Raw genomic sequence first — 288,358 nt, forward strand, 5'->3', positions numbered from 1 at the left:
CTATCAATTAGAACTTTACTCATAATGTATATAGAAAATCAATAATAATAATTTATCAAATTTAAAATAAGACAAAATTTATATTGGTAGAAATCTAACAGTTTTCTTAATGAACCCTTTTCGTTTCATTAAATTCAGATACAAAATGTCGTTAGCCACATGGGTGAAGTCTGGAAAACCAAGGAAAACATACGTTTTTTGCATTGACTTTCCAGGTTTGACACCCCCAAGCTAAATCCCAAAGCAGTCTTGAGGGAAAAATAGAGGGAAAAAAATTATGTCAAAAAAAGCAGATATCTGTTAGTAATGGATATCCACTTTTTAAATGTCAAAAAATGGATATTCGTCTCCTTGAGTTTTTTTTTTTCTTTCTAATTTTATATTTTCAAAATATCCATTTTGAAAATCCTAGAACACGTTTTAGTAACATGGGCACAACTTTTATGTTCCTTATCAAAAAAAATAAAAATGTATAGGCGTTGGAAAGGTGATTTAGAGCTCTACACAATGGAATAGGTAGTGTTTCTATATTATACATAAAAAATAATTATAATTAATTTGAATTCATCCTTAATTTTTAAAAAATCAAATGCTCACAGTTTTTGCATATGAATTCCCTCTTTCATGATTTTTTTTTAACAATCATCAAAAAATACTTGAAATGTATTGAATGAGTAATTAATAATTTTTTTTTTAGCTATTTTACTATGGAGTAATAAATATTGTTAGATCATCATATCTCCATTTTTTCCTCTCTCTACCTCTCCCTCTAAAGATCTAAACATATCTCTCTGATAACTTAATGATGAACGAATAGTACCAAACTGGTACTGGGGGGGGGGTGAATCAGTACAGGCAAAAACTCAACCTTAAACTGGTTTGTCATCTAACACTTATGCACTGACAGACAAACAGCAACATCGGTCCTTCAACAGAGTTCAACTGGCAAAACCCAGTGTAACTAATACAAGCAAAGACCGGTTGACACTTATCTTCTCATATAATCTAACTCTTCATTCCCATTTCACTCTAATGCATGAACATGCAATCTACCATCAAAGATGTACATATTACAACAAGATCAACATGCATCACCACTTAACATCACATGAAGAAAACATCACACATGACACACATATTTTTCACGTGGAAACCCAATTGGGAAAAACCACGGTGGGGATGAATACCCACAAGCTTGTTTTTGAACTCTTTGGAAGTCCACTCTGTTAGGAGCCTTGTCCAGTTAAAGACAGATACAATAGGTTCTATCAGGAACCGATCCTGTTAGGGATCACTCGGTTAAGGGACGGCTACAATACCCAGTTAAGGGTTAAACCCTGTTAAGGGTACCTTGATAGAGGATTTCAAGAACTCAATAGCTAAAGGATATCAATGTCTAAGTAGCTTCGAGTTACCCTGTTAAAGGATTTTCAACAAGCCGGTTAAGGCTACCCTATTAGGGGCTTTCACAACTGTTGAAGTAGTTAAATATCAACAGGTATATCAATGACCTGATAATAGCACTCAATGCCAATGTAGATCCGCTTAAGCTCCTCTTCACCTTCTGCACTTACACTTTGTAGATATGACTTCTCTCCTCTAGTCTGGCAAGAATCACGTATCTCTTCTCTTAGATACACACACACAACTTTTGCCAACAACCTCTGAAAGAATCACAACATCGACCTTATAGGACAACAAACAGGTTGGTAGCATAAACCCTAAACCCTAGACCTGTTAGGTTAAGGAATTCAAATGGTTCAATCCTGACCGTTGATCATATTGTATTGAATGCAACAGTCTTGATCCAATCTCAAGACATTATCCATCATTCATTTTCCACTGATTTCATGGCGGCTAATAACCCATCACACGTTATCACTATTTACAGACTTCGCACATTCATGAGGTAGATAGGAACACTCTTTTTTATGCAAGATCCTTCACATGCACAAGGCTTATGTGGCAACACTATATGTTCTTCGTTATCATGCTAACTTCATCACATAAAGATCACTGATTGAGTCACATAGGCTTGAGATACTCCAACCGGAAATCCTGAAGTGGAAACTACCTACCAACCAGTAGTCATACAATGCTTCCATGTGTCGGTTCTCATGACTACATGCCAGTTCACCTTGACATGTCGGTTCACCTTGAACAAATATACTGCTTTACTTTGGCATATATATACCGGTTCTCACATATGTTGGTTCTCTCGTCATATCACATATTGACATCAATGACAACATACAATATCATTATGTCCTCATACCGGTTCACATAATGCCAACAATCTCCCCCTTTGGCATTGATGGCAATATACAAAGATATATTTCTGCAAACTCATCTTCTCCCCAATTTCTGTAGATATATTATCCACTACACTTCTTCTCCCCCTTTGACAACAATGCCAAAGTGGAGGCACAAACATCCATGTTCCATTATGTTGCTCCCCTTGAGGAGTAGCATCCTTCAACACATCAATCAAAAAAAAATTTGACTATGCAATACCTGACTGATGTGGAACAAATACTTTTACTTTACCTCCTGAAGGGGCAGTACCCCCAATTCACCTCTTAAATACACAAATATAGTCTTTGGGAGAGGTTTGGTGAATATGTCTACTAACTAATCCTTACTGGAAACATGTTCCAGTGCAATCTCTTTATTCTGAACCTTTTCCCTCAAGAAATGATACTTAAGCTCAAAATGCTTGGTTCTAGAATGTAAAACTGGATTCTTTGAAATATTGATAGCACTTGTGTTATCACAGAATATACTTACCGGTTCAGATACAGGGATTTTGAAGCCATCTAATACATGCTTCATCCAAATTGTCTGAGTGCAGTTCATGAAAGCTGCAACATACTCCGCTTCTGCTGTAGACTGAGAGATATAGCTCTGCTTCTTACTCATCCATGAGACCAGTCTACCACCGAGAAAGAATGCACCACCGGTTGTTCTTTTCTGATCATCCACATTACCTTCCCAATCAGCATCTATGAATACTTTCAGGTTGAAATCATTGTTGTATGGGTACCATAATCCATAGTCAACTGTTCCCTTTAAATACCTAAGAATCTGCTTGACTGCAACCAAGTGGGATTCTCTTGGACTTTTCTAAAACCTTGCAATAATTCCAACTGCATGTGCAATATCTGGTCTGCCATGCACTACATAATGCAACTTACCAATCATTGATCGGTATTCCTTCTCATCAACCAATGTGGAATCATCCTCTTTTGATAATTTGCAACCAGTCACGATCGGTGTACCAACCAGTTTGCTATCTTTCATGCCAAAGGTCTTCAACACCTCTTTGACATATTTGGACAGAGTGATAAAGATTCCATCTTTCATCTATTGGATCTGCAGTCCAATGAAGAACTCAATCTCCCTGGTGAGTGACATCTCAAACTCTTCCTTCATCTCATATGCAAACTCATGACTCATCTTGTCATCTCCACCAAAGATAATGTCATCAACAAAAACTTCACAGATCAGGATCTGATCTCCTTGAGATTTCAAGTAGATATTGCTATCTTCACTTGTTCTCTCAAATCCAATCTTCACAAGATGGGAATGTAGACGTTCATACCATGCTCTAGGTGCCTGCTTTAGACCATATAAGGCTTTATGTAGCCTGCACACCATATCACTGTCTTCAAATAGGGAAAACCCATTTGGTTGCTCTATATACACCTCCTCTCCAAGTACACCATTTAGGAATGTATATTTTACATCCATTTGATATACCTTGAATCCTTTAAAAGCTGCATATGCAAGAAGCATACGAACTCCTTCCAATCTGGCTACAGGAGCAAAGGTTTCTCCATACTCTTCTCCTTCTTCTTGAGCATATCCTTTGCACACCAATCTGGCTTTGTTCCTGAACACTGTGCCATCCTCATTCAGCTTGTTTCTAAACACCCATTTGGTGCCAATGACATTTTTATGTTTCGGTCTAAGTAACAAGGACCATGTACCATTTTTCTCTATCTGGTCAAGTTCCTCTTCCATTGCCTTGATCCAGTCTTCATCTTTATGAGCCTCTTTGAATGGCTTAGGCTCAAATTCAGAGATCAAACATGAGTTTTCTCTGATCTTTCTTCTTGTAAGGATTCCTGCATCCTTAACTCCTATTATATGCTTAGGATCATGATTCAGCTTGACATACCAAGGAATAGTCTTAACTGGTTCTTCTTGCTTTTCCTCTTCATCCTCATCTTCATCAGTATCAACATTCACCGATTTAGGAACACTGTTACTGGTACTTGGTTGATTGACAACTGATTCCCAAAAGGTTGCAACCAGTTCATTTACAACTTGCTCACTATCTGTTTCCTCTAGTTTCTCAGAGGTTTCATCAACTCTCACATTGATACTTTCCATAATTCTCTAAGTCCTATTGTTGAAACACTTGAGAGCTTTACTCTTGGTGGAATATCCTAGGAAAATTCGCTCATCACATTTAGCTTCAAACTTGCCTTGATGTCCACTCCTCTTGATGTAACATTTTCTACCAAATACCCTAAAGTAGCTAACCACAAGTGTCTTACCAGTCCAATACTCATAAGGAGTTTTATCCTTACCTTTCTTGATGAGTACCCGGTTCATTGTGTAGACTGCAGTGCTTACCATTTCTCTCCAAAAGGTGTGAGCTACTTTTCCTTGAATGAACATGGTTCTAGCTGCTTCAACCACAGTCTGGTTATTCCTCTCTGCTAGGCCATTCTGCTATGGAGTCTGGGGGGCAGACAGTTGCCTCTTGATGCCAAATTCTTCACAATACTTGTTGAATTCACCGGAAGTGAATTCCCCTCCTTGATCAGTTCTAAGACACTTGATCCTTTTACCGCTTTCCTTCTCCACTAATGCTCTGAAAGCTTTGAACTTCACAAAGGCTTTAAACTTGTCTTTCAAGAATGTGACCCACATCATTCTTGAGCAGTCATCAGTGAGAATCATGAAGTACCTATCACCCTGCACACTTCTAGTTTTCATAGGACCACACAAATCAGTATGCACAAGATCAAGCAAGTTGTCTGTAGAGAAAGATTTACCTTTAAAGGTTGAGGAAGACATTTTCCCCAATTGACACTCTTTGCACAAGGTATTATCCAGTTTTCTTAGCACCGACAACCCTCTAACTGCCTTGATCTTACTAGCCTTCACAATGTTATCAAACTTTACATGGCAGAGTCTCCTATGCCATATCCAGTTATCATCAAACTTAGCCATAAGACATGTACTTATATTTGCATTCAAATGAAATAGGTTACCTTTGGTCTGCATGTCGGTGGCCACCAATTCACCATCTTTTCCTTTGATTCTGCAGATTCCATTCTTGAATTCCAGAGTGAGGCCACTGTCATTCAGCTGGGAAACACATAGAAGGTTGTGTCTGATACTATCAACCCAATACACATTGTTAGTACTACTCTTTCCATTCAGAGAGATGGACCCTTTTCCTTTAACCATACATGGTGCCTCATTGCCAAAATGAACCACACCACCATCATACTCTTCCAAGGATAGAAACTTGCTCCGGTCACTAGCCATATGGTGTGAGCAACCACTGTCAATAATCCACTCATTAGAATTGTCAAAGCGGCAGACAAGAGCCTTCTTGTTTGACACATCTTCCTTTACAACAACAAACACAATGTCTTCATTCTCTTCGTCTTCTGATTCCTCATCTGTGACACCTTCATTAACTGCAACAAAATAGTTTGTCCAGTTTCCTCCTTTGAATTTCCTGAATCTTTCCGGTTTATCCTTGTTGTCACTATTAGGATAGTTCATAGCAATATGTCCTATCAAGTTACATGAAAAATATTTCAAAGGGAGCTTACCCCTGTATTTACCGGTTCCTTTTGGAAATTTCCTGGCAAGAAGAGCTTCAAATTCCATCAGAAACTCGTCATCATCCATTACTCTGCTCTATCTTGGTTCACCACTAGTGCTTGCTTCTTTTCCTTTCCCAGATGGTACAGCAGAAGCTCTAAAAGCTGATTCAGTCTTTTGAACACTGCCATCAAAGCTATTTAGCTCATAGGCTATCAACTTTGCTATGATGGAGTCCAAGGATACCTTAGTCTTGTCTATTGATCTCGGCTCCTGAATAGCAGCAACCCTTATTGCATAGACCGGTAATAGTGATCTCAGGACTTTGCTTACCACAATGGAATCTTCCATTTTACCACCTGCACTCTTGATATCTCCAACAACAGTTTTGATTCTAATACCATACTATTGAATGGTTTCACCTTCAACCATTCGCATGTCTTCAAACTTTCCTCTAAGGCTTTCTTCCTTAGCTTGTTTTACATGCTCATCACCTCCATAGATATTTTCAAGAGCATCCCATACCTCTTTGGGATTTACCTTATCTTGGACATCAATAAACTCAATATCAAATAAACTACTGATTAGGGCTTCCATGACTTGCCCATTCTCCTGTATCTCTCTTTTTTGATCTTCGGTGAGAGTACCGATAGTGGCAACATAGGTGTTGGTGTAAATAATTATTCATCTTGGATATTATTACATTTACTTAAGTTTACTTAGGAAATTCATTTCATAGTAGTTTGGGTATGAGACACTTGGGTGTTTGTGCCAACATTGGGATAGTGTGTGTAGGAGAATTTCCACCTTTTATGGTGTTGATCTTGTTGTTACACTCCACATTCAGTGGGTGATCCACCTCATGTGGACTATTATATTATTTCTCCTACCTACCCACACCTATTTCCTACCTACCCTTGTTTCTTATTGAGCCATATGTCATGTTTGTATGCTCACATATCCATATAGCCTTGCCTATATAAGCAGGCTCATATTCATTATATGTAACGATTGATGATCCAGTTGATCAGTATTTCCTCTTGATAGAATACAGTTTATTCCTATCATATTTTTTGTCTCTCTTATTTGTACTTTCCATTGCCTCTTGATCTTGGCAAAATCTCACATGGTATAAGAGCTGGTCCATGTCTCACTTGGTATCAGAGCCATTAGAGTGTCATTGGTTTGCTAATTGAGAGAAATTTGATGTTATTTGGGGTTTGCATTTTGAAGTTTTCTATTACAGGTTATTATTCAAGCTTGATGGGTCAAATCTAAGGTTACCATTGGATTGAGAAGGTCCAAGAAAGTTAGTTTTGCCTTTTGTTTCATCAAAATCGGACTTCGGAGGCCAAATCTAGAGGCATTTGAAGTTTGACGATGCGGCGGAAATTTTTCAGAAATTATAATTTTGCAGGCAATTTTCAAATAGCGATATCTCACTCATCCGGACTCGTTTTTTCAAGCATTTTTTTTTGTTTTGGGGTAGAATTCCATGATCTATACAGTGGTGTATAATTTTTCTAATTTTTGGATCTAGGTTTTTTGGAAATCATGAAATCCCAATTTTTACAACTTTGGAGGCTTCGTTTGAGCTCATATGGACTCTTTTTTAGGTGCCAATTTTTTTGAAAGTGCATATTTTTTCATCTACTTTCATAATCTGCCATTTGTTTGCAGTGATTTTAAGTAGAAATTGTACTTTCAATATTTGACCATTTTTGGCATATTTGGTACTTGCATTTTGCTTGGATCTTAGTTTAGATCACTAGCAGAATTTGTTGAATTCTCTTGGATCTCATTTTGAGAAGTTGTAAATTGAAATCAGAAGTCCACTTTGTCTTGTTTTGCAAGTGTCCCATTGTATATGCACTAAGTATAAATTGGCAAAATCACCATTTTGGGGGGGATTTCTTGATTGAGTATTTTGGGGGGGTGTCTTGTGTGATTGTGCCTCTCTCTATCTTGTGTTTTTTTTATTTTGGTGTTATGGGTTCTCCTAAATTTTCACTTTTAACTCCTCATAATTATGCATCATGGAAAATTAAGGCATGGAGTAAACTAATGGAAAAATGACTCATTCATTATGTAAATGAAACTATTACAGCACCACCTGATCCTAAGGTTGATCCTAATGCTCAAATTGAATGGCTTACTAAGAATGCTATGGCACTTGGAACTCTTAGAAAGTATGTATCAGATGACCTCATTTTTCACATTGATAAGTGCACAACAATTAAAGAGGCTTGGGATATTTTTAAGAAATTGTATGGTCAAGTTGATGAGATTAAGGGCTACAAGCTTGATAGTGAACTCACAACTTTGGATCCCAAGAATTTTGATACAATCCAAGATTATGTCACAAAAGCAATTAAATTAAGAGCAAAGCTAAAGGATTGTGGAATTGACAAAAAGGATGCTCAATTGGTTTATAACTTGTTGGACAAGCTTCCTTCAGAGTATGCAGCCTTTGTATCTAGCTTTCACACCCATAGGTTAGCTCAAGGTTCCTCATACACTTCTCCCTCATTTGATTCATTCATGGAGATGTTGATACTTGAGCAATCTAAGTTGACCACGATGGGGATTCTCAAATCTTCAAAGTCACAAGCTTTGGTGGCTAATAAGGGGAATCAAAGTAATCAAGGAAAAGGCAAGAATTACAAGTAACCTAAGTCAAAACCACAACAAGATGGAGCAAAATCTTCCTCTCCACGACAAGGTGATTCACCATTCTCACCTAAGAGGAAATCATATAAGGACAATCTTTTATGTGGATATTGCAAGAAGTCAGGATATGATGAACATCATTGTTATAAGAAGGATATTGACGAGTTGAAGAATCTTCTTGAGAAGAATAGAATCAACCTACCTTCTAGAATGTCTACATCAGCTTCTTCTTCCAAGGATAAAGGAAAAGATCACTCTTTTGGGACAGATAAAGGAAAGGGACAAGCTCTTTGTGCTACTACAAGTCATGATTCAGGGAGATGGCTTCTAGATTCAGGGGCTTCTCATCATATGGCATCTTTGCAGTCTATGTTTTCTACATTTGAGCCTTGCCACATGCCACAGATTTTGATGGGCAATCATACATACATGGATGTGATTGGGAAAGGAACTATTGCCATTAGGGATAACTCCTTCAATGATGTGTTGTGTGTACCCCACTTGACAAATAATCTTCTTTCCATCTATCAAATCACAAATGGGGCAACTAAGAAAACTGTGGAGTTCACACCTGATTCAGTTATCATTAGAGACTTGGAGAGTGGAGCTATCATTGCGACTGGGGTGGTTGATCATTCATTTCGGTTGTACTCTTTTTCAGATTTTGGTCCTACTGATAAGGTTGGTTCTTCCTATGTTGATGATTTAGATTTTGAGGAGAACTTTGGGCATTGGAACTTGGGGATTCTCACATGTGACCCCGTTCTTGAGCCTTGCATTTCATCTCCTTCTATTGATATCACACCACCTATTGCACCTGATGATACATCTAGTGCAATAGTTTTGCCTTCTTATGATTCATTGCAGCAGGATATTTCATGTCTTCTAGCTTCAGTTGATTGGGATGCCTACTTGACAAACATTGCAGGTTAGTTTGTGGACTCCTACATTGCAGATTTGGGAGACACCATTCATGACATTCATCTTCTCTTTGATGAAGATGATCCTTCTTTGATTGTTGCGAGGGATAACTCTGACCCTCTTGTGCATTCTCTACATGATCAATCTTTAGAGGTTGATATGATTGTGGATACTTTTGTACAACACTTGTAGGAGGTCTCTTTATCTTTTGAGGAGACATATGAGTCTTTGGATATTGTTCTACATTCTTCTCCACTAGATCTTGGAGTGCCTTTTTCAATAGTGTGGCATAGTTTACCACCTTTGGAGGGGGTACCTTCAGCATCGACATGGGGACACTTGAGCAGTTTTTAGAGATTCCCTTCATCATGAGTATTTTTGCTTCATCTTCCCTTCATGGTTGGGGAGACTTCATGGATACACCTTTGGTTTTGTTTCTTCCTAAGGAGAGTAATGTTGTTCGACGTTCATGGAGCAGTTTCTTCATTCATCTTCGAGCTTCTATCATTGGTGCAAATTCCACATTGAGGGGGGGCTTCCTAGTCTCTCTTCTTCTTCTCTCATATGGGGGGAACTTTTTCCTCATGGGGTTTTGTCCTTCACATACTTCTATGAGAGTTCTTTGTATTTAGTTTTCATCTCTCTTTTGGGGGAGGGTTTTTTCCCATTGGGTTTTTCTCTCTTTCCCCACTTTGTGAGAGATTTCATTGCATTGTTTTCATGCATTTGCATTTGTACATGGGTACCTAACATGGCCTCATAGCCGGGACCCATCTCGCATTGCTTAGTTGCATTGTAGACTTAAGTGCATTCCCCTAAGTTGCACTTAAGGGGGGGTGTTGGTGTAAATAATTATTCATCTTGAATATTATTACACTTACTTAAGTTTACTTAGGAAATGCATTTCATAGTAGTTTGGGTATGAGACACTTGGGTGTTTGTGCCAACATTGGGATAATGTGTGTAGGAGAATTTCCAGCTTTTATGGTGTTGATCTTGTTGTTACACTCCACATTTAGTGGGTGATCCACCTCATGTGGACTATTATATTATTTCTCCTACCTACCCACACCTATTTCCTACCTACCCTTGTTTCTTATTGAGCCACATGTCATGTTTGTATGCTCCCATATCCATATAGCCTTGCCTATATAAGCAGGCTCATATTCATTGTATGTAATGATTGATGATCCAGTTGATCAATATTTTCTCTTGATAGAATACAATTTATTCCTATCATATTTTTTGTCTCTCTTATTTGTGCTTTCCATTGCCTCTTGATCTTGGCAAAATCTCACATGGTATAAGAGCGGGTCCATGTCTCACAATAGGGATTCTCAACATAGCTCCAGCGTTGAGCACTCATGCTTCTAATGTATATCTTCATTCTATCTTTCCATTTACTGAAATTTTCTTTGTTAAACTTTGGACCTTCCCTCTTCATCATTACAACAGGATCTTTCCCTCAAGCGATTAAGCTTACAACACAGAGGACCTAGAGGATGCTCTGATACCAATTGATAACTTAATGATGAACGAATAGTACCAAACCGGTACTGAGAGGGGGGGTGAATCAATACAGGCAAAAACTCAACCTTAAACCGGTTTGTCATCTAACACTTATGCACTGACAGACAAACAGCAGCACCGATCCTTCAACAAAGTTCAACTAGCAAAACCCAGTGTAACTAATACAAGCAAAGACCAGTTGACACTTATCTTCTCATATAATCTAACTCTTCATTCCCATTTCACTCTAATGCATGAATAGGCAATCTACCATCAAAGATGTACATATTATAGCAAGATCAACATGCATCACCACTTAATTAGAAAACAATCATAACATCACATGAAGAAAACATCAAACATGACACACATATTTTCCACGTGGAAACCCAACTGGGAAAAACCACGGTGGGGATGAATACCCACAAGCTTGTTTTTGAACTCTTTGGAAGTCCGCCCTGTTAGGAGCCTTGTCCGGTTAAAGACAGATACAATAGGTTCTGTTGATCCTATTAGGGATCACTTGGTTAAGGGATGGCTACAATACCCGGTTAAGGGTTAAACCCTGTTAAGGGTACCTTGTTAGAGGATTTCAAGAACTCAATAGCTAAAGGATATCAATGTCTCAGTAGCTTCGAGTTACCCTGTTAGAGGATTTTCAACAAGCCAGTTAAGGCTACCCTATTAGGGGAATTCACAACTGTTGAAGTAGTTAAAGATCAACAAGTATATCAATGACCTGATAATAGCACTTAATGCCAATGCAGATCCGCTTAAGCTCCTCTTCACCTTCTACACTTACACTCTGCAGATATGACTTCTCTCCTCTAGTCTGGCAAGAATCACGTATCTCTTCTCTTAGATACACACACACAACTTTTGCCAACAACCTCTGAAAGAATCAAAACATCGACCTTATAGGACAACAGACAGGTTGGTAGCATAAACCCTAAACCCTAGACCTGTTAGGTTAAGGAATTCAAACGGTTCAATCCTGACCATTGATCATACTGTATTGAATGCAACAGTCTTGATCCAATCTCAAGACATTCTCCATCATTCGTTTTCCACCGATTTCATGGCGGCTGATAACCCAACACACCTTATCACCATTTACAAACATTGCACATTCCTGAGGTAGATATGAACACTCTTCTTTATGCAAGATCCTTCATGTGCACAAGGCTTACATGGAAACACTATTTGTTCTTCGTTATCATGCTAACTTCATCACATAAAGATCACCGATTGAGTCACACAGGCTTGAGATACTCTAATCGGAAATCTTGAAGTGGAAACTACCTACCAACTGGTAGTCATACAATGCTTCCATGTGTCAGTTCCCATGACTACATTGCGGTTCACCTTGACATGTCGGTTCACCTTGAACAAATATACCGCTTTACTTTGGCATATATATACCTGTTCTCACATATGTCGGTTCTCTCTTCATATCACATATTGATATCAATGACAACATACAATATCATTATTTCCTCATACCGGTTCACATAATGCCAACACTCTCCACCTCTACCTTTCTCCCTCCTTTTCCTTTTTCCCCTCTTTATACATCTTTCTCTAGACCTATCACTCTAACTCTCATTTATTCCCTCCTTCCTTCTCTCTCTCAAGATCCACACTTATATTTCTACCTCTTCATCACTCCCTCCTCTATCTCACAATCTCTGAGTCCCTAAGATCTAGACTTGTCTCTCTACCTCTCCCTTTGTCCCTCCTTCCCTCCCTACTCTCAATCTCAACCCTCTCTCTTCCTAATCCATTTGAATATCTACTTCTCTTCTCTCACACTCCCTCTACCTACCTTTCCCCCCTCCCTATCTCTCTACATCTCCCACCCACCCTTCATTCCTCTCTATTTGTTTGGATCTTTAGAACTCTTTGTATTTTAGCAAAACAAATCAATATTATGGAACCTATCCTTTGTTCATGTTAGGATTTCTTAGATCTATATTTCAAGATATTTGCATCTCAAATTTTTATTTGAAACTTTTTACATGACCAATTCATCATTGATTTAATATTGTTACATCTTTTTCTATTATCTTATTTTTGAAGTATCTTTTACTTACACTACCCATATTTGGCAACCACATTAGGGTTTTATTTTAACATTTGATACATTATTGATATTTCTACTTTTTCAATTTGAAAGCACACATCTTTTTTATTTAGTTTACCTCTCTCTCTCTCTCTCTCTCTCTCTCTCTCTCTCTCTCTCTCTCTCTCTCTCTCTCTCTCTCTCTCTCTCTCTCTCTCTCTCTCTCTCTCTCTCTCTCTCTCTCTCTCTCTCTCTCTCTCTCTCTCTCTCTCTCTCTCTCTCTCGCGCGCGCCGCGCGCGCGCGCTCTGTGTGTGTGTGTGTGTGTGTGTCCAACTCTCCCTCTCCCTCTCCCTTTATCTTCCCCCTCTGTCTTTTTCACTTCACATCTAACTCTAGATATCTATCCCTCTTTCTAACCCTATCTCTCCCTCTCTCTCCATATTACTCTTTCTTTCTATATATCTCCACTTATATATCTATTTGTCTCCCTCCCTCTCCCTTTATTTATCAACATCTATATCCCTCTCTATCTCTATATCAAAATCTCTTTCACTCATACATACATAGTCGAGGATATTTCTCCCTCCATATCTTTATCTCTCTATGTTTAGATATCTCTCCCTCTATCTCCTTCTCTCCCCATCATTCCCTCTTTATATATTTCTCTACTTCTCATCTATCTATTTCACTCCCCCTCTCTCTCCCTCTATTTATATATCTCCTACCCTTTGTATCTCTATCTTTATATATCCCTTTTTTTCACACACAGACACACACAGTCCCTATTTCTCCCTCCCTCCGTAGCAACAAAAGTTAGAGGGTAAAGATAGCCGACCCATCTCAACAATAACTTAGATCCAAATATATCTAACAAATAAACATCTAAATTAGAAGGATAATCAAGATCCATTACCAATATGGGAGAGATATAAAAATAAAAATAGAGATAGAGTGGGTGGAAATAGGGAGGGAGAGGAAGATATAAATATGTAGAGAGGGAGAGAATGAAAGAGTAAGATATATATATATATAAAAGGAGATTGATATAGGGGTAAAGAGATATGGAGAGACAAGGAGATAGAGATAAAGAAAGGGAGAGATAGAAGGTAAAATATAGAGGGATAGAAATACTTGGAAATGAGATAGAGACAAAAATATAGATATAGGTATTAAGGTCTAGGAAGAGAGAGGGAGAAAAATAGAAAGAGAAGGATGGATGGAAAGAGGGAGACATATCTAGAGACAAAAAAAGTACAGAGGAAGATAGAGATATAAATAAGGATACAAGGATAGGGATAAATATATATAGATATAGAGAGAGGTAAAGGTATCTAGATAAATATATAGAGAGATAGGGAGGTAGGGATAGAGAGTGGGACATGGAGGGAGATACAAAGAGGAAGAGACAAAGAGATATAAAGGAAGAGGAATATGGATAGATAGAGAGATGTAGATGGTGTGATAGAGTGATAAAATGAGAAAAGGAGATAGAGAGGGAGAGAGAAAGAGTGAAAGATAGAGATATAAAGGGGGATATAGAGAAATATGGAGGGAGAGAGCTAGTGATATATAGACATAGAGGTAGATAAAGATAGATGCATAGAGAGGGTGAAAGAGGAAGAGGGGGCGAGATAGATTAATCATGTATAGATACAAAGATATAGAAAGATAAATAGATAGGGAGATAGATAGAGATAGAGAGATGTAAGTAGAGATAGACATGGATATAAAGAGATAGAGAGAGTAGGATAGATGGAGGGAGAGATGGAATGAAAAAGAGAGAGAGTTTGAGATAATGATATATGAATAGACATGAAGATATATCTATAGGGAGATAGAGATATACTAGACAAGAGTGTGAGATAAAGGAGGTTATAGAGACAAGCAATACATAGGTATAGGTAGAGGGAGGTATAGGGAAGGAGATAAATAGAGAGGAGTGATATTAGTAGAGAGATATAGAAATAAGAAGTGATAGGGATAGAGTGGGAGGGGGAGAGATAAGGATAGAAAGAGGGAGATGTATATAGAGATAAATATAACTTGGGAAATACCTAGATGGGATGAGAAAAGGAGTGAGGTTGAGAGAGGTAGAGGGAAGGAGATAAATAGGGAGAAGTGATATTAGCATAGAGATATAAAAATAGGGAGTGATATGGATAGAGTGGGAGGGGGAGATATAAGGATAGAAAGAGGGAGATGTATATAGAGATAAATATAACTTGGGAAATACGTAGATGGGATGAGAAAAGGAGTGAGATAGGTAAAGAAGGAAGAAGAAATGAGAGATATAGATAAAAATTTGTAAGTTAACTTAGAGAGATGTGTATTTAAAGAGAGATAAAGGAATGGGGGAGAGAGTGAGAAATAAAAAATAAATAGAGGGGGAGAGAGGTATAGTGAGACATTTTTTCCTAGGTGGGCATTGGTGTGTATAGGATCAAAGACAACAAGGAAACCTTCTATGATGATAATTTATTTAAAAAAATTAGTCTCATTAGTACATAACATCTAAATGTTTCATTATTTACTACCTTTTAATTGTTTCAATTCTTTTAGGAGCAAATTTATTTTTTTTTAAAAAGAAGACTTTGTATGCAAAAGTTGTGAGTATTTAAGGTTTTAAAAAATGAAGGATTAACTTCAAATTATTATAATTATTTTGGGTGTATAATCTAATAAAATTTCATCATCCATTTTGTAGGTCTCTAAATCACCTTTCCAATGCTTGTACAAAATCAAAATTTTGATAAGAAATGCAAAAGGTATGCCCATTTTACTAAAGTATGCTTTTTAGGCTAAACAAAATGGATATCCATTTTTTTTCCATAACAGATGTCCATTTTTGGAAGTATGAGATCACAATAATGGAGTTAGGAAATGGATATCTATTGTACTAATAGATATCCTTTTTGGTTTGGTATTTACAAACCAAATTCAAACTTTGCCCGACCAATACAAAAAGTCAAAGCATAATTTGGCATGTTTGGCAAAGTAGAGAACACGTCTTTTTGCCCATTGCCACTTTTTGGACACATGATCTTGTAGTGACACACTTATTTAGTTCCTTGATTGGTGATGGCACGATTCAATTTTATGAGGTTGTTCCTATCTCCAGGATGCTTATTTAGTTCGTTGACTATGGTACTTGATTGTGAATTTTTTTTGTAAATCAAATTTATGGTTGATTTTGTGTTTCTTTCTTGAGGTCTATAGGATCATCTTCTTAGATATCTCAATTTATAGGTTATTCATGTTATTATTCATTTGCATGTTTCATTGGCAAGGATCTATGATTTATGCAATGTTTCGATGTGCATAACTCATTGACTACAGTGGGATGACTCGGATGTGGACCGTCTATATCCACAAGATTGATCTAGTGTTGATGCAAAATTTGTTAGTTGACCTTGTTTGTGGTCATTTGTGCATTGGTATGTTGAATTGAGATGAGAGGATGGATGATGAGTTGAGTGCTTACGTAGTTAGCTATTGAGATTTATAGGATTTTTTTATTATGATTTCATAAATAACATCGTAACACTTTTTAATAAGAGCTTTTAACAATGATGTTTTTGTGGTGGTTATATCTTCTTGACTTAGAGATCTCAGCTTCTACTTCTTCTCTAGACTTGCTAGGATTGTAACTGAGTGTGTGTGGACCATGGGAAATCTTTATTTAGGAGATGGGTGCCACAATGCTATGGAGAGATCGATATCATGGTTCAATGGGAGCTTTTGCAGTGATATGAATCCATCATTTCACGATGGATAATCTTCTTTAGTGATTTTTGGTTTCATGGAGGAACTCTTGGATCTTGTTTATTATTTGTAGTGAAAGTGCATTGACATCTTTGGTTCCATTTGTAGGACACGGTTATCTTCATGTGATTTGGAGATGTTGGTATCTTGGTTAGTCATAGATGACTCTCTTTAGTTGATGTGTCGGGTTTATGTCTTGTTGATTTTTCTAGATATGTAGCTAAAAATTTGGCAATGGTCTTATTGGTTCCTTTGGTATGAATACATTAGTCTTGTACTCGAGAGCTTGATGATAGTTTTGCATTACATTTGGAGCTTATCATGATTTGAGTAGTTTTAGGTGTTTGTGGATACATGGAGACTTAGGTGAGGTAATATTTCTCTTGGTATTAGAGACATTTGTTTATATGGTTACTCTTTAAAGGTTTTAGCAAGGAGTCTAAGGAGCCTTTTGCTAGATATGAACATGAGTTCATGATGAAATTTCAAAGGAGATTGTTCTTGGAGCGATTCATTGTGAATTTTATATCCTAGAGGACCATTCACATTTCACACACTTGATCTACTCAATGGATAATCATCTAAGAGCTATTACACATCCTTGTTTTTAGATGCATTAGTTTTTTATGCTTTGTCTTCTCATGGATATGGTTATTGAGCTTGCTTGTAAGTTATAGAGGGTTCATTTTAGGAGTATTTGGCATGTTCATCTCCTTAAAATATGAGTTTGTTTATGATTTCATCAATTGACGAGGGGTTTAGAATATGCTATTGGGTTGATTTTATGGTTTTGGGAATGAATTTGAGTTTGATCTTCCTTGGTTAGAGAGGTTTACATCCATGTTGATTACATGAGATAAACATTTTTTATTTGATCTTGGAGATTGAACAATTGGGTGTTGAGGCTTTTCATTTGAGGTTGGTGAAGGAGATCATAATTGACATAACTTAACACTTAGAGGCATGTATAGAAGGACATGCTACATGTTTTGATTTGTGGGTTATCTATCTATTGTTTTTCTTTCTCTTAGATGTTTGTATTCACATGGCATTGAACTTGAGGTTTAGGTGGAGCTACGGTAATCACTATGTTTGTGGTCATGTGTTGTTCATTGGTGTTTGGTGTCATGACGGAGGTTCCTCGATCTCTTTCTTTTGTTGAGCATGTGGAGAACTTAAGAGAGTTATGGATACTAGTCACGAGAGATGTATTACAATGAACTTGTTTGCATCCTTTCCATAACTTTGTGGATGTTCTTTGGTACTACATGATATTGGTGAAACTTTCTATGAGATGATATTGATAGAATTGGTATGCCATGATCATTTTCAAATTTAATATTACCCATGCAATCTTCCTATATGTGTACATTCTTCATTGACAAGTTTGAAGCATGAAACTTGTGATTGTATTTTATGGGTTGTATATGTTGTTGACATGAATTAAATTGACATTTGAATTAAATTGACGTTTGTATACATTTGAGGTATGGATGATCAAATAGATTAACATTTGTTGTGGTTACTGATGCACGCTAAAAAGGACATGAGAACATAAGTTCAAACGTTAGTGTAGTTAGTGACAATAAAAAATGAATGACAAATGAAACTATAATCCTAAACATGCATACCAAGAGAGATGTGAAACAAGTAATGAAAAGCACACAAAAGCGAAGGAAAGAAACAAACCCCCCCAAGATGCCCTCCAACATGCTCATAGTTGTTCTTCCCTTATTCCTCTCCTCTCCAAGTTCCGCATGAGTGTAGCCCTCAAATTTTTGCACTATTATGGCTGTCTTATGGAGATTCAAGATTATGAAAATGATGCACTACTAACTATGAAAATGTAAACAAAGCTAATATGAGAAAATAACTTAATTATTCTATGTTAATTTTAGCCAAAATAACAAAGAAAAATGCTTCTAAATGCTCTCTCAAAATTACTATAAGTTTGATGCATACAAGATTTCTGGATCCTTTTGAAGAAGGAACGGGCTCTATTTATAGGAAAAAAGGAGAAATTGATGGTTGAGATTGAGTAATCTCAACAAGGGCCAAGATTGATGGGTTTATGATCCATGTGAGGGCTTTCAACCCAACCCCATGATGACAAATATCAAAATGAGATGGCTTGAGAGGAGAGGGAAGAAGTATTAAATGCTTGAGATGACATGAAGGTTACCTTGGGAGGTAAGGTTAGGCTTGAGTTAGATGAATAAAGCCTTTATCCAATGAATAATGCCTTCATCCAGTGGACAAACTCTTGTGCAAGAGTTAGTGGGGATAACCATGGTGAAAGTAATGAATGCTTGAAGAGACCCATGAGTTAAATGAGGGTTGAGTTAGAGGGAAAGTCTCTAACCATGTGGGTGAGTTGAGTTTAACCATTAATGGTTATGTAAGTGCCATAAATGGTTATGTAAGAACCATTAATGGTTTGGAAGACTTTGGGGGTTAACTTGTTGAAGACATAAAGCTTTTAATGCTTTTCAAAGACTTTGAGGTTTTGAGAAGTGACTTCAAGCTACTTAGGAATGTGACAATAATTAGGGGATAGGATTAAGCTAATTTAGAATGGATTAGAAGAATCTAGAATGGGTTTAGGATGCAAGTGGGTTTGGTGGGTGAGAGAAAATAAGATTTTAATCAAAATTACTTTATTTCAACCAAATAGGTGCAACTTGCATTTGTAGGAGAATGCAAGTGGGGGGGTAGTTTAGGGATAAAATAAATATTTTATTTATTTATTTAAATGAGGAAAGGGGGTTAAATTAAATAAATTTGCTTTACTCATTTAATTGATTTAGAGTGTGGCTTAATGAATTAATTTAAGTAAATTGAATAATTTATTTAGTTAATAGGAGAAGAGGTTGACGATGAAATTAATCAAATATTAATTTAATTAATTGATTATTAATGGTTAAATAATTAAATAAATAGTAAATATTCATTTAATTAAGTAGACAGATTTATGTGTCTACATTTGCCCCTCTTTGAGACGGTGCGGTTTATCGCATTGTTTCAAAGAAAGAAAGATAGGTGTGAAGAAATATGCCCCATAAATGTTAATTTAGTGGGTGGTATGCCCCCTCGAGAAATGGGCCGATTTTTTTTGAAAAATCGGGCGATCTCTCAAAAAAGAGAAAGAAGTCGGGGGGAGGTAGATAGAAGAAATTAGAAATAATGGTGAAAGAATGGGAGAAAGCGGAGTTAAGACAGAGAAATTAGAGGCTTCCGAAGTTCATAGGGACCATGTCGGTGAGCGGGGTGAATTAGGGTTAGGGATGGGGGGATATATATGGAAAGGAAGGGGTAAAAACTAGCTCATTTGCACCTCTCCCCCTGGCAGTTTGGAGCTCTGATAGTGACCTTTGGTGAAGGAGTGAGCAGCAATCATCATGGTTGGGCCTATAGCATATCATCAGCTAGAGCGGATCTGTCGATACCAGTGGCTAGAGGATTATAGACCAACGGTACGCAAATCTTGAATTTTGCTTTTTATGCATTTTTATCATGTTTTTTAAAGCGTCAAGGTCCAAGTAAAACAATAGCGCTAAACCTTTGTTTTAGCGCTTTTGTCAGTTTAGCACTATTAGGGTCTAGTTATGGCACTTTTGTAATTTTAGCGTTGTCAGGTAGAGGTTGTAGCACTTTTGTCATTTAATAGCGCTATGGTATAGTTGTATTAGCGTGTTTGTTGTTTTTAGCACTTTTATGAACAAGTTGTAGCAGTATTGTTAGTAGAGTAGCGTGATTATAGTAAAAATGCTCCAGTGTTAGAGAAAATATCTCCTGATGCCTATGTTGATTGATTGATTAGTTGTTTTGATAAATCATAGTAGCCCCGTTGAGATTAGGTCATTGTGATAAATGCTTGTTCTAGTCTAGGTTTGCCATAATCGATTACTTGTTGAGACCCGAAGATACTTGATCAAAGTATCTATTGATAGTCTATGTTGAAACTTAAGAAAGTTTGTAGCAAAACAACCGATATTTGTGTTGATATGTCGAAGAGGATCTTCTCATCTTACAGATGTGGGAGAGGCATCCCGCCACACAGCAGCTGCATGAGCAATTGATGGAGGCGGAGATAAATTGTATCTGTGCGAATGGTTTGTATGATATGATGCACCTACCTGTGATTCAGACGAATCACAGTCTACTGACAGCATTGGTGGAGTAATGGCACAACAAGACATGCTCCTTTCATTTGGCAATAGGAGAGATGATGGTGACGTTGAAAGATGTATGGAGGATTTTGCATATCCCAAGAAGAGGTGAGCTTGTTATATATGATCGCCACCTAGGGATGACAACCATAGAGAGGATCTTTGTAGAGGATGTATATAACAAGGATGGCTCTGTGGCATGGGAGGATATAGCAGCATTGTATGATCCTCTAACAACAGTATTATTAGGGATCGTCGGGGGTTTGTTTTGCCCCGATCAACATTCACATGGATTAGCTGTTGGTTGGGGCCAAGTGATAGAGAAGATGGTGACTAAGGGGACCCATTTGTGTTAGCGCACCTTTACAGGGATTTACATGAGGTAGTATACTGAGAGACCAGATCACTAGGGGTAGGGATCACTTTGTTGCATATCTGGGCTTGGGAGCACCTGCCAGTCAAATGGCTGGTATGATTGAGGTTTAGGGCGATATATCAGCCCTATGTTTGTATGTATGGAGGTTTGATGAGCCAACCCCATTTAGGGAAGTTGGAGTTTTGGCGTTGAGTATTGGATGACCTAGATACAATCATATGGAGGTCGTACCTTGATTGCGAGCTCTGGAGGATGATGGAGAGGCCCTACCATATGTATTTGTGACACGTTTTTTGATTGGTTGTACATCCTACTATGTGGAGAGACAGTTGCCAAACAGAGTGATGAGACCGTTTGGATGGAGGCATGGTTTGCCGAGGGGTTTGGAGGAGTATGCACAGGTAGTGCGGGAGAGATTTCATTGGGGGCCAGTGTTACCTTATGATCAGGCCCTAGAAAATTTTTGGACATTACAGGCAAGACCATGGCAGATGAGGCCAGAGATGATGGATGCAAGGGTGACAGAGGAGTACACATAGTATCATACTGCACATCCGATTCCATGGATTTCAGATCCCGCAGAGCCCATTCCATTGTTTGAGGATGACAGGAAAATGATGTAGGAGGAGAGGAGTCAGGGGTGTAGGAGGGGGAGGAGGAGGAGGAGGAGGAGGAGGAGGAGGAGGAGGAGGAGGAGGAGGAGATGGAGATGGTGGAGGAGGAGCAGAGGGAGGTGGTGGAGGAGGTTTTGGTGGAGCATGAGGAGGGGGAGGGGGTGGGGGTGGGGGTGGATTTGGAGGTGGAGGTAGTGGAGGAGAACGATTACAGAGGAGAGGCAGAGGTGGGCAAACTTTACGACTATCACAAGGTCCACTGATACAGGGAGCAGCTAGAGCAGGAGGTAGGGATGTCGGTGGGGGAGAGGAGAATATGGAGATAGGAGGGGGAGCCACAGGTGGAGGAAAGGATCCTATGGAAATGGGAGAGGGAGTTGTAGGTGGAGGAGAGGGAGACCTGTGGGAGTATATGATATTACACTTGCAGACTCAACTGACAGTAGTTGAGGCATGGTTAGAGGATAGGGATGCAGAGATTGCACCCAGGGATGTCCAACTGTTTGCATGGGAGGCTGAGTTGATTGTAGTGATGCGAGAGAGAGATGATCTGGTGGACAAATTGAGGGAGTTGCAGGATAGAGGATGAGTTATAGCGAGAGCACAGGGTCCGACTGGGGAGGTGCTGAGGGAGATGCAACAAGCTCAAGTGGAGATAGATTACTGGCGGGGATTATATGAGCAGGTGGTACCAAGTAGTCAACGAGCACTGAGCTATTCCCAGATGCGGCGAGCGAGAGTAGAGCAGTCTCAGAGGGTTTAGAGCAGTGGTGGTGTTATGGGTCCTCCTTGGTGAGATAGTGAGGGTGGTGGGGGAGCAGCATCTGGCTAGAGTGGTATTTGAGAGATTTTTATGCATTTGCATTTGTTTCATTGCTATTAGACTGTTACTTGGATGGCTCTTGGTAGCCGATATATGTTGACATTATTGTACTCTGATACATGTATTCTTTTTTATATGATATATAATGTGATATATGAGGAGATCTCATTTTTTTGTGATGATATGATATGTATATATGTGATGACATGTATGTTTTTGTGCAAGATGATGATTTATGAGGTATGCTTAGATACATGCTATGGATGATTTGCTTTCTAGATGTACATGTTGATGATATGATTTCTATATGCATACTATGGATGATTTGCTAACATGTGGATACAAGTAGAGGATGGATGATGCTTTTGCAATGCTATTAATGTGATGCAATGATGATGATGGATGCTAAATGATAATGAATAATGATATTGTGATAGATAATACTTGCTTACGTTGATGATATGATATGATGATATGAGTTAATGATGCATGTTTTTAAGATGCATGTTCTTAAGATGAATCTAAGTGAATCAAATGTTTATACAAATGTTATATATGCTACTAGATGAATGCACTTAAAATGGATGAACAAAACATTTATACAAATGTTATGTAAGTTTCTTAGATGAATGCATTTAAAATGGATGAACAAAACTTAATAAAATAAATGTATGCAACTAAATAATGGAATGATGTGAAATGTATCTAAATGAATAAAATGATATGAAATGCAACTAAATGATAATAAATTCATGAATGTACTTTAATGATTAAATGAATACAACTAATGGATAATGAATGCACTTTAATGTTTTAGCTGAATGTTCTTGATGATAGATAAACAAATACACTTAAATGCAACTTTTTAAATGATGATAAATGAATGGACTAAACAACCAAATGATGGAATGAATTTTCAATGATTATATGAATGCAACTTAATGATTGAGATGCAACTAGATGATAGTAAATGTACCTTAATGACTAAGTGAGTGTATGTCAATGACTAACATGTAAATGAAATGAGTTGAAATACATCTAAATGAAGCAAACGCCCTTAATGAAACTAAATGAAATGATAAATGCAAGTAAATGAGAACAAATGCACTTGATGTTTTTAATGCACTAAATTGATGAGTAAACAAATGCAATTAAATGAAATGATAAAATGCAAGTAAATAATAATGATTTGACTACATTTAATGCAACTAAATGATAATGCCATGCCTTTATGATATATGAATGCAAGTTGGTGAGAATTTGTAGATGTGGAATGAAAATGTGAGATGATGTATCAGAGAAATGTATCAGAGAACTCTGTCGTGATTGTACCCAAGACAAACTTATATTAGGTGCTTTCTCATAGAAACTTGGATTACTTGCATGCAAACAACATATATGAATAATGAATGAGCAAATGGATGGGTGATATGCAACAGAATGCAATTTATACAGATGAGATGAGATGACGATTCATAGATTATTCATAGTGCTTTATTTTCATCATTGAGCATGGTAGTATTGTTCTTGGCCGAGGTAGCAGGAACCAAGTTTGAGCATTTCACTTGTAAGCAAGCATTGCAGATAAGGAAAGTTACCTTCCATTATGTTTTATGTACAAATGGTCAAGGTATATGCTATAGTCAGTAAGCCATAATGATTCGTGGCTGTATTTTTTCATATGATCACATAGCTTAGTGAACTTCCCACGTAGACACCATTAGTACATGCCCCAGAACTTCATTGGAACAATTCGTAGACAACAAACAAAGAAAAAGATATTAGGAACCATCTGGGCTACTTTAATCAATTATGGATATCCTGGAGTAGTGTAGGAACCTAATATAAATAAATAACAAATCGACTGAGTGCTTGTCAACCAAACAATTTTTTCTTGTCAAAGAAAATGTTACCATGTCTTTGTTTTGTGAGGAAGGATGCATCCTTGCGAAGATGGTTGTGTGCAGATGTTTTAACTTGGTTGGTTGATTTGATAAGTGGTCATTGTTTGGGTAGCAAAACATATTTGTTTGGTGTCTGTTTGCAATGTGTATGTATGCATTGCAATGTTTTTGATTGATTTTGGATGTTTTATCATGTTTTTATGGATTTTGTGAGTGTTTTTGAATGTTTTTGGTATTTTTTGAGTTTTTACAAATGTTTTTGGTATATTTCCAAAAAAATTTGAATGAGGAACTCAATGAATCACAAGTAATGTAGAATCCACTTCCCTCAGTAGGTTAAGAGCAATGCCCCCAGTTAGATGTCGCTATGAAAGTGGGATGCATGACACATGAAGTAGTAACCCTGATTGCAGATCAATAACAAGTCATGGTTTGAATGATGGATGAATGGATGCAATGGATGTGATCGCAACAAGTCTAAAATATAATGGAGTCATAGCCTTTACGAATGGTGTCTATTTGCCAGGTTTTCACCATCGTACTTACCCAAGGCACCACCGTAGTGGTTTTCACCGTTTGGATGAATGATTTTTTTCTTTACTATTTTCTTGATTTTTAAAAAAAAATTCTTCAGGACATTTTTCTGAATGTTTTTGGTATTTTCTAATATATTTGGAGGAGCCTGATGCTCTATACAGCTTATGTATGAAACCGTTTGAGGTGCATATTGTTGATCGGATCTACTAGTGATTCTCCTTCTGAAGTTGCCAACTGATATGCCCCAGACCCGAAGACAACAGTGATGACATACAGACCCAACCAATTGGATTCAAACTTGCTCTGATGTTCTCTATTTGGTTGGTTGCAAGGATTTTCCCTAAGAACAAGATCACCTACCTCAAATGTGCAAGGTTTGACCCGATGATTGTAGCTTCTGCTCATGCGATGTTGATAGGCTTTTAGGTGGTTGTATGCAGCTTGTCATTTTTCATCAAGCAGTTCCAAGTCCCGAAGACAAGACACTTGGTATGCTTCATCATCTATCAGAATGTTCAAGGAGACCCGTAGAGATGGTATTTCAACCTCGATAGGCAGGATGGCTTCTGCTCCATAAACTAGTGAGTAGGGGGTTGCACCTGTAGGGGTTCAAATGCTAGTTCGATACGCCCATAGTGTTGGATTCAATCGAATGTGCCAATCACGACCAACATCATTAACTGTCTTTTTGAGGATCCTCAATATGTTCTTATTGGAGGCTTCAGCTTGACCATTTCCTTGTGGGTAATATGGGGTGGAAAAATGGTGTTGAATATGAAACTTCTTATAGCGCTCACGAACATCCTGATTTTTGAAAGGAAGCTTGTTATCTGTGATGATGGACATGGGTACACCATACCGACAGATGATATAATTAAGGATGAATGAGGCGACTTGCTTGTCGGTGACTTGGGTAAGTGGAATGGCTTCGATCCACTTTGTGAAGTATTTTGTGGCAGTAATGATAAATTTATGGTCGTTGGATGAAGATGGATGGATTTTACCCACAAGGTCAAGTTCCCATTGACAAAAGGGTCATGGTGTTGTGATTGGTTGTAATTCATGTGCTGGTGCATGTATCAGATCTCTGTGAACTTAGCACTTCTTTCACTTTTTGACAAAGTAGTAGGAGTATTTTTCCATGGAGGGCCAATAGTATCCAATGCGCATGATTTTCTTTTCTAGAAAAGGACTGCTTGAGTGAGCCCCACAAATTCCTTCATGTACCTCTTCCAAGGCTTTCGTTATCTCATCTTGTTCCAAACATCGAAGGAGAGTACCATCAATAATTCACCTATATAGGGTGTCAGCAATGATGTTATATCGAGTGGTTTGACAGATAAAGGTTTTTCGTTGTTTATTTGATTGGTTAGGGGGAAGTGTGTGGTCATGTAGGTAAGTGAAAAACTCACCGTACCATGGGGATTCAAAACTAACAAGGAGACATATCATTTTAGTTTCGGGGATATCATACGCGGGGATCCAAAGTTGTTCTACCAAGAACTCATAGCGTGTCGAGTTTTGTGGAAAATCTAGGAGAGATGCAATTGTAGCCATTGCGTCGACAACTCGATTCTGATCTCTTGGTACTTGCTCAAATGTGATAGTTGTAAATGAGTCTTTGAAACTATCCACCATCCTTTTATATGGCATGAGATTATCATCCTTAGTTTGGTATTCATCGGTGACTTGTTGGATGACTAGCTGGGAATCTCCATAGACCTGTAGCTCTTTTACATACCATTGTATAGCCAATACGAGTCTTGTAATCAAGGCCTCATATTCTACTTTATTATTTGTGCATGGGAAAGTGAGCATGTATGACTTCGGGATGTTGTCACCTTGAGGTGTGATAAAAATAATACCTGCCCCTAAGCCATGTCTAGTGTATGAGCCATCAAAATATAGCTTCCAAGGTTGTGTAGTTGTGATCATGAAGATCTCTTCATCAAGAAAATTAGAAACAAGAGGATGGTCACTTGTGAGTGGTGCATCAGCCAACTGATCTGCAATAACCTGCCCCTTGATAGCCTTGTGGTCTACATACTCTATATCAAATTCACTCAAGATCATAACCCATTTGGCCAAGTGGCCTATCACTCCTGCCTTGCTGAGTAGATACTTGAGTGGATCTATTTTGGCAATGAGTTGTACCTTGTGCGTTAATATGTAGTGCCTCAATTTGGTGACTGCCAAGATAACTGCTAGGCAAGCTCGCTCAATAGGTGTGTAATTGAGTTCATAGCCTACAAGTGTTTGAGAGATGTAGTAGACCGCACATTCTTTTCATTTCGCATTACGTTGTGCCAACAATACTCCTAATGTCGTATTTGTAGCTAAAATGTATAGAAATAGAGGTCTGCTTAAATATGGTGGGATCAACAATGGTGAATGCATTAGGTAATCTTTAAGAATTTGGAATGCTTGCTGGCATTTTGTATCCCATTGAAAGCCGATATTCTTGTGTAACAGATGAGTGAAGGGATGACATTTATCAACCAATTGTGCAATGAATCTCTGAATTTATTGTAGCCGCCCTTGTAATGTCCTTAATTGATTGATATTCTTTGGACTTGGCATGTCCATGATTGCCTTGACTTTTGCAGGATCCACCTCAATGCCTTTGCTTGAGACAATGTATCCTAAGAGCTTCCCGGAGGTTACTCCAAAGACACATTTCTTTGGATTGAGACAGACATGATATTGCTCTAATCTGTCAAAGATTTTACCCAGTATTGCAAGATGACCTTCTCTTGTTAATGATTTAGCGAGTAAATCATCCACATAATCTTCCATTACGGTGTGCATCATATCATGAAAGATAGTAGTCATAGCTCTTTGATACATTGCCCTTACATTCTTCAGACCAAAAGGCATCACATTCCAACAGTATGTTCCACATGGGCATGTGAAAGCAGTTTTGTGTTGATCCTCTGGAGCAATTTTAATCTAGTTGTACCCTGAAAAGCCATCCATAAGAGAAAGCATTGCATGACCTGCTGTTAAATCAACAATCATGTCGATATTTGGTAAGGAGAAGTCATCTTTAGGGCATGCCTTGTTCAAATCTATAAAGTTTGTATAGATACAGATGCCCCCATTAGGTTTACCAACAGGTACAATATTGGAGATCCACTCTGCATAATCAATTAGTCTGATGAAACCAACATCCAAGAGATTTTTAAGTTCAACTTTGACAAGAACAACAATCTAGGGGTGCATCTTTCTAAGCTTTTGTTTGACAGGTTTAGCTCCTTTTGCTACAATTAGGTGATGCATGACCAAATCAAGATCTAAGCCAGGCATGTCTGCATAAGACCATGCGAAGTTGATTTGACCCATCTGGAGGAATTGCACAAATTTTTGTTGTTCCTTGGAGTTAATAGAGATGCCAAATGTATTTGGTGAGGAGTCTAGGGGTCCCCACATTGAATTCTTTTGTTTCCTCTATTAGGATGGTCGATCTCTCCTAATTCGTACTAAAGGGGAGGATGTCAAACCTTTTATCCGTAGGCGCCTCAGAGAGGTTTTCACTTTTGGATACACTCTTTGTTTTTACTTTTTTGGGATCAAACAGTGTCACGGTGTGGTTTTCACTAGAAGATCCATGCTTTATTGTAATATTTTTGTAGCTGAAATGTTTGGCATCTTCCCCAAAGTATGTTGCGCTGTTAAGTTCAATGGAAAACCCAACTTATGATCCCCACTCGGTATGTTATCCTATAATTCTAAAAAGTTTATGAGTGCCTCATCATTTTTGAAATAGTCAAGGCATGGGGGATTTGGTTGGTTCCATTCAATGAGTTTGCGATGGATGATAGGCATTACCTCGTTGATTAAGTTGATTTCATAGGAGGCGTCAGTGAGGGTTAATATAGAGGAGTGAAGTTCATCGATGGTACTCTCCTTTTCAGATTCTAGTGTAGGATTTGACATAGGGTATGTGGAAGTTGCTTCTTGCTTAGGAACCCAAAAAGTTTTAATCCATGCCTCTCCATAAACTAGGATATCCTTACGAGGTGGTGGAGGGGATGTGTCTTCCTCATCTAAAGTATTTAGATTCACTGAATCCCATTCCCACTCATGTGATTCTGTCTCTGAATCACTCTCTAACATCCGATTATTGTACTAGGCTGGGATGTGTTTTGAATTGAATAGTGCATTAATTATTGGCTTATGCACTTTCGGTGGTGGGGTTGCTGGTGCCGCTGATGGGGTTATCAGTCCTGTTGATGCTGCTGATGGGGTTATTGGTCCTGTTGATGTTGTTGATAGGGTTATTAGTGTTGTTGATACTGGTTGTGGTACTGATGTTGCTGATGGGTTTGTTGGTGTTGCAGATATAGTCAAGGATTGCATCCTTGAAGTAACTGGCTGATACACGGGTTTGCTGGGTTTTCCTTTGAATCAAAACTTAGGAAGAGATTCTTTTTGAAAACCTACTCTGGTTTTATCTTTTGGTTTCAACTCAGGTTGTAAGGGTTCGTGTCGTCCTTATTTGCAATGTGCCAAAGCATTATGGCCATCATATCCCATTCTTTGGATTATGGTGAAGCCTTTGCCATATTTGTCAGTGGGGAGCTTAGCCTTCGAGCTTTCTTTGTTGATAGGGTATGTGTAGATCCATTATGCCAGGTCTTCATCCATGGTTTCCCCTTCTTGACTTCTACCAGGGGTGAATTGTGCCAAAGTGCAAGTTCTTTTGGGCAGTGGTGAATGAAGTAAACCTTGGGGTTTGCCATGAGTTCTAGGGATGTGAGTAATTGCCCAACACAAAAGAGTTGGCTAAGATATATTCCCTGAGACCTTCCTCAACCATTCTCATTTTCAATTTCTCATGCTTTGGTATAGGGGTTGTTGAGATGGAAAGAGAGGCTGGATAAACATGTGATGAGTAAGGGATAGCTTCTTTGTTGTTAGGTACAGTGATCTCTGGCTGATGGTTAATGTTATTACAATATGCAAATGGATTAGCATCGCAGAGGATTGTAATTTCTACATCGTCATGTGGGAATTTGATACATTGGTGATAGGTAGATGGGACTGCTTGCATGGCATGTATCCAAGGTCTTCCTAACAAGAGATTATATAGCAAAGGAAGGTCTAGAACTTGGAAAACTATATGCTTCACCACTGGCCCAACCCTGATAGGTAATACAACAGCTCCTTTGGAAGAACGTTCTGCATCATCATATGCCTTGATGGTTATCTTTTTGCTGGCATCCACTAATTCTACTACATAATCCAATGTTGTGACCAATTGCAAGGTGCATATATTCAAGCCGACTCCATTGTCAATCAAGACTCGCTTGATTCTATGTTGGTTTACAAATCCTTCAATATGGAGGGAGGCATTATGCAGTTGTTGGAGGAAGCGTTGTCACTTTCAGAAAAAGTGAGGCATGGTGATGACTTTAGATTACCAACCATGGCTTGAAATTGATCTGTGTTGAGGTTGGCGAAGACCGACGCTTCTTGGAGAGCTTGATCCAAGATTGTTTTATGTGAGGGGGATAAGCGCAAAAGCTTTAATATGGAGATGAGGGCGGGCATTTTATCCAATTGCTCTACAAGATTATATTGTTTAGGGAGGGGTGTCGTTCCTTGTGGTGCTACTTGAATAGTAATCTTGCTGCGACATGTAACAACCTTGCATGTAGGATTTGGATCTTTGATGGTAAGAGTTACCACTTGTTCATTATCATCATAAGGTTCACAGTATAATTGTATGCAGCTTGTGTATAATTTGTTGTAGTATCTATGTTTCTCCCTAAGGTGGAAGGACCACTTTGACCATGTGATGGAAGTGGATTCTTGAACATTAAATGATCATCATTGGATGTTTTAGGGTCATGTCCTTCTATTTCAATTTCTCTTCTATCAATAAGATCTTGAACAAGATCTTTCAGTCGATGGCAATTTCTTGTTTTATGCCCTCTTCCTTGGTGAAATTCGCAATGTTCATGATCTCGCCACCATGGAGGCTTGACCCGAGGCTCATAATTAGATGTTTTTGGTAAGGTCATAAGATTGGAGGATACCAATTGACGTAAAATTGTCTCGATAGGTTCCCCTAAGGGTGTGTATGTGCATTTTGGCTTGTAGTTTTGTTGCTTTTGTTTTGGTTCCTCTTGTTGCGCATTGCGACCTTGATTTTGTGGATTAGTGATGGTGTTGTTTTTAGGAGGGGGATTTTGCCTTGCAAACTTGACCACAGGTTGTGTAATTTTTACTGTTCGTGCATCCATTATCCCGTCATTGACAACGTTCTTGTTCGTGTTCCAAAAATTTGGTTTATCACTATTATAACATGGCCGAGGCCCATCTTTGGGTTCATTGTAGATTTTGATAAGTCCCTTTTTGATGAAGGCTCTTTCACATTTTAGTCCTTGAGTGATCATCTCTTCAAAGGATTTTGTGCCCTTGATGTCTAAATGAAATTCTATTTCATCATTTAAGTTGGAAATGAAAATTTCCACTAGTTCTTGCTCAGGGAGATGAAGGGATCATCTGCTAGATAGTTGCTGTGAGGCCCCACCCCGACTCAGTCTGATATTTCAGTGGTTTTTATGATGAGACTATTATGGATTCTTATTTTTTATATGCTTTATGGATTAAAAACTTATATGATTCCATGATTTGGATAACATTGCTCTATGTTGATGCTTTATTTATATGCTTTATGATATAGAACACTACATGATTTTTGAGTAGGATGAATTTGCGATGATAAATGTCGTTATTGAATTTGCAGGACTTTACTATGATAATAGAATTATGATGTATGTTTAAGTGTGGATCAAAATTATGAGGATTAGGATGAATTGCTTATGTGAAATTGCTTGGATAAAAGATGTATTAAATTGTTCAGACGTAAATTGTATGCAAGTGATGACATGTATTATTATTCCTGTGATTTATATTATATGTGGTTATTTGAAAGTTACTAATGTGTAAATTGAGATGCACAGAAAGTTATCCATGTGACCATGGAAATATTACGGAGAACCAAACCTAGACCTATGTATGTTCGTAAAGCCAGAGTTTGTCTATTTGGAGAGACAACACCCCGTTTGTGTTGTATTTTATTCGTAACAGTAAATGGTGCATGTGTGTTAAGTGTTATTTAATTGATTTATGTAAAATCCACAAGAGACGATTTCATGTATAAATTTGTAAAAGTATTTTCTTTGTGTCACTTGACACGTGTGGATTTATGTTTGAATTTTTAAATTTGTCTCTTAGTGGGAAAATGTTAACTATAGCTTTTTCAATTAATGTAATGAGATTCCATAAATGCCTTGGGTAAAGAATCTTTGGGATGGTCAACATAGGTTTGACCCGAAAATAAACTTCAGAGGGGTTAAAAAAGGGTTAAATGGACACCTAGGGGTAGTTTAATAGGGTTTCCTAAAGCCCATAAGGTATACCTAAGGGTTAGGGGTAATTTAAGGCAAGTTTCTACTCCCAAGTGACCTTTTAGACACCCTAAAAATTGACTTTTCTAAGTTGTGCAAAAATTGAAATTAGAAGATTTGAACCTAGTTGTAAACCTTCATTTTCGAATGAGAGTTCCCTTTTCCATTCTACCTTACCTTCCTCTTTAGTTTTTAGAAACTTGTGAGAACTCTCACAATGGGCTTCTTAAGCAAGAATTAGAAAATTTGTGGGTAATCACCCACTCTCCATTTTTTGAGATAAAAGAATTTTGAAAAAAGATTAAGCTAGATTGTTGAATAGAAAAATTGGCTAAGGGTAGAAAGAGAAGAACTGTGGAATTGGGCTGCTCATCCTCAACAAAACTAACCTACCTTTGGGCATATTAAGGTTGGTTGTATTCTTCTTATAATGGCTTTCTTATTGCATGTGTTTGAAAGTAATGTTGGTGTAAAAAGATTTGTTTCTGTGCATGTTCTTTTGGAAATTTTATTTTGTAATTTTGTGTTATATATTGTATGTGTTTTTGGGAGTCATCAAGACCTCTTACTCTTGGGAGAGAGGAGGATCTTGTGGGTGGTAGAAGTGACAACCCTCGAGTGAGAGACTCTCGTTATGAGAGCGATCACAAGGGATTTTGTGTGACCCTTGCTGCATGGTGTGTTTGTGCAATGGGGGTCATAAGGAGGGAAATAAGGCATGAATGCCTTGAGGAGCATAAGGAATAAGGGATTGCTATACTTGATGTATTTGGTTTGCCATGAGGTGGCTACATATTTTTCCATACTTGCAGTTCTCCTCAGGGTATTTGGTCCACTACCACCCTTAAAAAGGTCATCACCAAGGTGTGGTGCAATGCAGCTGGGTTGGGAGTGTGTTTGAATTTGTGTGCATTTTGTCCTTTGTGTTTGCATGTTTGTTTCGCATCTAGGGCTTGGTTCTCCGAGCTCGGGGGTGGCTACCAGTTAGCCTAGGCTACGAGGTGAGCACTCCATGGTCACAACCCTTGATTTAATTGCAGGTTGTAGGAGAAGATATCAGGGCATGTAGATATGGCTGGAATTATTTGTTGCAAAAAATACGATGTAAATGTAATTTATGTTCTTGTAAGTCCTCACTTGAATGAAGGGAGAGACCTAACTTGTAAAGTGACTATAAAGTCTTGTGACTAAGTTTAAAGTTTTGTAATAATTATTCGTGCATTACTGTAGAAAAGAAAGAGGTATTTTTGGTTTAGTTTTCTACATTTCTGGATAAATTACAATGTTGTGTTTTAGGACATTTGATAAGAAAAATATTTATCTATTCTTTTTATGCATTTATACTCCAATATTAGGAAAGGAAATGAAAGTTGAGTGCATGCATGCAAAGGTTGAAAATAAAAGCATTTAGGACTATACAGGGAAATGTAAAAGTATTTTAATTAAAACTGTGATTATAGTTTATTTGTGATTTATTTTAAATGCAGAAAATAAAATCTAACATTTACATAACCATCTCTATAGTGTTATTTAATTTATTCTTTATTCAATATGTAGTTCTTGTTAGATTTATTAAAAAAAACTGTCATTTAATTAGTTGTTGTAGATTTTGCAAAGTCTGCCAAATTATTTATTGCAGAAAATGAAAATGAAAATCTATTATAGTTTTTATTTAACTAAAATCTAGATTTATTAGTTGCTGGTAAAATTATTAAATCCAGTCATTCACATAGCTGAAGATTGAAATAAAACACTTACTTACCCTTACTGTAAAAGAATCAGAAATTTATTAATCCATTTATTTTATCTTTATATATAGGACTTTTATGAAAGAAAATAAATCAACTAGAAAACAAAATCATATTTCAGTATTATGTTCGAAAACATATCTAGAATTCAAAATACTAGGATGTATTCATTGCAAAATTATTGTCATATATATATATATATATATATATATATATATATATATATATATATATAATTTATAGACATGCAGATTTCATGTACCTCTTTAAATATATATTTATATAAAATGCACTGATTTAAGGAATCACGAAAATGAATGTATATATACCTGCATGCATATATATATATATATATATATATATATATAATTTTTATTTAAAAAAAATATAATAAATGAAAAAAAAATATAATAAATGAAATAAAAAAATAAAAAAATAAAAAAAAACAAATTAAAATTTGTATTTAAAAAAAAATAATAATTTAAATTTTTTTGGGGGGCTCGGCCCCTGCGGTCTTCCCCGCAGGGAGGCCCCTCTGCTCAGTGGGCGCGGGCTCCCTAGTGGCGGCCGCAGCCGCCATTGTGGGCCGCAACCCACAGTGGAAGGCCTCGACCTCCACTGTGGGCGGCGACCCACAGCAACGACGTCGTCGTCCCTGTGGGGAGCAAGCCCCATCGCTCGCCCTCTGTCATAAACGCCAACCCCCAACAAGCGCTTCACCCCCCTGCCATGGCCGCTGCCGAACCTCCTTAATTCGGCCCTGCAATAAAAAGTTGTTAATCAAAAAAAAAATATAAGTATAAAACCCTAGCTCGGGTAGGGCTAGGGTAATGACAATAGAAATAATTAAAAAATTATAATTTTAGGGAGATTTTATAATGCAATTTCCTAACTAGGGTTGCATGACTTTATTACCCTAAAGTTTGGGAAATTGTTAAGGAAACTAAATTTATATATTTAGAAATATATTTGTTTATAAATATAATTATTTAAATACACATATATGAAAATATAACTAGAAGGTTAAGGGAATTAAAGATTAAAGCAAATCTTTAGATTTAAATATTTTTATTATTAAATGGAGATGAACCTATATATATATATATATATATATATAGGTATTTACCTTGTAGGTCATATTATCTCTATGGATTTTAATCACCAATGAAGTATTATTCACGTTAGATTAAATAGATTGAAATGGGCACAAATTTAAATACTAATGAAGTTAATATTTAATTTTTAAGTTCCAGTAGATTGGGTTGTTTTGAATTAAAATTCAGTGAAGTGATATTTAATTTTAACTAAATAGAATTAGATGTTGTAAATTAAACAATTAGGAATTTAAGTTCTAAATGTAATTTATTGAGCTAGAGGGTTTAAATTTTTTAATCTCCCCTAGACGTAGGTGCACGTGATTTATCTTGAATAGGAAAATATTCAATTTGCGATTATAACCGACCCTTTAGTCGTTTTAGTTAATCTACTACTTAATTATTGCTAAGTAAAATATTTTATATTTGTAAATTTAATATTTTATAGTTCTGTTTTTTAAAAATAAAAAATTGTCCCGTTCTTGCCCTAAATTTTGGGCATGACAGTTGCCTCCACCGTTGCAGGAAAGTTGAGAACAACTCCCCTAGTTTTTGTTTGGTGTTGCATAAATCTACCATGGTGACATCACGTTCTATGTTGTGTGCATAATGAGTGATGAATTTTTGGACTAGTTCCTCAAATGTTCTAATGCCACCTGGTAATTGTGAAAACCATTGTGTGGTTGTGCCTCCCAAACTTTGAGGAAAGAGGTGAAATAGATATGTGTCCTCATAGGCCACCTCTAAACAAGTTGAGTGAAATTATCGCACATGATCCCTAGGGTCTCCTTTGCCTCTATACTTTTCAAAATTTGGTGTTTTGAACCCTTGCAGAAAAGGTGGCATAAGCATGTTTCTATTCAGTTGTTGAGCGAGATTTTCTACTTGTTGCCTCAACATGTCTATTTTTGAAGGAGAAGGAGGTGGAATATTCCCTTGATGAGTAAGGTCATAGTGGAAGTAATCTCTACCTCTTCCACCATCATGACGGCTATGTTGCTCAGATGTTTGTCATATCTGTGTTGTATCAAAGTTGGAGGGTAGTTTGGCACCCTCTTGAGCAAGTCTTAAGAAATGAGCATCTGCATTGTTTCTAAGGATTTCATCAAAGAGCCTATTGAATTTGGGATTATGTTGTGCTCTTTCTATATCTTCTAGAGTTGGAGTGCTGGGTTCTTCATCATTAGTGCCTCCTCCAACGACCTCATGAAAATCGTTGAGGTTTTCTTCCTCCTCTTCTATTTTTGGTTGTCGGTTTCTCATTGATCTTGTTTGAGCCATGTTCTTGAAAGTTTGATGTTTGTGAAAGTGATTATGAGGTGGTGATGAAATATTTGATGGAAGATAAGTTTTGTGGAATTTTTGTTGGAAGATGGATCTCTAACACAGAAGGTTGGATGTCAATAAAGTTCTTTGTGAATTGCTCTTGCGTTTTTCAACAATTTTGATGTGATGAGGTATAGCAAGGTTTGAAATGTGTTACAAACCAAGCTACCTAGTAATGAGAGGATGCACTCATAAACTAGTTTTAACGTGTGTAGAAATGCCTCTTAGGATGATTGATCCTAGATGTAGAGACACTCTAAAAGTGATTTGTTGGTTTGATTTAAGCAATATCTAAAACTACTAAGGACAAGACCTCTTTGTGTTTTGAGAGTTGAATGGATTTGTGATGTATGAAGGTGAAAGTGGATAGAATATGTACCTCAATAAAAACTTTATGTTATAAAGGGGGTTTCTACTTATTCCTCTCTCTCAGGGGTCAGTGGTTCCCCTCGAGCTTCGTTGTATGTGATACAGATTTTAGGAAAGAAAGCAGGATTGATCTTGCGCCCTTTGTTTTTGTGATAATCAAAAGCTCTATTGCTCAAAGGCTCTTTGTCAAATTCATTGGATTTGCCTTGTAGGTACAAGTGCATATGACGTAAGAATACCCTATGTGAGAGAGATAGGTTTCTATTGATATAGAAAAACTTCCTTCTTTTGATAAGATCTTTTGAACCAGGTTGTCTCTTTTTTAATGTGGTCCTTTGATGAAGATTCCGTTTTCTCAAGATATGAGTGATGGTCATACAAAATGATACTTTGTTTCACTTGTTGAGGTTGTTTTTGTTTATCAATGTTTGATGTAGATTCGTTGGATGGATACTCGGTTTAAAATTGTTTTGAATTTCTTTGACAAGAAAACACAACAAGCACACAAGCACAATAACCTTGCCCCTTTTCAACAAAAGGCAAAAATAGGTGTGGGTCTAAATCAACCGAATCATGAAATTTTTGACCCTTTTTACAAATGTATTTTATGTTTCCCAAAGCTTGAATTCAACTTAAATTGTTACTGGTTTGAAACAAGACGAAGACAACTCAAACACTTTTTATCCCTATGGTCATGGCCAGTTGCCATATTTTCAGCTCACATCTTGATATTTCTTCGACTTTGGTACTACACACCTTATGAATCCCGCCGTGGTAGGTAAGGATGTGATATACTAAGTCTTGTGCGGGCATAACAGAGAGATGATCCCTATGATGGGGGAGTCACCACTTTCATCAATCTACAGGTAGCCTTTCAAAAATCCCTGTTTCTACTCAAGGAAATATGTATGGTGAGTATCTTGGGAGAAAAACCATCTATGCTCTTGCACTAAACTTTTCACAAATATCCTCAATCAATAGAACGGGTGGATTTCTAGAATAAAAGGTGTCTAGTAATGTTCGATGTTTTTGGATGTAAGTTCATTCTGTAGTGACTCACTTAAGAGCCTTGTAACTTATAGTGGGACCCATATGTCCTTTCGGCAAGTTACATTGTAAGAACAACTACACCCAAGGCTACAACTTTCACTCTCACCTGATTTCTATAGCGGCTCGAAGGATTTACCGCGCAAGGTCGTTCCCAAGAGTGATGTGTCTCTTGTCAGACCTCTCTTAAAAATAAAAAATTTAGAGTGTTACTAACACTTTTCTCTTGCACCTAGGACCACGAGAGCTAAGGGAGAGGATAGTGTGTGTTAGAAATGAGACCACTCTACAGATTTGCACAAGCGTGCCAAACACAAAAAATATTTGTTCTTTTTAATTGTTTTTATCGCAATGTGATCTATATGTTATTTGGAAATGTTGCTCCAACAACCATGGTGTTCTTTTTAATCCACAAAGCAATTTGTTTTCTAACTAGGAAAGTGAAAATCCTAGTCAACAAAATGAAAACACGTTTGCTCAAAGTAAAAGCGATTTGTAAATAGAAATGGACAAGTTGTTTTGTTCTTTTTAACTTGCAAATAAAATGTTGATTGTGAATTTTATCCTTGCAAGAAATGAAAGTTGTTTGGTTTGTTTTAAGCCCAAAATGAAAAGTTTGTCTCTAACTTGCAAGAAAACAAAGTTTGTTTGTTTGAGTTGTGGTTCTTTTTAGTTTGCAAATGAAATTCCTTTTAAGCCCAAATTGAAGATATTGTTGATTTTTAACCCAAAATGAAAGATGAGATTCTTTTTAAAACAAAAGAAAGTGAAATTTTTTTAGTTTAACTTTAAACAAAGCTAGAAAGAAAAGAAATAAATTCCTAATTCTAACTCCTTGAATCCTGCAAACAAAATGTTAGTAACCTACACAAAAAAAGAGAAAAATTAGTGAAATGAAGATCTTTAGTGGGCTTCTACAAGCCTAAATTTTTAATTTTTCGGTTACACAATTTTTTTCGAATACTCTATTACAAAAGCGCTACTCTGTGTAAACACAAAAGCGTTACTTTGGACAAAAGTGTCAAAGTATTAGCAGAAACGCTAAATGAATATCAACATCGCTAAAATATGGAGAGACGCACTAATTTAAACTGTTCAACAGAATGAAAATACTGACAGACTAAGAGTGCAAAGGCGCTAAAATATTACAATAGCGCCACAACTACAACAAAAGCGCTAAATCTTGTGTCAAAAGCGCTAGAACTCGAACAAAGGTGCTAAATCTTCTGCTGTCAATGGTGCTAAAATGCGTGTCCATAGTGCTAAAGCGCAACTTATGTGTGGAAATTTATGGAAAATCACAACAAAAAAGTTAGTTTCAGATCAGAAGGTTGCGTGTTCGATTCACATCGGGTTCACCAAATGATGCACACTAAAAAGGACACAAGAACATAAGTTCAAACATTAGTGTAGTTAGTGACAATAAAAAATGAATGACAAATGAAACTATAATCCTAAACATGCATACCAAGAGAGATATGAAACAGATAATGAAAAGCACACAAAAATGAAGGAAAGAAACAAAACCCCCCAAGATGCCCTCCAACATGCTCATAGTTGCTCCTCCCTTGTTCCTCTCCTCTCCAAGTTCCACATGAGTGTAGCCCTCAACTTTTTGCACTATTATGGATGTCTTATGGAGATTCAAGATTATGAAAATGATGCACTACTAATTATGCAAATGTAAACAAAGCTAATATGAGAAAATACCTTAATTATTCTATGTTAATTTTAACCAAAATAACAAAGAAAAATGCTTCTAAATGCTCTCTCAAAATTACTATAAGTTTGATGCATACAAGATTTTTGGATCTTTTTGAAGAAAGAATGGGCTCTATCTATAGGAAAAATGAAGAAATGGATGGTTGAGATTGAGTAATCTCAACAAGGGCCAGGATTGATGGGTTTATGATCCATGTGAGGGCTTTCAACCCAATCCCAGGATGACAAATGTCAAAATGAGATGGCTTGAGAGGAGAGGGAAGAAGCATTAAATGCTTGAGGTGACATGAAGGTTACCTTGGGAGGTAAGGTTAGGCTTGAGTTAGATGAATAAAGCCTTTATCCAATGAATAATACATTTATCCAATGAACAAATTCTTATTCAAGAGTTAGTGGGGATAACCATGGTGAAAGCAATGAATGCTTGAAGAGACCCATGAGTTAAATGAGGGTTGAGTTAGAGGGAAAGTCTCTAACCATGTGGGTGAGTTGAGTTTAACCATTAATGGTTACACAAGAGCCATAAATGGTTATGTAAGAACCATTAATGGTTTGGAAGACTTTGGGGGTTAACTTGTTGAAGACATAAAACTTTTAATGCTTTTCAAAGACTTTGAGGCTTTGAGAAGTGACTTCAAGTTGCTTAGGAATGTGACAATAATTAAGGGATAAGATTAGGCTAATTAAGAATGGATTAGAAGAATCTAGAATAGGTTTAGAATGCAAGTGGGTTTGGTGGGTGAGAGAAAATAGGATTTTAATTAAAATTACTTTATTTCAACCAACTAGGTGCAACTTGCATTTGTAGGAGAATGCAAGTGGGGGGTAGCTTAGGGATTAAATAAATATTTTATTTATTTATTTAAATGAGGAAAGGGGGTTAAATTTGTTAGAGTATTCGGGTATTTACTTGATTAATTAAACATTTGTTTAATTATTTAAGTTCCCTTTATCTCTTTTACACTTAAGCTAACTTTAGGTGCATAATAATTAATTCTTTTATTAATTATTATGTGCAAACCTAGGTTTTTCTTTTTTAGGGTTTCTTGACCTATTAAAGGTTGAGTTCTTTCATTGGAAGAAGGATTATCACATTACACATTTTTGTGAATATTGAGCTCTCATCTTTTTGAGCATATTTTCTGTGTTTTTGTTTTATCTGTTATTTGCTTCCTTGCTTCTCCTTGTAACAGGTTTTTCAGTTTGCAGAAGTCATTTGGGCTCGTGTGGTGGTGTATTTTCCCAACTCTCAATATGGTATCAGAGCTTCAGATCTACGGCTATCTGTTCTTGTTTTGAAATTTTTTGCATTGGAAGCAGATCTAGGGTTTTAAGAAGTTTTTTTATGTACTTAGGGATAGGCCTTTTTTTCTGAGCACTTTGGGCCTAAAGGGACCTCACCATTGTTCTCAGAAGGCCCAAAAACCCCTATAGTCGTATAAAAATTGACCATTTTTCGCTCCTGAGCCTCTGGGAGTATTTTTTCTCCAATATCAGACCATACGACTTTGGCACGTAGTTCGAGAAAAAAATTCAATTTTTTTTGCCTTTTTATGGCATGTAGGCCGAATTTTTTTATTTTTTGGAAAAAAGTTGAAAAAAATTAAAAATCAGAAAAATATTGCAAAAAAAGCAAATCGAAAAAGTTTTTTTAACAAAGGTTTTTGGGGGGGTTCCCCACGGTTGCAGGGTACCGTGGGGCCCCCTGCCATGCTGCAGGCCCCCACTGTTGATGTTAGGGCAGGCCCCACCGGCTGCCAGCCTCCGGCCACTGTCAGCAACTTTCAGCCCCCGATGGCTCCGCCTTCTTGGCCCCCGTTGCCGCAACACCCGCCGGCCTCGGCTCCCTGCCGGTCGCTGGCCCCCCACCTGCAGCTTCCCGCTGGTCGTTGGCCTCGCCGCCCCTTTGTGTTGCCGTAAACACCGCCCGACCACCGGTCAGCTGTCGGCCGCGCTGGCTCCGCCTGCCGGAAACTGTTGCCGCACCACCTGACCACCACCACTGCGCCGCCCATGGGCCACCTCCGCCTGCCCCAGCCACCAGACTTCCCCTCCCTCTTGTTTTGAAGGGGGGTTTGGTTTTTTGGCCATATCTTGGGCATACAGAGTCATTTTTTCAAAAATGAATAGGCGTCAGAAAGTTGGTTTCGAGACGGACCTCGTGATGTTGGAATTTTATTTCCAATTTCTCTGTTTAACTATTTTTTTCAGTCAAAGTAGGGTCTCATTTTTGCACTCTGGGAGCTGTAGAATGAGCATCCGAACTCCATTTTTCGAAAAAATCTACATTTTTCGAAAAAATCTATATTTTTGGAAAGCGTGTGCTATGGAATTTCTAGCCATATGAGTTTTATTTCTAGATTCTGCTTTAGGAATATTTTCTTCAGGTTTTTGTTTTTTTAGCACTCTGTGGGTATCTTGGTTGTTTCAGGTCCTGGGATCTCTTCTCTGAGTAGGATGTCTCTATTTTGGTTCTCCTTTTCCAGTCTTATTATCATTGTAGCTTCTTTTATGCAAACACACTGAGATAAAGTGCGATCATGCATTGTTTACTTGAGATCTTGCACATCTTGTTCCTTATTGTACATGCACTACTTATAAAGTGCCATGAGGGGGTTGATGTTTGCCTTTTGTTTGCCATCTACCGTTGTCCAATGAGTGTTCCTTCCACGACATTCACCTCATGATGTGTGTCAAGTGAGTGTTCTTCCATGATACTATGTACTTTCTCAACACCTTCGATGTTCCTGGCTCTTCGTCATACAATTCTTGTTGGTTGTTCTTTTCAGTGTACATATCTCTCTCCCTCTTCTACATTATGGGGAGGTTTGTCCTGTTGGTTCTAATGCTTCCATGGTTCAATTGATCAACTCTTCAGGCTTTGGTTTCTCATGTCATCTATATCTTCGAGTTTAGTTGTTTTTCTTGTTTGCCATCTGATTTGAGTAGTGTCATTTGAGGGCACTCATGCAGATTACAGTCTTCTCTGCCTGGTCATGTTCTATTTCAGTGGAGGTTCTTCAGATCAGCAGTTATTCTTCGACAGTGTTTGTAGGTTCTTCATGCTTCAATGGTGTTCTTTTCCATCTCTTTTTGGAGTAGAGTTTTTTCCCACGTGGTTTTCTCTATTTCTCCGTTTCATAGAGATTTGGTTGTATTGGGTACCTGATCAGGGCTTGTTGTCAGGACCCATCTTTCCTGCTTTCAGTAGTTGTTCTAAGTTTTAGCTTCTCCCTAAGTCTAGCTTAAGGGGGGTGTTAGAGTATTTGAGTATTTACTTGTTTAATTATTTAAGTTCCCTTTTATCTCTTTTACACTTAAGCTAATTTTAGGTGCATAATAATTAATTCTTTTATTAATTATTATGTGCAAACCTAGGTTTTTCCTTTTCAGGTTTTCTTGACCTATTAAAGTTTGAGTTATTTCATTGGAAGAAGGATTATCACATTACACATTTTTGTGAATATTGAGCTCTCATCTTTTTGAGCATATTTTCTGTGTATTTGTTTTATCTGTTATTTGCTTCCTTGCTTCTCCTTGTAATAGATTTTTCAGCTTACAGAGTTCATTTGGGCTCCCATGGTGTTGTATTTTCTCAACTCCAATAAAATTAAATAAATGTGCTTTATTCATTTAATTGATTTAGAGTGTGGCTTAATGAATTAATTTAAATAAATTGAATAATTTATTTAGTTAATAGGAGAAGAGGTTGATGATGAAATTAATTAAATATTAATTTAATTAACTGATTATTGGTGGTTAAATAATCAAATAAATAGTAAATATTCATTTAATTAAGTGGATAGATTTATGTGTCTACAGTTACTATTTCCAATCACATGCGTTTTTCTTCATTTGACAACAACTAGGAGCCTTTGTTATCACTTGGATTTGAAGTTTGTATTCTTTAGATTGGTGCATATTCACCTTGACTTATTCCTTTCCTTCCATAGATGAAATGTTGAAGGATGCGAGGATTTCTTTCTTGATATGATGGACATCTTGGATGTTATTGCAAGTATGTTGATGGAGCATGAGAGTATGTTGGAGATTAATGTGGTTTTATGTATGGTAATGATGATGCATTTTATGCAATGTATACAACAAGTTGGGGACTATTAGGAATAAGTGTTGTACACCTTGCATAACATGAATTAATTTAATTATGCAAAATAAATATATATTTGTGGTGCATAATTAGGAGATGTCTTTATCCATATCAAATATTTATTTGGGGCCACTTGTAAAGTTGCATATAACATTGGATTAAGTATTTTATGTGTGGGCTGCACATAGGAAAAATATTTAATGTTGGAAAACTTGGTACCAAAGAGTAAATGTGTGGTCAATGCTTTTGTGAACTCATGGTTTTGAGGCACATGGTTTTACCTTCACATTTGATTATTTATGCGTGAGCTTGAGTCTATTAAAGAAAACATATGTTTAGTGATTGAGGTTGGCTAGTTAGGGTTTTGGCTTGATTGTCATTGTATTGAGTCTTCTTCTAAAGAGTGCATATGTGAAGCATTGCATGGGATGCGTGGATACATGCTTGGACACATGAAGGATGTATTAGATGAGTTTGATGCTTTATGAGTATTCATAGAGATTTTGTAAGTGTATTGTAATGTTTTCATTGCTGAAAATACATTGAGTGTGGATTCTTTTAGAGTTCAGGGTTTTTTCTCTTGAGAGTTTTCTAAGGTATATTTTGTGTTATTTTGTGGTATATTTATGATCTTTACATATGATTATTTTATAAACTTATATGCATGTTTTTCTCTTACAAGATTGTGCACAAAATAGTTAGATCAACTTGTATGATTTTCTTAATGAATATGTTGTAACATACAATGATTTATGAATCATAAATTATACCTATGACAAAAAAATAAAATAAAACACTTAGACAAACTTAAAAAAGAAAACAAATAAAATTAAAAAACTTGACAAAATTCAATTCTATATTTAAACAAAAGCTAATATCATTATATTTTATTTTAAAATTCCAAACATCTTTAAATGCAAAACCAGGCGCAGGGAGATAAAAACTTAAGAATGAGCTTTCTGAGTGGCCAAGCACCGTAATGTAATCCTCTTTTAAACACTAAAACCATTTTCCTTTCTCCCTTCCAAGGCGTAGGTAAAACAATTTCCTGATACCAGTATTCGCTCTGCCATTCTCCTCGCCTTTTAAGTTTGGCTTGTATGAACTGATCCCACTTCCAGTTTACAATGTATTCATTAAATATATGCCAAGCTAGAACCGGAAAAATCATTCTAACAAATATTTCTCGCCAAAACAATATGAAATATTGCTGCTATAAGGTCAAGCAAGGAATTTCTTGTAGCGCAGACATGGTCGCTTCTGTATCGCTTCAAAAATATTATGAAGCTTTTGCGAAAAGAATGAAAATGGCTGGCATTAAACCTCATCACAGAATCGGTAGTTTCACTTTCTTTCAAACTTTAAACCCTAAGTATTTGAGCTAATTGCAGAGTGTGTCATTTCAAATGAAAAATTTAACCAGTTATTTACTTAACCAATTTAAATTTTTTTAGTCATTGCGTTTCCTACATTGTGAATTTATTGGGTAATTGAATACTGTGTCTGTAGCTGGAAAATTTGAAGGAGAAGGCTAGCAATTCATTGCCCTATTTTCTTGGGGTGGGGATTAGGTGTTTATGATTATTTCCGACATTACTAAATTTTAGATTCCAAACATTGGTGGGGACTTGAGGAGGTATATTGTACACAACGGAATCCTTTAGTAGTTGTTGTTATGTTGTTTATAAAATGTGCGAACTGAAACTAGGATTTTATTGGTAGAACAATCCTTATTCCTGACTATAAAGGGGCTAGTTGCTGGAGCACTCCAACATGAAATATGAGGTTCTATATTTGAGTCTTAGCTGGTTTCTTGATAGAAGATAATCAAGACTTTGACAGCGGATACAATGTTTTCAAGCAACATATCGCAGGATGTGGAATGCACGCGGTATTTCATTGTCATTGATTCAAAAAGTTCAGGAATGGTGTGATTTTGTGGAATTTTCCTTAAATTTATAATGTAGCCATTATCTGCATTGTCAAACTAATGGATGGTAGTCTTGGGAGTCAGGACAGAAACCAGGGAAGACATCTGAATCCAAAACAGAGAGAAGGAAGCTGACGGCCATTAATTCTCATAATTATGATTTATGACATCACATCTACACTTGTTTTGGCATTTGTCAACTTTGATGCCATTTACAACATTTTCAGACTAATGAAGAATGGTCTCAAGACAGACGCCAGAGAAACCATATTATTCAAAATGCTAAGCTTTATTAATTCACAGTTATCATTAATGCTATCGCATTTATTTGTGATCTTGCATTTGTTAACCTTGATGTTATCAGCAATTAAAAAATAATCAAATTCCAGTAAAGATCCAAGCACGTCATTCTCTATCCTGGCTGGGTTAAGTCCTTTTTTTAAAATATTTAAGATTAATCGCTGATGGTCTAACCTAGGTGACACCAATCTATATGTGAGCTCATAAAGCATGCATTTGCAGGTCAACTTTTAATCCCAATTGACAACTATTTGCACTGCCAATCTGATATTCAGTGCACTTCCCAAGATTGAGGACAGTAAATGAGACAGAAAACATTTTGTTGATACCAGCCCTAATTGTCACTGGATTCTGATCTATTCCGATTTTCCTCTACCATTGACTGTGTTAATCTCATCTTTAAAGTGAATTCGGCTGCTGTATTGGCTTTCTGTTTCAGCATTGACATTCTGCTTGCACTGACTTGTTTTATAGCTGCGTTTACCAAGGATGAGTTGGTTGTTGATGACTCTCCAAAATTGATTTAACTTACAAATGATAATTGTGTTCGATTTCACAAACTATGCTAACCATGTTGATTTTCATATGATTGGATTTCATTGTTAAATGTTGATTGTTCTGTGTACAGAGTTGATTAGTACGCAAGATTATTATTTGTGTTTTATGATTTTGACTGGCAGATCCTGAGTGATAGTGGCATATTTAGATTAAGAGCCAACAGTTTCATAAGGGATAGTAGCAATTTCTACGAGCCAATGTCCAGTAAGGCAAGGTGGCATGATAATTAGGATCTAAAGTCAATATGGTTAAGAGCGTCTGCCAACATTCCCACCAGGGAATGTTTCAGGCTTATAGCCAACGGTCCTCTTGACGTGTCGTGGCCAAGTTTAGTTAATATTCCTGTAAGGGCTGGTAGTAGAATCAGAACCAATAATAAATCCAATGAAAATGGAGCAATGGGCTTATGTTTGAATTTGAAGCAACGAAATGTCACTTTTGATTTGGATCTGATATATTTTTGAATAAGACTAAATGATTGAGACAAATCTGATTGGAATCCCAAATTACTGGTGTGGTGTGGGGATGAATATCAAGTGGCACCTGTTTGTTGGACTTGTGGTCATTGACTTGTCTGATACATGTACTCAGTGGGACAGTTTGTAACAGATCTGAGAGGGGGATCTCAAGACAAATGTGAACAAGTTTTGACATTTTAACAGACCGGGAAGAGGCATTGTTGCAGAATTATTTTTGATTGTTAAAAAGTCCCTTATATTAGGAGTTGGCTTGACCTTCACTATGTTATATTCTAAGAATCAAATTAAGAGTGTACTTCTACTGATGAGTAGAGATGTATGAAATATCAAGATTTTTATGAGGATGGAAATATGAAAAATGTATGTGTCAATTTTTTTTATGAGGATGGAAATATGAAAAATGTATGTGTCAAATTAAGAGAATGGCTTGTTGATCTAAGACTATTATAGTACCAATAAATTAGTCAAGGTTATTGAGAGGTCATATGGCATAAGAAACAAAAGATAGCTACAAGTGCGGATCTATGAAATATCAAGAGCCTTATCAAAGGTGGAAATATTGAAAAATGTATCAGTCAAGGTAAGAAGGTGAGTTGTGGATCTAAGACTATTACGGTATCAATGAATGGGTCAAGGTTATTGAGAGCTTGTATGGCATAAGAAACAAAAGATAGTTACCGGTTTTTTCAATCAAATATTGACACACGCCTGATAATTGTAATTTAGAGGTTCAGAGCAAAGTAAATAATGGCATTAGAACTTGGTGAATTTTGCATAAAATAACATCACCATTAATTTGAGTTATGGTTCAATTAAAAATTAGTATGGTGAATAGTTAAATCTGATCACAAAATTTATGCTGCTCATGATTGGAGGTTCTAGGAAGATGGGCGTACAAAGTTATCTGCATGAATATCACAAATGATATATACTGTCAAATTAATACAACATAGATGAGGAGATTTTTGTTAATGAAGTTCTGGTCTGTGAAATCTTGTAATAATCAAATGATTCTTACTGAAGCCAGAGAGCTTTACATTGCATAAGCCAAGAAGCAGACAACTATTCAAATTACTGGCTAACATGTTGAGGCTTTCAAATCAAGTAGAGTAAATATTAGAAACTAATCTAAATGGAAATTAGTTTCTGGCAGCCATAAAACAGAGTCTTTGGAGTGTTTAACCCATGTTTTTTCCTTGATTTTTACATGTTGCTGGTGCGGCAAGTTTTGGGTGAGTCTCGGTGAGTACTTGCCAAAAACTCAGTGGGTAAACCTTGTGAGTACTCGTGGAGCAGAAAAACATTGTGATAACTTATCAGCTTGTAGTTGGTTGAGCCTCGTGTGGAATGTTTTTATTGATGTTTTGGTTGCAGCTTATGTAATCTTATATTCAGGCAAATATATGTAGACTATAAGTCATCAGTCATCTGAGAAAATGATGAAATCAGTAAAATAATATATTGATTTCATCTTTGCTGGAATAGATAGAGTGAAGTGAGAACTCCTTCTCTTTGGTTCTCAACAAATGTATCAGAATTGAATAGAAAACTGATCCTGTCATGTGGTATAATTGAGAAGCTGTACGCTTCAAGAAAGTGTAACCTCAGATTTAGTGACATGCTAAAGAAACCAAATGTTGTTTTTCTCTGGCATACCTGGTATATGTCTTCATGTGGAATTTTATTAATATTCTACTTGCCATTGTCAACAAAACTTGTACTTTTTTGCATGTCCTTCTTTTGCAGCAGGTATCCTTTACAATGGGAGAGCCATTATGCTGTTTTAACAAATAACTTTTTTCTTTGTTGATAATTGTGGCCAACTTTTAGAACAAGAAAAATCTAGTTCGATGCATATAATCACAAATAATATGAAAGAGCTGGAGTTCCAATTAATAGCAATATTATAATTGTTATGTATAGAAATTGCATATTATATTTTGTGCAGTTGATCTTACATTGATTTTAAGTATGGAAATGTGATTTTTTCTGAGTACCAGGTGTGAATTCATAAATGTTTTGATTTTTTTTGGAATTGTAGATTTTTCCTTTGATGCCATTTGTTTCTATACAATGGTGTTCTTCAAGTTATACGTACATACAAATAAGTGCTAATCCAATTTTGTGACACAGCGATTGGAGTATCAGGTGGTGCAGACAGCATGGCATTGTGTATACTTGCTTCTCAATGGAAGTGTACTGAACTCGGTGAAAATGCGATGACTGGTGCTTATGTGATTGGACTTGAGGGCTTTATAGTTGACCACGGCCTTCGTTCTGAGAGTAGTAAAGAAGCTACTTGTGTTCAAAACTGGGTTTCAAAGATCGGTAAAATTTCAAGCTTAATGTGTAAAAATTGACGGCATTCGTGAATAAGAGCACTCTTGATACATTTCAATCATCTACATTGATATTGCACCAAATAACCATGGCCTTAATTTTTCTTGGCAGCTGTATTTGTTTAATCACATTTGTTCCCAAATGAAATATTTCTTCTATCCTTAGGTATTAGTGTTGGGACGAGATTCATCAATATCCAAAAGTATAGTAGCATTTCTTTTAAAAATAGTTGGAATTTTATGTGGGAGAAGTTATTTAGTAAAATCCATGTTTATACTTTTGCTTTTTTTGATTAGAAGGTTGTGTGCTAATCAAATACAAAATGAAAAAAGAAGCAAACCCTGCTTTAATATGGTGATTTTTCACTACCATTATCCTGCATATGAATTGAAGATAATTATAGATCTGGATACGAATAGGGAGAGTTGATGAGAAATTATATTTACGGAAATTGCCAACTCTTTGCCTAGTAAATCAAGGAGGACATTATGGGTCGCCTTTAATGCAGTGAAAGGCATGCTTTTCTTAACATTTGTAACACTGGTCATGCTTTAATGCATCTCACAATTATTACACCTTAACCTTGCCACTTATTTGCTAGAGCTGTGGGCCACCTTATTGTTGTAGGGGGATTTGAAATTAGGCCACACTCTTTTGAGTGTCCAGCATTTTTATGACACACAACCCTTTGGACACCTCTATGAGAATTGCTTGAATCAATTTCTACATTTAATTTCTTGACAATATAATTGAGTTTTTTGGGTCTGAAATTTTGCACCCAATAAATGTTGTTATCTCCTACAACTTAAGTTTTATTTGAAAATGCAATATTAATAGGCCTAGTATAATATCCTTGAGTTACAAACAATTATTGAGTTTTTGCAACATATTTTACACAGCAAAATATTTTGAGAAGAATTGCCTTCACTCTTTTGTTGATTTTGCACTCATGGTACCTTTTGAGTGACAAGAGATATCAATGTAGCATTTTGTTGCTACAACTTACATTGTCATCTACATTTCAAATGGTAGGAATTAAATCTTAAGATGTTAGAGAGTTCGAAACATGCCAAGTGAAATGTAGGAAAGGAAAATATTTGGAAAGATTAGTTGGAAAGGAGCCTAGTCAACTTAGCATCCCAGTTAGCCCACATTTGGCAGGCAGAATCGAGCATTGTTTTTCTACATCTGCTAAAATTTAGCAGCTTATGACTGCCACTTACTTCTAGTTAGTTTATTTGAGTCTTCAATGCTTTTTAGGACATAAATGTTGCACATGTTGAAGTTTTATCAGATTTGAATATAGGATATTTTAAATTTAAGAATGCAATCTCCAAGTCTTATTACAGTATTATCAATCACTAAGAATATTGATTTATTATAATTTGAACTGCTGTTCCAATGATCAATTTATAATAATATCGATCTCTCTACAAATGCTGTTTTAAACAAAGAAACAATCGATATATTACTTATCGATTTTACCAGCATATGGGCTGCTGTGATGAAGGTGGCAGTCGGGCTTGTGTCAGCACTTAATATTTCTGTATGTTCACAAGTACGGATTGATCACCTCTACATATAGAGGGAGACATGCCTACGTAGAGGCATGCCTCTACGTGGAACATGTCCATGTAGAGACATGTCTCTACGTAGATATGTCTTATCGGCTGTGATAGTCACGCCGATACATAACAAAGGTTAATCGATTGTTATCAATTCCAATTTGCATTTGATACTGAGACACTTTAATAATATGATTCACTTAGAATATATAATCTGATCGATACTCAATATTGATATACATATGATTAATTTACAATCATATTTCATAGATTAATAATTAAAGCAAGAATCTTATTAAACACATAAAGCACATAATTTGATTAATACTTGTGAGGGATAGATATCAAATGCTTAAGGCCGATAGGCCAATTAAGCATTTGATTTCATCAGTTAGAATAATCTGACTGAAGCTACAAAACATTAACACTCCCTCTTAGCTAGGGAGGATTAATTCTATCCCAGAATACAATGGATTCATTTATAAATGATATCACCTTACTGTGATATTTAAGAGATATGGCTTGCCCATAAATATCAAGTCACATGATATTTGCCATGGCTCTCATATATATATATATATATCCAGAAACTATGATATGTGCATTGGCATCACGTCACATGATACCTACCATAGGAATATTAAATCATGGCATATCCATGAATATTACGTCACATAATATCCACCACGATTATCTCAACTATTATGGTTATCCATTGATATCAAGTCTCATGATATCCACCATAATGTCTACTGAGATGCTAACTATCATGATGTGTCCATAGATTTTAAGTCCAATGATATCCAACATGATAGTGATGTCAAATATTGCAAAGTCGTCACTTTACAATATCAACTAGATACAAGTGTTCATTGTTGAAAAGTCGTCACCTTTCAAAAATGTTCACAGGGCCCATGCAGTCATGGAGTCTCACACATGACAAAAGAGTTTACACATTAAACATCTTTAGTGATATTAGTACAGCAGATTTAAATAATTTAGATTTAATCTCAAATTAACTTACATTTTCAACCATACCAAGTTTATCCCGAAAATGCTCAACTTTTGACTTGGATAGAGATTTGGTAAGAATGTCTGCAGTCTGTTCGCCTGTACTGACATACTTCAGCTGAATCACATTCCTTTCAACCATAGCTCTAACATAGTGATGAGGAATCTCAATATGCTTTGATTGGTCATGGAACACTGGATTTACTGAAAGTTTTATGCAACTCTGGTTGTCACAATGGATGATAGTAGAATCCAAAGGTTGACCAAACAATGCCACAAGGAGTTTCCTTAACCATACTGCTTCCCTTGCTCCCATGGAAGCTGCAATGTACTTGGCTTCCGTAGAACTCTGTGCCATTGAGGATTGTTTCCTACTAATCCAGGAAATCATAGCTGATCCTAAGCTAAAGCAACACCCTGATGTGCTCTTTCTATCTATCACACTTCCAACCCAATCTGAATCAATGTATCCATGAAGATCTAGGTCAACATTAGTGTATTTAAGACCATACCCAATAGTACCATGCAGGTATCTCAGAATATGCTTAGCTGCAACCATATGTATCTGTTTTGGTTCACACATGAATTGACTAAGTGCATTAACTGGATAACAAATGTCTGGCTTGGTGTTAACCAAATACATCAGGGACCCAATTATCTGCCTGTATAAGGTGGGATCTGCAAATTCTGATTCCCGTGCTGCTTCCTTTAACTTGTGCAAGTTTGTTTCCATAGGGGTAGACATAGGCTTACACTCCATCATTCCAAATCTTTTCAGAATATCAATAGTGTACTTTCCTTGATTTATGATGATGCTATCTGCCTGTTGCCAAACTTCTAAACTGAGGAAATAATGTAAAGGACCCAAGTCCTTCATGTCAAACTCTGATGCAAGATCTTGTTTACATTTGGTAATTAGGCGATCTTCTCCTTTAATTAGTAAATCATCAACATATAAAATGAGAATCAACATTTCACCAGTAATTACCTTGAAGTACAAATTCGGATCTACATCATTCTTGGAGAAGTTTAAGCCCAAAAGATATTTATCTATCCTTTCATACCAGGCTCGAGGAGCCTATTTGAGCCCATATAAGGCTTTCTTCAACTTGCATACATGAGAACCATTTCCATGCATGACAAACCCTTCGGGTTGCTCTAAGTATACTTCCTCTTCTATTACCCCATTCAGGAAGGCGGTCTTCACATCCATCTGGTGAATCTTCCATCCTTTAGATGTAGCAAAGGCAATGACAACTCTAATAGAAGTATATTTGCCAACTGGGTCAAAAGTCTCTTCATAGTCAATCTCTTCCTTCTGAGAGAAACCTCTGGCTACAAATTGTGCTTTGTATTTCTCAATGCTGCCATCTGCCGCATGTTTGATTTTGAAAAGCCATTTTGAAGACAATACTGATTTATCTTTAGGTCGGGGCACAATGTCCCAAATATCATTCTTAATGATGGACTAATACTCTTCTATCATAGCATCCTTCCACACTTGATTTTTAATGGCCTCCTTGACATTGGAAGGTTCTGATTTGATGATCTCACTCATCAAGGCAAGATAGTTGGAGAACCTGTGAGGTCTTTTGCTTTCCTTGAAGGTCCCTTGAGGTGCTGCATAGTCTTTAGCCTCTTGAATCATTTTCCTTGCCCAAAGTGGCCTCTTTCAATTCACATTAGTGTCTCTAGGTTCATTTGCAGGATCCATGAATTCATTTTGTCCTTTATTTTCTATTAATTCATGAGTCTCCCTCTGAATCTTAGGAGCAAGATCCTCTTCCATATTTAGAGGAGATTCTTGATCATCTAACTCTTGAGTACTTTTAGATTTTCTGAAAGCAATGTCTTCCTCAAATATGACATCTCTACTTAATTCAATTAATCTTTGTCCAGGTATGTAGATTCTGTAGGCTTTAGATGTTTCACTATATCCTACAAATATGCCCTTTTTGCCTGAGGGTTCTAATTTGGATCTTTTCTCTTTAGGTATATGAATATAGACTGGACATCCAAAGATTCTTAGGTGGCTTATGTCAGTTTAACTCTAGTGAAAGTTTCTTCAGGGGTTTTGTCATCTAGGAGGGAGTGAGGACATCTATTTTGTATATATACAACAATACTAGAGGCTTTAGCCCAAAAAGAGGTTTCTGATCATACATCATAGCTCTAGCAGCTTCAACAATAGTTCTATTCTTCCTCTCTGCCACCTTATTTTGTTGAGGATTATAAGGAACTGTATACTGCCTCTTAATCCCAACATTTATACAAAAGTTTTTAAAGTTATCTGAAGTATATTCCCCCCCATTATCTGTTCTTAGTATTTTAATTCTCTTACTCGATATATTTTCTACTAGAGCCTTGAATTCCTTAATTCTCATAAGGATTTCTTCTGACTCTTTACATTTTAAAAAATATATCCATGTCTTCCTAGAGAAATCATCTACAAAGATAACATAATACAAAAATCCTCCTAAAGAGGTTATAGACATGGGTCCACATAAATCAGAATGAATTATTTCTAGTACTTTTGTAGATTTGCTCCCACTGGAGTGAAAAGTCCCTTTCGTGTTTTTCCGTAAGGCACATCCTTTGCATGTTCCTTCATGATTTTGCTTGAGCTTAGGTAGACCTATTACCATTTTTTCAATTGAAGGGAGAGCTTGAAAATGGAGATGTCCTAACCTTTTGTGCCAAATTTCACATGTACTTGTTGACTCATGGATTAGGGCTTGAGAGGAAGAAATGCAAAGTTTGTAGAGGCACACATGTCTTAGTCCAATAGTGTAAGCCTTCTTGATGGTTGAGTTCTTTGGCCATGCCAAGGCCTTTCCTTCCATAAAGGTGATTCTATATCCTTCGTCTTCAAGAGCTGAAATGGAGACTAAATTCCTCTTTATCCCAGGAGCATATAACACACCTGTGAGTTGAAGAGAAATGTCTGAATTCAGGTTTATAGTATAGGTCCCAATTCCTTTTATGGGATAGTTTGAATCATCCCCAATAGTTACCTCCTCATCAGAGTTTTCTATTAGACTATCAAGATGTTCTTTGAATCCTGTAATGTTACGTGATGCTCCACTATCAATCACCCAAGTATTAGGACTGGTTGATAGTTGACTTGATAGTGCTGAGTAGAACACAAATTTCTTCGAATCATTCTCTAACCCTATCTTACCAACTTCTGCAACAGTGGCTTGAGGTCTTGGCCTGTCTGGACACTTTATGGCGTAATGCCCATACTAGTCACATCTGAAACATTGCACCTTGGTCATATCCCTTTTTTTCTTGGATGAGTATTTTCCTCTTATATCTTTGTCCTTCCTCCTTTTGAAGTTCCTTTTCTTTCCCTTTTTGTGAGAATGAGAGTTTAGCACATGAATGTCTTCATTTGTAGAGTTTTGACCATCCCCCCTTGTGATTAGTCTGGATTCCTCTTGAATGCAGTCTGTCTTAATCGATCAAATTTCGGGAGTTTTGAGCAAGCACTAATTCCTTGTATGAATCCTTCTCATGAAGATGGTAATCCATTCAATGCCAACATAGTTAGCTCCTTACTTTCAATGAAGTGACCAATGGTGGAGAGTTGGTCCCTTAAATCTGTGATCCTCATGAAGTATGATGTAATGGTTTCTCCTTTGTTCATCTTCACATGATGAAGTTTTTGTTTTAGTGATAGAGCTGTTGACGTGTTTTTTATGACTGCGTCTAACACAGAATAAAGTCACCAACGGTCACCTTATCCTCTCTTGATCAAGATTAGTCCGTATGCTAGGATTACTTAAAGTTCAAATGGCTAATTTCCAAGGTTCCTTTAGTGCGTGGACGTGACTCAGTTGTTTGATGGGTTTGCTGATAACCCAAGGGGCCTTACGTATGTTGAAGAAACTTATGCAAGCTCAAGGATTTTTTATACGGATGATTTGCAATAAAAGCTTTATTTTTGGATCTTTTGGATTTTGAATTATGCGGAAAGTAAATAGGAATAGGGTAGAGGAAAACTAGACTAAAAGTAATCTAATCCTATGAACAAGGAGACAGGATAACTTGTGCAAAATCCAACCACGCTTAGCTTTGCCAGCAACGCACAACTACACGAAGGCGGTGCAATCTTCAGAGGGTGTGTTAAAGATTTTCAAATCATCAAGAGAAACCATCAAATCGAACAATCTCTTTTGATAATCGAAGTTAAACATACACTTATAACGGAGGCTCAGGCTAACTTTGCACAGTATGCAACAATCAGCTGCACACCAAAAGTATGAGCACGAATTCTGCAACAAGTGATCCTATCAAATCCAGTTCATTTAATAGCATGAAAGCAAATCTAATCTATGAAGAGAATGAGACCATGCGAGCTCCAAAATGACACAAGAACACACCAACGATTGAACAATGTATTAAGTGTTTGCTTCAAAAACTCTTAGCAACAATCTTTGACGATAGTCTCTCCTTGGCATCCTCATTTTGGCGCCCCAGTCTAGACTTGGGCGCATTTTCACCATGTCCATGGATTCATGGATTTTCCACCTTTCCTTGGGATCTTCATTTTGGTGCCCCAGCCCAGACTTGGGCGCATTTTCACCATGTCCATGGATTCATGGATTTTCCACCTCTCCTTGGGATCTTCATTTTGGCGCCCCAGTCCAAGCTTGGGTGCATTTTCACCATGTCCATGGATTCATGGATTTTCCACCATTTAATCTCCCAGACTTAGAATATTTTGACCTCCTGTGATTTTGAAGTGTTTTTTTGAGCTTTCCATTTTAGGCATAGATTTCCACCACTTGACCCATTTCTGGCTTTCTTTTTCTGCTGTCTGACTTTCCGGAATTAGAAATGTCTACGAATGCCTGATCCTTGTCGCCTTGTTTGATTGATCCTGCCAGTACTGACTTTCCAAAAATAGAAACTTTCCAGGTGTCAGTGTTAGATCCTTAGACAGGGTGTAGGAATGACTTACTATAAATAGAAACTTACTAAAAATAGAAATTACTAAAAATAGTAAGTTTGATTTTTGGCAAAATGGCGACATTTCGAGACTCGGTAAAATCCCTAAAAAATAGGGACTTTCTAAAAATAGAAAGTTGCTCCGTTTGGGCTCAAATTTTACTGGGAGGTCCCTTGAAGGGCCCTGGTTCCAGTCGTATGCTCAGTTTTCCCAAAACCCTAACAGGAACCCCTAAAATCTAGGACAAAAGGCAAAACCCTAGAAAAAGGACAAACAGGCCCTAGACTTCATAGAATTCGCTTGACAGAGAAGCAGATTAGCTCTAACTGACCCCCGAACATCTGCAACATGGAGAGATTGAAGAGATTGCTACCAACACACACAAAAAGCCAAGACTGAATGACCAAAAGGGCCTAAAAGCTAGGGGGGTCCCTATCTGGGATGGGGTGATGTGTGATTAGGTCACAACAAGAGCCCTGCTTGTATTGTTTATTTCTTACATGCTTTCTAATGTTGAGAACATTTTGAATGCTGTATCCAACTTGCATATTATAGGTACTATGTGATCCTTAACTGCATCCACTAATAGCTTCATGGCCTTATTGTTTGTAAAATTCCCTTATTTACCTATTGGATTTATGTCCAGTATATCAGTAATATCTTTTTTTTTAACATGGCCAGTGAGTGATTGGCAGATTAATGGATATGTACAAACAGTGATATTTTTTTATAAACACAATCTTAATTTTCATTCCATTGGCTAGTATATAAACAAACATTCATCATTCTGGAAGAATATGTAATAATGCACTTGGTGGCCATCGCATAACTGTAGATGTCTTCAGGATTTCACCGTAAGCATGATAGGCATACTTCGTGGTTTTATACTTCTGCCCCTGATCGCTTGACCTCCTGTGTGTTGAACGCCTATATTACTTCTGCTACTCCACGATATTGTTTTAATAGTGACTGCAGTATATCATTACCATTCGTCACGTGTTGCAGTGCGTCGCTGTTGTTCCTTCATGATTGCGGGTTTCAGAATGATGATCCTCCTGGTAGCTAACTCCGTTTCACTTCCGGCAGGGTTACCTCTGTTACACCACCAACTACGACACTTCTGTCACTTTATTGAGCCTTCGTGAATGCAAAACGGAATCAGACGTCGAGTCTCTTCCTCATGCAAATGAATAAGATGTTCGTATTGAACCACACCACCCAATGTCGGGTTCTACGGATGCGATAGGAAGAATAAGTTATGCACTCTCCGCTGAATCTCAAGTAGTCTCTGCAATGGATGAGAGTGGCGTGCCTTCTCTATGAACCACCCCATGATCCTTGCTTCCAATAGGCCAGTTAAATCTGGCGAAAGGAATTGATATCTCACAAATTATCCAATCTTCACTTCATACATTTCTTGTATATAAAATCCATCCTTCTCCTTATGTACCAGACCTTATTTAAAGAATAAAGGTGGTAGGATTCCCATAGGAAACCAGCTTCCCGCAATATCAAATAATAGTTAAACAAAACAATTAATATTTAGCTTTTAATTAAGCTTTATTGGAAAAACACTTAACTATTATTATAATATATTAGTCAATATGAGAAATAATATAAAATAAGAAAAGTTAAATTTATTTCATGATTAATAATTAGTATTAATTTGAGGGGACATCACATTTTTGTTCTTTATCCATTGTCTCTTCTCATCTTCTTCATTTGGTATAGTTATCTCCTTTTTAGCAAAAGCTTCTAACTCTTGCTCTCTTAATGTGATCATAATTCTGAATTTCCATGAGACAAAGTTAGAGGCACCTTCAAGACGATCCTCGAACCTAACACCGTTGGCCATTTGGAGAAGAAATATGTTTTTCTAAAGGAAAAGATTCAAATGATAAATTCGACAGCCTTTAGACTCAAATCTGATCGGATCTTCCTTAGACTGGATCTGATACCATGTTGAAGTTTTATCAGATTTGAAGATAAGGATATTTTAAATTTAAGAATGTAATCTCCAAGTCTTATTACAGTATTATCAATCACTAAGAATATTGATTTATTATAATTTGAACTGCTGTTCCAATGATCGATTTATAATAATATCGATCTCTCTACAAATGCTGTTTTAAGCAAAGAAACAATCGATATATTACTTATCGATTTTACCAGCATACGGGCTACTGTGATGAAGGTGGCAGTCTGGTTTGTGTCAACACTTAATATTTCTGTATGTTCACAAGTACCGATTGACCACCTCTACATATAGAGGGTGACATGCCTACGTAGAGGCATGCCTCTACTTGGAACATGTCCACGTAGAGACATGTCTCTACATAGATATGTCTTATCGGCTGTGATAGTCACGCCGATACATAACAAAGGTTAATCGATTCCAATTTGCATATGATACCGAGACACTTTAATAATATGATTCGCTTAGAATATATAATCTGATCGATACTCAATATCGATATACATATTGATTAATTTACAATCATATTTCATAGATTAATAATTAAAGCAAGAATCTTATTAAACACATAAAGCACATAATTTGATCAATACTTGTGAAGGATAGATATCAAATGCTTAAGGCCGATAGGCCAATTAAGCATTTGATTTCATTAGTTAGAATAATCTGACCGAAGCTACAAAACATTAAGAGCACATGGACTTTGTTTAAGCTCTTTTTGGAAGCATTTGGAGGATGATCACAATCTGCATATGCCTGTATATACAATACATATACATACAGCTATACATATGCATATTTACACACTCAAACATATCCAACGTGTGTGTGTGTGTATGTGCATATGTATACTATGTATATGCACATATGTATGTGTATATATCTATGTATTTATATACATATACATATGTATATCTATATGTATATGTATTTGGAGCTGTAAATATGAAACACATGAAAAGCATGCACAACAAGAACAATATTCTTGCCTTGATCATTGTGCTTTCCTTGGCTTGCCTTGAGTTCTTTTATTTCCTCATAAGGTCTCTCATCTTCTTCTTATAGCAGATATCCTCAATGTGGGTAAATTTTCCACAAAAAGGTAAATTCCTTGCACTTCTTTCTTTCGTCCTTGTGACAACCCTTGTGATCAGCATATTGCGTACTCTTGTTCTCCTAATTACAATCTCCTTGGTTTCCCAAATGCAAATCTCTAATGCAATTCTCCAAAAAGCTTGCTTCCCTTTTTCTTTGTTAAAATGAGCCTTTTGTTTGGAACCAAGCACCTATCATAATGAGTTTCCTTGGTTCTGCAACAATAGAGAACAACTTATTAGATTAATGACAACTTTGAATTTCTTTTATATAGTGTGGTTGTGTTTTTGCAAGTATATAATGATTCTATTATTTTCCAAAGATTTTTTGAAATATGGTCTTATTGAATTTAGTATTCCTTAGCAAAGGGCTTATTTCGTTGCAATTCTTGTAAATGTTTAGTCGTCATGTTGTAGTGGTTGTTGTACCCTCTTGATCAGGTGCTGTCCTTATAACCTTGTTGTTTTAAACCATGTTGTGTTATGATCCATATGGTTAACCAAGGGTTAGTAAGATTGTGTTTTCGTCACCTGTGTTTTGTAGTGGTTATATGGCTATCAGTATCGCCATAGGGTTCTTGTAGAGAGACCGTGTTTGTATAGTGTCCTATGGGAGAGTGGCTTTCGAGTGGGGGCCGCGCTCGAAGTGGTTGGCTGGATAACCCCTCGAAAGTGAGTTAATAAGTGATAACCTAATAATTGATTAGGGGGTGGGTAGTTCTTAACATTAAATAAGATATTGTACCCCGCGCATGGTTGAGTGCTCGTATAGACTCAAGATGTAGTGGGAAGGCCTGGAATGGCAAACCAACCACCTTGTCTTCACAAAGGGTTGGTAGGGTCTGCATGAGTCTTGGATGGAACCACGGGTTCGGGAAAGGTTACTAGGATAACCCAGGTTGGGGGCTGGGACCTATGGAGACCTACCTAGGGTAACCATCATAAGCTATGCGATGACACTCTCTCTTTAGGGTCACTAGTGTATTGTGATGTTGAGTTCACTTGGAGTATTGTGGAGTCACACTTGTATTGTCGACCATGTTTTGCTTGTGCTTGCTTGAGGGTCTTCTGCTATCTCCTAGCACGGTGGGGTGATTTCGTTTTGGGATCACATGGTCGGGTGGTAGTGCCACTTCCCATCAAATGTTTATGTTCGTGCCTTCATGCGAGGATTGGCTTTGCAGATATTTCCGTGGTTCGTGATTCTTGTATCATCTCATGTTGGAGATTTTTGCATTTGAGACCTACGTGGTCATTTGTATCAGTGGATTATGTTACCTTGGCATTTGGTAAAGATGTAATTTTTTATGTATTATTGGAAGCCATGTAATAGGTGATTAATGTAATCTTTGTTTATATGGATATTTATTATATCAGTTACCTTTATTCATTGTGCAAATGCTTTCTTGAAAAGTTCTTGAAAAGAAATATATATTGTAATACTTTCAATCTTTCAATGATGAATCTATTGTATGAATATGGTTTATTGTGCTCAATAAGTAATTGATGGATAATTGGATTAACCTTAATAATGTTATTCAACCTTTCGAATAATTCTTCGCTGGTAACCCTTTAGGAATTCTTGTGCTAGACTTCCGCTTGTGTAATAAACGTGCAATGTAGTAATTAAAGCACTTAATGTGGTTTATACTTTAAAAAAATAAAATTGTTTCACCCTTAGTTGGTTAGTTGTGTGGTTTTTCCTTTAGGGTTCCTGGCGGGGCATTACATATGTCTTCTATTTTGTCTGCATTCTTGTGGGGAAATCTGAGGCGATGATAATATTCTACGGTCTACCAGTTGATATTGGTTTTTGTTATTTGTAGGCATTCGTTGTGACATTTCAAAATGCGAATGGCCCAATGGCCCTCCAAAGCAAGGACATTTGGAGGAAGCTGCTCGTAATGCTAGGTAAAGCTTACTATTTCTTAGAGAAGACAGTTTTTAAGATTCTAGAAATCAGTTTTAGCAGATTGGAAAGACCTTTATTACACTACAAGAAGAGTTGAAAGTATGCTAAATAACTACTCACCAACTTGCAGTCTTTTCATGGCTTTTTATTGCCATTATTAGAATTATAACTGAAACTTACTACTTTGTCCTAATAATGCTAACCTTTGGGGAGTCAAAACAATATCTTTTCCTTGATCATAATTTCTGCAATCCTACATAAAGAAGTGATTATATACTACTAGGATTATGTAGTTCACCGATTAATACTAAAGTATATCGATATAAACTTAAGCTACATTGAAATTCAAAGACTTGCAATAACTTGAAGGCAGAGCACTATCTAAGGTCACAGTAGATTGGATACTTAACTTTGTAATTGTCTAATTCTGCTTCTAGTTCAGTTTATTCGGTGCAATCAATAAATTTAAATCTCTCGTAGACATGACTTTATGCTGATATTGCATTTGCAAACCTGAAACTTGAAAGAAAAAACATTAGGACTGTTTCTTTGCATATGGAAGAGTTATAATAATAGTATGGTCTGATACTTATGCCTAGATAAATGGAGCAGGTAATTAAATGGCGAGATTTAATTGGGAATGAATTGTCCAACATAATTTAACCAATACGGAAATCTATAATGAATCCTGGCATGGGTCATCCTTAATCTTGGGAAGAAGGAAAGAATCCTGATAACTTGTCAAAAGGCTTGCATATTTGAGACAACTGGTGAGGCAAAACATTGCACTGCATGGTCATTGATGATTCATTATGAAATTAGATGCTATATAAGGAGGTTTTACTACTGAAAATCATGTAGATTGCATAAGCTTTTTGAGGCAATTCATAAGTGAGCTTGTGCCATTGGGAGTTGCATGGTTTCTCACCAAATTTATCACATTATATTGTCTAATGTCTCTTAAGTTGATGTTTGTGAGACTTGAGTCACCATATTCCAACTGGCTGAAGGGGAAAGGGTCATGAAGATTGTTTTTAATGACCTGTTTCTAAGAGCATAGATGCAATCTTTAAGGTAATTTTAAACTTATGATGACGAACTTACAAAGTAATGTCTCCATTACTTTATAAGTTTCTAAAACTTAAAGATTTTAAATTCTTAGATTTATTATTTACTTATTTTTTGATATCATTGTAATTTGTATGGCTTTTAACTTAAAAAAATTAAAACTTTTATTAGGGTTCTACACTTAGTGGATGGCAAAAATATCTAATGGGTTATCTATATGAGGCCATGGACAAGGCCAAGGAGGCCATCCGACATTATTGTGGAAAAATAAAAGAAAATATGAATCCTTTTGGTGCATAATTGATTAGAGGTGGAGCAAACAACTCCACCTACTTATATGTGCAACAACCATAGCTTGAACCTCAAGTTTGATTCTTTTATTCCTTTAAAGTTGATGAGGAAGTTATTGATGGCCTCAACACATGTAGAGAGAACGATGCATATTAAAACCCTAAAAAACACAAATCTTGATGAATTACAAATAGTTTTTTTTTTTAATTTATCTTTATGCTTTTAAAGGAGAAGACCCAATAATTAGGTAAAAATATGAGCCCTTCAATCATAGTAACTTAGATACTAAACTTCTTTAAAAGGCAAAATTCTAGTTTATTGTCAATGGGCCCTTGTCCTACTAGTGAAGTTGAATGCTCCAAATGGGCCCACCAGGGATCAAGTCTTGTTGAGTGCAAAGGCTCCGACATCATAAGGGATGAGGCTGGGATCGTGCCCTAGGCGAATTTGGCAGAATGGATACCCCTCACTCCTTGGCTCTTAGCCGAAGAGGTTTCAGCCTATAGGCTCATGCCTCCCATATCGGGTGGCAAAAACTACTCTGTGAAGGCCCTCACTGGGCTGGTGGCTCGTGGGCTTTGTGCCCTTTCTGGGCTACTATGCTCGTAGGTTTGGACCTCCATTAAAAAAAAAAAATAAAAAAAAATCTAGTTTATTTAATAACTTATAAATGTTCTTTCATATTTATGGTGGGAATATTATTGTGAAAAAATATAAAGTTTCTAGAGCCTAGTCATCTTTATTGCGTGCTAGCCTTGTAACATTTCTATGCACAAGTATACTCGAAGCATTATCGAGGCCTCACAAAGAATCACAAGTTTGACTTAAAAGTGTATCAATGTGTAATGTCCCCACTTAGGAAGGTTCTTCCTTTTGCCCTAAAATCACAAGTTTAAGGCAACTCACTAATAGAATTTGGTGTAAACCTTGCAATAGTGTCAGTCAACATAGGAGATGTAATTCATAAGGCCAATTTATTTAATTAGGGTTAGGGTTTAATAACAAATAATTGCATCTATTAACAATTGCATCAATGATCATTAGTGATAACATTAAATTATATTGAACTTAAATAAATAGGCAACATACTTAAATATAGTAATATTGGAGGGTTGAATGAGGAAACACGATTGGGGGCCAAGGGTGTGACCTTGCACCCCTTGGCCCCAAGTGGCAAACACTTTGGAGTAAGTTTGGACATCTAGCATGGGGTGGTCTACTTAATGGGGGAGCTTGTTTTTGCCTTCCCTATTTGTGCTACTTCAACCCACATGCAAGTATGTCCACAATCAATCAATGCATAGGATGGAGAGGAAGTTGCAATAGGGCACCCAAACCATCTCCTCTAAGCCCAAGAGCATGACTTTGCACCCCTTGGCCTCAAGTAGTAGGCACATTGGACATCCAGCATGGGGTGGTCTACTTTGAAGGAGGTTCCATCTCTGCTCTCGCTTCTTGTGCTCCCTTACTAACCTTGTCATGATTGATTGCAGCAATAAAATAGATATTACATATTATTGCCTATATCTAATATATTAGGAATTATGCATTTAATAATTATAATGCTGCATACACCAAGCATACATATTAAACATATATCCTTGCATGCCACAATGTTCACTAGATCAGGTATGGCTGTATTCTTAATGACAGATTTTCTTAATTTACCAATCTGTTCGTATCTTCCTTGTCATTCGATCCACTTACTTCTTTGCTGATCCAAACACTTATTTCTGTCATGTTAGATGCCCCTTCTCCAATGAGAGTCTCTCCTCTTATATCCCTTAAGAGACATGTAGGGTTGTGACTCTTACTAAGGGTCTCTTGTTCTTGAAAGGAGATGTCTCTTCCAACTGACCGCTGCCTTTAACAATACATAGTCAGCGTTAAAGAAATTATTATTTGAATGTTGCCTAATCCCTTAGCGGTTAGCCTAGTCGGTCACTGCATGATAGTCATTTTTTCTTCCCAGCCAGGTTGACCATTTAGAATAATCTGCCAATAATTATTTATTTTCCTGGGCTTAGTCAACACTCTTCCAATAACCATTATTATTATTATTATTTCTATTTTTAATATTAGTCGGCCTTAGTTGCTAATGCCTAGGTTTGGCTGTTATTTAAGGCTTCATTGTATATTTATTTAATCGCTACATTAGTTAACTTGCTGCCTTTTATTTTTAGATGATTGCCGCCCTCTCATCTTTCCTATGAAGATAATCACTGGCTTAATGTATTAATTTCTACAAAAAATCGTGAAGTCTTATTAATAAAATGATTTTCTGAATATCTATATTTGAACTCATCCTAAGGATGGCGTGGAAAATGTTAATAAGGCAAGGGCACGACACAATGACCTTTTTTTTGCAAGAGAATCTTTGTGTCTACATTAAAATGATGGAAGGGAAAGAGCCTCATGATGCAATGACTTGAATGCCCTTGATCCATATTTTGATTGGACTATCGGATATGGGGAGCCCTTATTTACCGAGGAGTAGATTGCTAATTTTGAGAGGTAAGTTATTTACCGAGGAGTAGATTGCTAATTTTGAGAGGTATGCAGTGGACAAGGCAGCGGTACATTTATGCAACTTCAACTAAATGCGTCAAGATGGGTAGTACAAGATGATGACATGCATGAGGATGAAATTTTTATTGTCCATTTGAAGGCTGCAGCTAATGACCATGAGGAATTTCGGGGGTAGAGAAGTGTGTAAAATATTTTATGGATTTGTAATATGATGTTAATTTATCATCACATGACACCATGATGTGCATTATATTCCTTTTTGGTCTTAAACTAAGTTGTCAGTTCGAGTTTGGGTTTAGTTTCGGGTTTGTTAGTACAAAAACAATGTAAAAATCATATATATATATATTTGAAATCAAATTATATCACAAAATAAAATAGTCAAATGTATCATTTATTAAAATAAAATAATATTATTATTAAATTTAAATTAATATAAATATTTCACACATTAAATTAAAAATGAATAAAAATAAAACAATATTGTTAAATTTGATAATATTATAAGAAAGATGTATCAAAATTTTAATTTAAATTTGTTAATTTCTAATAATTTGTTCGACTATTATTAGAGGACTTCATTTTTGTCGCAAGGGTATTAATTTTCATTGCAGGGCACGGATGAATGATCAGGGCACAAATGAATGGAGTCAAGGCTTTTTGAATTTCATTTCCTGCTCTTTGATTTTCGTTAGAAGTGCACCTTTGTTGCTGCAGTGAACCTAGAGCCACACCGGACCCGCATCCGGGCTCTAGATATCGAATCTAGTAATGTAGGTCTAAAACAAATAGAAAACATACCTACTATGCATTTTGTAGATTTATATTTTATGCTTTTTTAACAGTATTTTGGGTGCAATTGAAGTTTATTTATGAGTCTATATATATTTTTAATATATGAAGTTTGTGTTGAGTTTTAGGTTCAACTAAAAAGTTTTGTCCTTGCCATGTTTTTATTATGTCTAAATCCTAAAAGTATTCTTTAAAGTGTTTTTGACCTTATAGAGAATGGCAAGCAAAATTCTCATAGTTGTATGTGCTAACCAATTTACATTCTTTTTCTCATTTTAGGTATAAGATCCTGAAGGACAAATGCATGCAATATCGGATAGGTGTGCTACTTGTTGCTCACCATGCTGATGACCAGGTTGGGTGTTCTACCTATTGCCCAATGGGCATGCTATGCCAATGAACAGGTTCACTTTAACTTGTTACTTTACTGTAATGTTTGTTACTATTTGTGGTACAACTTTCTCTCAGGGATGGCATGTTGAATACATTTGTTGATTATAAGATAAGGAATATATTGATATCCTTGTTACTTTCATGTAATGTTTGTTACTATTTGTGGTACAACTTTCTTTCTTTTGTCCACTTAGATGAAAAGAACAATATATTATTTGTAAAATGGCATTCGGTTGTCCATATGCTTCTTTATTAGTTAAGGTCTTTGGTTCATTTTTGAAGACACCATTTTTGTTGTAGATTTTTCAATTGCAAAATGAAAGTTTCTCTAGGATCGAGTGAACACTTCCTTTTCCTATAAGTATTGGTAATTTACTTTGTATTCAACTATATTTGTTTAGATTATTTGCAAATAAGAATATGAGCTGATTGTGAAAGAGACCAAATTAGGTATGTCCCAATATGCATGTTTGCTCACTAGCCACCTTAACTAGTGCCTTACAAGCAGCTGGCTTGCTAAGGTCATCCTATCATATCACTAGGCAGTTGTCCTATGGTTTAACTTTATAGTTGATGAATACTCCTTTTGTGTCTATGACCCTTTTTCTATTCAATGTTGTTTGTAGGTTGACTTGAAATTAGTCGAATAGTCACAATGACTTACAATTCATAGGGAGTGCTAGATGATATTACACTAGTTGGAGGATTGTAGCATGTCTCCAACGATTTTGGTATAATTTTGAGAATGATGGATATATTGTGGCAAACTTTTAAACCAAGGAACATGAGAGCTAACCATTTGAACAACACAGTCATATTAGAAATCTTGTCTTATAAAGGTGAACACTTATGCCTTTTCCTTGTGAGACAAAGAGTCTACTCTTTCTGGAAACAAGCAATTTGGAGCTTTAGTCTATTTGTTAATTTTCTTTCCTTTCTTATTGTGGAGGGGGCTTGTGTAAAGGGAACATCCAATATGATTGTTTTCCACTTTGGGCAATGGTACTTCCCAAAGCAAATGACCGATTGGGGGAACACTTGGGAAAAATATCCATTTCAGAATGGGCATTGAAAATTTGCCTATAGGACGCTTTCCATTGTAGTCCCTTAGATTCCTAAACCATTGATGGTTCAAATTCTATTATTAGATAGATCTTGGAGTTGATCTAATAGCCTTGGTTTGATTTGAGGTATTGTTCATACCCCACTTCAAACTATTTGGATGTTTAATGATTATTTCTTTTTTATCCTCTTTGTAATAGTTCAATACTTGGTTTCCTTTGTAGGCAATCAAATTTTTTTGGAAAAGCTTATTTCGGGTTGCAAATTCTAAGCTTAGATCTAAACAATTAAAAGGAGCACACCCCCATAGAAGGCAATGGTGTTGTGTTTGTTGGTTCTTCATAAATGTTTTTTTATTTGATTCGTTGAGGATTTAAAAGATAATAAAAGCTATTAAAACTAGTAAAATACTAATAAAGTAATTAAATGTTATATTATTTAATGGTCATCTTGTATATTAGAAACTTTCCATTTCTGTTGTTTACGATTGTTTCTTTTTAGAAACATCATCTTGTAATCTTTAATAAATAAAGCCTTTCATCTCTATTGTATGTATCAATTTCATGGTATCAGAGCTAAAGGGAATTTTTTTATAAATAAAAATTTGTGGTGATCCTAAAACTTGGTTTCAGAAGTTTTTTTTCGATTTTTATTTCAAATAAAAATTGAGGGTCTGTTTCAAGTGAATCGAGGGTTTTTTGGACAGAAAATTGCAGGTTCCAGAATCACGTTTTTTCATGAAAAATCACATCGAGTTTGTGAAAAATTGCTGGCATTTCTTCTGTGTTTTTGCATGAAGACAGGTCTACAATTCGATGTCTTTTTTCTGGCCATGAGTTCTTTAGATCAACAATTTTTTAAACAAAATCGTGCCCTTTTTTTTCGTGCCTCTTTGGTTTGTTCTGCGCCATGAGCCAGGGTTCGTGACGGGGTTTCATCTATTCGTCTTTTCCAACAATAAGTCGTGTGATTTTCTTCTATGTCGGAACTTTTTTCTTCTGCATCTACGAGTTTCTCGTTTCTGCATGATTTTTTACTTGTTTTTCTTAATTGATTTTAAAAAAAATTGTGGCTATTCTGCTCGATACAGCAAATCAAGTGTTTTTTGTCATATTTTTGAGTGTCTCCTAGACTTGTCTACGTGTGATGTCTGCCATTATAATACCATGCAAGTAGGGGGTTTTGAACCTGTAAAAATGTGCGACCTCTAGTTTTTGATGGATTTTTTTGGCAATTTTCGAAAAAAATTGTGGGTTTTTGGTAGCATTTATACTCCGAGCGAGGGTTTCTACATTTTTTTATGCTATTCTGTGCACTTTGACTAACAACTAGGGTTTCCATTAGACTTTGAAGTCTGTATGAAGGGTTTTTATATTTTTCCACAAAAAATTGTTCAAGGGTTTCATCTTTTTTGATTGTATTTTTAATAAAATCTGATTTTTTTGCCTCGAGATCTGTGCCTCAAAATTTGTGCCAAGGTTTCGACTGATTTTTTTGACCAAAAAAATCAACCTTGTTTCTTAAATTCATTGTTGCTACAGTTTTTACCTTGTTTTTCGTGCATTGGAAAGCAGGAGGGATCGTGTTGTTGACTAATGTTATAATGGAGAATAATTAGTGGTTCAACAACAAGAATTACAACATGTGGAAACAACACATGCTCACAATCTTGGAATACCAGAGTCTAGACCAAATTGTTTTGGGTAAGATTGCACGTCCCTCGGCAGCGAGAAAAGACCAGAACAAGCTGGATGAGCATAATCGGGAAGCGGTTATGCCCATTAAGTTGTCGGTCACTAATGAAATGCTTCCACAAGTGCCATTTGACAAGACTGCTTTGGAGATTTGGACGCATCTGAAGGATCTCCATGAAATATCAGACAAGAGCCAAGCATTTTTTTTAAAGAATATGGTTTTTCAATCATGATGGACGATAAGAATGTCTCTGTAGGAGCATCTTACGAAGATCAAGGATATATGCGATCAACTGGAGGCTATTGGTTGCAAGTTGGAAGAAGAGGATATGGTGGTTGTAATGCTGAAAAGCTTACCACGATCCTATGAACACTTAATTGAAACACTCAACATGACATCCACGAATGTTGACCTGAAGTTCCATGACTTGTGCAACAAGCTTCTACGACAGGATATATGGAAACAATAGTTTGGGAGTAGCAGTGAATCATCCAATGCAAAACAAGCGTTTACTGCCAAAGCCAAGGATAAAGGCAAAGGCAAGTCCTTTCAGCCATAAGGACAAAGCAAACCTTCGAAAAAATCCAAGAAAGTTATCACATGTCATTATTGTGGTAAGATTGGCCACATGAAAAAACAATGTAGAAAACGGTTGGCTGTTGAGAATTCTAACCAAGGAGGGTCTTAATAGAAGGCCCATGTTGTAGAGCACACTGAGCATAAGGAGTCTGCCTTTTACGCATTTATGGCCAAAAGACCAGCAAACCAGGTTAAATCATTTGCCTGGTACATTGATTTTGGAGCTTCTCGACATCTCATGCACAAAAGAGATTGTTTCATGGAGTACATGGCTTGCTTTGATTTAGTGATCTTTGGAGGAGGTGAAGAGTATGCAGCTGTTGGCAAGGGCAATGTACATATTACATTTGGTGGGAGAAATCTCATATTTCTCAACGTATTCTATGTTTTGGGCATGAGCTGAATTTTTCTTTTTGTTAGTAAGATGATGCAACATTGTCTGAAGTTGGATGTCGTCTTTAGTGCACACAAGTGCCACATTGTTGATAAGAAGTCCAAGAAAACAATTGTTGTTGGCCTCGAAGATCATGTATTGTACAGGCTAATTGTATTGGAGAGTCTCAGGAGATTGCAATGGCTGTGAAGAGTTCGTCCATAAGTACTCTTTGGCATCAGTAGTATGGGCATCTCAACCTATCATATCTCTCTCAGTTGGCTTGGGAGAATCTGGTAGAAGGCTTGCCTGAGATTCTATAGAAGACGCATGGTGTATGCAGAGCTTGCCAAGTAGGGAAGCAACATCAAACTCCATTCTCTGATAGGCAAGCTTGGAGAGCATCCAAGGTATTGCAACTGGTTCATGTAGATGTTTGTGGACTAATGAATATGGCATCGATCATTGATGCCATGTATTTTCTTCTGTTTGTCGATGATTTTAGTAGAAAAATGTTGGTGTTATTTCTCAAAGCAAAATCAAATCTGTTTAATGAATTTCAGCAGTTTATGCTTTAGTTGAAAAAGAGTCAGGATATTAAATCATAACTCTTAGGTCAGATAATGGGGGTGAATTTTGTTACATTGAATTCACGAACTTTTGTGCGAAACACAGTATCAAACTTCAACTTACCACACCTATACCCCTTAGTAGAATGGTGTTGTTGAGCGGCCACCTCAAGGTTTTTGGTTCGACAACATATGTTTGGAATCCAGATGCCAAGCGAACAAAACTGGATTCCAAATTTCAAAAGTTGATGCTTATAGGCTACAATGACAATCATGAGGCCTATCGGCTGATTGATGTGGACACTAATCGTCTCAGATTTAGTGTAGATGTGGTTTTTGATGAAGAAAGTGGGCCTTTTTCGCTCTCTTCTCCCATCCAGCATCCTGAAGATTAGTCTTTGGAACAAAAGATATAGGTTTTAGGCTTCGACTAGCTCCATTTGAAGGGAGGGATTCTTATGATTCTGAACTTGAAGTTGTGGGATCTCCTAGGCATGATATTGTTCCACCAAAGTTCCCTTAGGAAAACTTGGATCAACATCCAGATGATTTTATTCCAAGTAGCCCAAATCATGTTGATTCACTTGATTTGGAAGGAGATGGTTCTTCTCTTTGACCTAAGTGGTGGGAAAAGCTTATCGGTGATGTTCGTGATGATGAGCTTATCGAGGGTAGATCTTCTAGAGGCAAGATCAAGAAGAAGAATACAGTCAATTTTGCTCTTATGGCCAACATTCTGAGTGTTTATGAACCCCAGACTTATTCAGAGGCAAAAGGTAAACCTAAATGGGAAAGCCTATGGAGCTAAACATCATAGTCCTCTCAAGAATAACACTTGGGTTATATCAGATCTTCCACTAGGGAAGAAACCCATTGGCTGCTATAAAGTCAAGTACAAAGCTTATGGAACACTTGATAAATACAAAGCTCAGTTGGTGGCTGAAGGCTTCTCACAGAGAGAATGTGCTGACTATGAGGAAACCTTTGCTCCTACAACAAAGATGAGCACCATCTGACTGTTCCTAGCCATTGCAACACAGTCTGGCTGGAAAGTTCATCAAATGGATGTAAAGATTGCCTTCCTTAGTGGTGATTTGGAGGAAGAGGTCTACATGACGCAGCCTCAAGGTTTCAAGGTTGCAGGTAAGGAGCACTAGGTATGTAGATTGGTCAAGGTTCTTTATGGCCTAAAACAAATCCCCAGGGCATGGTACATTAAGATTGATCAATACTTGGCTGCATAGGGCTTTCAGAGAATTCCTTCGGATCCCAACCTATATGTCAAGAGTGCTAGTAATGACATCATTTTTCTTGTCATTTATGTCGATAATATCATCATTACTGGTAGTAGAGAACATTTGTTTGAGCAAATTAAACAAATTTTTTGTCAAGCATTTGATATGACAAATTTGGGACTTCTACATCTTTGTCTCGGTGTAGAGGTTTGACAAACAGGTGGCAGCATTTTCATTGCTCAATCAAAGTATGCCAGTAGTTTACTAGATAAGTTCAAGATTAAAGATTGCAAACCTTCATCTACACCTATGGAGAAAGGGCTGAAACAATTAGCCAAATCAAATTCATCTGTGGTGAATGAGTCTACATTCAGGCAACTAGTTGGCAGACAGAGTCTAGACCTGATGTTAGTTATGCTGTAAGCTACATATCTCGTTTCATGACAGCCCCTAAAGAAGAACATTGGGTTGTAGTGAAGCATGTGCTAAGATATGTGAAAGGGACACCTGACTTTGGCATTCTATACAACAGAAGCAAAGATTCTTGACTGATTGGTTTTACAAACTTAGATTGGGCAGGTTTTGCTGATGACAGGAAGTCTACTCCTAAAATGTCTTGAATCTTGGTATGGGTGCAGTCAATAACTCTTTTCTCGATAGAAGCAGAGTTTCAGGGAATTGTTAAAGCAACATGTGAGGCAGTATGGATATGGAGGATGCTTTCTGACATGAAAATGTCTCAAGCAGGTCCTTCACCCTTGTTTTGTGACAATCAAGGGGTGCTAAAACTTGCCAAGAATCCAGTCTTTCACGATCGAACCAAACACATATAACTTCATTGTCATTTCATTCGACAACTTGTTGAAGATGGAACTGTGGTTCTGTAGTATGTTCCAATTGTGGACCAAACTGCAGACATTCTCATTAAGTCTCTAAGCCTAGACAAGTTTGTAAAATTTAGGAGGCAACTTGGTGTAGTTGATAGAATGACCATTAAGGGAGGGTAATAAAGTAATAAAATGTTATATTATTTAATGGTCATTTTGTATATTATAAACTTTTTGTTTCTACTGTTTATGATTGTTTCTTTTTAGAAACATCGTCTTGTAATCTTTAATAAATAGAGCCTTTTGTCTCTATTATATGTATCAATTTCAAATACAATATGCAAATAACTTAGACACCAAAAACGACCACTAATGACCAATTTCAAATCATATGAAATCTTCTTTATTGATAGGATCATGGTCTAATAGCTCAATAACCAATCCCACAAAAGGACAAAAAAGCCTTAGCACCAAAATCCACCACTCTGGAGCGGTCATTCCAATGAGTGTGCCTAAATTGAAAAAACAATGACCAAATCTTATCCATGAGAAAGAGATGGCCCTTAAATACCATCAGTAGGTGCAATATTTATGCATCACTAATCATTTTCTCCAATTCTTCCTTTGGCTTCAACCCTTGTAACGACCTAAACTCCAGGTTCTAAATTAGAGTGGTTCATAGCCCAAATCAAGCCATCTTTAGAGAAAACAGGAAGAGTAAACAAATTGAAAATTTTGAGACACACATTGAGAATACTTGCAGACTTGCAGTCCATCTATATGCATAACAAAATATTGACAGAAGGAAACCAGTTCCTCTTTCTGAACATAAATTGGTTGAATCTCCCCATGCAGAGCTGAATTTCCCTAGCCAAACCTCTTACAAGAACCTTTTTGCTCCAGCATTTCCTTCTTCCAAAGTCCAAACTCTCAGATAGAATAACTATTTGCAGAAAGTAGAACTTTGTTCAAGATCCACTCTTTGATTATTGAATTAGGAGCACAGACATTTAGTGTATCCTTGAAATTAATCAAAATTGAGGCCTTGGCTTCGAGAGTACTTTTTTTCCAAATCCTAGTCTGCCCTAGAGTCAGTTATCAACATTCAAAATCACAAAGGTATCTGAAGCCATTGGTCTGAGACAACTATTCTCCATAAGGAAAGTTGTGACAGGAAGAATCACGCCATGAGATTTCACAGAGAACCAAAGCTTGGATGCACATTGCAAAATCTGCATAGAATGTTTTCTGCAAATCAAAACAAGGGAAAAATTCTATTTCCACCCAATCATATGCTCCAACATGAATTGGCACGTCAAATGCAAACTGTTCTCAGCTGAAATATAATGAAGAAATGAGAACAAATCAATCTTAAAGAATAATTATTATGCCTGCATATCGGGGATATACCTTTGAGTCCAAGTGTTACATCTTTCTTTCAACTATGGTTTTATTTTGATGATGTACTTGCATGTATGGTCAATCATTGATATTTTATTTCTACCATGTGGATGAGTAATTATAAAAATAAATTAGTAGTTAGACATGAATGATCATTTTGGCAATGTTTATATTTATCTTTATATATAATGATTAATGATAAGATAAGATTACTTAAATCATTTTCATGTAACCAAGTGGATGCAAGATAAGCAATGCCCTCAAGAGGGAGGGAGAGTATCATCAAGGAGAGGATTGTAGACTTTGGAAGAGACCAAACTTGCCATCAAGCCTTGAGTCTTAAGATAAGTGATTAAGAAGTTGGTCGTCACCTTGGCTTTTTAGGTGGTCATTGTGTCTTGTCAGTCGGTAGGTGGTCAGCCTTATCTATTAACTGTCCTTTTGAGCTAGGTGTGTGTTGTTTTTCTTGAGCTTAATAATTTTAGTAAAATATAAATTGAGTTGTTTTTGATCATCAAATGGATAACCATATTAACTATATATTTAAGCTTGTATATAAATGTATATCCAGACATGAATGTATATAGCATACATAGATACATATACATATATGCGTATATGTATACATACATCCAATTATTATGAAAAGATGTGTGTATATATACATGTATATACATATTGATGTAAGTGTGAGATATAACTCATATATATATATTCATTATGTTTAATGCTTAATGGGAATATGATATCGGCTAATAATCCAAAGCTTGTTTATTAATGATAATAAGAGGTAGGCGGAGACATTATTCACACCACCACTTGAGGTTGGCATGCATTAACTACCGACAAGATGGATTATGTTTTCTTTGTCCTTGTGATCTTGAAGTGAATTGATTATTGGAGAGAAATACTCTCGCTCCTCATTATTCACATAGTGAACCTTGCGTCGATTAAGCACAAGCAAATGATTGGCAATCTCTATGATGGGGGAATACTAGTCTTTCTGCTATTCAATCATAATCTCTTCTGCTATTATCATCGGCTTTCCCTGCATTGCATTCATAATATATCATAGCTAATGCTCATCGACCTTCCCTGCTATACATTTATATCATCTCAATGCCATCGATCATTGACATTCTCTGCTTAATACCATAGACATCTGTTTTCTTTTGAGGAGTATATTGAAAATATCGCAGCATAGTCTAGAAGAACGTGGTTTTGTCTTGAGGTGATCCAAAGGGTAGAAGGGATTGTCCTTTAAGAGGAGGCAATACTTATATAGCATCGCTGAACTTCAAGCATGCTAAATTTCTTTCAGTCTAAGATGAATACGAAAGTATCGATTCTGTTCTAGCATTTTGATAATAATGATTTGAATATTTGAATGTGTTTAATCACGAATAGTGCATTGCTTTAAGATTATTCGATCTTTTTAAAAGAAGGTTTGACAGCAGAATGAAGATCAATCTGTATACCCTGTTAATGGTATGGCAGAGCAGTGAATTTGTGGTCTCTATATTAATTAAAACTCAATCAAAGATAATATATATATAACCGCTATGCGGATCATCTTTGCTGCGTTAATATCGTTACGTATTGTTCAGTTGATTGCTTGAGTGTATCTTTAGTAAAACATTGAACCAAGTTTCTGATCATCCTTTGAGCCAGGTCTTAAGATTAATGAGGGGATTTCATCATTAAGTAGGTAAAGGCCTTAAGGTATAAGGATGAACATGCCTAATCTGATTAATAATGAACTGTGCTTTAGTTTAAAAGTAACTCAGTGGGAACCGATTCTTTGTTTCAATTGAGATGTATTTAGCAGAACCTTTGTTGACTGTGGGTCAGTATGAGTTGGATTTACAATAGAGGCTGTACTATATGTGTCATTTTCCCTTAAAGGTCATATAGATTGTTAATGACAGCTGTCAGGAAACTAAAGGTTTTAATGTTGTAATACTGTGGGTCAGTTGGACCTATTGTTGAGAAACCTATATGTGGAAATGAACTCTGTTGATGTGTTTTTCATGCACATGCGAACACAAAATAAAATACCCAAAAATATGTTATCCTCTCTTGAACAAAGTTACTCAAATGCTGATGATTATGTCGGGTCACGACGTGCGGATAAGCTCAATGGTTTGATGTGATTATGTTAGAATCACAAGGGGACTTACATTGAATTGTTGAATGCTTGAATCACTAGAACTCGATCATCTGATGATGCAATCTTGTGATGCTTTTTGTCCTAAACTAGCTTGGGTTTGAAAAAAAAGGACAAAAGGAAAGGGTTGAGAGAATCTATTCTAAGACCTGGAATGTAAGAAGGTAGGTGAATGATTAGATGGAATCCTACTGGGCATGGTCTCACCGTCAAATTGAATGATTTGACACAAGCTCAGTGCAATCTTCTAAAGTGCAATGCGGAGATGTTCAAATCATTTCCATTCAAGTCAATGCATAAACAATGGATATATAACAATTCGAAGTTAAGCTCATATCATTCTAGTTGACCATGCAAGGCACACTTACAATCAGCAAGAGGCTAGTGGTATGGACTAAACGAATTCCACACAAATGCATTCAACAAATTCCTCCATTCAATCTAATCAACATGAAAGTAAATTGAGAGGTAAAGACCATGCAAATTGTTGAAGTAACAAATCAAATTCACCATGACTTAAATGAAATCAATTGTTCTTTACAACAAGGTTTTGGGCAATAATCTTTGCCTTCTCCTAATCTAACTTCTACTCTAATTGCCATCTGCTATTGAACTATTCTCTTCTACTCTATTCTTCTAAAACTATCTATTAACTATTAACCTTTACAAATGAAGAGCTTGAGCCTTTTATAATGCTCTTAATACAATTCAATGGCTTAGATCAATTTGAGATCAACGACTAAGATTTTACAATCAAAACCCTAATTAGGGTTTGTTACAACAAACTCAATTCTGGCCAATGAAATAATTACAACACTTTGACACATGTCATCTTTGGAATATTCGACCAATGGATAACGAGGGTAGGTGCCTCGAAGTTTGTGCCATCATGGACAAGTCAAGTACATTGCATCTAGACATGTTGATGTGGAACTTCATGAATTAGTGGAGTAGTGACTAGGATGCCATCTCGACTTTGCACTTGTAGCCTTGATTCGTCATCATGAAGGAATGTCGAGAGATATTTCTTGATACTCAACATTTCAAGTTCGCTCAAAGTAGTGGTGCTGGGAAGCATTGATGTAGCTGAGTCCTTCCTCCATCCTTGCTTCCCTTGGGGTGATTGTATGATTTCTCCCTCGTACTCCTTTGATCTCTTCATGTCTCCATGGTGAGGTGAGAGTTGAGATTCCTCTTGGGCATTTTGTGCTTGTAAATGAAGTTTTCTCCTTTGAATGGTGGTGTGAATATTACAATCTTCCTGCTTTTTCTCTGCAATCACCATCCTTGATGTTTTTGTATTTGCTGATGAAGTTTTCCTCTTGAGGACGTTTTTTTGACCTTGGCATTGAAATTTCCTCCTCAACACACTTGTTTTGATCCTCCTCCAACGTGATCCCCTTGATTTCTTTCTTCATCTCCTGCAGAACAAACAAATAAGCATCAAACACACATGAAGTTCACTCCAAAGATCGTGCACATGAAGTTCGCTCCAATTTTGATGCACTTGAAATTCGCTCCAACCTTGATGCACCTGAAGTTCGCTCCAACATCCATGCACCTGAAGTTCACTCCAACATCCATGCACTTGAAGTTCGCTCCAATTTGCATGCACTTGAAGTTCGCTCCAATTTGCATGCACTTGAAATGAATTTCAAATCAGAACTAAACTTGCTCTCAATAATTTTACTTTGCTTCATCGACTCAAACCTTGGGTTTTTTTAAACATTCATTCATAAAAACATGTCAAACTCACCTCATGGAAGGCCTAAATGGAAACTTCGCTTTAATCAAAGAGCACATGAAGTGAAATTCGCTCCAAAGGAGCACTTGAAGTTCATTAAAAATCAACACTGTAACTCCTCTTTGCTTACTTACACTCACTTTCCCAACTTCAATACGTCATGGCATGCTCAACATGAGGTCTTAGGAGGAATTTCGCTTTGAGTCTTGAGCACATGAAGTTCGCTCCAAATGGTGTGCACATGAAGTGAAGTGAAACTTGACACTTAATGATTTCTCGCTCACTCTCCTTTATTCCATCATTTGTGTTTGTTGATACTAGGCTCATGGTGTGTTCTAGAAACAACTTCACTCTCAACTAAGGGCACTTAAAGTAGCTTGAAAATGCACTTTTGGGTTGAGTCTTATTACTTTATGCCTTAGTTTATGCCTCTATATACTATAAGAGCTCAAAACTCACCTTGCTTATGATTTCACCTTCGACTTGAGGCAAAAAGAGTGAAATTCGCTTTGAGAGAGGGGCACTTGAAATTTTGGCATACTTAGTTAAATTTCGCATCTAGAAGTCACCTCTCATTGTAACATATATAAGTCACCCATATGATCAAGGAAACACCCATGTTGTTGATTAGACCTGATTAAGGGTTTCTTTATCAATACCTCTTCAATGCAAAGGCTAATAGCTAAGGACTCTAACACTACCCTGGAAAGCAAAAAAAAGTGGGGGTCCTCATTTGCAATGGGGTGATGTGTAAATACCTCACAACAAACTCCATTGCAAACAAGTCAAGTAAAGGTGGTGAAGTTTGATAGCACTTGTGTGCATGTTAGATGAAACCTTGGCCAAGGTGGTGCTGCTTAAAGCATGCGACTATCAGTTCACAAGAACGAGATACGCCTACTAGTCAGATGGTCATACTAGTTAGGGGGTACATATAGTGTATGACTGACTAGATTCATGTAGGTTCTAAACACTAGGCTTAGATGGCAAGATGGCAACTAGGTCTAGTCCTTAGTCTGCTACCCTCATGAAGGGTAAGGCCTCTTCTAGTTGGAAGGTGTGTGGTGGATTGCTAGGTCTATGGTTGGGTGGAAAAACCCTTGATGATGCTCTCCGTCTTCTAGACTATGCCAAGCTTGTTACAAAGTTTTCAGAAGGAAGCTCAATGATTCTAATCTCTGAACTTTTAAGCTCAATTATTTATTGAATTTTCTTTCTTATTAATAGCAAATGAAGTATGTTCTTTTTAACTGCCCAATTATAGTTTTAACTACTTTTTCAGTTGAATTGGTTAGTTTCATATTTTGATGAAAAGTAGTTAGATAGTTAGTTAATTTCCTTTTCAGCTAAAGTTGTAAGTTTATTGCAAACTCATAGTTGAGTTAATAAGGCAGTTCACTGTTGTCTTAATCATAGACTAGTGGTTGTTACACCAGGCTTAAAACACATTTATAGATGGGAGGAGAAATACCCTAAAAGAATGGGGAGGTTCTCCCATTCTTTATAGTTAGTTATCCTTTCAGAAGAGGGAAGCTGATTGATGCCCACATTAGCCAAAAGGTTTGCCGACTTATTGTGTTCCCTAAAATGAATGAAGATGACTTGTTCAAATGTTTACAAAGGCATGCCACCTATTGACATGTCTAAAATCGCTGAACTTGCGACTTCATCCGGCCAACGCAGAATAGAATGTGCTCGCTGAGTATCCTATCCTCTCTTGAGATAAGGAAATCCCTAATGCTGGTTTATGTGTTTGATCAAAGGGGATAACCTCAAGGTTTTGATTGTCAGGTCTTGACTACGGGATTACTCAGTGATTGATGTGTTTTGCTAGAAACACAAGGGGACTCACCGTGAGATATGCAATTGCTGGATGAGTTCCCTATAATTCTAACTATCTCGTTATTGATTGGTTTCAGTTGGATTTATACTAATTTAGCAGGACTGCGGATTCATCTTGGGAAAAAAAAGGGGAAAAAGAGGGATAGGGAAAAGAGATACAGGAAATCTAATTATTTAACTAAGATAGCATATTCAAGAAAAGCAAAAAGACACCTCCAAATAACCAGATTAAACACTATCAGCTATTTAAGCACAATATTTGTATGAATCTAGTGCGATCTTCAAGGGAAAATTAAGTTTTCATGCTATTAAACGTAGATTTAGAAATTTTATATTCATTCACTAATTGTTTAATAACCGAACTAAGCATGTGAGAGGGTTCAGATTAACCATGCAAAAGGAATGACAATCAGTCAGTCCCTAATGGTATGAACAGCGAGGATTCTATTAGATGTTTATCTAGAAAATGCTATAGAGAAATGAAAGAAACATAACAAAATAATTCAAATGGTGAAGAAGGAGACCATGCACTCACAATGAAATAGAAACAGTCTTAACTTTGCATTAAATCTTGTGTAAATTTCGCCAGAGCTTTAGCAACAATCCATGAACTTCTTACAAAATGAGGGAAAACCAGTCCCCTTTAAATAGGCTTCCAAAAACAGATGAATGGCCAAGATCTAAACTAAACAAGTGGCCTAGTTTCATCCTTACAAAAGGTACCCATACCCATAAATGGAGGGCAAATATTAGCAACTACCCCAAAGGGAGCAATAACTACCCAAAAAGGTAATTAAATAAAAGCTATCCATAATAATTCAAAAAGTGCCCATGCACAAAGTTTAAAAGTTTACAGTTGACTTGGAAGTCAAATATGAATTTTGGCCAAAAAGTGACTTTTTCAAATTTGAAAGAAAAAAGCACTTCAGGAAAGCACTTTTTCTTTTCCAGTTGTAGATTCTCTTTCTAAAAATTCATCTTCGCTATGCAAATACTCTTTCCAAAGGTCCCGACCTGCTGCACGTTCTTCGCAAACATACTCCTGGAACCTGATGCACAATTGGAACAACAAACTGAACGGGGGCATAGGGGGATGACAAATTTTATACTGCATGCCCTCTAGATAATGGTCTACGTGCTTCAAACCATCTTGCCAGCTGGACCGATTATGCTTTCGATCATTTGCCTAGGCCTGCCATAGGCATTAGGGGAGAAAACTCGGTCCCTGAAATCTTGAATATCAATATGCCCTAGGTCAGTATCACCTACATTTTCCCAGACACTCTGAACTTTTGATTCCCTCAGTCCTCCTCTCTGTTAATTTTGTGGATTAGAATTAAAATTTATCTTGTTCTATGTATTATCTATCATTGAATTGTTGTATAAATCTGATTGTCTTCTTTTATGTTGCAGGAGAGGAGGAGCATTTTTATTTCAATGTCCATTCTCACACATTTCATTTGGTATATGTAGTGGGCTGGGTACGGTCAAGCGATGCCTTGACCGGCCATGTCTTTGGACATGGCCGATCAAGACATTACTTGATTGTGCCCCCTCACGATAATAAATGCTTGAATGAGAGACTTCATTTATCTCTCATTCAATCATTTATCCTACCGAGGCTATCATGCATTAACACTCCCTCTTAGCTAGGTAAGATAAATGTAAAAGGTATTGGGAGCAATATTCATAAATCGTATGATGCTTATCTTGGGACCATAGTTTCAAGATGTGAATTGCCTCTGTCGGCGATTCTATTCACAAACTCTTGAGTGGATTGCCTCAGTCGGCGATTCTATCCATGAGCTCTCATGTGGATTGCCTCAGTCGGCGATTCTATCCATGAGCTCTTACGTGGATTGCCTCAGTCGGCGATTCTATCCATGAGCTCTTGTGTGGATTGCCTCAGTCGGCGATTGTATCCACAAGCTCTTACGTGGATTGCCTCAGTCAACGATTCTATCCATAGGCTCTTACGTGGATTGCCTCAGTCGGCGATTCTATCCATGAGCTCTTGTGTGGATTGCCTCAGTTGGCGATTCTATCCACAAGCTCTTACGTGGATTGCCTCAGTCGATGATTCTATCCACAAGCTCTTACGTGGATTGCCTCAGTCGGCGATTCTATCCATAATCTTGAGTTATTGTAAGATCGTCACCTTCCAATAACCTCAAAAATACAAGTGGAAATCATTTGGAACTCGTCACTTCCTTATGATTTACACAGGACCCATAAAATAATTATTAGTATTAATAATAATAATCAATATTTACAATTTTTACCTCAGAAGTGCTCAATCTTGATTAGTAAGCTCCCTCTCAATCACAAGGTATCTTGAGTTTCTTCTAGAGAACATATTTTTCTGAACATACGTTTGAATTTCTGATTTCAGCAAGGGATGCTTGTAGTTTAAGTTTGAGAGGACAAGTTCTTGCAATGTGGCCATATTCGAGACTTTCAAGGAGATATCAATCTGATCTTAATCGGATCTTCCTTCAGGCAGTTAGGCTTTATAGAAGGAAACCTGGCTCTGATACCATGTTAATTTTGTGGATCAGAATTAACATTTATCTTGTTCTATGTATTATCTATCATTGAATTGTTGTATAAATCTGATTGTCTTCTTTTATGTTGCAGGAGAGGAGGAGCATTTTTATTTCAATGTCTATTCTCACACATTTCATTTGGTATATGTAGTGGGCTGGGTGCGGTCAAGCGATGCCTTGACCGGCCATGTCTTTTGGACATGGCCGATCAAGGCATCACTTGATCGTGCCCCCTCATGATAATAAATGTTTGAATGAGAGACTTCATTTATTTCTCATTCAATCATTTATCTTACCAAGGCTATAATGCATTAACACTCTCTGATATTGATACTTCATCTTTTCGATTCTGCGAGGGATATCTGACTTGGATGCTCGTGATGTCTCGGCTGCAGCAAGTGTCTTTGATGATTCTACCACCGATTTAGGCATTTATCCTGCACAGCCGGACGTGGATTACGAGATAATATAAAGGAAACGAAGCAGGTTAGATAAAGGGATACGCCAGCATACAAAGATTAATTTGAAAACCAAATTTTAAAGAATAGCATGATACTTTTAGCTAAAAGGCTTGATTGATTTTAGACATGAATATTTATGAAGCTTTTCGATTATGAATTTATTCATTCGGCTGAGGTTCAAGGACTTAGACGATTTCGACTGCTAAATTTACACTTAGGCATTTTAGGATCAATTTTCAGAATGGACGAAGTTTAAAAAAAATCCTGTCTGAAAATGCGTTTTCTGGCCGACTCCTAGGAACAGCCTCGGATTTCAATTGCGTTGCCTGACATCCTATAAATGGGAAAAGATGCGGTTTTAAGACTTAATCGTTTTAATCAACTTTTGCATACACATCTATACGATTTTGCATATATTTCAAACGATTTCAAGAGAGACGAAGCAAACTTACCTGGCGAAATGAATGGCGTGAATCCGCATTACCTGTCTTGCCAGAATGATTTCCTTTGGATTCGAAAAATGATGCCTGTTATGCCCTACGCTTTGAAAAGATAAACTCACAACCTGCAAATTTGGAATGGGAGAGTTCTGCAATTTCGAATTTCAACGGTTAACTCCCTATTTCAAATTTCGCGCCTAAGATTTGGAAAGAAGATGCAGTTTTAAACACTTAGACTTAGCAATTTATTACCTAGGTTGGAATGGCGATTTTACCTCTTGCATGACTTTTCAACAAATTACTTAATCACCTTCTTCTGCGATTTTACCTAGGGCAATTTGGCTTGGGCGTGATTAGGTTAAACGCGATTTTAAAAAGGGGTTGCAATGTTAAGAAATCGCTATTTTGAGTTTTGAAGGGCTTTCAGACTTCACACCACAACATTCATGCGGTTTTGGGCGAATTTTGGACAATGGGGAAGGGTTTTCATATTTTAAAACTCGCTATCTCCTTTTAATTGCCGAACTTCGGCGATTTGGTGCCTTTTGCAAACTATTAGCTCCGCGTGATCTCTGGAGAGTCTTCCAAATTTAACTTAGCAATTTTCTGTACGGCGCGGTTAGGGATTATGACATGGTGTACAAACTTTGAAATCGCGCATCCTTGCGAACTTCGGCAAATAGGGAGGGTTTGAAAACTTTTTAAACTTTTGGCACTTACCCTTTAGATTGCGATTTTCGGCGTTTGGAGAGCTTTTGAAAACTTCGGCGATTTGGTTGCCTTTCCAACTTCGGCGATTGGAGGTCTTTTGCAAGTTTCTAAATTTTCGCACTTTTCCCTTAGAATTAAAACTTCGAGATTTGGATGGAGTTTGCAAATTCTATAAACTTTTCACTTTTTCCTCATTGTGCGATTTTCGGGATTTAGAGGCATTTTGCCAACTTCGGCGTCTTGAGGCACTTTTCAAACTTTTATCTTTCACTCACTTATCCTCCGAAGTGCGAATTTCGGCAAATGGGAGGTTTTTTGCAAACTTCGGACTTTTTAGGAGTTTTTCAAACTTCAGCACTTTAGAGTGCTTTGCAAACTTTCATTCTATTTCATTTATCGCTTGGAATGCGATTTTTGGCATTTTCATGCACTTTTCAAATTTTAACTTTTACGCACTTTACCTCCAAAGTGCGAACTTCAGCGATTTGAAGCATTTTGCCAACTTTTGAAAATTTCGCTTTTACATTTCTCCCTCCTTATGCGATTTTCGGGCTTTAGGAGGAGTTTGAAAACTTTTATTTTTGCATTTTGTCCTTATCACATGAATTTCGGGATTTCAAGTGCTTTTGAAAACTTTGGCGAAAATGATCATGCTGAAAACTTCTTAAAACCCCCGACAATTTCGCCCCATATAGCGATGACAATTTCGCCCCATATAGCGATGACAATTTCGCCCCATATAGTGATTTTCAGGGTTTGGGGATGATTTGAAAACTTTAACTCCCTCTCGCAATTACCCTCTGTCTGGCGAAAATCAGGATTTTCATCCATTTTGCAAACTTTCAGAAACTCATCCAATTTCCTCCTTAGTGCGAACTTCAGGATTTGGAGGAGTTTTGAAACTTTAAACCTTTTGCATCCTTTTATCTCTCCTATATCCTTGATGAAAATCGACACTTTGGGTCTTTATGCGACCTTCAGACATTTTATCTTTTCTTGGGGGATTTTGCCAGTTTCTATCATTCTACGCCTATCTCAGGCGTTTTACAAGTTTAAACGATCCCTTGGGATTTCATGCCCGAAGGCTCAACTGATCTCACGGATTCACAGGCTTCCACACATGACATCATCATCTCATGGACTGATTACGGGCATGCTCAGAAGGACGCGAGACACCCCGCGCAAAACTCAACGGGGCGAAGGCGAAAAGACCAAAAAATGGAAAGGGGACCCTGTCGGCGACAGGGAGCGTGTGCAACGTACAACACCACCAAAATAACATTATTAAGTTTCCAGTTGTTAGTGACTCCTTTAATCAAATCTCCAATAATCACCTAGGAATATCTCTCAATAATCATTTTCCTGTATCTCAATGAGGGTGTGGTCTTGATACCTTCGAGAAAAGCCTCATCCTCAGTTTCGTTATTGGATCTAGAACCTGGAAAGAAAGACTCATCTCTCATGAGCTGCCTCGAAAGGGAGCTGATGCTCGAACTCCAGCTAGTCCCAATTTCTCTCTTGCTATGCCACTAAAATCAAGTTTAATAAAACCTAGTGGAGGTTCTTTCCGCAAAGATTTAAATCCTGACAATCTTGTATTGATTGCCTCATTAACAAGGAAGGTTCTTCTTGAATAATAATTATTGGAATTTCACTTGGAATTTCATTTTTTGTAGACTCAATGCTTTCTTAACATTCTCCCAATAATCTGACTTATCATCTTCCTCATTCCATAGATTATAATGATATGTTTCTTTTGCAAAGAAATTTTTTGACCCATCCCATTTTTCCTGTTTTGACTTACATCAACTTGTCTATGTTAAGTATTGTTTGATCCTTGCTCTGGACTTACCTGTCTTATAGCTTGCTTCTACAGTAGGTAATCTCATGTGGCTACTTTTGTACTTTTTGTTACTTTTTGTTTAATGTAATGTGTTGTTTTGAGTAAATGATGGGTGGAGTGAGGAAGTTTGTAAATTTTTCTGGCTAATTAGTGTCAGTACTTGAGGGAAGTACTTGCCAATAAACTGCTGTATTTGAGGCAAGTAGTTTCTGTTGTGCTTGAAGTCTATTTCAGATTTGCTCTTGTTTATGCTTGACACTGTCATTGAAGTATTTCATGCTTTTCTTGTTGAATGACTAATCATGTTTATTAGAACAGAATTAGAGAAGTTAGAGTAAGATAAAAGGCACTCAATGTGAACTGGAATTTTCTTCTCACAATTGAAATCTTGAAACTGGTGCAGGCTGAGTTGTTTGTGCTGAGACTTTCGCGTCATAGTGGTGTGGCTGGTCTTGCTGGCATGGCTTTTGTATCTCAGTTGTTTGCAGATACTTCCTCTGCCTACAGTTGTACATGTGATGATTATAGTGTTCTTCTTGTCAGGCCATTGTTATATTTCATCAAGGATGATCTCTACAAAGTAATGTTTACAACTCTATGATCTCAAATGTGATGTTTTCTGTTTTTCCATAGCAGTATTGAATTTTTTTTTTCTAATACACATGAATAACTGGACTTAGCTGAATATTGTGTGTGTTTTTTTTCATGTATTAATAATTAAAGTTTAGTTTCATTCCTAATCTTGTTGCTTGAAATGCAAACATCTAAAGTCTAGCAACCTTGATTGTTATTTTCTTATTTTAATTGATGTTGCTTCTATTGATTACATTGATTTTTTGTGCCATGACTAAATTGAAAAAGCCTATTCGTGATGAATAGAAACATATTGCATCATTACTCTGTGTGATAAGCCAGAATTATTTCCTGTGTAATTGCTAGTGTGTTTGAAGTTTGAACATTTTCATGCCAATGTATGTATAGGATGGTAATGCTCTGACTGTTTGAGTGTTGTGTAGGTATCGAGAGCTTATAATTCCAAGATTTGACCTTCCTTTCAAGTCCTTTTACTTAATAGTACCTATTTTGATTGTTCTGCACTAGGAATCACAATAACGATATCCACCCAGCTTTATTAGTCTTGCTACATGTTTCTAATTTTTGGAATTTAAAAATGCAAGCACAGGATGCACATATTTTATTGATTACATTGATATTTTTCTCTTTGACTTCAAGTCGAGTAAGATCATGGTGAATGCAAATGTACTATATTACTAGTACTCTGTGTGAAGTAATGATATACTCTGTAATCCTTTGATGATAATGAATTTTAAAAGATGGCGATGCTTGGAATAGCTTGACTCTTGTTATTTAATACTTGTAATAATTCTAAGCTCAATGGAACTTATGGAATTTCATTTTCAAATTAACTTGCCCTTGATATTTTCAATGCAGATATGTAAAGATTCTGGTCAACAATGGGTTGAGGATCCTTCAAATCGTGACTTGGCATTCGCTCGTAATAGAATTCGTAGCTTACTGAATAACTTCCAGTCATGTTAGTGCTCCTGTGCTTGTATTATTATGATCTTATTTGGTAGATCATGTCTCATATTTCAGACAATGGTGGATAGTGGGTTTGATGTTTCTTTTCTTCACTTATGCTTTTTATGAAAGATTTAAAAATATCGCTGTTCATGGTAGTTTTACTCAAAGCTACACTGGTATGCTTGAATTGTATTCTATGATGCCTAAATATGACTATTTAGTGGTTTAGGGAGTACATTGGATTAACTTCAATTAATCTTTTTCCTTAAGGATGTATGTTGCTTGATGACCTAATTTGGTAATTTTGAGATTTTGGTCCTTGGATTGTAACATGTTAACTATAATCACAATTCCTGAATCATATATGACTTGTTATTGGAATTTATTTCTACATTGATGGCTTGTTTTCTGTGTTCCATGGGCTTTCAAGGACAAGGACATGGGGATGAGTTTCGGGGATGACAGTCCTAGGGCCATTTATTGGGGACAGCAGGGAGACGGCAATATATAAATATTTAAACATATATCAATATCAATATGTAAATAATTCATGACGACAGTAGTATAACAGCAAAATAAACATCAATAAAGTAGTATAACAACAGCTTCAAACATCAAAATACCATGGGCTATCAATATCCAAGTCTCAAACATCAAAATACAATAATCTATGAGAGTAAGCCTCATTCGATCTGTCAATATCCAAAGACTCAGCACCTATTGTGTCATTATTGTTAATGCATTAGTAGCTTCTTCAAGATAAGATTTTCCTATCTCATTAATCTCCTCTGTTTTGATTTATTTGTCTATGCTATTAGATTATCTAAACTGAATATGTTTATCAGACTGTAACCTTGATTTTGATTATGATATTGATAATGGATATGGATTAGATCGACGACCTGCTTAACTATGTTAAGCGTCGATCTAAATGCTATCGGGCTGATAACCCGATAGCATATTAATGTCGATTCATTTATGAATCGGCATTAATATACTATCGGGGTATTAACCTGATAGCATATAATGCTATTAGTTATTGTTATTGTTTAATTTAACACCGATTCATTATCGGGTGTGATTATAACATAATCTGCTTTGACACCGATTCATTATCGGGTGTGCTTATATCATAATATGCCTTGACACCGATTCATCATCGGGTGTGTTTATATCGAACTATTAACATATGCAAATGATACCGAACTGTTATCATAAACACCGAAGTGAATCGGTGGACAGTCACGACCAAGTGACATCTTGGTCGGACATGTCTAAAAGACATGTCCGATCAAGGTGCCACTTGATCGTGGCTGCCTTGATATATATGCATCATTCAAAAGAAAAGGAATGACATTGAAATCGATACATGTTCATTCCTCAGACCTGCAGAAAAGAAATAAGATAATATTATTGTCATAGAAATAATACCAAAACGCAAATACACTATCTACCATATAACTTGTCCATTAAATTGGAAATTGCAATAACATCAACAATTATCACTGTCTGCCTGAATTGGATCATCCTATAGTAGCTGGACCACTCTTGGTTGCACCTTCTCATCAATCTACCTAACATCTTCAGGATCAGTAGCCCAACATGTTGTTGGAGTCTATCGATACTCAATGGTGTGTTGCTCCTGAAGTCTCAAGGCACTTTGAAGTGCAACTAGTTTTTTAGCTCGTTTTCAGGTAAGCCTACTTCTCTTAATGGAGTGGATGAAGCCATAGGTGGACCTACTCCTCTTTACAGTACGGTAAGTAGCAATCTGTGAGAGTAAACGAATGGAAAATTGTTTCAACTCCGGTGTGTCCTTCCCATGAAATTTACATCATCCAGTGGGGTTTGTTTGTGCAATAGTAGCTTATCCATTCTAGCCTCTGATTTGTTGAATGTAGGACCTTGAAGATCGGAAAATTGAAGCCACTACTCTTGAAGAATGGTTGCCTCCTTGGTGTTATACATTCAACGAAGGGCTGCCATACGACCCTCCATCACCTCATCCTCATCATCCTTAGAAGGAAGCATTTGGCCAGGTCTAGGTGCATACCACTTCAGGTCCAAGTCTAGATGGACCCTTATTTTTCCCTTAGCTAAAATGATGAAAGTCCTGATGTAAAACAATGAAATTTGATAAGACTGGGCATTTTTAGTGTGAAAATCATCACAGTCCTGATGGAAAACATTTTTCCCCATGAAATTAAGGCCTAAAAATGAGTTGTCCCGATGGAGGACGTTCTTCCATTGAGTTTTGAAGGCATAAATGGACTTTGTTTCGATGGAGCATGATTTTCCACTGCATATTTTGAAGAAAAAGGTTGATTTTAATGATAAAATGGTCTCAGTCCTGATGAGGTGCGTTTTTCCCCTCATGGATTGACTTTTTGTGGAAAATCTCGATGCATCAAGATTCTCCACCACAACTGTCCCAATGGACCACTTTTTTCCACCAGAGGTAAAAATGACCAAGGCAAGTGCTCCAATTTGTCCAATGAGGTTCGAAATTCCCTAGGGATGGAAAATGAAGGTTGCAAAGTTAAGTGAGGACAAAATTACCTTGTCCCGATGAAGTGATTTTTTCCCCTGGATGAATTTGTGAAGTTTTAATGTGTTTTGTGTGTCTAGATGGAGTTTGAATTTCCCCTGAAGCTACTATGATGGATTTTGACAAGTTTTATGTGTCTAGATGACGATTGCTTTTCCCTAGAGCTCAATTTATGGACAAAGTTGATGAAATGAATGGAATTTTTGTGTCCAGATGGGGATCGATTTTCCCCAAAATGAGATTTTGGACAAAAGCAAGTGAAATGATGAACTTTTATGTGTCCAGATGACCCACATTTTTCCCCAAGGGAATTATGTGATGAGTTATGATAAAATTTAATACAAATTTTCGTCGCAATAAGGTTCGATTTTCTCCAGGTGGCCAACGTTTTATGCAAGTGAACGATTTTAATGACAAGTGTGCTCAAATTTAATTATTTTTGCCTTTTTAGAATTATTTACTGATCAACAACAATCATTTAATGACAAATATGTGATCCCAAGGCAAATCAATTTTCCACCAGGCTATTATAAAATAAGTTTTTTATCCCACATTGCTTGTGTGGTGAAATATCAAGTTAAAAACATGATTAAGTATGCCCAGTCAGCATTATAATATTATTACATTGCCTTGATATGACAGTTGGATGTGTGATATAAGGCAGATTGAAGATCATAGCTGGGTGATTTTTGTCTAAGTGTCATTTTGACACCATTATTGAAAGAGAATTTCTAGACTTGTTGCAGATTGGGGGGAGCCATTGGTGACTTTGGCGTTTTTTATGCTTGGCGCCACCATAGCTGGGAGCCACGATTTTGTGTGTGGCTGATTGCCTCACATTTTGGGGGCAATTTGTGGATATTTTACTTGGCGCCATTGTTGGTTTTGACTGCGATTTTGTCCAAGTGTTTGCTGGGTGCTATTGTTTGATAGTTTGGACACCATTGTTGGGTGCCATTGCTGGTCCAGGACTGAGATATTCATTTCCAGATCTGAAGTATCACCTCCGAGCCATTGTAAGTGAAGGGTGCTTTTGTTTGGACAGCATTTTTGAAGAGTTCAATGGTATTTTATGAAGACACCATTGTTGGTGCAGATCTGAAATATCATTTACCAACATTGTCTTCAGACTGAAACAACATTTCCAGCCCCATAGTAGTGCCCAGGCATGGCCATTTTTGAGATTTGGAAGACAAAATAACTTAAGTGCAAGTGTGTGCCATGGCTGTGACCACTTCCAGCCACTGATTTCAGTCATTTTCAGTGTGTCTTCAGACTTCTTGGAGCCATTTTCAGACCTTGGAAGGGTGCATTCAGACTTATATAAAAAAATCGGACTTATATACACCATTTTCTGAGTGTGTTCAGGCCTGGGGTATACCTTTTGAGCCTCCAATTTATCATTTTCTGAGTATACCAGGGTGTATTCAGACTTATTTTTCATTACCAGACCTTAAACAAGTCTGAAAAGAAAGGTTTTAGGAGGGTTTTAGACCCCATTTTGATCAAAATTTATATTGTTTTCAGAATTTATGGTGGAAATTGTTAAAATTTCTGATTTTAGACCTTTGAAATTGACAAAATCATAAAAAATCAGAACTTAGGTAATTCTGAAAACAAACTTCTAGGATTATTTTTCCATGATATTGACTTTGAGCTTCATACAAGTACCATGTCTAAGGTGGGAATTGTGGCAAGTAAGGAACAATTGAGAATCGTACAAGAGTGCTTCTATCTGGAGTCACTGTTGGTGTCCCGATGGAAGAAGATCGCGGATACGAACATGGAATTCCTGGACATGAAGCAGATGGGACAATGAATGTTTGGAGTGAAGAACCATCTTCCTTCCACCCTTTCGACCAATATCATGAAGAGCGAAATTTACCAAGCAGCTGGCTTTCCACCATTTGTACAATGTAGTGAACTTATTGTCGAGTGAGCGAAGCACTACGATCCAAGAACCAGAGTGATCAAGTCACCCAAGGGGACAATGCTTGCATACTTAGTCGAGGATGCAATTGCGGGTGTTTGGAATCCCTAGGATTGCGGACATGCAAGAGAGAACTAAGGATGAATACCAAGCTAAGTTTTTAAAGAAGGCAGATGCATGTATGACAGTTGTCAACAACAAGTGGGTCATTGAGCCAAGGCATCACTACTCTAAGCTACCCAAGAGGCTTCTATCATCGGACTTCAAGGATGAATACAATTATTTAATATTCCTACTCAATAGAGTAATGGGAACACCTCAAGGGGCATTATTTGAGAACTAGATGTTTTATTTTATTGAAGATATGTCAAGAGGAGTATTGATCAATTGGGCCAAAATAATAAGTGATAACCTCGACTTCCATTTGAGAAGTTTGGAGAAAACAAAGGCATTCAGCATGACCTCCTACCTTGTGTACTTGCTTGCCAGACCCCTTGTATACAAGGGGTTGTTGATATGCAAGGGTGAAGTTGGGAATGGGCTAGGATAATATAGAGTTTACGAATGTTATCCACAACTCCATCTACACAAGATTGGACACTATAGAAGGGTGAACGATGCTTTCACCAAGTACATCACAAGGTTGCTGCAAGGCAGGATCCCCAAACGGTTGTCCAAAGAGGCAACTGGGCTTATTGAGAAATATGGATCATGGTATATATACAGTTTCCCACCTTTACATACCTACGGATTCAAGGATTTAGATCCAACCCATACAAACTTCCTAGGGATCCGATAGATACGATGATCATACTTGAGGTAGTGAGACAACTTTTGGAATTTGATTTTATCCAAAAGGAGAAGCATAGAACAAGGATAACTCTCCCAGTTACACTTGGGAAGACTTTGGAGGTATGCCACACCGTAGCCGCAGTGAGTTTAGTTATTGAGGAACTTGAGTTTTATCGCCTTGGAACTTATAAGAGCAGGGATCAGTTTGATCCATTCAAAAATGTTGTGAAGATCGAGGGAGAAAAGTTTATACATAAGATTGACATTGAAGACTATTGGGCTAATCTCATGGACGAGCTCGCAGTTAGGAAGAGAATGTGGTCCCGAATGTCAGTGGACTTCATGAGGAAGTGTCATCTATTCTCCATTCCTGATCAGGTTTATGATGATAGTGATCATCCGTAGTAGGATAATGTGGTGAACAAACCTATCCTATTGCCCAATTGGACGCAGCATGAGGTGGTGGATTTGAATGTGCTTATGAGAGAAGTAAATGATTACTCCAGGGAATGGGTGGATAAATACATCAATAAGTTGAGAAAAAGGAATGTCACCTTTATCTATGAGAAGATGAAAGATGAGGAGCCTTCCCTCGGTGATGATGAAAGAACAATCAGTAACGTAAGGATACATGATGATGAGGAGAGTCAAGCTCCCAAGAGAAGGAAGGGTATGCCTGGAGAATCACAAGCAAAAGGCAAGGAGATTGATAGCCATCAAGAAACACAGGTTTGACACCCCTTTATCCATTGTGAGTTCCTCATCAGTGAAAGAGAATGATATGTTAGAGAAAGACAGAGAGTTAGAACAGGGTTTTGATACGGAAATCCTACCAAAGAATAATTAGGAGTTGCACGCTACAACACAATTGACACTGCTGAATGAAGATGAAGACCAACCAGGATCTCCCACTGTCCAGTTGGAGGCTAGCTTGGGCAACAATGTGGTCGATTTGACCAAGGACAAAGAGATAGATGATGATGTCATCTCAACCTTGAGAGGACTTGATCATGACATGAGCCTTGAAGATGGGATGGAAATGTCCACCACTCCCAATTGGTTGCTGTAGAGCATGGAAAAGAAGAAGATGATAAAGGCATAGCCCATAGAGAATTTTGATGATTTCCTAGCCAGGCCAGACAAAGAAAAGGAGCAGAAAAGGGCTAAGATATTTTCTGAAAGTGCTAGAGATGATACAGGTGTGCATATTGCAAAAGTGGCTGTCCTGATGGGTTATAAGACCAAAGATGTTGTCACTCCCATGGATTATCATATCACTACGATTGACCTTGGACCAACTACAAAGAAACAAAAGTTCTAGGAACTTGATGATACAGTCAAGGCAATCGGGGCATGATTGGATAGGACTATTGAGAAGGAGATGCTTGAAAATGAAAACAGGAGACTCAAGGAGTACATTGAAGAGATGAATTCCCAAAGGCGTGAGGATCCTACTTTTGTCTCACGTATTGCTATTGATCATGGATTTCCCTTTGATTATGAGATAACGAGGAATACACATTTGGAGGCTGGAAAGTGGATTGAGGATGTTGCAAAACAAGCAGATGATTTCCTAGCCCAATTTGTCCAAGCATTTGACAAATCATCAATGCTCATATTCAAGATACATTATTTGGAAGGAGTTTGGGATGATTTCCAACCGGTGGAGGAAAAGACAATTCCTCGTCTCAGGGTGTTGAAGTGAATCCTGATGCCCACATTGATCCAAAAGGGTGTTGTACATGCAGGTGATGTATATGATTTTCATGGATGGTATTGTTCCTTGGCTATGAGAAAGTCCACCATTGATCATGCAAGGCAAGATTGTGGAGAGATGGAAGGATCGATCTAAGAGATTCAATCTAAGATCCTTACATCTATTGATAAGTTGTTGGGGATGGATGTCCATGCACACTTAGAGGAATTGAAAGAAAAGATGAAGTTTATTTACTTCAATCAGTTAGAATCTTTGAAGAGGAGTTAGATAGATGTGTTGGTTTCTCTTGTGGTTCACATCAATAGTTTGCAGAAGCTTATGCTCGATTGGGAGAATACACTATATTCTTTCTCAGATGTGTTGGATGTGATAGATGCACAACAAGAAGCTTTACACAACATTACCATGGAGGAGCTCAACTCAGTCTTGGCCAAATTCTTGGAATATGCTGCTAGAGAGAGGGATGCAGGTCGGAATCTTCTCAAAGATTCCTTGCTTGATGACTAGGTGTCATCCCATCGGGTCACCTTTTGGTGATTCTTTTTTTGATGTAAACCCTAATTAGGGCAAATTTAGGACAATGTTGGCATGATCTTGGCCCTTGATTCTAGATGAATCTTGGCCCTTAATTCCATTTGAGATCTATATAAACCCCATTGCCTCTCATTTTAAGAGAGATTTTTGAGAATTCTCGTCTATATGCTACATATTTGAATATAAATCATTGAAGTGTGGTGGTTTTGTTTAGATTTTGTATGCATTTGTGGTTCTCATTGCTTCCAAAATTTAGAATAGAATATAGATTAGAATTTGATTCAAGTGTTTCATAGATTGGATGAAAGAAGTGTTGAATGCATTTGAATGAGATTCGTATAATCTATACCACTAGCTTTTTGTTGATAAGTTCGCCTTGTGTGGTCAATTGGAAATGAAATTGAACTTAACTTCAATTATTGCATGTCCATTGGTATGCATTGCCTTGATGGCATTGATGTTGATGGTGATAATTTGAACATCTATAACTTTACCTTAGATGATTGCACTAAGCATGTGTTGAATTGTTCTTTGATGGTGAAACCTTGCCTAGTTGAATCTCGTTAAGTCATTCATTACGCCTTGCATTTTAGGTTTTAGAATAGAGCTCCTAAACCCTCATTCCTTTTGCATTTTATTTGAAAATCCTTTGTTAGATTAGATCAAGAGCTATATTGCAAAATCCTAAGTCATTGGCAAAACCTATTCTAATCCATGATAATATTGATAAATCTGAACAATTGTGTAAGTCCCCAAGTGAAAACAACAATTCACATTGACCATTGAGTTACCCACATGTCAAGAAATGATCGTAGAAACCTTGGAATCGTCTTAGTTGTTGAGATATTTAGCATCTGAGGTGATTTTGTTCAAGAGAGGGTAAAGTACTTCGGTATTTTATTCTATGTTTGATTGTGCCTAAAAAACACATCAACAGACTGTTTTTTGCGAATCCTTGAAATCCGAAATCCCTTCCTTTGTCGGATTTCGGATTTTGGGGAACTAGTCTAACCCTTACTCTTTTGGTAAGCGTTAGACTATTTCCTTGAACCTTGAAATTTGAAATCCCTTCGTTGGGTTTTAAGAACCTTGAGATCCGAAATCCCCCCCTTTGTCGGATTACGGATTTGGAGGAATTGGTCTAGCCCTTACTCTTTTGGCAAGCATTAGATTGTTTCCCCGAACCCCGAAATCTGAAATCCCTTTGTCAGATTTTAGATTTCGAGGAATTGGTCTAACCTTTACTCGTTTGGTAAGTGTTAGATTGTTTCTTCGAACCCTGAAATCTGAAATCCCTTGCTTTGTTAGATTTTGGATTTAGAGGAATTGGTCTAACCCTTGTTTTGGTAAGAGTTAGATTGTTTCCCCAAATCTTGAAACCCGAAGTCCCTCTCTCCCCTCTCTCTTGTCCCTTTGGTCTTTCAAACTACGAGGTTCCCGACTCCTCATCCTTAGCAATATTTTTCCTAAGGGCCCGATGTCCAATGATCAACAACACTTCCATATGGCATGATCGACACTCAAGTATCTTAATGCTTCATCAACTCCTACAACTCGTCTACTTTCATTCATGGAGCTACAGGGGTGCATTTAATGTATTTTGTAGGTTGCCATCAAGTGGAGTCCTAGGCCATGCCTATTAATGGTTGTTTGATGGTCTTCATGTCAAGTTTGCATGCTCCAATCTTGGGATTATCAAGGAATTTACCTTCTAGAAGTACTTTTGTTCTTGGGATTTCTTGTCAAGGTACGGTCAGGTTTCTTGCACGCACCACCATCATGTCAAACCTGACCGCTTCTCTATCTTCTTAGATTGACATTCTCCTCTACACACCAAGTCAGGGTTTCCCCTCTTTGACTGTTGGTTCCTTCTTAGCGACCTATTTCCTATAAATAGGCTGTTAGGCTTCATTGTAAGGGGTTTTGTCCTAGCTAGTTGGAGCTATCTTCTACTATAATCTTGGCCATTGGCCCGAGAATGAATCGAAATCATCATTCTTGCCTCTCTTCAACCTATGCATGCTATGTATGTTTCCTTACCTTCATGATAAATGTGTGTTTTGTGGCTTTCTCTCACATATATGCTTTCTTAGCTTGTTTCTGAGTGTGGCTTGTGGGAAACCTTCTTCCCTTTTGACATTCAACAAACCTAACCTCCATACATGTGTTTGGTGTCATTCATGCAATTGAAATTTGTGCATCTCCAAGGTATTTTGATTGATTATTTGCGTCATTCTAGGGTGGGGAGAGAGACATCTCTTAGCTTGGTGCATCACCTCTTTACTTTTGGCATTGCCTCACGTCTTTTCTCCTACAAGCTATTAGAGTAGGTTTAGAAGTAGGGTTTGAAGTGTTGGGTTGGTTCAACACCTGTACCTAGATTAGGAAGGAAGTTGGCCTTCTCCAGAGATTCAACCCCTTGCGCAAGGTCCCATACTTTTTTATGAGGTTGCTGAGTTGATAGCTCAACAAGGGTGCAAAATTTCGTGACAACTCCTTCACAAGATCAAAAATTGCAATAAAACTCTATGCTTTTGTATTGGCATGTTAGTTGCCTTTGACACGTTCCATTCATTTGGAGGCATTTTCTTTAAAAAATTACTTCTCATTTATGAGGTGCATGTTAGCTACTAGGTGCATGCCATTACTTTGTCAAATGTTTAGTCTTCCTTCACTTTGGTGCATTTGTGATCTCGTTTAAGTGCTCATGAACTCTTGTGCATCATCCTTTTTCGCTTTGGCGTGCCTTCATTCCATTTGATGTGTCTCTTTACTTGCTCTTGCACACTTGTCAAACTCTCGTGCACACTTTTGACTTTGATTTACTAGTTTCCTTTCTTAATGCTTATTTGTTTAAACTTGTGCTAGCCATTACATAGAATTTTCAAAATTTCTTGCTTTTTATTGGCATATCGTTTGCTGCAGATGTGCACAATTACAAAAAACAAGAATTTTTTATTTCAAAAGTTTCTTTGCATTAGTCCATGCCTTTTGTCTTGGCATGTACTAATACACTAATGGTTACATATTTTATCTTTGTTCTTTGGAATGGCATGCCTTGTCTCCTTTATGCACACTTCCACTTTTTGACTCCAAATCATAGGAAATTCTTACTTTGTTATATAGGTGCAAGTCTAACCTTTGATGATTGTTTCATGATCTTGTGAGAGAAAACAATCAATAGGACAATACAGACTAGATAAGATTTCAAAACATGTCAAGGGTAGATAAATGAAAATTTGACCCAATATGATGTTTTTGTATAGGTACAACAAGCTTGTTAGCTAAGAAGGTTGACAGATTGCAAACCATGATGTTGGTCCTAATCTCTAAGTTAGCAGTTTTGAAAGAGAACATGGATTAAAGGGAATTGGAAAGAAAAGAGATGGAGCAAGGTGAGTTCTCTAAGAGAAAATTCTTAAGGTAGAGTAAGAAATTGTCGTACAAGGCTATGATGGAGAGATCAATGTTGAGAAGCTTGATCAATGGGTGTACTAGATGGAGGAATGTTTTAGTCTTCATTAGTTACCTTCTTACAAACAGTTTTTCAACGCTAAAGCTCTTTGGGCATGCTCCTAGATGGTTATAGATTTATGCATGCTTGTCGGAAATTAGGAAAGTGTTATTGGTTTGAAGTAGGAAGATTTAAAGAGGCTGCTATGTAAATATTCCTATCCCATATGCCACAAAGAAGAGTAGGTTATGCAATGTCATTACTTGAGATAGGGGAGGGACAAAGCATGCAAGCATACACAAGTGAGTTTAAAATGAATTTGTCCAAATGGGAAAGAATGTTGCGGATGAAGAAGTTCTCATGATGGAGGGTTGTTTGGACACCTAAAGAGGAATGTCCTCATGGCCAAGCTGCAAGATATAGATGAGGTGTGTGCTCATGCCTGTTGCCTTGAGCTAGATAGAAGTGAAACTCTTTGAACAAGAACAAGCAAAGTGACAAATGAAAAAACAAGATGAATGTCGCCTCTTGAGTTGATTCAAAGAGCAGAGGTAAAGGAAGGTCTCATTGCACAAAATATGATAGAGATGGGCACTTAGAAGAGAGATGTTGGAGACTAAACTTGGAATTGGCAACTTCAAATGAGAAGGTTAAGCAAACTAAGGTTATATGTGAGCTGTTGGAGATTGAGTGTCCTTTAGATGTGGATAAATGTTTATCATGTGCTCTGCTCAATAAATGTGTATAAAAGGTTGGTAGCAATTTGTATGGAGTTGAATAGCTCACATAACTTTCCAAAATTAAGGTGCAATTAGAAGATAAGAAAATTAATGCTATTTTTAACTCATATTCTCAATTGAATTTGATTTGTAATGGGCAGGTTAATGAGTTGGGAATAGAAGTTGTAACTTATTGGGACGTGAGTTGTTGGAGATTGAGTGTACTTTAGATGTGGAGAAATGTTTAGCATGTGCTATCCTCAATAAATGTGTATGGAAGTTTAGTAGCAATTTGCAAGGAGTTGAATAGCTCACATAACTTTCCAAAATTAAGGTGCAATTAGAAGATAAGAAAATTACCGCTATTTTTGACTCATTCTCAATTGGATTTGATTTCTTATGGGCAAGTTAATGAGTTGGCACTAGAGGTTGTAACTTATTTGAATTCCCATAATTGGGGATGGTTGCAATTGTTGGGAATTAAGGTGCCTCAACCTTTGCAAGTTCCTAGTTTTATTTATTTATTATTTGGCACTTTTCTGCAAATTAATTGCACATTTTCATATTTATTATTTAAATTAGCCCCAACTAGAAATGGGGTATGGTATTTTGTTGTGGCATCATTTGCCATGTGACAGTGCTTTGTAAAGTGTTGTAAGAGGATGTATTTTGGTTATTGTCGGTCTACTATCTTTGGGAGATCCTAGGATAGCTTATGATACATTTTTATGACATATAAGAAGTCAGAAACAGGGGAAGTTACTTTGGAATCCTAACCAGATTATGACAAGCTTCATTATTTGTTAGAGAGTACCTATTTTGAGACTAAAATCATTGGAAACTTGGGTTCGTGGATAAAATTGGTCAGTTATGACAGCTGTAAGTGTGGAAGATAATTTACTATTTGTAGTTTGTATGATAAATTCTCCTAGAAGGCGTTGGAAATCAGGCTCAAGTTGTGTGCCATAATTCTTGGGGGTATTTGCTCATGGTATTGGAAATCACAAATGGTTTTTAGGTTGTAAAAATTCTATAAATTGCTGCTTGAGAAAGTAGTTTAGTTTGAGTATTGGGAATTTGTAGGTACAAAGGTGCTATTGGAATGTACTGAAATTCTTCCTAGTTGCTGACTAAACACTCATATAAATACTTGTATTGCAAAAGTGTTGTAGTCTCTTTCAAATTTGATAATTCATTTTGTAGGTTTTGGAATGTTAAGCTATTCTCCTAAAAGGGTTTTCCCCATGTAAATTATTGTGTTATGGTATCATTGTTTATTTGTTTATGAACATGTTTCTCTATTAAGTTTAGATCAATTTTAAGATATTTGTACATCATTTTTCTCAAGATTAGTGCAAGAATTTATTTCTTTAGACCTTGCTTCTTTACAACAATTGTGAGTAGATATGAAGGTGTGGAAACAATCAGGTTGCAGTTTGGTCTTCATTGGTGGTTTGTAGAGGAGGTATTATTTGATGTTGTTCCATTAGATGGGATTGATCTTATTTTTTGTAGTCCCTAATTGCACATGAAGGATGCTACTTGCTATAGAAGAAACAATTAGTATAAGATGCCTTTGAATATGAAATAGTTTGTTTTGAATTTGTGAGGGAGATGTTGGTGTGAATAAGGTATTTTACCTAACTAGTTTATTAGTAGCTTCTATTCACATGCTTAAGTTAACTTAGGTCCTATGGAATCTTTCTAGAAGGTTCTCTTATCTTATCTTTTGGCATTTAATTTTTGTTTCCTAAGTCATTTAGTAATGGTCAAGTTAGTTGTCTCATAAAATAGGATTAAGGCACATGTCACAATCTTGTCTAATCCTACCTATAAACCTTGCCTTTATAAGCAAGGCATCTTGTGTATTATTAAATATTCAATCAATTCATTCAAGCATCCATAATCAAGAAAGCTATTCCTTCATCAAACAAGAATCGCCCAAAATCGCTGAGTTTGGGTGATTTCTGAGTCGAGTCATGCTCGCCGAGTCCAGTGGGCTCGGACTCGGACTCGGATGAGTCTAGGTCAAAAAATCACCCAAAATTGCACTTGCCCAAAATCGTCGAGTTTGGTGAGTCCCGACTACCAAACTCGGCCGACAACATGTAACTTAAAGTTAAAAAACACTTTTAATATGTTTTGAATTGATTTTTTTAGGTTTATATTATGCTTTGAGCCTAAAAGTGAACTTCATTTCATTCATCTGGCAAAATAGGAGGAGAAAGGTGAGTTGTGAGGAGAAACAATAGAAAAATAACACCTGACGCCTTTATAAAATAATAAGTCTTTTGGTCTCGCGGGGCGCTGCCCCTCAACCCCGCAAGGGGTGTTGCCCCTTGATCCCAACTTGGGGGCGCTGCCCCCAAACCCCCATCGTAAAATTAGGGGGAAATTTGCGCTGATAAAAGTAGGGAAATTTTAACCTCCGAGTCTGATTAGGCTCCAATTCTATATAACAACATATATTTTCATTTGGTGCATCAAGAGTTGGAAAGAGTTTGCATCTCATTTGATCATAATGATGACATGGATTTTTTATTCCAGGAGTTTTGTAATATTGTATACATTTGACAATATTTATATATCTATGTTTCTTATTTTCTTCAGCTGCAATTTGTGTTTATGCTTATGTGATTGATGTATACTTGTGATGTAATCAAACTAGCTTCTATTTGATGATGTTGTTGTGTCTTTAAGGTGTATTTAATAAAGGGTGCATGAAACAAGTTTTAAATCTTTAAAAATCTCTAAATTTCTTGAGTTTTTCACTTCGCCGAGTCCAACCAAGTTTGAGCTGAGTTTTAACTCCCGAGTCCGAGTCTCGGTCCCGAGTCGAGTTAGCCTCACCGAGTCCGAGTCTCGTTTCTTTGCAGTTCATCCTCTCTTGCAAAAGATTATTTTTGTTTTGTAGGTGATTTGGAGTGTAGGGAGTTCACAATCAACTCCTACATGGCTGCAAACCCCTTCTCAAATATAGGAGATGGAACCTCCGGAGGAGTCGATCTGCTTTCCTCAGATTTTGTTGGGTGCACTTTGGAATAAGGACCTCACCATTGAGCCTAGAAGGCCCAAAAACTCTCTTTTTCATATATAATATTTCATATTTTGGCATTTGAAATTTTTTTGGCATTTTTTTATTTTTGCATTACTATCTTAAATTTGATATCCAAATGGTCATTAGCTGGGATTGTGTTAAATTTGACAACCTCCTACTTGTCACAACAGTGTTGTTAACACTCAGCCTAGCTCGCCAGAGGACTGTCGTAAATTTGATGACCAAACAACTATCATTAGGGCCCTTCGTTGCCTCTTAAGCCCTCATTGGGCAGTTTTTTTCTAGAAGCCATAACTTGACTCGGGTATTAGATTTTGGCAAAAGAGATATTGTTGGAAATCTGATTTCAAGAACTTTCTAGTGGTATCAGTCTCGCTCAGAACTTTTTGCCACAATCTCCGATTTTTGCAATTCTTGCATTGTTGAAAAGATACACGTGAGATCTTTCATGCCATCCATACACTTTTTCTAGAGTCAGCCCTAGTTACATTTTATTCAGTTTTTTGTCATATTTGCATTCTAAGTGATTACTTGGACATGTTGGCACTTGGGAAGGTGTTGTTTTGATCAAATCAATTCCTTTCAACCCCGTTTCATGTATTGATCTTTGATTTATCATTTAAAAAATATATCATTGTAATAATTATGGGTTATGTGACTCATCCTTTTGTAAACAATTTGACTAAGGATAATTGAATCTTGGCAAAAAGGCATCCTATCACATTTTAGGTGGCTCAATCTTTTGCCTCATCTTTATCGGCTCATCCTTGAGCCAGAGATAATGGAAAAAAATTAATTTGGAGTTATAAAAATGATCATATCATAGGATTGATTGGTGCAAGCATAAGCACAAGCATCGTCTGAGAGACCTACTATCCTATCTCAGGAATAAAGTGTCGATGTATAGTTTGGACCAAGATTTGGGAGATCTATGGAGATCCAAATAATCCACCATTTCCACATGATCTTGCACCAGATTGCTTCATCCACTTGATGATATTGATAATCTACCTTTTGATGATGTTACATTAGAGGATCTTGAATTTGATGTAGTACTTGAGTGTCTGGATGATCAAGAGATCTCTCTAACAGCTCCCACTTCTCTAATTGAGATGGCCTTTCCATCTTTTGTTGCTGATTCATTGAGAGATTTCAATGATTCTCTGAAGTAGGTAAATCATTGTCTTTCAGATATATGTTTGTGGGATAGTTACTTGATAGGTGTTTCATACTTTTTTTTGAAGTCTCACATTTCAAATTTGGAGGATGAATTTGAGGGTTTATCTCACCTATTTGATGAGAGTCATGGAATATTTGTTGTCTTATCATCTTTTTCTTTGGATCTAGTTCAACATAAGTTACCACTTGATCCTAGTTTTGCCACCTTCTATTTTGATTAGGTATGTACCTAATTGGATTGTGGCGTCATCTATTGTGGAAATGGCAATGCATGAGAAGATATTTGAGACATCATCATAGATATGGATCTTTCCTCCTACCAATTCCTATTTGGAATGGGAAGGATTCCTTCTTTTGTTCTTGGTCAATCTTCTTCCCAAAGGGAGAAATGTTGTTTGTAGGCATTGGATCATGTTTTGTCTTCAAGTATTCACTATTTCTGTAGGATATTACACATTGTGAGGGGCTACATTCTCTCTTTCCTTCCTATGGAGGGATAATTGATTGTACATTTATAATGGTTGTTGTTTTTGAGGGGTATCATTGAGTCTTCCATTCATCACTCTTCTATCACTTGTTCTTGTTTCTTTTCTTTCTCTCTTTTGGAGAGGAGTTTTTTCCCAATGGATTTTCTTGTTTTCTTCATTTGTGAAAGATTGCATTATAAATGGGTACTATTATCACAAAAGCTTGCACCCTTGCTGAGCTATCAACTCAGCAACCTTGTGAAACATGGAAACAACCCCGAAGTATGGGACCTTGCGCAAGGGGGTTGAATCTCTGGAGAAGGCCGACTTCCTTCTCAATCTAGGTGTAGGTGTTGAACCAACTCAACACGTCAAAACTTACTCCTAAGCCTATCTTAACAACTTGCAGAGGAAAAGAAAAGAGAGAAATGCTTAAAATAAAAAGAGGTGATGCACCAAGAAGAGATTGTTTCTTTCCCTCCCCGAAATGACACAAAGAATCAACTGAAATACCCAGGAGATGCACAAACTTTAGTTGTATGAGTGACCCCAATGCATGTATGGAGGTTAGAATTCGCTGAATGTCAAGAGGGGAGAAGGTTTCCCACAAGTCACACTCAGAAATAAATTAACACAATATATATGAGAGAAGAGCCACAAAACATACACCTATGATGAAGGTAAGGAAACATACACAACATACATAAGTTGAAGGAAGGCAAGAATGGTGATTTCAATTCATTATAAGGCCAATGGTCAAACTTGTAGCTGCACAAATGCAAGATAAATACAAGAGAAGTCAAAGAGCATAGGATAGCTCAAGCCGGTAGGGAGAGAACCCTTTACAATGAGGCTTAACAACCTTTATATAGAAAACAGGTCGTAGAGGAGAGAAGGAAGAGAAGCCTTGACCCTTGTGTGTGTAGGGAAATGTCAGTCAGGGAATGCAGGGAAGTGCATGCACCTGACATTGTGTACATGCACCTGACATTGTGTACATGCAAGCAACTTGGCCATACCCTGAAAACACAATCCTAAGAAGAAAGGGACTTCAAGAAGGTGGATTGACTGACATTCCAAAGTTAGAGCATGCAAGCATGACATACGTAACCACAAATAAGCATGGCCTTGTACCTCTCTTGATGGAAATCCCGCAAACATCATTAAATGCACCCCTGTAGCTCCACAAAAGAAGGTGCACAAGTCACAAGAGTCGTCGAAGCATTTAAATCTTTGAGTGTTGATCACGCCATTTGGAAGTGTTACCTTAGGGTTCCCGAGTTTCGAGAAAGAGGGAAGGAGGCAAAGCGAAAAGAACTTCTGAGCTTCAGGGTTCCGGAGTTCAGAAGAACTGGAGAGTAGGCAAGAAAGGAACTTCAGAACCTTGGGGTTCTGGAGTTCCGAGGAACTCGAAAAAAAGGCAAGGAGGGAACTTCAGAACCACGGGGTTCCAGAGTTCCGGGAAAGAGGAAGGGAAGCAAAGGAAAGGAGCTTCGGAACCTCAGGGTTTTGAAGTTCTGGGGAACAGAAGAAGAGACAAGGAAAGGAAAAGGTTAAGGAAAGGAACTTCGGAACCTCGGGGTTCTGTGGAAAGAAAGGAAAAGGCCAAGGAGGGAACTTCAGAACCACGGGGTTCTGGAGTTTCGGGAAAGGGAAAGAGAGGCAGCAAGGAAGGAACTTCAGAACCTCGGGGTTCTGGAGTTCCGGGAAGAAAGAAATGGCTAAGGAAGGAACTTCGGAACCTCGGGGTTCCGAAGTTCCGAAGAAGGCAAGGGAAAGGAACTTCGTAACCTCGGGGTTCCGGAGTTCCGGGGAACTGAAGAGGAGGAAGGAAAGGGAGGAACTTCAGAACCTTGTAGTTCCGGAGTTCCGGGAAAGGGAAGAAGAGAAGGCAAAGGGAAGGAACTTCGGAACCTCGGGGTTCCGGAGTTCCGGAGAACAGAAGAGGAGACAAGGAAAGGAAGGAACCTCGGAACCTCGGGGTTCCGGGGAACTTCGGAAAGAAGACGAAGGAAAGGAACTTCCTCTAGACAAGACAACACTTCACACTTCATAAATCCACTACTTTTATCCTTGATCAACTGGGGCAGCGCTGGTCCATGGATCGTATCTCTGATTGGTTCTCAGTGATGGGCCAAGGGTGTCATAAAATGACAACAGGTACCTAACATGGCCTAATAGCCGAGACCCATAATAATTATCATATTTTGCATCATTTGCATAATAATCTACTACTCCATAAGTTGCACTTAAGGGGGGTTGTTGTTGTGAATAAGGTATTTTACGTAACTACTTTACTAGTAGGTCCTATTCACATGCTTAAATTTACTTAGGTCCTAGGGAATCTTTCTAGAAGGTTGTTAGTTGTCATAAGATCTGATCTTATCTTTGGCATTTGATTCTTGTTTCCTAGGTCATTTTAATAATTGTCGAGTTAGTTGTCTCATAACATGGATTACGACACATGTCACAATCTTTCTTAATCCTACCTATCAACTTTGTTTTTATAAGCAAGGCATCCTATGTACATTTTATATTTCAATCAGTTCATTCAAGCATCCATAATCAAGCAAGGCATTTCTACCATTCTCTTTTGTGGAAGGTCAATTTTGTTTTGCAAGTGATCCTAGGGTGTAGGGAGTTTACAATCAACTCCTACTTGGGAAGGTCAAAGATTGTCATTGATAGCACTTAGAATAGTGCAAGAAAAATCAATGCCAATGGAAGGTTCTCTCCTCAATGTTAGAGGAACAAAAAATGCATGAAGAGGCTATTGTTCGAGCTTCATGTGAGCTTCATGTGTGTAGGGAGTTGTGTAAGCAACAATGTGTAGGGCTGTCCCATGAAATCAAGTGCATTTTATAAGTTGCATAGAGCATGAGGTCAATATGAAACCATTAAGTGCAGTTAGCATTGTACCTTTTAGTTATGTTGATATGTCGAGTGGATTATTGAGGGCTATGTGCTGTGGTTGGTTTAGTTTTGTTTGAAGGACGCGTTGGCTTGGTTTGTTATTGCCTAGTCATGTTGCAAGTTAAGTAATCCTAATGTAGGCATGGGGATGAGAGTTACTCATTCTAAATTTTAGTAGGCTTTTGGGGACCAAAATCCTCCCTAGTGGGGAGGTGTGATATGAGAAATTGGTCAAAACATATTGGACCTATGGGGCCATGGTGCTTCATGTTTGTTGGAGTGTTTACAAGGAGACCATAGTGATCTCATCAAATACTTAGGTGAGCGCATCAATACCATGGGAAACATACGTTTGCCCCTTGGTGGAGTTGGTGATTTTGCCAAATCTCAAACAAAATGTGGAATATGAAGAGTTGTCATCTTTCGGTTTTCCAATTTGTCATTTCATCTTCCATTTTTCATGTATGGAAGGATGGAGGAATGTTATATATTTCTTTCCTATGCAGTGTGTTGGGTTGGTGCTCATTTATATGTTGGTTTTAGTCCATGCTAAGACTATTGCATGTGTCTTTGTGTGTCTATTCATGGTGAGGATGTTGTTGGTGTTATTGGAGCTTTGAGATTGTGATTGTTATTTATTGAAGTCATTTTAACAATGTAAACATTTGTATTCAACCTTTGCATAGTAGTATAAGGAGTGTTTTGTTTCTAGAACTGGAGTTTTTTACCCAACGCTAGGTTTTCTTGAGGGCAACTTGACATATTCATGTTTTTCATTTTTCTTTTCTATAATTTTAAATTGATGAGGTGGTTTATGTTGTTTCCTTGATATGCATGTTTCTTTGTTGATTTGACAACCATTAGAGATAGTTTGTAGTGTAAATTAAGGGTTTGTTGAAGTTAATATGTTGGATATTTGTTTCTAATGGCACACTGAGGAATATCCTCCCTATTTACAAATCAATTTCATCCAGAGTTCCGTGACTTGCCATGACTTGCCAAAACTCGGCGAGTCACGGGCCAAGTGACCCTCGACGAGTCTTGGGTGGCTTGGACCCAAACTCGGCGAGTCATGGCGAGTCATGGATTAGACGCCTTTGTAGGAAGGACCTAGGCTCCTCTGAGCCATAGACTTGTAGTTGTTTTACTTTTGATATATGTGTGGAACTGGAACATTTGAATTTTGATGTCATGGATTTCATATTCCATGAGTTTTATAATATTTTTACATTTGACACTATTTATATATCTATGGTTATTGGTTGCTATTTCCTTCGGCTACAATTTGCGTTTATACTAATGTGATCGATGTATACTTGTGTATGTGATCAAATTAACTTCTATTTGATGATGTTATTGTGTATTTAAGGTTTGTTTAATAAAGGGTGCATGAAACAAGTTTTAATTCCTTAAAAATCGCTCAATTTCTTGGGTTTTTCACTTTGCCGAGTCCTGTCGAGTCCTGGCCGATCCAAGTCCCGAGTTGAGTCACCCTTGCCGAGTCCGAGTCTCGTTTCTATGATTTCATCACATGTTGGAGAGGTCAATTGAGGGCAAGAAGCATTGCAGTTGGCACATAGGGAGTGAGGTGCATGGAAAGCATTAGAGATAAATATAGGGGAGGAAGGTGAAGAGTTTGGTGAGTGCTAAAGAAGTTTGGGTACAAATCAAATATTTGATTTCATTTGATTCCCTGCTATGAGAACAATGTCTTATGCAGACACAAACTCTCCTAATCTTGCAGAGATTTATGAGACCTTTGACATGTTTGGGAGGGACAGAGCAGCAGTTAATGTGAAAGACCCCCCTGCCCCTCCCTAACATTCTGTAGTGGTCATCTTCTTCTCATTTTCAGTGTAGTTTGAAGAAGATGAACCCTCCTATATATGTGGCAGCATCTGCAATGAATCCCAAGTGGTGTATTGGTTTCATTTGAAGCCCCTTCTACGAGAATGATTTGTTATGCAGACACAAACTCTTCTAATTTTGGAGAGATTTATGAGACCGTTGACATGTTTGGGAAGGACAGAGCAGCAGTTCATGTGAAATACCCCCCTGCCCTCCCCTTAACATTCTATAGTGGCCATCTTTTTCTCATTGTTCAGTGTAGTTTGGAGAAGATGAACTCTCCTATACATGTGGCAGCATCTGCAATAGTTCCCGAATGTTATATTTCTTAGGCTTAGGAGAGCTCCTTTTAATGATGAAGAGTTGTTGGAGGGATTCATGAAGGCCTTAGAAAACCGTACTCTAGTGAGGAGGTGTGAAGTTGAGGGTGTGCCATTTTTTCTGATCTTGGTGGCTTCTAATGATTAACTAGACAGGATGGGTATGGTCACCTAGATGGACCCTGTTGATTGGTGGAGCCTACATTGCAGTTCTACGCTGTCCTGGTGCATGGTAGTCATCTGCCCTATGACTGGTAGTTATTTTCTCCATTGCTGGGAGGAACTGGTCCACTTATAACTTTATCCACTCCATCAAGAGGAACAAGCTTACTTCTTGTAGAATGGAGAAGCTAGTAGGTATACATTGCGGCTTGCATCTCCTGAATTGCAAAATGGTTGAGTATAGAGACTCCTCTAGCATGATGGGATGTTGAAATTGACAAGCCTTTGCAGGTTGACAAGGGTGATGGACAAGTGGGATTGATTGGTATTCCATTGGATACACTATATTGTGCTTATTTCTGGTCAAGCATCAGTCAAATGATCAAATGAAGTTTGCAGATTACATCGAGCAGGTTTTCTAATGTGATGTTAATATACTGCTGTGCTGAAGTCAGCAAACCTTTTTGATAGAAAAATCCCCTTTTTTGAACTTAGACCTTTGACTGGAATGGGCTTGTTGAAGATCCTGTCCTTATATTTCTATATGTTAAGTGAAGGGCTGGTGTGGCACTAGTCAGCTCAATCAGCTCTACTATAATAATAAATATTGTGTAAAGCTAGGCCAGTCAGGAGACAAAAAGTTGGCTTGTTTATAACTTCACAGGTTATCATATCTAACAAATGACTATCATGATGGTGCCATAAAAAATAGCAATGTTCCAATAATATAAAAGCCATGAATGATGCTGTTACGCAAGGGCAATCAGGATAGAAGGTAGATTTGTTTATGACTTTATACTATGTAGTAAAAAAAAAATAAAAAATTGCAACTAACAAAATTACTGTGCCATGTAGATGCCATAAAAGAGAATGATGTGGTGATAAGGTCAGCTTTTATTAGGCAGTCAAACCATCATTTTATGTTTGGTTCACATATTTTTTGCATCTTTGGTCATAGGCAAAATTTTAGTAGTTTGAACACATTTATTTATTTTTTTCTACAGGGGAGGTACACCCGGGACTGTAAAAATGGTGGTCCATTTGTGAAGCTTGATGATTTCTGTGTTTCGTGTCAAGAGTTTCACTGTGCTTATACCTGAATTCTTTACCATATGCCATCTGACCTATTTTCTTTTAAACTTGAGCAGGTGTAATGCTTGTCTGACTCTGGTTGTTCACCCTGCCAGGCAAATTCAGAAGTGAAGTACAAACACTTATTGCTGGATGCCGAAGAGTACGAGAAGTTTTAAATAGGACTTGTGATAATTTGGTGAAGGAAGTATTGTCTCTTGATGCTGTAAGTTCTAAATAATTCAATTAATTGTGGCCTTTGTCTTTGACTATTTCTCTTATACATGATGCTCACATCCTTTTCTCTATGAAGTAAACAAACTTAATATTTTGTGAAGGGTGATATCAAACTTAACCAACCTGAGAGGTGGGTCTCCTCGGAAGGTTTGTGATGCCTATAAGCTTTTTTCCAATTTGGGATTTTTTATAGGAATGCCAGCTGAACATTTGCTTTCTTTGTGAGTTTGCATTTGATATTCCTTTGCACTGTAACTATTTTTGTAACAAGTACTTTATACATTTTTGTGTTTAATTTAGAAATATTGTCAGGTAGCAAGAATATCATGTTTATAGGTCAAGGACATGTGGAAAATTCCTGCCATCACTTATTTGCATGGGAGAAATAAATTATATTAATGTCCGTGAAAAACAAAAGGTAGGTCAATGTAATATCCCCAAATGAATATTTTATGATATTTACACAATCTTAATCCACTTTAAAGAGTTGGCTTCACTAGAAAAATCAAATATTATTGATTGCTATTAAAATCATGTATGCAGTAGTTATCGATAATAAATCATCTAGTTTGAAGCGGCAGATTAAGGAACAGCACTAAATGATATAAACCCACAGCCAGAAATAAGAGTTGATTTGAAAATTAAAATGTATGCAGTTGATCCAGCAATAGCATGCTGAACAAATAAACCAGAATATATAATCAGCGTGAACTCAGCTTATTGAAATTGCAGATTTTATTCATATAACCATTTGCCCTCTACTTAGTACTCCTGTGCCAGTTCCACAATGATTTGTCAAACCCTTCTGCTGATTGATGTTGTTGCAAATTGATATGATTGGCCCAGTTAGACAGCAGATTGATTTACCCAAATGGTTGCTGCCTCAATGAGCTACAGACTATATTAATTGCTGCAATCTTGAAGAATATGAATTCCTGTAAACCAATTATGAATTTTAAATTTGAAAGGATATTTCTTTAATTACAAACTGAAAATTAATCAAATCCGCACAATGGTGGTTTTTTGTGTGAAATCAATCCAAGAAATTGTGGGTTTTCATCCTTCGATTCCAGACCTAAAGGGTTTTCGTCCCTAGGGAAATCGAGCCAGATTCCAATGCTTGAACAAGGAGTAGAAATCAGAAAACAGAATGGTTGATCAATATACGACCTCCTTGCTTGGTCTCTCTTAAATTGATTTTCCCTCCAAAAGACATAACTCTTCAAATTTCTTTAATGATCTTTGATTGATATTGAGAGGAATTATTTAAAATAAACCTTAATTATAAGAGACCTTATTTATATTTTAACTTTACTTGAGGCACTCTTTATTATAATTTTAAACCCAGTTCCCTAGTGCAGAATTCCCAAAACCCATGGAAAATGTATGATGGGTCTTTTGGTTCAACTTGGCTTAATTTAAAAAAAAAAAAGGGACAGTACAGTCAATTGGACTCAAAAATGTAATTAATGAGTGAGCAACAATAACACAAGGGAGCTTGGAGGTCCAACATGTAAATACAAGAAGGGGCTACAAAATAAAAGGAAAAACTAAAGAATCTACTAACTATTTTGGACAAACCCAAAAAGGTAAATCCTAAATATGCTAGAAACTGCTAACACGTATCTTAAAACATGATAAATACTATGAGAGCAAGATCCTTGCCAAAGAAGATACGGTTCATAGAGACTATCTCTGACAAGAAGGCTAACCCTAATATGTATTAGAGATCCCAAAGGACTGTTATGGAGCCAATAAAGCATCTAATAATTTATATAGGAGAGTGTCTTAGACTAAGTGGACCTTCTTTTGCCATAATGAACTATAAAATGATCCCATTTGACTTCATCACAGCAAGGAAGAAGAGGTTTTAGAATAGAAGCAAATACTTGATTGCTGAATAATGTTCAATATGCTAAGGGACATTTCAAACTAGGCCTTAGAAAAATAGAAAAATGACTATTTTTGGCTTTTAGATGACATTGTTGGTTTCCAATTGGTATTAGTTTTGGCTAATTAAGGGTGTGGTCCCATGAGGGGGCTTAAACTTCTATTTTCATGGAGCAGGAGGTCCCATGAAACAAAAAAAATTATGCTACAGGTTTATTTAGAATCTTTTCCTAAAAAATAGCAGCCCCTACTTTTTAGGACTGCATATTTCAGCGGGCGAAATTGCGGTGGGGCTAGAAATTGCCCCACCAGCTTAGGGTTGATATCTGCCACTTGTCACTTTTTTAAGTTTAGATTGCTGTTAAAAAATAATTTTGGAGGGAAAATAAGTTTTTTAACTTGTATTTCTCATAGTAGAAAGAATAGAAGACAAAGTTATGTATCCATGAGACCATCAGCTTCCGTAAATTTAGGAGCTTAAATTTTTAAGCAGAACTGTGCTACAAATTTCATGGGACCATCCGCTTAAAAAAATTCCTAAAAAACCTCTGCAACACCTGCTCTATTTTTTAGGAAGCCCCCCTCCATGGGACCCCAGCCTAAGTGATCTTTTATCAAGAAGTAGTTTCTTAATCAACAATAATCACCCCTAGATGACAAGTGTTGGTTTTGTCACGTGACAAAAATGGTTGGCAACATTCCAATTTCTTCAATTGTTCAACTTTTGTCAATTCTTGATCTTTTGTTTTGCATAGAAACAAGGAAGAAGAGGTTTCAAAACAAAGGTGGATTCTTGAATGTTGGAGAATGTACAAGATGGCATTTGACATCTTAGACTAGTCTTTGGCAAAAGAGAAAACTAAGAAAATGAGTGTTTCTAGCTTTTCGATGAAATTATTGGTTTGCAATAGGCAGTAGTTTAATCCAAATAAGCAACATTTTTGTCAAGGAGTGATTGTCTTGATTGACAATTGTGGTTCCATAATAAAAGTGACATTTTTATAATCACCATTTGATGACAAGCAATGGTCTTGTTATGCCACAAAACTGGCTCGTGGCATTCAGTTGCGCCAATTGGTCAACTTTTGTTGACTCTTGATCTTCTATTTTGCATGATAAAGCCTTAGCAATCTAATATATGCCCAAATCATGTAATTAGAGGGCATGCAATTCAGAATTTCAAGAAAATTCAAACTATTCATTGTTCCTAGATAGACTTTAGTTAGGCGAAAAAAGAAAACAGCAAGGTGTTAGGGAGGGTTGTTTGACACAATAGTGACTGAATTGAGCTAGATTTAGGCTAGTAGAAGGGCCAAAAGACTTAGATATTTGTTTCCATTGGAGTTGTGGATTTAAGTGAGTTGTACCTCACATTTTTGTTGGATTTTTCTCCCGCATGTGGGTTTCTCCATATTAAATCCTTGTCTTCAATTTGTTCTGTTGCTTGCTCTCATTTTCCTTACTTGAGTTTATTGTTGCTTAAGAATTCCAATTTTTTGTCCATATGAATCTCCATTTTGGTGACTACTGTATGGATCTAAGTCACAAGGTCTATATTTGAGTTTGAGTTTTCCACGGAAAAAATTGAATCAAATTCATCAATGATAATTCTAAAAAACAAAGTCTTGATTGAGTTCAATGATTATAAATTGAATTTTTATTATGATATTAAAATACATACTATGAAATTTTGTTTGTTGGCTCAAGAAATATTGTTGAGCATCAACATTCAAGCTAAGGGTGTTAAAATTGTTGATTATTTTCATCCCTGTTCACAAGATGCTTAAATCTTCAAGATTTGTTAGGAAAAGTTGGTCTAGAAACTTATCAACACCTAAAGCCTTATGCTTTCTATTGGATCAAAGAAGGTGCAGATTTTTTGCTGGTAGACAATGCAGATTGAGGCTTGATGCTAACTCCAATTTTTTTGATGTAGTAGCTGTAGATTTTGTTTCTTTGGATGTGTGTGGAGTTGTATTTGGTAGCCCTACATGTTTGACGAAAAAGTTGTCGATTTTGGAGGGAAAATGAGTACTAACTCATCAAGGGCAGACAAATTTTAATGTTGTTTGCTTACAACGGCAAGAAAGAGTAGCCTCAAGGGGTCCTAGATCTCCATGGGATAAGGATGGTGAGTAGAATCATTAGGATCATTCCCTTGGAGGAGAAAACAAATGTTGAAGTTCATTTGCATAGTTGGAGATATGTTTTATAATGTCCCCTTCTGGGATGATCCTCAATCTTGCCCTAAAATCACAAGTTCAATTAAAAATAAGAGATGTAATATAGTTAGAATTAGAACTTTATCGATTAAAATGTCTTTAGTAAGATAAATCCTGGTTTAGGTTCTGCAATCATGTTAGTTAACATTTAAATTAGTAATTTGTAATATTATTACTTTCATGAGGGTTAGGGATCATTAATATATACAAGAAATGCAATATATAAGCAATTGCATTAAATAGTACTTATAATCAATTTGAATAAGTATTTTAAGTTGACTGTTGAATAATATCACGCATTGGGATTTAATTCCAAGAATCAACCATAGTAAGGATTAGTAAAGAACCACGATTGAGTGTCGGAAACCATTCACCACATCTAAGCCCAAAGGAGCGGAACATCCCACTAAGACAACTCAACCCCTTGGCCCACAAGTGGAAGGACCCCTGGTCCATCCAATCTTGGGTGGGCTACTTAGAAGGGGAACCCATTTTGGCTTTCTCAAACATGTCTCCTTAACCCATACATGATTGCTTCTTCACTTTCCACAATCAAACATTGGGGGGAATAGGAGAGTGCAATACAAAAGGGCACCCAAAACCATTTGCCACAACTAAGCCCAAGAGCATGGAGCATCCAACTAAGACAACTCGACCGTTTGGTCCACAAGTGACAGGACCTCTTAGCCCATCCAACTTGGGGTGGGCTACTTAGAGGGGAAACCCATATCTGCTCATCCCAAATGCATTTCCTTCTTAACCCACATGTGATTGTTTGTGGGAGAATAAGTAATTTAATGAATAGGTTAGGAATCTATTTTGAATAGCATTTCCGATTATGCCCTATATAATAAATAAATGAGAGATTATATATTAAATATACTATCTTTACAATGCATACCAAAATACCTGTAGAGAACAAGTTATTTGCAGATTTATTTGATGAATGCTGACTTCTGATTTTATTCGCTAAGTGCATCTTAGATAAGGATTTCTGATCTTGTTCGATCTTGCTTGATGAATGCAGATTCATGTAATTGACTTCTGCTTTCCTTTGATGCCTACTCATAACCTCACTAATTCAAGACTGCTTGTATAAAATCAGTTTCTGCTCTCATTTGGCTTGATATCTGATTTCAGATTAATGCTTCTTTCCATTACAGATCAGTATTTCTTTCCTTTATCATTCTATTCCTTATTTCAGATCAGACGCTATTCCATTTCCATTCCATTGATCCTTCCTGGATTCAATTCAAATCTCCTTCAAATCTGCATATTCTACCTTTCAAATCTTCTCAATAATATATGTCTGCCTGCTGTAATGATATATTTATGTCTGCTGTAATGATATATTTATATCTGTTGTAATGATATATTTATGTCCATCTGTAATGATATATTTATGTCTTCTGGAATGAGCCTGCTCTAATTCATATAATGTTTTTTTTTTCACTTTTTTCCTCCCCTCTTTCCATCATCCTTTTATCTTCTACTTATACTATTTCGATAGCCTAAGAGATGCGACCTTATGTAATGTTGCGACTATTTAAGAGAGGTTGGCCATAATATTTAAACTTAATTTATTTTCATCTTATGCACCTTGGTCGGCCTTAATAAAAGGTAATAGCCTTGGAACTTAGTTGGCCCCTAACAATGAAGTGATAATATAATTTATTTTTTCTAGTTGGCCTTTCATGTAATTCTTATCCTTTTACTCTTTGGTCAGCCCTAGCTTAATTTTTATAAAGGCTACAATCTGAATTTTTGAAGACTGCAATTTTATCCTTACAAAGGCTGCAATCTCACATATTGGCAGGGATATGACAGTTTTTTCCAGGTGTTGGTTGGAGACGTGCAAAGTGAGATGGCAACCTGTTGTCCCTTGAGAGGAGCATCCCTTTTACTTTGAGTCTCAATAACTTTTGGGGACCAAAAACCTCCATATTGGGGAGGTGTGATTTACAAAAGTATTTGGTTTGACTTTATGAAGAAGATGTTTCAAAATAGAGGCAAATACGTGGATGTTGGAGAATGTTTATGATTGAATGGGACATCTTATAGTAGGATTTTGTAGAAGAGAAAACTGAGAAAATGAGTGTTTTTGGCTTCTAGGGGAAACCTTTGGTTTCTAGTAGGTGACGATTTCATAACCATTTGGGTGGGTTTGTCCAGATAAGTGGTAGTTTCATTAGAAAGAAATGACAGTTTTTGTAAAGTAGCGGTTTCACAATCAACAACAATAGTTTTTCCATAAAAGGCAATAATTTTTTAATTGTTTCCTAATGACAAACAATGGTTTTGTTATGTGACAAAAAACAACTCAAGGTGTTCCAATTTTTGCAACTGTTCAACTTATATTGACTCTTGGTCTTCTGTCTTGCATTGTTAAGTATTAGTAATTTATTGTAGACCCAAATTGGCTAACTAGAGGACATGCAATTGGGTTAAACTGCTCCTAGGCAAAAAATATTACAATGAGGTATTGGGGAGTGTTGCTTCAGATCCTATCGATGAAGTTGAGTTAGAATCAGGTTAGTAGAAGGTCCAAGAGGTGTAATTTAATTTCCATTGGAGTTGTGGATTTAAATGTGATTAGCTCACAATTTTTCTGTAGTTTTTCCACATAGGGGTTTCTGTAGGTGAAATCATTGGTGCAATTTGTGGTGTTGCTTAGTCTCATTTTCCTTACATTTTTTGAGTTTATTGCTATTTAGGATTTTCAGTTTATCTATATAAATTTGTATTTTTACCAATCAGATCATATGGGAGAGGGTTTATAGTATCTCTCTAATCTCTACCTAAGTTGCCAGTTCTGGTTTGGGCTTGAGTTCCCGTTCGAGCTTCGGGTTCGCGGGTTTGGCAAATTTTTTTTGGGGGGTTTTGTGTTCGTTAGTACAAAAATATACAAAAATAAAAAATATATACATACCTGCATGCAACAGTAGTTAAGTTCAAAATACATCACTATGCTAATAGTTAAATAACATAGCAAAATACACCACCATGTTAAGTTTAGAGAACCAGTTTCTGTCATTCAACTAAGTATTTTATCATAAGATCTTTGTTTCTGGAATTCTAAATTACATAATTGTCATGATATGTGTTGGTTGAAAATTTTGTACACCTGAGAAGGCATTCAAAATTGTGGTTTCGGTCACAATGTGTGAGTTAGAAACTCTCCTAATTCTAAGGGAAGGCTGCCCCTGTCCTACTATTACAAATTAACTGTAACATATAAACACTAATTTAACTTGTTTGGGACAACATCCTTTTCTCTTTTTTCAGAAAAAGATGATATTCTTTTCTCTTTTCATAAAAGAAATTGTAATTAGAGTAACAAATACAAACATTTATGAGATTTCAACAACTACAAAGATAATTATATGAAAGGAAGCAAAGTTTCCATGAAAGCGCAAAGTCTTCCGTCACTTCTCCAGGATGGGAATGTAGAAGCAAAGATCAAAGTCTTCACTTGTTTACTGTCCTATCTACCTTCTAGAATGATTAGTATGATAACAACGTACAACTTACAACAACTCAAAGTATGCTGATATGATGCACATCTAGACTACTATAAATAAGAACAACTACAAGCACACAGTCTTATAATTTCTCTCTATTATGATTACTTAGCTATGATTATTTAATCCTCAATATTTGCATCACAAAGTCTACAAAAAATTAGATTAAAGTTCTTTTCAACAACTTCACTAGAATCTCAAGTACATGCATTAAGTATATCACTATGACATAAGAACACAATGGATATATGAACAAGGCCTCAACACAAAGTTTGAAACTTGAATGCCTTCTTTGTATTGCTTGAGAAACCAATTTACAAGCATAAAACATAAAGTCTTTATCGCTGTAAATTTCTGCAGAGTTTTCTTGCTTGCCGAAAAGATAAAAATTACAAAGAGCACCCTCCGATATATGTAGGAGAGGGGTTGAGAGCAAAAAGTGGGATAAGTCCAACTAAGAAAGACTTTTTCCACAACCACTATAACTAACTATGACTTATTCCAAATTACAGTCCTATTGCCTTTCAACTTGTAATTTGTTTACATGTAATTACAAGTTACAAGAATGCAAGTAATGTGACTACTTGCAATTACAATTTTTAGCATTACATGTAATTTGTCAAAGGGAAATTACAAATGCAAAATTGAAACTAATCTAAGTGTCTGAGACATGACTATTTACATCATCCTCTGTCTAAGAGGTCTTGATGTTGCTGGCAATTGAAGTATTCAAGATCGGTGAAGGTATTTGTCTAGGAACAACAACTTGCATCATTTGACCGTGAATGGTAATGACAGTGACCTCATGAAGGTTAACCATTAAACTTGAAGATAATTAACATTCTTGATTGGTCTCTGTGACAATGAAAGTCACTACTTTTTACCACATAGCTCTGCTATAATGCATTCCTCTACTGCACTACTCCTTCATTTGTCAAGTTCTCTCTTACAATGGCAGACTTCCACATTTAATAAAGGAAAGAAACTATTCCCAATAGTGAGACTATAATTGTCATCCCTGATTCTAGATAAGACTTGACGTAGCCACTGTTCTCTGCTTCATGGTTCATGATATTTTAAACCTCTCTGTGCATATGACAGGGTACTCTTTTCATTTGACATCATTTCTGCCATCAACATATGACAACACTAGCTTTTGCTTGCTGTCCTCACATGCATTAGAATCCCTTGCAATCGGGTTTTGGAAGGTAATCTGCAAGTGGATCGCAACAAGCTTGGAAACGCAGAAATGGGTGGAACACAAGTTGAGAAGGACAAAAATGCTTATGCTTGCAATCTGGTCTTAGAGGCTCGATTACAAGTGAAAGGTAGGTATACGCTTATGTAAAAATAGTTGCAATTAAGTTTCAAAACCCCGATTTCAAGTGCAACCAAACTCGCTTAGAAGTGCAGAGGAGAACAATGCTTGCGATTGGGTCTTGGAACCCTGATTGCAAGCAACCATTACTTACAAGGGAAGGGTAGTACTTGCACAGTTGCAGTCGAGCTTCAAGAACCCGATTGCAAGTAAAGTATTGTAGACATTGCCAAGGTGAAACATGAAGGGCTTGCAATCGGGTTCTAGAGACCTGATTGCAAGTAAAATATAACTTGCAAGGGAAGATAACCCCTACTTACTTGCAGTCGAGTTTCTAGAACCCGATTGCAAGCAACCAAAGTGTGTCTCTTTTCTTTTATAAAACAAACTTGTAATCGGGTCCTAAAAACCCGATTGCAAGTAAAATATACTTTATAAGAACAAACTAACTTGTAATTAGGTTTCAAAACCTCGATTACATGTGATGTCCCCTTCTTGTTGACATCAGTTCTTCAGTGAGGATTAGCCTATCATCCTAACCCTCATAGGCTAATGAGGATGGTTAGAGGGTCTCCTGAGGATTTGTATCATCTCCAATGTTCAGAGTGCTTCAGTTTGGTCTTCGTTTGGCATCATTCGAATTTCGGACATCGTTTGCTCTACTTACTATTTTTAGTAAGTCTTGGGATGTTACAGATGGACTCCTGCTATTTTTAGTAAAGGGGGTATGGTCATATGCAGTTTCCTCATGTCAGCTCCCTCTTTAGACGGCATGCAAAAATGTTGAATAATTAAGGAGATATTAATGTTTATTTGGTTATGAGCTTATATTATAAAGTTATAATATAATTTTATATCATAACTTAAGTGACTTAAGTTGAGGGTCTAGGCATCATACAAAATATTAATTAATTATGTGCACATAACTCAAGGTCATTATTGCATTTAATGATGCCAATTTAATATTAGAACATTTAATGTTATTAAAGTGCTTTATGGGAGAAAATTGAACTTCTTGAGGATTATATATGTTCAACAACAAGAAGTTTGATTTATTGTTGTTTGACATTTATTTTCATGACTTCGTGGAGAGCAGAGACCAAGGGTTTCAGTCTTCATCCGCCATTGGAGAACGGGAAAATCTTCAGTGTGCAACCATCTGAATTGGTGAAATATCCAGTGAATTTGGCTTTCAGAGGGAGCTTCATACAGGGGTTCCATTTGTGCAAAAATTGGTGAGGAATTTGTTGTTTTTGGTGCTGATCACAAGTGGTATTTGCAGACCAAAGGGTCGATGTGATAGGGGTCCATTTCCATGCTTGGCTATTAATTACCTAAGCAACCGTACAAGCTACAGCCACCACTTCTGCTGTGAAAGGGCGTAGATCCCTAGGTGCCACGATTTTGGAGATAGAGGCTTCAATAAATTTCAATAAAAATCTGCAAGGGTTGTGATGGTAAGAGAAGGGGAAACGCAGCATGAAGGGAGCAAAAGACATTCTTTCCAAGGTGCAGACCAATAATTTGCTGCTGTTCGTACATTACCAGCTGCTGTAATTCACCATCAAGCCCACACATTCAAACCTTTGTTCACCAGGTATGATGTAGTATGAGATATTAGACATCAATTGAATTAAATAATTTAAAGGCAATTGAGTTGCAGCCCTTTATGATCTTATATCTATGCTCTTAATGTTAGTGGTTTGCATGCCAACTGTTTGTAACAATGTGTACTAGCTGTAGATGCATATTTCACTTTTGAAAGTCATGTATATGCAAAGGAAGGATTAAATAGAAGCTATTCTTGCTTAGTGCTTCTAGCTTAGACATTATAGAGATCATTTGCAAACAATTTTGGTGCTGTGTAGTCACTTAAACAGAATTATATCAGACTGAAACTCCGATCAGCGCACATAGACGTTGCACGACAACTATTTGACAATATTCCTTAGTGTCTAAAGCTGGTAACTTAAGTTGTAACCAGCAAGGGTTTCTACATTACAAGTAAAGTTGATTTACTTGTAAATTGAACAAAAAGTTCCTACTTGCAGAGACAACAAAATGTTCCTACTTGCAAAGAGGAACTCAAAACCCGAAATTGCACGAAAAGCTAGGAAAATGAAAGCAAAAACCAACCAAAACTTGGACAACGATGACAAACACACCCACTGATGATCTGACATTAACAAATATTAGTTTTAAATCTCATAAAACATGCCTTAGAGAAGAAAACTACGAATTTTGAGTAAAAATTTGTAGGGGTTGTCTATTTTTGGAAATTCAAAAAATTGAGACAACAATATGCCTAGATCCAGGATCCTAGAAGATAAGTTCAAGCAAAATGTGAAGCAATGTATACCTGAGATTAATTTCTAAAAGTGTGTACGCTTAATTCTTTGTGGTAATTTCTTTTTGATGGACATTGTTTTGTTTGAGACCATGGTTTTCAAGTTTGTAATCCAAAGGTGTTGAATGGTGTTCAATTGTGCTTCTGTATTTCTGCTGAGCTAAATTTTTACTCGATAATCCTCCATGATCTCAATGCATTATTTTATCGTCATTAAGTTTCTAAGGTTGTTTTGCTAACTTTATTTCTTTGCTGAAGTGTTTTTACTATCATTGGTGAGGTGGTACCTTCCAATCTGGGCTGCAAGATATCAGCACACATTTTTTAATAACAACTTTCAACAAATACATAATTCATTGCTTTTTCTTTATATCTGTCTTGTAGGTAAGGTGTCTAATAACATTGGATCCCTTAAGATCATCTTTGCTTCTTTGAATTTTCGCATGATTTTTTGACTAGAAAGGAAATGCACCGATTTGGTTTCATTTTGAGTGCTGGATCAAGTTCAAAGCAGATAAGAATATTTATACTTAAAGATTCTTTGGTTGCTTAGTGTGGACCTAATTTTATGAAGATACAAGATTTTAAATGCTTTTTTACTGGTACAAATCCAGGATTCTATTATGGCTGGTTTGAACTAGTCTTATATATTTGTATTTGGTAAAAAAACACACTTTAAAAAAAAACATCACAGACCTTTTTGACAAAAAAAACACTTTAAAGAAGTAATAAAATTTGACTTAAGTGCCAAGTTCCTCCTGGGTTCCTTGAATTTTTCCAAAATTCTGCCTGGGTTCTTCTTGGGTTCGCAGGGCTGAACCCATAGGTTGTGGGCAGGACCCTGTCCAAACTCAGAGGGAACCAAATTAGGACCAAGACCAGGGGGAACTGGACCAGGACTTGGGGGGTCCACCTGCAGAATCCGTAACTTAGATCTCTAATAATGTCCATGGACAGTGATCATCAAGTAGCAATTAGCTCGTGGTATGTGTCTAAATGGATATTGTAAATTGTAAATGAGTAGTAGCACAACCTCTATAATGCAGAATAGAGGATTTGCTTTGTCTAATGTGAGAGGATGGTAGTGAAGGTCTATAATATATACTTGCAAGGAGGGATGTAGTTTTACTAGTCTATTAGTATTCCTATGGGTAATAGTGGCACTCAAAATATGCATAACACCTCAATAAATGAGTAGGGTGGAAGAAGGTAATTAATTTAGTAGTGCTAGTCAATGAATAACACCCATAAGTGCTGCTTCTTGGAGATAATGTCTTGAAAAGCTATAAGGAACTTTGATTGAGATTGTAGAAGATAGTGACTGACCCTTCTACATCTATGTATGGATAGTAAGATCTCTTTCAGCTCTTGTAGTGGAATGGGAAACTAAATATAACGTGCACCTACATCTCCACATCTGAGGGTGAGTAAATGTGACATATAGTTAATCCCTAAGATATATGGTGGCCATTCCTAATCTACTATGGATCAGTGATTTTTGTAGTGGCTAATATTCGCCAATTGGCTATTTTTTGAAATTTGGGAGTCAAAATTTGGCTAATAGTTCAAGTTTTAAGGTGACCTAAATCGCCACATTTTTACAAAAATTTATTTTAGTCTTATTTAAATAGCCAACGAATTTATTTTATTAAATTTTTGAACTCAAAGATTTGCCACTATATTTGATACATGATTGGATCGAATTCACCAAAATATTATAATTTATTGTAGAAATATAAATTAATTTGCTAATAATTATCATAATTATTAGCTACTTTAGGGTTATATTGGTAATCTTTAGTTGCCATCATAGATTTAAAATATAATCTAATGACCATCATTGTATTCCATGAGGCAAATTGTATCTACAAGTTGTAATGCTTATGGGTGTTGAAATTTCTTTTCAATTGTTGACCTCAATGAAAATCAATGGTCTAAAAGTAATTTTGGGCCTCATAAGTATTACAATTTTTTGGTGCATTTTATCTCACAAAATAAAAAGAGGTCTATTAGATTGTTTAAAATTAATGGTAGTAACTAAATAAAGTAGAGTCTACCCCTTAAACTCATTAATGATTTCCACCTTCAAGCCTCTACTTTTCTATAAGAATTTATTTAATATAATGAAAGTATTTGCAATAGTAATTAATGCATACTCTTATTATCTTCCAAGATTCGCCAAGATTTAACACCAAAAAGATTTAATGTAAAAAATCGCCAATAAAATATATATTTTTCTTTAAAAAAATGAAAAATTCGCCTATAATTTTTTTTTTTTCAAAAAATTTAAAATATTCGCCAAGATTTTATATCTTTTTCGGAGGGGGGGTTTCTTAAAGTTATCACTGCTATGGATTAGTGAAAAGTTTTAACTAAATTAGATTAATCAAAAGCCATGTGTCCAATGACAATAGAATTGGGGGCAAAGGATGGTACCATCAACAATTTGTAGGGGCTACTTAGAATCTCAAGCTATCTTAAGACTAGGAGGCAACAAGGAATAGATCTAACTTGAATGTTTTGTCAATCTATCTACTCCTTGATCTAGGCCAGATATTTAAAAGCTATTTGAAGGTATGGAGTTGGCCTCTTGAAATGCTAATAGAATAGAGAAGCAAACTATGCTTGAGCACTAGCATCAACTTCATCTAGGGGGGCTAAAGGAAGCGATCCAGTTTGAAGAACAAAAGGGCTAAAATTGAGTATCTCTCTTGGATTGAGGCTAGCCAATTGAACAATACACTATGTTTTACGGATGAAAAATGAGTTTGAATACACTCTCAAGATGAAGAGTTTGATGAATTGGACAATGTGTGTAGGGATTGTTGATTACAATGGATCATATCCTAGTAATTTGCATCATCACATTATGTGCTCATCAATAGTCCCTAGATTGGATATCATATCTTAGGTCTATATGTAATGTCCCCTAGAATTTGCCCTAGAATCACAAGTTAAATAACAAGAGATGAAATATGGTTAGAGATATATCTTTACCCAGTAAAATGTCCTTAACAAGATAAAACTTGATTTAAATCTTGCAATCACAACCAATGATATATACATATATAATTTTCAATCATTAGGGTTAGATGAGAATATGTAATTATCTCAATTCAATAAGATAGACCATATCTATATTACCACCTAGCATTCAATCACAATTGGGTTTGGAAGAGTAAGCATGATAGGTCCGCCCAAAGCCATCCTTGCACTAAGCCCAAGAGCGAACACTCGCTCTCTTGGCCCTAGTGGCAGGTGCATTAGACATCCACTTGGGGTGGTCTACCTGGTGGGGTGCTTGTATCTAAGTCCATAGTCAATCATTGTAGAAATGGGAAAGGAAATCGCATTAGAGCCCCCCGTAATCCACCTATCTAAGCCCAAGAGCGGACACTCACCCTCTTGGCCCTAGTGGCAGGCACATTGGACATCCATCATGGGGTGGCCTACTTAGATGGCGATCTTGTATCTGCTCCCTTTCCTACACCTCCTTCCCTTCCCTATATGATTTCTTGTGAGGTTACAACATATTTATGTTCTGGCATATGTATTTCACATCTATAAATATAAGAGACTACATAATAAATGCTATCTTTATAGTGCATAGGTTAAACATACACTTAGACATACCACAAAGATAATTAACAATACTAATTTTTGTACTGTATAATAAGTCTGGGCCTAATCTTAGAGACTTCCTGGAGTCTCGAAGGCTTCTAGGGTGTCTCAGAGACTTCAACATGATAAAAAGTGTTTTTTTTTTTAATTTATATTTTATACATTTTTGGGTTATTGACAAACCGTAATCTTATGTGGGCCCCATGCATGCCATCCAAAGCTTGCAAACCCCCCTCAAATCCTCCCATTTTCTCACATTTGGTTTTCTAATTTTTTAACTAGCTAGCTGAAGAGGAGAGAATAGAGTGTTTGATATCATCATCATGCTAATTTTGTACTTAGTCTTATTTTGACATCGTGTTACTCATTGTAATCATCCTTATGATATTTTTGATATATTAGAAATCTCCAATTCGACAATTTCATTTGTCAAATTGCAATTTTTAATTTTATTTAGTATTAAAGTTACAAGTATTTAAAATTAAAAATTAAAATGGAAATCATACATCTTAGTATTTAGTATTTGCAATTTTGCTATTTTACTAATTTCAATTTGCTAAAGTTCCATTTGAAATGTAATTCTTATACATCTTTTGAATTTTCGTAACTAGTTATTCAATTACTATATGTATATCAGCACTGCCCCTCGGCCACCCCCCATCGTCCCCGAACTTAGGCCCTTTGTCACCCCATCCCTGAAACTCGTCCACCCGTCTTGAAACACAATGGAACATTGGTTAATCTAGAATATGAGAATAATGAAAGTGACCCCAAAAGATATGAATTTGTTTAGAAAAGAACATTGCATTTAAGGTCATAGGTGTGTGTCATGCTTTTAATCCTTATCTTAATAAGTTAGTTCTTGCTTTAAGGATAAAATATACCTATGATGTTATGCAAACTTTGGGACCACCTAATTGGAGCTAATTATATCACAAGAAGGATCGAAAGGTTACAAATCTTGAAGGGTTGGTTAGGGATCCTTGTGTTAAAAAAGATTTCGTTAAAACTATCATTGCTTTAGGACAAGTAATATCAGGAAGGGCGGACTATAATGCCCCCCGCCTATTAACAACTCCTTACTCATCTTCAAGCAGGAAACAGATAAAAATTAAATCAAAAGATACTATTGATCAGAAAATCGTCTGATTTGTGAGACTTCATGATTTTCAGCATGGACTAATATGTTCATTCAGTAACTATCTTTATGAGGAGGCAGCGATGGTTCCTAAAACCTCCTTGATGCAAAGTAAGACTGCGATCCAAAGGCAAGATAATTTGGCAACAAAATTACTAAGGCATGATTAAGAATTATGTTACGTGTCACTAATAACCATTTGAGAAGGTGCGATCACAACGAGCAGCATTAGTGAAGAAGACAAAGGATATGGTCAAGAGCTGTCACCTTTTGAAAGATGATGTTTGTGAGAAAGGTCATAACCATCCACCAATGGAGGGATATATAAATAGCATATCAAACACTAAGGGAGGCATCAAAAAAGAGGATCAGGGATTAGGCGAATTAATCTGAGAAAGAAGATTAGGAACAAGAACAAATCGGATATAAGATAGTCAGATTAAGTGATAAAGCTCTTGACCATTGGTCAAGTGATCTAGTATGAAATATTAATGATATAATTATATGTATGACTACCCACATATGAATGATACATATACAAAACCTAATGATATTATGCCATTATATAATTATATATGGAATATAGACAATAATGTGTATTCTCGTATGTTTGTTTAAATACTGCAAATAACCATGATAGGGATAAGTAAGGGAATACAAGGAGCGGAAACAGTTATGAGATCCTCTTCCAAGCACACCACCTCATGGTGGATGACCAATGGTTCAATGAGGCCAAGGGGGTACAAGTAGTGCCCCACCCTTGGGCTTAGAAGGGAAGGATGTTTCAGACACTCTATTGTAGTTTCACCACAAATGTCTATTAAGGTTGACCGTTAGATTAAGGAACCCCAATCATAGGGGGGAGAATAAGGGTGGCAATAAGAGGGGAACGGTTATAGGATTCCTCACTAGGTACACCCCTCATATGGATGGCAAAGGGCCACATGAGGCCAAGAGGGATGGCATATCTACTCTTGGGCCTAGGGTAGAGGATCGTTTAGTCACCCTGACATGCCTCCTTATCCTAATTCTCCTATGATTGAATTCCATTAATGAATTAGATATATGGCTAAAATAATGTTCGTAAACCTAGTAGGGCCGCTACCAGGATCTCTCATGTTCAATAATTTAATTAGTAAATGATATCTCTAACTATATTTCATTACTTGGACTTGTGATCTTAGGGTATGAACTAGGGCATTTATAAAAGGGGACAATACACTATAATATATGTGGGTTTAATGATAGTGTGAAAAAATCTAATCTTTGTATGGGTATCATGTAAATGCATTTGAAATCTTTGACACCATACAAGTGAAAGGATGACATATCCCTTATGAAACATTAATTGAGAAATCGTCTTTAGATTAAGAGATGCACATATAAATTGAACCCTCATGCATAAATAATAGTGATATCCACACAATTGCATTTGTAGGAAAGTCCAAACTTTGAGAGAGGACCTTTATTGATATTCAAGATCATAGACTAAGTTTTATTATATTAATAACCAATTGTGCTTTATATGCAACTTACATCCTAGTCCTAGCATTAGTCCCAATTAGGGATGGACATCTTCCTTGGTCCAAAGTGGTGGCTTGCCACTCAAAACCACTTCTCAATTTAAGCCTCATTTTCCTCCCTTGTCCCCAAGAATTCAACACTAATGGGTCAACAATTTTGCTAAATGATGCTCTTTGTCTCTCGGTTTCTTAAATATTCACCTTCCTCCCCTTTCCCTATTCTCATGTTGAATTGTCATTAAGCTCCCAAATGCTCAATTTATAGTTCTCCTTTTTCTTATACTATCATTTAGATAAGAAAAACACATACTAGGAGTAGTAACTTTGCTCGTGGAGCCCTTATTCAATGGGCCTTATTTCTCCCTCTCAATATAATTGAAATTAGTATCAATGTGTCCTAGATTTTCCCTCAATATCTATGGAACCAATCATTCCTCATCCATGTATAGTGGGTCATATTCCTTGCCTCAAATATATCTTTTAAATAATGGAAAAACCATCCTTATAACTTTAATGACTCTCTCCTTGCACAATTGCATTCTTGATTTAATGGAAAGCAATGAATTGTTGACCACTGGTAACCGATATCCACAACATTTTGTTGCAATCATGGAGGTTGTTCTCTATGTAGACCCTACCAAACGTAAGTACATATAATTGATGCAAAAGAGATGATATAGTAAGCCCTCACTATTTTGACCAAATAGAAAAACAAGCATGCGGTGTTGACCAACCTAATCAACCTACAACAAAATGTATTTATAGGTTAGGAATACAATTGGTCACTAGATCCAGCAATGGCTCTAGGTATCTTATGCCACACTCTAACTAGTGATGTCTCTCATGAATCTTATTATTCTTTTTAACCCAATGTTGCCTAAGGATGCTTCTTTAGGGGCTAGGTGACATCTCTAATGCACTAAGGACTCGGGGACTTGGAGGGGATGGCCCATTTTTTTGGATTGGAGATATTGCTTTATTTGGTGCATAAAAATAAAATGAAGTAACTTTTTAAGTAAGTAACATGAAGTTATCTCCTTAGGAGTTTTGTGACAAATACCTATCCAAGGATGTCTAGGGGATAGGGGGTTGGGGATAGGAATTCCCCTCTTGTCCCCATTCTTTACATTTTTTTGGTTGGACATCTCTACAACCTAGGGGACATTTCCCTTGTCAAATATACATTTGGGTATGGCCTACCAGCCTTAATGTCATGCTTTTGAAAGCAAAAAAATGACTTAAAAAATAATTCTAGACCCTTTATAGGGGCTCACAAGATCATCCAACCTAAACATTTGCCATTTAACACCAAAAGCCTTAGCCCATATTCATTTAGAAAGAGAAAGGATGTGATGCATGACATACAATACATATAGGATGGGACCTATTTCGAGGCATTTAGAACTAAGGTAGTCAAGGATGCCACATCTCACTAAGAATTTATCTAGTCTATGGGAAGGAAATATCAAACCCAACTGCAGTTTGACCTGTCGTGAAGTTGCAAGTAAGATTACCTTGTTAGTTTCACTGGTCACAATATCCTTACCTCCAATTATAGGTTTGTGCACAACAAGGTTGTTTGTCTCAATATAGGGGTAAGTCAGTGAATGAGCAAATGACATTGTTTTAGTCTGAGAAGAATTTTACAATGTTAAACTACATATCTTTATTAGTTGAAATTCTATTCATAATTTGTAGTGATATTTGCGAGACATATTTTTGGTGAGAATTAACACTCTCTTCATAGTTATGGACTGGCAAGATATCATTAGTCTTAAATTCTTAATCCTTGCAATCAAGTCATGTTAGACCAAAAATTAGTCAATAAGCAAAATGAGCCTTATTCCAATTCTAAATAACATACATGCCTTAAAGAATCTAGTAATAGCATGCAAATGACATTATAGTAATGGGTTATTTTACTTATTTATAAACATTTCCAAGCCCTAAATGTCAAAATCAACATATGGTTATCTTATAGAGGTCATATGTTCTTTTTCACATATAATTCAGTCATATAGATACCTTAAAACCCTTTATTAATCAACTGACGAATTTGAATGAAGTACAATTGTGATTTGTGCTTTAGTAAAGAAATAATTCAGATGCACGTAAGCACTAACTCTATTGTGCATATAACTCATGAACTTTAATTTTTAAACACATTTCAATGCACCTCAAGTGAATGGAATGCAATTAGGATAGTAGACTATGTATATTACTGATTATTTGAAAGTTTTACTGTTTGTTGTGTGTGAGAAAATGTTTTCCAACATCACAAATTGATTTTTAAACCTTTAATATGCCATAGACATTTAGGAAGCAAATGAGATTCAATCTTCGCTCTTATTTCAAGGCAGCTGTGTGTAAATCAAGGAAAGGAAGATAACTATGTTTTAAACATGGTCCACTTCTTAGGTGAAGGTAAACCTGAATGATATCAATGCAATCTTATTTCATAGCTATATTTATAGTTATAGAAGAAGAATAAACTAAGTGAATCCAAATATTTAATATATGGACTATGTAAAACTATAATACATACATTTCTTTACACAAACCTGAGCACAGAGTTGCAGAGCATTACAGAGCACTGAGATTTGCAAATTCAAAGCTTAAGAAATAATCTAGCCTACCTTATAACCTCAAATGAATCTAGTATGATCTAAGTGCATCTCAACATAAAAGGTAAGGTTCTATGGGATGGGGGAATTGCTTTAAAATTGCTCAGACGATTGAATCCTGAATTTTCTCTATACTACTTGCAAATGAAGATGAGTGCATCTACAAGACTAATAATCACTCCCATCAGGGAAGGGAGAGAAGATGAAGGCTATAAACTTGTGTAACCAGTCATGATTTAAATTGTGGATGCTTGTGAGAAAAGTGTTGAATTTTCCTCAGTTCTTTGCCTTGTTGGCTATTGTCCCTATACTACTAAGATTCACTTTTAGATTGGGAAAAAGACAATTGAAGCGCAAGAAAATTTAGAAGATTAAAGAACTGCAGAAAAGTCAAAAACATCAAAAAGATTTAGGGAGTTGAATTGATTGCCAAAAACTGAATTATTGCAGGTTGTAGGTATTTTCAGAGATCAATCATCAAGAGGTGGTCTTGGTTTGAACCGAATCACTATGATTTTTTGGTGGTTGAGGACAAGCCATAGGAAAATTGTTGCTGTTTAGGACAAACCACTTGGAACTTCCTAGAGATCTGAATGACTACCATGAACAGACCAAATTGCTAGAAAAGTCTTGGGACAAAGACCAAACCACAACAAATTATTTGGAAAAAGACCATACTTCTGCAAAACTCTTGGAACAAAGATCAACCTGCTAGAAATATTCTTGAATAAGACTAAACTGATAGAACTTTCTAGGAAATTGGAAATCAAGAATTTTTGGGTCTCATAAAGATTTTTGGGGTCTCTGAGGTGCTAGAATGGCTTCAATTGTGCACTGGAGCCAGTGATGAGTGTTGTAAACTAGGGAGTAATGCAAAAAATTCTGTGTAGGGCAAGTTTTTCAGGGAAGGCCTGACAAGAGTTGGACTGGAGTGTATATGCCCTAACATGAACTAAAGTAATCAAAATCAACAAATGCAATGACTCACTCATGTGAGCTTGAAATGACAAAAAAAAAGAAGCAATGTGAATAGAGTGGAAAATACACAATTAGGCAGGTTTATGGGAGAGCTTGATGCGTTTTTAGTAGAAAGCAGTGGGTTGAAAGAAATAATGACAAAAACTGACATGTCAAAAAGAGGTAGAAAGTTATAAACGATTCCAAATTAAACCAATGAATGTTTAAGGGTTAAGAGGAAACGGAGAAGGACCTGGAGGTCAATTTGTAAGGATAAAGGGGGTTCGACATCAAATGGAAGAAAATTGAAAACTGAAAAGCAAGTGCAAAAACCAATAAAATATTAATAATTTGAACTTGTGTGACAACCACTTTAGATTATTTTAAATAATGATTTTTTGAAACATGTTTGATCTATTTAATCGATTTGACCCTTGAGCTTTGTAAATTGCAGGAATATGGTTACGCTGTAGTGGATGTTCATAAACTCTCTGCAAGAAATGTCGGTGATTTACGGCTTTCACGGTTTTTGGTCTTGGTATTGCAGGTAACTTGAAGTGATAAGATGCCTATGGTTGAATTTAATTCACATTTTCATTATCTAAAAACCAACTGATGGTCATGGATATTTGCTTTGCATGTTTTCATGTTGTAGTTCATTTCTCAAAAGCAAAAGCCTGTCAGAGGAAGAGCTATTGAATTGCTTATCAACTACATTCGCAATTATCCATGCAAGGTCTGTCAAACCATTATTATGTCAAGACATGCTTGACTGTTTTCTTTCTCCTTCCCATTATGATTAGAAAGGTTATTAATGTTTGCAATTTCACTTGGTTGCCATATTTCACAATATATAGAACACCTATTTTTTTTCGAACTTGCATTACTGCTTTCAACTCCACTATAAGTGTATTATCAATAGTTATTGCAATGCAATTATCATATATACAGAAGTTCTAAAATTTTTGATGTACCTGAAACAAGTAATTTGGTGTTCTCATTTTGAAGAGTAATGTTAGTCTGGCTAAAACTTGTAAACAATAATGATCCTTCTTTGGTGAAATATATGAAAAACATTTATAATTTCTTGTGCAGGTTACTTCATGAACCACCCTTCGGACACAGCATTAGTAATTGTTTTGTTTTTCTTTATACCTATCCTCAAGTTTCTTGGAGAGAGATTTTCTAAGGGACAAGGATAGCAGTCTAATGTCAAATAAGGAATTCATTGAACAAAAGCTCAAATAAAATGAATATACAAACTGCAGCGGGATGAATCTTGTGTTGTACCCTTATGAAAAATTTCATCATGAAGCCAAGCCTTGGTCTTTTTGTTAAAAGCATTAATCATTTTCAGAGCTTGGTTTTATTCATCTATGTGGTTCGTTCTTTTCTCAAGTACGTCTTTGCAGAATCAGTGATCAATGAATTCTAAAGCACCTCATGTTGAAGAAAGGAAGGAAACCATATGAAGGAGAAGGCAAACATTGAGGTTAAGGGTTGCAATTGTATTATTGGGTGTGCACTTGTGAATGGGAACACTCTTCTATTTTGAAAAGTCATGAAACACATATTCAGGGGTGCGATTGTGAATGGAAACTACGATAAATAGCTTGTGCCTGGAAAAGAAGAACAAATTTTATTTCCAAAATCCACATTTCCATTGTGAGGTGCACACCTCTAGGAGGAAAAATCAAGTTCCAAAATCACATTCATGAAATGCATAGATAAATGTGTACCTATGTAAGAAAATGGACATTCAAATCAGAGGAAAAATCACATTTTCAGTGATGCATCTCTATAAACGAGAAAAATGCTTTTTCTTTGCAAAGTTTGTGTTGTTAGGTGTGCTCTGATAAAAGAAAATTGCAATTATAAAGTTCCCTATCAAAATTGCATTGTCAGGTGCGCACTTGACAAAGTAGAATGTAGCTAACATTTTTGCCTAGAGAGGTGCATGCTTTGTAAATGGAAAAAAAGTGATAAGTACAAGCTCAAAATTCTCACTGTTAGGTGTTGATGTGGCTAAAGTCCTATCGCTACAACTCTCTCCGATCAATGCAAAATAGAATGTTGTGTATCCTATCCTCTCTTGAAATAAGGAAATCCCTAATGCTGTTTGGTTTGATCATATGGGTGTGACCTCAATGTTTTGGTTGTCAGTTCTTGATTGGAGGATAGCTCAATAGTTTGATGTGTTTTGCTGGAAACACAAAGGGGACTGATGTTTGTGAATGGATTTGGCTCGAAAGGTCTCAGACGTGATTTCTCCTAGGCTCTACAAATTGATTCATCTGATTCTGCAGTATGTTTGATGCTGCCATGGATACTTTACTTTTAGATTTTAAAAAAAAAGGAAAAAAGAGGTAAAAAGGGGAAGGAGGATGCTAATTACTTCTACCTAAAATAACACATTCAAGCTGATAGATAGAAACCTTGCAATAATCAAATTTTATTTCGCTAGTAATTCACACAACTAGATAAAATTGATGCAATCTCCAAAGGGGAAACAGATTTTCATGTTATTAAACATAAACGTTGAATTTAAGACATTCACACATTCCATGTTAAATAACCGAACTAAGCATACTAGTGGGTTCAGACTAACCATGCAGAGGAACAGGCAATGAGCCAATCCTTAATGGTATGAACTAAGATTTCTATTAGATATCAACTTGCACATATTATTTTGTAAAACAAAATGCATAACATAAATTCAAAGAGTGAAGAATAGACTATGCACTCACATGAAACGATAACAACTTTAATTCATTAAGTCTGAATGTATTTCTGCAGAGTTTCTGCAACAATCCAAGATTTCTTACTAAAAAATAAGGGAGAAACCATCCCTTATATAGACTTTCAAAAATGGATGAATGGCCAAGATCTAATCTTACAAGTGGCCCAGATTCATCCTATAAAACATGGCTGCCCATACCCATTAATGGATAACAAAATATTATCACCAACCATCAACTAACTAATAACTACCAACTACCAATCGTAAAGCTGCTCCAAAAAGTGCACTTGCAGGGAGCTCAAAAATTTACAATGGCTTTGGTAGTTGGAAAAAAACTTTATGCTGGAAAAGTGCATTTAGAATTTAAAAGAAACAGATATTTTCAAGAAAGCACTTTTTCTTTCCCCAAGGTAGACTGTTTCTCCAAAAATTCAACTTCCCCTTGCAAGTAATCCTTCCAGATGTCTCGATCTGCTGCACGTTCTACCCAAACATAATCCTGAAATCTCATGCACAGTTGGAACAGTTCCTTGCTGGGAGGCATAGGAGGATGGCGTATTTTGTACTGCATACCCTCTTGGTGGCGATCCACATGTTTCAGCTCACTGCTCCAGACCAATCAACGAGCTTCAAAACCCAATATGTTTGCATGCAACTCACTGGCAAATTCGAGGTCTTTTGTCGAGTACGTGGTTTTATCAATTCTCAGTCTATCCTCCCACCGTGGTCGTACCTCACTATCTTTCAAGCTACTCTTCCAAGCAGGGACCATCAATCTGAGTATCTTTTCACCAAGATCCTTCATGTTTGACAAAACTTCATTGCACTCATCTTGCTCTTTATTTATGGTGTCCTTCATATCATTTTTCATGCTGGCAGTCCAATACCACTGCTTGAAAGTGTTGATGTCGTAGGGATCTAGGATAGTATGCAATGTGGGAATCTGAGTGTGGGTCCATAAAAGAGCCCTCGTGAGGGGGCAAAACTATACCAACCATCTCATGGACCTTGAAACATTCCTTCTTTACTTCAAACATCTTGACGTGAATGGTCTCTCGGTCGTGAGCCATTTTCCGCACATCCATAATGATTTTCTCTCCTTTTCTTTGAACGTCTTGGATCCAATTTCTGACGGCCTTGGCGGTGTCACACACTCCCTCAAACTCAGTCGTGGTCCTTTGTGCCAATGCCAAAGGAGGAACATGGGACTCAGCGGTATGTTGCAGCGGTCTTAACAGGTGGTCTATGTATCCTTCAGCCTGCTCAACACGAGCTTGGTACATATCTCTCTCTCAGCAGTCATTTCATCTAGTTGTCTGAGCATATTTTGTACAGAATCTTTAAATTCTTTCCTCTCCTTCTCTTTGGTTGCTCGCCCTATTGGAATGGACGTGATGCTATAGTCAGCCAATGCAACTTGATCTGCTGGTTTGTCTGCAGGTGGGGCAGCAATATAAATTGTACGATTCCCTTGCTCATCTTTGGTAATCCTGGAGTAAGTCTTTGGCTTTTTCTTTCCTTTAGCTTTTATTTCTCCAATCGGAGAGAAGATATTCTCCAGGTCAATTGGTGGCTTGACAGCCGCTTTCTGCTATGCCCAGGCTATCAACCAGTCATGAGGAATGGTTTGCCTAGATGTGACTACTAAATCCCCACTCTGTTCTTTGGATGCCCCAACTGATCCATTGCCTATCTGTAACTGATCGAACACAGAAGGAGGAATGGGTGCAGTATTTAATCCTTTACTCACCGTTGAGTTCTCTCCCACCTCACTGAGTAACTGATGGGTGTCCTCTAATATGGTTGTTCTTCAGTTCTGCTGGGTTCTTGGGTTCTATCCTCTTCCCTTTCTCCCTCAACCATGGTGTCATCCTTGTTGCCACCTTCCCTGCTGCAACTCATGCCTTCTCTCCTGTGTGAGCTCTTGTTTACCAATCCCTTGATCAGGTGCAATCTCTCCTTCCTCGACCTGATTCTCAGGTCCATCCAAACTAGTGATCCTTGCCTCCGGTTCTTGCTCAATTTGTATTTGAGGATTATTTGCCTCTGATGCAACGGGATCATCCTGTGAAGGTGGAGTTGGAAGGTGATAAGTTCAATCACATCATCCTCTAAACTGGGGTCCTTGGATGAGGAAGTAACCTCTGGCCTCTTGATTGTGTTCTTTTCTCTCCTTGTCCTTTTTGACATCCGAGTCCCCCTATTGGCTTTTGCCTTCTTTCTCTTTTTTTTTAGGTTTCTCAACCTCTTCTTTTGGTGCGCTTGAGGTTCCTTCGTCTTCTGAAGACTGGGAATCGAGACGACCCATCAAATTGTATGTGAATTGGGTTCCTTCATGGGTTAGCCTCTGTATTTGTTGGGATAGCCAGTTATCTGTGTACCTTCTTGGACCCTCCATGACAACTTCAAAATCTATGATAGGGTCCTGAGTCCAATAAATGGTTGGCGGGAGGTCCTTGATTGCTTCAATTTCCCGGACTTGCAAGCAATTTCCATTGTCTGTTACCTGATCCGGAACTTGGCGGTACTCATAAAGGCGCATTTGTCGAACACTCAACCTTGAATATTCCCGTCGACGGACCTCAAAGTCATTTGAACAATTGCTTTAGTAGTCTTCTATTGATGCCTTGGCCCTGTAATGCTTGTCGTAGGCCTTCTTTCCCAATCCATCATGATCAAAGCATTTCCTAGGGAAATGTTCCCGTAAGCAATAGGAGGCCAGTTTGTTGAATGACTCCTCGGCCTGCACTGAATTCTTGAAGTGCACATCAAGGTTACCTAAGATCATGGGGAAGGTGAATCCTGACTGCTTTTTGTCCCTAAGTATGCTGCCTGCTGGGCGTGCCTGCCTTGCTACCTCCATGAGGACTAATCTATCTGAAGGGTAATGTGGAAGACGATACGGTGTTCCCTCAAAGCCGACTATTCTAACGTAGGTGAATTTGGGGAACTGGATGAACCATGCACCGTATTTCCGGATCAGGGTGGTAGCCTGCTTTGACAACCTTATGTGCAACCCTCCTTGCATCAATCTGACTACGCGCATTGTAGGAGCGTCATTGACCCGCTCATATTGACCAATTGCATATGCAATGTTATTCTTTTCTCTTTGGGCTACACCATAGTAATGCAACTGAGGATAGTAGTCGTATACCTTCACCTAATTGGGCCCATTCCGAATCTCACCTCTCTTGATTAATCCTGGCAGCGGCTGATGTCGAGCAAACATATAGACTAGGTAGGAGGTCATAGTGAAGTACTTCTCTTCGAGGTCAACCAGTTATGTATGAATATTATCGTTGAATATTTGAGCCCAGTCAATCTTAGATTTCCCACCAAAGACTTGCTCGGTGAAGTAGAACATCCTTTTCTCAAAGAGATTGGATTGCGGAAGTCCCATGACTCAGCTCAGCAAGGTAACCATATCACCATATTCGTTGTGGAAGTTGCTTTTGTGGGTCTTTTTGCTGATCCTAGTGCTTGGGGGTCTTCATTCTTTGAACCGCTCTTCATTTATCAGTGTTTTGCATGGAGTAGGACTCTTGTCATAAGCAATTTGGGCTTCATCAATGGTTACGACAGTAGGATTATTAGGAAACGGGATATCAAATGCTTCCCCAATTGCTTCATGTGTGAAGTCGGCAATTACCATCCCTTTCAACACTACCAATCTGGTTTCCAGCTGATAATGCTTGGTGGCTTCAACTACTAGTTCATGATTCTGCACGGCCGGTGGGAAACCAACAGCTTGTGTAATGCCCCGCCAGGAACCCCGAAGGAAAACCCATAACAAGGGTGAAACAACTTTTTTTTTTTTTAAAGTATAAACATCATAAGTCCACATATGCATCATTAACTCAATGATCACAAGAAGCCATAAGCAATACGGATTCATCATAGAAGATAGAAAGGATACAACATAATTTCCACCTCAATATGCATTTACTAACTTCATCAAGGAACTTGATAAAAACATCCAAACATAGGACTACATTGCTCCTTCAATACATAGCTTCCCAATAAACATATAAGGATAGATCTCATCCAATTACAAGGTTACATGAGATCAATATTACAATGATACAATGACCACATAGGTCTACAAATACCAGAATATGATAGAAAGGATACAACATAATTTCCACCTCAATATGCATTTACTAACTTCATCAAGGAACTTGATAAAAACATCCAAACATAGGACTACATTGCTCCTTCAATACATAGCTTCCCAATAAACATATAAGGATAGATCTCATCCAATTACAAGGTTACATGAGATCAATATTACAATGATACAATGACCACATAGGTCTACAAATACCAGAATCTCCAAAACATGAGATGAAGCATAAGTCACGAACCATAGGAACACCTACAAAGCCAATCCTCGCATGAAGGCACAAACCCGAACATTCGATGGGAAGTGGCACTACCACCCGACCATGTAATTCCCAAATGGAATCACCCCACCGTGCTAGGAGATAGCTGAGGATCCACAAACAAGCATAAACATGACATGGTTGACAAAACAGTACGACTCCATGACAGCACAATGAGACTCCACAAGAATCCAGGTGACTCAACTTCACAAACGCAAGTGAATTGACATCACAAAACACAAGTGAACCAAATGAGAGAGTGTCATCGCATAGCTTAAGATGGTTACCCTGGTACAGTCTCCTTAGGTCCCGGCTCACTGTCCTGGTAACCTCTTCTGACCGTTCGGCTCCAACTAAGTCTTATGCGGACCCTTCCGGCCTTTCGTGAAGACAAGGTGGTTGGTTTGCCATTCCAGGCCTTCTCGAAACATTATGAGCCCTGTGCTAGCACTCACCTATGCACGAGGTATCATTATCTTTATTAATGTTATGATGCTACCCACCTAATCATTTGATTAGATTACCAGTTATTATTTGACTTTCACTAGGTCGTGATGCCAACCACTTTGGGTGCAACCCCCAAGCGAAAGCCACTCTCTCAAAGGACACTACACAAGCATGGTCACTCCCCGAGGACCCTATGGCGAAGCAGACAGCCATAACACCACTATCAGAAACAAGTGGTCAAACAAGGACATGCTGACTCTTCACTAACCATAAGGCAAAGACACTACATGGTTAAGACAACGGAGCCAACATATATCACTTGGTCAAAGGTACCAATTACACCACCACAGGATGACTGAACCATAGACCAAAATATCACAATACACACTTGCAAGGACAGCTAAAAACATCAAATCCGCACTCAGGCAATCTTTGAGAATATCAGCATCATAAGCACTTGCAACATCATTGATTGAAATTAAATATAACACTCTTACAACAGTCACATCATTCAACTTCCAAATCAATATTCTATTAGGAATGAAAATCCACATTTAAACATTCAACCGGTTATAACATGAATTCCAAACAAGCATGTAAATCATTTTCAGAATATATACAAATCTACCAATTTGAATCTCTAATTCATGCCTTGATTTCCATTGATAAAATTATTAACCACATAATAAAAATCACAAGAAAATCACATTACAACCCACAAAACCACTTTAAACATTCCATTTATAAAATTTAAGTTCTCAACACAAACCGGCTGTGGAGACTGGTAAAGGCTCCAAACAAAGCAAGGCCAAAAAAACTCGTGGGTGTGCTGCTGTCGGGCAACAGACACCGGTTACCGGTTGTGCTGTTGCTGCTGGCAACAACCCAACCGGCAAGGGCTGTCGCTACCAACTGGTAACACTGCTCCCAACCGGAAGCGGTGCTGCCGACCGGTAGTGCCGCCACTGCCGGTAGCAGCCACTACCAACCGGTAACACTGCTCCCAACCGGAAGCGGTGCTGCCGACCGGTAGTGCCGCCACCGTTGGTAGCAGCCGCTACCAATTGGTAACATTGCTCCCAACCGGAAGCGGTGCTACCGACCGGTAGTGCCGCCACTGTCGGTAGCAACCGCTACCAACTGGTCGCAGTCCTACCGATCGGTAGCGTTGCTACTACGTAGCGATGCTGCTGACCGGTAGTTCTACCACCTGCGGTAGCAGACAATGACACTACCGATGCACGTGATTGGGTAAGCCCATCACGGGAGCGGTAAGGTCCACAATCAGAGACAAAAACACTGCCTCCAAGCATTCAGAAACCATAAAACCTCCAAATTGTTTGACACAGGAAACGATTCATCTCCAGAATTATTTCATGGGCACACACATACAGTGCCAAATCCAAAATTCTCAAGGAATATTTACCAACAAGGTAAATGGTGAAATAAACTTACTGGAAACATTAGCTAAACAAATCTTGGCAAAAAGATACTAGGATGCACTTAGCAAAACCAATCTAAATCATTCTTTTCCCAAAGAAGAGGTAAACCCAAGAAATTGATTTCCAAGAACAACACACACAGCCGATAGGGAAATGAACCATTTCCTGTCTAAAAGCTACCACATGATATAGATTTCACAAAACCAACAGTAATAAACTCTAATTCTTCCATTCCAATCATTCCACAAACATCTACAGGAAGATTGAACAAATTTCCATGCACAGGAAGCAAACTGAAAATTTACAAAACAAATTCAAAACAAGAAGGAAACCTCCAACCTTGAAGCAATCAACAAGCAAAAGGAATGAAGCAAATCCAGTCTTGCAACCAGAATGAATTTCTAGCTCCTCCGGGAAGTTTTCCAGAATTTTTCTCTCCCAAAAATTCTCTTCTTCTCCTGCCGTGAATCCTCTAGAATGGATGCCCAAAATTTCTTTTAACCCCAACTTTTAGGTTAAAGTTTTTCATCCAATCAAATTTAAATATTATAAAACTAAAAGGCAATCAGATTGATTTCTTTTCCAAAATAAAATAATAATCCTTTCCAACAATTAAAATGAAAAGTAAAAGTCAAAAGAAAAGCAAAAGGAAAAGCTTTTATAAATTTCTTTTTCCAAATTACTTTCTTCTAACATAAGCATTTACCTTTTAAATGGCTAGGTAATTTATTTGTTTCACAAAATATCAATGCAACTTTACACAATACATTAAGCCATTTTAACCATTTAAATCTAGCAATCATTAATTTAAATAAACAATAATCACAAAGCATATTAATTAAATGATTACACCAACATAAGATAGCATCATCCATTTAATTAAATAACCATTTAAATAATGGAAACATGCAAAACCAAGACAGATCAAATGACGACTCTCAAATGACCAAACCAAGGCACCATGACACGCATAATAGCCAGACGGGGAAACACAACCGACTGACAACACTCACACGAGCGTAACTGCGGTCAAGCTAGGGTACAACACTATCTCCTCCACTCCCATCGGATATATAAGGCATGCTCAGACCTGCGAAACTAGGTGGAGTCAATACCCCATACCTTCCCGGTACTAGTACCTGCAATGTCCTGCACCAAAGAATCACACGTGCATATAGACCAATATATATATAGACACGGTAAACACACCGATGAAGGAGAATTGTGACGTTCCCTATCTCACCAGAGTGAGTGAAGGAAAATCATCCCCTCGCATCCCAATACACTTACAAACACGCAACATATAAATGACGCATTGCAATAGAAGGGAAAAGTGTCAATCCATGATAATGACCCATAAAATAACATTAATCATAAGCACTGAAATACTTCATAAAATCATACAACATAATCCAGATAAAGCATGAAATAACATTGCATAATATCCGAATCAAAATACAATAATGTTCCACAGAACAGTCATCGAAGCAACTCAAAACACAAAAGAGGCTGATCAAGGAGGGGTACTACAGCTTGAGCAATACCACTCTCCAACATCCGTTTGGGCTTGCCATAGGCGTTAGGAGAGTATATCCTATTCCTGAAATCTTGAATATCTATATGTCCCAGGTTCGTATCTCCTATATTGTCCCACACACTTTGGACCTTTGACTCCTTGACTCCTCCTTGGTACTGATACTTCATTTTTTCAAACTTGCGGGGAATGTCAGCTTTGGAAGTCCGTGATGCTCTGGTTGCGACAAGTGCCTTTGAAGACTCTGTCGCTGATTTAGGCATCTATCCTGCACAACCGGACACAAATTACGAGACAGACTTGAGAAAAAATGTGGGTTAGCAGTGCCAGAAGATGGCGTTAGCACTAAAATCGTTAAGTAGCCAGATAATTTTTGAAATTTGAAAGCGTTTTAAAAATATGTTTTTAACAATTTTAATTCGCGCTCGAAGAATGAATGCAATTTGAAGTTGAAAACCAGTTGGTTTGGTTACCTGTTGTTCTTGGAGCGGATTTTCGAAATGTTGTTCCTAATCGCGAATGGTGAAAGGTTGTAAACGTTATTAAATTACGCGATTCAGTGTTTCAAGTTTTCAGTTTTGATTGAGCATTTGAATGTTTTGAAGATGATTCTGCATGCAAATTTTCAGAAATATGATCTTATGCGTTTCGCAATTTCGGATTAGAATTCCTTAATTTTGCCTAAGTTTGAAATCTTTGGCTGAATGGTCGATTTGGTGAATGATTGATTGTTTCCTAAGGTTTAAGTTTAAGTTTTCACAATTTAGTTTGTAAGTCAACCTTAGGTAAAAGAAATATGATCATTTTCCAACCATTTGAAGGGCAAATTTTAACTTACCTGGCAGCAATATGATAGGTTTGTTGACCGTAAACAGTTGAAATTTGGTGTTGAAAGGAGGAATTCTCGGGCTTGACTCTTTAATCCACGCCTTATCTCTTTCGCATGATTCCCCTCAAACGAACTTAGCTTCTTTGTGATTTTCGTCTTTTGAAGCTAGAATGTGAACTTTGAATCTATTATTTCAAAATGCAAACTTATCATTTTCGACCGATGAGCAAACTCCCTTTTGATCCGGAACCCTGGTTCTCAGTTTGAATGATCTTGGCTCAGGAAGACCTTGTGAAATCTAAAACCATTGAATTGCTTTCTGCACATGGGCTTACTTTGCGTGATTCATTCTCTCACTTTCAGCTCACAAAGGGGTTTTTTGAGCGATTCAATACCTTGGAGCATCACGAAAGTGTTTGAAGATTATCGGCAGAATGGAGATTTTGAATTTACCTCCCTTTTCGGCTTCTCATGCGATTTCCTCTTTGATTGATTTCTCGCAATTTTCTCTTCTCAAGCGACTCTCTCTTCTCACACGACTTTCTTCTTTCCTTCTCTTTTCGGCTTAGATCATTGCATTGCGCGAATTTGATCTTATTCTTGCCAAAAGCACATTTTGGACGATTTTGATATTAACGTCTTTTCCTTATATTCGGTCATTGGGGATATATAGCGCGATATGAACTTGTTGAAGTTTTTGGGCCAAATATGTATATTGCACGATTTACTCCTACCTCTTCTAAGCAACTTCGGGACATTTTGGCGAAATACAAGATGTTTGGTCTTTGAATTGAAACGACCTTCCTTAAGCTTTTCGGGCCTTAGAGCCTTTTCGCGAACTTTGAGCCTTTGAAGACTCCTTTTCAGGCCATTGAGTGATTTTGTGAGTTTTTATTATTTTCGGTATTCGGAATCATTTTGCACGATTTAAACCTCTCTGTTCTTTTCGGCCAAATGAGCGATTTTGTGAACTTGAAATTGCTTTTCACCTTTTCGGTGAATTGAGGGGGTTTGAAAGTTTAAGTTTTTATCATTTCACTTTTCGGCTTAGGGAGACATTTTGTGAACTTGAAATTGCTTTTTTCGGGTCTTAAGGATATTTTGCAAGGTTTCAAAATGTTATACCTTTTTGGCCATTTAGGCCGAATTGCACGAATTTGATCTTTTTCTCATTTTCGGCAAGTTGAGCCTTTTGCGAATTGAAGTTTGAACACGATGTTCTTCACGCGATTTGGAGTTTTGAAGAATTTTCGGCTTAAAAGACAATTTTGGCACGATTTTGACGCTTAACATCTTTTTCGGCTTAAATGGGAATTTTGTCTATTTTGTGTTTAGGTGCCCTCCTTTATGATGAAAATCGGCCATTGTAACCAAAATGTGCGATTTTCACCTTGCTTCTATTTCTCACAACATTGATTAAATCGCTGAATATCCTTTGCCTCCTAATTTCGTTTGAAATGAGCCTTTTGCGAGAATTTGGTCTTCTAGTTCAAGGCAGAGTTATCTTTGTAGATATCATTAAAATGGCGAACTTTATTTTCTTTTCGCCTTTCACTTTTGGAAGAAAACTGAGTTATTGGGTTTGGCCCCCTAGATCCCTGGTACTGGTCCGGTCCGGTCCTGGTTCAGGGTTCGGGTCTGGTTCGCCTGTGGTTCTGACAAGGTTCGTGATTCACAGGCTTGGTTTGAACCAGGGCGAACCCAAGAGGACTCAGGTCGAACCCAAGAGGACCCAGGGTCGAACCCAAGGGTCTGACAACCCAAAAATGGATTTTTTTTCTGCAATATTTTTTTTTTTGAATTCCACCATATAAAAAATTTAAATATGACCCTAAAAGTGAGTTTTAAAACATTAACTTGGCTCATTTCACACAAGCAACATGACTCCAAGCAAGGGGAAACGAAGATGTGGGATATGGAGCCAAAACATAATGATTTTAGAATGATTTTAGATGATTTCACTTCTCAACTTGTTGCATTTGATGACTTAGATAGCGAGCAAACTTAAAGTGCAAGTGCAAGTGTGATTGGCATTGGCATTGATTCATCTAATGTCAATGTCAATGATGAGGAGGAGGAGAATGAGGATGACGAATTAGAGAATCCATTTGATGATCAAACTTTAAATTGTTGAAAGTTGAAACAATGATACTTGAATATTTTATCATTTTGATATTAAACTCGATGTATATGATGCTATTATGGTATGATCATGATGCTATGATTACAAATTTATGTTGGTTTTGTTGTTTATATGATGCTATGTGACATGCTAATCTTAATTCATGCTTATAGGCTGCATATATATATAATTTACATGTTTTTGTACTAACGAACCCAAATGAAACCATACCCCTTTTCAAAATTTTGCCGTACCGGCGTACTGGGTTCTTTGAACCCGAACCGGTGCCCGAATCCGAACCGGCAACCTAGGAAGAAAATCAACCATTTTACAAGCTTTGCACGATTTCAACTTGCAAAACTCGGGTTACTTGAAAGAATTGGGCGATTTTGAATTCTTCATCATTTTCAAATTTCGGGCCAAAAGGACATTTTACAAACTGAATTTTGGTAAATTGGCTAGGAATGAGCTACTTTGGCTTGCCTTAGGCATTTTCACTTTGATAGGCAAATTCCTCCTCAATTTTCAAAACCCCCTTAGTAGCTTGGTCATCTGACTTAGATGCAAAATTTTGCTTCTCATTGTCAAGATGCAAATACTCCAGTACCTAGAACTTAGGCTAGTCATCTTCTCAACATTTAAACTCTTAGCTGCTGCATCATCTCGTTGTGAATTACCAGAACTTCACACTCAGGACCCGAGCGAGGATGAGATGGAAAAAGAAGAAAGGGGGGGGACCCTGTCGACGACGGGGAGTGTGTGCAAGGCACAACATTAGGCAAGCACCTTAGTGAGGGGGATTTTATTTCAAAATTTGAAAATGATTTTTGCATATACTGGCGTGCACCTGATTAAGTGAAAACAAACTCAAAGATCAAAGTTTTTGAAAGAACTATGGAGTCGTGCCCTTATAAAGAAGAATGTGTTTGCATTTTAAAGTTTGGATTTGCATTGTGAATGACACACTTTATATAGGCCGGCCAAGCATGTTTGAAAAAGGAAATTCAAAACCTACGTTTGGATGGACACTTTATGTTGTGTCCTATTTATAGCAATCAGTGACCTGGAAAGGAAAAACAAAGATATAAATAGCAGAAAGCAGCAAGATGTAATAGTAATGGATGTTCGCAAATGCCAATAATAGAGGAAGTTTATGCTTAAAGTTTCTGCATTCCTTTATTTTCACATTAGCAGATTGCCATTTGGTTCGAGCAGAAGAAACATAGAGAACTCAACATTAGCAACTAGTAGAGCAATCTTAGTTGACAACTTTTAACAGATCTTCTTCATCCTTCCAGCAGTGATTTCTATATAGTTCTTGCCAGGGTTACATTGGCTAGCAATGGGTGTAATCATCATTAGTGAAAATTCCTATATCAGTTCCAAAAGCTTCAGAGCAGATCTGGCTCTGAGTGTTTCATTTCAGCAACTAATGAATCGGATTTTTAAGGATCTACAATAGGAAACATCGTTCATAATGCCTGAACTCAGTGTCTTTATCCCTTTCAGTGAATTTATCATTGATCTTCAGCAAAGGTACTTGATATCAGCAGTAACTTTTGCTAGAATTCAGCAGATTTTTTATCAGCCATTGGCAGGACAATTGGATTTTCTGAGTAATTATTATAGTTTTGGCAGGGTTTTATGTCTAGTAGGAGGATTTTACTTTCATTATAACTCAGAAAATCAGAATTATATCAGCTTGTGACGGGTTTTGGGAAAAAAAATCAGTCCTGTATGATGGAAATATTGTCATTGATGTCAAAGAAATTTGGAGGATGACGAACATATTGGATGATGCTTTAGATGATTGTTAACTTATACAAGTTTTAATTATTACGCCAGTTGATGATGATCAAATTGAGTATGACTTACACATATCAAATTAAGTATGTTGTACATTACATATTGGTTTATACTTTATAGTTTGTTCATACTATAAAGCCATCCTCTCAGGATATGAATATGCAGCAGAAACAGAGGATTATTATCAGCAACAATCAGATATTTAATGAATCCATACTATGTGCAGTGATAGAGCCACAATTTTCTCAGAAACTGTGTATCATTGACTTATCAGTGACTATGTATTTCTGTGTATGGCCTGATTATAATACAGTCTCAATCTGTATCAATGACAGCATATCAAAAAGGGAGTCACACAGAAATGATGCATATTGGTGTATTAACTTATATGTATGATCGATATCTACAGAAGGAGTATTAAAACAATGGATACAGAATGCCCAGCAGTTTGCAGAAACAGAAGATATGATTTGATTCAAACTTACATTGAACATGTACAAAACAGAAAAATAATTTCGTAAAGGAGAATGTGATTTAATTTGTTTTATAGATACGTCTATAATAAAAAACGTGTTTAGAAGAAACTTGATAATAATCAAGTCATGTGTATATGTCTTACACAACCAACTCATCAAGTGATAAGCTGACATGGCCAAGGAGTTTGTTGACTTAATTCAACGCAAGACAAAAAAAATGAATAAAACAAAGAAAGAAATGGACAAATTGCACATGAGACAAAATTGGAAATAAGTGAAATAGTAAAAGGTGCGATTAAGTAAAAATAGAAAGCTACGATCTCTTTATCTTGTGAATAAAGGCAAAAGTATTTTCCTAAAAGATAAAATCTATTTTGTCTTATTCAAAGGCAAAGACAAAGCGGTGATTTGAATTTAAAATTAAAAGCATTAACAAATCCTATTGAGGCAGCGCTTAATGAAAAGGTATTGGTTATTTTAATAGCCATTATAAGAAGCAGCGATTTAAATAATACAAACAAGCTTCTAAAAGGTCAACCCATTTGGTTATGGCAACAATACGTATGAAGAGGTGCGATTTGTTTTAGAGGATATTAAATAAAGTTTAATTTGTTTTGAATAAGGATCACTCTTTGGAAAGAGTTCACACCTCTTGTGAAAGTGTGCGAGAAATTATATATGCTGGAAAATTAAGTGTGAGATGTAAGTACACAGAATATAGAAGAATATTTATAATGTTATTGTTGATTGATAAAATTGCTTCTATGAAAACAGCCTTATGGGAAACTTAGTGATGGTGGACCTGCGCGTTTTCATTGAGTGACCTCTAGGATTTTAGAAGCCGGCTCTTCATTCATTCAAGGGGAGAAAAGGGAAGGAAAGGAACATGAAAGAAAAACTATTCTAAAGTGATATGCTGAACTGATTTTTAATGCAATAAGGGGCACATAGAACTTCACATACATGTTATTCCGAGGCCCATTCAACAATCTACATGCCCAGAATAGTAACCAAGATATGACCAAAATTCCTTTTAACATAAAGCAATACACACCACGCATCCACCAGATAACAAGTGCGAAAACATAGTTTAATCGACAGAGTATTAGGCATATATTTCTAAAGTTATGTCAGAATCTCAAAGATGCACAGAAAACTACTAAAGCATACTGAAAAACAGTAATCATAGAGGCTGCAGGCACAGTTTGATTATCCCCTCTTCAGAAATACAATCACAGCTTAAAGGCTCAATTCGTATAGAATATCAGTCTATATCTCCAAAAAAATAAGTTATGAACCCTTTTTACAATGTGCCCTTGGGCTTATATAGAGAAAACCTCTTTGATTTGAAACGGTGATTGTAACTGAACATCTTTCTGCATACGCGCCTCGTGTCCACCGCCATCATGGAGGTTGTTGCAGCTGTCATGAGCCTGATCTTTGCATCATTATTTTCCTCCATGTGCACGACATGGTTGCCACCTGGAAAGTCCCTTTTTCTATTGCAATCGCTTGACCACACGGGTTTCTACTTTATTTGCACTCGTACTTTCTGGTTTTGCCACGCAGTGCCTCCTGCGACCTTCCGCCTTTGAAAGGAACAAAGGTGTGCTTTTGAAATCTCCTTGGGCTCAAAACATCTCTGGGCCTGCGCTTTGTTGACACGTGGCACGAGGGCGGAGCTTTTGGAGCCCTCTTTTCCCTTTGCTGTTGAACACCTCGCGGTCCTGACACGTGGCACCCCCGTGCGCCTTCGAGAGAGTAAGAAGCCGCAAGCTTGTTGAAGCCGCGCCATGCTGAAACATGGCGCGCTTGTACCTTCTCCCCGCAAATAGCAACAAACTAGTCTTGACTTGGCGGGATCATAACTTTTCGCTTGGTGCTCGAAATCTTAAGCCGCTTACACCGTTGGAAAGGTCTTCAAAAGATCTAGTTTTAGTCCCTTAACACTATGCCTTCGACTATCAAGCTAAGGGACCGGGAACAGTTTGGGCCCCAAATTTCACTCCGAAGGCCTCCAAAAATGCAAAATACTGAAACATAGATTAAATACCGAAATTGTGGATTTTCATTTTTGTCACTTTTGATCGGTCTATCACCTCTGCACGACTCTGGATATCTTTTGGACTGATTTTGACATGTGTCGACCAATGCCTCTGAGCATAATTCCCTGGAGATGAAGATTCTATCTACAGTTATAAGGAGGAATATTGCTATATCTGTATGAAGAATATGTGAAGTGTGTAAGGTAAGTTGTGTGTGATGTAAGATGCTGAGGAAATAATCTGAAAAAGAGGGTAATACTGTGTTCGTGGTGTGTGTATAAAATATAAAAGCTTATACACCAAGGTTCGTTGAAAATAAGATATAAGGGTATAATTCTGGAAAATATATTTAGACAAAGGGAACAGATGTTTTGAATATAATACATATATGCTGAAGAAAAGCTAAGGACTATATTGCTGTAATTGTGTCTTAGAAAATAAGAAGCCAGAAAATTATGATAATATAATGCTGATGTAAAGACAAAGTTATTGCAGAAATAATTAAAGAAAAATCAGGGTATAAAAATGAGAATTGTGTAAATAATAGTGTGTGATAAGAAAGAGTTCATGTGGCATACATGTGCCAATTTATTGTGATTGGATTACTAGTGTAGGGACAGTTTCACTATTGTTCTACAGCAGATTCTGAAGCAAAGATTGTGAGAATTGGTATTGCAGATGTACAAGTATTATGAGAAGATTGTAATCAGTTTTGTGACATGTTCATTGTCATAATAATAGCAGATTGGAGAAAGAAATATACTCAGATTTGTGAAGAAAAATAGTATCCATCATCCGTATCTATAGAAACATTGTAAAGGTAGAAAATCAGATTTATGCGAAGTGGGAGTTGGTGCTTCCAATGGGTTGGTGCTCACGAATTCAGATTTGGGAGTTGGTGCTTCCAATGGGTTGGTGCTCACGAATTCAGATTTAGGAGTTGGTGTTTCCAGTGGGTTGGCGCTCACAAAAATAGATTTGGGAGTTGGTGCTTCCAGTGGGTTGGTGGCTACGAAACATTGTAAAAGAAGAATGTTATAAAAGCATTAATTTGCCATGGTTTTCACCCGTAAGGGTTTCCACGTATATATCGTGTTCTATTTGTGTTCATAATAATTAGATCACATGAATATAGGTCTGCAATGAATATGTTTATGAGATAACTTATATACTTGTGAATGAAGTTGAAAAAGTTCAAATTGGTAAAAGTTGTTATTAATGATTCACCCCTCCCCCCCCTCTCAGTATAACTGTGTGCTCTTCACTGTATTATTAATATACTACTATTCTTTTTTTTTTAAAGAGTGGGAAATGCTTTTAACCTGGAGCTATGAACTAGTGAGGTCACAAATAGGGGACCTCATCCCAATTAAACATTCAACAAGAGCATCCCAATGAGGTTTGAACCTTGATGGAAAGAACAACAACACCACAACTTAACCATCACAACATGCCAATGCCAACATTAATATGCCGCTATTCTAATCTTCTAGGCTGTTACAAATTTTCAAATATGACAATATGATAGATCCATCAATATGGCAATCGCTTACACATTTTATTTTGGGGTTTTGTCATTGCTATTCAATAGGTGTTCGTTAACCAAAAACAAGATATCAAGATACATTACATCATCATATTGGCATATTCAGACACCAATATCTTGATGTACTTTAGGTTTTAGATCTTTGTAATTGCAGATTTGAGCTAGGGTTCAATGTAGAGAGGTGAGATTGACAGAGCAAAGGCTCAGTTTCAAGCTGCCAAGATTGTTAGATTTTTTAGGGTTTTGGAACTTGTGCATTGCACATGCTCCTTGTCGCCGATAGGGTCCCCCTTGTTTCTTTTCCAGTCTTCATCCCGCTTGGTGTAGGATTTTGTTTTTTATCCGCGATTTCGAGATTCAGCTGGTAGTAGTGAAGCAATGATCCTGCAGGAGAGTAAGCCCGCCCATTTTCTTCAGTCCTGAGGAGTTCGTAAGAGGTCAACAATGGTCCCCTCCAGGATGAGGGGATTGAATCTTGAACTATGCAACCATAAAGTTTTAAAGGCGCTTGGTAATTTGAGTTGTAGGACCAAGGAGTGGATTCGCAGAGAGTCTCGAAACTTTAAATATTCAAAATCAATCCTAGAGAGACTAATTTTCGCGAGAAAATCGGCTAAGTGGGCGAGAATGTCAGTTGCCCACGGGTTTGCAAAATGGCCTTTAGGGCCGATTTTGGCTTCAATGTCAAACTTTTCATTTTATCCTCCCAGCCCGAAGTTGGACAAGTGCATGGAAATCATGATGTTTTCAAAAGGTTGTTTGGGCCCGAAAATTGGGCAAGTTAGATGGAAATCGCGAGTCGATTGGAAAGGCGTTATAAACTTTAAAACTTTTCAAAGGGCTCCTTCAGGCCGAATTTCGAGCATGAAGGGAGATGTTAAAATAAAATTTTCGAAAGAGCCTTCGAGGCTGAAAAAACGCAAAACCATAGAAGGGCGTTGAACAAAAACTTTGCAAAAGGGCCTATCAGCCCGAAATTGCAAATGAAGTAAGGCATTAACTTATTTAAACTTTTCAAAATGCCTTTTTACCCCGAAAATGCAAATACATCGTGAAAAGTGTTTAAGCAAATTTTTTTTTCAAAAGGCCTCTTTAGGCTGAATTTCGAAATAAGGCGTTTAAGTTTTAAAAACTTTTCAAAAGACATTATCAGCCCGAAATTTGAAAAGGCTAATAAGCAAATTTTCAAAAAGTGATTTTACCCCGAAAATTGCCTAAAGGGGTTAAATCGCAAAACTTAAGAACTTTTCATAAGGTCTTTTTAACCCGAAATAGAACCCATGAAGGGCGTTTCGCTTTTAAAAAACTTTGCAAAACTCCCTTTCAACCCGAAAATCGCGTAATAGGGAGAAAGTGTTAAAATTTAAAACATTTTGCAAAAATCGCCTTCTGGCTGAAAATCACAAGTCAAGTGAAAGTTGCGCAAAATGAAAGAGGCGTAACTTAATACAAGTTTGTGAAAATAGGTTTTGGCTCAAAAATGGGCAAGCAAATGAAAGAGGCATTAAAACTAAAAACTTTAAAAAACCTCCTTGAGGCCGAAATTGCGGAAATAATGTAGAGCGTTTAACTTGAAGACATTTTCGCATTCCTCACTCAGCCCGAAAATAGAGCCTCGCACGTTTTAAGAGGAAGGGGCATTGTTCTTTTAGCATTTTACAAAACCTCTCTTAGCTCAAGATCGCGTGACGAAGAGAGGTTTAGCTCCCGCGATTTGCAGAACCTTCCTTTACGCCGAGATTTCAAGGTTGGAGAGTCTGGTGAAGGCGTTAGATTTTACATTCACCTATTTTTTGCCGAAATCCAAGATCGCGTAAGGCAAAGGGGCGTTGTTCTTAGGCTTTCCAAAATCCTCCCTCAGCCCGAAAACTTGCAAAAGAAAACCTGGTAGTCCAATATCGCGCAGTTGTAAAGGCCGTTTTATCTTTTTTGAAAAGTTTGCAAAGTGGGGTTTCAGCCCGAAAGTCGCCAAACAGAGAATCACACGAGTTAGGAAGGATAGAGAGGCGACATTTTACCTTAGCAAGTTTGCAAAATCCTTGCAGTCTAATAGCGCACAGGAGAGAAAAGTAGAAAGGCGCAACACTTTGCAAAAAATGCCGAAGCCTCCGAAGTTCATTCATCGATTGGGCAATTCGCCAGGTAAGATTCGATTCTCTCCTTTAAATCTTTAATTTGTGCAAAATTGGTCATAATGGTTAAACAGTGGATTGGAGAGTGAAGTTTCGTAGGTTGTGATTTTACAAAGCATTAAACATAGCTCAAAAGCAAAACCTGCCAGGAAAATTGACCGTTGAAATAAATTCAGACTTAGAGAAATTTTGAATATCTCAGAAAACTGAACTTAGGCAAAACTCTTCTCCAAGTGCGAAAATTGGCAATCATTAAAACACCCGAGCCCTCAACTACAAAATTGAACATTTGCTCATATCGTCATAATTAGTCGGAAGTGGCACTTTTTGGAGCCCGCTCCAAGTAGCAAATTTTAAACAGAGCCAACTTAATTTCCTGTTTCAAGTAGCGTTTCATTTCCAATTAATTAAGCTCTTTTATTGAAGCGTCATGCTTTTTTGAATTTGATTTGATCATTGGTTTTATGCACTAACATCATCCTCTGTTTTGGCTAACCCGTTCGCTTCCTTCATCTCGTCTCGTAATCCATGTCCGATTGTGCAAGATAAATACCTAAATCGGCGGCAGAATCCTCGAAGACATCTGGTGCAACCGGAACATCTCGGGTTTCCAAGTTTGACATCCCCCGCAGAGGCGAGAAAATGAAGTACCAATACCAAAAGGGAGGAGTTAGGGAATCGAAGGTCCAGAGCATATGGGAGAACATAGGTGACACTGATTTGGGCCACATAGACATTTAGGATTTCAGGAACAGGGTATACTCTCCAAACGCATATGGTAAGCCCAGGCGAATGATGGAGTGTGGTATTGCTTAGGTAGCATGTTTCCCTCCGTCCGTGCAAAATTATGAACTAGTAGTTGAGGCTGCCAGACATTATCAGCTAGAGACCAGATTAGTGGTCCTAGAAAATATGGTGCTAGCTGATTTCACACCTGAGGCCATTCGGGAGGCATTTGATATCCCATTTCCCAATAATCTTGTTGCTACAACTATTGATGAGGTGCAGGTTGCTTATGACATGAATCTTGCTAAATGCAAGACGTTGATAAAAGAAGAATGGTACAAGGAAAGGAGGCCCCCAAGCATTAGGATCAGTAAAAAGACCCCCAGAAGTGATTTTTATAATGAGTATGGCGATATGGTCACCTTACTCAGCCGGGTTATGGGACTCCCTCAATCTAATTTTTTTGAGGAATGGATGTTCTACTTTACTGAACAAGTCTTTGCCAGGAAGTCCAAGTTGGACTGGGCTCAGATCATCAATGATAATATTCATACACAGCTGGTCGAGGTTGAAGAAAAGAAGTACTTCACCATGACTTCCTAGCTGATTTACATGTTTGCCCGACACCAGCCACTGATAGGGTTAATCAAGAAAGGTGAGATCAAGAACGGGCCGAATCAGGTAAAGGTGTATGAATGCTACCCTCAACTGCATTACTATGACATAGCTCAAAGAGAAAAGAACAACATTGCTTACGCAATTGGTCAGTATGAGTGTGTCAATGACGCCTTTACAATGCACCTAGTCAGGTTGATGCAAGGAGGATTGCACATAAGGCTTTCAGAGCAGGCTACCATTTTGATGCAGAAGTATGGCACATGGTTTATCCAATTCCCTAGGTTCACTTACCTCAGGAGGCTTTGAGGGAGCACCATTCCGACTTCCACGCTATCTTACAGACAAAATAGTCCTTATGGAAGTCGCAAGATAGGCACACCCAGCAGGCAACCTATTCAAAGATAAGAAATAGTCCGGATTCACCTTCCCCATGATCTTGGGTGCCCTCGATGTGCATTTCAAAAATTCAGTGCAAGCTGATGAGTCATTTGCTGAATTAGCATCCTATGGCCTACAGGAACATTTCCCGAGGAAGTGTTTCGATCATGACAATTTGGCAAAGAGAGCCTATGGCAGGCGCTATAGAGCGAAGGCATCAATTGAGGATTATTGGAGCAACTGTTTCGATGACTATGAGGTCCGACGACGTGAGTATTCTAGGCTAAGTGTGCAGCAAATGCGGCTCTTTGAGTACCGTCGGGTTCCAGATCAAGTAACAGATTATGGCAATTGCTTGCAAGTCCAAGAATTTGAGGCAGTTAAATACCTCTTTCCAGGCATTGATTGGACTCAGGATCTAATTACTGATTTTGAGGCAGTCATGGAGGCTCCAAGAAGGTATACCGATCATTGGTTATCCCAGCAAACTGAGAAACTAACCCATGAAGGGATTCAATTTACATACAATCTGATGGGCAGTCTCGATTCCTAGTCTTTGGAGGATGTGGAAACCTCAAGCGCACCAAAAGAAGAGGTTGAGAAACCTGGAAAGAAGAGGAAGAAAGCCAAATCCAATAGAGGGACTCGGATATCAAAAAGAACCAGAAGAGAAAAGATCCCTATCAGGAGGCCGAAAGTTAGTTCGTCATCCAGGGACCCCAGTTCGGAGGATGATGTAGTTGAACTTGACTATATACCTGCTCTGCCTTCCTAGAGTGATGTTGATGCGTTTGAGGCTAATAATCCTCCGACACAAGGTGAGCCAGATGCAGAGGTCGGGATCATTGGCTCCGATGAACCTGAGAACCAAGTTGAGGAGGGAGAAATTCAACCTAATCAAGGGGCTGGTAAGCATGAGCTCACACAGGGAAGTCGACATGAATTACAATTGAAGAGCGCCGGCAAAGATGACACCACCGTTGAGGGAGAACAAAAGGAGGATGAGACCCAAGAGCCCAACAAAACTGAAGAGCAACCATCGCAAGGGGATACCTAGCAGTTGTTCAACGAGGTAGGGGAGAACTCAGCTATGAGTAAGGGATTGGATACTGCATCCGTTCCTTCTATGACAGATCAATTGCAGGTAGGCAGCAAGCCAACTGAAACCTCCAAGGAACAGAGTGGGAATTTGGCATTAACATCCGGACAGACCATCCCTCAAGACTGGTTAATTGCTCGTGCACAGCGGAAAGTAGCTGTCAAGCCACCTATCAACTTGGAGGATATCTTCTCTCGCATAGGAGAGATAAAGTCCAAAGGTAAGAAAAAGCCCAAGACCTACTCCAGGATAACTAAGGATGAGCAAAGGAACTGCACCATTCATATCGCTACCCCGCCTATAGATAAGCCAGTGGATCAGATAGCATTGGCCTATTATAGTATTACGACCATCCCAATAGGGCGAACCACCAAAGAGCATGAAAGGGAAGAGTTCAAGGATTCTGTGCAAAATATGCTCAGACAACTCGACGAAATGACTACTGAGAGAGACATATATCGAGTTCGTGCTGAGCAAGCTGAGGGATACATTGATCACCTGCTGAAACCAGTGCAACATGCCCCTGAATCCCATGTTCCCCCATTGGCATTGGCACAAAGGACTACAATCAAGTTTGAAGGAGTACGTGATATCGCCAAGGCTGTCAGGGAATGGATTTGGGACATTAAGGAAAAGGGAGAGCGGATCATTGAAGATGTAAAGGAAATGGCCCACCACTTAGAGACCATTCATGTCAAATTGTTTGAAGTAAAGAGGGAGTGTTTTAAGGTCCATGAGGTGGTTGGTACAATTCCTCCCCTCATAAGGGCTCTTTTCTGGACCCACACGCAGATTCCCACATTGTCAGCTATCTTGGATCCCTATGACATCAGCACTTTCAAGGAGTGGTACTGGACTGCCAACATGAAGAATGACACAAAAGATACCATTAATAAAGTGCAGGAGGAATGCAAGGAAATTTTGAAAAACATGAGGGATCTTGGTGGAAAGATCCTCAGATCAATGGTCCTGGGCTGGAAAAATAGTTTGTCCGATAATCAAGTGCAACCAAGTTGGGAGGATAGATTGAGAATTGATAAGGTCGCATACTCCATGGAGGACCTAGAATTTGCCAGTGGATTACATACGAACATATTAAGTTTTGAGGCTCATCGGTCCGACTGGAAGGATGGGTTAAAGCATGTAGATTGCCACTTGGAGGGCATGCAATATAAAATACGTCATCCTCCTATGCCCCCAAGCATGTTTCTGTTCTAGCTATGCATCAGATTTCAGGAATATATTCGGGCAGAGCGTATAGCAGGTCGGGACATCTGGAAGGAGTATTTGCACAGCGAGGATGAATTTTTGGAAAAAGGGTCCTGTTGACGTGTATTTTGTACACTATCAAACATAGAATAAAATACCCAAATGGTACCTTATCCTCTCTTGAATAAAGCCTCTGAATGCTGAAGATATCGCGAAAAGGATCAATCAGGGTGACTTCAAGGTTCTTCGTTGTAGGATCTCTACGTGTGGATAAGCTCTTTGTGGTATGATGTGATTTGCTGGAATCACAAGGGGACTTACACTCAATGACCTGAACGTCTGATTTGCTGGAATCACAAGATTTTTCTAGCTTAGATTTGAAAAAAGGAAAAAAAGACGAGGGCGAGGAAAGGATCTAATTCTGATACTGAGGAATGTAAGAGCAATGAATGATCTTTGATGAAATTCTAACTAAGTCTTGTTTTGACATCGCAGGACCATCTCCACAAGGTTAGTGCGATCTTCGAAGGAAAGCTTTATGATGTTCAGATCGTCACTATTGGCATAGACACCATCAGGCTGATGCATATCAATGAAGAAGCGACAATTGAAGTTAAGCTTAAGCTGAATGATTCCAGTTGACTACACAAGGCAAGTCTGCAATCAACAAACTGCTAGTAGTATGGATATACGAATTTCACCATCAATCAAACACATTTCTTCCATTCATCTAATAACATGAAATCAAATATGAGAAGTATAGAGACCATGCAAATTGTTGAATCGACCCATAAATTTCACCATTTCTTCAATGAAGTTTTACAAGTCTTTTACAACAACATCTTGGCAACAATCTTTGCCTTCTCTTTCTATTCTACTCTAATTGCTATTCTATCAACTGACTAATCACCTTCTAACTACTCTCTATCTATCTTCTATTATTCCTTTTACAAATGAAGAGCCGGGGCTTATATAGTGCCCACAATACAATTCAATGGCTAAGATCAATTTGAGATCAATGGCCAAGATTCAATAATGAAAACCCTAATTAGGGTTTGTTACAACCATTACATAACATTTAATGCTTGACCAATGATAAAATTACATCTTTAGGACACATGTCTTCTCTGGAAAAACCGACCAATAGATGGCTGGGGTAGTGTTGTGACGTTTTCACACATCGCCCCATTGCAAATGGGGACCCATGTTTTTTTTTTTTGCTCGTTTTGTTCGTTTTCGCTTTGCTTTTTCTAGGGTTTTGTTAGTTTGTTAGTTGTCTGGATTTAGGGTCAAGCCTTAGGGTTCTAATTACCGTCTTTTCGGACCAAAATCCAGTCGTTTTTGAGGGCTTTTGAGTTTCCTTTTCTAGAATGCAAATTTTGAATGAAATGAATTCGCCAGAATGGTCTAATTTTCAATTGGAATGTTGATGCAGAGCTTAAATTTGTCTAAGTGTTGAAGATGAAATGTGAATTTTTGTCCAATTGAATATTTTTGACCAAATTTTGACTTTTTTGAATTTTGATCCTAGGCATTTCAAATGATTTGTTTTCGCCTTGTGAAGTGATAAAATGTGTAAAATCATGATACTTTGGCCTGTAGGAGCAAAATCGCTCCTGTCCCTCAGTGAAGGACAGGAGCTCAATCTCAAATATCTCATCATTCTTGCAGAGTCCAGACAAATTTTACGTTTGAAGTGATGGAGAACGGCGAGATCTTTTCATTGAATATAAATTGAAGATTTTCATGAGCACAGAAATGCCTCCAGGAGGAAAATCGCTCCTGTCCCTCAGTGAAGGACCGGAGCTACAATTCGAATTTCGTCTTGTCCTTGCAAGATTTTGAAAGTTTAATGATTTGAGGACGTCCGAAGGAAGATACTTTGCCAAATGAATATAATTTGATATGCAAAAACGAAGGAGAATGACCTATATTGACCATATCGCTCCTGTCCCTCTCCAAGGGACCAGGGCGAGGTACCTTGTAGCTCTCGTCCCTCTCCCAGGGACCAGAGCGATTTCCTTCATTTTGCAAAATCCAGACAAAGGTCAAGGCAAGTTTACGTTCAAAAACAAGGAAAAACATGAGATAAATGCGTTGAATATAAATTGAAGATTTTTGGGACGTCCATAACAGTGCTAATTGCCTAAATCGCTCCTGTCCCTCAGTGAAGGACCGGAGCTACAAATCCAATTTTGCTTTGTCCTTGCAAGATTTTAACGTCTTGACGATGTGAGAAGGTCCAAAGAGGTACATTTTATCAAATGAATATAACTTGAAGTGCTGTCGGGGAGATCAACAGGGTAGCAAGTCCGGCTTGAGTGAGGTCCTGATCCTGAAATTTGGCTAAGTCTGGAATGCCCTGATCCTGAATTTGACTAAGTCTGGAAACTGAAAAAACCTCCAAAAACTAGATTTTGCAATATAACTCCTGGAGGTCTGAAACTACTCTCAAACATCCTGAAAGTATATATGGAATATAACTTAAAGTATAAGAATTCCATTAAAATTGTCCTGATTGAGAGTGCGAAAAGTCAAATTTCGCTCATGTCCCTCTCCAAGGGACCAAGGCGAATCGCTCCTGTCCCTCACCAAGGGACCAGAGCGAAAATGCTTAGTTGAGCCATTCCTGACCTTGTTTGGACGAATCGAGACATCAAAGGCATGGTGAAGGACGAAATGAGCATGATAGAACATCCAGACTTGATCAAAAAACAATGAAATGATGAAGTTTTGCCTAGAGGGTCAAATTCGCTCCTGTCCCTCACTGAAGGACCAGAGCGAAGTTCTTCATAAGATACGATCTGGGCAAAGATCAAGCAAATTTTATGTTCGAAGGCAAGAAAGGAGGTCAATCGAACCCGTTGAAGACAAATTGAAGATTATCAAACGTCAACAAAGGACCAAAATGCTTAAGTTCGCTCCTGTCCCTCAGGAAGGGACCAGAGCGATTTTTGTTGTAGATGATTTTCTCGCCAAATTTCAACCGATCTCAAGGCCTGAATGAATGAAAGGAGGCATTGCGAATCCGTTGAATATAATTTTCGAAGGTGATGAAGTGAAATGAGGCCCACAAGAGCAAAATCGCTCCTGTCCCTCAGTCAGGGACCAAGGCGATGAGGTACGTATCTTCCCACTTTTTCATTTTTGGACGCTAAACAAACATTTTTGAATTTATTTAAATGCTAAAATTCGATAAGTTTTGAAAATTCAATTAAATGGCATTTAAATATTGCGCTTGATATTAATTAAATTATTTTGCCTTGTAAAAAATCGAATTTGTTAATTTAAATGACAAAGGCATTTAATTAATTATTTATTAATTAATAGAAAATCAAAAGGAGCGCTTGGTATTTTATTGGTTTATAAAAGTCGGCCTTGTTATTTATTAAAAAATCGTTTAATTTGCCTTATTAATTATCAAGTCGGCCTAAGGTGGTAATTGTGAGATGAGCGCTATAAAGGGAGGTGAGAATCATTATTTTCACATTATCATTTTTCATGCGATCTCAAAGGGAGAAGTGCGAAATTATCTTCAAGGTGCGGGTCTTGTCAAGGAAGGCGCAAACATCATCAAGGGAGTGCGAGTGTGTTTGAAGGAGCGAATTTCATTTCAAAACAAAAGAAGGCACTAGTTTTATCCAAGGCGAAACATCTATCCAAAGGTGGTGCGAACTTAATCTCACTTGAACGAACTTGCCAAGGACATATCAAAGGTGGCGAAGTTGTCTTTTTGAAGAAGAATCACGTTGATGACCATCTTACGTCAATTTTGCCTAGGCAATTTTATTCATTTTGCATTTTAGAGTTAAGCTCTCAAGTAAGGTATGGCAAGATCTCTTGTTTTAATTTCGAATTTTGATTGTCATTGCCTTAATTTTGAAATTTTGTTTTTCCTTAGCTCAGTCTTTTTTAGGAAATGATTAATAAAGGACTTATCATTAAGTTTCCTAAAATTTGCTCTCTAATTTATGTTATGTATTGCAAAATCTTGTTACTAATTTTGAAATGTTGTGTAGGCATCAAATGGAGGTCTCTTCAAGGAAAATCAAGCCGGATCAAGGACGGTCTTCGCCAGGACGGTCTTCGCCAGGACGATCAAGCCAAGACATGGGCGACCTCTTTCAATCCAGCGTTCCAAGGCGAGGTACATCGTCATCCTGCACATCAAGGACAAAAGGAGTTAGAACAAGAGTTAATTAAAGATAGCCTCTCAACGACATCAAATTGAATATCTAGCAAGCTTCAAGTGTCAGATGAGGTGGCGTCCTAGTCATCATTTCTCCAATCAGTGAAGTCCATCTCAGCATGTCCAGATTCAATGTACTTAACTCATGGAAGGTGGCACAAACTCCGATGTACCTACCCCGGCTATCCATTGGTCGATTTTTCTAAAAGGGACATGTGTCCAAGCAATACAATTTTATCATTGGTCAAGCATTAAATGTTATGTAATGGTTGTAACAAACCCTAATTAGGGTTTTCATTGTAAAATCTTGGCCATTGATCTTGAATTGATCTAAGCCATCAAATTGTATTGTGGGCACTATATAAGCCCAGGCATTTCATTTTGTAAAAAAAAATTTTTAGAGGATTAGAGAGAGTTGTAAATAGTTGGAAGAGTTAGAATATAGTTGATAGAATAGCAATTAGAGTAGAATAGGAGGACAAGGCAAGAAATTGTTGCCATTGATTGTAAACAAACTCCATTTTCATTGAAGTAATGGTGAAATATGTCGTTTTTCTTGCAATTTGCATGGTTTCTTGTTGAGTCTTCAATCTTAGATGGTAGATGATTAGATGAATGGAGGAAATGTGATTGATTGATGGTGGAATTTGTACATCCATACTACTAGCAGTTTGTTGATTGCAGACTTGCCTTGCGTAGTCAACTGGAATCATTCAGCCTAAGCTCAATTTCAATTTGTTGCCTCTTCATTGATATGCATCAACTTGGATGGTATCTATGCCTGCGGTGATAATTTGAACATCATAAAGCTCCCCTTAGAAGATCGCACTAGCCTTGTGTAGATGTTCCATTGATGTCAAAACAAGACCTAGTTAGAGTTTCATCAAAAATCAAATCATTGCTCCTACATTCTTAGTATTAGGATTAGATCCTTTCTTCGCCCTTATCTTTTTTCCATTTTTTTAAATCTAAGTTAGTAAGAGCCTGTGTCCAGCAAAGCAGATCGGAAGTTCAATGTAAGTCCCCTTGTGATTCCAGCAAATCACATCATACCACTGGAGCTTGTCCACACGTGGAGATCCCACTAAAAGAACCTTGGAGTCTACCTAACTGATCCTTTACGCGAATCTTCAGCAGTTAGAGACTATTTTCTCAAGAGAGGATAAGATGCCTTTAGGTATTTTATTCTGTGTATGATTGTGTACAAAATACACGTCAACAGGTAGGTACATAGAAGTTTGTGCCACCTCCCATGAGTTAGGTACATTGAATCTGGACATGCTGAGGTGGACCAATCCGACTGGAGGAGTGATGACTGGGATGCCAACTCGTCTGACACTTGGTTGATGCCAATTTGATGTTGCTGAGAAGCTAGCTTTAATTAACTCTTCTGAAACTATCTGCTTCTTTAACGAACCCTTGCTCTAACTTCTTTTGTCTTTGATGTGCAGGATGATTGATCTACCTTGCCTTGAAATGTTGGATTGGAAGAAGTTATTCCTGATGATGCTTGACCGAGGAAGGCCGTCCTTGTCGATGCTAGGTTGGAGGAGGTCGCCCTTATCCTTGCTTGATCTTCTTTGATGATACTGAGCTGGAGGAGATCATCTTTGTTCTGGACCGGATCTTCTCTGATGAGAGCCTGCCGACTTGTAGATCCTTCGGGCTTGGGAGTTGCCATTTGATACCTACACAAAAATTCCAAAATTAGTCCTTGATCATTAAAGGGTTGAAAACAAGACTCAAAAGGAGGATTTAAGATATTAATCAGGAAACTTCATGATAAATCTAGAATTATCATTTCCTAATTAACTAATCAACACTTCGACTTTTCTAAAAAAGTGCCCAAAAAATCAAATCTTGAACAAGGATATTAAGATAATTTTGCCATGCCTCCTCTTGAGTACTCAAAAAACTTGACAATGACAAAAGAAAAACTAGATTTTGCTAGACAAGGTTTAGATTATAGTCTTCCCTTGGATGAATTACGCCTCCATTAGTCTTCAAAAGAATAAATTCCACCTTCCTTAGCCTTCAACACTTAGAAGAAATTTGCTCCAAGCAAACTATATTTCGCACCTCCAATTTGCCCTCCAGTTTCGCACTTAAAGGAATGATTGAATGATTTGAAATGTGAAAAACTCCTCCAATATATAGAGCGCTTCACCCCTTGCTTGCCCTAGGCCGACTTGCCAAAAAGGAGGTTAAAAAATAAATAAAATCTCCAAAAAGGGGGGCCGACTTGTAAAATAAAAGCAAAATAACGCCTTGAGCGCTCACCAATGAATTTTAATTTAATAAAAAATTAATTTTAAATGCCTCCAAAGTAAAATTTCGATTTTCTCAAGGCTTAAAACTAATTTATTAAATGCCAAAATGCTTTTAATTTAATGCGAATTTAATTTTAATTTTCCAAATGCTTCAACTTTAGCAATTTTGGCGATCTAATGCAAATTGGAGAATATCACTTTTTAAAACAAGGCTTAATGAAACTTCATGATGATTTCGCCCTGGACCCTCAGAGAGGGTTAGGAGCGATTTTCCATTTTAGGCTTATAATCCACCTAAATTTGATTGTTGAACCCTTATCGTTATTTCCAAGATCAATTTCCTTGCACAATTGAGTAAATTCATCGAAAATCTTGAAGGCAAAAATGTCTTTTGGAGGAATTTCGCCCTGGACCCTTAGCAAGGGTCAGGAGTGATTTTCCCAATTTTGCTCAAAATTAGCATTTTTCAACGTTCTGAATCTTTTCCAGACATTCCAACTAGGCCTTCTCATTGACTTGCAAACTTAGCTCCATCAAATTTTGGAGAAAAGGTGTGATTTTGAGGTTTTTCGCCCTGGACCCTCAGCAAGGGTCAGGAGCGATTTTTTCATTTTTGACTACAAATCCTCATTTCCTTATCAAGACACCTTCTCAACTAGCTAGATCGTGTTAATGCCTCCAAGATAAGCAAGAAAATCCCTTTTCAAGTTTTTTTCGCCCTGGACCCTCAGAGAGGGTTAGGAGCGATTTTTATAATTGCCTTCAAAATCCTCACTTTCAACGATCCTTTTTCACTTCAAGGCAAATTAAACATCATTTCAAACCCATGCCTAACCTTGGCTTTCCTCAAATTTGGATGAAAAGTTCCTATATTAGGTTTTTTGCCCTGGGCCTTCACTGAGGGTCAGGAGGGATTTTCGCTATCTAGACCAAAATGCATCACCTTTCATCTTGAAGTGTCTTTGCTAAGGAAGATGTCATCTCGTTTCATGCTATGAATAGAATATCACGCCCAAGAAAGGTTAAAAAATGTGCTTGTAAAGAATTTCGCTCTGGACCCTCAGCAAGGGTCAGGAGCGATTTTGGTGATTTCAACAAAATCCTTCATTATTTCAAGCTAAAATTCTTTCAGGAGGCAAAAGGAAGTTGCTCTTGTTTCACTCATGTCCAAAACTTGACTTTTTTCCATGCAAGATGAGAGCTATTCAAAAATTCGCCCTGGGCCCTCAGTAAGGGTCAGGAGCGATTTTGCTTTTATTGCCCAAAATTCATCAATTTGCAAGCGTCCAAACCTTTGAATGATGTTCAACCTTCCTTCCAGGAGACCCTGCACATAAAAATTTAGCCAAAATTAGTGACAAATAGGCTCAAATAAAATTTTCGCTCTGGACCCTCAACAAGGGTCAGGAGCGAGATTCGCTTTGGACCTCCTGAGAGGGTCAGGAGCGAAATTCGCTTTGGACCCTCAAGAAGGCTCAGGAGCGAAATTTGACTTTTTGAACTCTTCGTCAGGATAATTTTATGGAATATAACATTTAAGTATAAGAACTTATACTTTAAGTTATATTCCATATATACTTTCAGGATGTTTGAGAGTGGTTTCAGACCTCCAGGAGCTATATTGCAAAATCTAGTTTTTGGAGGATTTTCAGTTTTCAGACTCAGTCAAATTTCAGGATCAGGACATTCCAGACTTAGCCAAATTTCAGGATCAAGACATTCCAGACTTAGCCAAATTTCAGGATCAGGACATCACTCCAGTAGGACTTGCTATCTAGGTGATCCCCTTGGCGACACTCAAAATGCAAAGGCTAATTAACAAAACCCTAAAAGACCTAGAAAACAAACCCTAAAAAGCAAAAAAAACAGGGGTCCCCATTTGCAATGGGGCGATGTGTGAAATGGTCACAACAGGTCCATAGCAGGAAAGTAGAAAGTGCTTTCCTAAAATATAAAGTTCTTTTTAAATCTTAAAAAGCACTTTTTAGACATAAAGTTCATTTCTAACTACCAAAACAGTTGTAAATCTTGAGCTCCGTGCATGTGCACTTTTTGGAGCAGCTTTTTGGGTAGTTATTGATTACCTTTTTGGTAGTTATTGTTTCTCCTTTTGTTGTTGCTGATATTTTGCCTCCCATTTATGGGTATGGGCATTTTGATAAAGGATGAATGTGGCCCATATGTTTAAGTTTAAATCTTGGTCATTCATCCATTTTTGGGAATTCTATATAAAGGAGTTAGTTTCTCCTTTGTTAGAGGCAGAAAACAAAAATTGTTGCAAAAACTCTGGCAAAATATATACAGGATTTAATGGATGTTAAAGCTGTGTCTGTTTTACTATGAGTGCATGGTCCTCTTCTCCATTTATTTCATATTTCTGCAACTGTATTTACTTTTACATAGTTATTTATGCATGTATTTGATGGAAAGTCTTGGTTCATACCATTAGGAAATAGTTGATTATTGTTTCCTCTGCATGGTTAGTTTGAGCCCCTTTTGTGCTAAGTTCGGTTATTAGATTTGGATGAATGGGTGTAAGAGTCTATCATTCGTATCTAATAGCTTGAAAATTCAAAATCCTTAGATGATTGCACTAGTTTTTGCCTAGTTGTGCTAATTAGCTGGCAAAGTAATTTCTAGTTATTTTGAGACTTCCGTCTATGTGTTGAAATATGATGTCTTAGTTAAATTAGTTAGTTGTTCTTATTCACTCTTTATCCTTCCCTCCCTTTTTTCCTTTTTTCATTTAAGAAACCCGTCAGTCAAGCTGAAATAACATCAATTAGAAGCAAATCAGCTGATATAGGACTGTAAACTTTAAGGAACCCGTAGGAAACCAATTCCGTCTAACCGTAAGTCCCCTTTGTGTTTCCAGCAAAACACATCAACTACTAAGCTATCTTGCAGTCAAGACTTGACAATCGAAACCTTGAGGTCGTCCCCATTGATCAATTGAAACAACATTAGGGATTTCCTTATCTTAAGAGAGGATAGGATACTTAGCGAGTACATTCTATTTTGTGTTGGCCGGACAAAGTTGTAGCAATGCGACTTTAACCACGTCAACAAAACTTAATCTAGATGACTTGCAGTGAGCATAATATAAAAAAGTGTCACTAGAGTCATTAGAATTGTCTCTACCACACATTTGTTCCATTTTGTCATGCCTCCGCCTAAACAATAAAAACCCTAATAAAGGAAATTGTCTCTTCAAAAAGACTTCACAAATTTTTGAATCAATCTCAGGCAAACAATAACGTAGACAAACAAGGAGGATGCACCAATCGGCTTTAGTAATGATTCTCCAAGGAGAAGTGCCTATTCTCATTAAACTATAGACAGCAATCAGTAATAAGCAAGCTAATGCAGCAATCAAGAAGATTAGAGCAATTTGTTACAATATATTATGAAGAGCAAATACCAAAGGGTGTGAATTATCAAGAATTACAAGTGGCATCTTGGTTAATGAAGAGATATGATTTGCTAAAAAAGGAATCTTTATTCTTTAAAGGGTGTGATCTGATTATGAATGGAGTAATTAGTATTCTGTCACAAACTTACCACGAATGAGTAGATGCAGCACTGGGGGAAAATCGTCTTAATTTAAGACTTCACGTTTTTCCCAATCAGCAATCTACATCTGCAATTAAACAGCAAGCCCATCACATGTTGAGTGGATTAAGGAATAACAAGATTGATGGAGTTAGTTAAGCCAAGGTTAAATCCAAGAGGTATGATTAATCCAAGATTTGTTAAGGGTCAAAAGACATGAAGAGAAGGGACAGCTCTAATGCAAACAGTTGTCTGTGGGAAGAGACATGCCTCTTCACTCCATGAGCAGATATAAATGTCAAGATTGACCTCCAAGGAAGGATCATCATTGGCTCCAAGCTATTATAGCAATCAGCAAAAGGGAGATAATATCCAGATCAGGAAAAGACGTGTGTAAGCAGCAGATACACAATCAAGATCAGACCTCGAACTGATCCAATTCAGATCTGTTATACAAACAACTAACAGCCTTAACAATTATTTTTGTGGTATATGTTTAACCTATGCATTATATGCTAGTATTTATATAATCTGTTATATATGCTGAACATAAACTACATATACATGATTATGAATCTGTTTTTAAAGCCCAATCATGTAGGTAAGGAAGGGGAGTAATGATAAGATCTCCATCTAAGTAGGCCACCCCGAGTTGATGTCCATGTTGCTTGCCACTGGGGCTAAGAGGGCAAAGATCTGCTCTTGGGCTTAGATAGGAAGATTAAGAGCCCCCCTATTACGATCTCCTCTTCTAGCTCTACGACGATTGAATATTGACCTAAAGGGACAAGGCATGCATAGGGAAAGAAAATACAAGCACCCGACTAGGTAGACCGCCTCGAGTGGATGTCCATTTTGCCTACCATTGGGGCCAAGAGGGTGAGTGTTCGCTCTTGGGCTTAGTGTGGGGATGGCTTCGGGCGGAACTATCATGCTTCCACCCCCAAACCCTAATGTGTTTGAATAGCAGGGAGTAAAATATAATTTATCTATTTATTAATTTGAGATTATTGCATGATCTAACCCTAATGATTTGAAACGTATATATATGTATGTATCCCTGGTTATGGTTGCAAGGTTTAATTCAAGGATCACCTTGTTAAGAAGGATATTATACTTGGTAAAGATATAATCCTAAACCTATTAGATCTCTTGCTTTATTGCATTTGTGATTCTAGGGCAAATTCTAGGATAAGTCTAGAAGGGGGCATTACACGTTTTTCACTGCACTTAAAAGGACTGAATCAAAATGCTAACATCTTGTAAAACTATGTGTTTAAGAGTTGAAGAACGACTTGAAGAGACAATCTTAATGTAAGGAAGTGCCACATTAGATATTTCCTAAATATATGTGTAATGCCTAGTATATGCTGAAAGGAAGGATTCAAGAGTTGTGAGCAGGAGATGGATTTCAGACTGTTGCCTTGTCTTAGTTCATAATCATACACCTTGGTTTAACCGGTACCCTAACATTTTTTACTCTTTAATCTCGTTAAAGGCTTTCATAACCTAAGTAATTATGTGCTTTTTCTTATTGAATGGAATCCATTTTCTAGCAAAATTCATGAAGAAAATGTATTCATAGACTGATATCAATTTAAGCTGGTCAGAGGCACAGTTTTTATCAAACAGAGTTGACAAAGCAAACAATTTGTCAAATTTAGTACTAATCCAAACTCCAAAGAAATCACTTCGCAGCATGAACAGTACTATACTACCATTCTTTTCTCCAAGAAAGAGGGATTACAATCTGTGTTTCTTTTTAGACTAAGTGACAGGAGCCAAACCAAGCTGATAAATATAACCTGCAATGAACTTCCTATCATTGGCATTGTTGATGCATTTGGAACTGAACATATCATTAATGAAATTGAAACCCTTGCAGTGCAATCAATGCCGAGTTTGTTAGGCTCCTAATCATACTAAATTATCCTCTTTGCTTGTAATGAGTAGCTACCAATCCTGCATGAAGTGAAAAAAGAATGCCAACAACAAAGTCGAGATTGGATCGAGTGAGTCAAGTATCTAAGGCTGCCAACTATCATAACAAGGTGACATTAACCCTAGGTGAACTGCATTAGTTGGTAAGCTTTATTCCTATCTGAAGGGGTGAGGGGGCTGGTTTGCAATCCTCCATGCAAAATCTGGTCACAACTGAAATTCTTCTTTGTCAACCCCTGGGTCTTGGAGAATGTGCTTTAAAGCTAGATGACAGTTAGGCTTCATGTGCTTGAATGATGAAGTCTTTTGACCAAATCTCCTGAAGTCCAGTCCTTTGTTGATTTACCAGTAAGATTTCCCTTTGTTCACTTGAAGTGTTTGTTATCTATGTGAAATAGTTTTTGTGGAACCTCTTCGCATAAATAGACATCCACCTTTATTATCCATATCTCTTGATGTCCTTATATTCTCCTCAAAACTTCCATTTGTTTGCTATAGTGTTAAAGCTTGCTAGTATAAGGCTGTTATAGGATCTCAAATTACTATCAAATATGATTTTGTTCTCTCTATACCTTGCCATCCCAACATCGTCTGCAAAGGATCTTTTGAGGGGTCTAAATGTTTATTTCTTGTCAAATTTACTTTTATGGGGTTTTGATGCAGAAATGAATACCTGATGTGTCACTGAATGATAATCCAAATGTTCATTCCACTTCCCAACCCTTTTCCCACAAATTGTTGGAAATGTAAATATGGTTAGAATGCGAAAGTTTGTGTAATTGTGCAGTTAAGTGAGATTACTTGCATTTGTTTCAAATTCTAATGCTCACTTCTCCATTGGATTCTTGCAAAAGGGTATTTGTGTATGAATTTGTCTTTTCACCTACCCTCCTTCACAATAATGGCTGTATGAACCATGATTTGAAGGTTCTAAATTGCGTTTGGGTGGTCATTTTTGTCACTTTGCCTGCAAACACTTTATTTTTGATGATTTGAAATCCTTGCAACCTCAAAACAATCCACACTGACAAATTTTGATGTATTCAAGTCACATTCCTCAATTCTATGTGCTGCATTGAATCTTGATTTGTTGAAGATTTTTGAAAGTTTGTGTTGCCTCTTCAATGTTTTGTAGAACTAGGGTTTCTTGAGTTCAAATAATTCAATGTGATTAATTAAAGCTTTGAGATGAGTAAGTGGTTTTCTTCCTCAATTTGGTTTGAGCACTGCAAAAAATTAAATGTTCTTCATTACAAAATCATCTTCCATTTTAAATGCAAATTGTAGATTCTTAACACATCATTGTTGAAGGATGAATTATTTTTGTGGAAACAAATCCTAGGGCACATTAACTTTACAAATCAATCTAATCCTATATTGGATGGTATTGCAATGGAGATTTAAAACTAGGGAAAATATTTAAATTGTCAAAATCTTGAATTTCATGATGCCCTAGCTCGAAAATCATGAAGTGTCCCAAACCTCCCAATCCAGATGCAATTTTTGCAAAACATTTTAATTTGCACTTACAATTTTGGTCCAGATTGTGGAATTTCGAAGGTGCAGATTTCTCAAATTCCAATCTTATATCTTGACCTCCCTAGATTCCTTGCATTGTGTTTAAAAGGGTTTGATTTGAAAATGCATAGGAAATCCATAAGGGGTTTTCTTTGCAAACTTTGGATGGAGGATCAGAGTTTTGATCCTTGGATTGACCTTTGGAAGTATAGAAAATTTGCACAGCTAAGACACTTAGTGACATGATACAAAGACATAGGAAATCCTTAAGCAAGTGTTAGTTTCTAAAATTTAAAGGAGAGATAAACTTTAAAGTTTAACACTTTCATTTATGTCTAGATCCCTTCTACTTTCCTGCAAGAGGGATATTCAGCAAAGTAATTGAAATTGCAGACTTTTGGTTTGGAAATATAACTTTCTACCTTTTATGTCCACCTCAGAAAGCTCCAGCAAATTCTGTGAATGTGAAGACTTGCAAAGGAGATTTAATTTCGGAATTACAACTAGTAAGAGGATATTTTAAAACTGGCATTCCTAGCTTCCATCCTATACCACTTTACTCACAAATGTTGAAACTTGGAAACTTAGCAAAAGCATTGGCAAAGTGTAAACTTGTGGGGTTGGAAGATTTTAATAGATTGAAGGATATTTCAATGCTTAATATCCAAACCTCCTGACCTCTAAATAATGCAAAACTTGGAAATAAATTAAAGGTAAAAAAATTGTGGATATTCTGCCAAAAAATGACACATTTATTATGCATAGTTGTTTGCAGAATTAGTGATTACTGCAGACTTCCATACTAAGCTCCTATATCTAGCACTTAGACATTTTTTCTCAAATTGAGTCACTATTGCATTTTACTTAAGAAATCAGATTTTTGTTGAACTTAGATTGAATGCCCAAATGAAAAAGATATGAAGTCTAATCGTCCAAAGAATCCTTGCATAAAAGTTGAGAAAGTGGAACATTGATAAAACATAAAGTACAAGATTATGATGGGCTCATGGACATTTGATGATTCATATCCATACCTCTTGTCCTATTCCACTTCTCCGCAAAATGTTAAGTTTAAAGCATCACAAGATTGTGGAATTTGACCCAACCACTAGACATAACTTTGTGAAACATTCTAAAGTCTATGTAGGAGTTGATTGTGAACTCCCCACACTCCTTGATCACCTACAAAACAAAAATAACCTTCCACAAGAGAGAAAGTGGCAAGAATAGTTTGCTTGATTTTGGATGCTTGAATGATTGATTGAATATAAAATGTACATGGGATGCCTTATAAATACAAGGTTAAGGGATAGGATTAGACAAAATTATGACATGTCTTAATCCTATGTTATGAAACAACTAACATGATAATTATTAAATGTCACAAGATAAGACAAGATCTTATGACAACAAAGATCTTCTAGAAAGATTCCATAGGACCTAAGTAAGCTTAAGTATGTGAATAGGACCCATTAGATGAACTAGTTAGGTACAACACCTTATTCACTCCAATAGTCTAGTACTTCGTTGGATTCCTACATTCCTTTTCAAAGCAATATTAACACTTTGCAGAGTTAGTTTTTATTTCCAGATGTTTATCAAACGTTCCAAAGCTTAGATCTCCATTGAATTTTCGCAAAGGCGGTTTAAAGTCATAATGTTAAAAGAATTCAATGTTTGTAGAGTTTATATGGACAAAGGGACTTCAACCAAGAGATCCTTGAAACATCACAACTTATCTGAAACACATTGAAACTCATATTTTTTTAGTTTTGAAATCAAATCTTATAGCTTTCTTTTGGATTTGCAGCATAGTTTGAAGACTCAACAAGTACTTTGCAAGACTCTACAAACTTGTCAGTTTTTTTGCTAGATGAGCCAAGTTGACCAGGCTTGTGAGCCAACTCTTTCCGAGTTTGTCTAAGTCTTGGTCTAGGACTCTCCAAGTCTTAGGCTTGGACTCCGGAGTCTTGAGCTTAGGCTCTTGAACTATGTCAAAACATCCAACCACAACTTTTAAGTCAAAAATCATCATTTTTTGCACTTGTTCTCCCATTTCACCTAGCGAAACATTGACGTAGTAAGAAGACAATTGGCAGGACTCTTGAGTCCAAGCTTGAGACTTAGAACTCATGTTAGTGAGAAAAAGAGGGAATAGAGACCGAAGTTCTAAGTCCCAAGTAATTTTTGTATGTTGTATTTATATCCCAAACTCAATCATACAAAGGGCACAGGGAGTTAGTTTGAACGACACCTTAACTAATTAATAGAATACTAAAACACAAAACCTACATAAGTAATAACACATTACATATGGAACTCCGGTATATTTGTATTATCAATAATCCATTCATGTACATTTATGCAAATCTTTCTACCTTTAATATATCCTTGTATCTCCTACATTATCATTATATCGTATACATTCCTGTTCTCTTTTCTCTTATATATCATCCTCTGTTACATTACATGTTTACATTAGAGTATTTGCAACCAATGGGTTTATTCTCTAATGGAAGATTTGAAAGGACCCAAGGATTATTTTTTATAAGACTTTGATGTCCGGTTTTCATGGCCTTTTCCCTCTCAGGTTTACCTTTCGCTTCCTCAAACACCTGCAGCTATTAAATTTCCTGAGTGTTAGTCAGAAGAGAAAAGTTAACCATGTTCTATTTGTTCTTACCTACTAAAAGGTTAGCAATAAGTGTCAACATCAATCAGTCTATAGGCCTTACAATTGTCACTGTACCCTGTAAGCATCAAGTTCAGACTTTTTGAGTCTAAATTGGTTCTCTTTGCATTTGGAATCCAAATGTATGTTGTAGAACTGAAAACCTTAAGATGACTAAATTTATTGCCTATTTCAAAGCCCTATTGAAAAAATAAACTACAATGTAAATTAGTGTTACAAGACTCAGACTTGGCTCAAACTCGACAAGTTGATTTTTTACTCAGACTTGGACTCAATGCGCAGACTTGGCATAGACTCTACAAATTGAAAAACCCAATAAATTCAAAGATTTTTAAGGATTTAAAACTTGTTCTATGCACCCTCTAATAAATAAACCTTAAATACACAATAATCTCTTGAAATAGAAGCTTTGGTTGCATGCACAAGTATACATTGATCACATAAGTATAAATGCAAATCTTAGCTGAAGGAAATAACACATTCAAATATATAAATATTGTCAAATGTATACAAAATTTATGGAATATGAAATCAATGGCAACAAAAGTTCCAAAAGAATATCAAAACAAAAGCTAGAAGTCTATGGCGCAAAGGAGCCTATCTTAGCCAGTTGGCCTTCCTACATGGGTATCTAATAGAATCTTGGATGGTGATGCAACCATGATATCATCCTATGTCTTAGACTCAGTGACATCGACACCAACATCCAATTGGTCTCCTTGTTCTCTATCTCCTCTACCATGGCTACTACCTTTGCTTCTCGATCCATCCAATAAACCTATACCAAGTCATCATTGCTAAAGACGAGATCATCAACTTTAGTGATCCACTCTAATTGTGGATCAACCTCCTGTAAAGTGATAGGAGACAAGTAAGCACCCAAAAGTTGTTTAGGTGAAGGTTGTAATGAACATACACAAGATCTTTCAATCTTTGCACTGACAACCTATTGTGCTTTTTGGAGTGTATGTGCTCAAACATACTCCAATTGCGCTTACATCTTGAAGCACTACATGGCTCGCTTAAGACATGAACTGCAATCCTCTAAATATTTGGCACCTTAGCACCAAACATTTCCCACCATGCATCTGAAATGAGAAAGAATAAACATCTATTTTATTCTATTACTTTGAGTCTCATAGTTCACTCTTAATATTAAGTTATAAACATAAATGGTAAAAGCAAGAAAAGTTTAATTTTAAACTTAAATTATGCCTTTAATGTATTTTTATCTGGCTGCAATAGTGTGCGACTTGCCTTGCATATCTCTCATTCAAAGAGGTCTCCTTATGCAAGCTTGAATTTCTTCATCTCACTTACTATCATGGCTCCAACTAACGAATTAGGTGCCATTATCGACCTTGAAATCTGGGCGAAATTGGAATGAAGGATTGAGGAAGTAGGCAGTTGTATGTAAAGGTTTGCGAAGATGAAGGTGCCATTTTCAATCAATGTTCTATCATATGGGACGGTACTTAGCCTCAACCCTTGAATAAATAGATCTAATGGCCTTTTTCACCCTATCCATGCCCTCATATATGTAGCCTATTGCAAGCTTCTCCCCATCAACAACTCATAAGAGAACAACTAAAGGCTCTATGAATTGCAATCATTTTGAAACATTAAAAATGAACATAAATACGTGTGAACAATATTTAGAAAATGAAATGGAAATATGAACGAAAATATAATGGAAGGTTACGTCTATAATTCCTTGGCTGATTGCCAAAAACTCTTCTCATTGAAAACCCAATCAACCATGTCAACCTCAGCATTGGTCTTTGCATATGATGATGTAGACCACTCCTCACTTACTAACATGCGCCTCAAAGTGGCCTTGGATTGAAGCAAGGATTGCAATGTGGTAAAATTGGTTGCAAACCAGGCTATTCTTGACGAGCGAACATTTTTGTACTTGTGAATTTCCTCATAAGGTTGAGGACCCAAGTATGATTATAATATATATATATATATATATATATATATATATATATATATATATATATATATATATTTACAAATATTTCTTGTATGCTCTATACATGTTTTGATCCAAGGAAGTTTGCCAAGGTCCCCCAATATGAGATCAAGGCAATGAGTAGCACAAGGAGTCTGGAACAAGGAGGTGTGCCTATCCATAAGAAGTCTACTTGCAACAACATAATTTGTTGTATTATCCGTAACTATGTTCATTACGTTCTCCTCACCCACCTAGACCAAGACCCCTCAAAGGCCTCACAAAGAAACTTGATATTTCTTGTGTTACCTGAAGCATTAGTTGATTTCAAGAACACTATGCTACCTGCAAAAGAAAACAATTAGTGAGGCAATAAATTAACAGTTAAAAATCTTAATCACTAAATCAGTTGATTTTACAAAGTACAATTACTTGAGGAAGAAACAAGAAAATTCAACAATGTCCTACTTTTATTGGTCCAACCATCAGTCATGATGGTGCAACCACTGTTCCTCTATATGCCACGTTGCTCATCAATTTTGGCTTTTACATAAGCCACTTTATGAGTCAAAAGAGAGCCCTTTATCTCATCATCATTAGGGGCTTTGAACCCGACACCACAAACAATAATGACATCTATCATTTTTTGGCATTAAGGATACCTAAAACAAATCAAATAAACAAAAAAAGTGTTAACTTTAAAATCTTTAATGCCACATACTCTTAAAAGAAAAAATAATCAATAGACAGAAATCAAACTATGCATTTTAAAGCAAAAATAATAATAATCACCTGGCTGCATCGAATGGAATAGTGCAGTAGAACGAGAAGTCTTCAATTGCACTTTTTGCATCATCATGCTTGTCCTTGTTCCAACCCATGTGTAGTCAATGTACAATGCCTATTGTTGTGCTTGATAATATTGGTTACCCGACAATGTATTAATTGTCCAAATTAAGTTGTTGTCACTCTTGGGTAGTTATATGTGTTAGTTGGTTGACGGTTGTGTTCCTCTTGGTAACCGTCAAGTCCTTTAAATATGTTGTGTATGTCAAGCAAAATGGTATGGTATAGTCGGATCAACTGTAATCCTTGGCCAATCATTTGTGGTCTTCTTCTTTGTAATAATTTCATGTACAAATAAAGATATATTTTACTCTTGTATTTGGTGTGCATTGTCAACTTTATTTTTACTTCCTGTATTTAATGTATTAGAGATAGTAGTAAACATATGGGATTGTTGCCTTAAAAGAAATTGAGTCAGATTTGAATGATTCATGCCCTTAGATCCCAATAAAGGTGAGCAGAGGCCACAGGGTTGCCAAGATCAAGTGTTTAGGCAATCTTTAAGGATTGTAGAACAAAAAGAACGAAGAAGATTACGAGAAACATTTGAGGAAAATCCAGTCGGGCGATCAAACCATCCGTTCGTACAGTCAACATTTGATGAGGAGTACAAAGAGGGAAATCCTGAACTCAATTCCATTTTCTATCTATCTCGAGGAAACTAAGAATTGAAGGATCTGAACCACAGATCCCCGGATAGAGGGAGCACAAGAAAGAGCCAAAGCTTGGAAGTACCCAGAGTGTTGGGGATGTTGAAGGCAGATGTGTAGAGGACCCATGCATGGTGAAGAGTGCAATGAAAGCACCGGAACGTAGCAGTCGCAACAGTCCACCCAGGTCCGACACACAAGGGAGTAAGCAGGGAAGAAATATGGTGACTTCTCTGACAAGTCTGAATGTGGTTTGATAGAAATTGTCGAAGTTCACGGGGAATGGATCAAAGGATCCTACAAGGCACCGCAAGATGTGTGAAACCATCTTGTTGGCAAGCGGTCAGCTAGATAAAGACTATTGGTTGAGGGCATTTCCCGCAACTTTACAAGGAATAGCCATCAACTGGTTCTCGAAACTAGAAGATGAACACATAGAATCTTGGGAAAAGCTGAAGGTGTTTGAGGTAGAGTTTAAACTCCTATGAGATGATAATGAAATTGTTATTGAAATCTATAATACCAAACAAGGGAAGCATGAAAACGTACGAGCATACAATTGTAGGCTCAAAGAGTTGCTAAGTAAGATGGAGAACTAGCCAACCTACGGGTTGAAGAAGAGGTGGTTCATTGAGGGATTTATCCCTTCCCTAAGAAAGAAAATGAAAGTGGTACCTCTGTCATTGTACGTTGATGCATATAATTGGGCGATGGACATTGAGAGTGAATCCAAAAATGCTCTCGGGGAAACATGAATACTAACAACAAGATCACCGAATGTAGCAGCGGTGAAGAATCCAAAAAGGTTTAGGCCCTACAACAAGATATGATGAGAATGATGAAAGAATTGAAGGCAGAGAAAGGAACCAATAAAGAAACTAATAAACTATGGTGTACTAAGTGCATTTTTGAGGGGCACATGAAAGGTAATTGTCCTAGAAAGGTGTTTTGTGATATTTTCCAAGTGATGGTTCATTCAATAAAGGAGTGTCCATATAATTTGAAGACTAGAAGTATTCAAGTACTCTTCATGCAGGAAATGTCTACTCCATCGAAACCGCATAATGTATCGCGAGGCGGTTATGGAAGTCAACAAAGAGGATGAAATCAAATACAATACAACTCTAGAGGATGTCCTATCATATAGTGCTGACAATGTAGCGAAAGGGGACACTTTGCAAGAGACTACCAAAATAAGAAAGACAACGTACATTTATTGTGCAAATGGTGTGGACTAGGTGACCATGAAGACACCAACTTTCCAAAGCAAAAGGGTCTTAATATGCTAGACGTGGAGGAACAAGACGAGGCAATTTTGGCAATCATAGGAGTACAAACGAAGAAGTCATTACTTCGAGCAGCCAGAGAACAAGTAGAACAAGTGTTGGCGAAGGAGCAAATAACCTCCAACGAAATAGATGCTACAGACAACCGCATCCATCAAGGTGACAAACCTTCTACAAACTATGCCACAATTGAAGATGGCGATCTCCAACATAGTTGGTGACGACATAGCCGGCCAGAAATAATGCAAACCACACGAGGAACCGACGGTGAAACCAGTAGTTAACTTAGCTAGTGATCCAATGTTGCTAATAGTGAGCATTGGGAGGAAGCTAACTCTTGTCGAGATGGAAACAATGGGGCAAAAGCTAACAAATACCATTGTCGACAAAGGCTCGAGAGTTAATGTGTTGTCGAAGGAAACCTAGAAATGTGTTGGGAAGCCAACACTATGGCCACCAACCTTCCTCTTGGTGGGTGCCGACCAACATGGCGTTAATCCATTGGGAAATTGATGGCACAAAAAGTAACGATTGGGACACAACAATTTCTCTTGGACTTCGTGGTCATCCCGTTGCAAAAGGAGTCGAGTATGGATGAAGGAAGGAAAGGCATGGAACCAAATGATGAAGGGGTGCTTGAATTAGAAGATTGCTCTGAAGATGAAACAAATTCTCTCTGTGGAGTATTTCAGCGGCAAATGAAAGTTTTGATATATTTTTGTCAACGTGTAATTTTCTTGAAGCCACAACTCTTGGTGAAGAGCAACTGATGAAAGCAAGTAGAATATGGAGAAAACTTCACCAAAAGTTTACACGAAAAGGAAGAGGGAATTAGGATGGATGGAAAATGGAAAGAAAAACATAACAAAGTCTCAAAAAATTTAAAAATTTCAAGGGGAACCAACGAGCGAGGAAAATTTAAAAGGATTCATTAAAGTGTTACTGTTATTGGAGGACATACTAAAGTGCAATGACTGATTTACGAGAAAAGCACTTATTGAAGAGGCCGAATTAAATACTATAAAGTATGGAGGAGAAATATAGAAAAATTTAATGTCAACAATACAAAGTACATTCTTCCTAGCTGTGTGCGAATTCTTCACGGAAATTGGAAAGACATTTACCACTTTCGACAACATTATAATTTTCACTCTTAGCGAGAGTATGTTTTCTATTTTCGGCAAAGACGTTATAATTCATTCTCGACAATAAGGGTATGGCACCATGTTGTAGGAGGTGCAAGGCTTCCCACTGCACGACATCCTCATGGGGTACAACATCTAAGGCTCCATCTTAAGGTTTTTTTCATACAACACATTAAGTATCCTATCGTATGCCTCTCAAATCCCTTGCCATACGGCCAATGTTTATTATCTTACAACACTTTCATTCTGTATGGAAAGGCAAGGGAGTACGACCTCCTTCCATACAACAAACTTATGTACGACAAGGCAAGAGTACGAACTGGTAAAAGTTCAGTAGTACGACAACTTCAATAGTCCATATGACATCCTTTGGCACATCTCATATGGTATCCTCTAGCATACCAAGCACGACAATTTCTTGTTTTCCTTGTGTTGATGTGGCTAAAGTGTGTTACCAACTCTCTCCAGTCAACACAGAATAGAATGCTGAGTATCCTATCCTCTCTTGAATAAGGAAATCCCTAATGTCGTTTAAAATGATCAAAGGGGACAACCTCAAGGTTCCAAATGTCAGGTCTTGACTGTGGGATAACTCATCGGTTAATGTGTTTTATTGGTAACACAAGGGGGTTTACGTTTACAACAAGCTAGCCTACATCAGACGATGCTACGATTCTCAGGCTGGGGCAATAAATAACAAAACGGAAGGGTTTGGGGATCCTAAGTACAATGGTAGTAATGATTGGTGTTGCGGGTAGACAGATTTCCATAAACCAATTCTTGTTTCGCCAGAGATACCCTCACAACTCAACAAGAACAGTGCAAGCTCCAAGGGGGTGAAGGATTTTTAGGCCGGAGATACTCATTTGGGCATCCAATTCTGGCGCAGCCTAAGATGAATATGTACAGTTGAACTAAGCACACTAGTAAGGTTCAGACTAACCATACACAGAGACCTACAATCAATAGGCCCCCAATGGTATGAACCTGAAATGCATCAAATGCCCTCACACTTTGCCATTTAAATCATCGAACTCTAATTAACTAGCTGAAAGGAAATCATGCAAACAGGGGAAAACAGAAATAACAAACACCATACTTCAATGTTCATATATTAGTTTCAACTGCCATTACAACAATTTCTTCGAACAATCCTATTCTATTCTACTTCTAATCTGCTAACTCCTAAAGATCTAACAAATTCTAATAGTCTAATCTTTTTACAATGAGAGAAGCCACTGCCTTTTATAGATTTTACAATTTGAATGAGGGGCTCAGATTGATTGCATCCAATGGCTGCAATCTGCCTTCAAGAAGCTTGGCAGCTTTAACCCATGCCTATTAACTTGTTATAACTTCTCAGCTACCCCCTTCAACCACCTCCCTAGCTACCGGCAACTGTTTGTCATCAATTTGGTCAATTAGGTAGCTAAGGAATAATTGACCTATGTACTATTGTTTTATTTGCATTAAACGGAGCCCACAGGTAGCTATTTACAATAATGCAATTCAGTTTCTACAAACTGATTTTTTAGGGATTTCTCTGTTGTGCATTTTTGAATCTACATACTTCTGTAGCATTCTGAGTGTTTTGTTCATGCCTCTCAGAGACTCAGAACAACATCATTTTGGTCTCAACTTTATGGCACGTTCTTCAATCTCAGTGGTCACCATTTTGATTCTATGCACTTCATCTTCATCCTTCAGATTTGATTGCGATCATGTCTTCAATCTGCGCTTTAAGTTTTCCCCTCGGCTCTTTCCAACGATGTCGACCTATAAAAGCATGTTCAACCTGAATTAATCACCTCGAAAAATTTAAGTAGTTTCAACAAATATTAAATGTTGTCAAGGCAATGTCGGGCTTTGTTTCGGGGAATAGGAGGGAAATGAAAGATGTTTATTTTTAAAACCATTCGAACCTCTTTTTACTTCATTTCACCTTTGGCTGAAAATCGTGCCACTTTAAAGGGAAAACTTGGGCATTTTGAAGGCAAAGTGTCAAAAGTTCCCCTCCTTTGGTTTCACTTAATGTTTTCATTCTATGGAAAACTTAGGCATTTTGAAGACAAAGTGGCAAAAAATTTCCCTTGTTTTGAATTTCACACTTTGCCAACTTAAGGAAAAAGTTCAACGATTTTGGGCAAATGTGCAAAGTGATTTAAAATTTCATTCAATCTCACTAAGGGAAAACTTAGGTGATATTAGGCAAATGCGTCGAAATGCTTTTCCCTTTTTTCTTTTGTTCACTTAATTTTGCCTTTCATCATTTAGGGGAAAAGTTAGGCATTTAGAGGCAAAAGTGCCCGAAAAAGTCCCTAAAAACCCCTCCCCTTTATTATTATTTCCATGGCCTTTATAAGGCGAAATAACAAAAGGCCCCTTTCAAACCTTACTTTATTTCAACCTTGCATTATCTTGGTGTTATTGGCTCAACTTCGGTGTTTTGTAGGCAAAATTGAAATATGCCTTGACTTAAACCAATCAACGATTCTCACATCGACCCAACTTCGGCTTTTGGAGGCAAATATAAAGCATGTTTCAAAATGCCGCTCCACTTTGAGTTGCTATAGGGCTTTATCAGGATTTTTTAAAGGGAATTTTCAACCTTAGTTTGAACTTCCACTTTGTTTCGAACCTTATGGGATTGCCAAGGCCCAATATAGAAGGCGATGGTAAATAGAAATGACTTTGGCTCACCCTAAATGCTTGCTCGATACTCTTCAGTATTATTTTTGGGAGTTTCTCGACAAATACACAGATGAAATGAATGAAATGTTGCCCTTTTCAACCACTTTTGGCGGAAAATGCCCGAAGTTTTCCTTTTGTTCGTCGACCACGGCCAAATCGGGAAGGTTTTCCGTGAATAAAGAGGGTTGGAGAGGAGTCGCGGGGCTATTTTCGGCTTTTGAAGGCTCAATACCCAAGCAACATCCATATTTTATGGGTAAAATTCCCGAACTTTTCCCTCTACTATTCGACCCTGGGCAAACATCGGGAATTTTTCGGCCTTTACAGAGTCGCTTGGCCAGGAGGAAATAATTATCTCGCCTTAGAAGAAGATCAAACCCTATTACTTTACTTTTCTTTTTAGCTAGGGATTTTCTCGGGATATGAAGGCAATTGGAGAACGTTTTGAAAGAGCAGACTTAAGCGTATTTGTTAGGTTCAAACTTACCCTATTTTAGATGTCCACCCATTCGAGGAGGTTTCTCAACATATACAGGTGGATTTGAGAGCAAAGGCTTCATTTATTGTGAGCAAATGCCGAAATCCTACCCTTCTCTCCTTCATTCTTGGGTAGACTACAAAAAAAACGCGGGTCCCCTATGAAGTAGGGGTGTGTGTGCAATACGCACAACACCCTGTATAGTCAATCTTTGACCATTCCATATGCCTACTACACACTACAACTATACAACATTTGGTGGTCGCCCTTCTTGTATGGTGGTTCTCCCAGTTCATCGTGCGACATTTGAAGATGATTCCAACACCATACGTCGTACGATAGCCACAACCCATTCAAATTGCACTTGCATCGTACGACATACGTCTTCTTAGCTGCACCATACGTCATCATCCCTACAACAATGTATGGCCCCTTGAGAATGACATTATACAGCAGTATGGAAAACATTATGTATGACCTCTGTGGCAGAAGACAAATTCCCCCACCACTCGGTGGCACCTTTGCTTAACATTCTGACAAAGAGGATTCTTCATAACATGTCCAAAATTCCTATTTTTTGGCATCATCAGCATTGCTTTTCGCATCCTAAATAATCTCAAAAAAGATGTCTTCCATGGACTTCTATATGATTTTGAAGGTCTCAATTTGGGCTGCCATGGGAACTCACAAGGGGCGCTACCCCTTGGCCCTACTGGGGGCATGTTGGTGTACATTTTATCATTTATCAAAGATTAGAATAAAATATCCAAGGATACTCTATCCTCTCTTAAACAAAATCACTACATGTGCCAAGATTGCAAGAAAGACCACACAGCGGCTCCAAGGTTTATATGTGCGAACGAGCGACTTTGTGTTGGATAGCTTCCTTGGTTATGTATGCTGAAATACACGGGCGACTTACACTTGGCTTGTTCAATTCACAATGGAGATTTATAGTTTGGGTTTGGATCATGGACTTCAAGAAAATCTAAAAAGGAGATAAGGTTTAGAAATTCTAATCTATTCCTAAGAACTCAAGAGGCAGCATTGACTAGGTGACTTCAATAACAACACTTTGCTTCACCACACTTAGTTCAACTACACAACGTGAGTGCAATCTTCAAGGGATGTGCTTATGATTTTCATACTTATGAATAATACCAATAGTTTAACAATATTACTCATAGTAGAAGTTAAACCTTCACAAAATAAGCTTAGACTAACTTTACGCAATGAACAAAAATCATCTGTCCATCAAAAGTATGAGTGGAAATTCACCATAAATCAATACTTATCAAATCTTGCATTCTTCTAACATACATGAAATAAAATCTAAATTATGATGAGGGATAAGAACCATGCCAACTCCAAAATAAGAGAGGTAATCACTATCAATTCGAACAATGCATTACTTATTACTTTGGTAGTTGTAAGCAACAATTACTTATCTCAACATGTTTTGCAACATGTTCCCATGTTTACAAATGAGGGGTTGAGCTCAATTTATAGGCTCCCCAATTACAATTCAATGGCCAAGATTGATTTCAAATCAACGGTCGAGATTACAAAATAAAACCTTAATTAGGGTTTGTTAAAAACTAACTACTCTTTGACCAATGAGAAAATTACATTTGAGGACACTTGTTTTTTTCGCATATTTCCACACTTTGGCTCGCAAGCAATGAAGCTCACTTGGGCTTGAGTATTATAGTGGCGTTGAAGTAAGACCTTCGATGATTTTCTTTTTTGTTTTTGCCATGACTTCACTTGGGAGACCATACTGACTTAGAGAATTCATTAAGTGTAAAAGTTATAGTAATCACAAGATATCGGTGTCAAGACACAATAAATGATCCCCTTCCGAGTCAAGCACAAATTTTAACCAAATGATGAAGTTGAAAAAGAACAACCTCGCATTCAAAAGTACATCATAAATAATTATCCAAGAAATGGACTGAACATAGTTTAGCACGGACGCTAGAATTATTAAGAAACAACACCCTTCACAAATGGAATCCCCTTTATAGAAAGTAAAACAAAAGAAACAAGCAAACTAAACTAAGAAAGCAAAACAACTAATCTAAAGCAAGCAAAGCTAATTGACCTATTCTAGACAAAAACAATTTTTTTTAAGCGAACAACACTCAAAAGACCTAAGTATATTCAACTCCTAGCATGATTTCTCAGGATGTGTAGCAACAACAAAGCAACAGTCACAGTCCAAAGCTTTGCAAACTTATCTTTAAACTTAGAAAAATATTTTTCCAAAGTACAAACCTAGAACTCAAGCAAAACTTCAAGAAAGATTAGTAATTGGGGCAACTCGTCTTTGATCCATAAACAAGTTATCTTTCCTGAATATCCATAATCAAAATGATATTCTTTATAGTCAACAGTAGGGAAAGATGCAAGCTGGTGGTCTTTATTTGCAGACAGGAATTCCTGCTCGTCGTCCATTGCTTCATCAAGAGGTCGGAGTTGATGGTGAACCATACCACTTGCATCCGAAACATGCAAGTTAATGTCACGTCCCAAACTGGGTGGAGTGTGGCAGGAATTAGATTCACAAGGGAATTTGGAAATTTGGAACATTTCATGTGTTGGCTCCTTTTGAATCCCTATTGGATCAAACCTCAACCCGAATTGTTCTTCATTTTCTGCCCCTGTCATAGTTACTCGTTCATCAGGTAGCGTTCCATTTTTCTCAATTTCATCTAGCAATTCCCCCATTGGATCAAGCGCCAACGCAAAATGCATTTCATATTTTGCTTCCATCTTGGTAGCCCATTGATCATTAAACATTCCATCTTGTTTGCAACCACTTATTACTTCTTCCATCTTGTTTATGCATGAACAAACTTCTTCATTAAGGACTATTCCTTCTTGAAGTGCACCATCTCTATTTTGAACTAAGCCCTCTATTTCTAGCTCCTGATGATCTTTAATAACTTGCAATTTTGTATATTCATTCGCTCTCATAGGCTGACAACTACCTTGGGTGGTTCCCTTTGCTTGGATGTATCCCATTGCTTCTTTGATCTTTACTGCAATAGCCTCTCGTTCTAGTGTGATGTAGGGGCAATCTTCATCTACTTGAATGCTTGATTCAATATCTTCTTCCGATTTTCTTCCTTGACAACTTGATGAGGTTGCAATGCTTTGTTCTTTTGATGCAAGACTAAGATGCTCATTCCAGATGTATTTCCTTGGCAATTCAGATAATCCCAACTGACACCTAGCTTGGTTGATAGCCTCTTCACATATAGAACAAGCGAATTCTGAATGTGGTTCATTGTGAATCCGACACCAACGAGGAAGCAACACGCCTTCAAGTCGTTCATTTCCCACCTCTATTTGATTTTGAATTCTCAACTTGAATCTTGAGAAAGGATCATTTCCATTGCCCTCATCGTCAGGCTTTATGCACAATTCTGGTTTTGGAACATCCCAAAAGAAAATTTTCCCTTGCAAAACCAATTCTATCCTTGACAAGAATGTCAAGCAATTCATCTCATCATGCTTGGTTGTTTCATGAATCCGGCACCTCCCTGGTAAGGCAAATTGAGACAAATTCCTGGGGTGCAGTTGTGCATTCAAATTTTCTTGAATCTGAGTGATGTCCACAAGGAGACTGTCTTGACAACAAGAAATACGAAACAATCGCCCATCCATTCAGAAATCTCTTTTGATTTTGATTTTTTTTTAAAAAAAAATTTCACTTTTTTTTGGAGTTTTTTGACATAAAAGAGATCTAACATATCTCTGATTTGGCAATTCAAAGTTCATACTGCTTCCATCCAACTGAATTTCTCCACTTGTGAAAATAAACATCCAAATGTCCAGCCCCTCCTTCTAGTGCCAATTTATGTTGGTGTACGTTTTATCATCTACCAAACATTAGAATAAAATATCCAAGGATACTCTACCCTCTCTTCAACAAAATCACTATGTCTACCAAGATTGCAAGAAAGAGCACACGACGACTCCAAGGTTTATATGTGCGAATGGGCGACTTTGTGTTGGATAGCTTCCTTAGTTATGTATGCTGAAATACAAGGGGGACTTACACTTGGCTTGTTCAATTCACAATGGAGATTTATCGTTTGGGTTTGGATCATGAACTTTAAGAAAACTGAAAAGGAGATAAGGTTTAGAGATTCTAATCTTTTCCTAAGAATTCAAGAGACGGTATTGACTAGGTGACTTCAATAAAAACACTTTGCTTCGCGACTACACAATGTGAGTGCGATCTTCAAGGGACGTGCTTATGATTTCCATACTTATGAATAATACCAACAGTTGAACAATATTACTCAAAGTAGAAGTTAAACCTTCACAAAATAAGCTTAGACTAACTTTACACAATGAACAAAAATCATCTGTCCATCAAAAGTATGAGCGGAAATTCACCATAAATCAATACTTATCAAATCTTTCATTCTTCTAACATACATGAAATAAAATCTAAATTATGATGAGGGATAAGAACCATGCCAACTCCAAAATAAGAGAGGTAATCACCATCAATTCGAACAATGCATTACTTATTACTTTGGCAGTTGTAAGCAACAATTACTTATCTCAACATGTTTTGCAACATGTTCCCATGTTTACAAATGAGGGGTTGAGCTCAATTTATAGGCTCCCCAATTACAATTCAATGGCCAAGATTGATTTCAAATCAACGGTCGAGATTACAAAATAAAACCCTAATTAGGGTTTGTTAAAAATTAACTACTCTTTGACCAATGAGAAAATTACATTTGAGGACACTTGTCCTTCTTGCTAAATATAAACCAATAATAAAATAGAATGTTGTTGCATTGTGAAGTGTGCCTTCTAGAAGCTTCTGGATAAGTCAAGTTCGTTGAACTTGGACATGTAGACTTGGAACAATCTGATTGTTGGATTTTCTCCTTGAATTCTTCAATTTGTGCCGAAAAATTGCTTGAGTATGGAAATTTATTTGGAATAGTCTTCTTGCCACTATCTGATCTTGATTGGGAGCTTGTCTTTGACTCTTCAAGAGATGAAATCCTTCAAGAAGTCTGGATTTTATGGCAAGCGTGGAGACTTTTCTTTCTTGATTTTTGGAAGCTCTTGTCTTGAATTTTGGAGAAGAATTCCCTTGTGCCTTCGCCACAATGGAGGAAGCTGAAACTTTTCTTGTGAAGTATTTCCCTTAGCCATTTTATGGCTAGTCAATTTTATTTTGTGACACCTTCATGTGGATCCTTCCAACACCTAGCCCAGATTTTGAACATTTCCATGCTTGGACACACTTTGCCTGTGGATTTGCCTTCAATTCTGGATCTGGCTTGTGTTGAGTAGAACAAACTCCGCATTTGGACAAGGATTTTATTCATCTGCTCCTTCTCCTCTTTTTTCTTCTTCTTTCTTCCCGTTTCTTCTCCAACACTTATTTAAAATTTGATTCTTTTGGTTGTGGAAAATTCCATACTTCGCCATTTTTCATGTGTCAAACTTTTATTTTGCAACCCGTTTGTTTGTTTGACCCTTGATTTCATGTGCTACTTTGTCAAATTTGTTCTCCCTTTAGCCATTTTCTCTCTTCGGCATGGCAAGTCGATTGTCTTCATGTCTTATCCTTGAGCCATACACAATTTTTTTATGTCTTGCTTAAGCATCTTCACATATTCCGTTTATGCCTGGTCAACTTGTGTTATATGCAATTTACCTAAGCAAATTATATTTTCTTTTATCATGTCAAAACTCTCCACCTTTCCTTGTCTAGGCAGACTTTGTCTTTGTTTGGATAGTCTTCTTTTCAAATTTATCTTTGCCAACCTCCTTCCATCATGGGTGGACTCGAAGGTTTCTTAATCATTGCTTTTCTTCTTCAATTATGTCTAGGTGGACTTGGATGAAGTCTTGCCATCTTGTTTTATGCTTTATCTTGGACAATCTAAACCATGCTTTTCTATCCTTCCAAGGTGAACTTGAGAGTTGACAAGCCAAGGCGGACTTCTCTCATGTTTGGACATTCCTCCATGTGTTCCTTGGTGGACTTGGCTTGGTCTTTTCCATCTTGCTTCTTGGTTTAGGCAAACTTAATGTCTTCTTGGCCATGTTTTCTTTGCCAACTTTGTTTTATTCCTTCCTTTTGCTTTTCTTTTGCAACCATGGCAGACTTTGTATTGCTTTGGACATCCATCTTAAAGCTAGGCTGAGTTCAAGGTTCCTTTGTCATGCTTTCTAAGTGCCTTGGCGGACTTGGACAGCCTTAAGACATTGTTTAGCTTTATTCCATCATGGGTAGACTTTGAAACTTCTTGGACAAGGCGGAGTTGGAAGGTTGCTTGCCATCTTTGTTTGTGCTTGATAAGTACTTGGTAGGGTGGGGTTTAGAGGTTGTTGGACATTGCTTGCTTTAGTCCATGCTTTTCCAAGGGCGGACTTGGAATGTGCTTTGCCATCCTTTCTCAAGGCTAGGCGGAGTTGGAAGACCTCTTGCCAACCTTGTTTTAGCTCTCATCTTTCTGTCGTCCTCATATTTGGATTTTCAAAAATGTGACAATCCCTACAAATTTTTGCTCAAAATGTGTCATTTTTGTCTCCAAGGCATGTTTTATGAGGTGAAAAAATCACATTTGTTCGTGTCAAATCATTAGGGGTTGTCTTTGCCATCATTGCCCAAATTTTGGTGAGTTTTGGTCTTCTTTTTTCTAGCCTTTTGTGCAATTTCGGGTTTCAGAGCAATCATTGCAGGTTGAAGATTTTACTCTTACGGTACACTTCCCGAGGCAAAAAAATTTCTCCTTGGTGAACTAGACTGATCTTCGGTCCATCCTCGATTCACGTTTCGAGTTCGTTTGCTATGTCTTTCCTTCAATTTCGGGTTTTTTCTTCCTGACTGCAGGTGGAAAATTTTCCTTTGATTGCAAGTTTTAATTTTTTCTTGTTTTAGTGTTGTAGGAAAATTTTAAAACAATTACAAGTGCACTTTATTTAAAACTTGTCACTTGTAACTTAATTTTTATTTCCCCCTTGCTTTTTATGTCTTTTAAGTCATTGTAGGAACTTTTTGGACAAATTATAAGTGAATTTAAAATTATAAGTTTAAAAAGAACTTGTAATTTCTTTTAAAAGTTCCTACTTAAGTGATTTTTAGATGTAATAGCGATTTTATTTCCGTATTACATGTTTTATGTCCTTTAAGTCATTTTAAACTTGTAAAGGGGATTTTATTTCCCTATTACAAGTTATTTTGACATGTGTTTTTGTTTTTTCCTCTCACAAACTCGAATTTGCCTTGGGAGTTGAAAAAGCGAAACAATTAAAACTTGTAAAAGGGTTTTTAAAACCCGATTACATGTCTTTTACAAGCATTTTTAACTTGTTTCTTCTTCCCAAGAACCCGACCTAAATTTTTCTCCAAGGAGTTCGTTTTTGAAAAGTTTGAATCCATTTCTTTTGCTTTGAATCCGGATTTGATGGTGCCAAGTGTTGAGGGAAAGAGGCGTGGGAGATCTTGCTTCCATTTTTGACGGTTTTCTTGCCACGTTTTTGCCCTTTCTTAGGCGCTTTAAACCAGCAAGTCGTGACCCTTCTTCTGCCACATTTTTTGCCTCCTTTCAATCCGTTTGTGTAGCATGTATGGAGGCGTTTTTGGTCTTCTAACCTAAGCAATTCATCTCTTTGCTTCCATACATGGGTTTGCTAGGCGTATTGACCTGTTCTTTCTCCTCCTTGGATGCCGTTTTTGAAGGAGGAGGTTGAATCAAAATCTGTTTTTGGCTGCCAAGGGTTTTCAACATGTCTATGTATGGAGCATTTTAGTTCTTCCCAAGCTCATTTGTTTTGGTCTAGGGCCTTTGACCAAGAAAGGATTCGGGTTTCTAAGTGATCTTCCCAAATGGATAAGTTCTTTGAATGCAATTTGTAAATTTGCATGATTTTCCCCTCTTTCAGATTTTTCCCATTCATTTGATTTCGGGTTTTACAAATCTAATTGCAAACAAGAGTTTTTCCCATTTTCCAAGTTTGCCATTACCGGTTGGTATCATTCTTTCCATTTTCCCCTCATGTCAAAACCCAATTTCATCCATTCATTTCACCTTCATCCATTTTTCCCATTTTTAGTCTACTTGCAGTCAAAATTTAAAACCTGATTGGAGTTGTGTCTTCACTTGCAGTCAGCCTTCTAGAACCCGAAAGTGTTCAATCTTGATCCTAGAGAGAGGCTTGGTAAGAATGTCTGCAATCTGATCACCTGTACTAATATAATTTAGTCGGATCACATTCCTTTCTACCATAACTCGATTATAGTGCTAAGGAATCTCAATGTGTTTAGACCTGTCATGAAATATTGGATTCATTGAAAGCTTGATGCAACTCTGATTGTCACAGTAGATGAAAGTAGGATTCAAGGGCTAACCAAACAGTCCTACAAGCAATTTCCGGAGCCATACTGGTTCTCTTGCTCCCATGGATGCTGCAATGTATTCAGCTTCTGTGGAACTCTGAGCAACTGAAGATTGTTTTCTACATATCCATGAGATCATTCCTGATCCTAAACTAAAGCAACATCCTGATGTGCTTTTCCTGTCAACTACACTTCCAGCCCAATCAGAATCAGTGAATCCATGTAGGTCAAGGTCTACATGTTTATATTTCAGACCAAAACCAATAGTTTCTCGAAGATATCTCAGAATATGCTTTGCAACAACAAGATGTATTTCCCTAGGTTCACACATGAACTGACTTAGTGTATTAACATCATAACATATATTAGGTCTTGTGTTTACCAAATACATCAGAGATCCAATAATTTGTCTGTAGAGGGTAGGATCTGCAAACTCTGATTCTGCAACTGCTTCCTTTAGCTTGTGCAGATTTGTCTCCATAGGTGTGGTCATGGATCTACAATCCATCATTCCAAATCTCTTGAGTATATCAATGGTGTATTTTCCTTGATTAAGGATTATACCATCTGCTTGCTGCCAAACTTCCAATCCAAGGAAGTAGTGAAGAATTCCTAAATCCTTCATATCAAACTCAGAGGCTAATTCTTTCTTACATCGAGAAATACGATTATCCTCTCCTATGATTAGTAGATCATCAATATAAAGAATAAGAATTAATAATTCACCATTTATTACTTTGTAGTAGAGATTTGGATCTACTTCATTCTTGGAAAACCCTAATTCCAAGAGATAGTGATCAATTCTTTCATACCATGCTTTGGGGGCCTGTTTCAATCCATATAGGGCTTTCTTTAATCTGCAGACATGGCTGAATCACAAAACCTTCAGGTTGCTCCAAATAAATTTCTTCTTCAATCTTACCATTCAAAAAAGCAGTCTTAACATCCATTTGATGGACTTTCCATCCTTTAGATGCTGCAATAGCCAAAACTGCTAGGACAAAAGTGTATCTGGCAATAGGAGCAAATGTCTCTTCATAGTCAATACCTTCTTTCTGTGAGAAACCTCTGGCAACAAACCTTGCTTTGTGTTTCTCAATGCTGCCATTTGCTGCATGTTTGATTTTGAAGAGCCATTTAGAAGATACCACAGATTTGCCTTTAGGCCTAGGCACAATATCCCAGACATCATTTTTCAAAATTGACTGATACTCTTTTGACATAGCATCTTTCCACACTTGATGCTTGAGAGCATCTCCAACATAGGAAGGTTCTGCTTCAATGGTTTCACTCATCAAGGCAGCATAACTGGAAAATAGGTTAGGTCTCTTACTTTCTCTAAAGGTCCCCTTTGGAGCAGCATAATTTTCAGCTTCTTGAAGCATCTTTTTAGCCCAAAGTGGTCTCTTCCTAGTTTTGGGATAATGTTCTTCTAAAGGTAAGTCTTGAACTTCATGCTTAGCGTTTTCAGGGGTCTCCCTCTGAATCTCAGGAGTGGGATCCTCATCCATGCTTGTAGGAGGATCTTGGTGTTCCAATTCATTAGAGCTTTTGGACCTCCTGAATGCTATGTCTTCTTCAAAGATGACATCTCTGCTTAGTTCAATTTTCCTTTGTCCAAGTATGTATATTCTGTAAGTCTTAGAGGTTTCACTGTACCCAACAAATACTCCTTTCTTTCTAGAAGGTTCTAATTTTGATCTCCTTTTTTTGGGAACATGAATATAGATTGGACATCCAAAGATCCGGAGATGACTTATGTCAGGTTTGTTACCAGTAAAGGCTTCTTCAGGGGTTTTATTATCAAGAAGAGAATGAGGACATCCATTTTGAATGTACATGGCTGTCCTAGATGCTTCAGCTCAAAATGAGGTTTCTATATTTTGGTCAAACAACATAGCCCTAGCAGCTTGTACTATAGTCCTATTCTTTCTTTCAGCTACCCCATTTTGTTGTGGGTTATAAGGTATAGTTAACTCCCTCTTAATCCCAACATTTATACAATAATCTTTAAACATATCAGAAGTGTATTCCCCCCCATTGTCTGTTCTTAAGGTTATGATTTTCTTACCTGTCATGTTTTTTGCAAGAGCTTTGAATTCCTTAAATTTAGAAAGGATTTCTTCAGACTCTTTGTACCTCAGAAAATATATCCAGGTCTTCCTATAATAATCATCTACAAATATTACATAATATAAAATTCCCCCTAAGGAGGGTACAGACATGGGTCCACATAAATCAGAATGAACTAATTCTAATACATTTTTGGATTTACTATTGCTAGAATTAAAAGACCCTTTAGTATTCTTTCCCAAGGCACACCCCTTGTAGGCTCCTTCAGAATTTTGACTTAGCTTGGGTAAGCCAATCACCATCTTCTCTATCTTAGGTAGGGCATGGAAATGAAGGTGCCCTAATCTTCTGTGCCAAAGTTCATTTGAATCTGGAGTCTCATGAATCAAGTCTTGAGGTGGAGTGGTGCAAATCTGTAGAGGCTCCCTTGTCTTACTCCAATGGTGTGGGCTTTCTTGATGGTGGAGTTCTTTGGCCAAGCAAGTACCTTTCCTTCCATAAAGGTTAATCTGTAACCCTTATCTTCAAGTGCAGAAACTGAGACAAGGTTTCTCTTTATACCAGGTACAAATAGAACTCCAGTCAGCCGTAGGGATATGCCTGACTTTAGGTTGATATTGCAGGTTTCTATTCCCATAACTGGATAATTTGAGTCATCACCAATTGTCACTTCTTCATTTGAATTTTCCACAAGTGTATCTAGGTGCTCACGAAATCCAGTGATGTGTCAAGATGCTCCGTTGTCAATCACCCATGTGTTGGAACTGGAGGTGACTTGACTAGAGAGGGCTGAGTAGAAGACTAGTCTCTCGGAATCACTCCCTTTCTTAACTTCTACCATTGAAGCCTGTTGCTTGATCCTGTCTGGACACTTCATTGCATAGTGCCCATATTGGTCACATCTGAAACATTGTACTTCAGAAATGTCTCTCTTCTTCTTTGAAGACCTCTTTCCATTTGAGCCGTTGTCCCTTTTTCTCTTAAAGTTCTTCTTTCCTTTCTTGTGGGAATTTGAGTTTAGAACTTGAATGTCCTCATTACCATTGTTTTGTTTTATTCCTCTTGTGACAAGCCGAGATTCCTCTTGAATGCAATCGGTTTTCAATCTATCAAACTTAGGAAATTTAGAATGAGCACTGATTTCTTGAATGAACGATTCCCATGGGGTAGGAAGTCCATTTAGGGCCATCATAGCAAGTTCTTTGTTGTCTACTAGATGTCCAATAGTGGATAGTTGATCCCTAAGCTCAGTGATTCTCAAGAAATAGGATGTAATTGTCTCTCCTTTATTCATCTTTATATGGTGTAGTTGATTCTTCAAGGTGAGAGCCCTGCTAGTGTTGTTGATTTCATAAATGTTAGCTAGGGCTTTGAACATCTGAAAGGCCTTCTCATATTTAGAAATAACTGGCACAATGTGGTCTCTCACTGAATCCACAATTATCTTAAGAGCCTTCTCACTATCCTTGCTCCACTGAATTTTCTCCACATCATTAGAGGGTTCAGGAATTTCACTTTTGACATGGGAGTCAATTTTATTTTCTTTCAAAACAAGCATGATCCTAAATTTCCAAGATACAAAATTTGATGCTCCATCTAGTCAATCTTCAAACCTAACTCAAGTTGCCATTAGGATTATAGGAATGTGATCTACTAAGAGCCGAGTGAATGTCTATATGATCGTTACAGAATTAATTTGATCTTCCTTAACTTAGCTCTGATACCATGTTAAGTTTAATTAAATTCTATGATCAAGAGGCTAGAACAGATGAAAGGCATAGTCTGGAATTTACTTCGAACTGTAGTAGTGCGAATGAAGGAAGCACAACACTTACTAATTTCGGTCTTGTCCTCCTCCCTGTTGGATGCATGTTATATATCTAAGTGAATGAGAGGGTACATAGAGAAGAGATATGTCTTCCCACGTGGGAAGACACATCTCTTCCTACGTACCACTCCTAATATCACCGCACATTAACAAAACAATTTATTTGCTTGACCGATCGCGATTTATGATAAATCGTTTGATCTCAGCCCGATGACAAGAAGGGGTGTGACCGGTGGCAAACACCCTAATTCGATATTTATTTATATAGTATTGTTAACGTATATACTACTATGTTAACATATAATTAATTCATGTATCGGAAATGGTACATCCGACGTTACAAGAATTAACATAGATAGCTAGCAAAAAAACTTCCTCTATAGGTCATTAGATTGCAACCTAAATTATTCTATATTTTGTTGTCTCGTCCAATCACATTCTTCAAAACAATATTCATTTTCACCTAAAATTTAAATTCAAAGCAACTGCTTGAATGTTGACGCGAACCTTCAGATTTATAGCTTGAGATGCAAAGAGAAGGCATTGAAATTTTTAAATTAGATTTCCTACACATACAAAACACCTGTAATTGGAAAATGTCCTTCATGTCCTTAGAGAAATTGGTGAAATAATCAATTTTCCAACAAAATTTCCTCTTGTCATTTGCAATGCTTTCCTTCTCTTGATTGACTAACAACGTCACCTCATATGCCAACATCACTCAAGGCGAAATCAAAATTGTTTGTAGCTAAAACAAAATTTTCAGTAGAGATTCCTTCGCACAAATCTTCACCACCAATCTACTTACCCTCACATAAGCCAATTCATGGAATTACGGGTTGCTCTCACAACACATGATCATGAAGATGCTTTGATAGCATATTGAAATGGTAGAGCAAATACAAAAACATCTGATCAAACTGTTATTGTATAGCAGAATAACAAAATGATATATTGATTTTTCAAATATTTAATGCATATAACCAGATTGAGTTTTACATTGTACAATATGGCTTTATAAAGCCTTATTTCCTTGTAACATCCCAAAACTACTTTCAACTACCTCCCAACTAATATTTAACTTAATTTAAAATAACATTTATTTATTATTTTTTATTTAACCTATATATTATTATATAGTAATGATGTAATATTATATGTTATTAAATTAGTTTTTTTTTAATCTCTATATATTAATACTAGTTATTATTACTAATAGTTAATAATATATTTATTATTTATTTATTTTTTGGTTGGTAATAGTTGTTGATTTTCTTAAAAAACCGGGTTTTGACCTGGCCCAAACCAGGTGGGGCTACAACCAAGGAGCCACCTCCCCACAGTCACATAATAAAACTGACCCATTAAGAAATCAATGAGTACATTGCTAATTAACCTCCCCCTTCTCATGAGAGTGAAGGATCAGCCTAATACTCTTATCCTTGGCTCTCTTGTCCCTCTTCCTTTTAACCTCTATCCATCCTTCCTCTCTTGCATTTTCCAATAACTTCAAATTGGAAACACCCAAAACCTCCTTCCCCCCTTCCTCTGAGCTTTTTCGGACCTACATGGTTCGCACTAGTCACCCCTGTGATGCACCCCATCGTTGAATCAGATTTAGTGTTCAACTCTTGCATTTGCTCACTTCTTGCTTGATCCACACATCTGCCCGCACTAACACTATCTTTCACCACAAATTCTGAACCTCTCGTCTTCCTTGCTTTGATGTACCAAAACCATCCTCAGTCTCTGGCACCTTACCCTTGCCAACAATGTGCTCACCACTCGAAGCCTGAGGAACATTATGGGACACCTCCACCTTCTCTATCGTGTAATGTTGAGGGGTCACCTCTTTCCACCAAGATGCTGATTTCTCCACTTTGCTTCTGTCACGAGAAGCAGCACTGTGCCCAGTTATAAAGCATCTCCTACATCTAAATGGAACCCCTTCAAAGTCTACAGGCTGCACCCAGTTACCTTTCGAAGATTTAATAGAAATTTCTAATGGAAGGTCTTTAGATACATCCATCTCCACTAGAATCTGAGCAAAGGTTGTGTGCAGCAAATTTAAAGAACCTTTATCAGCCATCAAAAATTTCCTAAAGAATTCCCTACAGCCTCAAAACAAGATTCAAACCAAAATTGCATGGGAAGATTTGGAAGCCTGATCCAAAGAGGAATTCGATCAAAAGATTCCGACAAAGAGTTAAAAGTCAGATGCCATGGTTTTAGCATCACCGAACGGCTCTTCTCCCAACACCATTGACTGACACAAAGAATCTTATTCCTATCAGTCTCATTTTCAAAAACAACAAAAAAAAACCCTCGAGCATGCGGATAAATTTGCACACATCCTGTCAACATGGGTTCCCAGTGAACAGAGATCCAATTATGGAGATCACCTAGGCTCGGCCACAAACCTCTGATATACCAGCCCGTTGAGGCTGCAAACCCTCTTGTGGCTTAGGCAATCTCCCCATCCAACCCTTTTCAGTACCGTTCTTGACCCCCCTGAGTCGTCCAACTCCTGCCTCAGGCCTGTGAGGGGGACGAAACCCCTTGACCCCAACTTGGGGGCACTGCCCCCAAACCCCCGTCGAAAAATATAGGGGGAAATTGCACCGATGGAAGTAGGGAAAATTTAACCTTCAAGTCTGATTAGGCTCCATATAGCAGCATAATTAGCATTGAAGAAATCTTGGTATTATACATTTTAGAGTTGAAAGTTTGAAACTATGAGTATGTGACATGTGTAATGTTTCAATTATGGCTCTTATGCTCTCTAAATGCATTAATTTCTTTATGTTTTTTTGTAAAACTACGGTTTTTCTTTTTGCCGAGTCCTTGCCGACTATTTCACGAGTCTTTCACGAGTCCAAATTTTTGGTTTGCCGAGTCCGAGGGGAGTCCGAGATTTTCAACTATGATTCTAATTATTAGTTATATGCTATTATATAATTGTTGATCTATTTTAGTCCCTTGGTCCAAATAGCCAACATGAGTACTTTAGGAGTGTTCATTGTTTTAAATTCTTATCAAGAAAAACTTTGGATATTGTCTTTACAATATGATTTTATGTTGTTGTCTAGGAGGCATAAATGTTTTGTCAAAGGTCCTAGGATGCCAATAAATCAAAAAGAAGATTAAATTGTCATTTTCAACAAAGTCCCAGCACCAAAGAGGGAAAAAGATCCAAATTTCTCTCTTTTGAAAACTCCAGGAAGAGTTACCCATATAACATGAGATTAGGGTTTTCTGTTGGTTTGCATGGAAGGAGGCTCCATTCTGGCGTAGAAACAACATTTGTTTCTCTAGCTTGGCATGTTGTAGAAGCTGCAAGAAAGTAGGGAGCGTTGTAGAAGCAGCGGGAAAGCAGGGCACATTGTAGAAGCAGTATGAAAGTAGGGACATTACAGAAGTATTAGGAAAGAAATTAGGGCACATTGCAGAAGCAGCATGAAATTAGGGATGTTACAGAAGTAGTAGGAAAGCAAGCAAGACACTGCAGAAGCAGTAGGAAAGTAGAGCACATTGCAGAAGCAGCCGGAAAGCATTGTATAGGAATAAGACTTCATGATAACTCATTATTATGAACAATCAAACATTGTAACTCAACAACTTAGTTTTTGTGAGAAATATTTTAAAGATAGACGTGTACTCATTTGTTTTAACTTTTGGTACATGGTTAATGTGATCTTGTGATGATACTGTATTGTTCTGGGTTTCTAGTCCTATTTTTATCACCTTTATGTAGAAATGTATGTACATTGCAGGTCACAACTTGTGTTTACGTAATAGTGCAAGGATTAAGTTTTGAGAAGTTGTCATTCAAAACCTTTTAGGGATATTTCCAACTCCTAAATGCTGCCCTAGATATTAAACCTGGTTATGAAATACTTATGCAAGAATATACGAAACTCTGAGTTGGGTATGCTGTAGTTTAACTTATTGATCATATTGTGTATGTTTTAAACAAGTGTAAGCAATAAAACATTTGGTGTATCAGCTCCCATTAGAATTTAGCCTTGTTTTATGTCATTTTCTGCCTTTTTTCCTGTGAATCAGCTCCCATTAGAATTTAGCTTCAAGAGAACCAGCCTTCTGTGGAGACTTACTCCAAACTATGGGCAACCCACAAGCCCTGGAGTAGTTTTCATGCTTATCAACTGTGAGAGAGTCTGAATATCACTCTCTAGGGTGCACTCAAGATTGATAACGATAATGTATTCATGTTATAATTATTGATAATTAATTATTTATACAATTATTATCATAGTATTACTACAATTTAATTAATTACACTGTTTTGTGATAATCAAATGGAAAATTTTTGAAGTTTTTAGATTTAACTTTAAATTCGTCTATGAAGTTTGCATAATGAAAATGGAATGCACTGCTTTGAATCTTTGTAAGCAATGCTTGTTCATATTATCTACACTGTTTTGTGATAATCAAATGGAAAATTTTTGAAGTTTTTAGATTTAACTTTAAATTCGTCTATGAAGTTTGCATAATGAAAATGGAATGCACTGCTTTGAATCTTTGTAAGCAATGCTTGTTCATATTATCTACATGGCAGTACCATGAAAATGCAACACAGTGCTTTGAATCTCTGTAAGCTATGTTTGTTTGTAATATTCATATGACAGACTCGAATTCTATTCCAGGATTGGATAAATAATATATAAATGTCATGTTTGTTTTATGCAGAGTTCACTGACCATAGGTGGTTGCATAATATGTCCTGCTGCCGGTTCTAAAGGCTTAAAAGTCTTGATTTGCTTTTGTGATTCTCCTCGGGCAACATCATCTCAAAATCATATTTTGCAGAAGTTATACAAGGAAGATTTTCAATCTGTTATAGATGAAGTTAAAGATATAATTTGTTTCTCCCAAGAATTCTCAAGTAGTCTAGACGAGGTTGAATCAGATGTGTCATTTTTGCATGTGGAAAGAACAGAGGCTGTTTTGGATGAAGCTAAGAAATTGCAACTTATTTCTGGCTCAACATTATCCACACTTCTTTCCCTAAGAGATGAGATGTTGAAAGATTTTGGCATTAAGCTTGAAGATGGCAATTTTGGAGAAACTGTATCAAGAAATCAAACTATTGATAGATCAGTATTTGAAAAGGTGTCAATCCCATTTGAACAGTCATACTATTTTATGAACAGGTTTGTCATCTCTTGTGAAAAAGCAAAATATAATCAGTATCAAAATATAAAACATCTTGATGCAGCGTATGGTGGCGTATTGGGTCAGATGAATATCAATGCAGATAAAAAGTGCTCTGCTTGTATTATTGGTGATGATGGGACTGCTTGGATCCGTTACATGAAAGAAGCAGATTGGAGTTACCTCTCTCACCTAGTAGAGTCTCAGCTACAAAAGAAACACTTTTTTTCCTCAAAGATTGATCAAGAGAGAATGACATTAGGAGTGCATGCTACAGGACAGGAAAGACAAAATACAAACATTTGTTCAGATTATGTAATAAAGAAGGCGAGAGAAGCTCTTGTAAGATTAAAGACTCTCCCAATACCAGCAAGAAGAGGCTTACCTGTACTTGTGAATAGGCAAGGTACTCTACTTGGGATTCCGGTAATTATTCTGTTTCCCTCTGTAAGTTAAATTTTGAAGTTAAGCTATTAGATTATCATGTTTCAAGTTTTATCAAATGTTTGGGTTTCCATTCTTAACAAATATTGCTATCACATCTTACCATATCTACAGTAATGTCAATTATGGCGTGCTTTTGATGTGTGAATTTCTACGTTGTAAGTAAGAGATGTATAATCAAATATGCAATGTTTTCTGTTAAAATCTTTGATATGCAGATAGGTTAAACACTCAGCAGCCCTAAATTTTGACTATTGACTCGGCCCTCTGAAAAATTTCCAATGTGTTTTTGGCAAAATAATCCTAGAAAACATGGATAAAACTGAATTTAGAGAACTGATAAGTAGTTTTTTATTCATTTGTAGATCAAAAAAGAATCAATATGCATCATAATGTCATATGATCATAAATTACAAATTCTTGGAGCATACTAATATTCTACAGATGTCTTCTATTATTTCTCTTGAAGTAGACTGAAATGTACCCAGCGTTTATAGCTTATCCTAAATGCATGAAAAATACAAATACTTAGGATTTTGGTGGCTCTTTCAATGATTGCAGACTGAGCTACCGCCAATAACAACAGTACTCAAATCAACTTCAATGGATTGACAATTTGCAAACATATAACAAAAACACAGCGATTAAAATGCTTTGCTGGGAGCAATAGAATTGATTAACTGCTGCTGGTAAAAATTCATATTTACATTGTTTAAGTCTTACAACTCACTGATATACTTGCATTTAGGTGTGTCAGATTACACTAGAGTCCTTGCTAGCAACGTAAGATCAGCCTAGGGCTAAAGTATGACACTCGGCAATCAAAATGGAATCTCTTAGTCTGATCCCTGTAAATGAATTGATCTGACAGCTGCTGTGATCTTCATTCCACCCCTGCAGATCTGAATCTAGAAGCAAATTTGTTCTTTAATGACTGCTGTAGGTATCGCCCAGCATTTGAAGCCTTACTTGATCTTCTTCCAAGTGATAATAGGAATGGTAGATAGTATGGACAGCACCCAGATAAAGGGGATTTGTTCAAATAGCTTCACCACTAGATGCCTGTGCCCAGATGTAGCTCGTTCTGTTGGTAAAATCAGTCCTGCGTTTGAATAGCAACTGAAAATTTGATTGACACTGAATTCTGGGACTGAATGTAAACAGTAGTAGTGGGTGAAGGGTTTCTTCCTTACCACACAATCTCTCTCTCCACAGCGGTTTTCGTCCGTCTTTGAGAAGACATTTATTTGCAACAACAAAATTTTGACATACAAAGGCATACCTTGGTGGCACCCAAAACAAAGTTCCTGCAACTGGGTAGTTGGGAGTCCAAGTTGGCCCTAATAAGCCAATTTTATTGTTATTTAAAATTAAGACCAAGTCAACCCTAAAAGCAATCTTTTCATTTATTTTATTTTATTATTATTGCAATAATGAGTATTATTATTATAATAATATAATATTTTTTTATTGTTTTAAAGAAAAAACAGATGGGACATTACAGTCCTCCTGTCCCAAATATTACAAGTCTTGGGGCACCACTTATTTCATTCCAGGACAGAATAATACTGCAACAAACAAACTATCCTTTTCTTCTTGCTTTTTCATTACTTTTACTCTAATTACCACATCATCATATGTGTAAGCTTCAGCATCATTTCCCTTAGCTTGGTCCCAAAAGTGAATTTCCTCATCTCATGGCTATAGCACTATAACCTTTTGTCCAAAGCCAGAGTTGTGGTGGTTGGATTGATTGACGTCCATAATGGGCCCCTTTCAACAGCATTTCTATGCAATGAAGTCTTCTCAAGACGTGATAGTCTACTTCTGGCTGTGACAGGAAACAACAATCCCATCACTTTAAAAATGATGTAATAGTTGCAAGTATGACCAACCTCTGCAAATTTCCAAAAAGTGACTGATGTGGAATCCATGGTTAGCCATGCAAGGCATGGGAACTCTCTATTAGCCATCAGCAGCTGAAAAATACACCTTCCCATGGTCAGGAATCCTCATAGAACTTGTGTGAGTGCCATTGAAGTAATGGAGTGGCTGATGACAATGATGACAGTGGCATTAAGGCTGGAAACTAGGTCCATACCTGTCCTGGCAATGCATCTGCTGTCATACAATGATATCCCTTCGTCATCACTCATCCCTCTCATGCTCTGTTGGTGATATTGTGCGCAAATATCCCTTCGCTCATGGGGTGCTACCCTAGATTTCATATGAACCTTTCCTCTTATCATTATACCATGGGCAATAATTAAAATCAATAGAAGAATGGCACAGCAGTTACCACTTCCTACAAAGGTTTGAAATAAGAAGGCTTGGAGCACCCTTGCGGAGATTGAGGACAGTCTGTTAACTGTGCCAAACTGAAAATTACTCAGTGCCACAACTGAAAACACCCCTTTCACTGCCAGTGATGCCATGTAAAGACTGGAAATGGTGATAATAGCAGTCCCAAAATGGGAAATCATGTGGACATAAGTTTTCGTTACATTTCCATTGCAGCTTGGTTGCAGTATGTGTGTGTCACTTCCTCCCCTTGTACCTGGTTTTTAGTTTTGTCCAACCAAATCAGAATTTGGGCTCCTCCCATTAATATTATAAATATCCTTGAGGTACCTTGTATTGTGCCAAAAACTTTCCCCATATGAAGGATACCTTCCCTCTCTCTTCTCCATTTCTTGGTGAAATCCCTTAATTGATGACCTTCCTAATGACAAATTCGTGTGTGGCACTCCATCCATGATACCATGAAACTCTACCTCCTTCATCTTGAATCCCTTCTAGTGATGAGCTTTCCAAGTAAATAACCAATTTATGTCTACTACTGATCACCTCTTTCATGACTTGGATCATCATGCCCCAAGTGATACGATTTGATGGATGGTACTGTCCAGACAATATGTGTGCTGATAGGTAAAAGTAGTACTCGTATATTGCTCTGAATTTCTTCCTAACAGCTCCAAGGGGGTTGGAGTGTTAACACTTAATATTCTCAAGAAGTGAACCCTCCAAATTAATTTCTCCATATCCTGGCTGTCACACTGCATTCCTTTGCCCCAAATCAGAATTGTGGTGGCTGGGAACCATCTTGTATTAGTGACAAAATCCTAACTGAAGACAATAGATGGAGAATACATCCTCTATGTGCTTAACAACTTCTTTATGGCTGCGAATCGTATGTAGGGAGAACTGGAATTGTTTGTGACAGCAGTTTTTTAAAATTTGGAGCAGCACCCATCATGATCCATGGGCCATAGCTCTTACCCCCTAAGATCTGACCAGTCATGTTAAGTTGATGGCTCTTACCCCAAAGGACTCTTGATTCGCAAATACCTCATTGAGTATCCATTTGTGGTTTGGTATAATGAACATATTTAAAATGGACCAAACATAGAAAAGTATTTTACCTTGGAGTGCAATCTTGATTAGCTTTATGCATTGAGTGATTTGGTTTCCCCAAACATTCACATCCTCTAAGCTGAACTTATAATTAATGATGCTCAAAAAACATACACAATCAAATCCAAAAACAAAGCAGCATTAATCTCATGGATTGTGGAAATTTAATTACATTGAAATTATAATGTTTACCCTAGACACTTTGTACTCTTGCCATAAGACTCCAAGCCTTACACTGGAAAGATGGTTTGGATCAGATTGTGTGGGCTGGAAGGTAGCTGTAATAGTCATACTTCACCTCAAATTTCTCCTCCAACAGCACTAAAAATGCTAGGATGTGATACCCTCTACACACAACATCAAATGAGGGGATTTTCTCCATATCTTGGCTGTAACTGTGCATTCTTTTGCTTGGAATCAGAAATGCAATGGCTGGAAACTACCTTGTATTAGTTTCAAACACTTCAACAATGTGAATGGGCTGGAAACTCCCCCAACATGTGACAGAAAACTCCTCTTTGGTTTTGAAAAAAATTGTGATTGTCACCACATGAACTTTCATCCATAGAGCCATGGCGACTCTAGGATCTCCTGCAATTCCTTGAAGTTTTATCTCTTCTTTCTTGGATTCCAACTCCATAGTGAAGTCTCCCATTAAATGCACCCAATGCAAGATCCATGTTTTGTTGATCCCTCCATGACTTATGATATAGAAAATTTTGCATGTCGCTTGTTCACCCCAAAGGATGTCCACTTGCCTTGCCTTTATGGTGTTGGGAACTTGTAGTGTCTCTTTTTTCATGAATTCTCCAACTTGCTTGTAGTTTGATACCCAAAACACCATACCATGCTTGGTCATAAAATCTTGAATGTCAAAATGGCACTTATTTTACTTACGTTCTTCTAGTATCAAGCACCCTGAGGTAACCATCACCATTTGGTCCTCAAGTGTGGTGACATGACAATTTGGTGAATGTGTCCATTGTCCTTCAATGTCCATTTTGGGTGACTCACTATCATATTGTAAATCTTCATCAAGCATCCTATAAACCTATGAGGCCTCATCCAAAGGATGTGTCAACATGTTAGTCCCAAAATAGAAGCCACCACATACCTTGTGCTTGCTCATGGTTGAGCTTAACCCTTGGTATAAGGGAATTGGAAATCGATAGTCAACAATAGAAGTGTTGATGGGTGTTTTGTGACCACACCAACACAAAATAAAGTTTCCAAAGGACACTCTATTTTCTCTTGAGAAAAGACCCCTCGTATGCTAAGATTGTGAAGATCATAGAGGTGACTCCAAGGTTCCCATTGTGAACTTGCGACTTTATGTTGGATATGAGCTCATTTGGCTTGATGTGATATGTTGGTAACATAAAGGGACTTATGTTTGAGTCGTTCTTCACTTCTTTTGCAATACTAGCTGGAACTTTTTCATCGATTATTGCAATCTCGTGATGCTTCTTCTTCGAACAAACACAACTGAAATTAAAGGGGAAAGGGTTAGAAGGATCTAAATCTACTCCTAAGGAGAAGGATATCAATGGATAGTGCTCTAATGGACGAATTCCAAATAAACCAAGTTCTGCTACGCCAAGATCAACTACAACTCCACAAGAACTAGTGCAATCTTCCAAGGATGTTGAAGGACTTTCACATCAAGAATGTGCATTTGAATACCCAAGATGGCACAAGCCAAATGACTATCCACAATCGAACTTAGCACAAATTTAGTGGCTCAGGCTAACTTTACACTAAACTTATAATCAACAAGATGCAAAAAGTATGAACCGTGGAAATTCATCAAACACCATTACATTATCCATTAAGATCTAAGCACTTTATCTAACAATTGAGATATTGGAAGAACACCATGAAACAAGTTGAAATAAACATGAATCCACCATATCTTCAATGAAATCAAATTTTATTTCTCCAAGTCTTACAACAATGTCTTCTCCTTCTCCTATTCTACTTCTACTCTAAGGAGCAAGATCTTTCTACTTCGCTATCTATGTAATGAATTGCAATTGAGAGGGCAGGGCCTTTTATAGAGATCCTCCCATGAATGAACAACCAAGATTGATTTGAAATCAAGGGGCAAGATTACAAGATGCAAAAACCTAATTAGGGTTTGACAAAAAATGAACCCTTTGTGACACCAAGTAGTAGGTCTGGTAATAAATAAGGCATCACACCCACTTTGCATTAAATGACCCATCATTCCAAGTAAGGCAGCCACTATGCATTAAATGAACCACCACTCCATTAAGCATTTAATAGATTCTCACCCAAAATAGCACGCCTGCTATCCCGCTCCTTGGCAGCAAATGCATTGAATTTGGTCATGATGGTTTGGAAACACATGATTGGCCGAAGAAGATGACGGAGCACCACCTCAGCATGTTGGATGCCATGTGGACCCAATGACTCATCACGAGGAATATTCCATTTTGCATCATTTTGTGATCAAGGTTCTAACTTTGATTAACTTTTTTGAAATTATCTTTTCTTGTCAACGATTTTGTCATTCTTGAAGTCATTCATACTTGAACTGGATCTCAGGTACTTTGAATGCCTTCCTTGAATATTTGGAATTGGAATTCTTTCTCCTTGTTCTTTCCTGACTGGGATCTTGGGCTTCTAGAGGAAATTCAAGATAACTGTAAATTCTTCTCATCTGTACTTGTTTGAATCTTGAGTTCTTTCAACTGGTATTCTTTGGAACTAGAATTCCTCCTCCATGAACTTCCTGAGATTGGATTTCTTCTTAAACTTGGATGTCATAAACTGGATCTTCTCATCTTGGACCTTCGTGTCTCTTGACGTCTTGATGTTGTATTTGGATTGGATAGATGAATTCTTGATGTTTATCATTTTCTGACTTGTCAAGAATGCCATGTTTTATCAAAATATCTCCTTAAGAACTTCAATTTTATGTCTCCGGTCACTTTTCTTCTATGGGCGCATTTGAGATAGGTGGAAGGATTCTCCATGTTTGGACGCCAGTTCTCCATGGTGGAGGATTCTTCTTGCTTGGGTGCACACGAAATGCCACGGAGGATTCCTCCCAAACTTAGTAAAAATTTCATCATTTCTTGCCTCTTTGAATACTTGGGCACGTTTGGAAGGGAAAGAAGGATTTTTTTCTTAGTGAAATTTCATCCTGTCTATGTCCTGAAAGTGCTTGGGCGCATTTGGGAGGAATTGAAGGATATCTTTGCCTTGGAAAAAGTTTCATGATCTTTATTTGTTTTTGAGGAATTCCTAAGTGCATATCAACCCTGGAGAAGGAAAAAATCCTTTCCTTGTGAAATTTTGCCATTTTCTGTTCTGTGAATGCTTGTGCATGCTTTTTCCTAAAGGAGGAATTTTTTGACATTCAACCACTTTTTCCATCTATCAAGAATTTTGTCTAGTCTAGAATTTGGAGGAGAGGAATTCTCAACACTTAGTCAATTTTTCACTTTCCTAGAATTCTGCATACTTGGGTGTATTTTGGCATGGAAGGAGGAATTTTGGCATTTTTTAAATATCATTCATTGCCAGTGAAATATGCTCCCTTTTTTGTCCTGGACGCAAATTTGAGGTGGAGGAGGAATTTTGATAGGGAGGAAAAATCCTCCTTGACCAAGGAAATGTGCTCTACTCTTGTCCTTGAGTGCAGTTTCAAGGTAGTGGAGGAATTTTGCCAAGGAAAATTCTCCTTGACCAAGAAAATGCGCTCTCCTCTTGTACTTGAGTGCAATTTTGAGGTAGTGGAGGAATTTTTAGTGAAGGATGAATTCCTTCATGCCCAAGAATAGACTTTTTGTGCCTTTGCCATTTTGAGAAAGAATTTCAAACAGCCAAAATTTTGATTGTCTACCTACTTTTTCTGGATTTTGAACTTGGATATTCAAGAATGTTCTGCCATCAGTGTCCTACCAGCTGCCTGTTGATGTGTATTTTGTACATGACCAAACACAGAATAAAATACCCAAAGGTATCTTATCCTCTCTTGAGTAAAGTTTCCGAATGCTGAAGATATCGCAAAAAAAGGATCAATCGGTGAAACTTCAAGGTTCTGTTATGTAGGTTCTCTACTCGTGGATAAGCACCAGTTGTCGTTGTGTTTACTGTTTTTCAAGGGGCCTTACGTACTCTCAGAGAAAGCTTGTTCGTGTGACTACTTTTCAAAATGAGGAAACAGGATTCCCCTAATGCTAACTGATGTTTCAAAAAGATCAAAAGATAAAGGTTTTGAGGAGGCGAAACTAAATTAATCCTAAGAATGACTCAGTGATGATTGGTCTTGATAGGACTCTACCAATTTCAGTATTGCCAAGAGGTTACAACTCCATTGGAATTGGTGCGATCTTCTAAGGGGATTCAATGATTTTCAAATCACTAAGGGGATAGATACTATTAGTAAGACACATATCAATGCCTCCAACAATGATTGAACTCGTAAACAATCTCAATGTTTCCAGTTGACCACACAGGGCGTTCTTACAATCAGTAAGGAGCTAGTGGTTTGGAATATGAGTCTTATCAAAGATCAAGCACAACATTCGTCCTTCAAACTTAAAACTTTAAATGCTATCTCTACTAGGAGTGATTCAAGAAGATAAACAACCATGAAAATAGCCACAAGGATTGCAATAAAACACCATAACTTCAATATTTCATTGATCTCATAGCCAAATAAAACAACAATTGTTCAACTTTCTCTCTTCACTACTTATTTCTATGTTGCTGACAATATTGAACTCTAAAAAATTCTAACTATCTCTCTCTTACTTTTTTCTAACTCTTTAAAATGAAATGAGTGAGGGCTTATATAGCACTCTCAAATACAATGAACGGCCTGGATCAAAAGAAGATCGATGGCTGAGATTTTGACACCTAAACCCTAATTAGGGTTTGTTACAAAAAAGTCTCCATTTAGATAAGCATTATCAATCCATAGCCAATAGTAATTGGCACAAATAACGAGGAGACATAGACCAATAGGAATTAAGTTGCCACATCATTTTATAACAACTTCTCATCTAGAACTTTGTTCCACTTTCTATGCTCTTTTCTAGCATATTCAATGAATCTGGTCGTGTTCGCCTCAATCTCAGCAATGGGAATCTCAGGAAGATTCTTCATCCGTTCTTCCAAGTGAAGGACTTGATCAAAGGCAGTGAGAAGAGTCGTCTCCCATCCAAGCTCTATCTCTTTTGTTTTCTCAATCAGGAACATAGTAGCATACATCTGATTTCGCTGCTCTTCGGTGACTATGTTCTCCTCTTTGCAAAAGATGACTTTGATCTTGTCTTCCAATTCCTGGATGTCTACATCCGTCTCGATCTCAATTCTTCTGTCAAGGATCGTACACAATACCTCAAACACCTTGTCTTGAATAGGGTGGATGGTTCCCTCAACTCGGCTGCATTTGGAACTGATATCTTCGAAAAGAACTTCCTTTATCTGGAGCAAAGTTGACCACTGCAGAAGGCTATGGGCTTCTCCATTCATTATCTTCTCTTGTGTTAGGATCTGTCTTGGTGTCCTTCTTATCACTTGCAGGACCGGGATGACAATATCTCTAGTGTGAGCAGATGCATCCACAGTTACCAATAGATTATGGATGATCTCAAGAACCTGGATGGCCCGATGGACCGTCTTCATCATCTTTGTTGCAAATTCAATGGCAACCTTGTAAGACTCATCAATCCAAGAACTCATGATTTGAGCTAAGCTCTTCATTCTTTCTGCCTCATTTACTGACTCAAGAGGAAGTGCATGCAAAGGAGATATTGCTGGATCTTGTCGTCTCAAAGGTTGATTAAGATGGCTAAAATAATTCCTCCAAGCACTGACCTCCTTTTCTAGTTTCTTATTCTTTTCCATTTCTTCTTTGAGTTTGTCGTTAAGTGCTCTCACTGAATCAACTGCTTCTTCCATAGCCTGCTCGGAGGTAAGTGGGCCAAGATCAATTGTATCTAGATCATATTCTTCTGCTAGAATCTCATCCTCATACTTGTCTACCAATGGTGTAGCTATCTGCACCTTTCGGGATCCTGCTTCATCTCTAATTACTTTTGACATCTTGGTGGCCTTCTTCTTTTCGACCTCTTCATGAGAACTTCCTATGAGACTTTCCAAGTCAAACACTTGTTCCTCCTCTTCGACCACAACTACCTTTGTTAGCCTTTCTTTTAGCCAATCTGGAATGGAAGACTTCCTTTCCCTCACTTGTATTTCTTTAGGCAGAGGTCTATCTTCTCTGAAAGGAGATGTTGCTTCATCATCATTCTTTTCTTCTTGTTGTTCATTAGCACCAACCTGGACAGATTGACTAGATGAATGCTGAGGTGCCTGTCCTTTACCTCGATTTTCATTCTGCACCATGGATTCCATAGACTCATCAATTTCATACACTATCTACCTTTGATCTTCTCCTTGACTTGCTTCCTTTTCAGGCCTAGAAGATGTACTTGGTGGACGATCAAGATTCACCTTTTGTTTCTTCTTGGAAGGCTCTCTCTTCTCAGGTCCTTCTTTTCTCTTTGAACCCTTGGAATGAGAAGTATTCTCACTCACACTTGCCTCTCCTTCTGTTCTTGTCTCCAGGGTGAATGTCATGGATACATTCTGCTCCTTCAACTTTTGATGTTGTACGTCTACCCATCTACGAGTACAAGCTAACACAGGAGCCATCAATGCTCTTAGGTCCGAAACCTCTAGCTCATTCCAATCTATCTTCACTTCTTTATCTTCCTTCTCATAGGATGATTGGAGGTATCTACCACTGTCCTGGGCTTGATCGGCTACTCTGTAAACTTTACACTTCCTGATGAGATCCAAGGGTAACCTGGAATGCATCTTTCTTTTCACTTCTATATCATCCTGAATATTCATCCAGAAGTCTTCGACTTGAAACTCATGCTTGTACTTCTTCCCAACTGTCTCTTCTATATGACCACGAGGATCGAAATTCTCCCTTAAGGCAAAGGATGTGAATGAATATAGAGATAACTCCTTCTCTGCATCTTCCGTGGCAATTCCATTTCCATGCTTGTGTCTTAATGCTCTAGCATAAGCTGCCAACTACCTAGTCACTTCAAGTAATATTATTCTGTCTGTACGATATCTCGGCAACATGTAGGGAGGTGAAGGACATCCGTGGACCCTGATGTAGGTGAATTTAGGAAACTGAATGAACCATGCACCATGCTTCTTCACGAGCTCTTGTGCTTCCAGAGACAATCGATTGTGAATCCCTCCTTGCAATGTCCTGGCGATATACATCGTGAAGGTATCATTGATTAGCTTGTAATCATTCTTTGGTGGATGATGTAATTGAATATAAGAATCACAAACTCTTATTTCTCCGGGTCCTCTCCCAACAACTCCTCTGTGTGGTAGCCCTGCGTACTCAAAACTTCTGACTAAGGAATATATGACATATGAACTCATGTGAAAAGACTTGGTAGGGGCTAGCCTCCTCAACTGCAAGTCCAAGTTATTACTAATGATCCTAGCCCAATTGAACTTTCCTTGTCCTTGCATAATCACTTGTATGAAGAAGAACATCCATTTGTCGAAGAAGAAGGCTTGAGAGGCACCAGTAACCCGATTGAGCATGGTTATCAAGTCCTTGAACTCTTCCTGGAAATCAATCCTGTGCGGTGTATTAGGAATCTTGTTCAGGCGAGGTCGACTTTTGAGCAACTAATTCTTGTTGATGAAGTTCAGACAGGAATCAAGATCATCCTCGTACACAGACCTAGCTCCTTCTAGACTTTTGTAGATCATGTCTCTCTGCTCTGGGAGATGAAAGGCTTCACTTATAGCTTCCTCCGAAAGGTAGGCTAAGATAGTTCCATCCTCGGCTATGATTGTCCTCGAATGTGAATCATAGTGTCGGGCACATTCGATCATCAACTCTTGACACTTGACTGCAGGAGGGAAACTTGCGGCCTTGATGATGCCACTCTCAATTATCCTCTTCGCAACAGGTGACGGCTTCCCGATGTAGGGTGCTTCCCGAAACTTCTTCACATTGAAGTTTCCTATATTGGTGTCTCCGATATTGCTCCACTTGGACACGATCCTGGTCTCCAATTCATCGTTCTTCTGATCCTCCTTTATGAGAGCCTGTCAGGTAGTGGATCCACTGGCCTTGGGGGTTGTCATTTGATACCTACACAAAAGGCTTAAAGTTAGGTTTGAGCATAGTACCTTAAGGTATGGCATTTAAGTCTTTCCAAGGAAATAAGAAGATTACAATTTGAAAATAGTATGATAAACCTTTAGAATTATGAATTTTCAAATTGATATTAATTGTGAATTAAATCAGATTGTGCAAGACCTAACCTTACAAAGGATTGCTATGGGAAATCAAATTAAATTTTGAATAAGCTTTCAAAAATCTGATCATACATACCTTTTCCTTGATTTTTAGCTATCAACCTTGAAAAAATAATGGATAAAAGAAAATGGATATCTGCTGGACAAAGGCTCCTTGATTTGAATTTCAGATCCTTCCTTTGATGGCTTCAACCTTCAATCAGCCTTCAAGCCTCCTTCAAAATCTGGGAATTCGCCTCCAATCAGCTCTTAATCAGAAATCCGCCTTTAACTATCCTTCAAGATCTGGAAATTTGCCTTCAATCTGCTCAATTTTGCACTCCTAAATCTTCTCCTCAAATTCGCATGAGAGAAAGTGAATGAATGACAAATGATTTCAAAACAAACCTTTCCTTTATAGGGCGCTCACCTCACTTTACCTCTAGGCCGACTTGGCAAATAGGTAAAAAAATAAAATAAAACCACTTATACAAGCTGGCCGACTTGATTAGAAGGCAAAATAAAATGCTTTTGAGTGCTAAAGTGAGATTTTTTTGATTTAGGATAATTTCAACGCCCAAAGGTTGATTTTTTTATTTATTTTAAGGCTTAGAAAAATTAATTAATCAATTTATAAGTACCTTAACTCATGTGAATTTGTCTTAGTCCCCCAAATGAAATCTAATTGGCAAATTTGGTGAAAAGATATAAGTAAGCTCAGTGGATGCTAAAGTTTGATCATGGTTTGATTAAGGCTCATTCCCCATAGGCACTAAAATACTTAAGGTATGAGGAAGGCTTAAATTACTTCAAGGAGGCTTATTTGAACTTTTTCATCTAGGCTAATTCACTCCATCAATCAAAATCCTCACCACCTAGGCTTGCCATCTCTTCATGTTCTTTGTCTAGCCCAAACAAGGCGAAGAATAGGCTTTCTCAAGGATTCACCTTGGACCCTTTGGAAGGGTGAAGAGCGATTTCCTTGATGTTGCCTTAATTGACTCATTTCTTACTCCAAAATCCTCTTAAAGGTGTACATATGCTTGTTTTGGCCTAACAAAGTCCAGGGAGCCATCCTTCTAGCCTCTCATATGGGCAAATTAGGTGATAATGGGAATTTCGCTCTGGACCCTTTGGAAGGGTCAGGAGCGAAATTCCTTCTTTAGGCTTCATTTTACACTTTCTTTACCTCAATTCACCCTACAAGGCTTAAATAACCTCCCTCCAGTCTTTTCATGCCTTAGGAATCAAAATCTTATCTTGACACAAAGGGGAAATAGTGATTTTGATGAATTTCGCTCTGGACTCTTTGGAAGGGTCAAGAGCGAAATTCACTCTTTGCTTGCCTATTCACACCTAATTTCACTTTCTTCACTTCATTTCATCTGGACTCCCTCATATTGAATCTATTTCCCAACTTGGCAACATTGGTTTGATCTTCACAAGGCCTAAAAGGTCAAATTCACTCAAAAACCTAGCCAGGGATAGGACCTATCCAGAATTTCGCTCTGGACCCTTTGGAAGGGTTAGGAGCGAAATTCCAATTTTAACTCAAAATATGCATCTTTTGTGGTCAAAAATCTTTCCGAGGAATTCCAAATAGCTTCTTTCACTCCAGCCTAGACCTGACTTTACTCAAATCTTGGAAAAAAATGTGGTTGGAAGAATTTCGCTCTGGACCCTTTGGAAGGGTCAGGAGCAAAATTCAATTTTTAGCTTGAAACTAGCATATTTGAAGGCAACAAACTATTCAAGGGCAATCCTAGGAGCATCCCTCACTTGATCTAGGCCTGACTTGGCACAAACTCTTTGAAGATAGGATGTGTTTGAGGATTTTCTCTCTGGACCCTTTGGAAGGGTCAGGAGCGAAAATCTTGTTTTGAGCTCATTCCTTCATCATTTCATCTTGAATCCACCTCACAAGGCAATGAAACAATTCTCCTCTTTCATCCAACCCAAGCTTGACTTGATTTTGCAAGGAAAAATAGGTGATAGTAGAATTTTCGCCTTGGACCCTTTGGAAGGGTCAAGGGCGAAATTCCAATTTTGACTCAATTCCTTCAAACTTGATAATTTTTTGGCAATTTGAAGCCATCCTTAAGGCCTTCTTTGATCTCAATCCTCACTAGACTTGGCATATATTTAAGGGAAAAGGTAGGTTTTGCACAATTTTGCCCTAGGCCCTTTGGAAGGGTCAGGAGCGATTTTCAAGTTTTCTAGCATGTTCCTCCATCATTTAACTTCAATTCACCTCCAAGACCAAGGACACATCACCTCACTCCCATCTAGGCCATAAAAATCAAAATTTGAACTTGTCTTGCAAAGAAAGTAGGTGATCCTAGGATTTTTGCTCTGGACCCTTTGGAAGGGTCAGGAGCGAAATCCTTGGTTTGAGCTTACTCCTCCATCATTCGACCTCAATCAACTTCAAAAGGGCGAGAACACCTCTCCTCACACTCATCCAAACTATAAAGACTCAAAGTTGACTTGATTTTGTAAGGAAAATAAGGTGATTTTAAGATTTTCGCTCTGGACCCTTTGGAAGGGTCAGGAGCGAAAATCTCATTCTAGGCTTGATTCTCCATTTCTCCAACTTCAAACCACCTCAAGATTCAAAGACATGCTATCCCACTTCCATCCACGCCATAAAAATCCAAAGACTAGACGTCCTCCAATGGAAAAATAGGTTTTTTTAGGAATTTCACTCTGGACCCTTTGGAAGGGTCAGGAGCGAATTCCACTATTTGGCTCAAAATCTTTCATTTTTCAATGTTTTCAAACATTTCCAATGGCAAAAGATGTCCATCCTTCCTTTCAAGATGCCTTGCAAATCAAAATTTGGTCAAACTAGGGAGGAAATGAGCCTTAGGAGGATTTTCGCTCTGGACCCTTTGGAAGGGTCAGGAGCGAAAATCACAATTTGGGCTTGATTGTTCATTTTTCAAACTTCAATTTTCTCCTGGAGGCAAATATAGATCGTATTCCACTTGAGGAACCATGTGTTAAGCCCATTCAAGGTAGCAAATGAGGTTTATAGTGAATTTCGCTCTAGACCCTTTGGAAGGGTCAGGAGCGAAAATCATCTCTTAGGCAAAATCTTGATCATCCAAAGCATCCAACTCCCTCTCAAGACAAGAACACACCCATTCATCCTCCATCATGTCAACACCTAGCCCAAACAAGGAAGAAATCAAGAGCTATAAGGATTTTCGCTCTGGACCCTTTGGAAGGGTCAAGAGCGAAAATCATGCTTTGACCTTGATTCTTGATTTTTCAAACTCTAATCTTCCCTGGGAGGCAAATATAGATTACTCTCCTTTCATTTCCACATTGGTCCTGACTTTGGCTAAAGGAAAAATGAGTGCTTTCAAGAATTTCGCTCTGGACCCTTTGGAAGGGTCAGGAACGAAATTCACATTCTTGGCTAAAATCTTCACCTCATCCACCTTTTAATCACCTCCTAAGGTTAGAACATGTCAAATTGCCTTTACCATGCCCAAGGAAGCTATGATCCTAGCCTTGACAAGTGAGAAATTGATGTTTAAGGGAATTTTCGCTCTGGACCCTTTGGAAGGGTCAGGGGCGAATTTCCCTTTCTTGGCTAGTTTCTCACCTAGGTTTACTTCATTTTCCTCCAAACTTGATCGAATCAACTTCCTCCTTTCACAATCAAGACAATTCATCATCCAACTTGGTCTAGGCAAGGTCCAACTAGGTTTTCAAGGCCAAAGGAGGGCAAGAAAGGAAGATTTCGCTCTGGACCCTTTGGAAGGGCCAGGAGCGAAATCCCTATTTTAGGCTGATTTCACACTCAATTCCACTCCTTCTCAATCCAGACTTGATCAACTTCATCTCTCCCTAGTACCATCCTGTCTACTTGCCGTCCACTTGACTCAAAAAACTTCATTCTGTACATCTAAGGCCAAAATTGGGGATCAGGTGAGAATTTCGCTCTGGACCCTTTGGAAGGGTCAGGAGTGAAAATCTTCTTCCAGGTTGACTTCCATTATTCTGACACTTCAAACCTTGGATATCCTTTCAAAACTCCTTCAATCATCAACAAGTGCATTTGCTCATCAGCTTCTGAAATCGCCACTTCCATCCCTCTCTGACCATCGACTCTGCTTAATCGACTCTGACTGGGAGGAAAACAAGACTCTTACAAGAAAACCACCAATCCAGACCTACCCTGACCTGAGACCTATCATCCTATCCATCTTCATTCCCCTGAAAGGAAAAGATCCACTAAGGCAAACCTAGGACTCCAAGCAAACAACTAAGGACTTCCCAAAACCAGGTTGGAAGCTTGAAAGAAACCCTAAGACGAGCCCTCGGAAAGAAACCCTAATCTACCCGGCCCGGGCGACCACTCACTCACTCCAAACCCAGCAAGCAGAGAGAGAAAACCTAACTAAGGGAAAGCAAAACCCTAAAAAAAAAAGAGGAGGTCCCCATTCTAATGGGGCGATGTGTGAAATGGTCACAACATTGCCATAGATAGACTTTCCAAACAAAGACTTACTAAAAATAGTAAGTTCTTCCAAACATCAAATTAGGGCAAACCGGGACACAGTGACACTAACAATAGTTTGTTTGTTTAAACGCAAAATTAGCCCAATCTAAGATGCGGTGAGACTTGCTAAAAATAGTAAGTGCTCAGAATTCGCTCAAAGTTCACTTGTAGCTTCCTTGAAGGGTTCTTATTTCATTGCTTCATTTAGATTTCTCAAAACCCTAAGTTACTCACCTCATTTCTAAGTCTGAAGGGTAAAGCCCTAAAATAGACAATACAAGCTTCCAGACTTAGCCAAATTTCTCCAAAACACTTGTAGATTTTAGCCAAAATTTTCCAAAACACTTGGGGACTTGAGGAGATTGTGGAAATTTCCATTGGACTTAGCATAAATCATCTTCATTCATCCAAACTATGAATTCCTTTTCACCCTTGGGGAGGAATTTTTCAAACTTAACCAAATTTTGGTTGTTTCTCTTTCATTTCTTCATATTAGTTCTCAGGGATCTTGACACTTGGCCAAATATCCATCACTCCATTCCTCTGGATGTGCATTCTTTGTTCTTACATTGCAATCTCTTCCTTGGATGATGATATCGTCCACTCAACGATGTCCTCTTCTCAACATCCAAAGTCCTACTCCCTGCAATGTACGTGAAAAAGACAAGGAAACATTGTGAAGTACAAGTATCAATCAAGTTCATAGTTAGCAAAATGCAATGTTCTAAGGATAAAGCATTAAGCACAATGCATTTCTCAATATATCAAAACCCTAATTCTTGACTTAATGACAATATTAAGACCATATCCTATCTAGGTTGTATATTCCTTAAGCATCCATCCCCTACTTGGGCATTTCATCACCTCCAAAGGCCAGAATCCAGACTAACGAGACCTTACAACTCATTCCTTAGGGTCGGGAGATGATACGGACTGCAAAAGACTTGGTTTATTCAGCAAAAAGAGGGGGTCCCCATTTGCAATGGGGCAATGTGTGAAAAAATCACAACAAGAAGTAGCTCCATCAAAGACATACTCTCCAGGGTCCCATACCATTACATGTGAATATCCTTGAACTTGAAGAAATGGATCTTTATGCCCCAAACTATAGGGTATAACCTTCATCACCCTAATATCATTAGGGTTTTCATGATACTCTTGCAATTACTTCTCATGGGAGTAAACCTTGGTTGAATCATTCCTCACAATAGCATAATTAATATCTTGTGAATCATCATCACATGGTCCAATCACTTCCATGCATTGCAAATCATCATTATATGGTTCAATTGGTTTTGTACCTGAAAATTGGGTGGATGCTCCTCAAACAGCTTTTGAAATTATTGACACTTCTTCCTTCATCTCCATCTCTTCATGTCCAACAAAAGGATTTTTTCCCACCTTCATTTCATCAATCTTTTGCTTGTACACACAATCACTAGAGATCAATAAGGAATCTTCACCTTTAACTTGCTGATTGAGGTCCTCTTGTTCTTGCTCCATGAAGTCCGGTAACTTCATTTTTTCTTTTTGGTCCACTATCACAACTTCCTTCTTGATATTTTCTTTGTAATTCTGTCTCTGTTGTACCCTTCACTATTTTGGCTTCCATTATGTTGGGTTCTCCCTCTTTCAAGAATGATTCTTTTGGCTCCTGCTCTCTGCACCTTCTCCTCCTCCGCCCATTTCTTATTTTCATATCATAATACTTCTCAAAAGACATGTCACGACAGATGGCAGAATCTAGGACAATATAATCAGCGTGATATTTCTCCCTTTCATCCTCTTGACATGGATGTATAGTTTGTTCGTCTTGCTTCTTGGTTACTATCTAGCCATCTCCTTCAAATCTGATTTTTCTTCTTCCTGTAAAAATATTTTATGTCTCCCATTGCCTGATCCTTGTGATAAAAGACATTTGATATTCTTGCAATTCCTATAACGTTTCTATCATGGATTCTTGACTTTTCTTCATCTTTGTAGCCTGCAAACACTAAATATTGATATGCAACTGCAGAGGAATGGCATGCAATGGATACAATCTACCATAAAATGATAAACTTGTAATGATTCACAAGCTGGTAGAATTCTAGCTCTGATATCAATGAAATGTACCTAGGGTTTATAGCTGATTTAAAATGCATGAAAAATACAAATACCTAGGGTTTCCATGGCTGTCAATAATTGCAGACTGCTAGATTTGTTAAGCTATCATCAATAACAATAGTACTCAAATACATATAACAAAAATACTGAGATTAAAATGCTTTGCTGTAAGCAATAGAATTCATTACTGTTGCTGGTAAAGATTCATATTTGGATTGTTTAAGTCTTACAACTCACTGATATACTTGCATTTAGGTTGGTCAGATTACACTAGGAGTCCTCGCTGGCAATGTAAGATCAGCCTAGGGCTAAAGTATAACGCTCAGGGATGCAGCCATGGCAGGAGGGTTCTCAAAGAGAACTGCCCAGACCGTGCAGCAAGATCAACACAACAGGTAACAACAACACAAAATATGGAGAATGCCAAATCGGGCCTTGATTATATTATGAATTCATGTACAACTAGCCGGCAACATCTAGGCTACAACAGGCTAACAGGCCTGATTACAGAACATACACTCCGGAACCCAAGAGATGTTTAAAATTCGATCTATATCTATCTGATCATCATCTACTATCTCTATCTAACTATCTAGGATCTAATACATCAATATATAGCATCTGGAACACATCCAGGTCAGGCCAAGAAAGAATGCAATCCCCAAGGCAGAAAAATGTAACGTGCAAATAGGTCGGCCCCAAGCATGAAGAAAATCCTCCGCAAAAGAACTGAAATGAGATGCAGACCAAAAGGAAGGTCGGTCAAGCGTATGGGAACATTGTATGAGGTGCCAAACGGCTCCGCAAATCAAGGAGATGCTCCACAAGGTAAGGAAACACCATCTAGCTGTTAAGGTTCAAACTGGTCCAGAAACTGAGAACAACCAGACATTCTGAAAGCAAAATCCTACTGGGCAAAGATCCAAACAAGCTGAGATCCAAGATCCAGGTACAAAAACATGTCTACACGCTAAATCCAGCTCTGCACTGAAAATGAGCAACTCGGAGGGGTCCGGAGTGAAACACAGAAACTGAACTGAACAGAAACAAAAACAGAAAGAAAAACAGAAAGCAAATATTTTTGGTTGATGCAAGATTGCCAATGAACCAAGGATGCTCCTGCATCACTTAGTTATCAAAATGAAAGGTCTCTGCCTGATCTCTATAGATGAATTGATCTGACAGCTGCTGTGATCTTCCTTCCACCCCCACAGATCTGAATATAGAAGCAAATTTGTTCTTTAATGACTGCTTTAGATATCGCCTAGCAATTGAAGCCTTCTTTGATCTTCTTCCAAGTGACAGTATGGATAGCGCCCAGATGAAGAGGATTTGTTCAAATAGCTTCACCACTAGATGCATGTGCCCCAATGTAGCTCTTCGGCTGGTAAAATCAGGTCTGCGCTTGAACAGCAATTGAAAATTTGATTGACCCTAAAGTCTGTGATTGAATGCAAACAGTAATGGTTGGTGAAGGGTTTCGTCCTCACCGCACAATCTCTCTCTCCATGGGGATTTTCATCCTTGTCTTTGAGCAGATTTTTATTTGCAACAGCAAAATTTTGACATACAAAGGCATACCTCACAATGGCACCCACTACAAAGTTTTATACCTGCCATCGGGTTGTTGGGACTTGGGAGTCCAAGTCAGCCCTAAATAAGCCAGTTTTGTTATTATTTAAATTAAGACCAAGTCAGCTCTAAAAGCAATTTTTATTTTATTTTTATTATTATTATTAAAATAATGATTTTTTTTTTTTGATAGTTTAATAGCAGGGATTTTAACCTAGCCTGCACCAGGAGAGGTGTACATACCCTACCCCCCTTGTGGGATTTGAACTTATGACCTCTCTTTCAAGAGCACAAGTTCTCCACCACTAGGCCAACTCAAGCTGTACTATTAAAATAATGAGTATTATTATTATAATATAATACTTTATTATTTATTAGTGTTTTAAAAAAAATAAGGAGGGGACATTACATAGATGGTAATAATAACTCTTGAAGAAGAATATCATCCTTAGGTATATCATGCTCAACCACCTCTAAAGAAGTTGCAATTGATGCCTCACCTTTCGTCTTGTCTTGTGCTACTACATCTGCTGCCCATTCTTCTGCTTCTCCTCTTGTAAAAAGAGGAGAAAATTAACATATGGCGTAAACTCAAGCATTTTTTATCACAAAGTGAAACACTTCTTCTAGGGATTCGTGCAATATGTTATTTAAGGCAGTTGATACCTTCTGTTATCTTCACGCCACAATAATTACATACTACTAATCCTCTTTGTTCCCAAGGGTTCCATGCTTTCAAGAAGGGCCCCCAGGCTTGCCACCAACTATATTGCTTCCCAATGCCATTTCTCAAACAAAAAGCTGAATTTGAAGCCCTAACATAAATGAATGAAAAATAAAAGAAATCAAAGATAAAAAGTGTGAACCTTAGCAACTAGCTATATAATAATAAAAAATTTAAAGAAACGAATTGAGAAGCCTTTGCTTTTAATGATATTGGGTCATTATTGAATAAGTTGGGCAATTGCCACATCCATTGCTTCATCTCCCATATTGTTTCCCATGTCATAATCTATGCCAAAATCAGCCAAGGAGCCAACATGATAGTTCACCTCCCTAGAGACATGTTTTATGGTGAATGCATCTATTTTGTTTATTAGGGGTCAAATCTGACTTAAAATTCTATTAATCTTCCAATTCTAAGCTCCTTTATTCTAATGGCATTAATGATGATCATGCAATCTCCTATCTATGCTCGTTTTTTTCCTGAATCAAATATATGTCTACAGGCCTAAAAAGAGTGCCTGGGCTGTCGTTTCATTATTTGTTCCATGTCTGAGGGCCTTTGAGGCAGCACCAATCAAATGATTATCATGGTCCCTCAATATGCACCTTACCTCACATATACCAAGATTGCCCTTGGATGCCATCTCAAAATTAAGCTTGCACCAATCCTTAAGAGGTAGAGCATGGCATAAGTGGTTGGCCTATAGTTAGTCTTTAGTGGACATATGTGATAAATGTATTAGAGAGTACCATGGTAGACATGTTGGTCCTTAGTGGATATATTGTAGAGGATGTGGACCTTGAAACCAAAGCCTCACTTAATAATTCTAAAAATAAATAAATAAATAAGAATTATATTATTTGAATTTAATCAAAAACTTTTTTTGAGTTTGTTAGGTGATGTTTTTTTTTTTTCAATTTTTTTCCTTGTGGACATATTGTAGAGGGTGTGGACCTTGAAACCAAAGCCTCACTTAATAATTCTAAAAACTATATAAGTAAATAAGAATTATATTATTTGAATTTAATCAAGAACTTTTTGAGTTTGTTAGGTGATGATTTTTTTTTTCAATTTTTTTCCTTGCTGAATTCAAACACGAACATGATTCTTGGGATATAGCTAACAATTGCTTCTAAATATACAAAATAAAGCCACATACATGCTAAGCCTGAGCTGGTCGTCAGGACATCACCTACAGATGGGCTAAATTCCTTGCTTCTACAACCCTGAAACCATGCTCTCCATAAATCAAATAGAAACCGAGTCCTGCACTTACATGTTCCTGGCGATAATCTCTCTAGATGTCTCTGATCCATCTTCCTACATCTTCTTTCTACTTTTATCCTGTAACCGTACTTGAAACATGATCATAACCATCTTCACATCCTCCATAAATTTAAACTGTCTACAACCCCTTTTCAGTCAAAATAGTGCAATAGTAAATAGACGATAGATATTTTAGCTCCACTTAGGGACTTGCTATTGGAATCTTGGAGGGTGACCCAATTAGGTGACCTGTTTTATTCCTTGACCTTGTGCTTGTGGCAAAACCTGTTCTTGGATGGGAGGTGCCTAGAGACCATCAAAGTCTTACTATCACCCAACATAGCCGCCCTCAAGTCTGACATAATCATGTGGGCATAATGGTTGTATAGAGCCTCAACTTGACCTTGTAGAGAGTGTCCATCCCGGTTCCTCTTACTATGATCACCTACTGTATCTTCTCTCATCTTACTTTTTCCTTTCACCTTTGCCATCACCTCTACACAAAACAGAATTTCTTTATATAGCAAGGCTAATGAGATGGCCCTTGAAAACAATTTTTCACTGTGAATTATAGACAGTATCTTGCTGGTGAAATCTGCTACTACTGGTGTTTGGATCCTCTATAAAACATTATCCTCAAGGCCTTCATTGTCCAAGGTGGGACCAATTGTGGCTACGGTGTCCATGTATCCACATGGAATATGTTCTTCAATCAATCAAAGACTACCCCCGTGACAATGCATTCCTCTCCTCCACCATCTTAAGCTTCTACAATTTCTGATTATAGACAAATCTGCATACTTATACTAGGAAGATAATGAATACTCACTTCAAGTCGGATATTAATTTCATTTGAGTCTGTTCCCCAGAGTGTTTACTCGTCCTATTAGACTTTCTACTATTTTAAACTTGCCAAATGAGATCTTACCTGCTATCCTTGCTGGATCTGTTTGTACATGTTAAGCCTTGTTTGCTATGAGGGCATGCTTTCATACCTGATACTTTTCAATCCCTCATTACATATTCCTATGTGTGTAAGCTCTTAAAAGTTAAAAGGTAGGGTGACCAAGTCATCCTTGCCTATATCTCCGCTTATAAGAATAATCTTATTAGGATGATCAAGGGCCACAAAATTCTTAAAGCCCATTTGCCAAGTCCTATATTCTTCTTTTAGGGCCTCTAATTTAGCTCCTAGTGCGGCGACTATTGCACCTTTGTTTTACAATATCTGACCTCTGTAATTGCTAGACATTCAAGGGGTCTGATTATAATTTAGTTATGGTTTAAATTTTAAAAGTATCCTGTAAGTAATGTTAACAGTGAGCGTTGAATTGCTGATGTGTTTTATTTGCAGAGTGTTCACTTCACCTCCTGCCCATGCATATCTATGTCAGCTACCTTCAAGCCCAGGGTTCCCCTTGGAGGTGGGTACAGTTCCTGGATTTAGAACTATCAGTATGGTTAAAGGCTATCTTCTGTTGATCAGAGTTCAAGGACTTCAGATCTACATCTGCTTCTTGATAGAGGATGATCCTGTATTTTAGGTAAAATGCTTGTCACAGAGAGTGCACTTCATTTCAAACTTTGATATCTTATATTCCTGGACGGTTCAGTGCATGTAACATTAAAAATATGATTTTTCTATTATTATTTTCAATCTCATCTTTAGTTCAATTGATTTATCTAGAAATGTAATTTTAGAGAGAGAGAGAGAGAGAGAGCTTATTGAAGCTGCATAAAATCTGGAAAGCAGGGTGTAGACATCGAGTCAAGTTGCATTATGAGTAATTAATAACAAGGACAATCTGGTATATAGGCTAAAAACTGGTTGGTATTGACTGCATATATAATGGTTTGTTGGAAGCTTTGAATTGCTACCGTTGGGCATGATTTTGTTCTTTTCTTATCTGAATTATATGGTTTTCTCAGACACTATTAACAGAGTTGCTTTAGTATGGAGTTTAGTAAGGACAGTTAAAATGCACCAATAAGTAAAGCACATTCAGGCTGAGCATCCTCCATAGTGTGCTTTGACTAGTGAACATTTCTGAAGACAGGCGGTGACCATTTTTAAAATATGGTGTTTTTATATATTGATCATAGTAGCTTTCTGTTTACATGGCATTGACAGAGTTTTAAAAAGTTAAAATGAAATTCAATTATATGGGTTTTAAATCAGAAAGACTTAACATAATCTTGACCTAAATTTTTTTTTCTATTAGTGAAAAATCTAATGTTGGTTCATCTCAAGAGCAGTGCAAAGGGATACAAATTGACATTATACATTTAAAAAATGCATAGGACTGCAAAAAAATCTTTTTATTTTTTATTTTTTATTTTAATCTGAGAGATTATGTAAAAATCAACCAGTTGGCCCTAAAATAGTAGTTCATTCTGTCATAAAGGATACCCTACTATTTTTTGGGCTGCCTTATGTTTTTTTCTAAACCCTCGTAAGGGTATAAATTTAAAGAAAAACTGTCATTTTGGTTTAAAATTTAACTTCAAAAGAAATCTATTCAAAATGAAAATTAAAGAAAATTTAAAATACCCTATAATCCTAACCCTGAATAAAAAATGTTAAAAGTCCATCTTTGTTCTGTATTTTTTTAGTGAGTGTTTAAATTACTCAAAAAAGAAATATATAAAAAAATTAATTCCACTTTGTGAAAAACTTAGAAAATACTAAAGAAATAGAATGGCAAATGTGACAGGTCCTGATTACTTGGAGTTAATAATGAAGTATTGAAATAGAGCCTATTAACAGGACAGTAATATTTTTTCTACAGATATCTATACTGTATAACTAGGCCTAGGGATAGTCACGGTTCAAAATGTTTAATTCTCTTGAATTTATGAAAGTTGAATAAGTTTTAATATTGCTAGAGTTGTCATCATTTTGATTAGGACAAATATCTTGCAATCTTATATGTTACATAAAATCAAAAAAGGAATTTCAAAAACTTCCCATGTCTTATGCAAAGATAGACTTAATGTTTCTTCTTTCTTACATCTTCCTGCACCTGTCTTTTGGTAGGCTATATTTTGTTTTGTCAGAAGCTAGAATGGCCAGCCAAGAATTTATGGAATTAATGCCGCAGATCCTAGGTAATCAACCATTCAAGAAAACTGTGTGGCAAACGTGTAGATAAAAAGCATGATATGCGCATATTCAGTGTAAACACTATACAAGATAAGCGTTGAAAAATAGAATATAGTTCAGTATTGTAGGATCTGAACTTCATAACACACCATTGTATCAATCAAAGAAAGTGACCATATTCCTTCTCCGAGAGAAACCACTAACAAAGCTGTATAACAAAGCTGTATAATATCATTGCTTTTAGATCTTGTCTTAACAAGCAGATCACCATTTCAATACAAGTGCAGTTACTACATTAAGCAATCCTTGATTGGTTAGCCGTTCATTCTGGCCCACACGGGCGGTAGAGTTGGTTTGGGCCATGGGTTTGCTCCCCATTGGTTCCAGGTTCAACTCTCTGCTCGAGTTAACCTAATGCATGGGGCTTGTGGGGACTTCGTGCATCCTTAGGGGACTAGTCTCACCTCTGCTCGCCCCACGAATCAAGGACATTGGGCAGGGTCGCGGGGATACCCCTGAGTTAACAAAAAAAAAATATACGTTCATTCCAATATGACTTATTTATATGAAGCACCTAAGTATTACAAGAGCAACATAAGTCATCCAATTTGGTTTGTTATTCATAATTTGTAATTGACTGATCCATGCTTAATAAACATGTTTACTCTAGTATAATTTTGTTATAGAAGAAGAAGAAATTATTTAAACGTCCACGAGGCTAAATGTAGCCTATGGGATAGAACCCTTCACAAACCAACTTTTGCATTTCAACTCTTATCTTGTGTAGTATGATGATGAGAGTGCCTAACTTCTCCACCCACCCTTCGTTGAATAAATTATCCCAAGAACTGGTTGCCAGGGTGTTTTCATAGCTGTGTCTGTTGGCCTTGAAAGTGTTACATTCTAGAATGAAGTGTTTTTTTGTTTCAACTTTACCTAAAGTGCAAAAAATGCACTCTTTCCTTCCAAGCTTCTTTTGGTCTTTTCCAACACCCAGTTTCGCAACAAAGTTGATGAGAATTAGTTCTTAATTGAGCAATGAGGATTTTGGCTTTCCACAGTATGTTAGCCTCTTTGTACACTTTTTGATGATGGTTATGAGAGGGGTTAAACTCTTCAATATATTATTTTTTCTTTCTCCCTAACTCTTTATTCCAAGTATGCTTGCAGAGCTTATCTATGACATAAGCCTTTATATGAAAGCATCCTAGAATTTACATAGAAGAATTAATTTGGTGGTCTTTGAAGCAAGGGAAGAGAAAAATAGGCAAAGAAAGATAAGATAATGATTGTGCTATAGCTCAAGTCCCTGCCAAATGCTAGTAAAATAGTTTGTAGAAGTTTGGACACAATGAATGTTTGCATATGAAAACAAGTATTTCTAGGACTGATATAGCAATATTCAAGAATCATCTATTTGTAATCAAAAATTCCATTGTGAATGTTTGTGTATGAAAAAAAGTGTTTATATGATTGATACAACAATATCCAATCAGATCATCATTCTATATGGTAAAGGAGGATACACTAGTATAGCTAATTAGATCAAATTCGTTTTAACTTTTCGCAAATGTGATTATTAAAAATATGGATAGAGAGGTTAGGAGCATATTTTGCACACAATAATATTATATTTTTTGCCATATTCCACTCGATCAATGGATTACATATAGGAGTTTTGGTTCCTACATTGTAGGAACAACTCACTAATTATTATAGTTTTTTTGAACAACTCAAACAAACCTCAACATATAATTATTCTCACGTCTATAAATAGTTATGTGAGTTGTGTTAACAACACACACTATGTGAACACTAACAATACATTTCCCAACAATTCCCCCCCTTAGTCCGAACATGGTAAGAACTCACACTCTTCATCTTCAGTAAGCTCAACTCTTATGGCTCATGATCTTGTTCAAAACAAAAGGCACCTCCCATCAATCTTTCATGGTTTTCACACAAGTTTATCACAAACCTAAACAAGAACAGAAACCCACTCATCTATTCATCTTATATGGTTTTCTCGATGACCACTAACCTTTTCGAGATACATGCACTTCATTACACTAGTTGTTTTGTTCATTACAATATTTTACACTAAGGGGTTACATAAGGAAATAACCCACACATAGCAATTGTTGATGAATGTGTCACTCGATCTCCAAAAACAAAGAAAACTTTCACAACTAGAGATGGAATATTGATGTTATATTCCTCCCAACCCCCCATTTTGTGAAATTTCGAATTATTAGAAACATAGAAAATAGGAGCACACATTACAATAGAAAATGAGATGTCACCAAAGCTGATAAGAGGTTCCGTTGTTGGTGATTGGCAAGAGGATGTTGATTGTCTTCCTTCCTCCATCGTCTCCTACCTCCAATCTTGAATTATTTAAAGCACATATTCCTCATCACTAGGACATGCCAACTCTTCATTACTGGCATATTCTTTTGGAACAGGCTAATCTCCACATAAAATGGCATTGAAAAAAAATTTAAAAAAATCTTCAAATGTGCAAAACACGACGATTTTATGTGCATTTTTTTGCGTTTTTACAGCAATGGGGATGAAGATCATGAAGATTTCATGCTGAAAATTTCATCCAAATCTGTTGTGTTTTGCACAATTTGAAAATCATACGAAATGTCATTTTATGTGGAGATTAGTTGCTTCCTATTCTTTTCAATTTGTTCTTTCAGCCAAGGGAGCACGATGATTTAGTTTATCATCTAGTAGATCTTGTGCCCTCTTCTTGCAATTCAAAATTACATGTCCTATTTCATTACTATAGAAACATTTGATTTTTCCTTTAGAAGGAATATTCTTAGATTTGTACTTTCTTTTTTTTGCTTTGTTATGTACATATAAGACCTCTTCAAATTCTAAGTCTTCTTTACGATTAAGTAGAGTAGATATTACTCCTTCAAGACTAATGGTTACCTTGCTTAATGTGAACATCATTCTAGACACATTTTTAGGCAAACTATTCAGAAGTATTGCTTTGGCATCATCATCTTTTACTTTCACATTAATCCCAACTATCTAATTTAGAAGAGAGTGAAACTTACTGATATGATTTGCCATTTTTGTACCTTTTTTCCATCTTCAATCTATACAATCTCTACTTCAATGTTTTCTTGGCACTTTTTATTTCAAATCCAAAGAGCTTGTTTAATGACTCCCAAATCTCTTTTGCCGATATCACAAAAATCCACATGGTGTAAATATGCTCTTGATAGACCAATAATTCCCAAAGCTTTCTGATTTTTGATATTCCACTTTGCAAGTTCATTTGCACCAATTGGTATGACTGAGTTTGGTTTGACTACATCCCAAAGATCCTTTTCTATCAAGCATAGTTGCATCTATAGTCATGTATGAAAGTTTCTACCATCGAATTTCTCGATTAAACTCAATTTATCCATGACTACTATTTTAATCAAAGTTGTTGGGCTCAACCAATAATGCACCTTGGTTGTAGCACTTCGACACAAAGACAATTGATTTTAATAGAAAAATTTATCATTAGAGAGTAAGTCTAAGACATTACTAATGACTTGTTTTAACAATAAACAATATTTTATTTGATTTGATTGGAAACTAAGACATTACTAATGACTTGTTTTAACAATAAACAATATTTTATTTGACTTGATTGGAAATATTAAATTGCAAGAAAGAACACTATCAAAGCTAAGGACACTTGACAAAAGGTACAACTCCCATAAATCAAACAACTACATAACCATGATATCTTGTAGTCACCACATCGGTCTCACGTACATGCCTTTCGTGCCAAATTGTTTTCTGGCAACGGTTCAATCTTTCACACAGTGAGTCAAGCAAGGATTTCTTCTATGTAGGAACGTTGCTTGCTAAGCAAAGGAAAGATGCTCGACATGCATCCACAAAATTCAGATCATACACATCGTTGGTTACCTTTGCCTTGCCTATGCACTGCTTTGATTGGACTTCAACTGGGGCAGATTTGTTAATATTTGAGACTCTCAACAACCACACAAATTCAGGACCTTATTTTCCGATCTAATCTTCAATATCCAGCTCATAGTCTAAAGAGTGCACATGCTACAATTTATGCCGATTCTATCATCCAATCCACAGTTTGATTCTCAAGGTAAAAACGACTGCCACAACATTTTCTATAGCAATAGTTCTAATGGAAAGGTCGGTGCAAGGGTGGAGCACTCTGAGCCAAAGCAAACCAATTGTGTCGCTGCCAATGATGAGCACAGAGATTGAGTGCTAAGAGGATGCGTATATTCTGGATGTGGTGGAGGAAGCAAGTATTAACCTGCCTTATTCTGTCATTCTAGGTCGTGATCTTCTTGCACTGGAAAGGTCATTGATGGAAAAGTCGAGATGGAAGACCAGAGCTTCTTGGATGGTGAATGGATTGGGAATGGCTTTGATTTCACCTGTGTCGGCTAAGCTGGCTTTGATACCATATTAAAAATATGGACAGAGAAAGATTAGGAGCATATTTTGCACACAATAATATTATATTTTTTTCTCTCATATTACACTCGTTCAATGGATTACATACTTATAGGAGTTTTGGTTCCCACATTATAAGAACAACTCACTAATTTTTAGTGTTTTTTTTAACAACTCAAACAAACTTCAATATATAATTGTTCTCACATCTGTAAATAGCTATGTGAGTTGTGTTAACAACTCACATTATGTGAACACTAACAATACATTTTCCAACAATGATTTGAATCTCTCTTTTGTGTATTGAAGCATGTCCAAAGCTGATTTTATAAGCAAAACTATTCATGCTAAAACAATGCGTAGAATCCATTGTCATCCAAATGGATAGAAAATGAATGTTGTAATAAACAATAAGTACTTGAAATGCACATTAAACGGATACAATAGAAAAAAACATGTGGATTGAAATAAGTAAACTAGTTACAAAATAGGTTTTTACCTTTATGATGTTAGTGTGAATAAGTATATGTATCTAACTAATAATTGGTGGGGACCTAATGACATGTTGAGTTTACTTAGGTCCTAGGTGGCACTCTAGAAGTTAGTTATAATCAAGCCATGTTCACTTCATTTGCTTTTAGTTTCCTAGGCATTTAATATATGCATTAGTCATTTAATGTTTTCATCAAGGTTGGTTTCTCATACTACATCACACCTTGCCTATATAATCAAGGTGATTGTACATTTGTAATATATCATATATCTCATATCTCAATATTCAAGCAAGTCCAACTCGCACTGGTAGCAGAGTTGGCTTGGGCCGTGGATTTTCTCCCCATTGGTCTCGAGTTGAACTCCAAGGCCTAGAATCACCTAATGCACTTGGCTTGCAAGTGGCTTGGTACACATCCCAGGGGATTAGTCTCGCCTTAGCTCACCCCTTCTTAAACCCCAACTTGGCAATATGTAAGCCTAGGCTAAGGCGGGTTGGGTGCTAGGCTAGGTCGCAGGGATACCCTGGCGGAACTATATATATATATTATTCAAGCAAGTTTATTATCTTGCATACTTTCTTTTGGAAGGCATCTTTGTTTTTATTAGTGATCTTAAAGTGTACCTTTTCAACATGGTATTAGAACCACGGCCATGCAAAACCCTTTTGAGATTTGAGGGTAGAGCTATTGTTAGATGAGAGGTTTTTTGTGGGTTTTATTGCAGATTATTTTTGGTGTCTATCGGAGGAGATTTGAGCTCACTATTGAGTCCAAGGCAGCTAAGAAAGTTAAGATTGTCGTTTGTTTCATCTAAATTTGATATTTTTTACCAAATTTACGAAGATTTGAAGTTTGCTCAAGTTGTCAAATTTGGGAGGTAGCTGAATTTTCAGAGTAGATTGAGCCAAAACAGACCTTGACATTGTGTCCAAAAGGCCCAAGAACACTAAGAACAATTGCCAAATCATCAAAATCGACCATAGTGACATAGGGCATCAAAGATTTTTCCGCCTATTTTGTTATCTGTACAGATTTCACATTGTATCTATATGTACAATATGCATCCATACAATTTGTATGCAGACCACGTAGTACTGCCAACAGAAAAGTAGAATATTTTATGACATATTCTTCACACGACATCACTCATTACGCACACCTTGCGTCACCAACTCTTTGCATATTCTTTGTACATTGTTGATGTAAGGTTTTGTGTCATCTTTTTTAAAATTATATTATTTTATTTTATGCCAAAATTCAAAAAGAAAGAAGATTTATGTGTTTTCATTAAAGCCATGCAATCCTATCGTCTAGGGGCTTAGCGCCTAGTGGGCGACATGGCTAGGCCTACCACTCCATGACCTTTATACATGAGTTGTGCGACCCATTCTAGGTGGCACATTTTCTTCCTAGCGTAGCAACCAGTCACATTGGTGACCAAAGCATTAAGTGTTCAGGCCCTCTTGTTTGGCTTCTTAGTGCCCAAATTGAACTTTTTTTTGTTAAATGGGCATAACTTTTTGCCACAAAGGCCTTTTTTGCAAATGAGATATTGTTGAAAAGATGATCTCATCCTCTTCGTAGTGGTACATGTGATTTTTCCAAATTTTGTTGTTTGTAAATTTTATTGCTCATTGAAATAATCTTTTCCATTTTGGAGCTCTAAACTTGTAACTTTTTGCCACAATCTCCAATTTTCGCAATTCTCACAGCATTGGAAAGGTATTGAGGAGCTCTATTATTATGCTCATTTTGACCATATAGAATTGTGACTAATTACTTGGGCATCTTGCTTCCTAGAGAGGTTTTATCTCTTTGAAAAGGCTTCATTTGTAGCATTGATCTTATTTGAGAGTTTCTATTTCATGTGATGGTTCCTATCTTTGTAATTTTGAAGAAATATCATAGTTTGCAATGGGGTTTTCATTTCATCTATCTTTGGTCATCGTAAAAAGGGGAAACTATAAACATTGCATCATAAAATTGTTGGCAATTATTGTCATTGATGTCAACCTGTAGCCTGTGTGTTGTTATTGATGATATGCCCAATATGATGATTGTCAGTATACGGGGAGATTGTTGTCAAATGAATGATGGTTGTAGATGATCTATGTTGTGGATGTCTACCTTGTCGGTGTGTGATGTCTACACTCAATATGATGTGTTGATGTTAATGATGATTTTGATAATGAACTTGATCGTATCTTATTAAAATGAGGATTAGATGTCTTGAGATGAGGAATATTAAGATGAGGACTAGATGCATTGAGATGAGGAATATTGAGACAAGGATTAAAAGCATGGCAATAAAGTGGATATGACTGTGATGATCTTATGTATGCTACATGATGATGGTTTATGACGTTTCTAAGACATTTTGGTCTTTGGCAAATTGATGGAATAAGTAATTATAGGAATGTATGTTGAAGACAATTTGGAAGAATGCTTCACATTCCTTCACATTTGATAGCATGCTCTTGCGAATTTGAACATAATATGTATTCTTTGTAGGCATTGCAACCATATCTTTTTAGGTCCTTAGTGTTGTAGCTGATGTGGTTGGTAATTGCAATTTGTTAGCATTGTGGTTGTCTGTCAGGATTGGTTTGAAAAATGCTTTGCATTTCTCCACATTGATGTTTTTGGTATTATGGCTTCGAGAACATGCTTGTAATGTTTGTGCTATGTCTCAGTTTGACTTTCAGGTGCTGATGTGATTTGCAAGAGGATTATAAAGTTCTATTCATGACTTAGTTTCTAGCATTTTGAAATAAAGTGTTTTGTATCTATTTGTGTTGCGCTAGCGCATATTTTGATGTGACATTGAAAAATATGTAGTTGGAAATGTTGTGGAATGTTCAAGGGACATCCTTATGTGCTCTACATGATGTTATATGATCTGTTTGATGTTGCATTGTGTTTTGTGATAGTGTTTCAAGGTAATTGTTGTGGTTTGGCTGACAAAGTTTGCACTATGCCCTTGAGGGTTTGTGCCAACATTGGATATTGTGATAAGTTGTACTTGGGTCCTACTTTGTCTTGTGGGGATTTGCATTGAGTTAGTTCATTTGGAAGATATTTTTGGGCCAACTGGTTATGTACTACATGGTTTATCTACACATTACCTTGTTGTCAACTTTGGAGGATGTGTGCTAGTGTCTGTGATGTTTGGGACCACTTAGAAAGATGTAAATTTATGTTTTAGGCGCTCGTTGTCTCCAGGATTGGATATCTTTCACCGCAATTGTGTTTGGTGGCTGACCTGATAGGACTTTTGTTTGTCCCCTATTTTGGCTTACCTAATTTATGTTTTGTGACTCAAGGATGATATATAAAGAAGATTAAATTAGTATGGATGTGGTGTGAGTGTGTGGATAAGAGTGCTTCAATTATCATATTGATTTCAGATTATGTGATGCAAAGTTGAAGCAAAGAAAGTGTGTAGTAAATGTTTTTTAAGTTGGTTGTTTGAGACAAAGATTCAAAGGTATCTTCATTCTTGGAGATTATTGGAGGTAGTATGTTGAAGGATTATTCATTTTGATTCATATATTCATGTACCTTTCTCAAAGATAGTGAGTCTCCCTAGCAAGTTCTTTATATCTTGTCCTAAGGCAATGAGTCTCACCCTGCAAATCCCTTGTATCTTGCCTTGGCATTGTGCACCTCAAACTGCAAGTCCTTCTAGGAGTAGTGAGTTTCTTTGGCAGTGTGCCTAAAACAAATATTGTAATTTTATTGATGTATTATGAAAACTTTCACTGTGGTTTTTCCCTCTTTAGGTTTTCCAAGTAAATCGGGTATTATCTTGTCTATTGTTCATTATTTTTCATTATTGTTGATAAGATTGCGATTTAGTATTGATTTGTGGATAAAGTTTAAGTGATTGATCAAGACTAATTCATACCCCCACCTCTCAGTTTGGGGTATGTTTAACAAAAATATCTTAGATGGCTTTATTTGTTGTCACAATTGTATAATCTAGTTCCGCTACTTGGTATGCTTAGTAAGAGATTTACTTGGAATTGTAAAAGGGGTCATGTCTTAGGAGTTATAGCTATGCATGTTGATGATGACATATTGAAGTCTATTGTTGATTTTGTGTGTCCTCATGCTCTTTGGACTAAAATTTAGGAGTTATATGAAGATCGTGATACTAAACCATTCTTAGATGATTCTATTTCAGATTGTAATGTGCCTCTTCATTTTGTCAAAAAGGATACCCTATGATGTGATACTATTTGGGAGTTTGATTCTTTGGAGTTATTTAAAACATCAAAAGATGAGGACAAGGTTGCTTCAGAGGTTTTTTATTCTTCTTTAGAGATAGTTGATGTACCTTCACTTCCATCAATTCCTTGTGTAGAGACATTGATTGAGACTTGTAATGGTGAAAAATAGGGTTAGGGTTTGTGGTGTCGAAAATTGCATACCCCTTTGAAATTCCACCTAAACTTTTGTAGCCACTTTAGTGTCCATTCCCCTAGCATTTGAGTAGGCTCATTTTAGCCCTTGCATCAGCCTTTTCCCTCTCAGAATGCTCAAGACACCCCTTTTCAGCAACCATCTTTCAACTTTTGTTTTGTGTTAGTTGCGTGTTTCTCTTGCCACTTGTCATTTTTTAGCATGATGTGTCTAGACATGAGCACATCACACGAACGTTCGTGCGCCACACATTCCTCCTATGAGATCTTAACATTCAAATGTCGGTTTTGCACATTTTGACACTTGTCACCTATCTTGGTCAGTGAAAACGGCTTAGAATCTTCTAAACGGCTTGACAACCCTCTTCTTCCCTCCTCTTCTCTCTTTTAAATCTATCTTCTCTCTCTCTCTCTCTCTCTCTCTCTCTCTCTCTCTCTCTCTCTCTCTCTCTCTCTCTCTCTCTCGTTTCTCTCAAGAAAGATCTCTCATTCTTTGGGCTCTCACAACTCTCTCTTGCTCTCTCTTGCTTGCTACAATAGTCTCTAGTTTACTACAACCATCTCTAACTTGTCACAATACTCTTTATATCTTTCTTGGCCTTCTCAAGCCTTTCTATTAATATCTTTCTATCTCTCTTACGTCTTTGAGCATCTTGGGATTCATCACATCCCTTATCTATTTACATTTCAATCTATATATCCATCTATCTGGATTGTCTGTGGAGGTGGAAACACAGAAACAGGGGTTTGACTGAGGCAGACCTCTAAACACAAGTCGTAACATCTTCCATTGTGGCTTGTGTGCAGGTTCTTAATTGAGGAAAGAAACATATTTAGTGGAAGGCTTCAATCATGGGTCGATTGTAAGCTTCCTTCATCTTGTCTTGTCTTATTTTAGCTTTTCACATTTTGTATCGTTTATTTTACTTATTATAATATCATGTGTTTATTCATATAGTCGCATTTGTACCTTTCGTAGAGTCTCTATAATATGTTTGTACAAGACGGTAGCACATTGCACTGTTGTCCCAATTCCACACGTTTTCCCCAAAGATAAAGGCTTAAAGGAGTCGTCTAGAGGTCTTGTCTATAGCTTATTTATTTAATTTTGTATTTTACATACCTTGGCTCACCTTTAGCCCGCGCCAATTTAAGTGAGGTAGAGTAAAGGTTTGTTTGTTGCTTGGAGTTCATCACTTCAATGGTAGCAAATCCCCTCCTCTACAAGGTTAAATTAAGGTAACAAAACCACTAAATGACCTAATTAACCATCACATTAGGGAGGAAAGGAATCTAATAGATCTAGCCTTAAAAGGCCGAGATTTTGATCAGATTTCAAGCTCCTTTGATAGGGTGTTCTCCTCCTTAAATTAAAGAATTGAACTGTTGAAGATTGGGGCAAGAGTGAACTATTGAAGAAATTTGACAGAAACAGTAAGCTATAGATGTCGTACAGAGCCACCAACCTAGATCTAAGCTAAAGAATATGTTTCAGATCTGTTCCGAAATGTTCAAGCTGATTTTTTTGGGACCAAGTAGTATCAATTCACCATGGTCCTCTTAATGTCTCACCGTCAAAAGTTGAACCTATATGTCTCTATGAATTCTATTGATCCTCATGATTACAACTCTATAATTGTTCTTGCACATAGAGAAAAGGGAAAATATGTTGGGAATAGGGCTTTGCCCTAGGTCAAACCTCAGTTTTGGAATTAACCATGAAATTGAATTGGAAAATGTAAATAAAAGACTGTAGTAAAATGCTTTCCTTTTAAGGGAAAGGTTGAAAATGCTTGAAATACTAATGATATGCCTTAATGAAGTTTTGTTTATCTACACAAAGGAATTAGGCTTTCTTGTATGTTGTCTTCATAAAACATAGATCATGAATGCCATCTCCAATGCTTGAATCTTGACTTCACTTTTGTTCCAATGCTTTATGAAAGATTGATTTCTTGCTCACTTGAATCTAGGAACTCAAATTTCCCTTCTTGAGTTGATTAGGAATTGAATTAGGGTTTCAATGAGAGGGGTAAACCTCCTTTTATATTTGTTGAAAATTAAATTGAATTTTCGCGACAGGACACGGGGCTAGTTTTCTTTCTCACCAAAGATGACTGTTACAGGGGGCCAATTTGGGGCCAATTTAAGAGGCCCAACGCGTATATGCCCTGGTCCTGATTTAGGACCAGAGTCCTGATTTGGGACTAGCGCGTGGTACGTCCTAGTCCTAATTAGGGACCAAGGCGTGGATGTCTTAGTCCTGGAAATCAAGACTCCAAACTAGCGCTAAGCTGGAAAACTGATGAAAATGTGAACTAGATGGGTGTTGTGGGTAGAATCAGTATTTCAATCAGGCGTTGGAAGACGGAACGCCAAAGTGAGGACAAAATTATGGGCAAGTACAATTTAGGACACTACAAGACTTCCATCATTCTATTCATCAAGACCATCTTTGTCTTTCAGATTTGGAGGACGCATTTGGACGAACTCTCCTCTTTGATAAAACCATATTTGTATTTGAAGCTTGTTCAACATCAGTTTCATTGGGTTCTAGTTTGTCACCTTCTTTGATTGCTCATGTACCATATTGGATTGTGGCATCATCATCTTTCCTAGACAAGGAGACAGTTGAGTAGTTTTCAAAGACATCATCATCCTCCTTCATGCTCCCATCTTTCAATTCCTATCCTAAATGGGAAGTATTCTTGCATTTGTACTTGTTTTTGTTAAATTATTTTGTCCTAAGGGGAGACAAGTTGTTTGTAAGCATCGGATCATGTTTTGCCTTTAGACATTTACTATTTTTGCAGGAGATTATTCATTATGGGTGGGCTTCTTTGTCTCTCTCTTTCCCTCTTAGGGGTAGGGTGGGGGGGGGAGATATTGATTGTATCTTTTTCATGACTGTAGTTCTTGGGGGATATTGATGAGAACTCCATTTCTATCACTTGTATATAATCTTTTACATTCTCTCTTTTGGGAAGGGTTTTTTTTTTCGTAATTTTTCTCCTTTTTTTGTTTATGAGAGATCATTCGTACATGGGTACCTAAAATGGCGTAGTTGTTGAAACCCATCACCATCTTGCATCGTTTGCATTACCTATTCACATGTTAAGTTTACTTAGGTTATAGGTCGCATTCTAGAAGTTAGTTATAATGGGGCCAAGCTCGCCTCATTTACTTTTAGTGTTTTAGGCATTACTTTTTTGCATTAGGCATTTAATGTTTGTATCAAGGGTAGTTTCTTATACTACATCACATCTTGTATATATAATCAAGGTGGTTGTACATTTGTAATGTCTCACATCTCATATCTCAATATTTAAGCAAGTTCATTATCTTGCATACTTTCTTGTGCAAGGCATCTTCATTTTTTGCTCGTGATCCTAAAGACTGCAACTTCAACATATGAAACATCATTTCTTTATATTCCATATAGTAAGAGCATTAAACAAATGCATATGAGAATATTTGCAATTGACTTGAGCAGTCGACTTCGTAAGAGACAATTGTTGTAAGATGCATTTTCTCAACAATCTTAGTGCCTTTTGTATAATCTTAGATTTTACATGCATACCTATTAATTAGTCCAACATTTACATATGAAAGAATGACATAGATAAGTGACTTAGGAAAAGTGCATCAAAGCCTTGAAAAATTTAAACCAAATGCTATGTTGATGCAAAGCTAATGTCCACAACCTTTGCATTATACTTATGGAGTTGAAACATTAGCTAAAACACAATTCAATTTGTTCTCCATCTTGAAATATTTTTTGTTGTTTAAGTGTTGGATAAATATTTTTTAATTAATTTGTACTTTGGCAACTAAAGTAGGCTTTGTTCTTTATCCCACTCATTTGCATGGACAATAGGTCATAACCATAGATGTAGAAAGTAAAAAAATTGTCATTTCAAGGAGCTTCAATTTAGTTATTCTTCTCTGGATTCCTCCCCTAGGATATTGAGACGCGCCCTTATTTTAGAGATGGTTTTATTGTAAATAGAATCCATGTATGTGCTTTATTCAATTAATTGATGGTAATATGATGCCTACCAAACACATTTTGATTTATTCTCTTAGATCAAGAGATTCCAAAGTTAGTCCTTGTCATACAAGAAAATGATCACAATGTAACCTCAATTCAGGAAGCTTTTTCATGGTACCAAAAGATTGTTCTCATACATCATATCAAGTTTGAGGCATTGAAAAAATGAGCAAACGTTGAATATGGCATTTTCAAGTAAAGGGGTGCTACTTAGAGCCCAATCTGCTTTTATCTTAAAAAGAGACATCTATATGTTTTAGCAGTTGATCACCTATGCATATTAATCACATGGTATCATTAAATTTCTTTCAAACTAAAGAGAGAATTTGTAAGCATAATTTACCTTTTCTCCAATAGGCCTAGGTTGGGAATGGTTATAGGGAGTTCAAGATGTTATTTGTAGTTTTTTTATCATGTGCCATTTTCTTCAATTGGGTACTTATACAACACTATTTTTTTGGTAGCTTCAATTCAGAAATGATGAAATCTATTCTCTTTATGTGAATGTAGGCATTGCACATTCATTTTTGAAATATTTAGTTATGGTCATTTGGAAATATTTCATTTTTGGAGCATTTAGTTATGCCTCTACATATTGGTTGTAACTTTCTACTTTTGTCACTAACAACTTGTAATTGATGAGTGAAGGCAAAAGAACCGATAAAAGTTCTACATGAAGCTTTTGCAATCCAGTCCAAACAAAATTACCTAGTACTTTCAATTACCAACTTATTTAGAAAATGAAATTGCTAATAATTAATATTTTAGGTTTGCTTATATTATGCCAAAATATATTCCTTTCCTAAGACAAAATTTCCCATATAGAGATGAGATTCATCATTCAAAGCAAATCATCATTGTTCATACCATCTACATTTTCCAAGCTTAATCAAATATGAATACATTCACCCAACAACACAAGAAAACATTATTAAAATGAAAAATAATGTACAATATATATTCAAACCTATGCATTAGACAATAATGCTCCCTATATGTGATTGATCTAACTATCAATTCTTTCTATTATCCTTGTGTTTCAAGGACCAAACCATACTATGTATGGCCCCATGTGATTCATATCTACTCAAAAATGTACCAAAGAGAAACATAGCATTATCCAAGTCTCTTCTACATAAAATTTTAATTCTACTTGCTTATGAACCAACTATAACATCATAAATTGTACACCCCTAATTAGGGTTGTCCAATTCCACGCTTATGTTAGCACCTGCCTTAGTGCATCCCATTCCATCTTGCATTTATAAGGATTCTTTAGGCATTTAATTATTAATTTAAATCTAAAGTCCTCTCTCATCAATTCACATATTATAAAATTGGGCCCTTAACCCTAGGTGCACCCCTTTTTATTTTATTTTAAATTAATCCTAATAATGTCCAATTTCAATCTTCAAGGCACATTTTTCCATATATAAACACCTTAGATTGACCTACCATGTTGGATTTGACTTTTCATGATATCTCACATCCCTAAAAAAATGGAAAAAGGTCGGTCGGACTAGGTAGTAAATTACCTGGTCTCGTACTTTGTTCCCCAAATTTTGGGAGCTTAATTTGGCAATAATATAATGTTCAAATATCACTTTATGTAAATTTTTATTAATTCTAACATCGCCTATTATCAGAATTAAGGTTGGGGTTTCATATATATAAAGTTTTTGCTTTCCCTCATTTGAGGATCTGAATCAAGAAATTGAAGGAGATCCTTGTGAAGTGAAAGTATAGGTTTTATGTGAAGTCTACAATCAGCAAGTTCATCATTTATCAAGTCTTCATCAACCTTTTTATCAGTCATGGAAGCTTTAGGAGATATTGAAGAATAATAAGGAGATCACTGACTGTTAATTGGCTTGTACCTCTTCCTTAGGATTGGGTATGGTTTCATGTTATTTTCATATCTTCATTTGAGTTTCAAATCTACACATTGTTGATTATCATATTTACATTATTGCTTTAGATCCATATTGCATTTGTGGTTTGAAACATTTACATTACATTCTTTTTAGAGTTTTTACTCAAAACATAGGGTACAAGTCTAGTTTGCATTTTAGCTCATAGGAATCTTACAAACACATGAGATTCTAGGGCACACACACATTTGAATACAATATAGGCTATTTATGGAGGTGAAAATCACCAAAACAAGGGGTTTCACTAAGGAAAAATCCTATATAGCCACAAACGCACCATTTTCCAACTTGCAAGTGTACTTACAAGTTTTCATCAAAGCGGTCAATTTCTGGAAAATCTCAACAAGCAATCACAAACCCATTACCAAAATCAGAACTTGGATCTCATGGTCCAGGGTGCCTCATGCCATAGTCCTCCAAGACCAAGTCTCTCTACATTGTGGTCTTCCTTAGTCAACTCCAAATTCTTCATACAAACTTCAAACAACCTCAGATTCCAGTTCTTCAATTTGCAAATCAACTCAGTCTCTAAGACCAAGGTGCCCTGGTCTCATCATATCAAGCTCGGTTTTTTGTCACAGGTGCACACCAAATTCCCATTTCTAGATCTATGCTTTCTATCTCAGTTTTGTATCTTATTTAGACTATTATTGTTATTGTTATAGCGATTTGCATTCATCTTACTAGCCTAGTTTGGCATTCTCCTACATTTGACACATTCCCTTTCATATCAGTGAAGGAATAAAAACCCTAAAAGTATCCTTTGACTCTATTTCATAAAAGTTAATCAAAGCGGATCACTTCTTTAGGTGCTTTTGTATTCCAATGTATGAATGAAAGTGGGATTAGGCCCTAATCTACCTAATTCTATTTTCATCCATCACATTTTGGTGAACCCAACCTTCTTACATTTGCATTTTCTGATTAGATCTTGTCATTACATGTTTCTTTTATATCAAAAGTATTGTTATATGCATTGTGTGTTTTTATGTTTCATATGCACTTTTCATTTTCAAAGTTAGTTTTTAAATCATGTCGGATCTTTATTTGCAAAATTTTCATTCATATGATAATGCATTTGCTTATGATGATTATACATTTAGTAAGGAAGAACTTGATAAATCTCTTGATGAGTTTCTTTATCCCAAACCTTCTAAACCAACATTTTGCCAAAGACTAATCAATATAGTTACTATGTCATTTTGTAGTGATGATGAAGATAAGCTAGATGACTCTTCCCATGAAGTCATTCCTATTAAATCATCCTCCAAATCTAGTAACATGGTGATTTATGACAATCCTCTTTATGATGATTTACCTCCTTTTGAATCTAAACATAAACCATTTAGTAGTCATGACTATGCTATGCTAGATGATGTTCTTGATGATTTCATGTCTGCTAAACTTCTTCAAATAATTTTCAAACATCCAAGAGATTGATTAACATGATAAATGTGAATGTACATAACTTTCAAACACCTCCCAATAAATCCCTATTTGTGGTTCAAGGTGGTTACACTAATGATGCCTTTTGCACTCCCAACAAACCAGTTATTACTATGCAAGGAGTATATCCCACTAAGAGTCCTTATGAGTATGCTAAAGAGATTACCCGAAAGAGTTATAATTTTGTTGCTCCCACATATAATACAAGAAATAATGGGCAACCTAATCCTCCTCCGGTTATTCCTTCTTCACTTCCTACTTCTTAGCCTATATTATATATCTTTGGGATTTAATTCAAAATTAATCCATACATCATGGAATGTTACAAGATGCTTTAAAGACTTTAGATGTCCCACCCGCAGTGACACCTAATAATGTGGCTTCTTTGATTGACTCCATGACAACACTTAAAGCTCAAATTGTGTATACACAAGATGAGTTACCCTCTCAAGAGATCAATACCAATATTATCCTCTTTTGATTGTTATCCTTATTAATGGAAATGCTATAAGACGAAACTTTTTTGACAATGGCTCTAGCCTTAATGTTTGTAGCATTTCTCTATTGTGTAAGATAAATGTGGATACTTATCTTATTAAACCAGACTCTCTTTCTATTCGTGGCTTTGACAATGTTGCTAGAACTTAATTAGGTACTATAACCTTGCCTATTAAAGTGGGACGTGTTAATTTACCTACACCTATTCATGTCATGTTTGATACTCTTACCTTAAATATTTTGTCAGGACGAACTTGGATTCATTATATGCAAGATGTTCCTTCTACCCTACATGGATAAGTTAAACTTATTTACAACAATAAGATGTATACTTTGCATGTTGATACCAACTTACAAGTTTGTTTGCAAACCTCCTCTTCAAAATCTTCTTCAAGTACCTCTACTTCTCCAAGTACTACTTCTTCAAGTACTCTTGATTCTTCTTCTATTAAATTGAATCACCATCTTCTCCTAAAGATACTTCTTTGGTTGATGAAATACTCTTAGGTGAAGATACTAAGTCTTTAGATTTTACACCTTCCTTCCTAGGTGAACATAAAGTCCCCCCAAGGGAGTCTAAGACTAAAAAGGAGGATGACGTGGTTGAATCTAAAAAGTAACCTACTTTGTCTAAACAAATCAGTAATAACTTTGTTGTTGCTTTAAAATCTAGAACTTCTTATACTTCAACTGATTATGACATTCAACCATCTGAGGCCCCGCCTTCCCTTACGGAAATGTTTGCTCTTTATGGTTCTAGTTTTCACATCTTAGCCAAAAGTGGATATAATGGCAATGATTGTGTTGCACATGGGCAACGGATAAAGGTTCCTTTAGACAATCATGCTCGTGAAGCATCTTTTGGACTTGGATACGATCTCTTTAAGCCCACCAAAGCCTCTAAGAGACCATCCCTTAATGTCAATGTCATCTTTTCTTCTAATTCACTTACATTAATACACCCTGAATATATTGATTCCGAATCTCATCCACCTTCTTGGATATCTTTTCTACTGATGATTCATTGGCTGAGTTTTAGGAGTTTATGACAGTCTTCCTCGCTATCACTATAATCGTGGATTTCCCTACTATTTAAATGTTGAAACATACTTTGGGAACAACACTGAATTAGGCAATGATAATGATGAGATAATACATGAATCTCCTCAACCAATGGATGTTCCCCAACAAAGTAATCATAAAGTTTGGGAAGTGGTTAAGCGATGAGGAACAAAAAGAATATTATATCGTATTACATGAATTTCTTGAAATCTTTGCTTGGATTTATTCTTATATGCCTGACATTAATCCTAAAATTGTGACTCATAACATTGTATTGATTCTTGATGCTAAACCCGTGAAGCAAAAGATTAGGAAAATGAATCCCGAAATAGCTTTGCTTGTTAAAGCTGAAATTGAAAAACTTCTAGAAGCTGGCTTTATTTTCTCTTTTGATTATTCCCCTTGGATTTCAAATATTGTTCCTGTTGCTAAACCTAATAACAAGATTAGAATGTGCACTGATTTTTCAAGATCTCAATAAGTCTTCTTGGAGGGATGATTTTTCACTTCGAAACATTGATATGATAGTAGATTCTACTGTTGATCATGCTTTGTTATCCTTTATGGATAGTTTCTTTGGATACAATCAAATCTTTATTAACCCTCAATATCAATCCAAAACTACTTTCACCACTCCTTGGGGTATAAAATGTTGGGTTATGATGCCTTTTGGGTTGAAAAACTCTGACGCTACCTATCAATGTGCTATGAATCTCATCTTTCATGATTACATGCATAAAATATTAGAAGATTGTGATGATGATATCCTAGCTAAGTCTATCTCTCATCAAGATCATGTTAGGATCCTTCGCCAAATCTTCGAAAGAATTCACAAATACAACATGCACTTGAATCCCCGAAAATGTGTATTTGGTGTGGATAGTGGAAAACTATTAGGATTCATAGTGTTGCATTGTGGTATTGAGGTGGATACAAAGAAAAGAGATGACATAGTTAACATGCCACCTCCTCAAAATATCTCTCAATTGTGAATCTTACATGAAATATTCAAGCTATTCATAGGTTTGTATCAGAACTTGCAGATCAGACTTTCCCTTTTACTCAATTGCTTAAGAAAGATACCACTTTTCAATGGAATGCAAATTGTCAACAAGATTTTGAGGATCTACAAACTTATTTGGCTAATCCTTCTATCTTACAACCTACTATTCCTACTTAGCCTTTCTTTCTTTACATTGTCGCTTCTTCTCATGTTCTCACAACTTTATTGGCACAACATAATAGTGATGGTAAAGAATGCCCAATTTATTATATAAGCCACACTTTACTCAATTATGAGGTCCGATATACTATGATAGAAAGGCATTGTCTCACTCTTGTTTTTGAAACTCGGAAGTTGAGACATTATCTTTTGAATGTTGAGATTTATGTTATCATCAAATTTGATCCTTTAAAACATCTTTTTTTCTAAAACTAATCTTTCGGGATGCTTAGTAAAACGGGTTATGATGTTAACTGAATTTGACCTCAAATTTGTTTCTCAAAAAGGAATTAAAGGACAATCTTTAACCAACCATTTGGCTAATGCTCCTTCTACTCTTACCTTACCTAATCAAGAATCCTTTGCTAATGACTTTGTTTTTCCTATTGATACTGATAAGACTTGGGATTTGTACTTTGATGGATCTAAGTGTCGAACTGGTTAGAGAGTTGGTGTCATTTTAATTCCACCTTCAGGAAAACCAATCCCTTAATCCTATCGTCTCAATATCCTTTGTGCTAATAATATCGTTGAATATGAAGCCCTTATTATTGGTCTAAAAGTGTCTTTATCTCTTAATGTTCAACATTTGTGTATCTATGGTGATTCACAATTGATTATAAGACACGTTATGGGAACTTATCAAGCTAAACAAGATAAATTATCACAATATCATGACTTGTCCTTATCATTGTTAGACAAGTTCATGTCTTACACCATAGAACCTATCCCTTGAAAAGGCAATTGACATGCGGATGTGATGGTAAGCGCAGCTTCCCTCATATCCCTTGATGATCCTACAGTGGATTATCATTTCATTATTTAGAATCTTTCTTCTCCTGCTATTACTAATAATCCTCGCGACATAGCTTGTTGTTATGCTTTAGATTATGATGAACGGTACTCTCATATATTGCGATATTTAACCTATAGTACTTTTTTGGATTCTATGAGTAAAAATGCTAGGGCTATAATTTGTAAGCTCATTGCATGATATATTTATCCTTTCTAATGTCCTTTATAGAAGGATTATAGTGATCTTCTTCTTCATTCCCTCAATAAAACTGAGATCCCTATTGCTCTTGAGGAGGCACATTCAAGTGCTTGCGGGGGGGATTTTTGTGGTAAATATTTGGTTCAAAGGTTTCTTTGAATGGGATACTATTGGCAAACTATGGAAAAAGATTCCTTCACCTTTGTTAGAAAGTGTCATCAGTGTCAGCAACACAACAATTTGATTCATGCTCCTATTGGTTAATGAATTTATCACCTCTCTATATTCTTACACCCATGGAGGTGACAAATGTAATCATAGTTGAACCAGTCTCAATCATATATTTATGACTGATTCTCTGCTTATTTTAAAAGGTGGCAGCTACCTTCGTCAAATATTCAATGAATGATATTCCACTCAATATTGCTTTTAACTAGAAAGCAAACTAAGGAAATGATTTTAACTAGAAAGCTTTGAAAGGCACACAAATAACAAGAATAAAATTTTAAACCACTCAATTTTTAAAAGAAATATAGCTCATCACCATAAAAGCATTATTCACATATAAGTCTTTCACAGTGATAAACACTAACTAAACATCCACCATTCCATTTAAAGAACATAAGAGTAATGGTTTCTTGAAGACAACCATTTTAAAACCAAGTCTTTTGAAATGCCATAATGGCCAATATTAAAGAAAGAAATTAAAACCACAAAGCTAAACCGTCGCTCCATCTCTAGTCTCCTTGATCTCGATCACCTCCACTTTTTGTTGGTCTTGTGTTGCCTCTTATTCCATGATTCTTTGTCGGTACTATTAGTATCTAGTGACAATTGTGGTGATGTTTTTCCTCCCTGGCATAGTGGTGATTTGTAGCCTTGTTTTCCATTTTGGAAGCATATTGTCTGCTTCAGCAAGAGTCCTATGTATACCATCAATTTTAGCTTCAAATGATATTGCATAAGTTTGCAAATTACTCAGTTTCTTGAACACGTCTGAGATGGTAGTTTGAGGATCTCTAATTTCCTTATGATATATTTCATTGTATTGCTCTGTCATTTCCTTGAGATCTCGCACATTCTCCTCGAACCCATCCATGAGGCCTACTTCCAAGGCATTAAAGTTTTCCTTTATTTTCACCAGGAACTCAAATTATTATTCCAATATCTTATTGATATTCTTTATGTAATCATCATATATTGTCTCCTTCCATTCTAAAGCTTCGAACCAAGTGGGATCAATCTCCTTAGCATTTTCTACCAACTTTTCTACAATTAGCACAACATGACTCAATTAGGGGAGTTCCATGGTCTCTTTAGAAAGTACATAGGTTCTACCATGTTCCTTTCTAACTTGTTGAAGCTCAACCACCAATTCTCTGCTCTTATTGATTACATTAGTGTACAACCATCTGAATTTGGTGAGATAGAGAAGACCATCTTGATATAGTTCTTCTATCCATTCACTGGCAGCCCTGGCATATCCAAGATCCTTTTTAACCTTTTGGAAAGTGTCAGAATCAATTCCTTGAACATTTACACTTGAGGCTTCCTCACTGACAATTGATGCAATAAAATTATTTAGAGATTGAACTTGAGATTGCAATTCCATATTTTCTTTTCTATGTTCCTTAGCTCTCTTAATCAATGCATTAACTGAAAAGTCAGTGTGATACACATCTCCTTCCAAAGTAGATGGTCCCATATCCACATGGTTGATTTTGTAGTCAACTTCTGTTATTTCATTTTCACTCACATCTCTTACTGGGTGTACAATTTCTAATAGTTGATGTTTGGAAGTAGAATCAGAAATGATCTGAGATATCCTTTTAGCCTTTTTTGGTTTTTGGGAGCCTTTTAGTAACAGAGTGATAGTGTCAATCGTATTTATCATAGGATAAACACTTTTCCTCTTCTTTTCTACAACTTTTCTACCTCCGCCTTCAACCATGTTGGAGAAGTGGTTTCAAGTTAATTGTCTTTATTGGTGACCTCTACACTCTTCACCATTTTTGTCATCTGGAAAATCACAGGGGAATTCTGAGTAGGCCAAATAGGAATTTCTAGGAGTGGAGGAAAGGAATTATCATCATTTATTTTTTGGTAAATAGCTTCAGAATCAACAAGCATTGATTTCCTTTGAGTCTACAAAGACTCATCATCCTACTCACAAATTGATTTGAGCTTGGCTCCAACCTCTTCAAGTTTATTGACATCTCCTCCTTATTGTGAGCTGATGTTAGGCAATTTAGTTACTGATTTATTTGTTGATACGTTCATGGTGCTGGCAGATGTGGCTCCTTGCTCCTTCCTTGATGAAGATTTGTGTTCTTAAGCAGGATTGACATTTTGTCGCCATTTTCCATTTAACCAATCTGAAGTTTTTATGAAAATAGGGGTAGTACGAACCATCAAATCTGAAATTTCATTTTCCGACCAATCTATTTTGAACAAGGGTTTGGCCACAAGGGTTTTGTATTTAGGGTCAATAATGACCGCATCTTCTTCTGCATCATCAGGAAAATTGAAAGAAATGCCAAAATGTTGTATTTTATTTAAGGTTAGTCTCATGAAACTTCTCTTATACACTTCATCATCTTCTAAACAATCTTCCCAAAAATCTTCAATTTCTGGATGGTGCATGTAATTCTTACCTCCATACAAATTTTGCTTTGCATATCCTTTTCTATCAAATTTGAACCTTGCTGGTAAATGTTGAAAATGTATTTCACTTAGGGTTTTCTCAACCCCTTTGGCAGCACTGTTATTCTTGCAGGAAAAGGAGGACATAGATAATGGAAATGCATATCCCTTCTTCCCCATATTTAAATACTTAACATTAACAATAGCCATTTGTTGACACACTTCAAGAAAGATAAGAAAATCACTTGGAAATTGGGGTAACTTCAATGGAGTATTCTCAAAACCCCCAATCCTGAGGTAGGTGAATCTGTCAAAATGAGTATAAAAACTCTCAAACCTCATTATCAGAGTAGCAGCTTCGTGTGAAACCCAAAGTTCAATTTTCCCTTCAAGTCTTTTAACAATTTCCATAAGAAATGCATCATTGACACGGGATGAAACTTTCATCCCAACTTGTTTGGTGAGCTGAGGGAATTTTCTATAGACAAGCACATTTGATCTCGTGAGTCTAATCCTGCCCAAATGGTTTCTTGGCTAGCCAGAACATAAATCAAATACGAACACATATTGAAAGCTATAGTTTGTTGAAAACCTTTCAACTGTTCATTTAAATGCTAGCTAATTATTGCAGCCCAATTGATAGAATTCTTTTCACTACAGATAACCAAAATGAAACCACACACCCAGAATTCAAAAGAGCCTGAGTGAGCACTTCCCACCACACGATGTAACAAAGTGATAATATTTGAAATCTCTTATGTAAAATGCCATCATTTGAGTTTAGTGTGTAATTGAGACTTACCTCCCTTTTTGGACTTCAACCAATTCTTGGTGGAATTTTTACACTAGTCCTCATGGGTCTTTAAAAATTCTCCCCCAACCACCACAAACATCTCTTTAGAAGCTTTTTTCTTTGGAATGCACAATGCGCAACAAATATTCTCAAGGATAATTTTTGTGATCATTGTTTCATCCTCAGCTCTAACTTCTTGAGTCTCTGGATTATATCTCTTCGCACATGTAATTACTAAATCAGCACTTGGTATAGCGGATGGAAAACCTCCTACAAGTGTCAAGTCGCTCTGTAAAATTTTATCATGCAATGGGTTTCTACTACCTTTCTCAAGATACTCCAAAAACTTCTCGAAATCGAGATGTTTAATTTTAGTGTCCCTTATGCCAGACCAATTATTTTGAATTCCACTTTGCATGAGTGTAGGCTATTGAAGAGAAGCACTTCATGAAAAACAACAACTAGAAACAAAATGCGGATTCAAAAGTTCTTCACCACCTCATCCATATACTTATCAAGACATGACATGCATTTAATGTTGCATTTAATTTTTATCCCTTGAAAAACAGTCTTTTAATTTGCATGTACATGTTAAAGGCAAATCAATGTTAGTCAATACATATCACTTTACAAGGCGGTGGTGCCCAAAAATCAAGGTAGAGCTCATAGATCACGTGGTCATGAGAAACTAAAACTCCAAAACCCGCGATCGAGACTTCAAACTTTTCAACAACTTCCACTCGAGTGACCAGGAGAAAGTGACTTAAGGGAATAAGTCAAGGGATCGATAACTTATGAAAACTGAGAACTCTGCAACATGGTTAGTTGATACAAGGAACTAGTGACTGGGTTCAAAAACACATAAAGGTCGTAACTTAGGACTTTTGATTGAAAGAAATGAATAACAATATTTATGGAGAAGGAACTCAAAGCCCAAAAAATCAAAGGAAATAGGACTAGTCAGCCAAATGACGCTATTTGGGTTTCACTGATAACAGCTCCTACACACAAACTTAGGTCACAAGTGGTCTCTTGTCCCTTCTCCTTATGGGGATGGATTTTATGGGTAAAATTTCCCCTCCATCTTCCCAAGGACATACTTTCATTCTCACTATCACAGATTATTTTACGAAGTGGGTAGAAGTTGTTCCTCTTTGATCCACTACCGCTGATGTAATTTGTTAGCTCCTTCTAGATAACATTGTTTCTCGATTTGGTATACCTTCCACTTTGATTTCTGATAATGGTAGCTCATTTAAGAATAAATATGTGAAGAAGTTCCTTGAGAAATATGACATTCAACATCGCTTTTTTACACCATACTATCCTCAATCAAATAGCCAAGTTGAAGCTTCAAATAGGATCATTGAACAAATTCTTCATAAGGCTATAAATAAGCATGGTAAGGATTGGCATGCTCAGTTGACCTATGCTCTTTTAGCCTATTGGACAAGTGTTCACATAGCTACTGGTACTACTCCATACAATCTTGTTTATGGTGCTGACGTAATTATGCCTTTGGAGTTAGAGATTCCTTCACTGATAATCTCTCTTAGAGGGATAATTGATGATGATTCTTATCAAGAAGAACATCTTCAACAATTTGAAATGCTTGATGAATAGCACATACACCCTCTTGAGAATATTCAAGTCTATCATAAGACTTTACAATGGAGCTACAATGACAAGGTTATTCAACATTCCTTCTCCATGGGTGATTTGGTACTTTATGAGAATCGAAGCAACATGAATGCTTTGCCAGAAGGAAAAAGAAAGTTTAGCCCGAACTAGATTGGACCATACATCATCACTGACGTCTTTAGGTCAAGTGCTTACAAAATAGCAGATATGGAAGGTATGCCTCTTGAGGAGCCCATAAATGCTATGCATCTTCATAGTTATTACACTTAGAATTTTCCCTTCCCTCCTTTCTATACTTTGGTTTTCATCTTAATTGTGTGATATATTAACATGTCTTCATTAAAGCATATGGTATTAAATAATTGTTATTTAATATGTATTGCTTCACTCTTGACAAACATATTTAGTTTTGGTTGTCTTGAATTCATTGTGTAATTTCTTAGGAATCTACATTTGTTATGCTAGCTTATCATGCAATTTTCTTTATGTATTATGTTAGGTTGCATCATGTTGTGTTTAATTAATACTTAAATTAGATCACATTAGCCATGTACTTTAACATAATATATTACATCATCCTTTGTAGCATTTAATTAAACACTTAGTTGTTTAGTTAAATCACACATGTATCAATTTAATCATGGAAGTGTTGAGCAATCAATCACATGAGTATTGAATTAGGCATACATGTAAATTTTCCAAATTTGTTACTTTTAATCAAAGCAATATAAAAATATATATACAAGTTTTTAGATACAACATATACATATCATCCACTAGTACAAAATGTGGCCTCTATATCACCAACTCCGAGGATGGTGGTTGTCTGAGCCCTCTAGCCCATGTCATGGTGGTCCCATGGGTGTATGTCAATAGGTAGAGGTGGAACGTGAGTGACTCCTTGATGATCTCCTTCGATCCTGATCCATCACTATACCTGTGTACATCACCAACTATAATGGGCCTCTGCATTCTTGCATTGTAGTTGCTCCCTCTCCTCTCACCCAAGCTCTATCTCTATCCTAATGGGCTCACAAACATCCTCATGTCGCCCAACACTTTGTTGTGGTCTATGTGTGATCTAAGAGGAGTGGGGAATGTGTGACGTAGTGATGATATCTCCTAACATGTGACCGATAAAATCACGCCATCCCTGCACATTGGTTGTAGACAGAGAGAGAGAAAGAGAATGTTACACATATATGTAGCATCCTAAAATTGTACCCCTATACAATTTTGACCGTATTTGGGTCCCTACCTTAGCATTTGTGCTCCTAGGCCTAATTTTGACTTCATTATTGCCTCACACATCAATTGGGCACCTTATCCTAGCCCTAAATTGGGGTAAGACTAGAGAGACATGCCCTAGTCCTAATTAGGATCAAAGCACCATGCTTTCTTCCTCCTTAATTGGGCCCCTTTTCAAACCCTTTTTGCTATTTCAAATTTGAGTGGGAAACCCAGCTCCATGTCGGCTCATCTCAAAAAAGTAGCAAGATTTTTTATGGGCAAGTAGAAAAGGAGTCTTTCATCTCTCGTTTTGTTAAGCAAGCATACATAACACACACATGAGATCAAGCATTCAAGCATTTAAGCAATTGAGCAAGTAATCAGTCTTTCTTCAAGCCTTGGAGTAGCAACAAAGTCAAGATTCAAGCATTGAAGTGGAGATTTACATATGATTTTGTCAAAGACTTCATGAAACCCTAATCCCATGTTGAGACAAACAAAACTTCACAAGGGGGTATATCATTTGGTTTTTAGTCATTATTCAACATCTCCCTCAAAAGGAGAATCTTCATTTATAGAAATTCAATTATCTTTATCTCTATTTCATGGTTAATTCCAAAATTGTGGTTTGACTTAGGCAAGCCCCTATTCCCAACCTATTTCCCTTTCTTTCTATGTACAAGAAATAGGTATGGGTTGCGATCTTCAAAATTAGCATTATTTGCAGCGACGAATCAACCCCTTTTAGTGTGCGAAAAGTTTGGGGGACCAGGGAAAATTTCACTACGGTCCCCATATTTTTGGATCCTTTTCAGGTATCAGGTCTGAATCTACTTACATTTCTCAGATCTAGGTGTGTGCCTCAATCTGATGATTGTAGCTCACTGCTTCTGTTTTTTTACCTTCATTTTCAGCACTTTACCCTAATTTCAGCAATTCAACTCACAAAAGAGGGTAAGCAAATCCACCCCTTGAATCCAATCAATTTTTTTAGTCCTTATCTTTGTTGGTTTGTGACTAAATCTATTGGATTCAACCCTCTTTTGAGTGTAATGGTCCCTAAGTCACAAAATTAGCGATTTTCATCCTTTTTGGGGTGGAAACCCTAATTTTTCACCATTACATTTTGGTAAACCCAACTCCTTATACCTTTAACTCTAATTTATGTTTTAAATTTGAGTGTTTATGCAATTGAAAATTCAAATTTTCATTTACAAGTTTGATTTCCAAGTGAATTTTAAAAATTTAGAGGTTAATTTCAAAACCCCAATTTTTAAATCTAAAATTGAACTTGTGGGTTGTTTAAATTTTGGATTAATTATTTTAGATCTGATTGTTAATGTTAGTTCAAATTCAAAATTGCAAACTTAGAGCCAAATTAAAATTAATTTTAAAAATCAAGAGGTTATTTTCACAAAACCCTAATTTTTAAATTTAAATTTATTAGTGGATTGCATGCTCTTTATGAATTCATCTTTTCAAAATCATAAATCAATTTACTTAATTAATTGAACAATCACTTTCACAAAAAAATTGCATTGTTTAATTATTTCCAATTTCCAATTTCCCTGCTTTGTGCATAAATTTTACTATTTTTAGTCCAACCTATAATATCCTCGTGAGAAGAAGTTGTAGAATTAAGGCTTTCCAAGGTTTAATTACTGAGGTGATGGATCCTAATTTGGATAACTTGTTCCATGAGGATTTTGGTGGTTCTAGAATTCCTACAAAGGACTCTATTTATCCTCATTCTTTTCTTAATACTCATGATGTGGATGAATCACTAACTAGGGTGTCCATTGACCAATTAGAGAAGATTGACAATCAATTTGAAAATCTTCAACAATAGATGAGTCAACAATACTCAGAAAGTGAATCTCTACCATTGATTGAAAGATTAAAAATAATGGTTCAAAGTGATAAACTTAGTGCTGATGTGTTGTGTGGTATTGTTCATATTGTTGATACTAACATTATGCCTATGAAGAGTTGTGTTGAAGTCCTTGGTTATACATAACCTCCTAGTCAAGTTAATAATTCTATTCATATGGCTATTGTTCCCACGTTTACATCTAACATCATGGCTTCCTCTACACAAAATTTCATACCTACACATATTAGTCAAGTGGGCAACTCCTCTAATCATAATTCCTTCACCCCTCATGTGAATCTTCAATTTGTTGCACAATCATCTCCCATACCTACCTATCATAGTGTCTCATCTCCTTATTCTCAACCTCCTCCTTCATTCAATAATGTTACCCCTCCTCCTCAATCCAACATGTCCAATTTCAATCCATCAACTGAAGCTACCATCAATAATCTAGCCCAAATAGTATCTTTCTTACAACAACAAATACCTTCCTTCCATGAATCAATCTGAAATGCCCCACCAGGAACCCTAAAGGAAAACAACACAACTAGGCAACTAAAGGGTGAAATAAAATAAAAATTTAAAGATTAAGTGCATTAATTATAACCATTGCACATCTAGTAACACATCGGAAGACTAACACATGATTTCCTAAGGGTTACCAACGAAGATTAATCGTAGATTATATTAACACCATGGTTAATCCAATTGTCTATTTAATTAGATAAAGTAAATGCTTAAGTTCAAAACTACACATACATTTAAATTCCATAATGAAAGAATCAAGTATTCTCATGCATTCAATTTCCATAAAACATTTATACATAAGATCAAAGCAACTGAATTAACATACATTCCACTGACATACTATTACAATATCCATAATTACATGGCTTCCAAAAATGCCACAGATACAAAGTTACAATATCAAGGGTACATAAAAGTTGATACAATGACCACAAGGTCTCAACTGAACAATGATCACGAAAATGAGTTGGCACATGAACCACGAACCAAGAAACACCAGCGAACCCTTTCCTCACCTGAAGATACAATCCAAAACATCTGATGGGAAGTGGCACTACACACGACCATGTGATCCCGAAATGGAACCACCCCACCATGCTAGGAGATAGTAGAAAACCCTCAAGCAAGCAAAGTAAGACAAGTACAAAAGAACTACAAGACTCCACAAACATCCATGTGACTCAACTCACAAAACACTAGTGACTCTAAGGAGAGAGTGTCATCGCATAGCTTGATGGTTACCATGGTAGGCCTCCTAGGTCCCAGCTCTCTGTCTTGGTAACCTCTCCCGACTTCCGGCTCCAACTAAGTCTCATGCGGACCCTACCAATCCTTTCGTGAAGACAAGGTGGTAAGTTTGTCATTCCAAGCCTTCTCGTAACATTATGAGCCTTGCACAAGCACTACACCTATGCATGAGGTACATTATCTTAATTAATATTTATTCTACCCACCCCCTAATTAATTATTAGGTTATCACTTCTTAACTGACTTTCGACGGGTTATCCTATCATCCACTTCGGGCATGACCCCCGCTCGAAATCCACTCTCTCTCATAGGACACTAACAGGAAAGGTCTCTCTACGAGAACTCTATGGGGAAACAGAGAACCATAACTAATCCTGACAAACCACAGGTGAAAGATACACAATCACTAACCCAAGATTGACCATTTGGACAAAACACACAATGGCTCACATCAATAAGGTTATACAACACCTGATCAAGGAGATATAATAACATATAACATAATGACAACTCAACCAGAATTGCAATGAAATTAAGCTTGACTGCAAACCCATTTACACAAGATCCTAATACAGGCAATCTTTTCTTAAAACAACCAAAAGCATAAATAACTTGCAATTAAAGATTTTCCAGACAATAAGAAAATGCAAATATTTAAATACAAAGAAATCAATCTGTCATTTTTCCAATAAGGTTAAATAAATTCACATGAAAATTAATCTCCCTAATTATATGTTCATGATTTTTCTTTAACAAGTAATTCCGAATGGCTTATATCCATAATCTAAATTAAGTTCCACATTTAAAATTATAATTAATAATATAATATATTTACAATAATAAATATATTCTTCAAATATATTATCATGTAATTATATCACATTAAACTATAAAATGAAGATTTAATATTGAAATAACTTTTATTTCCACTAATTACATAATAACACCTCAGAAAATCACACACACACACACACACACATATATATATGTATATATATATATATAATATATATATGTATAATATATATATATATGTGTGTGTATGTATGTATGTATGTATGTATGTATATATACATATATATATACATATGTATGTATGTATGTATGTATTGATATATATACATATATATATATATGTATATATCGATATATATATATATATATATATATATAATATTATATTTTATTTTATTTTATTTTTTAAAATAAATTAAATAAAACCAAGTTTATGAAACCCGGAGGTAGGAAAAACAGTATCCACGGCTGCCCTGCTACCCCATGGTAACTCTGCTACCATATGGCAGCAGACGCTACCATACGGTAGCAGTCGCTACCTTTGGGTAGTATTGTTGTCGTAGGTAGCAGTAGCTACCTTTGGGTAGCGCTATTGTCCAGCAGTTGCTACCTTCAGGTAGCCTCTGCTGCCATGGGTAGCAGGCAATCCACCTCCCAACAAATTCTTTTTTATTATTATTATTTTTTTTTAAAATACAATTAACTTAAACTCCCAAAAAATTTCCAATAAGATTTATTTCTCAATCAACTTTTATTTTTTTTAAAATGAATAAATAAAACAATTTCCCCTAAACTTAAATAATCAAATAAATTTAATTAATAATTAAATTTATTTCCATATTAACTATATAATTTCTCAGAGATGCACAAACATAAAAAAAAAAAAAGAACAACCCTAGCCAAATATTGAAATCAACAACCAACAAGAGGGAATGATTTCTCTGATAAATCCCATTTTCTACCAAACTTGCAATTTCCATGCATAATAAAATCTTGGCAAAATTTGCCATAATAACTTTTCCCAAATTTCTCAAAATTTAATCCACAAACACCTAGAAATAACTTCTTTCCATTAAACTAGAAATTAACTTCTGGTATGGACTTTAGCTAAGAACATAATTAATCAAACGGGATATGACAATCATCTTGACACACACATCATTCAGAAGATAGAAGAAATAAAAATATTTTCTTAAAACAACAATCAAAAGAAGCCACCCAACCTGATATAGCTTTCCTGGAAGAAATCTGTAGAAGAGCCCTAATCTTTTCAACAAGCTTCCAATAAATTTTTTCGCCTAGATTCTTGTCCTGTTTCCTGTGTATCCTAAAATAATGACATATTCTTCTTTTTAAACTAAAATTCTAGGTTGAATATCTTTTTTCTCCAAAAACCTAAATTTAGAATAAAAGCAGTTTTATCTTCTTTTCTAATTTTCTAACCAAGGATAAGGTAACATGCAATAATTAAAAATCATTTTTCTTTCTTTTCTTTTCTCATGCAACTCTAATTAATTTTCTAAATAAAGAAATTAAAGCAATACTTCAATTCCAGTTTATTTATTTATTTATTCTTTTATTCTTTTATTTATTTAAAATTCTAGGAAACAATAAATGCAACTAATCTAATTTATTTTTTCTCTAAAATTTAAATAAAATATATTTCTAATATCATGCAGCTTGCAACTTAATTTAATAACTTCTTTTAATTAATTAAATTTATAGTCTCAATGCATACATAAATCAACTATGAGATAACTCCATAAACTTAATTAATTAATCAAATCCACTAAAACACACAAACTGAACAAATATCAAGCAAATACTCATAAAAAGATCAAACGACAAAATACGAAGGCCGAACTAACTGATTGGATGACCAACTAATGACACTCACACGAGTGTAAATGAGTAAAATAGGGTCAACTACTATCTCCTCCACTTCCATCGAAAAATATAAGGCATGCTCAGACCTGTGAAGCCAAGTGGAGATAATACCCCGTACCTACCCGGTACTTGTACCTGCAATATCCTGCATCACCGAACCACACATGCATATATACAATATAGAAAACACGGCATACACACCGATGAAGGAGAATCATGACATTCCCTGTCTCACCGAAATGAGTGAAGGAAAATTGTCCTCTTGCATCCAATACACTCGCAGACACACAACATATAATTACACATTGCATAGATAAAGTAAAATGTCAATACATAGCAATAATCCATAAAATGCAATAAATCACAAGTACTAAAATACTGTAAATAAATTATTCATCTCATATCCAAATAAAGCATGAAATAATGTCATAAAAATCTGAATAACACATCATGGTAATGTATCCATTGAAAACAAACAATAATAAAATATGAGTCTAATGAGTTCAAATGAGTAGGGGTACTACACAATCTAAGTATAATGTTCTCACATTTGATGTATCAGGCCCTCAATTGGAGCTTTATAATGGAAAAGGTGATCCTTTAACTCATGTTAAAAAATTTCAAACTTTATGTAGAGACATTTCTCAAGACCAAAGACTTTTGGCTAAATTGTTTACTAGAACACTTAGGGATAAAGCTTTGCAATGGTATTGTTCTTTTCCTCCTTATTCTATTGCTTCTTTTCAACAATTGGCTAATGCTTTAATTCAACGATTTCACAATAATATTGATCCTAAAATTACTTTGACTGATTTGATGCATTATAAGCAAGGTGTTAAAGAAAAAGTGACTGATTTTATTGGTAGATATAAACATTTGTATTCACAAATTTCTTTTCATGTGCCTGATCAAGATATTCAAAGAATTTCATTTCTAATTTGCAAAAAGACATTAGAGATAAACTTCTCTTTTCTAAGTTTACTTCCTTTACGTAGTTGTGCGCAATACTTCACAATTATCACCTTATCGTGAGTCAATTGGAACAATCCTCTTTAATGGCTCCAACTGATAAAAGTGAAAGTACTCAACAACCTTTTGTGAAGTTCAAACCAAATAAAGGATTCATCAAGTTCAATGACAACAACAACACTCAAGTAGGAGCTGCAACAATAGGTGTGCCTCCTTTGTCCAAATACTTTAGAAAAGAATTCACTCATCTTAATGAATCTTTGCATAGTATTATGATGCAATTGTTACAAAGGAATGTGTTGAAGCTTCCCCCTACTAAACCACTTGATCCATGAAAGACCTCCTCACCTTATTTTGATTCCAAAGCTTTTTGCCAATATCATTGTTAACCAAGTCATGACACTGAAAAGTGTTATTCCTTAAAGAGTAAGATTGAAGACTTAATTGATAACAATACCATATATGTGGTTGGTGTGAATGATAAAGGAAATATATTTGAAGCTCCTCCTAATCAAAATCTTCAAATTTTCACTAATCCTTTACCTTCCCATTCCACTAATGTGATTGAGACTGATCGTCTTTCCTTCTCTCCTAATGACCTTGGCCTTGATTCTAATAATGTGATGAACCTTTTTTATAAAACTTAACCTCCTAAGGACTTATGCATTACATTTGATCTTAGTGAGACTATTAAGGCACTCGATGGCCCATTATATATCACTGTGAGAATCAAAGGCATGCCCTCACGAGGGGTGCTCATTGATCTGGCTTGTATGGTTAATGTGACAACTAAATAATTTTTGTATACCTTATAATTGCATCAAGTGACATATGATAAATCTGATGTGGTGATTAAAATATTTGATGGCTTCTCCTATCTTGCTATTGCTTCTATTACACTTTCTATTGAGGTTGGCACTAAATACTTAGATGTTGTCTTTACTATCATTCCTACATCCGATAAATTTCATGTGAAGTTGAGACATCCTTGGCTCTCTTCCATGAAAGCGATTTCTTCTACTATTCATAAGTGTTTGAAATTTCCTCATGATGATAAAATTATAACTATTAGTCACAACACGTATCAACCTACAATGAGGCATGGAGATGTTAATCTTGATTATTTTTTGTCCAAACAATTCCAACCACTTAAGCCTCAAAGTGATGCTCTTTTTCAGTCTTATCAAACATGGAAAATGACATGATTTTATCCTTGTGTAAACCTATAAATCCAAGACTTAGTCTTCCTCCTAGTGATGACCATACTCCTCCTCCTAAGGATACTCTCCCACTTCCTCCTAAGGATAAACCCATTCTTCATCCTAAGGATAAGCATATTATTCCTCCTAAGGATAGACCTATTTCTCCTCCTCATGATGGACCTGGCCTCCTTCCTACACCTTCTATTCCTCCTTTATATGGTGTAGTTCAGCCTCCTAAGTCTTAGAAAGGGAAGCACTCGGCATCTCTTATTGTTCAACCTAAGAAACCTTCTCCTATGCATCCTTCCTTAAAAGAAGAAAATAAGTCTATGCATGTTGAACCTATGCCTTCACAACCTTCAACTAAAACTAAACAAAAATGTTGCGTGAGAGAACACCGACAAAGACGTTGTGCTAGGGCTCATGAACTTGCTTCTCAAACTATTTCTTCTTCGAAGACACCAACTATTGACATAATAACATTTCCTCAACCTTCTCCAAGACATAAAATGATTAAGACAAATGATGGTTCAAGTTCTATTCCTATTAGAGCTCCTATATTGTTAATCTTGATGAAGAAATAGATGATAATGTTGTTCATGATGAAAATGTTGATTCTAATATTTTAGATGATGAATATGAATACGTTGATGTTGACAATGGTTTATCTAAACAACTTTAAAAAGCATTAATCCTAGCTCCAACTAACAGACAAAGTGACATATCATTAGAGCATGGTCCTTGTTTGGGATTTTTTATAGCTCCATCTACAGTTCTTGAAGTGGCTCCTCTTGCATGTTGGCCACCTTCCCAAAACAGTGATGAGCAATATTGGGAGGCAAATAATTTGCATGATTATCTTCATTCATGTCATAGATTCTCTCTCTCTCTCTCTCTTCTCTCTTTCTTGTTTGTGACCTTCTATTTGTTGTCCCTAGTGTTGTCTACTTGAGGATGATGCAAAGAGTTTAGATCTCTTTTGGTCTCTCCCATGTTGACTCAAAAGACACATGTGCCCTTCTTCAATAGTGGTTTTTCTCTCTTTGGGGGATGAGGACAATTCTATGCATATATATACATGATATACATTATTTATCATAAAAAGAATACTAACCCTAGAGTTAAGCAAGACCATTATGTGTTTTATGTCTTGTGATCATTATCCTTTGATTTGTCCTTCCTTGAGGACATATTATTGTGATAACGTGCTTGTCTTTTTGGGTGTATCCTACCTTAATGCAATTTCTCATGTTACGGTGTGTGCAATTGCTTTAACATGGGGGCATACACTCCACTCAATGATCTATCTCTTTTCCATAACTTGATACTTAAGCTACTTAGCAAACTTAGTCTTTTGCTTCGTAATTTTGGTATTTTTCTTTTCATAACTCATATTAAGAGAACCTTACTAGTTTTTATTCATGGTTCTCTCTTTCTCTTTCTCTCATGATGTCCCTTTTATCTTGTCATCGAAGTTGTAAGATCCTAAAGTCCACTAGGGGCTTGGTGCATCTTGCCTTCTAGGTGACTTGGTGAAAGTTTTTCAATGTGAACCTGTGTACTTTACTGAGAGTCTAATTGACTTCATACTCCCACTAAACTAGGGACTAAATGTAGCATCCTTAAATTGCACCCCTACACAATTTTGACTGCATATGGAGCCCTACCTTAACATGTGTGCCCCTAGGCTTGACTAGGACCTGCTTCTACTCGTATCACTCAAGTATGACTTCATTATTGCCTCACACATCAATTGGGAACCTTTTCCTAGCCCTAAATTGGGGTAGGACTAGAGCGCCATGCCCTGGTCCTAATTAGGACTAGGGCACCATTCTTTGGTCCTTAATTTGACCCCTTTTAAAACCCATTTTTCTATTTCAAATTTGAGTGGGGATCCCAACTCTACGTCGACTCATGTCGGAAAATTAGCAAGTTTTTGGATGGGCAAAAGGAGGCTTTCCTCTCTCATTCTAATAAGAAAGCATACATAACACACACATGAGATCAATAATTCAATCATTTAAGAAATTAAGCAAGTAATTAGTCTTTCTTCAAGCCTTGGAGGAGCAACAAAGTCAAGATTCAAGCATTGAAGTGGAGGTTTATATCCTATTTTGTCAAAGACTTCATGAAAACCTAATCTTGTGTGGCAACAAACAAAACTTCACAAGGAGGTATATCATTTGGTTTTCGGTCATTATTTAACATCTCCCTCAAAAGAAGAATCTTCATTTACAGCAATTCAATTATTTTTATCTTTACTTCATGGTTAATTCCAAAATTGGGGTTTGACTTTAAAAAGGCCCTATTCCCAACCTATTTCACTTTCTTTTTGTGTGCAGGAAATAGGTATCGAGTTATGATCTTTAGAATCAACATTATTTGTAGAGACGAATCGACCCTTTTTGGTGTGCGAAAAGTTTGGAGGACCTGGTCAAATTTTCTACGCTCTCAATATTTTTGGAGCTTTTTCAAGGATCAAGACTGAATCTACTTACATTTCTTAAATCTAGGTGTGTGCCTCAATCTGACGACTGTAGCTCACTATTTCTATGTGTTTACCTTTATATATAGCACTTTACCCTAATTTTAGCAATTCAACTCACAAAAGACGGTAAACAAATACACCCCTTGAATCCAATCAGTACTTTCAGTCCTTATCTTTGCTAGTTTGTGACTAAATCTATTGGATTCAACCCTCTTTTGAATTTAATGGTCCCTAAGTCACAAAATTAGCGGTTTTCACGCTTTTGGGGGTGTAAACCCTAATTTTTCACCATTACAATATATATCATCACATCATCACATAATCAAATTCAAATCTAATTCTTTAAACAAATTATTACCTAGATCCCCCTCCTACCAAGTAGGATTGGATGAGGTGGGAGCTTGAGCTACGGTAGTTTGTGCCACTGCTCTACTACTCTCTTCATGCTTGTACTGCCTTTGTATCTCAGGACGTGTCTCTAACGGGGATGACCTATGTAACCGCGATCTTAGTCTCTCTAAGGCTATCTCCTCTTCATCTCTCACTACATCCTATCCCCTATCCTCTCATGGTGGAGGTTCCATGGCTCTAATCTCATCTCCTGGATGATCGGGCACATCCTCTTGCTCCTAATCATCCTCCTTATCTTGATCATCCTCCTGATCATGCCCATCCTCATCACTTCACTCCTTTGAAGCCTCGTGTCCTATATCCTCACTGTGTGAATTGTCTGATCTCATCCACAAATAGAGATTCCCTCTCGAGTAGTCCAAAGGAAAGATGGCTTCGGGGAACTTCCTCTCCCACCATGTAACATAGCTCTATTGAACCCCAGAATCATCCTAGAGTGGAAGCACGTACTTTTCTCCTTCATCATCACAATCATCTGTAATCTCTATCTCATTTGTAGTAGGTTTGGGTATCGCTCCTGGTCTCATGGCATTGTGAGAGTGTCGTATGTAGATTACTATCACTAAAGGACAGCCCTGCTCTAGACCAAATTGTCTCATCACTCTATCAAAGTAAAATGTTATGATGATATAGATGTGATGACCCTCTAGAAGACAATCCCACTGTATGTGTCGAAGTTATCTCTATTGACCTGGCCAAATGGCCATCTATCTGTACGGTCTTCATACAATATCATCCAATCACAAGTGCTCAATCACAACTCTCCAATATAGTAAGTCACATCGCTGCCAAGATTTTGTGCATGGATACGCATGAGCCTAGGGCTCATTAGTATCCACATTATTGGGAACCATGTTGGCCTCATCCATGCAATATGCTCAAACATCTAGATCTACCATAGAGTGCATGTCATCAAACTCTTCCCCTCCCCATATGCATAGCCTCACAAGTCATGGTAGAGATGTGCTAACATATTGCATCCCCATGCAAACACAGTACGATGCTCCTCCATCTCACAAATGGTATATGTCAAGCCTCTATGCATAATATTGTCTCAGCCATTGGTACATATGGCTAGCACCACTATAGCAATCATCAATCTCCTCACTAGTGGAACTGTGTCAGATGTTAAGTGTATAGCTTCCATCAAATTGAATATATATATATATATATGCATATTTATTAAATCATATATTAAACGACATGTTCTATATAATCCTGATAACTATCGAGTTGCATTAGTTAAGACAGTCAAGCACCATCGTTGTTAACTAATGCGATGGATGTGAGATGGAGGGTCATGACTCTACGTGGCATAAAGCCACGTAGAAGTCATTCCCCTATGTAGACATGGCTCTTCATCTCCTTATAGATATGCAAATAATATTGACACTTTCAGGTATGGTGATCAATAATCGTGGCAATCTCATGACCTAGAAAACTGTCGACATTGCAATAGAAGATTAATATCATAGAGTTATATTTAGATAAAAATTGAAGGAAACAATATTCATTGCATTAATCTCACTTAAATTTCATCCTTATTAAATATCATAAGACTTTTATCTTCTCTATCTCTGATCAAATTCCTTAACATGGTATCAGAGCCAAGTTGGTAGAGAAATAATAAAAATAGAGACAACTCTTTTCAGACGTGCATTCAGAATCGAAGGAAAGCAATCATGATGAATAGTGTTAGAGTGGAGGATAGAGTTGAAGGTGCATCCAACTTTGTCTCATGGATAATTCAAATAAAAACAATTTTTCAAGAACTCGAATTAGATGCATACATAGAAGAAGACACTAAGATGCCTGAAGACAAGCTAGAGAAAACAACCTGGAAAAGACACAACAAAAAGGCTTAGAAAATCATCATTGACGTTGTTAAAGATCACATTCTTCCAACCATCTCAAAACTTACTACAGTTTATGATATGTTCAAGACCATTTCAAACTCATATGAAATAAATAATGCAAGCAGATTGCTCACCTTAAAGCAGCAATTAATGCATATCTACATGAACAAAGGAGAATCGATTACATCCTATTTCATGAGGATTTCAGAGTTGAAAGACCAATTATGAACTATTGGAAATAATGTAGATGATTTGGATCTATCTCTAATAGCACTTAAGGGATTACCATCCAGTTGGGAATCCTTTATTCAAGGCATTAGTGCTCGTCTGACACTACCAAAATTTGATCAACTCAAGAATGATTGCACTCAAGAAGAATCTTGGCTAATCACAAGAGGATTGGGTCCAAACAAAGAGGGAGAAATTCAAGCACTACATGCTAACACAAGCAACAAAGGGAAGAAAAGGAAGTTCAAATGGAAGAGAGGAAATAACCACAAAAGCAGAGACTTCTCCAAGATTCAATGCAGGTCCCAATTCCTTTCACTGGATAGGTAGAATTGTCTCCTATTTTAACTTCTTCAGTTGAGTGGCCTTTAAAGGTTTCGAATTGATCTCTAAATCTGGTTATGTGTTGAGAGGCTCTACTGTCGATCATCCACATATTTTTGTTTGAGTTTAGTTCACTTGATAAGGCTAAGAAAAATAGAGGATTCTCTACTTCCTTGACTTCAACTATGGTCGCTTGAGCTTTCTTCCTTTCTGGACAGAATCTGTGAGTGTGTCCAAATTTATCACTACAATTGAAAAATGTTCTTTTTATACCAGGTATCAAAAGGAATTTGGTCTCTATTTCAGGACTAGTTGATCAAGGATATCGTGTCACCTTCCATGAAGATAAAGTTCTACTCTGGCCTAAAAATTCTAATATAAAGAATGCTATTCATATAGGATCTAGAGATGGTAGTTTATACAAATTATGTAATATTCAAAAACTAGCACTAAATCATGAAGTATCAAACTCTAATGAAATTTGGCATAGAAGATTAGGACACCTTCGATTTAGTGCCCTACCTTCTATAGGAAAGATTACCACAGGATTACCAAATCTAAAATTTGATCATGTTAGAACTTGTAAAGGATGTGCTCTAGGGAAGAACTCAAAAAGGTCATTTCCCTCAAGTGAACACAAATCAAAATTTGTACTATAACTTGTCCACATTGATTTGTGTGGTCCAATGTCATTACCATCACTAAGGGGTTTCTTGTATTACGTGATATTTGTTGATGACTACTCTAGGAAAACTTGGATTTATTTCATAAAACTCAAGGAATCAAATGAAGTGTTATCAAAATTTAAATAATTTAAAGCCTTAGTGGAAAATCAAACTAGAAAGAAAATAAAGACTCTAAGATCAGATAATGGAGGTGAATACATCTCTAAAAAAATTAAAGAATTCTGCATTTCTGTTGGGATTAAGAGGGAGTGTACTATACCTTATAATCCTCAACAGAATGGAGTCGCAGAAAGAAAAAATAGAACCATCATCGAAGCCACTAAAGCCATGATGCATGATCAAAATCTAAATATCTTATTTTGGGATGAAGCCTCAAATATAGTTGTGTATATTCAAAACAGATGCCCTCATTCAATCCTAGAGAATATAACACCTAAAGAAGCCTTTATACGAAATAAACCAGATTTAAGCCATCTAAGAATCTTTGGTTTCCATGTGTATATTCACGTTCCTAAAGAAAAGAGAACCAAACTAGAACCCTCCAGGAAGAAAGGCATATTTGTTGGCTACGGTGAAACCACTAAAGGATATAGAGTCTATATTCCAGGGCGAAGATCTATTGAAATCAGTAGAGATGTCAAATTTGAAGAAGATGTTGCTTATAAACTCTCTCTAAGTGTAGAAGATGATCAAACCACATAATCAAATGAAAATATTACAGTTGAGAATCAGAGGGAGAATAGCATAGAAAATCATGAACTTCAATGACCTAATTTCAAGAAAGCTGAAAATCCTAACAACAAGAAAAGGCCGCTATGGGCAAGAAAGTTGATTGAAGAAAATAATGTGGAACCTGATGAAATATTCAAAGAGAATAAGAAAATAAGAAGTCAATCATGCTATGTTGCACTCATGACTGAACTTATAAAATTTGAACCATCAAATGTTGAAGAAGCCTTAACATGTCAAGCTTGGAAAGATGCAATTATTGAGGAATACCAATCTATATTAAAGAATGATGTCTGGGATATTGTATCTAGACCAAAAGATAAATCAGTTGTCTCATCAAAGTGGTTATTCAAAATCAAAAATGCACCAGATGGTAGTATTGAAAAACACAAAGCCAGATTTGTTGCCAGAGGGTTCTCTCAAAAGGCTGGAATTGATTATGAAGAGACATTTGCTCCAATTGCTCGATATACTTCTGTGAGAACCATCATTGCCATTGCATCTTCCAAAAAATGGAAAATACACCAAATGGATGCAAAGACTGCATTTTTGAATGGTATTATTGAGGAAGAATTATACATAGAACAACCTAAAGGTTTTGCTACACAGGATAGAAACCTCTATGTGTGTAGACTAAAAAAAGCTCTCTATAGCCTTAAGCAAGCTCCCAAGGCATGGTATGGAAGGATAGATAGTTATCTCTCCAAACTAGGATATTACAAAAAATGAAGCATATTCTAACATATACTTCAAAATATTGGATGGTGACATGTTAATACTTGTTCTCTATGTTGATGACTTGTTGATAACAGGAAAAGATCACCTCATTGCAAAATGCAAACAAGATCTTGTGGTTGAATTCGATATGAAAGATCTAGTTCTATTGCACTATTTTCTGGGCCTAGCAATATGGAAAAAAGAGAATTATATTTTCCTAAATCAAGGAAAATACACCACTGATATCCTGACCAGATTTGGTATGATAGATTGTAAACCTCTCTCCATTCCAATGGAAACAAATCTTCAAACTCAAAAGTGAAGCAACAGATTCAGAACCTACAAATCCTACATACTATAGACAAATCATTGGATCTCTTATGTACCTAGTAAACACTCACCCTGATATTTGTTATGCTACCAATGTGTTAAGCCATTTCATGTGCGAACCTAAGAAGATTCACCTAATGGCGGCTAAGCATATTCTGAGATACTTGTGTGGCACTATTGGACTTGGCCTGAAGTATAAAAATGTTGAGATACAACTCCAAGGGTATTCTAATTTCGACTGGGCAGGCACTTCCATTGATCGTAAAAGTACAACAGGGTGTTGTTTTAGTCTTGGATCAGCTATGATATCCTAGTTTAGCAGAAAATAGTCAACAGTTGCTCAGAGTTCCACTGAAGCTGAATGTATGGTTGTCTCCATGGGAGCACGTGAGGCAGTGTGGTTAAGGAAATTGCTAGTTGCACTATTTGGGAAACCACTAGACCCCACTGTGATTCACTGTGATAATCAAAGATGCATCAAACTTTTTGTAAATCCAGTCTTTCATAATCGATTCAAGCATATAAAGATCCCATACCATTACATAAGAGATATGGTAGACAGAGATGTTATCAAATTGACCTACATCAACACTGAAGAGCAAAGTGTCGACATATTCACCAAACCTCTTGCAAAATTGAAAGTGGAATACCTTAGAGGTAAACTTGGTATGACTAAATTAAAATGGAAATTTCTAATATTAATATTGTTCATATGTGATTTGATATATTCATGAATATCTTGGATGCAATATTGTATGTATGTGTTGTGTCATGAAAGGTGACGATCTTTCATGTAAGTGTAAAATTTCTATTGTAAGGTGACGACTTCAACAATAGCCTGATCTGTTATCAAGATTGACTACATTAAGTTGATGTCCCAGAATGTACCAGAAATCTTGATACTAAATTCCCTATGATGAGTTACAGAGTTGTTATCATTAAATGGTTGTTCCGAAATATGTCAAAAATTATGATAAATAACAATATCATGATTGACTACATTAATTTGTTGTCCCGGAATGTGCCGAATATCATGATACTAAATTTGTTTCACCTATGATAATGACATGTTATAATTGTCACTAGAATCAAGGTAGTAATCTGATAAGACTTCAAATAGTTGTTGTCCTAGAGTGTTGGATATCAGATAATCTCTGAGATATGAAGTATTTCATTAGTAAATATTCCTGAGTGAATGATCATGTCAAATAAATATGTATATCTAGAAGGTTGTTCCTTAAAACTCAATTATGAAATTCAATCCTCTTTTGCTAAGAGGGAGTGTTAAGTGTATAGGTTCCATCGAATTGAATAAATAAATATATATATATATATATGCATATTTATTAAATCATATATTAATATACATGTTCTATATAATCCCGATAACTATCAGGTTGCATTAGTTAAGATAGCCGAGCACCATCACTGTTAACTAATGCGATGGATGTGAGACGGAGTGTCATGTCCTTGTAGGGTCATGACTCTATGTGGTATAAAGCCACGTAGAAGTCATGCCCCTACATGGATATGGCTCTTCGTCTTCTTATAGATATGCAAAGAACATCGACACTTTTGGGTATGGTGATCAATAACCGTGGCAATCTCATGACCCAGGAAACCGTCAACATTGCAATAGAAGATTAATATCACAGAGTTATATTTAGATACAAATCGAAGGAAACAATATTCATTGCAGTAATCTCACTTAAATTCCATCCTTATTAAATATCATAAGACTTTTATCTTCTCTATCTTTGATCAAATTCCTTAACATCGAATGGATGAAGTAGCCATCAGATGAGAATCTGACCTCTCGTCTCTCTACATTTGGGTCTGCATATGCAATATATCTGCTCATGAGCAGTCGGACTAATATCTCATTGTCCTCCCTCTCACTAGTAGTCTCGAGATATGGTATACATCCTCTAATGTCGTCGTCATCTCTCGAACGAGCAAGAAGAATGTAGATGTATTTGGATCCCATCTCTCCATCAAGGCTATGAGCATAGGCCCATGAAACTTGACGGTGGGCATGCAACATGTGTACCACAAACCCATTGCATGAAGAAGTCATTCATCCTCTAGTGATAGATGAGGAATTAGACTCTGCAAATGTCAATATGTGAGACCAGTGGTATGTTCACGCAAGTATGGTAACTCCTGCAAAATCAAGTGTTATGTATCAATAATCTCAAACATCAAAGATATAAAATCATCATCAAACTGTACTAACCCCATGAGTGCCACCTAATGCCCCTTTTCTAGGACCATGGGACCATGGTGCCCATTGTGGTGGCTGTTGTCAAATTAGAGTTTTTCACAACTATCTAACCAATCAGGAATGCAACAAAAGACTAGGGTGCAATGTTAGTGGTCTTACCTCATCTAGCCAGACATCCTCGATGACAAAATGTCGTAGGATCTCTATCTGGGTGGGCACTTCGTGTCATTCACATGGAATTTTCTTCTATGTGGGCTCCTCCTCTGCACTATGAGATACAACATGAATAAGATAAATGAATAGTATCACTTTCACTATTTAAGGTAATCTCTCTCCTAAAACCCTAATTCTGCATTTCATACAATCTTTCACATCTTGAGCTAGGGAACTGTGATTTTTGCATTGTTGGTTGCATTAGAATCGTGTTTCAATTCTCTTTCTTACCGAATGTTCCGCAACTTGTTTTGGTCTTGTATCAAGCCTCATTGCAAGCATTTGTCATCAACTCTCTTCACAATTCGTTGTGGTAAACATGATATCCTATTTCAACATACTAAATAACAAGCCAAAACAGGGGGCATATAGCTACGCTCGAATTTCATCACTCTTAGTAAGCATTTTAGGTGATTTTGTGATTTCAACTAACAATGTGGCTCCTAACATAGTACTGGAGATAACACTAGGGGATTTGTTTGACATCTTATGGACTTATCATTTTTCCCATGAATGTTTACTTTTCTATACTTGAGCTTACATATGCATGTAGTGTCATATGACCGCTAAAGTGGGGGCTAAATGTAGCATTGTAAATTGTACACCCCTAATTAGGGTTCTCCAATTCCATGCTTAGGTTAGCACCCACCCTAGTGTGTCTCATTACATCTTGCATTTATGTCTTCTTTAGGAATTTAATTATTAATTTAATTAAATCTAAAGTCTTCTCTTGTCAATTCACATATTATAAAATTGGGCCCTTAACCCTAGGTGTGCCCCTTTTTATTTTATTTTAAATTAATCTTAATAATGTTCTAATTTCAATCTTCAAGGCACATTTTCAGATATTTAAACACCTTGGATTGACCTATTGTGCTGGATTTGACTTTATAATCATGATAAAACGCATCCCTAGAAAATTGGGAAAAAGACAACCAAACCAAGTAGTATACTACCTAGTCTCATACTTTTTTTCCCTGAATTTTGAGAGCTTAGTTTGGCAATATTTGTTGGCAACTAGCAGCAAACTGGGAGGAGGGGTTGAATTAGTTTGCACAAAACTTTCCACAACTTGTACCACAAATCAAATTTGATAATTAACAATTAAAATATGAAACAACACCACATCAATATCACACATAACACCAAGATTTTTGACATGGAAAACCCAGTTAAGGGAAAAACCATGGTGGGAACCTACCCACAATGAGATAATACCCTGTTAGGAGTAAATGAAATATTGTAATGGGGAATGAACATGCATTTAGGCTCACTGCCTAGAGCTCATTGATCAAATAAGAAACCCAAAAAAGCTACAACCTTAAGGGAAGGCTCACTGCCTTACAAGAAGTTTCACTGACTTACAAAAACATTCGAACAACAATCAGGATTACATGAACTGCAAAGATAGCATCTACAAATACCGAAGTACAGTTTTGGTTAAGCACACAATCTGCTCTGCAAAAAAATTCTTCTCTTCTTCACTTCCGAAAGATGAAATCACTTTTTTGCACATACAACGTGATCATACACACTTTCAAAGATCACAGACACACAACTTACATGATTATTACATTCATTTATACATGACATCAACCCATGAAGTATAGGTCGGTTAAACCCTCAACACAAATTAAAAAATAATAACCTCACATGCTACAACAACATATGCGGACCAAAATAATGTCAGCTAAGACATATGTTGGACCCAAATCAACACCGCAAACTAGCAACACCTCCAACAATTTCACCTCGATCATCTACAACATGCTACAATCTCCAAGAATGTCGCATAACACGAAGAACATCATCAAACCAAGAAAATCGTCAATAACGCACAAAACGATCAATGTGGACCACCAATACTCATAGAACACGATCTATAAATATTCACAAGCAACATGAATTTCACCACACCAACTGCAACAACTCAGATTACAAGAATCATCACCACCTCACCACTAGAGCTCAACAACATCATCAAAACTAATTGACAACATGAAAGATTCTCTTGTGGATATCTAAACCATGAACCAATCGAACTAAGGATACACAACAACGGCACTAACACATCACATACATCCGCAACTAAAGATATAGCAATTATGGAGCAATTTGGAGCACAAACAGAAACAAATAACATGAACAACTAAATAACAATCTCAATACTAGATCATATAATTCGATCAGAACATTATGCAGACCACTGAGAATTATGTCAACTAGAGATACTTATCTCCAAAATCATTAAACCTCATCAACTCATCTGCAAAACACTGACCAAACCAACTCATTTACTCTGACTGCAACACTGAAATACACAGAAGAATATGTTGACATCAATGACAACGCATCTTCAAAGTAGCATCCAACAATCTCCCCCTTTGGTATTGATGGCAACATATGAATGTGAAAAACAATCAATGCGAAGAAATAAATCAACAACCAACAATCTCCTCATCATACACAACAAACCCTCCACTGGATATAACAGTTTTTACATGCTTCTCTCCCTCTTTGACATAAATGACAAAGACATATATAGCACAAATCTTGATTTTCTCCCCCTATGATAAACACACAAATCTGAACATCAATACTGACTACTCCCCCTAGCAGTAGCCTCACTCGTCAATCTTGATCACAAGATAGCTCTATGAAGTTCACCGGACTGATGCAAATCCAGGCATCTTAGTCATTATCAGGAGGGGAAATTACCCCTAACTTCTCTCTGAGATACTCAAAAGTGTCTTTAGGCAAAGGATTCATAAAGATATCTGCAACCTATTCCTTGGTAGATGCATACTCCAATCTAACTTCTTTCTCATTCACCTTCTCCCTTAGAAAATGGAACTTGATTGACAAATGCTTTGTTTTTGAATGCAGTGTTGGTGTAAATAAATATTCATTATGGATATTATTACACTTTACTTAAGTTAACTTAGGATAATGCATCTCTTTATAGTTTGGATTTGAGACACTTAGGGAAGTGTGCACATAGGGATAGTGCTTGTAGAAGAAATTTCACCTTTTGTGGTCTGGTTTTGTTGTTACACTCCACATTCGGTGGGTCATCCACCTCTTGTGGAATATTATATTATTTCTCCTACCTACCCCTAGTATTTCTTACCTACCCTTGTTTCTCATTGAGCCACATGTCATGATTGTGTGCTCATACATCCATATGGCCTTGCCTATATAAGCATGCCTATATTCATTGTATTGGCGAATTTAGTTGATCAATTTCATATTGATGAGAATACAATTTATTCTTGACATTCTTTTGTCTCTATTTTTATACTTTTCATTGTGCCCTTGATCTTGGAAAAATCTCACATTGTATCAGAGCCATTGGGGCTTCATTGATTGGTTTTTGGAGACATCGTGGAAGGCTTCTATTTTCGGATTTGAGGAACTCCACTTTTTGGAGGCATCTTCGAGTATTTTCGACCTCACCATTGCGTCTGGGATGCTGTTTCCATAAAAATTGAGTATAAATTCGACCTATTTTGGTGAAAATCGATTTTTGGGTGTGTAGGAAATTTTCTGCCCAATTCGGGTAGTACGGTACGGAATTTTCAGATTTTTTTTCAAAAAAAAAAATTCTGAAAATTATTTTCTATTTTGAAAATTTATTTTTGTTTAAAAATTATTTTTGGGATCCGTACCTTCTGCCCAGTCAGCACCCAGTCAGCATTTTCTTTGGAAATTTTTAGACCCCTCTCCATTGAGCAGTTTGGATTTTTGGGTCAACTTTGGAGGCCCATAACTTGCTCAATTTTGCTCCTTTTTGGGTGCAATTTTTTTTTATTTAGGCTAATTTTTTGTGCTCTTCGTAGTGGTGTGGTTATTTTCTAGTTTTGGTGCATAGGTTTTTCAAAATTTTTAGATTCTCTCAACTGTACCTGTCCAATCCTCAATTCAGCAACTTCAAAGGCCTCGTTTGAACTCATACGACCTCCTTTTTAGGTGCGGTTTTTTTTGAAAGTGTATGTTTTTTCATCTACTTTTATAATCTATGATCAGATTTCAGAGATTTTAAGTAGAAATTGTACTTTCAGATATTGGTCTTATTTGGCCTATTTGGTACTTGTAAATTGCTTGGGTCTTAGTTTAGATCTCTTACATTATTAGTTTGAGTCTCTTTTGGCCTTATTGAGGCAGTTGTAAAATTGAAATCAGAAGTCCACTTTGCCATTTTTTGCAAGTGGCCCATTGTACATGCACTAAGTATAAAGTGCTAAATCATCACTTTTGGGGGGGTTCTTTGATTGAGTGAATTTGGGGAGGTGTCTTGTGTGCTTGTGTCTCCCTTTTCTTGTGCTCTTTCATTTTTATTGCAATGAGTCCTCATAAATTTCCACCTTTAACTCCACATAATTATGCATCATGGAAAATTAAAGTATGGAGCAAATTAATGGAAAAAGGTCTCACGAATTACATAGATGGAACAATAGTAGCACCACCTGATCCTAAGGTTGATCCTAATGCTCAGTTAGAATGGCTCACTAAGAATTTCATGGCTCTTGGAACTTTGTGCAAGTATGTATCAGATGACCTCATCTTTCATATTGAAAAGTGTACTACAATCAAAGATGTTTGGGATATGTTTCAGAAATTGTATGGTCAAGTTGATGAAATCAGAGGTTATAAGATTGACAATGAGCTCAACAACTTGGATCCCAAGAGTTTTGGTACAATCCAAGATTATGTCACCAAAGTAAATGAGCTAAGAGCAAAGCCTAAGGATTGTGGAATTGACAAAAAAGATGCTCAGTTGATATTCAACTTGTTGGACAAGCTTGCACCAGAATATGCAGCATTTGTGTCTAGCTTCCAAACTCATCATTTGACAGTGGGGAGTTCCTATGTTATGCCTTCATTTGATGCTTTCATAGAAATGTTGATATTGGAACAATCTAAGTTGTTGAACATGGGGTTTCTCAAGTCTTCAAAGTCCAAGGCTTTGGTGGCTAATCAAGGGAATCAAGGAAGTCAAGGCAAAGATTCCAACAAGAAGAAGAAGCAATCTAAGTCACAGCCTCAGCAGGAAAAAGGACAGTCATCCTCTCCATCACAAGGTGATTTTTCATCCTCTTCCAAGAAGGGGACAACACCTAAGAAGGATAAGCCAACTTGTGCATATTGCAAAAAGTATGGTCATGATGAGCATTGATGCCACACAAAGCAAGTTGATGAGTTAACTAATCTTCTTAAGAAAAACAACATCAACTTGCCATCCGCCTACACAAAGAAGGATTCATCTCCTTCCTCTTCCTCACAGTCTAAGGGAAAAGGTCAAGCATTTGTGGCTACAACAAGTTCTTCACAGTAGTGGATACTTGACTCAGGTGCCTCATATCACATGGGTTCTACAAAGGAGCAGTTTTCTTCATTGGAGCCATCTAAGGTACCTCACATTTACATAGGTGATGATACACAAGTAGAGGTTGAAGGGAAAGGTTTAGTTGACATGGATGATGGAACATTTGAGAATGTTCTCTATGTTCCTAACTTGTCTACCAACATTCTCTCTATCTACCAAATCACTCACTATGGGAATGGGAAAAAGGTTGAGTTTACACCAGATTCAGTTGTGGTAAAGGAAATTGATGATGATGCCTTGGTATCAATGGGACAAGTCAATGACAACTCAAGGCTTTATTCATTCTCCCACTTTGTGCTAAGTTCACCTTCTAGGGCCTTGCTTACTCATTCAAATTCAGAAAGTAAGCTATGGCATGAGCGGTTTGGTCATCTCGACTACCGCTATCTTCAGCAGCTCGGCACTAAAGACATGGTCATAGGTCTACCTTGAATCAATTTTTTAGAGGGTGTATGTTCAAGTTGATCCATGGACAAGCATCCCGAAGAGAAGTTTGATAAGGGGAAAGCTTGGAGAGCTTTGGAAGTTCTTCAACTTGTTCACAGCAATGTAGCAGGTCCATTTCCAGCACCTTCATTTAGTAAGGCCCGCTATGGCCTCACCTTCATTGATGACTACTCCCACTTCACTTGGGTCTACTTTCTTATTCATAAGAGTGAAGTATTTGACAGATTCCGGGAATTCAAGACTCATGTGGAGAAGCAATCCGGGAAAGTGGTGAAGATTCTTCGCACAAATAATGGAAGGGAATATGTGAACAAAAGACTTGAGGATTTTTGTACATTTGAGGGGATTGATCTTCAACATTTTGTCGCATACTCTCCACAGCAGAATGAAGTTGCAAAAAGTAAGAATAGAACTCTCAAAGAAATGGCTAGCTGTATGATTCATGCACGTTCTCTTGATCCCACTTTTTGGGCCGAGGCTATCAGTTGTACCACACACATCCAGAATCGGGTTCCTCACAAAGCTTTGCAAGGTATTACTCCTTTTGAGGCTTGGGCTAGTAGGAAACCAATTGTGAGACATTTCAGAGTCTTTGGGTGTCCAGCATGGGCTCGCATACCTCCACAGAAACGCAAGGCATTGGAACCACAGAGTCGACCTTGCATATTTGTTGGATATCCTGAGGGTGTTAAGGCATATAGATTGATGGATCCTGAGACACATGAGGTGTTCATTGAGAGGAGTGTTCACTTTGAGGAAAGATCTCCTAGCTTAGCCTCCCTACCTCCTCCACCTTACTCCATTATGGATAGTAATGTTAGTGATTCAGATGATGAGACTCCTTCAACTCCAACTCGCAGGGTTACACTTCCATAGGGTCCACTTGCAGTTGAGAAGCCTCATTCTCCACCTCCACCTAGACCTCGTTGGGCTCGACAGACATTTGAGTCCACGGGTTCTTTGTTGGGGATCCTTCAGAGACACGGAGAACTCGCTCACAACATCAGGATCTTCCTCATGCATTCATTGCTATCGCTTCTGATCCATAGACATTTAGGGAAGCATCAGGGGTTCCTGAGTGGGACCAAGCTATGGAGGAAGAGTATAGTTCCTTGATGAGGAACAACACATGGGATTTAGTCCATCTCCCTAAGGGGAGAAAGATGGTTCGATGTAAGTGGATCTATCAGACTAAGTTTGCAGCGGATGGTATTGTGGATAAGTACAAGGCTCGGCTTGTTGTGAAAGGTTTCTCCTAGGTAGTAGGTGTTGACTATACTGAGACCTTTGCACCCATAGCCAAGATGAACTCCATTCGTTTGACACTTGCTATTGCTGCAGCTCATGGTTGGGTTGTACATCAGATGGATGTGAAGAGTGCTTTTCTTCATGGTGACCTTGATGAGGATATTTATATGAAGCAGCCGCAGGGTTTCATCTAGGATACTTCCTTGGTTTGCAAACTAAGGAAATCTCTCTATGGCCTTAAGCAAGCCCCCGGGGCTTGGTATGCCAAGATGGATTCCTTTCTTCTCTTAGCAGGGTTCACCAGGTGTCATTATGATCCGAATGTCTATATTTTGCGATAGGATGACTCTCACTTGATACTTGTGCTCTATGTTGATGATTTGATCATTACAAGGAGTACCGCATCCATCATTTGTTAGGGTTTCAAGCAGATCTGAAGAAAATATGAACTAACAATTATATGTAGATTTAAATACAAAAGATAAAGAAATAAAACAGGACACATATAACATAGAGATTTAACGTGGTTCACCCAGAATGGGTTACGTCCACCATACACAGTCGTCCAATCATTCTTATTATCCAGCAAAAATAGTACATCAACCTTGCAATGCCTTAAGCATCCCAACCGCTTATAACATGCATTTTAGGGGCAAAAACAAAGTCGGTCATTTTAGGTTTTTTATTACAATGTCGGTTTTCATCAAAAAAATACCCAAAAAAAATTTCTCGAGGGCTCCCATCCCCGAACCCCTGCCTGGGGCCTAGCCCGGCCCCGGACCCCGGTGATGATACGTGCTGAGTGTATAGTACTTTGTTGATCAGTCACCATATTTCAACAATCTCCCACTTGGAGACTGATACTACATGACACCACTGTACATGCAACATCCACTCGATAAAACACTAGGACTCGACTGGTATAAATTCCACAATTATCAATCAAGAAGACCAACAGAAACTGATGAAAAAATCAGCTTCTCCTATGGAACTGCCTTCATGAACATATCAGTAGGATTCTCACTTGTGTGAATCTTCTCAAGCCGTAACTGACCCTCCTCCAAAATAGTCTGGATGAAGTGGTACCTGAGCTGAATGTGCTTTGTCCTTAAATGAAAAGAAGAGTTCTTCGCAAGATGAATGGCACTCTGGCTATCAATATACAATGGGCTATCCTCTTGTGTCTGACCCAATTCCTCCAGAAAATATTGCAACCATATCATCTCCTTGCTGGCTTCTGTAGCAGCAACATACTTAGCTTCAGTGGTTGAAAGTACAACAACCTTTTGCAGCCTAGAAATCCAACTGACTGCAATTCCCCCTATAGTAAAAACATACCCTGTAGTACTCCTCCATGAATCAATATCACCTGCCAGATCAGAGTCAACAAATCCACTCAGAGCAGCATTAGATCCTTTGAAACATAATGCCTTCGTAGTAGTTCCTTTCAAATACCAAAGAATCCATTTCACAGCATTCCAATGTTCCATACCCGGATTACTCATAAACCTGCTCAGTACTCCCACTGTATGTGCAATATCTGGCCTTGTGCATACCATTGCATACATCAGACTACCAACATCTGATGAACATGAGATGTTAGACATTTTATTAACCTCTTCCTGTGCCTTTGGGCACATCTCCTTAGTCAATTTGAAATGACTAGCCAAAGGTGTACTAACTGCTTTTGCATCTTCCATGTTAAATCTTTTCAACACCTTCTTTATATACTCACTTTGGGAAAAATTCAAGGTTCTATTTTTCCTGTCCCGTGTAATCCTCATACCGAGAATTTGCTTAGCTGCACCCAAATCCTTCATAGAAAATGACCTCGCTAATTTTTGTTTAAGATCATTTATATGTTGCATGTTAGACCCAGCAACAAGCATGTCATCAACATAAAGCAACAACATAATATAACTGTCATTATCAAATCTCTTAAAATATACACAATGATCAGAATGACATCTATGATAACCGTGTTCAGCCATGAAAATATCAAATTTTAAATACCATTGTTGGGGTGCTTGCTTTAGGCCATATAGACTTTTCTTCAACCTGCAGACCAAGTTCTCCTTACCTTTGACCTCATATCCATGTGGTTGCAACATGTAAATTTCCTCTTCCAAATCTCCATGGAGAAAAGTTGTTTTGACATCTAATTGTTCAAGATGTAAATCATCTACAGCCACAAGGCTAAGTACAGTTCTAATTGAAGTCATTTTTACAACTGGAGAAAATATTTCATCATAATCTATACCCTTTTTCTGTGCAAAACCTTTTACCACAAGTCTAGCCTTATATCTTTTATGACCTCCTTCCTACTCCTTCAGTCGATAAACCCATTTGTTAGGCAAGGCTCTTTTTTCTACAGGTAAAGGGACTAAGTCCCAAGTCTTATTTTTCATCAACGAGTCCATCTCCTCTTTCATGCCTGGCTCCCACTGTTGTTTGGCATCTACCTGCATTGCTTCTTCATATTCTTCTGGTTCACGAGAATCCATTAATAAAATAGAATACAAAGAAGGAGAAAATCTTTTAGGGGGTCTACTTGTCCTCGTAGAATGTCTAACACTTGCAGGAGTTTGTGGGAGAATCTGTTGTTGCTGAGCATCAGGTACCTGTGGCATTTCATTTTTAGGAATCTCATCCAACACCACATATTCTTGTTTGTCCTGTTCATGCTTCTTTTCCTGCATCTGTTCTTTATACATGACCTTCTCATTGAATATAACATCTCTACTTCTAATTATTTTCTTATTTTCAAAATCCCATAACCGATAGCCATATTCATCTATCCCATATCCAATGAAGGTACATTTTTGAGATTTAGCATCAAGCTTGGTTCTGTTTTCTTTATCAACATGGACAAAAGCTTCACAACCAAAAGTTTTTAGAAAAGAATAATTTACCTTTTTACCAGTCCATGCCTCCTTTGGAATACCACCAACCAAAGGGGTTGAAGGTCCTCTATTTATCAAATAGACAGCAGTATGTACAGCATCTGCCCAAAAATGTAAGGGCAATCCAGCATGCAATCTCATGCTCCTCGTGTGTTCCATGATAGTCCTATTCATTCTCTTTGACACACCATTTTCCTATGGAGTTCCTAGAACTATCTTCTACTTTTGAATCCCATTTAAGGATGAGTAATCTTCAAATGCTTTGCTGCAATACTCACCTCCATTATCTGATCTGAGACACTTCAACTTTTTTCCTGTCTCATTCTCAACCAAAGCTTTCCATTTCTTAAAAGTTTCAAAAACATCTGATTTTTGTTTTAGGAAATATACCCATGTTTTTTTGGTTGAGTCATCAATAAAAATAACATAATAACAAGAGCCACCAAGAGATGATACCTGAGCCGGTCCCCATACATCTGAATGTACAAGCTCTAACTTCTCACTCTTCTTCTCTTTCCCAACCTTGAGAAATCTGACTCTTTTTTGTTTACCATAAACACAGTTTTCACAGAACTCTAAATCAATCTTCTTTAGTCCTGGCAATAGATTTTTGGAGTGAAGGGTTTTCATCCCTTTCTCACTCATGTGCCCAAGCCTATGGTGCCACATTATCGAATCTGTTCTTGCAACATTTATTGTTGTTGTCCCTGCAGTAACTTTATCTGTAGCAACTAAGGTAGAGTAAGTGTTACCAGTACATAGATATAATGTTCCTACCTTCACACCTTTAGCTACTACTAATGATCCTTTAGTGACCTTCCACATACTGTCTAAGAAGGTAACTATGCAACCTTCACTACCTAGTTGCCCTATAGAAATTAAATTTCTTCTTAAATTAGGAACATGTCTTACCTCCTGCAGAAACCAATCATTACCATTCTGCAACTTGATCTTTATCTTTCCTTTTCCAACAATTTCACAAGGCTCATCATCACCCAAATATACCTATCCAAAATCACCTTGAACATAATCTAGAAAATATTTTCTATGGGGTGTAGCCTGAAATGAAGCCCCAGAATCTATTACCTATGAATCATTAACATTATCCAAACATAAGATTAAAGCATCTTGTAAAGTATTACTTGCAATATTAGCTTCCTTAATGTCATTTTCATTTTTGTCTCCTTCTTTGTTTTTCCGAGACCAATAGTCTTTCTTTAGATGACCAGGCTTTCCGCAGTACCAGCAATCTTTCTTTCCTCTAGATTGAGAGCATCCTTTCTTTGACTTCCCTCGTGACTTCTCATTCCCAGGGCCTTTTCCTCTTTCCTTTGATCTTGCTTTGTTCTCCACATTCAAAACACTACTCGATGATGTTGGAGTCTCACCTGTGCTTTTCCTTCGCATTTCCTCGCTTAGGATAACACCAACAATATCATCAAATACCAAAGTATTTTTTACCAGAGATAGAGTTACTTATAGTCGTAACCAAGCTATTCCATCTTTCTGGCAAAGAACATAAAATCAAGAGAGCCCTAACCTCTTCTGCAAAGGTAATTTTTATCAAAGACAATTGACTGGTAATTGTATTAAATTCATTTAAGTGCTCCGTTATAGATCCTCCCTCACTCATTTTCAAATTAAACAAACGCTTCATAAGAAATACCTTATTCGAAGCCGAGGGTTTCTCATACAACTTAGCTAATGTTTCCATCAAATCTACTGCCATTTTTGCTTCTGTTATATTGAATGCTACAGACGGCGCAAGGCATAATCAAATGGATCCCAGTGCCTTTCTATCGAAAATGTCCCACTCTTCATCTAACATTGTGGTCGATTTCTTTGCCTTTCCTTCCAATGGCCACCACAAATCCTTTTGATACAAGTAATCCTCCATCTGCATTTTCCATAACTGATAATTTTGGCCGTTAAACTTTTCGACCTTGAATTTGGAATCCTCCATTGCTTCCACTCAAATCTGAAAATCCTGCCAATTTACAGAAAACCTCGCTCTGATACCAATTGTTAGGGTTTCAAGCAGATCTGAAGCAAATATGAACTAACAATTATATGCAGATTTAAATACAAAAGATAAAGAAATAAAACAGGACACAGATAACACAGAGATTTAATGTGGTTCACCCAGAATGGGTTACGCCCACCATACACAGTCGTCCAATCTTTCTTATTATCTAGCAAAAATAGTACATCAACCTTGCAATGCCTTAAGCATCCTAGCCGCTTATAACATGTGTTTTTAGGACAAAAACAAAGTCAACATCATTAGCAGGGTCAAATCTGCTTTACATGACAGATTTGCTATGACTGACTTGGGTCTTTTGCACTACTTTATCAGGATAGAGATTTCACAGTCACCTTCTGGGATTACACTATCGCAGCCCAAGTATGCTCTTGATCTACTTGCACGCTTTCATATGGCTGATTGTAAGCCTGCACCGACTCCCTTTCTTTTCGGAGTCAAGCTTGAGGCTCAGTGTTCTTCTCCACCAGTTGATGCCACTTTGTATCGTCAGCTTGTGGGTAGTCTCATCTACTTGACCCATACACGCCCTGATATTTCATTTGCAGTTGGCATGGTTTCCTACTTCATGCAAGAACCACATGAGCTTCATTGGAAAGTTGTCAAACGCATCCTTCATTACATCCAGGGTACACATCACTATGGGATTCACTATGCAGTAGGCACAGGACTTCACCTGGTTGGTTACACAAACTCTGATTGGGCTATATTCGAGAGCTCATTCAAGAGCAAATCATTGATTTGCAGTATTGTTCTACAGCAGAGCAGGTTGCTGACATATTCACCAAACCTTTCACTGAGAGTAAGTTCCAACAGTTGCAAGCTCTCTTGGGGGTACAAGATGTGTCATTAGGGGGGGTCAGCTGACTTCTCCTTCCTCTCTTATGGGGGCGACTTTTTCCTCTTTGAGGTTTTGTCCTTCTTCTTTGAGAGTCTTTTGTACATTCATCTCTCTTTTGGGGGGGAGTTTTTTCCCACTGGATTTTCTCCCTTTCTCCATTTGTGAGAGATTGCATTGCATAGTTTTTCTTGCATTTGCATATTGTACATGGGTACCTATCATGGCCTAGTAGCCAGGACCCATCTTGCATTGTTGACTTAAGTCTTCATTCCCCTAAGTTGCACTTAAGGGGGGGTGTTGGTGTAAATAAATATTCATTATGGATATTATTACACTTTACTTAAGTTAACTTAGGATAATGCATCTCTTCGTAGTTTGAATTTGAGACGCTTAGGGAAGTGTGCACATAGGGATAGAGCTTGTAGGAGAAATTCCACCTTTTGTGGTCTTGTTTTGTTGTTACACTCCACATTCGGTGGGGCATCCACCTCTTGTGGAATATTATATTATTTCTCCTACCTACCCTAGTATTTCTTACCTACCCTTGTTTCTCATTGAGCCACATGTCATGATTGTGCGCTCGTACATCCATATGGCCTTGCCTATATAAGCACGCCTATATTCATCATATTGGTGAATCCAGTTGATCATTTTCATATTGATGAGAATACAATTTGTTCTTGTCATTCTTTTGTCTCTATTTTTATACTTTTCATTGTGCCCTTGATCTTGGCATAATCTCACATGCAGCACCAGATTCTTTGAAATATTGATAGCACTATCATTGTCACAATATATAGCAATAGGCTCATCATAAATAACTCATATATCTTTTAACATCTGCTTCATCCAAATAACATGAGTACAATTGCTAGCAGCGACATTGTATTCAACTTCTGCAGTAGATAAGGAAATAGTATGTTGTTTTTTACTTGCCCAAGAGACCAGCTTCTTACCCAAAAAGAATGCACCACCTATAGTACTCTTTCGATCATCAACATCACCAGCCCAATCAACATCTGTAAAGCACTCAAAGGGAAATCACCATTTTTATAATACCATAAACCAAAATCAATTGTTCCCTTCAAATATTTGAATATCCTTTTTATAGTAGCAACATGAGATTCTTCAGGGTCTGCTTGAAATCTAGCAACCTAACATACAGAATTCATTATTTTAGGTCTAATATGAGTCAAGTGTAACAAACCACCAATCATAGATCTGTATCTAGTCTGATAAGCTTTGGGAGAATCATCATCCTTAGTTAGCTTACATTCGGTCACCATAAGTGTACCAACAAGCTTAGAATCTTCAAAACCAAATTTCTTCAGCAGTTCCTTCACATATTTAAACCGGGATATGAAAATACCTTTATACAACTAAGTAATTTGCAATCCCAGAAATAATTTCATTTCACCAATCATTGACATCTCAAATTCATTTTGCATTTATCTAGCAAATTTCTTACATAGACAATCATTTCCTCCAAAGATAATGTCGTCAACAAAAACTTCAACAATCAAAATGTCATTCTAATTAATCTTAAAATAGAGATTAATGTCAGTAGTACCTTTATGAAATCTAAGCTTCATTGAATAATTATCCAATCTGGCATACCATGCTCTTGGGGCTTGCTTCAGTCCATACAATTATTTCTTCAACCGACAAACCATGTCCTTTTCTTCTGTCAGCAAAAATCCATTTGGTTGCTCAATGTAGACTACTTCTTCCAACTCACCATTAAGAAAGGTTGATTTGACATCCATCTAATAAACTTTGAAATCTTTGTGAGCAACATAGGAAATAAATAGTCTAATAGCTTCAATCCTAGCTACCGGAGCAAAAGTCTCCTCATAGTCAATTCCTTCCATCTATGAATAACCCTTATAAACAAGTCTAGATTTATTTCGAACAACTTCACCCTATTCATTCAACTTATTTCAGAATACCCATTTAGTTCCAATGACATTTTTACCCTTAGGTCTAGGAACAAGAATCCATGTATTATTTTTCTCAATTTGATTTAATTCTTCTTCCATAGCTTTAATCCAATCTTCATCTTTACAAGTTTCATCAACACTTTTAGGATTAATCTTAGAAATCAAACAAATTTCCTCAACAAGTCTTCTCCTAGTCATCACACCTTTATTCTTACCACCAATAATTTAATTTTTTGAATGATTCAATCTCACATGCCTGGGAGTTTTAGGATTTTCTAGAATTTCAGGCTCTTGAACTCTTTCTTCTACATCAACATCTACACTTTCATTTCCAAGCTTTTCTGGAGCAGTCTGAACTTGATTTTGGGTCTACATTTGTCTTCCTTTTTTCTGAATGGGCATCCCGATCATTAGAATCATATCCGCAAGATCTAATATGATACATATTACCTTCATCAACCTTCACATTAGCACTTTCAACAATATTTCTCAATCTTTCATTATAACACCGATAGGCATTACTTTTTGTAGAATAACCATGAAAGATTTCTTCATCATTTCTAGCATTAAATTTTCCAAGATCTTCATCTCTTTTAATATAGCATTTACTACCAAAAATTTTGAAATATCTAATAGTAGGAGCATGACCAAACCATAACTCATAAGGAGTCTTACCAGTTTCAATTTTGACATATACTTGGTTAAGAGTGTATATTGTAATACTTACAACTTCTCTCCAAAACATGCGAAATATTTCCTTCAATCATCATGATTCTAGTAGCTTCTTGAAATTTTCTATTCTTTCTTTTCACAACACCATTCTACTGTGGTGTCCTCAGAGTAGATAATTGTCTCTTGATTCCATGCTCTTCATAATATGCAATAAAATCACCAAAGGTAAATTGTCCACCTCTGTCAAATCTCAGACACTTCAGCTTCAAACTAGTCTTTGTCTCAACCATAGTCTTGAAAATATTGAACTTCTCCAACACTTTTTATTTCTCCCTTAGGAAGGTAACCCACATCATCCTTGAATAATCATCAATCAGCAACATGAAATACCTGTCACCCTGCAAGCTTTTTATTATAGAGGGACCACATAGATTAGTATGCACAAGATCTAACAATCCACTAGAATTATATTGTTTGCTCTTATAAGTAACTCATGTTTGCTTCCCTAACTAACATTCCTTACAGATCGGATTAGAAGGCTTTATCAACTTCAGCAGATCTCTCACAGCTCTAGTAGAACTTATATTTACCATGCAATCAAAATTTACATGATACATCCTCTTATGCCATAACCAACTTTCATCAATTTGAGCAATCAAACAATATTCACCACCAGCATTCAAGTGAAAGATATTACCTTTTGTCTATGTTCCTGATGCAATATTAATTTTGGAGCTACTCAAGATCTCACATTTGCCATTTTTGAATTGAAGGTTATAACCTTTATCAACCATTTAACCAATAGTCAAAATATTATGCTTTAACCCTTCAACATACAATACATCATCAGTATTATGCTTACCATCAAGAGAAATAGAACCTCTACCACGAATTGTACAAGCTTTATTATCACCAAATCTCACCAAACCACCATCATACTTTTCAAAGTTCACAAATTTACTCTTATCACCTGTCATATGATGAGAGCAACCACTATCAATTACCCATTCATCTTTCTCTTCAACTTTTGCAACTAAAGCTTTCTCCTCATTAATGCAGCTTGTAGAATCTATAGTCACGGGATCATCTTCCTTGATAGCAATGAACACAAATTCATCTCCTAAATTTCCCTTATCTGACTCATCATCTGTTACACCTTCATTAGCAGCATAATAACACTTCTTCTGATACTTAAGCTTATATGGTTTAAATGGATTCTTAGGATTTCTCTCTTTTTCTGGACACCTTGATGCAAAATGTCCTATCTTATTACATGAAAAGCATTTAAGCGCCAACTTACCTTCATACTTGTTGCACCTTTAGGCAATCTTTTATCAATAAATACTTCAAGATCTTTAAGCTCTCTTTCCTCATCTTCCATCTCTTTCATCTCCTCATATCTAGATACTCTTATAGAACTTTCTCCCGGATCATATCTCTTCTTCCCGAAAGTAGTAGCTTTAAATGCATATTTAGTTTTAGGAAGGGATTCTCCAAACTCACTCAGCTCAAAAGCAGCAAGTTTAACAATCAACATATCTCTTGTTACATCTGTCACAGTCTGGATCTCATCTATAGCAAGAGCCTTATATTTATAGGCAGAGGAAAGGATCTCAGTTACTTGGCAACAATATCAAACTCTTATAGCACTCCACCAACACATCTGATTCCACACACAAGCTCGTTTACTTTCTGCATAAAAGAGGTGACATTCTCATCTTCACTCATCTTCAA

General features: G+C 37.0%; 1 protein-coding gene across 1 annotated transcript; it reads left to right on the forward strand.

Annotated features, from left to right (window-relative positions):
- The first annotated feature begins 44,951 nt into the window (after window positions 1-44,951).
- LOC131051237 (uncharacterized) lies at window positions 44,952-225,038 on the forward strand. The gene is made up of 11 exons (XM_057985654.2): window positions 44,952-45,368; window positions 49,431-49,625; window positions 62,063-62,147; window positions 67,108-67,183; window positions 87,120-87,296; window positions 88,169-88,271; window positions 111,090-111,199; window positions 132,826-132,918; window positions 133,027-133,107; window positions 200,115-201,005; window positions 224,301-225,038. The coding sequence occupies exons 1-11, from the start codon at window positions 45,158-45,160 to the stop codon at window positions 224,391-224,393; spliced, it is 2,115 nt and encodes a 704-aa protein (XP_057841637.2). The 5' UTR covers window positions 44,952-45,157; the 3' UTR covers window positions 224,394-225,038.
- Window positions 225,039-288,358: the final 63,320 nt, after the last annotated feature.

The sequence above is a fragment of the Cryptomeria japonica genome, chromosome 6, assembly GCF_030272615.1.
Source record: "Cryptomeria japonica chromosome 6, Sugi_1.0, whole genome shotgun sequence".
Lineage (NCBI taxonomy): Eukaryota > Viridiplantae > Streptophyta > Pinopsida > Cupressales > Cupressaceae > Cryptomeria > Cryptomeria japonica.

Coding starts and splice junctions, on each gene's coding strand:
- LOC131051237 (XM_057985654.2), top strand. CDS start 45,158: ATGTATTCATTAAATATATGCCAAGCTAGAACCGGAAAAATCATTCTA. Junction 49,626..62,062: donor AAACTGGGTTTCAAAGATCG/GTAAAATTTCAA, acceptor TGTTATTTGTAG/GCATTCGTTGTGACATTTCA. Junction 111,200..132,825: donor AAGTATTGTCTCTTGATGCT/GTAAGTTCTAAA, acceptor TGTAAATTGCAG/GAATATGGTTACGCTGTAGT.